The 257,266-nt window shown below is 51.0% G+C and overlaps 1 protein-coding gene across 1 annotated transcript; it reads right to left on the bottom strand.

Annotated features, from left to right (window-relative positions):
• Positions 1–26,049: 26,049 nt before the first annotated feature.
• NFASC (neurofascin) lies at positions 26,050–223,210 on the bottom strand. Its single transcript, XM_068985706.1, has 32 exons — positions 223,150–223,210; positions 125,822–125,930; positions 99,875–100,052; positions 94,100–94,117; positions 93,341–93,446; positions 91,290–91,486; positions 90,708–90,830; positions 88,557–88,727; positions 77,944–78,055; positions 77,337–77,521; positions 75,706–75,837; positions 72,632–72,775; positions 71,699–71,810; positions 71,232–71,398; positions 70,631–70,778; positions 69,385–69,509; positions 68,473–68,517; positions 67,259–67,360; positions 66,783–66,980; positions 65,929–65,999; positions 64,215–64,437; positions 62,551–62,666; positions 60,666–60,870; positions 59,281–59,403; positions 57,979–58,152; positions 55,374–55,388; positions 49,642–49,869; positions 46,133–46,249; positions 44,929–45,081; positions 37,019–37,150; positions 34,644–34,713; positions 26,050–31,973 (listed from the first exon to the last, which is right to left on the bottom strand). Exons 3-32 carry the CDS (start codon positions 99,960–99,962, stop codon positions 31,742–31,744), a joined length of 4,032 nt encoding a protein of 1,343 aa, XP_068841807.1. The 5' UTR covers positions 99,963–100,052; positions 125,822–125,930; positions 223,150–223,210; the 3' UTR covers positions 26,050–31,741.
• Positions 223,211–257,266: the final 34,056 nt, after the last annotated feature.

Genomic DNA, 257,266 nt, shown 5'->3' with positions numbered 1-257,266 from the left:
CCTCGTCCTGCATCTGTCTCCGTTGTATATTTAACACTGTGTGCCAGGCACTGTGCTAAGCATGAGGGGTGGGCAGGAACAACACCACCACCCTTGCAGAGCCCCTGCCCAGCTGAATGCAACCGGGGGATGTGCTCGAGAGCCTCAGGGGCCAGTCGTCTTCCACACCAGCCCTGTGACACACTCTAGAATGCCCAGGATGGAGCTCGGGCTGGAGTGGAGCTATGCCAGGCCAGAGCTGGCCCCAGGCAGCTGCCCTGGTGCAGGGGGGCAGGCGCAGGCTGGCACAGGCAGGCACAGGCTGCCACTATTTGGGACCCATCCTGAGAGAACGTGGGAGTTCATAGCTGCTCGAGGTTCAGGGGAGCTGGCTGAGTTGCTGGGCCCTGGAGACAAAGGATCTGGAAGACAACTGGGGATTGGGAGGCTGGGAGCTGAACACCAGGGTCTGCGGCCTGAGGACCCCTGCTCAGGGCCAGTCAGCAAATGAAAGACGCCCTCTACTAGGGTACTGAGTTCCCGGCCCTGGAACCCGTCTCTCCTTTCCCCTGACAACGGAGATCTGAGCAGGTCTGCGATGAATGGGGGTAGGAAAAGGAGTTAGGAGCCCAGTTGAGGCCAGAGACTCAGTGACTTCTTATAAGCCACCAGGCCTTACAGGGGCACCCTGGGTTCCCCGCCCCCGGCACCCTGCTTAAAGGCGGGGTGGGGTCCGGTGTTGACAGGCCTCATGCTTACTAGCCAGTGTAACCTCAGGGTAACTAACCGGTATAACCCCAGTTACTGTATGTTCCAGAACTCTGAGCCTCAGTCTCCGTCTGCAGAATGGGAATGAGAAGGGAAGTACCCACCTCCCGGAACTCCTGTGAGGTCAGCACCATTCCTGGCCCATAGCAAGTGCTTGAGAAACATCAGAGCTTGTCACTGAGAACCCTCACCAGTCTCAAGCGCAGGCACCAGCACACCGAGGGACACACAAGTGTGCCCACAGACACCGCGCCTGGCTGTGAGCCTAGGTTCCACACGGTCACAACATTTGGGCCACACTCACATGCATGGAGAACACTCCCCTCTCCCTGTCTCCCTGGACGGGTGCCTTCCCCCTTCACCCCCACGGGTGTGGGGGGCCTGGGCAAGCACCCACAGGCATGCCGTTGCAGACGAGGACACAAGGGCACACGGTCACACCCGGGCTCTGTGCGTGCAGGAGGGCGCCTGGCTCAGACACACATGTGGGCTCCCCTGAGCAGGTATTTCTCATCAGCCGCCCCACCTCCTGCCTGTGGGGTCTAAGATGGGAAGGGGACTCTGGCTACAAAAGGAATTGCCTGTGAAAGGGTCCTGGGACGTGACCACTGTCTTCCAGAAAGGTCTAAACCATCTCCATGGCCCTGGGAGGACGGGGTCTGCACAGGCCTTGTGGGGCTGCGTGCCCGGTGGGGCAGGAGTTGGTGGGAAGAGGACTGTGCCTTTGAGGCCTCGGTGGCGGGCGGCTGGTGTCCTGAGCTGGAGCAGGTCCCCGGGTGTGTTGGGCGGGAGGGGAACCCCTCAGTCCCTGTGGGAACAGGGACTGCTTGGGGACAGGGCAGCCTGGCCGCGGTCCCACCCCTGCCTGCTCCTTATGCTGCCTCCCTCCTGGGCCCTGCTGGTCTCTGCAGGCTCTTTGTATTTGCAGCTGGCACCCTGAGGCCCTGCCCCAGCACGATCGTGCCCTCCGGGGAGAGCTGGGACTCCCAGGCTCGCAGATCTGCCTAAGCGTTGGGCCCTGGTCTGGGAGAGTCAGCCCTTGATCTGCGGCCTGGAGCCTTTCCCTCCTGTGCCCACTCTCTCCACTGAAGAGACCCCGCAAAGTGGGGAGTGGACAGAAGGGGCAAGCTCTGCGGGCTTCTGAGGCGACCTGGAGGTGGGGCTGGCAGCACCCAGACTCCAGGGTTCCTGTCTGCCTGCCTGCCTGCTAAGCGTGGGGTCTGGGGGCAGAAGGAGAGAGGGCTTTGGAGGAGAGTCCCTTTCTGCGATATCAGGAGTGGGAGCAATTGTTCCAACTTGGTTTGGAAAATCCAAATCAGGAATAAATCAGTGGAGCAATTTTGCATGTCCCCTCTTCTCTGCTGAGAGATTCCCCCGTTTCTGGACAGGCTGGTTTGGAACCAAACCTGGTCGGGCTGGGTTTGAACTTGCTCCTCCCCTTCGGCTAGTGTCCACGCCAGGGCCCCGGTTAATGGCACCTGTGGGGCTATGCTGCAGGAGGGCCACCCTTCCGCCAGACCCAGGGTGGAGAAGCCTTTGGTCTATGCGGCGGGCAGACATGGAGAGGGTGCAGGCTGGAGGAGACCACCTGGTGTCATCCGGGTGGGTGCCCTGAGTGTGGGGTGGGAGTCATCAGATACAGAAGCGGAGGTGCCCTTGGGTCGGCCCAAGTCCCGCGATGGAGTGTGCTCGGTTTTGGGTGAGACCATCACACACCTTAGCTGTGATTTGCACCCTCTTTGGGTAAACAAGGAAACGTGGGCTCAGTTTACAGCAAGATAACTCATTAAACCCATGGAAGGACTTCTTCACTCCAGGATGGTTACCATCAGGGCACAGAACCCACAAAAACTTCCATGAATATTCCAAGTTAGCAAAGCCCCAGGGGGTTTGGTCTAGACTGGGGAGGTCCAGAAGGGTGAGAGGTGGCCAGCATGGAAGAGGGAGAGAAAAGGATGCCTGTCTGCCCATGGATTCCTGAGTCACTCCTGCCTGTATTTATTGCAGGATGACCTGAGGCTGGGAGAAATTTACAGGGTCATCCAGCCCAACTTCTACTCCAGGCAGAAGTGCCTCTCAGCTTGGCCTGGACCCCACATCCCCGCCCCTCACACAGTCATGGGAAAGAAGGCTGCCCCCACTCTTCATGGCTCATCGTCCTGGTGAGGAAGTCGCTCCTGCAGTCTAGCTTCAGTCTCTCTTGCTTCATTGGCGTATCTGTTGCTCTAGTTCTTTTCCTGTGAATCAACCCTGTGGTTCTGACCTTAGGCTTCTGAGATAAGCTTTCTCACAAACATTTGGCTGAGGACATCTCTGGGGGTGGGGGCACTGTGCCTTCTCAAAGGGCGCGGCTTCCCCGATGGTCTTCAAGTCAAAGAAGACACTTTGAGGGCACCTCATTCTTAGTACTGCTCCTGAGGAGCGTGTCTGGTCAGCCAGTCAGAGACCATCCTGCTGAGCGCACTGCCTCAGAGGCCCTTCCCACACGTGTCTATTTAAACTACTGCTGGCAGAGAAGGTGTTGGAACGGAGTTGCATAAGGAGTGAAATCCGGGGTTGGGGGGGATGCTGTGGGGTGGGGGGGGTGCATTTGACCGGCAGGGACCGTGCGGACAGGGCTTGCGGGTGTAGACACTGGGTGGGGAGTAAGAGGGGAATAAGCGGGGCCCCTCTGCTCGGGCAGTGTGCTTCTGCGTCCCCTGCCACTCAGGGGGGCCCCAGAAGGAGAGGGGGCATCGGGGACTTTGCTGCCGTGGGCACAGCGGCCCCTCCATGTCTGTCTCACCTCAACCCCCTCCTGATGGCTGGGAGCTCCTGGTAGATCTCATGAGGAAGGAGAGAGAACTCTGACCTCAGGTGAAAGCCATCCTCGAGGGGACCTGCAGCCTGGCTGGAGAGGGGTAGGTGGTGGGCCCCGGGTGGGGCATGGACCTCCCTGCTCCCAAGGCCAGGGTCGGGCACGTCTCTGCCCCACCCCCGGCCCACCCTCTCTGCCCTCGGTCCCATCGGGTGGGCTCTCTGGCCGGGAGGCTGGGAGAGGAGTCCCAGACGGCCGCCGGGAATGTGATCAGACCAGCGACACCCTGGCTAACGTGGAGTCTTCCTCCTCTCGCCTCCCTCCGGGCAGAAGGACAGGATGCCAGCTGGGCTGGGGAGGGAGGCTGGGGCTTTGGGGGTCAGGCCGGAAGGCAAGGGTGAGAGGAGTCTGACCCACTGCAGGCTGGATGTGAAGCAGGGGGAAGTTAGGAGCAGGAAACCTGGGGACAAGCAAGCCCAGATTCTCCAGGGCAGGGGTCATGGGCACTCACAGCTCCCCAACCTCTAAACAGCCTGCACCGACAGCTTCTCCCCTAGGACTCAGGCTCAGCCCCCACCCGTCTGTGGCTTTGTCCCCACGCGGCGCGAACACTCTCCTTCCACAGGCGCTGTCTCAGCTCACCCCCTTCCGCTCCCCAGACGTGGGGAGCCCTCCTGGAGGAGGAGATGGCTGCGCACCCCCTCTCTGCCTCTGGCCCATAGGACTGCCTTCTCTTTCAAGAACCCCGACTTGGCAGCCCTCTCCCTTCCGGCCAATCCCCTCTCCTGCTGGAAAGTCAAACTTCTGCGCCTCCTTCACCGCCACCGGCGAGGATGGGGTGGCCAGAGGAGACGAGGAGGGTGGGCAGGGCAGAAGGGATGTGACTTGACCCAGGTTCTCCTCCCTAAGTCCGGGCTCCTGGACGGGCCATTGCCTAAACTTGCGCTCCAGTCTCCCCTCACCTCCCGCAGCCTCCCCCTCCGTCTAACAGAAGCAGGACTTTATAAAGAGGTCACCCTGCACAGGCAGGCCAGGGCGGCCTCACGTCTGGCCAGTCAGGTTCGCTCCCATCCAGGGACACGGCAGGCCAGGGCACGGGGGCCTGGCCTCACTCACAGACAGTCAAGCCCTGGGCCAGGGGCACAGGGCAGGGCTGTGGCCTCTGCCCACTCTGGGGGCAGTCACTGCTGCCAGCCTGTGGCTTGAGCTCCTGGACACACTCTTGGGGTTCAGCTTCCCGGCCAGGCCTGGCCTGCCAGGGCCCTGCAGGGTGCCACCTACGTCGACAGGGCGGAGGGGGTCTCGGTCTCGGCGGCCCCTGGGGGGCTGGGGTGAGAAGTCAGACGGCCCCTGCCAGCCAGCTGGGGTTTCTGCTCTGGCCCTGTGCCCTGCTCCCCGCAAAGGAACTGAGCGCCCAGCCCCTGCCCACAGCGGTGCCCCGGGAAGCCCCTGGGCTGGAGGAGACAAAAGCGGCTGGCACCTACCTGGGTTGCAAGGAGGGTGTTGGCCGGGGAAGGGGGACCCCGCTCACGCCGGGGAGCCGAGCCAGCCGGGCTGCCGGCCTCGGGCCGCCCTCCTCCGCTCCGCTCCCTCAGCCCCAGCGCTCGCTGCCGTCCTGGTGCAGCGGCGGGCGAGGGCGCGCGTGTGCGCGTGTGCGTGTGTGTGCGCCTGTGTGCCGCCGGTTCACTGCAGCATCTCTGCACCGAGATGCGCTCCTCCCTCTCGCCGGCGCCGCTCACTGGCTGGCTCGGTCTCCGCCTGGAGACGCGCCCCGGCCCCTCCCTTCCCCAGCCGCCCTGCTTCACCTCATTTGCTTCCCGTGTTTAAGGGCCCGGCGCGTCTTCCGTGAGGCTCGGGCGGCTCAGCCCCTGCGCCGCCTGGCCTCTGCCCCCGCCCTCCCTGCCCAGCGCCGAGCTGAAGGGCTGCAGAGGGTGCGCTGAGGAAGTACGAGAGAGCAGCTTAGTCCTCAAACCCCGAGACCCATGGCAGCAAATTCCATGGAATCGACTCTTAGAGGAAGGGCTGCAAATTAGAAATGAGGTGCGGGCCGAGTGGGGTGGAGGGCTGCCTCCGATTGTCTTTATTGTTTCCCGTTTATGAGAGTAAGGTGGGCTCTTGGTCAAGATAACCGAACAGTAGAGGAAATTTTAACATAGATAGTGAATGTACCTTAACAGATTTAAATTACATGCCTCCGGGTTTATTATTTTCATGTAAATAATTACGTGGATTATTAGTATTATTTTATGCAGATGGATCACCTCATATATCATTGATTGACAAAATATTTTAAAATTATATAGTAGACCTTGAGCCGCTTTTCACACTTTCAACCAGCCCGCAGTGTGTTGTCATGAAAAGCCCACTAGGTTGAGTCTGGGTCTCTGCAAGGCAGTCTGGGCCCTGCGACTAGCTCGACTGAGTGTTCTAGGCTGAGTGCGCCGTCTTCCTGAGCCTCACTGATAACCTGAAGGGGCTAAAGGTGGCCAGGGTCCCTGCTGGCTCTGAGACTCTAGGTGCTCACCGGTGAGTGGCGCGTCTCCCGCTCTCTGCTCCTGTTGTGTGGCAGGCGTGACCCGGGAGGCTGGGGCCTGGAGGAGGAGGGAAGAGCTGTCTATGGCAGCCGCAGCCTGGCAGGCTGTCACTGTGTCCCCATCCCGGTCCACCTGCTGTCTAGCTCACACAGACGAGACCAGTGAGCGGTCCAGATGCTGAAGCAGCTGGTAGGGCCACGCCAATGTCAGAGCTTTCAGGGGGCATACCTGTCAAGCCTGGAGCATGGCCATCAGAGCTTTCAGGGGACATACCTGTCAAGCCTGGAGCGTGGCTCCATGTATCTTTGAGTGGAGAGGGACACAGAGGCTTGGGACAGGCCAGGGTCGACAGAGAAGGGGCCTGGAAAGGGAGAAGGAAGTGTGGTCCGAGGGAGGGTCTGTAGCTCAGCCTCCAAGGCCGGAATGCCTGCCCGGGTCCCATCCACGTCCCCCCCACCCAGGCCTGCCCCTGCATGGAGCTTTCCCAGCTCAGGGACAGTCTTCCTCGCTCCTGATGGAGGCTCTGTGAGCCACGTCTCCTGGATAACTTGGACTGCTGCTGAGCAAGTCCCTTCCGGGATGCCCTTCCTTCTTCTGCCTCTGCCCACGTTGTCCTTGTCTCTCTGTCTTCCTGAGGCTGGCAGTTGGCCTCAAGCTTCTGAGGTGAGCCCTGCTCTCTGACCCCACTCACGTCAACCAAGGCTCCAAGGAGAGTGCCCCGAGTTCTCTCCAAGCAGAAACAGCTGCCAAGAGGGGTTGGCTCAGCTGCTGCCCTGGGAGAGGCAGAACGGGCATTGGCTGACTCAGGGGCCAATAGTCTGGAAATGTTTGCAGGGAGGATTGCTGTAGATTGACACTGCTGTCTTTATGACTGGTTTAGGACAGCTGCCGCCCTTGTGGCAGGGGGTGGTTCCTTGGGGAGGCCACGGTTCCCATCCCAATGATACAGGTGACTGGGGTCTCTAAGATGTTCTCAGACCCCTCTGCAACCTGCCTGCCCTGCCCGTGGGCTCCAGAAGCCACAGTAAGTGCAAACAAGAGTGCTAACTGAGCCCAGGACTGGATTTGGGGCAATATCTCCCAAAGTTTCATCTCAGGTGGATTTAGCGGGCTTGGGGGCTCCTCACTGCCTCTCAGGTGCTCCTGTTTCTGACAAAAGAGTGGGCTGAGCCTTTGGGGGTCTAGGCTGAGTTTTGCTTCTGGGTCCATTAGATTGATAATGGCAACAGCATTTTATAATATTATTATTAATTATTGTATAAATTATTAACAACAACTTGAGTGTCTCCAACGAGCCAGGAACTGTACTAAGTGCTTTATCTGAATTGCCCACCCAAGGGGGTATGTGTTATTATTATTATGCTCCCTCCACAGATGAGGCTCAGAGAGACTGGAGAACCTGCTCAGAGTAAACAAGAGAAGTGGAGGATGCTGGTCTGACTGCAGTATCCACGTACTCCAGCCCTCATTTCAGGCCCCTCTGGGGTGGGCAGAACAGGGGACAGGGCGGTATACTTTTTTTTAGTGCCTGTCAGATCCCAGAATCCTCAGCATAGTTGATTACAAGGGGCACCTCTTCTTTCCGGGGCTAATCAGTGTGTCTTCCTGTTGTCTAGAGCTGGACACCTCATCCCCAAGTTGGGTCCACAGACTTCCAGACGGGCAGAGAAGGTCAGCTGAAGACGATCAGGCAGCTAATCAAATGGCCACTGTTTGCCTGGCAATGTGGTGACCCCGAGTGGGGGCTTCCAGGAGGCATCTTGAGGGCCACTTAACCCTGCTCTGGCCACCTGCTCCCCACTCCGGAGGCCCACCAGGGGATCTCCTGTGGTCAAGGAGGGGCCTCGGGTCAGCCCCAGGAGCTCTCTGCCAGGACGCAGGCCTCTGATGGTGTGGCTCTCCTCCCGTGTTAGTTCCGAGCCTCACATGGCCTTTCCCAGCCCCTCCTGCAAGCAGGCTCTTCACCTCTGGTCTCAGGCTTCAGAAGTTTTCTAGCACTCCCAGGAGTCTTCATGTGTTTATGGAGCCGGGTCTCTACCTAGAACAGCAGGGTGTTCAAGAGCCACCGGATATGGTCTGTCTTCAGTGCGCCTGTAGCCTTTCTGGAAGCAGTCTGGCAGTGGGAGGCGGATGGTCCATCCGCAGCCTCCAGGAAGAGGGACAGGCGGGTTGGGCAAAGCTCTGAAACCAGACCAGCTTGACACGTAGTCCTGCTACTTCCGGGCTGCGTGGCCCCAAGCAAGTCACTAATCTCAGAGTCCCAGGTTCTCCATCTGAAAAACAGGGGTGAAGATACAAACCTCACCTAGTTGGTGTGAACACTGAATTAAGCATATGGTAGGTACTCAGTAAACATTCATACTTCCCTTTGGGCCCTTTTAGGATTCAACCTCCCCTTTTAGGATAATGAGTGTGTGTACCTCCATAGCTGAGCCCTTCTCTGCTTCAAGGGTTGGGGGACTCTGGATTCACTTTCAGGAGAGCTGGACTCTCTCTGCTCTGGATGACCCAGCTGGAGGATAATGGCAGGTCACTGACGGACGTTTAATTTCTCTGAGAATCTAGGTTCTCATCACCAAAATGCAAATAATCCTATTCTTAACTTAGAATAGTGTAAGGACAAGTAGATTAAAATATGACTTTTATAGGCACTGTTTGTGTGAAAGTGAAAGTGAAGTTGCTCAGTTCCACCGTTCCTGGAATTTTCCAGGCAAGAATACTGGAGTGGGTTGCCATTTCCTTCTCCAGGGGATCTTCCTGACCCAGGGATCGAACCCAGGTCTCCTGCATTGTAGGCAGACGTTTTACCGTCTGAGCCGCCAGGGAAGTCACCATGCAAAACACTGGTGATGATTCCCTCGACCACGCGGTCTCTGCGGGCAAAGACTTTCTCATTCATGCCCATGTTTCCCGCACCCCCACCCCCAGCGTGACCTGGTGACTGATGCCTAGCAGAGACTCAAATAACTGCCCATTGACTGGTGAATAAACGGGGGAGAATGACTGCTCTGACAGTTCAGATGGGGGAGAGCGGGAGCTAGGAGGTGGGCAAAGGTTTTGGCGGATGGGTTGAGGGTGCTTCCTGAACTGGAATAAACAGTGTAGAGGCGGGGAACGCGTTTCTGGCATGGGGTTGCTGGGGACTGGAAAGAGCGTGATCCGTGTGGGTCCGGGAGGGGTCAAGTTGAACTGAGCAGGGGGCTGGAAGGGAAATCTCAGTACCCCACCCACATCTGCCTTCCTAATGTTGCGTGAGGGCCTGAAGGGGCCTGTGGCCCGGAGGGGCCTAATTATTCTCTTAGCCATTTCAACCCAGGGCTCTTGGAGCTTCTTTTCAGGCTTATAATGGACAATGCTAATGTCATTATTAATATTTAATAGTAATGATGCTAATAATGCTTTGCATTTATGCGGTCTCTCCAAAGAGCTCAAAGAACCCTGAGATCTTTTTTTATGCACAATTTGGCCAGTGTGGGAGCTGGAGGGTGGGAGGGCAGGGGCAGCCAACAAAGGATGGAGCCATAGGGAAACCGAAGCCCAGAAAGGCTGGCCCAGGGTCCCGGATGGTGGAGGTGGAGCTGGGCTGGGATCGGGTGCTGGTGTTCCCCATCTGAGGCTCTGCCCTCTGCCTCTCCAGGACATGCAGGGTCATGTTTTGACTTTTTCAGAAGACTCCCCCACCAAGGATGGCCTCCTTCTCAAAGCACGGCCCTGGATGGGGCAGGGCTGCTGGGCAGCGGCCTCTGAGTGCTCTTTACAAAGCCCGCCCTGTATGACTAACGTGCAGCCTGGGCACATGGGAGCCGGAGGGGCAGGTGAGGACACTGGTCCTTGGCCAGATTCTGCAGGCCTCCCTGAGCCTCAGGCCAGGCCCTACTGTCCAGCATCCCTGGATGGCTGAGATGTCATCTCCTGGAAGCAGCTTCAATCCACCCATGTCAGGGTGCAGGCCCTCTCTCTGCTCAGTCTTCTTGTGCTGAATTTGCTGTCTTTATATTCCCTGCTACAATCTGTCAGGGCCAGAAACATACCCCAAAGATGCAGTCACAAAAAAGCCAGCACATTAGAATTTCGGGGCTGCTAAGAAGCACTATCCAGGGAGCTGCACTTATATAAGCATGGTGGGTGGTGCCCCTTGAAGGAGACGGTGCGGAACAGAGTGGAAGGCTATGGGCTTTGGCGTCTGACAGCTATTGATTTCAGTCCCACTCACTGTATTGATTGTCTGGTGACCTTAGGCTTCTCTGAGCCTCAATTTCCTCTTCTGTAAAGTAGAGGTGAGATGATCTGCCTCAGAGGGCTGCATGGGTCAGAGGAGGGAGGCACCCGTGTTGGACCGAAGCAGAGGAGGTGGCAGGACGCTTACGGCTCTGGCACCCGTGGGGGAGCGTCCGGTGTGAGTGATGCCCGTGGTGGTGTCCTGAGCAGGCTGTCCTGAGATGTGACCTTGCCGCCTCTGCTGCCTAGCCTCCCTCTGTTTCTGTCCATTTCTGAGTCGGTTTCTATAGCCTCCTCTGGTTCTGTGATCCATCTGATAACCTCCTGGTGAATGTCCTTTTTGCTTACGACAGCCGAAGTCTGCTTCTGCTGCCTGCAACCCAGAGCCTGGACTCAGGATTCAAAGTTCCTAGCACAGTGCCTGGAACAGAAGAAATGCCCAGCCAGAAGCTGGGAGAAAATTGTTGTTCTCACCCACCCAACCACATCCGTCCTTCCATCCATCCATCCATTTAACAAGCAGATATTGAGTCCTCTTGTACCAAGCACTGTGCTGGGTACTGGGGACACTGAGAAGAATAAGGCAGGGGATGCCCTCTTACGGAGCTCACAGCGGAATGGTGGGATGACATGAAAAATGATCAGAACACAACCCATTGAGTGCTGTAACCCATGCTTGCACAAAGTATCATGGAGGGGTATCTGCCTTAGCCTAGTGGAACCACAGTGAGGCTCAGGAACAGAGGAAACATTTTAATTGAGTCTTGGAGGTATACTCTGAGCTCACGAGGTAGGCCAGGTATATTTGGCATGGGCTTGGAGACGCTTACTCCTTGGAAGGAAAGTTATGACTAACCTAGATAGCATATTGAAAAGCAGAGACATTACTTTGCCAACAAAGGTCCGTCTAGTCAAGGATATGGTTTTTCCTGTGGTCATGTATGGATTTGAGAGTTGGACTGTGAAGAAAGCTGAGTGCCAAAGAATTGATGCTTTTGAACTGTGATGCTGGAGAAGACTCTTGAGAGTCCCTTGGACTGCAAAGAGATCCAACCAGTCCATTCTAAAGGAGATCACCCCTGGGTGTTCTTTGGAAGGAATGATGCTAAAGCTGAAACTCCAGTACTTTGGCCACCTCTTGCGAAGAGTTGACTCATTGGAAAAGACTCTGATGCTGGGAGGGATTGGGGGCAGGAGGAGAAGGGGATGACAGAGGATGAGATGGCTGGATGGCATCACCGACTCGATGGACGTGAGTTTGAGTGAACTTCGGGAGTTGGTGAAGGACAGGGAGGTCTGGCGTGCTGCGATTCATGGGGTTGCAAAGAGTCGGACACGACTGAGCAACTGAACTAACTGACTGACTGAACTGGAGGGGCGAGGAGGATGTGGTTCCAGGAAGGAGCAACCGTTTGTGCAAAGGCAGCAGTGTGGCAGAACATGGTATGTTTGGGAAAGGAGTTGGTCTAGGGTTGAGGATTCAAGGAAGGGATGAGATTGGAGGGGAAGGCTGTGGTCAATCCTCAAGGAACGTTATGAGTCCAGGAGGAGCTTTATCTGAGGACAGTGGGGACCATCAGAGGGGTCTAAGCTGGCAAGAGACAGGCTGAGATGTGTGCTTTGGAAAGTCCACTCAGGGGTGGCAGGGAAGGGGGAATGCACAGGGCAGACACAGACCTGGAGGCAGGGAGGCAGTGTACTCAGCCACTGTCAGAGAAGAAGTGATGGGGACTTGGAAGTGTTCTGAGCATGGGGCTCAGACCTGCGCTGGCCAGCCAGGAGTCTTCATCAGATGACCACGGGGCTCTCACACCTCTACATGGGACCAGCCCCTGTATCCACCCCTGTGATGGTCAGTTTTATGTGTCAACTTGGCTAGACCACAGTACCCAGCTGTCTAATCAAACACTGATCTAGGTGTTGCTGAGAAGTGATTTTGCAGATGTGGTTCACATCAGTTGACTTCAAGTAAGGAGGTTACCTTCCATAATGTGGGCAGCCTCATCCAATCAGCTGAAGGGCCTGAAAAGCACAGCTGAGATTTTCTGGAGGAAGAAATTTTGCCCTCAGTCTGCAGCCTCAGCTCTCACCTGAGTTTCCAACCTGCCAGCTTGTAATAAGCAAACAGACTCGATAGCCCTCACAGTTATGTAAATCAGTTCCTTGAAATGAAGCATATTTGTTTCACGTGTATTTGTACACACATACGCATGCACACATCTTGTTTTCTTTCTTGGGAGAACCCCGGTTGATACCCCCCTCCCTTTACCCTGTCCACCGGCCTCTCCTCTTGGCTTCCCTGCCTCATGAATGGCGCCCCGGCCTTTACACCCTCTGTGACCCACCCCCTCCCCCTGCCTCCTGTGTCCTGCCAGCCACTCAGTCCTGCTAGTTCTGCCCCCCAGGGGCCTCTCCCATGCACGCCCTGCCCCGGTCCCCCTCCCGCAGTCTTAGCTCTGATGCTCACCTGTTTTCACCTGCGCTCTTACCATCTGTCCTCCCCAGGCTTTCTGTTTCCAGTCTCGCCCGCTCCCATTCACCCTCCAGACTGCAGTCAGAGGGAGCCTCCTAAAATGCAAATCAGATCATACCACTTTCCTGCTAAAAATTCTTCAGCTTCTCCGCCTCCAGGCTGGTGCCAGGCTCCTTGCTGGGACTCGTGGTCTAGTGTCGCCTGCCCCACCCCCTTTAGCTCAGCCCCTGTCCAGAGTATCCCCCCAGCTCGCTCCAAGCACACTGACCTGTCTGCCCTTTCTGGGAGGTGCTGGACTCCAACTTCACTCTTTTGGTGGTGTTCTTTGCTGGAAATAGCTGTCTTTCTCTCTTAGGTATGCCTGGCTACGTCCTCCTTGCTCTCGAGAATTGGCCTGGAGGTCGTGCCTCCAGGGAGCCTCGTGTGCCCGCCTTTCTCAGGCACGAGGTGCCCTCCCCGGTGCCCTTGTCACGCGGGCATGCTCCTCAGTCACCTGCGTGGGGATGGGCTGTCTCACCCTGTGCCTTATATCTTTGCACCATCAGTGCAGTATCGCTGCTCGAAACGTGTTTGTTAAATGGCTTGATGAGTGTGGCACCCATTCTTCTCCGGGGTTCAGGATGCGGCAGAGGAAGAGACCATGCTGGACCACAGCTGGCCATCTCCCTCTCCATCCCAAAGGTCCTGATATCGTGATCCCTTCGAGAGCCTTAGGCCCAAGAGCTAAGAGTGTGTTTCAAATTTTCAAAGAGTTGAAAAAGGAAAGATGTTTTGGGAGATACAAAAAGAATATGAAATGCAAATTTCAATGTTCATAATAAACATTTCTTGGAACACTGCCACATTTGTGCATTTCCGGCCACTTTCCTGATGCTCTGGCAGTGGAAGAGTTGCCAGAGAGTCTGTATGGCCTGCACAGCTGAAAATACTCCCTGTCGGGCGCTGCGCAGGAGCTGTTTGCCGGTGCTGCGTCTGAGCCGTCCCTTTCTCGCCTGGGGGGTCTGAGGCTCGAGGGGTGGCAGGCTCTGGTGTGGAGGTGTCGGTTTTCCTCTTGCCTTAGCTCAGTGCTTCTCGGCCAGGGGATATTTGGTGAAGTCTGCAGACATTTTATCACAATCGGAGTTGTGGGGGAGGGTATGGAATGTGTATCAGGCATCTAGGGGGTAAAGGTCAATAGCCTATAAAGCATAGGGCAGCCCCACACCCAAGAATTACCCCAGCCCCAAGCATCATTGAGATTCCCTGTGTGGAAGGGCAGCACAGGGCCGGACAGGTTCCTGGCTGGTCTTCTGGGCTGAGGAGCCAGCCAGAGCTTCCACTGCTCTGGAATAGAGCAGTTCAATGATTGTGTGTGTAGGGGAGGGGCAGACAGGCGAGTTCTTTTCTTGGCCCCCTGAGGCTCCTGTACCTGCTAGGGGCCCTGGGCAGGCCTCCAGGGGAAGACTAACCTCTTTCCCGTATCCCCCAAAGGACAGGACAGGTGCCTGCCTGCTTGGGCAGGTGAGTTTGGTTCCAGAAGGGGAGATGGTTACCAAGGCTGCCAGCTGAGGACATAGGGAGGGGTGCCAGGGCCAGGGGTAGGGGGAACTGGAGGTGCTCGCAGGGCCCAGGTGATCAGGGTGCCCAAACTGGCAGAAGGTGCATGAGGCGGGGGGAGCCTCAGGGAAGGGGTTTGGCACGGCTCCCACCCAACCTTCTGGAAAGTGAGAAGAACAGATGCTGTGACTGTCAGATGAGATGCTCCTGGCACTTTGGGAAATTGCAGAATTAACAAAAGGACGGTTGCTTTCAGGGAACACAAGCAGGGGCGCAGCGTGGACAGCTGGGCTAGACTCTGGGGACTCCTTTTCCAGGAAGAGCAGCGAGCAGGGGTCCTCCTGCCTGGCTTCTGGGCCTCTTGCGGGTCAGGACTGGGGGACAGGGGAATGAAGCAGAGGGTCGGGTCTGGGGGCAGAACAGGGTCAGGTCAGAGTCAGGCCAGTCTGCACGCAGCTTGGAGCCTGGCAAGTGGCAGGGCTGTTTGGAGGTCATCTCATCTCTACTTCTGCTCCTCAGCAGACGGTGTCCTGCCGGCTGAGGCTCCACACAGAGGGGCCCTCAGCAGGAATGCGAATTCACCAGCTGTTACTTGCAGAGGCCCCAGAAGCAGCAGCCAGCTCTCTCTGGAAGCTTCACGGACAAAGAGGCAAGGGCCTGAGGGTCTGCAGGGAGCCTGCACTTCCTCCTGGCGGAGAGCTGGGCGGCAGGACGGCCCGCAGCGGTGCGGTCGCCTCCTGGACGCTCACCGGGGAGGGGGAGCCGGTGTGCACACCGCGTGGCTGGGGTAACCGAGGAAGGCGCAGACCAGGGCTGGCTGGCCGGTCCCACTCCGAGGCCGGAGGCTCAGACGCTGTGCTTCTAGGCCTATTAGAAGAACAGGAAAGGAGCGGATGATAAGCAGTGTCCCAAGAGGGGATGGTTTTAATTGCAATGTGGAGCTAATTTAGACTCAAAGAAAACGCTTTCTTTTCTTTTCTTTTTTTAAATTGGGGTATAGCTGACTTTCAACACTTAGTTTCAGGCGTACTGTATAGCTGATTTAAAATACTGTGTTCGTTTCAAGTGTACACACACACACACACATACGTATGTGTTACGAGTATTTTCCATTATGGGTTATTATGAGATTGAACATAACTCTCTGTGCTACACAGTAAATCCATGTTGTGTATATATTGTATATACAGTGGTGTGTGCCTGTTAATCCTGATTTTACCTCTTCCCGCCCTTCACCTATAAGTTTGTTTTCTGTATCTGTGAGTTGGTTTCTGTTTTACAAATAGATTCAGTTGTATTATTTTTTAGGTTCTGCATATAGGTGATATCATCCATCACATTTTGTCTTTCTGTGTCTGACTTACTTCACTTAGCGTGGCATTCTCTAGGTTCGTCCACCCAAAGAGAACTTTCCCAAGCCTGGAGGTCAGACAGGGGAGCAGTGCAATCTCTGTGGGGTCAGGGACCTGCCTGCCTGCCCTGGATGCCTGACCTGGCTAAAGCCCCCCAGTCGGGTGGTCCCGGGGCATCGCTCTGGCAGACCCTCTGCTTTCTGGCCCCTGGAGCTGCAGCAGCTGAATTAAGGATGGGAGACTGGGGGGCGGGAGCCGGGGACTCTGACACTCTGGAGGCCCCTGGGCATGGGCCAGGGAGCCCCCAGAGGAGGCGGTTGTCTCCTCCACCCTCGGAAAGTGAGCCGGCCATCGTGAGGGCCACTCGTGACTGGGAGGCGAGCAGGAGCGGAGGGCGAGGGGCAGCAGAGAGGCGAGGGGTCATGCTCCTCATTTGCTCCAGTGTCATCCGTCTCCTTGTCACAACTCTCTCCAGGGGGCCAGCCGGCGACAGATGCGCCGCTGAGGAGGGGCTGCCGGCCTCCTCCGCACGGCCCGGCTTCTCCCCGTCCCGGTCCCCTGGAGCCTGCTGCATTGTTAGCCGGCCCCCCGGGGGAAAGACTGCAGATGGAGCGAAGCGGGTGTCTGTTTTGTTTTGGGGGCGGGGGAGTCTCTGAACCAAGAACCTATTTGTCTAATGAAGTTGTAATTACTCCCGGGCTCACTAATGGGATGAAAACCCGCGGCTCCGCTAAAGCCACTGATGGCCCCGCGTGTGCCTGACGGCTCTGCAGAGGGCCGGGTGTCGGAGGTGGGAAGGGTGGGTGCTGGGCAGGCAGAGGGCGCAGAGGCTGTGCTTCCGGGAGCAAGTCGCACCAGCACGGTCCTCGGTCCAGGATAAGACGAGATTCCTGAGAACCATCACGCCCCCAGTTTTCCCAAACCCAGCACAGCTCCCAGCTACCTGGTTTGGTGGGAGATAGAGACAGCTGAAAATTCCAAACTATTTCTACCTGTCTTTAGAATGAATCTATCCTCAGGTTTGTACATATTTTGTTTCTTCTAGAAAACCCCTCAGCCCTTTCAGATGCGGTCCAGGTGAGCATAATGAGAAACGTGAGCCTGCTTTCACCGAGGAGGGCTTGGCTAAAAGGGAAGGCAGGGCCAGGGCGTTCGCTGGGAGCCGGGGACTCAGTGTTTGCTGGAAAATGAGGGGACGGACCGGGACTCACACTGGCTTTCACTTTCTGCAGGGCCAGGATCTTACTTCCCGTTCAGGGATTGAACCTTGCTGCCCTTCTACCAGGGGCTAGAGGCTAGAAGCCAAATTTCCTGATTCTTACCCCATTTAAAAGCAAAAAACGCTTCAAGGAGTCAGAAACTGCAAAACACGCACAAAGTTTATTATTAGAGACACAGCCCAGTGTATATGGGAGCACACAGAGGAACATTTATTTTTGTCCAAAGCAGCACAGAAATACACACTGGGAGAGGGGTGTGGAGCACACTAAAGTGATTTAAATCACCAATATAGGACAGCCCTTTGGGTCTTTGTTTTCATTTGCCCGATTACTTGTTTCTTCCTTCACAGCTGACAGGTCCTTGGACCCTCCCCAAGATGCACGCACAACTTTCTGCTGAGACGGATCCCACAGCAGAGGCTTACGGCTGCAGGTCCACACTCATTACGGGGTGGGGCCCCCTCCCCTTTCGACCCCCAATAAACCTTCCTGCACGTGTGCAGAGGGACGTCTCCCTTGACCTCAAGAGAGGCCATCTTATCTCTTTGCTTCAGCAGAGCTTAGCTTCTGCCACTAGCTTTGCCTTTGGAATACCTGAGTGAGAACAACATTTGAATTTTACTCCGCTTGACAGAAACCCGCCGTCCAGCCCAGGGGCCCGTCCGTCTCCTACCTCAGGTCCGAGCCACATGCACAGAGTTGGGAGGGCTGGGTCCGTCCAGGAGCCCCTGCCGACTGAAGACTGCGCTCGCGGCCCTTGTGCACACCCGGCCCAGCCCACGTCCCATCGCAGCAGCTGGCCTGTGGCCTTGACCGCAGCAGGCAGCCCAGGGCATCGTCACGTGGAGAACTTGGGGAGGAGGTGCGTGTGGCTCGGGAGGAAGGACTTTCTGGCTTTTGTTTCTCTTGGAGGCTGTTGCTCGGCTTTGGGAGGGAGAGGGATGACGGATTTTAGCTTCTCTGGACTTTAGAGCTGATGGCATCAGTGATGGTCTCTGACAAACACCCCTTCCCCGGTGACAGATGTGTCGGTGTGGAGCCAGAAGGAGCCCTGAGTCCCATCCCTGTGGCCTGGACGGGTGGTTCCTCCTGCCGAGCTTGGGCGTTGGCTCCTCAGTCTCAGGGGAAATGGCCCCAGGGAGGTAACCGTACCCGATTCCAGTCTGGGTGAGAACTCAGGAGGGGAACCTGGCCGAGTTCTGCCGTGGGGCCATTCTCTCTTGGGACAGATCCAGGCCTTCCGGATGTCTAGCCTATTCCTCTTCTGTGGGTTGTCTGGTGGGGAGGGGGTTGTGCTGTGTCCTAATGGCTAGGCTGGAGAGAGCAGGGGCAGGAGGGAGGGAGGTTCAAGATGGACAGTTCTTTCCCATAAATGAGAGTGGGTTCCTTGGCTTTCAAGGGAGACAAAAGCACTTAGGGGACTTTGGGAAACTTAATTAATGGGGCTGTAAAATGAGCGTCTAGCTCTCAATATCCATCACCAGCCGTTACATCCAACCTCTTGGAACCTGGTAAACCTGCTTTTAGGAAGATAAATACTGCCCGCTCCCATCCCCTCCCACCTGCCCCCACACAGTCAGCACCACCCAGACTAAACCACTAGCTGGGCAGTAAACACCGTCATGCAGACAGCTTGAAGACAAACGGGCCTGCTCAGCCTGTGGGGACCACCCACTGCACGTGAGGGGCCACACAGTTACCCAGTCACGGGCCACTGCTCCTGCCCACCAGAGGCCTGCAGCCTGGCCAGGTGTGGAGGAGACAACTTGGGCACTTGTGCTGAAGGCTGGGGCAGAGGAAGGGCGAGGTCAGGGGAAGCTCTTTGGAGAGAGATGGAATTGTGGGCCAAGGTACTTTTGAAAGGAGGGACTTGAGCCCCCCTGGGAGGAAGGGAAGGACTTTCAAAGGAAGGAATCAGGCTAGGGAGAACATCCTAGAAGGCAGAAGAAGGCAGAAGTATAAGGGGATTCATTCATTTATTTAAATTTAACAAAGTATTATATGATACTTACTATGCATCAGGCATTTTTTCATATTTTAACTAATTTGATCCTTGGTGTTGTTTAGTTGCTAAGTCATGGCTAACTCTTTGAGACCCAATGGACTGTAGCCCTCCAGGCTCCTCTGTCTGTGAGATTCTTGAGGCAAGAATACTGGAGTGGGTTGCCATTTCCTTCTCCAGGGGATCGTCCCGACCCAGGGATCGAACTTGCGTCTCCTGCATTGGCAGGCAGACTCTTCACCGCTGAGCTACAAAGGAAGCCAAATTTGATCCTTACAGCAACCTAAAGGTTGCTACAATGATAATCCCTGCTCTATAGATGAAGAAACTGAGGCAAAGCAAGGCCAGGTAACCTGTCTGCAGTCACACAGCTGGGATCTTACTGACTGTCCACTGAGCCCTGGCTCTTTCTTGGTACTCAAGGCTGACTTGTGGAAGGATGCATGCCTAGGGCTTTGCTGCCCCTCGTCATGTGGCCAGGGGCTGTAGGCACCCACAGCCCTTCCCTGGGTTCTCTGGGCTTTCTTGGAGTGGGTTCAGGGGCCCACATGTGCTACCGCAGCAGAGCAGAGCAGAAAGGGACCAACTGCTGCCGGATCCCGTGAAGAGCTAGCAGGGGCCACCCCGGCATGAAGCCTTGAAAGCAAGATGCCAGGGCTAACTCTTCACAGAGACGCGCATTCACACCCGAGTGTAGCCATGAGAGCTGAGGGGTCAGGGTCAGAAAGCCCTGACGGCTGGTTCTGGCTTCGTCACCCACCTTGGGCCAGAGATTCAGCCGCATGGAGCTGTAGCTTCCTCATGCATAACAGGACATAAAGCTACCTCCTCAGAGGACGGCTGTGAGGTTAAGAGACCATTTGCATAAAGCACACAGCCTCTGCCTCGCACGGTCGGCCAGCCTCAACGTTATTAGTTACTCTTCTCCTGAATCACTTAATGTAGATGCACTGTGACCCAAATGCCAGCTGGTGCCTCTTGCCTCTGTGACATCTATGTATAAACGGCTTGCTGCTGCTGCTGCTGCTGCTAAGTCGCTTCAGTCGTGTCCGACTCTGTGCGACCCCATGGACTGCAGCCTTCCAGGCTCCTCCATCCCTGGGATTCTCCAGGCAAGAACACTGGAGTGGGTTGCCATTTTCTTCTCCAATGCATGAAAGTGAAAAGTGAAAGGGAAGTTGCTCAGTTGTGTCCGACCCTCAGCAACCCCATGGACTGCAGCCTTCCAGGGTCCTCTGTCCATGGGATTTTCCAGGCAGGAGTACTGGAGTGGGGTGCCACTGCCTTCTCCCATAAACGGCTTAGTTGCCTGCCAATTCCATGGTCTGTAGAAGTCAAAGTCTCCCATAATTCTTGCTAATTCCTGAGGCCTTGTGCTCTGACCTCTACATTCTCCTGTGGCCTCTGCTTCCCTTTGCATCAGTTTGGATGTAGCAGTCACCACCTTTGCTAGTTTTTATAAAACATTGACTCACACAAAGCTAATCCATCAATTGGGTAGACTTGACTGACAATTTGGGGGCAGTGGGTAGGGCTACATCCCAGAGTTCCCGGCTTTTCCTTGTGGATCCTCTAATCTAGGGGTCCTCAAGCATCAGTCTGCCTCGAGGGTTTGTTAAAACACATATTCCAGAGTTTCTGAGGCAGTATATGGGAGCGGGGCAAGAAATCTGCATTTCTGCAGGTGACCCTACTGCTCCCAGGTGATTCTATCACTGCTGGTCTAAGAACCACACTCTGAGACCACCGCTGGTCCAGGGACCACACTCTGAGACCACTGCTGGTCTAAGAACCACACTCTGAGACCACTGCTGGTCTAAGAACCACACTCTGAGACCACTGCTGGTCCAGGGACCACACTCTGAAACCACTGCTGGTCTAAGAACCACACTCTGAGACCACTGCTGGTCCAGGGACCACACTCTGAGACCACTGCTGGTCCAGGGACCACACTCTGAGACCACTGCTGGTCCAGGGACCACACTCTGAGAGCACTGCTGGTCTAAGAACCACACTCTGAGACCACCGCTGGTCCAGGAACCACACTCTGAAACCACTGCTGGTCTAAGAACCACACTCTGAGACCACCGCTGGTCCAGGGACCACACTCTGAAACCACTGCTGGTCTAAGAACCACACTCTGAGACCACTGCTGGTCCAGGGACCACACTCTGAAACCACTGCTGGTCTAAGAACCACACTCTGAGACCACCGCTGGTCCAGGGACCACACTCTGAGAGCACTGCTGGTCCAGGAACCACACTCTGAGACCACTGCTGGTCCAGGGACCACACTCTGAGACCACCGCTGGTCCAGGGACCACACTCTGAGACCACTGCTGGTCCAGGGACCACACTCTGAGAGCACTGCTGGTCTAAGAACCACACTCTGAGACCACCGCTGGTCCAGGAACCACACTCTGAAACCACTGCTGGTCTAAGAACCACACTCTGAGACCACCGCTGGTCCAGGGACCACACTCTGAAACCACTGCTGGTCTAAGAACCACACTCTGAGAACACTGCTGGTCCAGGGACCACACTCTGAGAGCACTGCTGGTCTAAGAACCACACTCTGAAACCACTGCTGGTCCAAGGACCACACTCTGAGACCACCGCTGGTCCAGGAACCACACTCTGAGACCACTGCTGGTCTAAGAACCACACTCTGAGACCACTGCTGGTCCAGGAACCACACTCTGAGACCACTGCTGGTCCAGGAACCACACTCTGAGACCACTGCTGGTCCAGGAACCACACTCTGAGACCACTGCTGGTCCAGGAACCACACTCTGAGACCACTGCTGGTCCGGGGACCACCCTCTGGGACCGCTGCTGGTCCGGGCACCACACCCTGGGACTGCTGCTGGTCTAGGACCATACCCTGAAATCACTATTGGTCTAAGGACCACACCCTGAGCCCGCTGCTGGTCCGGGGACCACCCTCTGGGACCACGCCCTCATCTTCCTCCTGCCGTCGCCGCGCTGCAGCTGTCTCCTGCCCTGGATTGCTCTGGAGTCCTCAGACTTGCCCCCTCTGTCATGCAGGCTTCCCTCACTGCTCTCTGGGAACACTCCACCCAGGTCAGCCCCAGACCCTCCACTAGTAGGAATCAGCCCTGTTAGAGGGCAACTGTGATTTTAAATGTCTCCTCAGTAATTTTGTTTTGTTTTGTTTCATAGTGATCTGCTCTCACCTGCCAGCCACAGCTCACCCTTCCCTAGTTCTCTTGAAGCTGAGTTCCTGTTGAGGATAGGATGAGTTCCTATGGAACCCTGGCCAGGACCCTACCAGACCCATCCCTGTCTACACAAAGCCGCGCTTCTCTGCTGAGGGTCTGAGGCTCAACAGCGGCAAGCTCGGGGGGGTGGGGGGGTGGAGGTGGGTGGAGGGGGCTGGGACCTGGGGCTGCTGGGCCGCAGCTGTGGCTCCAAATTGCTCAGAGGCCCACTGCCTGGTCCGCAATTCGGCAGGAACCACATCAAACAAATGGGCTCTGATGCATTAAGTGGGGAGAGGGAGGCTGAAATAGGCCCTCTCCCACCCGCCCCCACCTAATGCAGTGTTGAGCAGTAGATGCTGCCTTGATGAGAGGGACCATAACGAATTCCCAGATTCCATCCCTTCGGGGGCAGCTGGGCAAGAGAGGGTATAGCCTTCACTCTTAATAAAGATTGGAGGATGACTCGCTCCCTCCCACTGGGTCAGTTAATCCAGCTCCACACTGGGGATTAGCATTTCTAATGGGCTGGGAGGCGCAGCCTTCAGAAGACGGGGATGAGGGATGACAGATATTCTGGGGGTCCCTGGGGGCTCTGAAGGGAGGCCGGCCTCTCTTTGTTTGGACTCAGTTGAATCGAGGTCCGTGTTCTTCGAGTAAGACAGTTGCTTCATCTCTCTACTTCTGTGCTCTTGAGTGGGGGCTCCTGCTCTAAAAATGGGCCAGTGGACCCTCCAAATATATCCAAGTCCAAAATCCAAATATCCAAAAGGATGACACAAAAGTTTCGAATTCACCTGGCTACTTCTTTTCTTCAAAGGCACAGCCGTGTCATTCATTCATCCATATTCATTCTGTCCTTACTGTGTGCCAGGCTGGCCTGCAGATACCGAGGGGAAAAAATGATACTAATTCAGGCTGTTCATCATTTAGTGAAAGAAGCAGAAAATAAGTGTTGTATGCCAAGCCCCCGGGAGAGACGTGAAATAGGTGTTCTGGGGGCTTAAAGAGGGAATCTTAACCAGACTGTTCTGTGTGTGTGTGTGTGTGTGTGTGTGTGTGTGTGTGTGCATGCGTCTGTAGGGGAAATGTGGTTAGAGAGATTTGGGAAAGACGAAAGAGCCTGGAATTAGGTGTTTCAAGGCCTGGTTGCGAGAATCAGATTATGAATTATCCGGTTGGACAGGTGTCTGTAAAGTTGAGAGGAGAGTATTTCAAGCCTGCCAACTTTTGATGATAATTCATTTATTGAATCCACAGTTACTTAGCCTGTTGTCCTGGACATTGTCACATTGCTTTTGCTTACCTGGCCATTTCCCTTGATATGTCTGAGTTTCCTGAGGACTGGAAATCTATCCTGCTTATTTTATGTCATTAACTGGTCCAGAAAAAGTTATTAATAGGTGCTTTTTGAGGGGAATTAAATTGCCAAAATTGAGAAGTCTGAGAAATTGCATGTCAAAGGCACTAGAAATAGCTTGAACTGGTTAGAATTTAGGGTATATGTGAAGAATAGTTCAGTTCAGTTCAGTTCAGTTCAGTCGCTCAGTCGTGTCCGACTCTTTGCGACCCCATGAATCGCAGCATGCCAGGCCTCCCTGTCCATCACCATCTCCCGGAGTTCACTCAGACTCATGTCCATCGAGTCCGTGATGCCATCCAGCCATGTCATCCTCGGTTGTCCCTTTCTTCTCCTGCCCCCAATCCCTCCCAGCATCAGAGTCTTTTCCAATGAGTCAACTCTTCGCATGAGGTGGCCAAAGTACTGGAGTTTCAGCTTTAGCATCATTCCTTCCAAAGAAATCCCAGGGCTGATCTCCTTCAGAATGGACTGGTTGGATCTCCTTGCAGTCCAAGGGACTCTCAAAGAATAGTAAAAGTAATAAATAAGACTGCAGAGGTAAGGGTCAGATCATGAAAGATCTAACATGTCAAACCAAGGAGTTTAGACTTTATCTTATTGTAGCAAACTTGAAGTTTTCAAGTAAAGGAGTGACATGGTCAGATTTGTGTTTTAGATCTTTTGGCTTCAGTTTCAAGAGGGAGTAGGCAACACTCTGGGCAAGGACACTGTCAGTTCAGCCTGAGGCCGCGGACTAGTGCTGGGGTCAGTGCAAAAGAACACAAGGAGCAAACTTCTGAGACAGTTTGTGAACCTGAGAATGATAAGATCTTTCTTGCATTAGAACAAGTGCACAGGGAAGTTCAGAAGTGGTGTGTGATAAACCCAATGAGTTATTCAGAAGGAGCTAGACCTGGAAATACGTTCTTATTTTAATCTAGTGAAGCAGTAACTCCTCAAGTCAATGATCTTTTCTGAGGAAAGAATAAATACCAGTGGCTTGGAACTTGGTGGTTCTTTGTCCCAGAGATTTGGGTCTGCATTTGCAGGGGAACCTTTTTGCCTATATTTCCCATTACTGCCTATAAACCACTAGTTACCTTTCTGCACAAGCAGAACCGCTATATGCCCACACTGTCCTGAGGAAAGGGAGAGGGCTGACAAAGTCTGGGTGCATCCCTCACCATCCACCCTGCCTGGTGATGGTCTGCAGCCGCTGCTTGGGGAAAACGCATGCTGCCGTGGGCCAAAGCAAAGGAAAGGAGGCGCGGTGGGGCTGGGGCCGTGTTCCTCGCCAACAGGGGCCCCTCTGGCTCCTTCCCTTCTCTCTTTGCCCATTGGTTGATATTCCTTTGAGTCTATTTGTTTCAAATTTAATTTTATTTTTAATTGGAGGATAACTACTTTACAATATTGTGATGGCTTCTGTCATACACCAACGTGAATCAGCCCTAAGTATGCTTATGCCGCTTCCTCTTCAATCTCCCTCCCTCCTCCCACCCCGTCCACCCCTCTAGGTTGTCGCAGAACACTAGCCCTGGGCTCCCTGTGCCACAGACAGCCTCTGAGTCTATTAGGAGGGGCTTTTGGTGCATCGCAAGCAGTTTTATTCATTCTTTCAACAATATTTAATATTAAGTATTAAAATTCAACAATATTACATTGCAGCAGATACCAGGCCAGGCGTGTGATGGAGCTCTTCCATCTCAGGGCAGGGCTGCGCGGGCGGAGCCACCAGCAGGCACTCCTTGTGCCCCCCCCGGGCCCGGCGCCCCTCTAGAGGAAGGGGTGCAGCAGCAGGCGCGCAGCTGCAGGGAGTCAGCAGTGTCTCCACAACCGAGCATGCTTCCGTGCCTCTCCGTCTATGCTGAAAACACAGACTGTGCCAGTGAGTTTCCCAGGATATGACCAACTTCAACACGGGGGCTGGTGGGACTGCCCTGGTGGTCCAGTGGCTAAGACTTTACATTCTGCATGCAGGAGGCCCGGGATCAATCCCTGGTCAGAGAACTAGATCCTGCACGCTGCTATGAAGATCGGAGATCCCACGTTCCGCCACTGACTCAGTGCAGCCCAATGAGGAAAAGATAGGGGCTGCTATCACAGAATTCTGTGTGTATGCTGCCTAACGCCCATGAAAAACCCTATGATTCATTTCTTTTTATATATAATTTCATTTTTATTCTTTTAAAATGTATTTTGGCTGCACCGGGTCTTCGTGGTTGCGGGTCTCACTGGGTGGGGGTGGGCCTTCTTGTCGCGGAGTGCAGGCTCTGGGGTTTGGCCGGCAGAAGTGGCACACAGGCTTAGTTGCCCTGCAGCACGTGGGATCTTCCTGGACCAGGCATCAGATCTGTGTCCCCTGCATCGGTAGGTGGATTCGTAACCACTGGACCACCAGGGACGTCCCCTGTGACTCATTTCTGTCATTAATCCCCAAACATCCCTCTTCTAGACACCAACTAAGGAAATTGAACAAATTACATGGCCAGAGTCCATTGTGAACAACTTTTATTATACGTTTAGTGTTCTCTATACAAAAGGAATCAGTTTTTTTTTTTACAGTGATTCAAAAAAAAATTCTGAATAATTTGGCCTTTCCATTGCTCATGCAGTCAGTTTATAAGTCCACATATTAGATGGTCCTCTACGGCCCAGAAGCCTTCCCTGCTGAAGGTCGAGTATGACACCCTCAGATACGCATCTGTCACTGACAACGTTGGTTAATGCAAAATAACTCGAAAAAAGGAAAGAACACGATGTGAGAGGGGTTAAAACAAGGTGTGCCTTGGTGAGTTAAAATATTTAACCAATGGGAAAAAAAAGATCAGGCCAACTTGTGGGTGTGTGGGTATGTGGGAAGGGATGGAGACATTTGGAAAAGATTTCCCTGCTGAACGGAACAAACTGGAAAATGTGTGTGCTGGGGGGGCTGCAGGGCCAGAGGTCCCTGGGGCCCAGCGTGGGGGAGGGAGGGGCAGGACAGACCGGTGCTCAGAGCAGGAGGGCGCGAGGCTGGCACAGGCTGGGAGCCGGGCGGGGACAGCTGATGAGGACACTGAATCTGGGAGTCAGAAAGGAGAGCAGGGCAGTCATCCGACCTGCATCCTCTTTGAAAGAGAAACAAGAGACGTGCACAAAACTCCGGATTTCTTCTCCCAGAGTTTTGTGTTTATTGCTTCACTGAAGTCTTTGCACGTGCTGCCCTCCAGCCCGGCAGATCCAGGGGCAGAACTTCCACGGCCCTGCTTCCCCTCAGCGCCCTGCAGCCAGGGTGGAGGGGACAGAGCCCCCAGGCCCCTCTCGAAGGGACGCAGTATGCTGGGGGCCCGATGCATCATGAGGCAAGAGATGCCACCCGAGGGGAAAGCTTCGTGGTGACAAACACCAATCAGCTGGTCCCTCTTCTCCTGAACAGCACAACCGGTTCACCACGGGCTGGCAGACTGACTGCCCTGGGACTCACAAAAATACTGTGATTTCATTTGTGGAGGTATAAGGGCATGTGGGAGAAGCAGAAAAGAATGTGGGCCAGCTCTTAAGTAACATCACTGTGTCCAAGGCGGGAACACTGCTGTTTCCAGCTGTGCTGAGATGAAGGAACACTGGACAAGGAGTCAGAGGGCCCGAGTTCAAGGCTGGACCTCACCTCGATTTACCAGCTGTGTGACCGCAGACAGTCCCTTCCCCTCTCTGGATTTTACCGTACAATGAGTCATTTCAATCAGATCAGCTCTGTGGTTCCCATGCATGCTGAAATCTGATCCTGTTTAAGCTAGACACCTTTGTACCTATTTCACTTCCATCCTTATTATGATGAAACCACCATTTAATACTAATAGACCAGCATGGGGCACTGGTTTTGGCTTGAGACACCGTGTAGTGGGGTCTGGCGGCTTCCCTGGATGGCTGTCCTCCCTTCCCCGTCCCCTCTCAGAACCTGTTCTCAGTAGTGGAGGGAGGGTAAGCTGGGCAGGCTGCGCACAGCCATAGTTCAGCGTGAACTCACACAGGTTGCCCCTGCCTGTCCTAAAGAGGGGATGCCCAGGAGTTGGGCTCTGCTAAGGCCACTGAGGGTCAGCCTGTAATTTCAAGCTCTTTGCTTTATTTGTTGACGCCTCTGATTTATTTTAATCAAGGATCTCCCTCTATGCACCTCTTAAGCCCCCCCCCCCCCTAGTGATCAAACAGGATCTGCAGGGAGGTTTCTTTCCCAGGGACTGAATCACAGCACGGGCCGGGGTGTACCTGCTGCTGGCTGAGTGATCAAGGCATCACAGACGGGGCGTGTGCTGCGTCCTCCCATGGAGATGCCCTCCCGCCCCCGAGCTCAGAGGCCAGGAAGGCGCTCTTCAGCCCTTAGCGGGGCAGCCTCGCAGAGACCGAGGCAAGGGTGGGAAACCCCCATGGCGAGGGTGGGAAACCCCTACTGCTCTCGTCACACGGCTTTTGGGGATGCTCTGTGACTTGGCCCTGGCCCTGCAGAGGGCTCCAGGAGCCTTGGAGAGCTGCGGCCCATGCTGTTCCCAGGGAGAACTCCCTTTCCTTTGGATCAGACTCTGTCCTGGGTTTGCCCACAGGAATTGCCCAGACGGGGTCCAGCGTGGGCAGCCTCCTACCACTGCCCCGACACTTCCAACACACTTCCCCACAGCCCTTCACACTTCATCTCCGCATCTGGGAGTAGACTCAGCCTCTTCCAGACAAGGTCACGCTCTGTACTGCTCTTCCTGAAAGCGCTACCTGGTGACGGAGCCTCGGCCTGCTGCGTGTGCACGTCTGTGCGGGTGCTGAGTGTGAGCAGGGGAGGTCCTCTCTTGGCTGGAAAAGCCACAGACATCCACGGATCTGTCTCCAGCCCTCTTCTAAGGCTAATTGTGTTCAGGGAAACCACGAGGGTACTCTCTGGGCCCAGGCCACAGATGTCCTCGTGGGGAGAGCAGTCCCAACCCTGGCAACCTCTCGGACAGGTGAACGTTTCTCTAGGCCTCGGGACTTGCTGGGAAGGGGGCCAAGGCGATGGCCAGGGGACAAGCATAAGCTCAACCATTTCCTCAAAAGCAAGGCAAGGGGCAAAGGGGCCTGTTCACCACGACCCTGGCCAAGGAGCAGGCACTGACCCCCGGTCCTGCAGGCGTGTGCTCCCTAGAGACTGGCACCCGGTCCTTTAGCTGGGCACATGCCCCTCTGTGGGGACAGGTTTTCAGAGGAGGGACTGACTAGGGGAGACAGAGGCACCGAAATACAGGCCAGTCAAGCAGCCTGCCCCAAGTGCGGCGCAGAGCGGCCCGGGAGGACCACTCCCGTCCGGCCCAGCCTGGGTAAGCGAGCTGTCCCCGCAAGGACCCTCCCTTCAACCTGCAGCCACGGGGGCTCGAGCACCAGAGCGCTCCCGTCACCACCGCCTGTCACAAGGCTTCGCGCTGAGGACAGGGGCCGTGGCTGCCCATCACCGCATTCTCCAGGGCTCAGGCCAGCTGCTCCTAAGCATCTGCGGCGCAGAGGGACGGACGGACAGCTGAGAGCAGGAGGCGCCATGGCTGAGCCCTGTGGGTGGACGGGGGCTCAGGCTGGGGATTTCCGGAGCCGGAACAGCCTACACTTCCACCCCCTCCCCTGCCCCCGGCCAGGCAGGCCGAAGCACCAGTGGTAGAGCTCTCCTGGCATTGTGGTGGGTATGTTCGGGGTGGCTCTTGAGCACCCTGCTTGGCAGGGAGCACTGGACAATGCTGCTCTCCAGCTGAGCTGGGTGGGCTCTGGTGCGGGCTCCACAGAAGATGCACTCTCCTCAGCCTAACCCTGCAGCCCACACAGCCCTCTGGGCCCCTGCCGTCTTCGATTGGGGTCAACCTGGGCCCCACCTGCCAGGAGGGCGGCGGTCACGTGGTATGTGGCTCTCAGCACAACAGTGCACAAGGGGGCTGGTGGCACTGCCTTCACACACGAGGGGGCAAGCCTGGCAGGACATGGAGACAGGCTGAGGGGTCATCACCCCCTGAGCCCCCGGGAGCAGAACCCCTTCCCGTCATCGGCCGTGTGAAGGGCTTTCCTGAGGCAGGGGGATGGTGTGAGGACAGCTCACCGTTCACCCTGCTCGCAGAGCTTTCTTCCCACGCAGTGAGTGCGGACAGTGTGATGTGGAGTGAAGGCCTGAGTAACAACCGCTCTGCTCACATCCAGAGTGTTCCCCAGAAATCCAGCTCACAGGCACACCTCCCTGCCATTCCCTGCCCAGGCTCCGGGAATGCCCAGCAGCATCCAGGCAGGTGGGGGGTGAATGCCCGGGAAGGCGCCCCTGAGCTAGCTCCTCAGCCCCTGCCGGTCACCCTGTCCCTCTAGCGAGAGCCCACCCAGGCCTCCTGCCCGCACACCTCCCGCGGCCTGGGCCAGTGGAGAGCTGCCTGCCCTTCGGTTCAAACAGCACAGCCGGCACAGCTCAGGGCTACCTTTTCTTATCTGCAGAGTACACGTGTCTAGGGGCTTGACCTTCAACTGACCAGTAAGTGACTCAAGCATTGCTAATACCTTTGTGGCTTAAACATGTGGCAAACGAGGCTTAAATAAGGTCTTTGAAGAACACAGTGCTGCTCCGGCCCAGGTGCCCTGGCAAGCAGCTGGAGGCTCCCGGCGGAGGCTGTGTCTGTGGCAGGCGGTCCACTCTGGGGGTCAGCTCCACTCTCCTAAAAGCAACTCTAGCTGGAGCAACAGCTGAAGGACTATCCTTAGGCTCAAGATCTCTCTCTCTGAGGCTAGGTACCTTTGGTTTCAAAATGGAATAGGTGGGGAGGATGAAGGCAGAGCCCTGGGTCTCTGAGAACCGCAGGTCTTCGAGTGTCTCCATCTGGGGCACGTTTTGAGTGGCTGCTTCGGGTTCTGCTGGGACACTTGCATAGGCCACCCCGCTCTCGAGACAGGTGTCACTGGAGGCTTCAAGGCTTGCAGGGAGGGGCTGCAGAGCTGGGGACTGCAGGGACAGGTCAGAGCTGCGTAAGGCATACGGAGAGCCCTGCCAGGCCCAGCTCTGCAGCACCAGGTCCCGCGGTCCTGCGGGGACTCCTGATCGTGAACACCCTAAGGAACGGACATGCAGGCTCGGTCCTGGGGGTAGCCGCGTCCCATGCACACACCATAAAACACCAGATTCACCGTCACACAGAGCCGACAGAGCCGACCGAGGAGAGGCTACCTGCCAGACAGGCAAGGGGAGTGCAGATCCACCCCCAGGCACACCAGCACAGTCTTTGCATCGTGCGGTCCATCTCCTGGGGGCAGCAGCACAGACGCTGACCCAGTGAGGGGCAGTCCCCACCCTGGATGCGGGGGGCGTGGTCCTCTGCCCCACAGCCTGAGTCTCACTGATGAGGAGGAAGGCAGTCCAAACCCAGCCCTTCCCTTCTCTCTCGAGGTGGGCACGGCTCCCCAGGGACCAGACGCCTGGCTTCCTTCTGCTTGAGGTACATGGTCACCGGAGCCGAAGTCCTTTGCCTTGGTGCCCACCCGTGTTCCTCAGAGGCCTTCGGTCAGCACAGCTTTCGTCTCGGGCGCTCTAGAGCAAGGGCAGGGTGAGAGCGAGAAGCAAGAGGTAAGCCCACCCCCACAGCTGAGCCAGAGCCAGGCGAGGAGCCTGGCCCCCTCTCCCTCCCTGCCAAAAATACTGTCGCTTCCCAGAAAGGCGCCAAGCCCAGCTCAGCAGCTGACAAGGCTGAGGCGGAGGGCTTGGGGGCCGGGGGAGGCGTGTGAAGAGAAAGGCATCCTTGGGAAATACACGGGCCCAGCAGCGGTTTGAATACTACAGCTCTTCTGTAGGTTCGCTTACAGATCAATCCTTTTTGCTTATCTTTGCAGTTTCCTGGGGGAGAATCCGCCTATTGTTTCTTTTTTTTCAGGGACATTTCTTCAAAAGGAAAAGAAAATGGACATGTTGGGTCTGGAGGGGTAAGACTCACAGCAAAAACAGAGACAACGAGAAGGACTGTAACCAGCGGAAACCTGGTGAGTGTGTGTGTGGAGGTCGGGGCGGGCAGTGGGCGGAGGCCTGGGGTGACCGTGGGGCTGAGTGAGAGACCGGGGCTCCCCCCGGCGGAGCTGAGCCGAGGCGGCAGCTTGCCCACGGTGGGCACCGGGGGGTCACCGGGAGGGGGCTTGCGGCCGGCTGGGCGGTCACCGGCCCTCACAGCTCGGCAGCCTCTCATGCTGTCCTCCGTCCCTGAAGGTGGTGGCGGCTCTGGGGCAGGTCTGCAGCGGCTCTCTCCCCTCTCCCCTCCTGCTTGCAGAGTAGCGGTCGTGCCTGCAAGGCTCCGTTAGGCCAGAGAATAGATGGCGTTGACTGGAGACGTGGCCTCCGAGCTCTCGTTGCCTTCCGTCTCCTCCTTGTCCTTCTTGACCGTGTACTGGCCGATGAAGGAGCCGTCCTCGTTGAACTGGCCCTCGCCGCCCTCGCCATAGTCCACCAGGCTGTCGTCGCTTTCCTGCTGCTTGATGGTGCCGTCCAGGGACGTCTGGCTGCCCTGCAGGGGCTTGTTGTCCTCGTCACTGGACGGGGAGAGACAGAGGATCAGAGCCAGCCTACTCAGTGCCACCCAAACCCCAGCCAGAAGGGAGAGGGCCTCCAGCCTCTCGCTGCTCAGAGGACCAGACCCCAGGATGACCCAGACAGCCCTCACTTGCTGGCCTGTCAGGCCAGGTCTGCAGGGGAAGCTGAGGCCAAGAGAGGACACTTCTCTAAGGCAGAGGAGCAGAGTGGTGCTGGGCCAGGATGCCAGCGTGGGCCCACACTCCTGGACGCCTGGGCAGGGGTCTTTTCTGTGAGGCCGGGCTGCTGGCTCTCTGGGGTGGAAGCAGGCAGAAGCAGCCAGCCCCCCCCTAGGAGGCAGAGGGAACTGTGTGGACCAGCAGGGACAGGAAGAGTCAAAGAAAGGGGTCAAGGACTCTGAGTTCTGGTCCCGTGTCCCTGCGGCTTTGGGAAAGCCCTTCCTTTTCACTGGGCCTTAGTCCTGCCATCAAGAAGGTCCATCTAGCTCTGACTCCGTGATCTGTGACTCTCTCTGGAAAGACTGTCCTTGGCAAGGAGTGAGAGTCCGAGCCTGAGAGAGTCAAACCCCTCCCTGCCTCTCCTCTTCTCTTTCTTGGCGGTGTTACCCTCAGCTCTGGTTTATCCACAGAAAGGTGCTGGTTTCAGGGCAAGTGGAGGGAGGTGGGAGGGTGTGCGTATGAGACAGGAGGGCCGGCAATCAGAGACAAAACTAGCCAGGGGCGGAGGACCGTGCCCAGCTCCCTCGGAGGCCCTGCAGGCCCTGCCCTTAAGCTCCTTGCATGCAGAGAGAGCTGGTCATTACTGTGGCATCTGCCTGCTGGGGTGCCTGCTGTGCCCCCAGGGAGGGAGACACCCGGAGGGGGTGGGCATCTGCTCTGGCACCGCATCCCGTCCCCTGAGGCGGGGACCAGATGCTGCACTTCAGAAGAGAGAGAGGTCCCGGCAGGCAGGAAGACAGCAGGCCTGGCAGGCTGAGCAGACACCCCGCAGCCCACTCCTCTGCCCCAGGCCACACCTAGCCGTCCCTGGGCTTGTGGCAAACACTGGATTGTCACTAGAGTGGGAAGGGAGTTCTTGCCTCAGCACCGGGCACAGGCAGCTGCCAGGGGCGGGGAGGACTGCGAACCAGAGCAGAGGAGCTGGGCACCAGCAAGTGGGAAGCTAGCAGCCCACCCCTGCCGCGCCGAGCAAGATACCCCGCCACGCGCTGAGGGACAGTGGCCCTGTCTCCTGGCCTAACTGACGGCAGGGCTGTGGGAAGGGCAGCTGAGAGGGAAGTGGGCCTCCAGCGTTACGTTATCTAAACCAGCAGATTCTAATGACCAAGCTCCTTAGCCCACTTGCCACTCTATTTCACAGGCACCCTCCCCCGGGCTCTCCACCCCTGCTGCAGGGCCGTGATGACTGTGTCTGTGTGATTCTTGTGAACTCCAGGCCCCCAAGCTACATGCAGGCACTCTGGACAGGCTGGCCCAGTGGGCGTGGAAGCGGTGGGAGAGGTCTTCACCGGGTCAGGTTCTCGTGGGGAAAGACCTACATCTGGGAAAGGACTGTGACCTCATGGTCTAGGCACCCGTTTGCCTCCCTTCCAGAAGACCTCTGAGGACCAGGCGGACAGACCAGGGAGAGAGAAGCAGAGAGAGCCCCACCAGAGAGGTGCTGGGCAGGCGGGTCCCAGACGAGCAGGGTGAGCCCGCACCCCAGGCTGTCCTGCCCGGGAACCTGGCTTCTCCTCTAACATACTGATTTTCGCCCTTTCCAACTTCCAACTCTTGGACTCATCCAAGTGGGGCTCCAGGATGGATGCTGCAGGGCCCCCAGAGCCACAGCGAAGGGGTGTGCATGTGCACACGTGCGTGTGTGCGCATGTGTGTGCTGTGCAAGCCCGTGCGTGCACGCACCAGTATGTGTGTCTCCGGCCTCAGAGTCAGTGGGGCCGGGGGTGGGAGTGGGGAGGAAGCAGACGTTTTCACCCAGCAACTGTGGTGTCTGGGAGGAGAGGTGCCCGAGGAAGCGGCTTCTCTGAGCATAGTCCCTGGGCCCTCCCCTCATGCTGCCTCGGGGTGCACTGAGGGTCTGGGGAGAGAAGGCCCAGGCTCTCTGGGACTCATGGCCAGAGAAGGACGGATAGACAGTCTATCAAGGCGCAGACACTCCCCAGCCTGGGCCTTGATCCTCTCGTTTGGGACACAGGCGCAGGACCAAATGCCGTCCAAGGCCCATTCCAGGCTGCAGCCTAGAGGTGTCATTCTAGGTCCTGAGGGAAAGGCCCAGAACACCGCTCCCTTCATCCCTCACCCGGCTGAGTCTCAAACACAACACAACTTCCCCGTGTCGTCACCATTTTCAGGGCCGGGGTGGGGTACAGGCAGAGGGGAAGCTGAGAGCAGAGCTCATTTCACAGCAAGAGGGAGCCTGGGGCGCGCTTTCAGAGCAAAAAGGCGGAAACATACACACACGCAGTAAACCTGAGTTGTGCAGCCGGATGAATAGAATGCTGTTCATCAAATGAGTGTGAGTGTGTTGGGCGGTGCTCCCGCCACAGGCAGAGGTGATGGGAGGACATCCACCTGGCGGCCTCTGAGCCCAGCTGTCAGCCCTGAGGGCAGGAAGGAAAACCCACCAGACAGGGGTGCTGAGCGTGAGCAGGAATGAAGGGGACCGCGCACCTGTAATCAAAGGAGCCATCCTCTTCTTTGGGGTCTTCAGGGCCAAGGGGCACATCCTTCTTTTCTCGCACTTGGTCGGGAAGAGAAACAAAGACACAGAGGTGATGACTGGCCCTAAAGGAACAGCCGAAGACGCGGCCTCTGGGTTCAATACCTCTCCTTCTCAATACCGCACCACCCACGGCCTCTGGTTCTTGCCTCCCGCATTTAAGCAGGTTCCGAGCTAATTCCGCCGCCTCCTCGCCATCATCTCCACTGACCACTGAAATCTTCCCCAGCCTGGCTCACCTCAGCCTCTCCATGAGGTCTTCCCCAAACACCTGGACGCTGTCCTTTCCTTGGCAACTTTCTTTTTGCCACACTGTGTGGCAGGCGAGATCTCAGTTCCCTGAACAGGGATCCAATCCATGCCTCCTGCCCTCCTTAGCATGGAGTCCTAGCCACTGGGCTGTCAAGGAATTCCTTGGCACCTTTCTTAATCCTGCTCTGTGTTACAATTACTTGTGCACATTTGTGACGCCCATAATAGAATGCCAGTTCTTTCCTTGAGGGTGGGGCCTGTGTGTCTCTTCAAAGCTCCTAGGAGAGTGCCCTGGGCAGAGAGGACACGCTGCACACGCCTCTGGAATGGAAGGTGCTCCCCTAACTGGGACCCCACTTGTCCGCGTGACTCCCCTTTCCCACTCCGCCCCGTGAAGGGCCAGCACTCCTCCCAGGCCCTGTCTGGTGCTGTGACCCTCCTACGGCACCAGCTGCCCTGTCCTTGACGGAGCGGTCACTTCTTCTAGAATCCTCTGCACCAAGCACCAGGACTGGTACACTGCAGACACTTAGGTGAATGACTGTGCTTCTTTTTGAGGACAAGGCGGGATAACCACCCCTATTTTAGCGGAGGGAAGCTGAGGCCCGGAAGATGTCACATGACAATTAGCAACTAAACAAAGTGTAGAATGGAGACTGGAGCCCCAGTCTCACGGCTCGCGGTTCATTCACCCTCTGATGTAAGGAAAGGAGCTTAACTGTAAGAAGAACTTTCTGAAATGGGCAGAGGAAGGCACAGAGTTACCTGATCAGTTCTCAGGTGCCCAGTTCCACCTGGAACAAGGAGTGAGATCAGAAAGGCCGCCCTTCCTCAGTCTTTCTTACAGAAGAAAAACAATCCCAACACAGCGCAACAAAGTGAAGGACTCGTTCACCAACGTGCACGCTAAGCGCTAAGTCGCTCAGTCGTGTCCGACTCTTTGCGACCCCGTGGACTGTAGCCCGCCAGGCTCCTCTGTCCATGGGGATTCTCCAGGCAAGAATACTGGAGTGGACTGCCATCTCCCTCTCTATCATTCACCAATAATGAAGTATAATTTCCTGCCTTTCCTGACTTGAAGGAGTCCGTCAAGGAGTCCTTTAGAATCCTAGGGTCTGAGAGCATGTGGGCCAGAGGACGAAAATAAAACAGAATCTCCTCTCTCTGGGCTGAGTTTTAGATCGTGGAGAAGGACTTGTTCATAGAGACGGGGAGAAGCCAGCACTTGGAGAGCTCAGGGTGTGTCTGGTGATGGCTCTGGGGGCAGGGAACAATTTCACCCTGCAGTCCAGCCGGACGTCTGTTCTCAGGGTCATCCATTATTCTGTCTCCTGGCACCCTCCCCACCCCACCGCAGACAGATGGCTTTCTTGTCCCTGTTTGAAAAACAATCAATATTTCCAGAAACAAAAAAGCCAGAGGTCCTTGTCCTTGACCTTGGTTTGTCTGGGCTGGAGGATCTTGAGGCCACAGAAGTACCTCTCTGGGAATCAAATAAAAGCCCAAAGCCCTTTAAGGACTAGCGAGGGGTGGGGGTCCTCTCAGTGCAACCTACCCCCCAGCCTCTGCCTGCTCCTCATATAGGGCCGTCTGCCCTCCTGTTGAGGTATTGTGATTGCAACCCCACCGCCGTGCTGAGCGCCCAGCTCCACGGCCTCTCTCATGTGTGTGCTTCTTCCGTCCAGACCTCTCCTCCCTCCAGCCTCTCTCTCTCATGGTTACAGAAAAGCATCTCTCCTTTCTCCTTCACTGGGATACAGGATCCTAATGAGATTCAGGCTGAAAAAAGCCAATTACTGAGCAGATGGGTGGTGAGTCCAGGGGAGGGAAGGTCACTCTTAATGGGAGCCAGGGTTCCTTCCATCCCCTCTCTGGCTGCTTGGACCGTTCCATCCCCCCATCTCAGGGGAGCTTAATTAACTCAAGTGCTTTCTGGCAACTCTACGGTGCACAGAACAGGCCAAAGGACCATTTGTCCCAGCCTGGGGAAGGTCTGTGCTTGCTGAGAGAATGGCGACTCACAGGAGAGCCTGCTGGCCCTGTCCCCGGAGCCGGCTCCTTGGACACATCTTACCGGGGTACTTGCCGCCGCGACTCCTCTTGATGAAACAGACGATGAGCAGGATCAGCACCAGCAGGGCGATGGCACACATGAGCCCGATGAACCAGCCCTGGGTGGCAATGTCCGCCTGGTTGTTGGTGTAGGCTGCGGGGGAGGGCCAGAGGCAAACACATGAATGAACGGTTCGCAAGGTGGCAGGCAAGGAGGAGGGAGAATTTCAGCTATTTCATGGCCAGCTTCCTCCTGCAGCCTACTGCTACCACCCGGCAGCCCTCTGGCTCAAACCACCCCGCTATAGGGACGAAAAGGCGAGGGCCAAAGGTCAGGAAAGAGGCCCCACCAAGGAAGGAGCAGAGGGAACGGAATAAGCAGCAGAAGGCTGAGCAGGCCCTCTGGGGAGAGGACTGTCCTAAGCTTGAGGCACTGGCATTCTTGCAAGCACAGTGGCTGGGCACAGCCTGGTGGGGAAGGAAGGAAGGCCAGCGATGGACTGTGACTCCCTGCGGATGAGCCGGGCTGAGCTGGCGCGCTGCCCACCCAGGAACGGGGGCCGCGGTCACACGCACAACCCTGGAGGAACACCTCTGCAGGCCGGCACAGACACTGTGACAGAGACCTGTCCTAGCAGCCAGTCGGCCGTCCCTGAAGCGGGACCTGGGCGCGGTGCAGTCCAGGGTGCTCCGCGCTCCCTCGTGTCTTTCCAACGGCATTGCGGCTAGCAGCAAAGACATCCCAGGGTGGGCACCTCAGATAGGCCCATGGAGGGGCCGTGCCTTCAGCACACCCCACGCCACTCCAACACACGCAGAGACCCCTGTGACAGACAGCCCCTTGCCATCCCTGCCTAGACACGTGGAGGCCTGTCTCAAGGTGGGAGACCCCTTCATGACTCCAGGGGCAGGCTGCATGGGCCTGGAGACCGGAGGCACATCTGACGGTGTCCTGGAGGACCCAGGACTGAGAGTAGAGATGGGAAGGGGTGGGATGCATAGGAGTCACCTGCCCTCTTCCTGTCTACGGACTGAAGAAGAAAAGACGCAGCCTTCCATGGAAACCACCACTTGGAGGACAGGATCAGGGACAGAGGAGACCGCAGGGAACCCGGGGCAGGCAGAGCCAGCGGAGGAGCCTCTGGGAGACCCAGACTATGGTGGGAGCGCTGGGAGCCACGCGGCCTGAGCTGAGGCTCCAGGCCTCCTAGGGAAGAAGCACAGCGGCAGAGACGCGACCCCAGGCTGGACCCCAGGCTCTGCGTCACACCGTCGTGCGGGGCAGGTATCCAGGTGCGGCCTACTCTTGGCTCTTCGTGGGCGGAGAAACTGTCTCTACCGTGTTCTCAGCATCCAGCCAAGGGCCTTGCACCAAGCTGGGTCTCAATAAACAGTGAAGATTGATGAGCAAGACCTTCCCCTCTCTCTGCAGCCTGGCTGCCCAGGCAGTCTGGGCTGGAAAGTTCCATAAGAACACGGCCATTACCACGCTGATCCGGGTGCTGTGGGGGAAGTCCCAGCCCTGCGTCCACAGGCTACGTCCCACACAAGATCTGAGAGGTCTTCCCAGGCCCCACACAGGATCAGATTACCTCATTCCAACCTCCGGTGTTTCTCACTCCCATTAGGAAGAACTCCTCCATTCCTGCCCTGACCCGCCGGGCTCTGTCAGTCGCCTCTCCCACCACCCGGGCCGCTCCAGGCCCCCTGGCCGCTCCCACGCCTGCCTCAGGGGCCTCTGCATCTGCTGCCCTGAGATCTGATGAGATGGCGGCCTCATCCAATGTCGTCTCTTCAGAGGGGCCTTCCTGGACCTTCCCAGCTAAGACAAAACTCTCTTTCCAACCCGGCCACTCTGTCTGCAGGACTGCACTTGCCCTTTTCATAGCACGTATAACAACTGGCTAGACTACTACTGCTAACAGCTTACACTTGTTTAAGCACTTCCTATGGGCTGACACGGCTCAAAGCACTTTCCCACAATTATCTAGTTTAAGCCTCACAACAGTCCCATAGGGTGGATTTGTTGTTCGGTCACGAAGTCGTGTCTGACTCTTTGCGACCCCGTGGACTGCAGCACGCCAGGCTTCCCTGTCCTTCACTATCTCCCAGAGCTTGCTCAAACTCGTATCCATTGAGATGGTGATGCCACCCAACCATCTTGTCCTCTGTCATCCCTTCTCCTCCTTAAGCAGCAGCAAGAACTGCAATCCCATGGCCTCCAGAATGAAAAGTACAATCACAGAAAACTAACCAAAATGACCGCATGGATCACAGCCCTGTGTAACTCAATGAAGCCGTGAGCCATGCTCTGCACAGCCACCCGAGACGGATGTTTCATGGTGGAGGGTTCTGACAAAACCTGGTCCACTGGAGAAGGGAATGGCAAACCTCTTCAACAGCAGGAAAAGGCAAAAAGGTGCATTTGTACTATTACCCTATTTCATAGGTGAGGCAACCGATGTGCTGAGGTCAGTGATCGGCTCAGGGCCCTGGAACGGGCAAGTGGTAGAGTTGAGCTGTGGCCCCAGGCTATCCGGTTTGAGTCTGTGCTCTTCACCACTCCACTCAGAAGGCGAGCTCCTTGAAGGAGGGACTGTCGTCCCCGGGGCTGGGCCAGAGCCCGGAACACAGGGCACTCGGTTCTCATCTGCTCCTTGGCTTCGTCCCCTGGCCCACCCCCTCACCCTCTGGGCCTGATGGGGCTCTGCCTCCCGCAGGCTGCATGCTGCCCTCCCTTCTGTGCCACCTGTGCCACACCGGACTCAATCGTCCGCTGCGGCTCCCCTTGGCAGTTACTGCGCTCTCCTGCTCTCACAGTGAGCTTCGCTGGCGGAAGACGCAGACCAGGCCCGTCACAGACTCACGGAGTCATACTTGAGCGGGCCCTCCACGGCAGCGGCCCCCCTTCCGCTCCTCCCTGCTCCCCCTCTCCCTCCCGCTGACCCGACGTGACCCTGCCTCCCAGTCTGCGTCTCGGGGTCATGCTCACCTGCTCCACACTGGAGCTTCACAGCCTCTGCAGCCGTCTCCTTCCATACCCGAGAGGGCTCTCCTCTCTCCCCTCTGCAGGGACCCAACACCTCATCTCCTTGGTGGCTCCGTCCTGAAAGGATCTCTGAAAACTCCAGCATTTCTCAGTTTCTCCCCCCGCGCTGTCTCTCCCCTTTCTCTGTTAAATGCGCTGCAGCTCCCTGTTTTAAGGCATTTCTGAGGAGCCTGCCAGGCTTTTTGGCTCTCGTGCGCACACTGTCCTCTTACAGGGAAATGCTCCAACCTTCCGCCATCATCGCCGATTCCTGCCGGCTCTTCTGTGCCCCACGTGCTGGCCCCCACGCCCGCTGTACTCCGTGCTCACCCACCACCACCAAGGGCGCCTTTCCCAGACTCACTCTCCGGACTCTCACTCTCACCTGTCCTCTGGCCGTGCCTTTCCAAACTCCTTTCATCTCCCCTTGTCCTTCCAGCCGGTTCCACGCTGCAAGCCCGGGGCTTGCTCCCGACATCTCCCTGGGTCACCCATCTGCCCCTGCTGCCAGCACCTCACATCTCGCCTCTAAGGGCTATCATTTGCTCCTTCCAACATGTTTCCCATAGTCACGTCACTGCCCAGTTCTAGAGGGTTCCACTCAGTCTGCGTTTGTCAGATTCCAAGGATACAATGATGCATCATGCTGTTATGTTTCCAGAACACTTCAGTCAAGTCAGGTGCCCTGGTCGTCCCCTTCCGCACCCTCCCCACCCTGCCCCAGAGAGCCTGGACAGCCACCCTTCCCGTGCTTCCCCTTTCCACGTTCAACCCCCTCCTTCCTGAATCTCCGATTCCTGCAGCTCACACCAGTCTCTTAACTCCAGTTTCAACCCCCTTTACTCCACATGATGCAATATTTAATTGCTCTGTTTCCTGGGTTCTGATGTCCAATGACATTACAAAGGCTGGAGACCTGGGGATCCTTTGAGCCCCCTTGTCCTTAGCATGATGCCGGTCACCCAACTAGTTGTCACTGATTACTTACTGACTAATAGCCAATTTAATCCTAATATAACTATGGAGAAGGAAATGGCAACCCACTCTAGCATCCTTGCCTGGGAAATCCCATAGACAGAGGAGCCTGGCAGGCTATAGTCCATGGGGTTGCAAGAGTTGGACATGACTTAGCAAATAAACCACCACCACCACTAAGGTTAACACAGGCTATCTCTTTCATTTTTTCTTCATACCAGCCAAAGGGTCCCAAGGATATTGGCTTCACCACATGCCACCTGGGCACTGGGATGAAGGAGTCACTTCAACTTATGTTTGAACGGTGGTTCCCATCTTTTGCAAAGAAGTTGGTCTGAATGTCTGCAGTGACCTGTTTGCTCCACTATCTTGCTGACAGCTGTCTCCCATGAGACTCCTTTCTCTTGGGAAGGAAAGGCGCAATTCCACGGAAGGTGGCCATATGAGAAATTTACAAATTAAATATAGCTTTCCATTCCTGACACCACCATGCAAAGTTCAAATGTTACTTTCAGTCCTTACTGAAAAGATCAAAGAATTTTCTGTGAAGTTCAGACATACAAGGCTCTTCAAAACCAAGCAGATTTTGTAACTATGTTTGGTGATAGATGTTAACTAAACTTGTCGTGATAATCATTTTGCATAGATCGAATGATTATGTTGTATGCCTAAAACTAATCAATGTCAATGATACACAATAACAAAGACACAAAAAACCCAGTGGGATCTGGGGTAAGGTGGGCTCAATCAGACTCCACCAAAATGATTTAGTTTCTCAAGAACCAAAAGAAAGTTAAGACATAATCTCACTCACATGACTCCAAAGACCCTGAGAGGAGGCGGCATTTTTGCAGGGCTTCAGGGCAATTACATTTGTCTGCCAAGACCATTCTTAATCGATCCATTCAACATGTTTCCAGATCCCTAACGGTCACAGTAATAGCAACATCCCAAGATCAGTGAATATCTACATTTTCGACCTTTGTTGGAGCTAACAGAACCCAGGACAGCACCTGTTCACTGGGAACACACGGGTTCTAGTATCTCCTACTCTGGCTTAGAGGTCACAACCATTCTCTGCAACCCTGCTCGGAAATATGTAGTTTACTTGCAAAGCACAGGTCCCTTAGGCTCTTCACTCTAATCAAGAGGAAATTGGTTTGATCATTGGAGAGAGGCCAGTCACTCAAAGCAGGCAGAAAAACTATTTCAGAAATAGGGTGGATGAACAAATATGACAGGGATGGGCTTTCTTCAAATGCAGTTTGGCATGGCTGCTCTCACTTACGCATCATTTTACACCTCTCCATCTTCACCTCACTCCATCCTGGGTTTCTCCCAGCACAGCGAAAAGAGGCCGACCACAGGTCCCCTAATGTCCCTCCTCCCACGTCCCTGAGGCCTAAGGCAGCTTGCTGTCTGTCTCGCTGGGCCCGTCAGCACCCCATCCAGCCTGCTCCAGGATGTGAGAGCTGAAAGGTCTCTTGGAATCCAGGGTTATGTGTTGGGGCCCCTCAGGCATCTTTGGTTTCAAAAGCTTCAAGAAAGTGATTAACTTCTCATGTGGGATCTTTCTGGTGAGAGTCAGGGAGCCTGTGAGCATTCCTTGTGGTTTTTTTTTTCCCATTTCCTTCATGAACGATTGTAACATGTTTGAGTCTATGGACAGAAGTGATAGCCTGTGGTTGTCTAAAGACAGTGGTTGGGCCCCAGGATGGTCATAAACTTGATGAGACCCAGGGACCTGGGAGATGATTGTGTGAACTTGGCTCTGGAGTCCACCCACTCCTTCATGTATTTTCAGAGGATCAGGACGCACACTCACAGGCATACACGAAGTTTAGAAAGTAAAAACAGTTTTCTTCTCTATGTGGTTTGCACATAGTCATTTCCAGCCAGCCCGTGAGGGAAGGGAGCAGTAAGCGCCCAGAGCGAGGGTCACGAGCCTGCCCTCTCCAGCTTGCATGGGGAGGCGGTGGGGACACATGCGGGCGCTGCAGGCCTCACACCCTGAAAGCAAGCTATGGGGTCAGCCTCTCCATAGCAACCACGGGAAAGGGGAAATGAACATCTGAGTCAGTGTTCAGAAGGGCATCGTCAGTCACTATCACTGCTTTCCTTTGCACGGAATGCTGGGACTTCAGAGCAGACTGGGGTGTCCCTGAGGGCAGGGACTGGCCCTTTCCCCTCTGGCTCTTTCTCCCCAGCCCACACCCACAGCCCCTGGGCTCAGCACTGGGCAAAGTTAAGCTCTGCAAGCAGGCTGAGCCGGCTTTTGCTGCATTCCCTAGGATGGAACTCTTTCATCAGACCTCACCCTTGCTTTCTGCCTCTAGGCTGGACTCAAGTTTGTAACAAAGCAAAAGCAAATGCATGCACACATGTGAGCAACAGCCTGGAGCCCTGACTGGGTCAGACAGAGTCCAGCCGCCTGCTTCAGTCAGTCAACTGCCCAGTCTCCAGGCCTGGCTCCCAGGATGGCCTGGCTACTTGCAGACTTCCTGTCCTAGCTGGCCTGGTGAGCCTCAAGCAGGCAGCAGGACTCAGACTCCCCGAGTCTTGATGGCATGGATAGGCATGGACATGCACGTGCGCAGAACAGGCAGAGACACAGGGGGGAGGCCGGGACACCCAGACCGCGAGGGACCAGGCTGGAAGGGGTGGCGGGAGGCATTACACACACGGGCTGAGACTCTCGAGACGCAAGCCATCAGGATCAGCCTCAAGCCAGGCACAGGAGAACACGTAAGTCCACATTTGGAACTCCACATAAACCATGGTGTGTTCTTTCCTTTAGCCTTGTGTCTAGTAACCTGCACCTGAGCAGGACGTGCCTGAGGGCAGGGACTGGTCCTTTCTTCTGTCTCTTTCCCCAAACTCATCCTTTCCCCAGGGCTTAGCACACCGGCCCTTGGCCAGCTTGCCCAGCTGATTTTAAAGAGAGACACAAAGAGACAAGCAAGTGCCCTCCAGACTGCCAGCCACCCTGACGAACAGAGAGATTTCTGAACCTTGTTAACTGAGCCCCAGGTTCCCTGTTGGTTTGGTACAAATGAAGAAGCTTCTCCATCCACAGCTGAAGGCCGGAAAGGTCCAGAGCTCTTCTAGCACTGGAAAGTTTCTCCTCCTCAGTGAAACAAAAGGTCAACTACTTTTAAGCCATGACAAATCTGGGGCAAAGTTAAAGTAAAACAAAGTGAAGTGAAGTCGCTCAGTCGTGTCCGACTCTGCGACCCATGGACTGTAGCTCACCAGGCTCCTCTGTCCATGGGATTCTCCAGGCAGGAATACTGGAGTGGGTTGCCATTTCCTTCTCCAGGGGATCTTCCTGACCCAGGGATCGAACCCAGGTCTCCCACATTGCAGGCAGACGCTTTAACCTCTGCGCCACCAGGGAAGCCCAAAAGCAAAGCTCCAAACAATTCGGGTCACACCCCTTGGAGTTTTTAAACAACAGTTGACAGTGGCAAGGCAATGCCATACACGCTGATCCTTGGTTTGGTTCCTGGGAAGATTCCTGGGGTAAAGACCTGGTCCTATCCCCTAACCCCACATGCAGGAAGCGAGCCTGTGTGAGGCCAGGTCGCACTGCCCCGAGACCCCCACACAAAGACCATGTTTATGCTCACACCAAGCCCTCGTTTCCAGCACAGTGGAGGCTGGGGGGCTCCGCTGTCCTCAGGCTGCGTGATGCCCCCTCATCCCCACAGGGTCGGGTGCGCACTTTCCTCTCTGGCGGCATGCACTTTTGGCTCATTCTGTCTTTCCGGTAGCTGCAGACTGACACGTAAGAAGAGCCGAGCCACGCCATGCAAGGTGAGGAACGGGAGGGTGAGTCTTCCTTCCCGGGAGGAGAGACAAGCGGGAAGCTGAGGATGAGCACGACATGCCCATGCTTGCCGGGGACGGCCAGGCCAGACCCCTCTCACCTGCACTGGTCATAAAGGTGATGACGGCACTGCTGATGCCCTCGTTGTCCCGGGAATAAACGCGCAACGTGTATGTCATCCCGGGATAGAGGTCTGTCAGCTGTACAGGCTGGGCCTGGGCCTTAACAGGGACAGTTTTTTTCGTATGATTGCCTGGGGAACAGAAACCTCAGTCAGCCTAAGGCTGGGCACGGGGAGCTGGAGAGGCAATGCCTAGACGCCTGGGCGCCTGCCAAAGGCGGAGGCACGGTGGGGGCGGCAGGGGCCAGGCCGTCCCGCAGGACACTGCCCCTCGTGAGGCTTCCTGTGCTCACCACAGGCTGAAGTGCTGAGCACACTAGGACCCGCTTCCTTAGGCTCTCAGGGTGTCAGCCAGCGCTCTGCTACCCTGGAGGGGGTAACTCAGCACCCCACAGGGTGGCTCTGCTCCTCAGGCCTCACTCCCGGCTTCCCCTCTCATTTCTTGCTGCGTGAGCTTGCACTTCAGGAGAAGCGACAGCCTGGTTGTCTGGGGGTTGGGGTGAATGCTGGTCATGGGAAGCACTGGAAAAGTACGGCAAACTAGCAGTTCTGGGTTCTCCAATCACAGAGAACCGAGTTGGTTTTGTTCTCTCTCAGAGCTTCGGGCGCCCTTCCAGCACAAGTCTAACAGGCCAGCACGGCGGCTCTGAGCCCTCCGGAATGGGGCCTTCACCCAGCTACCCCGATCTCACTCCAGTCTCACAAATATCCAGTAAAGGAGCCAGCTCAGCTCAAGCTAAGACGTGTGACCCTGGATGGCGTCTCTGACCTGTGGGCAGCTGGCGTCCCTCTGTGAGCCAAGTACAGTTGGGGGTCCAACTGTCCAGGGGAGACCCTAAGAGTAAGGATCCTAAATGAAGGAATCCGCACAGCAGCGAGAGTGAGCTCACTGGGGTGTTGTCGAAACCCTTGTCCTGGGCAGGAAATGGACAGAGGGCCCTCAGCCAGGCCACGCCCCTGCTGCCGAGCAAGGCACCCCTGGACCGCCACTGATGGTGCAGAAACCCCTCTTCACCTCGAGCTTGCTCTGCCCACCCCTGCCGCCTGAGCACGCATCGACTTCATGAAGCCACAGTGGGGCGGCTGAAAGGCCTCCCCGAGCCCAGGGGCGCGCCCTGCGCCTCTCGAAGGGCATCCGTCCTACCCGCGGCAGCTGCTGCCGCACCCACACAGCAATGCTTACTGTCGATGTACTCAACCACAAAGTCAGTTCCCGGCCCGAAACTGTGCTTCCAGGTGATGTTGGCCCATTTACTGTTGGGGACCACAGTGACGTTCCAGATGGACTGCTCGTCGGGGGCTGGCGGGGGTTAGAAGAGGAGTTAGTGGTGAGGAGGGAGGAGGCACTGGAGACAGACAGACAGACACACAGGCAGCTAGGACAGGGTAAGTAGGAAGGGGCTGCACACAGGGCCTGACGGAGCGCCAAGCTGCAGCCTTGGCGGCCAGGCCAGGGGTCGCCATCCAGGCACGAGCAGGACAGTCAGGGGCCCTGCGTGTGAGGCAGAGCTGGAAACTGTGTGTCCACATAGGCGGGGGTGCAAATGAAAGAGTGGGTGTGGCCCAGGCCACCGGAGGCCCTAGCCAGCGTTCCTTCCCTTTTTAGGTCCCTTCTCACAGATTTCCACGGTGCAGTGAAAAGCCCTGTTAGCTAGGATGCAGACGGGGTGGGGCGGGGGGCGAGGGGCGGGGGGTGGGGGGGCGGAAATGTGCCTCTTTCCCATCAGCTACAGATGTTCTACAGAAAGGAAAAAGGCATCTTGAAAAGCCGGTCGAGAGAGAGATGAGATCTGCACAAAGGACAGGACCAAAGCAAAACCTTACTGCGCTCTTGAAACTGGAGACGGAGAGCGGCAGCTTACACAGAGCCCTTGGGGTCATTCTTGGTCACCAAGATGCTGAACTCTGTGAAAAAGGGCCTCAGACTGTCTAACGGGACTTGGGCCTAAAACCCCAGGGCTCCGAGAAGAGACAGTACGAACCCTTCCTCTCCCTTTCATGGCACATAGAAGGTAACTCCTTCTTGACACCCAACATTCAGAGGCCCAGACACCAGAAGAATCCTGTTCTGTTGGTATCTTTGAGGCCTGATCTCCATGCAACACAGAAGACATTAATTACGTAGTTCCTATGAGCTGGGAGCTGCTTTATTAAAGCCATCACACAATCTGAAGCTATAGCCTGCAGACAGGAGAGTGGCAGGAATCTTCAAACGCAATCATTTTCCCACATCCCAGCAGTCTAGTCTCTGTACCCCATTTCTCAGCAAAGATTTCACAGCGGAGTACTAGCACGAAGCCTTGTATCTCAAAGACTTTACCAGTGCGGCTCCTGAATCTTTTATTAGCACGCAAGGGGGCACTGTCACCAACTCACTTGTCAAAAATAAATGAAGAGAGTACATTGGTGGTACGTGCATTATCTATCTGACACGTGACCGAGTCTGCAGGGCTCGGGAAGTGATAAACGATCTCCTGGTCTTCACACCAAAGCAGCGCCTTTTCTACTCCAACCTTGTTAGTTGCCGGTCGCCCCAGGTGAATGTGATTCGTTTTAGGTGAGGAGCAAGAAAGAGGTTCCATTGATGGCGCCAGGCCTTCTCTGCGGGCAGGGCAGAAGGCAGGCTTCCTTACTGATCTGTCTACGGTTTCCACTGTATCGGCTGCTTTAAGTCAGCCCGAATCCCAGCTCCTTAGGAGCTCATGGCTCTTTCTAGTGGGAGTGAATTGTGATTGGCTATGGTCTGGGGACTTGACGTTTTCCCTCCTCAGCTCTGGGCCCTGGAAATAAGCCCAAGGATTTGGGTTTAAACAGTTTGACTACCAATACAACCCTGGCCCGAGGCTGACTGTCTTCAAGGTAATGGAAATGGGAGCAGTCAAGCAGTGGGAAACCAAATGATTTTTAGTGGGAGGTGGAGGAAGGCTCTGCCATCTAGAAATACCAAGATGATGACCATTAAAAGATGAAAAGTTCAGAGAGAGGCAGCGATAAGGAAAGCTGTCCTGGACTATAACAACAACAAGAACTGAAGGGAAGCAGGGATTGTTCTGTCGACTCCTGGGATGTGAGACATAAGGGCTATCCCTTGAGATCAAAAAAGCAGAACCAAAGGACAAAGTCCCATTTCACCCTGAAAAAAAAAAGTAAACTTGGGAACAATCCTATCCTCAGTTGTAAGACATGATAAAGATGCAGATTCCTTTTGGAAACCCTGGGCAGCAGAGCCGCTGCGCTGCGTGCAGGGACCAGGGATGTCGAGGGGGCCCCGCAAGGACAAACTCGGAGGGCGGCGTGGCCCCTGCAGCATCTCAGGTGCAGCTACAACTCTGCGTGCACGTCCACAGGCTCGTCCTCTGTGGCATCAGGGCCAACCCTTCCAAGAGCAAGACCCACTCCCTGTCCTCATTCTCGGTACATCTCTTCTGTGAATTTGGAGCATCCACGTGGGACACAGAGGCCCACCTGAAGCCTCCCATGGCCCCAAAGAACACCCATCACTAAACTGCCAGGGGCAGCTCCTGATAGCCTAGCAGGTTTCTCCTTAGCCAACTTTTTCTTGCAGAGCAGGCTGTTCACATTTTCAATACTGCAGCTTTAAGCTAAATCAGTTTTCAAGGTCTGAGGAGCATCATGTCAGCTACACATTGCATGTCTCACTTACGGCTCACACAACTCCATGTAACTGGATTAAAGAAAAGACTCACATGTGCATTAAGCCTCCATTCTCACTCAGGTGCTGAGAGAACAGGGGTGGGGTGAGTGCAGCCCTGGCAGCTGGAGGGACGTGCCCAGGAGAGAGGGGGGCCTACGGCCCTGCAGCTGCTGGAGGAGCGTTCTGGGAGCTTCCTGCCAGCAGCCCTGCTGCCGCATCACGCTGGCTTGACAGTTGGTCTCTGGGCTCCACAAGCTGGAGGCCCTCCCCTCCGCGGTAATAGGAGTGTTTGATGTCAGTTCTCAAAAGCACTGCTGGGTCCCCAAGGGGTCTCCGCGGGCTGGAAGTACAGAGCTTCCCGGCCTGGCTGCCTGACGCAGGAGCAGCACATTGTCTGGGCTCAGCAGGCCAGCCCTGGGATCGATCCTTCCCAGGGGCCCCTAGAAAGCCTGTGGTTTTCCCTCCGTGTGTATAATCTGGGGGTGTGGGGAATACGAGGGGAGAGAGCAACAGCACACTTGCCAGCATTTCAGAACTCCTCGGCAGTACCATTTCCTGGAAGCTCTGACCTTATAAAAAAAGCCTATAAACCTGCTTTCCAGGAGAGGCTCAAGGGAGGCGTGGGATTCTGGGAACAGAGCCGCCTGGCTCGGCCAGCTACGCCCCCCCTCCCCAGGCTCTGCCGCAAGGCTGGGGCAACACGGCAAGGGCAGGAGGCCTTCGTAGTTGGCCAATGTCCAGCCCCTCTCCTTCCCCCCTCGCCCCCTCTGCAGTGCTCAGCCCTCAGCCGATCCCTCAGTATGTAGCTGGAGGCGGCCCTACTGTCTGGGCCCTGGAGTGCCTGCTTGCATGGTGCAGCCCTCTGTTAAACAACAAGGATCTGAGGTTAGGACAGGGTCTGAGCGGTGGAGACCCCCCAAAGAGTGGGGGCAGGGTGCTCTGTGCCTCGAGGCCACCAGCCTGAGAATCCAGTCTCCCCCCTCCTGCCTGGGGAGGCCTGCGGATGGAGGGGCAGGGGCATGGACGATGGGCAGTACCGGATTCCCGGATCTCAGTCCTGGTGGTGGCGGGACTCTCCGTGGTGGTGGTGGTGGTGGTGGAGGCGGTGGTGGCGGCAGTGGCTGTGGCTTCGGTGGTGGCGGTGGTGGTAGGAGAGACAGGTGGGACGGTGGGGACTGCTGTGGCTTCGGCGGCGGTGGCAGTGGCATCGGTACTGCTCACCGTGCCGGGCGCGCCCACCGTGGTCGGGGGCGACGTGGGAGGCGCTAAGGGGAAATGTAAAATAGTCGCGTCTGGTCGGTCTGGCTGTCCCAAGGCTGGACGCAGGGCCCCGCGTGCAAGGCAGGCAGCCCACGGGACAGATGGAGCTCAGTGACCGGAAGGCTCTCCAAGCAGGACAGATGGGTCAGGCAGGTACAGGGCCGCGAGAAAGGAAGAGAATGAAGTCTGAGTGTTTCATTTTCTTCTCACGGCCTATGTGGCTCAAAGCGCCCAGCATGCACCCAGCCAAGGGCAGTGACGAAGATGGCACATGGACTGAGTCGCTCAGACCCCAAGGGTGACATGGAGTCCCAGGCCAAGCGCCACCCAGCAGAGGCCAAGCAGCATCACTTAGGTCCAGGCCTGGGGCCTGGGCCTTGAGATGGGCAGCTGGCAGGGCCCTGTCTGCAGGAGCACTAGGAAGCCTGCCATTCCCAACCGTTCACTCCAAAATGACACTTCCTCCCACCTGCCTGAGTCCTAATACCACCCAAACCCAACGACAGAGAGAACCATCCCCACTCTGCAGGCAAGCCTTGTCCCGTGCTTCCTCTTTACTGCCTCCACTGTCACCCCTTCCCCAGGCTCTCAGCTCATATTTATTTCCTGCCTCTCTTCCCTTCTTCTCTGCCCAGGGATGGTCCTTCCTGCAATTACCCCAATCCATCCTGGGGGTGACAGAGGATAAGATGATTGAATGGCATCACTGACTCAGTGCACATAAGTTTGAGCAAACTCAGGGAGATAGTGAAGGACAGGGAAGCCTGGCGTGCTGCAGTCCAGGGGGTCACAAAGAGTTGGACATAATTTAGCGATTAAACAACCACCACCACCCTAGCTTGTAGCAACTGCCTTTCTCTCTAGGACATTTGGGTCCTGGGTCCCACCTCCCCAGTCCACAGTAAATGCAGAAATCCCAAGATATGAGTGAGGCACATGCGGGCTGCTTTTTTGCATAAATCTTCAGAGGGCTTCACATCTGCCGTAACTCTTACTTTCTCATCTCCCATCCAAAGCTGCCCTTTGACAGGGGTGAGCCGTAGGGGGTTAGGTCTATCATGACAATGTTTCCGTAGACCCTCTTTCTTTCTATAGAAGAGCTCTGGATGCTAACAAAGGGCTGACCTGTCACTCTTCAGTTCCAGTACTGCTAATGCTGAGAAGAACGATGGGAAATCAAGAGAGCCAGGGATACCGCTCCTCCTTACCTTCTATCTCCTGTGATCTGACCAGCCTACTTTCTGCTAACAGGGCAGAAGGTAGGGTATCACTCAGCTGTGTCTGACTCTTTGTGACCCCATGGACTGTAGTCTGCCAGGCTCCTCTGTACATGGAATTACCCAGGCCAGAATACTGGAGTGGGTAGCCTGTCCCTTCTCCAGGGGATCTTCCTGACCCAGGAATCAAACCAGCCTCTCCTGCATTGCAGGTGGATTCTTTACCAACTAAGCTATCAGGGAATCCCTGAAGACACAAATAGGTAACTCTAACTTCCAACGAAGAGAGATATCCTATCTTATCTCAGATCTCCAGAAGTTCAGGAAAATACTATCCACACTCCCCAGGAGAGGGCCGAAGCAAGAAAGAGACCAGAGAGAAAACTGCCAGAGAGCTTCTCTCAAGAATTAAGAGATCCTAAGCTTTCTCAACAACAGCCTGACCAAAGAAAGCCCTTTTCATTCCCGTGGGCCTCCACGTTACAAGTCCCCCACAGAAAAGGAGTGACTGTTCCTGGGATCCCAGTTGCTTCCCTGTTTATAAGATCAGAGGCGTTACTGGGCCTGAGGGTGCTGATCACAGAGGTCACAGTGGGCAACTGACTGTGCCCCATGCATTCCAGAGATTCCTGGACAAAGTCAGGACCAGATAGCACTACGTTCCCCAAACCCAGTCAACACGGACATTAGGAAGGTGGGCGTGAGGGGAACATGTAGTGGGAAAAACTCTCCCTCTCACAGTGAGTACTCAAGGATGCATGTCAGGTGGCCCAGTCTCCAAGGCAAGCCTGGTGTTTGAAGGATCAGCCAGCGGGAATTTTCTCATCCCACTCACCAAGACAGGCAATGAGACAGACGTGCACACACATGAGTCTGAGACCCACAGGGCAAAGGCGAGCTCCCGCCTAGGCCTGGTACTGGCAGCTCTATGGCCATGGACACACACGGGCTTTTCCTGCTGTTCTGAGCTGCTGGAAGGAACCCTGAGAAGCTATTTTGTCCATCTGGACAGAACTACTCTGATGTGTTTTCTAATAATTTCAGAAGGCTCACCTTTGCTAAAGACATCATCAAAAAACTGGTCCTCACTTTTAAGTTAAGTCACCCCCCTCTGTATAGTGCAGAGATGCGGGCTTCCGCCCATGTGCACAGTGGTTCTGCACTCCAGCCCCTGGAGACTACACACACTTTCCTGTGGGCGCTGGGCCTCCCACGGGCAGGGACACATGCTCAAGCGGACACAGGGCCGACTAGAGGCCCACATGCGTCCCCAGGCACTGCAGTGAGCAGCCCTAGAAACAGAGATGCGGAGAGGGCCAGAACAAGTCCGTCCTGGGCTCTGCTGGGCAGAGACAAGAACAAGAAATGAAGATGCTGCCACAGTCTCAACCCCTCCCTCTCCGGTCCCTCCACCCAGTGTGGCTGGAGCAAGGGTTTTCTCTGATGATGGCTACTAGATGCTCTGCCTTCAGCTTGGCAGCAATTACCAGGCGTTAGTGAGAGGGGCCCAAGAGGAGCGGGAGGAAAGGAATCGCTTCTCAGTACTCTCCCAGAGGATGCCCAGCATTGCAGGTGCAGTAGCGGCGGCACCTTAGCTGGCCGCAGTCACAGCTGGTGAATCGGCACTCTCTCTGGCCCACTGCTAACAGTGTCGATTGTCCCAGGGATGGGCAGGGCCAGAGAGACTGGGAGGGCAGAGGCAAGAAGGCAAGGTTCTGAGGGAAGGGCTGGAAGTCAGTGAGTGAGCTGTCAAGAGCCGTGTGCAGACAGGAGGGAAGGGTGGGCTTTCCAGGGGAAACTGCCCAGTGTTCGGGTCTAAGGAGATTCAGATGACTTCAACCCCCGGGGCGGGGTTAGGGTAGCAGACAAGATACCCTTATTTCCAGGCTACCCAGGGTAGCCTGGAAATAAGGCTCAGCAGTGGGGCTTATAGGCGAATGGCCCACGGGCTGGACAGACCCATCGCTGGGCTGGGATGCCATCTCCAAACACAGCAGAACCAATACGCTCACTGCTCAGCAGAGACCACCAGGCTGGAAACTGAGTGACGGAGGGCCAGGGTGATAACCGAGTGTGACGGAGGGCCAGGGTGGACCTGGAGGCATAGGACCCCTCCCTGAAGTACTCAACCCAGTGTGCTAACACACTCTGGAAGATGCCCCAGCCAAGGCCAAGGGTTTTCCACCAGAGTTGTGGGTGATACCATGCAAGAAATGGAGAAAATTAAGAGACAACATGTCTCTTATTCATCTTTTGTTGTCCAGAACCCACCACGGAGCTGCCCAGCAAATGCTGGCAGATAAGAGCTGAGCCAAACACAAGGGCAGCAATTCCCAGACATTCCAAGGTGGATGGCTCAGTCCAAAAGTGTCCACCTGGTGGACAGACTACCTTGGTCAAATACAGATGGCCAGAACAGATGGGCGGCAACCCTAGGAGACTGCAGACACGGGCGCAGGAAAGGGATCATCTTTCCTGGGTGAGAGGAACACATCAGTTTTGGGGAAAAACACCCACAATTGGCGAGAAAGAGAGAGAAGGGAGCAGCGGGCTAGGGTCCAGACCACGCCAACGATGGAGACCCTGGGCGCTGTCACTGGCGCCTTCAAGGCTGGGAACAGCCGGTGCTACTGGCACAGCTCATTTACCAAGAAATGCCCTGTGCCCCATGGAAGTGGAGCCCAGGAAACACGCGACAGACAGACAGAGGTCCCGGCTCCCTCTGCACACCAGGGTGAGCTTGGATCCTTCTTAAATGAGGAGGAAGTGGGGGTTTGGAACTACACCCATCCCTCTCACACCTGCCACGCAAGAGGGGTATCACAGCCCGGCGTGGATCCCACCAAGCCAAACAGGCTCCCTGCCACCAGGCCCAGCTGCCTCAGGTCCTGGGTGCCAGCATGGGGAGGGGACTGTGAGCTGTTTGGCCAGAGAGCTTCCAGGTGATCTGTGTGGCTCCCTCACTGCCTCTCTCCTTCTGCCTGCACTGAGTGGTTTCGGGACCCTGGGCACCTGCTGGGCCAGCCCCACGGGCACCCATGCAAACTCGGATCAGGAAGTCAAGGCCACCCCCAGGCTGCACGGATGGCCCTCCCCTGGTCTCCAGGCCCAGGACCCCCATCTGCCTCCCGTCCCAGCAGAGGCAGGGAGGCACTGGCCATTGGGCTGGGTTATCTGAGGGTAGGATGGAGGAAAGGGGAGCACGATGACCGCGCACCTCCCAGAGGTCTGGCTGACAGGACAAACGCAAACAGAGGAAGCAGGGTGTGCAACAGAAACAGAACCAACCTAAAGCGCGGGGGGCTGTGAGTGAGGGTGGAGGGGAACCAACCCGGGAAGGTGGGGTCCTCCACGCAAGCCAGCCCTCCAGCTCCTCACCCGGCTCTCAGCCTCCCTGCTGCCTGCAGCCTGAGGCGGCCCCGGTGCACCCACCTCACGGCCTCTGCTCTGCCTTGAAGGAGGGCAGGGGCGGCAGCCTGGGTCCCTGCCCAGCCCCTCCAGCTTGAGGGCCGGCCTTGCTGATGCTCCTCAGACCACAGCATGAGGGGGCTTGGGAGGAAGGCCTCAGAGGGCAGATCACCTCCTGCTCCAGACCTGCCCACCCAGCTCCTCACGGTGTATCTGCCTCCCAGACCCCAGAAGTAGGCACTGTCCTTAACACTTAAGACTGAGAAGCTGGGTTTCTGCAGGCTGATGGGACTCTCAGCCCATGGCGTCCTCTGAGACTCCAGGTCGGGGGTACCTGGCCCATCCAGGACAGACTCACTGAGCAGAACCCATGGGAGATGGCAGAGCTGGTGCCCGGCCCCATGCAGCATGCAAGGCCAGCATGCACGGCATGCTCACCCTCGGGTCACCCTTTCAGGGGGTGGCAGGCTGACCTGGAGACAGGAGCCAGCTGTCCCCACCCCCAGGGCACAGCAGGTCACCTAAGGGCTCTGCGCCTGCTGTGCTCTGAGATGGCAAGCCAGGCAAGAGACCAGGTGCTCAGAGGAGGTAACCACTCAGCTCCAGAGAAAGCTGCAGCTCCAGGGAGCAGGGCTGGAGCCGCTGAATGGGCTCCCTGCCAAGCCAGCCACCTTCGTTAGCAAAAGGAGGGGAAGGCGCTGGCTCTCCTCTGGCCCTGCCCCCAACACACAGCCTCCTGCAGAATCCAGCTTCCCACCCGCTGAAAGGGTGCGTGCCGAGAGCATGCTTTCACCCCAGGCCTCTCCCTCTGTCTGCCCCGCCAGGCTGGCCTCTGCCTGCGCTGCCCCATGCCACGCCCGTTACCTCCGTGGTTGGTACAGTACCTGCGGTTGGTGTGGCTTCAGAACACGGCACCCAAGATAGCCAGAGAGGGAGAGGTGGAAAGAATGAGAGGGAAGAGAAAACAGCACAGGTGAGACCACAGAACAAGCAATCACAGGAGAGATGGTTCTGGCTCAAACTGACCCAGATGGCGTGGCTGGGTGCTGGCCACAGCCCTGCGGATACCACCTGGCCTTTAGGGATCGTGTTCAACCCCACGGGGGTCTGCCACGTTGCTACAGAAAACCTTCCTGGGTCTTGGAGACCTTTCTAACATCTTTGCTTCTATCTCAACTCAAGGACATCTAGGAGGTGGCCGCAGAACAGCCCACCTAGAATGCCACGTTTCCATGTCTGTTTTGAAGGGTGTGTCCTTCTCTAGCGGGGCTGATCTTTACGAAGGAGCTGGGTGACCCTTGATGGTGCCAGGAATTGAGGGCATAAGACAGAGGTGTATAGAAGGATACCAATCCCAGGCAAAAGGAAGCCTCCTTTATCCCCAGGGGCAGGCGGTGGGTAGCTGAACCACGCTGGGGTGGAGGGAGATGGAGAAAGGGTTTGGTGGCCCTCCCTGCACCATCTCAGCCTGGAAAGCTGGGGCCTGTGATGAACGGGAGCGCGGGGCCCTGTCCCATGTCCTGCTGCCCACTGGACTGCATGAAAGAGGAAATGCAGCTGCAGACTGAGAGCCTAAAAGGAACTCCTGAATCTGCTGCAAAGCCCTTGGCTGAGTGGGGCTGAGCACCCCTCTTTGTTCTCTTGTCCCGTGGCACTGAGATCCTTCCCTGCGGTGGTCACCGGAGCTGGGCAGTGGGGCTTTGTTTATCTGATGTTCAGTATTGGTGGGGGCGGGAAAAGGGAGGGAGAAGAGGCTCTCTATGTATCTCCTTGTAGAGTAAAGTAGTCAAGAAAGTGCACCATCCCTGGCCTGACCTTTGGTAACAGGCATGTATCAACCACTTACCCAAAGTCACCCAGGCCTAATACACTGTCCAAGTACCTGAGAAACTGGAAGGGAGATTGGGAGAGAGGGCTGTGTTGTGTGGCTCACTCCTGGTTTACAGGTGCAGACAGGAACACACACAGCACCGTCAGCCTTCCCCAGCTTCCGCCTGGCCCCTCGCCCCTCTGCTTCAGTGCTGGCCTGTTGGTCAGGCGAGCAGGGCCAGGGGAGGGACGCGGGACTGCTTGTGGAGCTCAGCTGGGAGCATGGGGGGGAGGCAGCAGGCCTGGAGGTACAACTGCTCTCCTGGGCTGGGGGTGGGGATGCCCAGGAGGCCCCCCAGGCCAGCAGACCTCAGCCTCCTTGGGAGAGTGCTGGACACGGTAGTCTGTGGTCAGCGTCAGAGGTCCCTAACCACACGGCCCCTTCTTTGCAGCATTCCCCTGTGGACTCAACCCTATCCCCTGGCCAGCCTCTGCACTTCCGTCACCTAAACGCAGCGCTGCTTGTGGTGAATCACAGTTGGATCCTCTTGTGGGTGTCCCTCCGTCTAGACTGGGGGAGCTCATTAGTTTTATATCCCTGGTTTTTGGCACAGCTGTCTGGCACCTCGGGCAGTGGCTGTTGAACAGCCCACGGTGCCTCTGGGGAGGCAGAGCCCCCACCCTCTCTCACAGGGGGTCTGCGGATGGACGCCAGGGTTTTCAGAGTCTCTCCCACCCGAGAGCTCCCGGACGCCACAAGCAGGGGTGCCGGGCGCCCTCTAGTGGACACCGCGTGTGTGCGCAGCTCCGGGCCGGGCGCCCTCTAATGGACATCGCGTGCGCGCGCAGCTCCGGGCCGAGCGCCCTCTAGTGGACATCGCGTGTGCGCGCAGCTCCGGGCCGGGCGCCCTCTAGTGGACATCGCGTGCGCGCGCAGCTCCGGGCCGGGCGCCCTCTAGTGGACATCGCGTGCGCGCGCAGCTCCGGGCCGGGCGCCCTCTAGTGGACATCGCGTGCGCGCGTAGCTCCGGACCGGGTGCTCGCGGTGGGAAGATGCCAGAGCCCAGGAAGGAGCTCACGCGCGCTCTCTGTGAAGCTGGTTGGGCCGACGGCTGTTTCCCAGCTCCCTGTCCTCTCCTCGGCCTGACAGCTCACTCCCTTCAGGCCGCCAGGAGGGCTACATCTGTCTCCTGCTCGACCCAGGATGCCAGCAGTCAGCGTCAGTCACAGCTGGTCCCTGTTCCCCTCAGCGCCAGGCACCCTCAGAGAAGGGGCAGCCCCAGGGCCCTCAGGGGCCACCTCCATCACAGCGCTGCCTCCCTCACCTGGCAAACACCTTCCTGCTCTGTGGAGTCCATGAGCACACTTACTTCCAACGTGCATTCTCTCTCGTCCCCTCAGCTCAGCCACCAGTCACTCTCTCTTCCCTGTACCCCCAACAGGTAAACAGCTGAGCAAGTCAAGGCCAAGTGGGGACCCAGGTCTGACTGGGACAGTATGAAGACGTGTCTTCCAGGTCCATCGCCGGCACCTACCTCGCAGCACGCAGGCTGGCTTCTCCCTCTGCGGGCCTGCGGGCCATGGCCCCACGATCCCAGGAGGCCAGAGGCCAGCTCAGGGTTTCTCTAGGCATCTGCACTTCCCGGGACCATTGCCCCGCGGCCGCCGCAGTGCACCTACCTTCATTCGGGGGTGCTGGCGACTCCTCGGTGACTGCTTCCCCCGAGCCCACCTGCGTCCTGGCACTGAGGGAAAAGCGGTAGCGCGACACGGGGTCTGCTCTCTGCACCGTGAACTTGGTCTGATTGGGAGAGAAGTTTTCCACTATCTGCTTTCCTACTTTGGTTCCATTAACTGGAGAGAGACAGGTAAGTGGAATTGAGCTTTAGCAATGTTAACCATGATGGCTTATATATAAACTGCTGCTGGAAGGAGGAAGCCTTCTCGACTCTGCTGGGAAGGGAACCCATGAAGCCTGCTCGTGATCTTAAGGACTCGGCCTGGGAGACGTTTCAAAGGCTGAGTGTTGGGCCACAACTCCTCTCTGGCTCTTTGATGACGCACCAGGGTTAACACTTGCCCACTGATCTCATTACTGCTAGCTCAACACAAGGTTATGTGGCTGATTCTGAAAGATTCAACTTTTAATCCTCGAGCTTTTTCAACAAGGACAAACTTGAGTTCCTTTTTCCCTTTCAACAGAACTAGGGCAAAACCACCAGAGCCTTTCATTGTTAGTGCCTCCTTTGTAAAAGGCCGATCCACTACATACCTCAGAGGGGGAAGGTCAGGTCCAGAGGTGGATTCAGAATCACATACAAGCACACAGTTGGCTATTAAAATCCTTAATAACACAATGCCTGCCCTTTGAGCCTCACAGTAAGGTATAACATCACCTACTTTAGACGACATTTGAAGTCTTCCAAACGAATGACACTCCTGTCCCTGCCTGGTGATGCTGAATTCTTTAGGTGAGGTCATCCCAACCCAGGCTCCTGAGTGAGCCAATATCCAATACTGAATATTTAATATTCCATGGCAACTCCACAAACAGCTGCTTTACCCAAAATGGCAACGTGTTAAGGTGGCCCCGAGGGTCAGTGTCGTGTGGATCCCTATGCATGTACTGTCTGCCCTAGCGGATGGAAGCTCTGTCAAGTAAGAAATGTTCTGTCCTAGACTTTTAGGAATTAGAGACTCTAAGATTCCTGAGCCTGGGAGTTGAATCCCTCATCAGACCAGATGCCCCCTATGCCTCACCAGGTGAGTGGAAGCCCCCTGAAGGAGAAGCTGTGACAAGAGAGCAGGGATTGGGTCTCACTTGCCTCCCATAATCCTATAGGAAGCTTTTTCCCTTCCCCTTTCATCCCTCCACAATGCCCTGTGTACCTGGAGGCTTTCTACCTTGATTCCTTAGGAAAAGTGGTGAGAATGGGGTTTCTGATTCTCAGATTATCCAAGAGAAAGAAGGGCAGAACGTACAGGCCACGTATTTGAGAGTATATCCAATCAGGATCCCATTGGGGTGTTCTGGATGATCCCATTCCAGGTTGATTGTCTCCAGGTTGGGCTGCCGGACTCGGAAACGCCTGGGGGCACTGGGTACTTGGGGAAGGAGGAGAGAGCAGGGGACGGGGGGAGAGAAAGGGGCGGGCAGGATGAGGAAAACACAAGAAACAAAGCACAAGTATGAAGGCATTGACTTCTGGACAACCCCTGTGCTGGATTGCTGCTAAGCCAGAACCTGGAGGGCTGTGAGGTGGCTAGCACCTACTGCCTCATCCAGGATGGCATTTCCCCACATCTAGGACAAGCACGGCTCAGACTTGGTTTATCTGGGGAAGGAGTCAGTCAAGTTCTCCTTTAAAAACTACCCTGAATACAGCACACATTAGAGTCTGATCCTGCAAAAAAATCTCCAGGTTGGGCAGAATCATCCTCAGGTAGGAAAGTGACTTTAGCCTCTGTTTGGTAACAGAAGCCGCAGTTCTCAATCTTCAGACAAGGATTCTTACCACAGGGTCAAAGTATCAAACCTTGGCCTCTGGGCTGAGAACGCCAGGTTCAGGGGTGAGGAGAGAGAAACCCACATTGGAATACGTGGATGGGGCCAGGAGCAGGAGCAATGGGGAGAGGCTGGTGATGAAAACCAGACAAGGAGGAAGGGATACAGGAATAAAGAAACAAGGGCGGGGAAACACAGGAGAGGAAAAAGGAAGAGGGGCAGAAGAATGGGGGAAAGTAACAGGTAAGAAGGCAGGAAGGAGAAACAGAAGAGGGCCTGGTCTGGGGGGCCTGGCAGGAACAGGAGATGTGCGGGGACCTGCCCAGGTGTCCAGCTCCCAGGACTGGGCGCCCTTGAAGGACAGCCTCTAGGTCACAGTGGTGACAGGAGGGAAGGTCCTTGGGGCTGAGGCTGGCGAACCAAGCAGATGCCTCCTGGGAGTCCAGGTGCCTTCTGGGAGTCCAGGTGCCTTCTGGGAGTCCAGGTGCCTCCTGGGAGTCCAGGTGCCTCCTGGGAGTCCAGGTGCCTTCTGGGAGTCCAGGTGCCTCCTGGGAGTCCAGGTGCCTGGGCTCCCTCAAGATGCTGTGGGTGGCTCCCGCAGTGCCCTTAGGAGTTCATGTGCACAGCCTGTCCAGAGTTCTGTCAGCCGCCTCACAGTCTTGTTCTACATAGAACTGCCCGTCAGGGCAGCCACCTCAGGGACAGCGCTCCATGGGTGCCATCAGTGTGCCAGTCATCCCTCCACGAGGTTGTACAGAGGTCAACTTGTGTCATCCGGGGAGAGGCGTGCTGGAGGCGCTTGGGGCCACTCGGCCATGCCACCCCCGTCCTGCCCTCCCTGGGGAGCAGCAGCCGGACCTACCTCCTTCTGGGGTGGTGAACTCCTTGGTTTCACTGCGAGGCCCATCGCCTCGCCCATTGACCACAACCATCTCCAGCTTGTAGTTGCTGTAGGGGAAGAGGCGGGATACCACACCACGCAGGCGGTCGCCGGGGAAGCCAGCTTGCTGCCTCTTCTGAGACACCCACAGGTTCTTCAGCAAGCTGCTCTCCCTCCAGTAGTAGGCCTTGGGACAGAGGCGGGCTGGTGAGGGCTCGGCCGGGCAGGGCAGGGTTAGTTGTTAGTGGTGGTGCTGGTGGTGACTGGTCTTCCCTTTCCTGGCCACGGGCTCCGAATCGCAGAGGCCCTCAGCAGCCCCGCAGAGGGCTGGGGGAGGCAACCTGACAGTCCCCGATCGTAAGCCACTAGCGTGTGGGGACCGATGTCAAACCAAATAAGAGTTTTTGTTTTCGATCATTTTCTGAGCTGTGTCGTCTCTCTGGGGAACAGGCATGCTGGCCAAACGTACAGCCGAGATGCTCCATCTTGAGACTTATTTCCAAGCAGGGGATAGGTTGCTCAGGGAGTCTGTACCAAAAGCACAAATTCGAGCCAAGGGCCCAGGCATGGAGAGCTCTTTTCTGTGCTCAGAGACCACATCACCTTGAGTTAGATTTAGTATGGTTTAGATTGGCAGCAGACAGGAGCTGAAAAGTAGCAGGTTAGCCCCAGAAGTCTGAATACAAGAAAGGGTTGATTTAGTCCTTTAAAATCAAAAGCCTCCTTTTGATACTATTTAAAAACCATTAGGATAGTGACATGTCCAAGCCAATGGGAGACCAGGCTGTGGGGTGGCAAGAGCTGGGGTGGGATGGGACAGCCTGTGGAAGGTGGTAGTGCCACAGTCAGAAGGCTGTGGCATGGGGTGTGATAAGCAGTGGAAGGGAAGCCCCAGGTCAGGCCATCACACCAGCATCACCCAGGGCCTCCAAGGACAAGGTATGGAGGAAGTCCAGACTTAAGAAGGGGACCCAAAGAGAGCTTTAGCCAAAAACATCTCCAGGCAAGTAGGTTAAAGGTGCAAGTTGGGGAAGAGCTCATTCAAGCATATATATCATCTCCCTTTCCTTCCTCTGTCTGCCGAATCCATTTCCCTAGAAGAGACTGACTCCCTCTGTGCCACCAACTGTCCATCAGCCAACCCCCGATGACCCCTAAGGCACAGAACCCATGTTACCCCAGGGCCACAGCCTCTCCAGGAGTTTTAAATAGAGCAGCTCATCAGGGAGAGCCTTGAATACCCATTCAAGGCTCATTCAAAGAGAGAAACATCAGGGAGAGAAGAGGCGGCTGGGGGAAGTCAAGGGCCATAATAACTGCAGTTGGCTGTGGCAATAGGGAAGGGTTTGTACCCTTGCAGTAGCTCTTCCGGTTAGCTGGGGCTTCATGAAATCGGATTGGGTGAGGCAAGCAGCCCAGAAGGGCCTGTAGGAGAGGGGAGGGTGTAGCTCAGCGGTGCCTCAACACTGCCTCTGAAGATACACGCGTGTCCTCACACGGAGGGCAGGCATAATGTGTTCTGTGTGGCCAAGGGACACCCAGCACACCTGGTGCAGGAGACACCTGGTGTGTCTGTTTTTTCTGAGGATATTTTGAACAGCTCGCTCTAGACATCCTCTTTTTTGTTTGGGCTGTGCTGCATGGCTTGCAGGATCTTAGTTTCCCAACCAGGCCAAGGAGCTGAAAGTGTGGAGTCCTGACCGCTGGACCACCAGGGAATTCCTCAGACATCATCTTCTTAAACCAACTCTGGATCCAACAACTATCCCAAGGACCCCTTCCAAACATCTCATGTACCGCGTCTGCTACCCCCTCGCCCTGTTAGGGAGCTGCGTGGTTAGACGGGGCCTGCAGCTGGCTTCCTCACTCGATATTCTCTGAGCTGGCCCTGGACCGTGTCGGAGTAGACGCGGTTCCACTGAAGGCTGATGGCGGTGCTGTTCAGGACTCGGATTTTAACATCTGTGGGTGCAGCCCTGGGATCTGCAATGTGTCGGGACAGAGAGCTGGTTATGCAGGTGGGGCTGCCCCTCCCTGACTCCAGGGTCCCCTCCGACCTGCTTGCCCTCTGCTGGCTTGCGCCTTCAGCCCACTCTGGACGTTGGGCACTCCCTCCAGGCCAAGTGGCGTGATGGCACTCCACTGTGGCTGGCCTCCCAGTGGCTTACCAACCTTGCTGTTTCCCCTCTAACCCTGTCCTCACACTGGAAATAGTCCCCCTTGAGTGGCATTTGTTTCTTGCCAGCGCCCCGCAGGAAACCCTGCCTGCAGACTAAAGACGCCCTAGCCTACTTCAGGAAGACTCTGATCCTGTGACTACCTGCAGAGGGAGGGCCACTGTGCCCATAATTGGCTCTCTCCCCCGTTTTTTCTACTCTGCCACAACAGTGGTTCTGCCCTATCCCCTCTAACATATCGGCCGCGGGGTACACAGATGCAATGGAAATGGTGGGCTGGTCCGTGAGTCCATGTCTAGATGCTGGCTTTTCCATACTTACCCTCCAGAAGTCCCCACCGCCTTCTGTCTGGAAATGTCTGCCACCATGGAAATGAGGAGCGGGATGGACAGAGGGCCTTCTGATCCCCACTCCTTATCTCCCGAGGGGGTCCGATCCACAATCACCTCCAGGGAAGCGGGGCACGGGACCTGACCCTCACTTCCTCCTAGCTCACTGTCATGAACCCCACTGGCCCTGCTCATGACCCCAGCACTGGCCCCCTGAACCCACTCTTTCCCAACACTCTCCTCCCTCCTTCCTTTGGGTCACCCCACCCACCTCCATGGTTTCTTCTCGGATCAGACCCACATCCACCAGGGTATGGATTACCCTGACCAGGAGGGGCATCACTAACCCTCCGGCCTTGCTCAGCAGCCTGCAGGACTGATGTACTGATGTACTGCCCCCACTGTCTGGAGAGGCAGGTACACACTTCTACACATATCCCACAATCACGCTGATTTATCCAGTGACAGCCTCCAGAGAACTCCTCTTTTTATGCCCAGTGTTGCAGTGGCTGGCCTGGAGCGTTTGGTCTGGGGAGCTGTGGACTTCAGCCCCTCCAGGATTCCCCTGGGGAGCCCAGGGAGGACTCTGGCCTGGCCCTGCTTCCTGTGGAGGCATCTAGTTATGGCCTTTGGGTCAGATGGTCCTTGGGGCTAGCAAGGCCTGCCAGTAAGATAGACCACAAACCTGGGTTCTGTTCTTAAGCCTGGAATTTGCTATTGTGCAATATGGGTGGGGGTTTCCCTTGCAGGACCCCAGTTTTCATGTTCATAACGTGAGAGTATTGGACTGTGTGACGATGTTCATTAATTCTAACTAGCATTCAGATGATACCATCTCTGCTCCCGGCACCGCCTGGGGCCTGTCTGCTCTAGCTCACTGCTGGAAACCCCTCTTTCCTGGTAACTCGCTGTCCTCCAGGATGCTCTTAGAAGACCCAGGGCCCACGCCAAGGTTTCTGGTCTGTGGGGATGGCCTGGGCAGCCCAGCCGTGCGGGCCCGGGGTGGAGGGAGGGCGGGTACTCACAATCTTCTCCAGAGTAACCGATGACGGTGTCTGGCTCAGGGCCCTTCCCAAAGTCATTTTCAGCCTGGACTCGGATCTCGTAGGGCACATAGACGGGGGTCTGCCCCACCACGTAGCGGGAGCCCCACACGGTGACGTTGTTCCAGGCCTCGCGGGCCTCTCTCCGCCGCCACTTGACGATGTAGCGCAGGTTGGGGCCGAAGGCGGAAGTGGCATTCATGGGCTGAGTGGGGAGAGACGGCAGGAGTGGTAGGGCACTGGTGAGGAGCCCGGGCCACCCCGGCTCACCCTCTTCCCGTGGCAGGCCCCTGTCCCCAGCCTGCCCAACCATGGCCAGCCCCTTGCAGAGCTGGGGAGAGCCTGCCCCCAACTCTGAGTCCCCCAGGAGCCCAGAGTCCTGCGAAGCCAGCAGCACGCAGATCCCCCACCCAGGCCCCAGTCCCTGTGACCTCACAGCCCCCCCTCGGCAGGTATACAGGCAGTAAAAGCATCACTGTCAACAGGACTCTGCAGTGATGGCGCAACCAGAAGCAGAATGTGCACGGTGATGTGACAAGCCTCCAGAGTCAGAGGAGCGGGTTCTGGTTTAGTCATGGCACGCCTGCTGCCAATGAGTCAAAATTCCCGACTTCAGTCCTAGCGAATCCACGCCTATCTGCCCTACCCTTCTTACAAGGCTGGAGCTGGGAGCGGGCGTAACTCTGTCTTTGTAGGTTCCCTGGGCACCTGCAATATGGAGCTGAACCACTTCTTGCCAGGTCCTAAAGATGAGCCCTGGAGTCTTAAGTCTGGGCTCAGCCCAACTGCCAAGGCTGCTGTGAGACCAGGCCCTCGGCAGACAGTGATGGTCGTGATTCTAAACTCTGCATCCGTCTGTTTCCATTATGCACAGCAACAGCACAAAAACGTTAAAATTTCAGTGGCTGGGACTTCCCCCGGTGGCACATGCTGTGGAGCGACCAAGCCTGTGCACCACAATTACTGAAGCCCATGTGCCCTGGAGCCTGTGCTCTGTAACAAAAGAAGCCCCCACACCACAGCTAGAGAGCAGCCCCTTCTCTCCACAGCTGGAGAAAGCCCTCGCGCAGCAACAGAGACCCAGAGTAGCCAAAAATAAAGTGTTCAGTGGCTGAATTTGCATCTCAGACTTAGAAGCAGTTTGGGGAAAAAAAAAAAATGTCATTTGAAGGCCACATAACCCAGTTTGGGTTTGGAAAATGTGGTCAGGTGAGCCAAGATGGAAGATGAGTTTTTCAATCCTGGTCTGGCAGTCATCTTCGGAGTCCCTCTGTCCATCCTGGACTTACAGACGGCTGCCACTGGAGGCCCACCACTAGGTTGGTCTCTCTCCACACTCAACAATCTCCCGCGAGAGGAGCTAGAACTCACTGAAGTGAGGTACCAGTGTTTAGGCTACATCTTTTCTGGGGACTAATCTAAACCTCTCCTTCTTCTAAAGAAGTGCTTTGGTTTTGTGGGACTCTCTCTGCTTTTGCTAGAATGATAGCGTCTGTTTCCTAAGTCACCTCTGCTCCTGTCTTAAAGCTTGCTCTTAGATACTCTCCTGTTTGATTTCTTGATGCTCGATGCAAAGAGTGGCCCTCACACCAGGACGCCTGGGCCATCCTGCAGCCTGGGGGCCCCAGGGGTGTACAGGGCGAGGGCCCCTAAGACTGCCAGGCAAGCATCGTGGGCGGGCTGGAGGGGCTCTCACCGTCCACGTGATCTCCATGTTGTTCTTCCTGGTCCCCTCTCCCTTCACATCAGAGGGGTTGGACTCGGGGGCTGGAACCCAAATGGAGACAAAGTTCAAACCCAGGGCATGCTTCACAGGGCACAGTAAACAGCCTCTCCTCCCCAGCTGACTGGCCCCTTCCGTGCTCGTCTCTGTACTTCTCAACACACTCCGTCCTCTACGCGGCTGAGCTCGCTCTGCCACTCTGTCGTACATATGATGTGCCTTCCTAGCTGAGACTTAAACCCCCAAAGGAGGGATAGTTTCTTCTGAGTTTTAATCCCTGACAAGATAGCATTTATCATAAGGCTTTCCACACTTCAGATGCTCAACAGACCCAACTCAATGTGGATTATCCACTAAGGGTGTTTAATACCAACTCGGTTTATCCTGGCATTCAACATTTTGGGGGAGCAGCTTTCACCCTCAGTGAGCCAGTGTGATTTCAGAAATCTAAGCATTTCATTACCCAAGTATGTCAAGAGACCTTATGCGACATGAGAGTATATGTTTCTACCGCCAATCTTCACAGCTCTTCCCTTTAAAGCAGATCAAGAATTATTCATAATTATTACTAATACGTAATAATAAAAATGTCAGTTAACATTTATTGCATGCTTACTCCATGCACATTACATTAGGGACCTGAATTATATTTTCAAACAACTGTATTTTCACAATAGCCCCATAACGGAGATGGCATAATTATTCTGTTTCATAGATGAGGAGGCCTGGAGTAGCTTGCCTAAATTCATGTGGCAGGGGACCCGGGGAACTTAGTCTGTACTCGGGTGCCTGGCGTCAGCACCTGCCGTTAGCCCTCAAGCACTCACGTGCTCCGCTGGTTCGGTAGCGCTCAGATGGGAGGCTGGGGTGGCTGCTGCCCACCTCATTGATGGCGATGACCCGGAACTGGTAGTTGACGTAGGGCGATAGCCGGAGCACAGCTGAGTTGACACTGCCCGGGAACTTGGAATGGTCATGCCAGACCCCTGGCTGGAACTGGTCTTCTTCAAACTGGACGATGTAGTCTGAGGAGGCAAGGAAGTCGGGACTGTCTGGGGAGCTGAGTCAGTGAGCTCTTTCCCAGGGTGTCCCTCGGGTTCCCAGCAGTGTTGACAGCCTCCCGTAGGGAGACAGAGGCACATGAACCCTTCCCAAACACAGAACGGGAGACAGACCACGGCCTCCATCCTGTCGACAGCCCAGGGCACACGCCCAGTGAGGAGGTGGCGGGGCCCGAAGCCAGGGCCGGGCCGGCCACCGGGCTGCATCCCTCTCTCCTGGTCGGCGCGAGCCTCTGGCTGACCTGTGATGGGGCTGTTGTTGTCGTCCCCTGGGATCCAGGTCAGCCTCACGCTTCTCTCGGCCAGGTCAGTGAGCTCCAGGTCCCGGGGTCGGTCCGGTCGTCCTGGCGGCAGAGGGAGGGGCCTCCAGAGTCAGAGCCGGCCCGGCCTGCACGGGTCCCAGCCCCGGTCACCGTCCCGCAGACAGGACTCGGGTGGGCTGAGTTCACCCCCCGCAGGGACCAACCCCAGCCTGTGCTGGAGGGTCAGCCCAGGGGCCACCCCTGCCCTCGGGGTTCAAGGAAGGACAAAGAGGAAATTCGACCCCCAAATTCCACCCCCCCAAAGAATATCAAGGGGTGCAGGCAGCAGTGAGAATTGGGGCCAACCCACCCCAATCTGTGGGTGTTCTTGGAGTGGAAACATTTGGGAGTCACACCTTTAGGAAAGAAGTATGGGACTTCCGTCTATAATTTATCTTCTACTCTGTGTGCTGAGGCTCTGAGGGGGCAGGAGCCCAGGAGGGTGTTTGGAGAGCTTGCAGGGCAGAGCAGTTAGGGGGATGGGGGGGTGGCGGACAAACACAGAGGACCAGGCCAGGGAGGAGAGAGCAGCTCCGTCTAGAAGCTTCCATGATGGACAGCAGGACAGTGTCCCCCCGCGAGGGTGGGGCAGTGCCTTTGGGGGGCTCCAGTCTCACTGGGTTTCTGAAGTGGGTGTGAGTGCCCTCCTGGCCACCGACTGGGGAGAGCAGGTGTGTTTCTTTTCTCCCATCCTGGCCCCTTGAACTAGTTATTTCCACATTTTGGCTGATAACTGGAAGGATCTGAAAGGTGGGTCCCAGCAGCCACATTTACGTGTTGCACGCACGTGCACGTGGACTGTAAATGGGTGCGTAACAGCAGATCTGGAGAGGCTGCCAAAGAGATGGGCCTACGGATGACTGGAAGCAAGCGTTCCGAGACTGCGTGGAGAACAGGCCGCCCAGGGGAGTGGTGGGCGTGGCCAGAGGTAAGGGGTGGGAAGGGACCGCAACTCAGTCTGCCAAAGGGGCGGGACTAGAAGGGCTCAGGGAGGGGACGGGCCTCCTGAGAGGGGTCAGACTTGGCGGGGGTGGGGCGAGCTGGCCCCTCCCCTGTGCACAGCACTCCTCTCCTGCAGGGCCTTCCTCCTCCTACGCACCCGCTCTGAGGCACCTGGAGTGCTTGGCGTGAGTCCCGGGGTTAGTACGAATTACCTTTGGGAAGGGCAGCCAAACGGTTAGTTGGAGTGGCCTGATCAGCTGCAAAGGTAAGACGGGTTATCCAGGTTAGCAGGTCATCTGGGGATAAAGGTGGTCTAAGGGCGGGATCAGGAGGCCAGGCTTGAACAGCAGCCCCTGCTTGGCCTCACCCCTCGTTCCATGGAGGGTGCCCCGGCCCTCACAAAGGCCTTCCCGTGCTCCCTCCGCAGCCGGGGCGGGCACGCGGTCTGCTTGCTATCCTGGTGCTGGCACCATGTCTGGGCCCACTGCTCCCCGGGACGGTGCAGGGACACACCGAGACGGCAGAGGTGAAAAGAGGATACACCCTGCTGGGCGGGAGACCACACCCCCGGGTTTGGGATGGCTTCGTATTTACAGGCTGGCTTGGGGGCGAGCCGCCAAGAGGGAGTCATCGGGAGTGCCCGGCACCCTGTGAAATCCCTCCAGGAGAGGTGGGCAGAGAATAAACCAGCAGCGGGTGTTGGAAGGCCAAACAGAGCTGTCTTGTTGGATAGGCAGTTTTAATTGGCTTAGTGGTTTAGAGTCAGCTGTAAAGTTGGTAAAGACGACCACAGTAAGAACCCCGACCATCCCTCTCTCCTCCGGCACCTTTCAGCTGAGGATTGAGGCAAGTCAGCGATTCCACTCAGGAGGTAAGGCATCCAGTACAGCCTGCTCTGAGGGGGGCAGCTTCCTAACCCTCAGACCCTCAGACAAGAGGACCCCCATGCCTGGCTGGCTGGCTGACCGCGGACGCTGCCCTCCGAGCCACCCCCACCTCTCTGGACGCGGGGAGGCGGGGTGAGGGCAGCGGTTACCTAGCGCTGCCCTCCGAGCCACCCCCACCTCTCTGGACGCAGGGAGGCGGGGCGGGGGCAGCGGCGGGGCGGGGGCAGCGGTGGTTACCTAGCACGGTCAGGTAGGCTTTCGCCAGGTCTTGGTCCAGCTCAGTGCTGGCAACGCACGTGTAGCTGCCCTGGTCCCGCTCGGCCACGCCAAAGATGGTCAGGGAGTCCTCCTCCTTCTTCATTCTGCAAAGGAACAGGGAGGGGTTGGAGGAAGGTGGAGGGGAGACAGTGAGGTGGGGAGGCGGGGGTGGTGGGCACTGCCTGTCCACCTTCTCCCTGGGGTGGGGACAGTGGGTCCGAGTGGGCAGCTGCAGCCCTTCCTAGGGGACGGGGGCTCATCACAGTGCTGTGGGAGGGGCAGGGTCTTCCTGTCACGCTGAGCACTCGTGCAGCTTCACGGGGGGGGACGGAACACAGGCGGCACTAGAGCGGCCCCCTCTGTATTCACCGTGCTCGGATCCCCCCCAACCCCAGGTCCTCTGTGCTCCCCTCCTGAATTAGGGTATAGCTTGGCACACCCCTGAAGGCAGGTCTTCTCAAGCTTCCAGCTCTGTCTCCAACCCAGAGCGATGCCTGCGCTCAGCCAAGTGCCCTGGGCTCCCCTGAACTGTCTCCACAGAGGGAGGAGGGCACCCAGGAGCTGGGTGCCAGCAAACCCGTGCCCACTGGAGGATTATGCCCCTCCAGGAAACCAGATGATCAGCAGACCCAGCTGGTACCCACGTGCACCCTGCCCCAAGACCGAAGCTGGCACAGAAGAGAGCCCAGGGAGAGGCTCAGAGCAACGTTCTCAGCCCCAGCTGCATATTCCCAACAGCTGGGGAACTTTACACACCATCTACGCCTGGGCCCGCCGTCAACTCCAGTCAGATCCGAATCTGGCTGAGGGAGAGGACAGGCGTGGGCCCAGGGCACAGTAAGGGCGAGCCAACCAACCACAGGGTCAGAGCCTGCTCAGGCAGCCCCGCCCTCTGTCGGGGGATGCGGAACTGCTGGCTGGGCCGCAAGGAGGCGGGGGCGCGTCCAGTCCGGACGCCAAAGAGGAGCAAGGAGGGGCCGAAGGACAGAGAAGAGAGCGCAGATGGAGAGAGGAGGGAGAGGAGGCAAGGAGGGGAGAGGAGCAGGGCGCTGAGCGGAGAGAGGGCAGGCACTGGAGGGGGTCTCCCCTGAGGGGTCCAGAACCCTCTTCGGCGGTTCTGCAGCGGAACACCGACATAGGAGCCGCAGGTGCGTCCACGCATCACCAGGAGCAAGGGAGAAGGCAGGGCCCAGAGAGCAGCAGGCAGGGAGGCGGGAGCGGAGACCTGTTGCTGATGTAGAGCGGCTCGTCATCCTTCAGCCAGGAGACTGTGAGCTTCAGGGAGGGGTCGTGCTTCACGCGGCACTCCAGCTGCACCGTGCTGCCCCTCTTGGTGACCTGGTCCTCCGGCATCCGGTAGATCCTCGTGGGGTCTGCGGAGAAGCGCCTGAGCTCGAGCTCCTCTCTGCCACCCCTACCCGCGAGCGGCCACAGGGTGACACGCAAGACTAGCTTGCATGGACCGTGGAGGGTGGCAGAAATAGGATTCAGTTAGGTGAACTGGTCGGGAAGGCCCGGAATAGGAGATCCCCAGTGGAAATAATGCCCAGGTCCTTTCTCGCTGGCTCAGGAACACAGGACGTGCTTTCTGGGGCGGTGGTGGGGAGCTGGTGTGGGGAGCAGGCCTCCCTGCCTAGGGAAGTATGTGCAGCACCCAGGCCAGCTGGGGGCCCTGAGGGAGGTCCCACTAGGGATTAAACATTAAGGGTGGTGCGTTTTCAAAGTGACACACATGGATAGCTTTGAGGAGATGGCATTCTCAAAGTTAAAAATGCCCCCCACTCCCCAACTCACTGCACCCTCTACCTAGCGACCCTCTCCTTTACCTTTGACCTCAAGGCGGACCTGGTTCTCTGCTTTGCCCAGGATGTTGGTGGCAACACAGGTGTAGATGCCCTGGTCCTCTTTTCGGATCATCTTGATCTCCAGACTGCCGTTCTCATAGACGTGGTAGTTGCCACCGTCCAGGTTGCTTCCTTGTCCATTCTTAAACCTCACGACGGAGCAGCAGGACACACAGCATGCTGAGAAAGGGCCAGCCCAGGGGGAAGGGACCCCGAGCCGTGCGTCTGCCCCCACCCAGGGCTGGCCTTGGCAAGCCTCTGGCCTCAGTTTCCTTCCTCGCACAATAAGAGGCCTGACCCAGATGCTCTGCCAGCTTCGTCTCAGCCTCCACCCTTTGCGGCTCCCAGGATTTGCTGAACCCCTCTCATGGGCCGAATGCGATGAGAGAGGTAAGAGAGATGCCCCTCCAGATGCCCCCGTGGGGGAAGCCTGGTCTCCTGGAACTTACCATCGGAGCGTGGGGATGGGAGACCCAAAGAACGGGCAGTCCAGCCGGGTCCGGTTGTACAGGATCACCCTGATGAGCTGGTTCCGGGGCGACAGCATCCGAGGCGGCACGTCTGCAACCCCAGAGACCTAACCCTGACCTTGGGCGGGGGTCTGCCTTCCTCTGCGACCCCAGAGACCTAACCCTGACCTTGGGCAGGGGTCTGCCTTCCTCTGCGACCCCAGAGACCTAACCCTCACCTTGGGCGGGCGTCTGCCTTCCTCTGCGACCCCAGAGACCTAACCCTGACCTTGGGCGGGGGTCTGCCTTCCTCCCCCTCCCTGGGGACCAGTCTTATCTCTGTGTGCCTTCTCCTCGGGGCAGCTTTCTAAATACCAGCGTGACCTCCCCCATCAACCTCCCTCCCAGATTAGGTGAGGAGGGAGGAAGCTTACCCATCTGCACCTAGTCCACATCCAGCCCCACTTTTGCAGAGGACGCCCCCAGCCTTCCAGCAGCTTCTGTATCTGCCCCTCCACAGCCCCAAGGCTTCTCCTAGTGGCACCTGCCCACTGCCCTCTGCCTGCTCCAGGAGGGCCACAAACACACTCAGCATAGTTCCTACCCTAAGGCCACGGAGAACCCAGGGGAGACTCAACACGGACACACCAAGAAGGTGAGATGGTCCCTTCTCTTGTTGGGGGAGGAAGGGGACTGAGACTGGCGTTTCAGCTCTCCGTTCGTCCTCTGAGTGGAATGAACCGTCTGCACACCCAGCTCTGCAGATTTTAAGTCCTCCATCACGCCTCCTCATTTCATCCTGGGTCTCCACACTTCCCCACCCCGCTGCCCTTCTCCCCGCAGCCTGACCGATCTCTCAAGCAGAGAGGGAGCCCACGCTCTGGGCAGGGGCCGGGAGGCCCCCGGCAGGTGAGCGGAGAGGGGCGCACTCACCCAGCACGCTGACGAAGGCGTTGGCCAGCAGGTAGCCGTGCTCGTTGGAGCTGTTGCACTGATACACGGCCCGGCTGCTGATCTGCGTGTCACGGAAGATGATGGTGTCCCCGGCCACCTCACGGTTGGGGTTGGGCGGCGCCGCTACAGACAGGAAGGTGCTCCTCGTAAGATGGGGAGGGCGGGCAGAGGGCGTGTGGGACTCTGGTAGGACTGAGCCAGAGTCTATTTCTCAATCCGTCCACTGGGAACAGGAATCCCAGTCAAAGCTACATGGCAGCTGGGCAGCTGTGGTTTGAATTCTAACCACATTATGCACTGACCCTACTGGCTCTAAACGCTTCGGTCTCCTTGTCTGGGGATAACACCACCCCGTGGCATTTCTATGAGGATGACTGAAGAGTCTGTGCATGTCCTTAGAAGAGGGCTGAGCACATGTGGTGGGAGGGCTGGCTGGTTGCTGTTAGCATCTTAACCCAATGTGCATATACTCAAAAGGGTTTTGAAAAGCATATGAAAAGTGTTTTGAAAAGCAATACACAACTAGGTGGGACCTGCCTGCTTCCCATCCTCTGAGCAGAGCACTCTGCAGACGTCCACAAAGTTAAACCTGGAGGCGCATGCCTGCTGAAAGTTGATGCGCCCTTGCATTTGCCAAAGGGACCTAACCTTCCCAAGACACGTGCGCACTGAGAGGACCCCCTGCTGCAGTTCTCCTGGCCGCGGATGCAGAGAGCGGAGGCTGGGGAGTCGCTTCAGGCACGTCCGACTCTTTGCAACCCTATGGACCTTAGCCTGCCAGGCTCCTCTGTCCACGGGATTCTCCAGGCAAGAATACTGGAGTGGGTGCCACGCCCTCCGCCAGGGGATCTTCCCGACCCAGGGATCGAACCCGCATCTCATGTCTCCTGAACTGGCAGGGGGGTTCTTTACCACCAGCTCCCAGGGAAGCCCAAATCACTCTAGGAGTTGGGGCAAATCAGTAGCTCCTCCGGGCCTCACTTCCTTCACCTGTCAAGTAGGGAAGCATTTCTTCCATCTTCCCCTCCTCTGAGGAAGGGCAGGGTAAGAGAGCAAGAATGAGATAACAAGCAATACAAATAAAAGTTTTCCAGAAATGTAAGGAATCCACCCTTTTCTCATCTCACACCACGAGGTGCCTTTCCTCTGTAAGGCTCTGGGCCTGGGCCAGATGACTCGGCTTGTGTGATCTATGACCTCACCCAGGGTCACTCAGACCTTCCCCAGGAGTCGGCAGAGGGGGACCCAGGGCCCGGCCCCACGGGCGCCACCCCACAGACAGCAGGTCTGAGCCTGGAGATGTGGAATCAGCCGGTGAGCAAAGCCAAGGTCAGCATTCTTACCCTTCTTCCGGCATCTCAGCAAAAAGGCACAAAGGAAGCAACGCCAGCAACTTTACGTCTCCTCGCCTGGCGAGGCGACCAGCGTTTCTCCCAGTCACTCCTTTGAATGATGGGGGACCTTGCCAGGGCCAGGGCTCAGCTGCAAATCCTGGGCTCTGCATTTCTTTAATGGTGCTGTGGAGTTTAGAGCCTTTGTCTGCCTTATCCCCAAAGTGCCATCAGGACAGGGAGAAGGGCAGAGGGCAGGCCAAGTCAGTAAGTGGCTTGCATGCAGGGGGAGGCTATCTCCCAGGATAACCAGAGGCTCAGTACCAAACAGGGCAGGTTGGGCGTTGTCACAGCAGCCTCCAGCTCCCTCAGTCCCGGGTCGTGTGACCTTGGGCAGCTGCTGCAAAGGCAGCACTTCATTTCCTCATCTTCCACGGCTGAGGTTAGCGAGGTGAGAGGGATGCTCAGCGCCCGGCACCCAGTAAATGTCTAGAAAGGTGCATTCAGGCCTTCTCCTCTGCCTGTCTCCCTGCCTCTCCACCTTTGATCAGCTGTCGCTCACGAGTTAGGCTCTGAGTTCTTGCCATCTAGTTTCTGTCCCATCTGGTTGATAATACAGTTTGTATTTGCTCTGACCCTTCAGAGAAAGTAAGGACGGAACATTAAAAATGTAAAGCAGGGCTTCCCTGGTAGTGGAGAGTGGTACGGGATCCACCTGCCAATGCAGAAGACACAGGTTCGCTCCCTGGCCCGGGAAGATCCCACATGCTATGGGGCAACTAAGCCCAAGCAGCAAACTACTGCGCCCTGGAGCCTGGGGGCCGCAGCCACTGGGCCTGCGCCCTGGAGCCTGGGGGCTGCAGCTACTGAGCCTGCGCCCAGAGCACGAGCTCCACGAGCAGAGAGGCCACTGCAGTGAGAAGCCCACACACCGCAACTGGAGATGAGCCCCCGCTCCCCACAGCCAGGGAGGCACCCCCCCCGCGCCCCCACTCAAGAGAGCCAGGGAGGGGCCTCCGCTCCCCACAGCCAGGGAGGGGCCCCCGCTCCCCACAGTTAGAGAAAAGCCTGTGCGGCAATGAAGGCGCAGTGCAGCCAAAAACAAATAAAGTTATTTTTTAAAGAGTAAATGCAACTAGGGTGAATTCAGATGTGAAACTTCGACTGAGACTCTGGCTGGAAGGAGCCTGGAGCCACGCACCCCTGCATCTGGAGGGAACTAAACCTCCCTGGACGCCAGTGTGCACTCAGTAACTGCTCTGGGCAGCTCTGCTCTCAGAGGGGCTTCCCCTCATTTCCGATCGTATCGCCCATGTTGTCGCACAACCCTGCCTCTTATTATACCCTCAGCAGAGGGAGGGGTTTGGTGGGGGGCAATGAAGATGAGCTACCAAGGTCTCCTCTACCTCCTGAGCCCCATGACCCAGAGCCCATAATCTCAGGGACACAGCTGAGGTCCCCAGCTCTTGAACTGGGTTTGCAGTTATTAGGGGCAGAAAGCAGACATTTATGAAAAAACCCAAGGGAGCAGAAATCCCCTTAACACGGGCACGGGCCTCCTGTTCTCTCTCGCACAAAGGAGGCAGGTTTCCTCCCTCTTGAAGGGTCCAAAGGGATGGGCCGCTCCCTCACTTCTGATGGCAGAGCTGGTCCACAGGGCTGGGGAGCTGGATGCTCCCAGGAGGGAGAGCAGAGACAGGCAGGACAGCAGCGGTTACTCACATTGCAGAGGCTCCCCGTTCACCATCCACTGGACCGTGGGCTTGGGGTTTCCATTGGCTCGACACACCAGTCTCCCGTCCTCGCCAGGAGCCAGGATGAGGTTCTTGGGTTCATCCAGCCAGTATGGAGCAGCTGGAAGGCAAGGACAGGCACAGGCAGGGCTGTCAGATGACACAAGCAGGCAGAAGAAACCCAGTGGGCTCCCTCTCGGAAGGCAGGAGCCCCCGAGTGCCAGCCCCCGCCCCGCCCCCACCGGCCCAGGGCTCGTCCTGGGATGACGGTGCAGACCTCTGGTCGACTCGGCACTGCAGATGCGGACTGGTTTATTTCAAGTTCGCAGAACAAGAGTTCTAAACTGAGGCCTCCTAAAGAGCTTTTAAGAAACACAAATGCCAGGGCCCATCTTCAACCTAGTACGTCAGAATCCCCGGGGGAAGCCCAGGCAGCCAATGATTTGAGAGCTACTCAGAAAAGGCAACGGCACCCCACCCCAGGACTCTTGCCTGGGAAATCCCATGGACGGAGGAGCCTGGTGGGCTGCAGTCCATGGGGTTGTTAAGAGTCAGACACGACTGAGCGACTTCACTTTCACTTTTCACTTTCATGCACTGGAGAAGGAAATGGCACCCCACTCCAGTGTTCTTGCCTGGAGAATCCCAGGGACGGCGGAGCCTGGTGGGCTGCCGTCTATGGGGTCACACAGAGTTGGACACGGCTGAAGCGACTTAGCAGCAGCAGCAGCAGGCCCTCCTGATGTGCACCCAAGGGTTCGAGCCGGGGAGGGCAGTAAAGTAGCAGGGGCCGGCCCCGCTGGATTTCCACGCTATTGCTGCAAGATCAGACCACTGAGGAAAGGCATGCTGCTCATTCTTTCACTGTTGACCTTTGGTCAGCAGAAGCTCTTAGCTGGCCACTCCTTCCAACTGTTGGAAAATTTTGTGAATATGTGGATTTCTCTGAGAAGAGGGTCCTTCAGATCAGAATTCAAAGATCTTGAAACCCCAATAAATGTTAAGCACCCCTATTCTGAGTGTGGTGCTGAAACCAAGGTCACCGGTCAATGAGCTTGTGCTAAGAAAGTTCTTGTCCTGTAGTATTTAACCTCATCACCCTGATCATCCATTCAGCCCCGCCATTCAGACTGAGAAGTGACTGGCGGACCTCCCAGCCCCATGGCTGGGACCCACAAAGACACGTGCTCCACTGCTGACAACAGCTCAGGTGTTTTTAGGGGAGGGAAGTGATTTCCTAAAAAAATAATTCAGGCCATGATCCCTCCCCGTTTTTAAGAAGAACCATGTTCAAGTACACAGACAGCACAGGGCTAAGACAACACACCATGAACAGGAATGAGAAACGAAAGACAGGTTCCGGGTCATCCAAACAGGCCACAGAAGAGAGTGCGCCTGCTGAGAGAGCCCCAAGCGCTCAGGGGAGGAGGGCAACGGTGGGGGGATCTCCACCCGTGACACCCCCCTTCCCCCCTGCCCTTACACACTCCTGCAGGTCGCTATTCCCACTCATCAGTGTGCTGGTGTTTTCCCCACTCACGCAACCACCCCGAGAGGGAGGGATGGCCGTGGAGTTGAGGGCTGGCGAGACTGTCGTAATGAGAAATGCGCACAACGTACCCTTCACTCTCACCGAGATCGTGTGCCGGATACTGCCCATCTTGTTGGAGGCCAGGCAGAAATACTCCCCGGAGTCTTCCTCGGACACGTTGGTGATGCGCAGGGCCTTGTTGAAGTTCTCAAACTTGGCCTTGTCGGATGGCAGATCCCCGCCTTTCTTGTACCATGCAATGTCTGGTGTGGGGCTAAGAGAGACCAAGCGAAAAACAGGGACTTACCACCAAGTGTGGCTCTGCCACGCCTGTGGAGCCCAGGACACCACGGTGTGCTTATGGTGTCCTTGGGCTCAGGAGGACGCGTGTCCTTCGAGGGCTGATCCCTCCCGTGCAAAGGGGATGCTCGGCCACAGGGCACACAAAGGACTCAGCTAAGATCACAAGGGGGTCTAACACGTACAGGAAGCCTAGCTCCCGCCTCTCCTCAGTATCTGAGAAAGAAAGGCGGCCGGAATGGGATGACGGTGATTGGCAGCGTCCTCACTAGGAGCTGTCTGCTTCTCTCTCCCACCCCACCCCCGGAAAAATGCTGCAACAAGAGCATGCACAATCCCCCAACCCATCCTCCTCAAAGGCGGGCAGAAGTCGGGGTGCAAACACCCCGTACATACACCCCGGAGGCGATGCACTCCAGCAGGAGGTCCATGCCACGCAGCACCATCTGACTGCTCGCGGTGCCCTGGGGATACATGAAGCTGGGTGTTCTCTCTGCAACTCCTCGGGCTGAAACAGGATGGAACAAGCTCTGTGAGCTTACTGCCCAGAGGGCTGTCCCAGCTGGGCCGAGCTATTGGACTAGAGAGAAAGGTCGTCATGCCCTCCTGATGATGCCCTTAGCCGCAGAGGCACCAGCCCCAGACCCCCACCCCCTGCCGCGCCGCTGAAACCACCCCAGGGGCCGGGGCATTATTAAGAGAGGTGTGTTAGGAAGCGTGGGGCTCCTCGGCCCCACCGGCACATGTGTGTGAGCAGCTCTAAGCTCTGAAAGGCTCTGCCAAGAGGAGCCCAGCGTCCCCCCAGTTCAGTAAGCCTCTCTGTCCCTGGAAGGGGCAAGGGCTGCCTAAGCAGGGACAGTCCACTCCCTGCGCATCCCATGCTGAGATCCAGAGGCCAGCACGGTGGCTCCAGGGAGGCCCTCTCAGCTTGCGGCCACAGGACAGACAACCTGCTCTTTGGGAGCCCAGAGACAAGGAGCTGGGATGAAGCCACAAAGACTCAGATGAACAGTCAGAGATGCAAGGAATATTATTAACGGCTTAGCAAAGACGGGGGAGAATTAATGAACAGGGATGACAGGAAATCACTGTGGGGCTAGAAACCAATCTGCTGCTTCACTAATAACTTTGGCATGGCAGGGAGGAGGGTGTTAATTGGATGTGAGAGACTGAGGGAGGGGTGAGAAGCAAGTGCAGCCGAGACGGAGGAGCCGCTCCACCACTCGACCCGGCTGGAGCAGCCCTGGGGCCTGCAATCGGTGAGGCACACACAGCTTTCCAAGGACAGGGGCTCACAGAGGTGACTCGCTCAGGGTGGCTCTTTCCCTGTGGAGGGGGTCATGCAAGTCTGGGGACACCCCAGCGCAGTGGACCCCACCTTACCTGAGCCTCACCTCTCCCTTAGAGCTCTTTGCACAGTTCTACGGGAATGAATGAGATGGGATGAGGAAGAACAAGGATTCTGTAACCAGGAACCCCAAAGCAAACTGGAGGGGTCACCTTTGCTCAAAAGGTGTATGACTGTCAACAAGAAGAGTTAAAAATATAAATACAAGCTGGGCCTACCCACAGGTTTAATGGGTCTCTGACGCAGCTGGAAGGAAGGCGGGGCTGCCAGGGGCTGGGAGCCCTCAGACGTGCCTGGAGTGAGAGCCGGGCATGCTTCCAGGCGGGGCAGGTACTGTTACTGGGTGCCTGGAGAGAGAACGGGCATGCTTCCAGGCAGGGCAGGTACTGTTACTGGGTGCCTGGAGTGAGAGTGAGCATGCTTCCAGGCAGGGCAGGTACTGTTACTGGGTGCCTGGAGTGAGAGTGAGCATGCTTCCAGGCGGGGCAGGTACTGTTACTGGGTGCTGGTGGAATGAGGACAGAGTGGCGGGGACCCTGTCTCAGTGCCCCTGCTGGGCTCAGGGGCTAGCTGGGGTCTGGCTGGCACAGCGGGGCTCCTGTCCTACAGGTACCCAGCTTCTCTCTATCAGCCATCAGAGGAGGATCATAGAACTGGCATGTATTTTACCCTTTCATCAAGGGGAAGGAATGATGAAACATACGTGGAGGTAATTAGTCTGCTGGCACAATACATGCAATGTAGCAAGTGTTCGGTAAATGTTTGTGGAATGAATAAATTCAAGAGGAGGAAAGAAGAAAAAAGAAGGCAACGGTTTACCCCGTGTCATCTCTCTATGCAGATGCCCTCATCTGTCCCACCAGCGTACACACATACAACATGGGCTACTGAAGGGGTTAATCCATTATGTGGTTAATTCGTTACCATCTGTAACTCTAAGTGCATCCAGCTCTCAGTACCAAAGAAGCCTGATGCCAAGGCAGCAGCTTCCTCCCACCCGTCAACCTGGAGTCACCCAAATGGTCAGACAGCACAAAGCCAGGGGCACCGGGAGGAGAAGGAGGTCTGAAGGCAGGAGGCTCTGGTGCCAGTTTGGCGAATCTGTTGAGAGCTGGGAACTGGGGGGTTACATGGAAGTTCAGTCAGCATATTCCTTCCACGTGGGACCCAAACCTGCGGCAACTAATGTGTGTCCCTGTGGACATTTAATTCACACCTTAGCATGCAGCCCTGTAAGCACACGTGACCAGCACGGCCAGTATGGGAGAGGGGGAAGGGAGCACAGCGGCCCCCTGTGGCTGCCTGGACACACTGCAGCTGGGCCTATAAAAAGGCCACAGCATCCCTCATTTACAGGATGCGGGCTAGCAACCAGAGTGGTCCCAAAGGAGGGGAAGCCACTGCAACCAGGCCGAAGTTCAGAAATACAGGGAAGAGTGTCTTAAAGGCAGAGGTCATAGTCAGGGCTGCCACTTGGCCGCTCACTGCGGGCCAAGCACCAGGCTCGGCTCCGTCTCTACCACCATCGTCACGTTCGGAAATCACAGCAAACCTGGGATATGCCTCTCATTTTCCAGAGAGGACACAGAGGCTAAGCAGAGTCAACAGACTTGGCAAAGTCACGAGCCAGTCATGTTTGGATTCTGGACCATTGGTGCCAAAGCTTCAGTTGCAGCATCTATTCTATACTGCCCCTCTCTTTAAAGATAGATACCCTACTTGTTCCTATGACTAACAGTCAGTTTTGGGAAGATCTTTCTTAACTCAAACCAAAGAATACCAAAATTCAAGGGCAAAAGAGATAAAGGAGAAAGATATTTTTGTTTTAATGGGCTTCTCTGGTGAAACTATTCCACGATGTTTCCCTCAAATATGGTTCTTGCCATCTCAGCTGAGAGTCCTTCTTTCCTCGATGTCTATTCAATAAAGTTGGGGAGATCCTTCTCTCCCAAACTGGAAAAACAGAAGCTGGGCTGGAAATTAAGAGGCTCCAAAGACATCTCAACTGGATTGTTAAGGCCACGGAAAGCATAAAGAGGAGTCAGGGTGACGTATGGGATCGTTACGGGATGAAAAGGCTGGACTCAAAGGGGAGGCTGTGAAGAAGTGTCCTCCTACATGAAATGGATTTACAGGAAAGTTTACGAAGGATAAACCAGCTGGTACCTTTGGGAGCCACTGCTCCCAAGGGAGGGTAGCTCATTTCTTTCCTGGGAGACCCAGGAAGAGTGCTAGAGACAAAGGTGATTGCTCTATGAGCCGTGTGTGCTGGACGATGACAGAGTGTTCACAGGACCTGTCTCAGAGCTGGGGATCCAGCCTCTCCAGCGTGATTCTCAGAGCTGGGGATCCAGCCTCTCCAGCGTGATGGTGCTTCTCTTATTCTCATAAATCATCAAGGCTGGAGTCAGACCTGCTATCTGAACAAATTCAGAATCCAGCCGCTAACGCTCACATCTCTGAAGACTCACAGCTCCCCACATGGGCTCATCCGACCTCGAGGTCACGGGCAGTCCGTCCTCTGCTGCTCTTGCTGTGGGGCAAGAGTGGGCTCATGGGTTTCCAGGGGATCGGGTCAGCAGAGGCTCATCAGGAGACGCCTCTGCCTCAACCACCTTGGCTTTACAGAGACAATGGAGACTGCCTCAGCACAGACTCGCCTCCTGCAAGAGGACACGGCAAGACTAAGGGAGATCCGAGTTGCTTGCCTCTGTCGAGTGCTGCGTGTTAGCAGAAGAGAGTTCACTGAATCAGACGTGCCTGAAAACCTCTGCCACACACAGCTTTTAGGGGTGGCTGGATCCTACCTTTGCTGCTTCTGGCTCTCGGAACTGAGAGCTCACGGGGCTGGATTCCTGGCATCTCACCACCTCTCTGGCTCTAGAAACGGCTGACCAAGCAACCCCAGAAGGTGAGCAAAACGCTTTGCTAGTGACATTTAATATCTTCTACTGCCAAGAAATCTCTTCCATAAATCTACCCCCAGCCCCTCATGCAGTAGCTGGAGCTTTGTTCTTACTGTGCTCTCAGCATAGCTGAGAATCGGAAAAGCTTTCGTTTTTCTAGTTTGCCCTACAATTTCTCCCTCCATAGTACCTTCTTCCTGTGATTGTGCCTGTCTCTCTCCCCTTCAATTCCTCCACATCCCTCAATTTCAGAAGCAAAGAACAACCGTGCTTGATCCAGTCAACACTAAACCATCCTCTTTAACACCAACAATGGTAACATTTATTAATCATGAATGTGTTTCACATCTCACTAGGGACATATGCACATTATGCTATTTAATCTTCACAGCAATCTTTTGGAGCAGGTAATATACCCATTCTGCAGATAAGGAGAGTAAAGTCCCAACAGACTGAATGACTTGCCCAAGGTCACTTGATGGGATGTCTTGGAGCCTGAGTTTAATTCCAGGCAGACTGCCTCAGAGGGCTGAATTCTAAGTGGCAAGTTACCATCTCAGACCAGCTTCCCCCTGCTACTTAGCATGTCAGGGGACACCTGGCATACATTCACAGGATACTAAACCACTCTAGGAAAAGTGTGATTATGATCTGGCCCTGCTGTTACAAAAGGGGCATATTTCAAAGCTAAGCCCAGAGGGGTCAGTTCAGCTCAGTCGCTCAGTCGTGTCCGACTCTTTGCGACCCCATGAATCGCAGCACGCCAGGCCTCCCTGTCCATCACCAACTCCTGGAGTTCACTCAGACTCATGTCCATCGAGTCCGTGATGCCATCCAGCCATCTCATCCTCGGTCGTCCCCTTCTCCTCCGGCCCCCAGTCCCTCCCAGCATCAGGGTCTTTTCCAATGATGGGCATTATTCATCACACTATGCCTCTCTGTCCAGGAACTCAGGGAAGGACTGTATCTTCTCTCCTTCCTTGTCACCTTCTGTTTTCTTCTAGAAGCATCTGAGCCAGTTGTCCTTGGTTCAGCACGTGCCTCACTTTGACTTCATGCTCTTTCTAGCCCAGGTCATACTTGGTCAGCCGCATGCACCTTGGATTGAGGATATGAGGCTAATCTTCCTGTGAGCTCCCGTGAGCTTTGTTTAGTCTCCCAGCCTTGGATGATTCTTCTAACTCTTGCTTACTCATAATACTATCCACCACCAGTCACATACTAGTTTATTAAATGGCTAGAATCACTCAAACTTATCACTGACAGAATAACTCTACACATCTGCCTTGATGGTTTATCTTATATAAAGCAAGGAGCTTGGACCAGATGGCCTCTACGAGACTTACTGGCTTCTATCGGCTCCAACCTAAAGACTACTTCCATGACAGATTACCCAGAATCTAATTTAGAAGAAGGCACATTTCACACCAGCACTCTGAGGCTCTTGACATAATGGTGGTTGGCCCCATTATTTTGAAAGCAATGCCCAGAATCCAACAGAGGTCCCCTGCATTCTTGGGCAGTAAATCTCTTTGGCAGGATCTCAGCGAGGCTCTGGCTGCTTGATGCCAAGTTAAAGCCTTGGCCTGTCTCCCTGGCTCTCACTCCCCCTTCCCTTCCTCCACTCCAGACACTGATCAGTTTATATTAGCACATCACCACACAGACACTTCCTATCTTTCTGAGCCCACAGTGACCCCCCTGGGAACCTGCAGCCTTAGTTCAGAGTCACAACTGATGCTGGGAGCAGCTGCGTCTCCAGAGCCAGCAAATGATGATGCCTCTGGCTGCTCAAGGAAAACGAGACATCCTTGAGCCACGCTTGGGGGGTAGCTCAGGTGTGGAAAGAGCCAATTACTCTCCTAATCAGCTTGAGCAACCAGTTGTGTGATGAGTTAGAAATATGCCTCATGGAAACTGTTCCATGACTTGCAAATGTGTGGCGGAGGGGGTGGGACTGGATCTGAGCACACTTCCAGAGGAGGGAAGAGAATCGGGTGATAGGCCGCAACGGATGGTCCAACTTCATTTATACTTACCTGGAAAGAAAACTCAGAGCAAGACTCTTCTTCCTATTTCCCAGCTGAATTTTAAAGAGATGTAGGACCTGTGAAATGTATCCCCAGTGACTAAGGCCAGAGCACGATGCAGGCAATTCACATGCAGACACTTAAACCCGGCTAAACAAACACTACAAAGTTTTCTGTGCTCTTCAAGCCACCGATGGAAATGAGACTTCCTGTTTCCTCCTGACTCTGCGAAGTCCCTTATTTTCAGATATTCTCTGTCCACCCACCACTGATTCCTAAGTTTCTACTGAACCTCTGAGAAGCTGTTTTGAAGTCCTACCCTGGTTTGACCAGGTAGGTCAACTTGTCCAGAATTCACAGCTGGAGGCTGGCATCTCCGAGGAGACCACACCATCGCACAAGCACCTCCGCCCTCCACACTGGCCACCTTCCTCCCAGTTCTGCAGGAGTCACCTTGGTACCCTGCCCTGGCCAACTGTAAGACTTGGCAGCGGCACGAGTTAATGACACGGTGTCAGTCGAGTTAGGCCAACTGGGGTTAGGACAGGCAAGGTTACTCCCAAGGTTACCACGGCGACTCACCACTGTACATGTCAGGGTGGTTTCTTAAGGACGAGTCATTATAGGGGTGGTCTGCAATAAACAAAAGAGGGTGAGCAAACAGGGACCACGGAGAGGTCAAGGAGGCCTAAACAGGAGAGACCAACAGAAATGCGAAGCCACAAAACAACCAGCGAGCACCAGTGGCCTTTTGCAAAGGAAACACACAGCATATTTGGAAAGGAAATACGCTTGGTGAAAAACAAGCAACACAAAACAGCTCCCAAAAGGGAAGAAAAGGTTAAATCCTGCAAAAGAAGGCAATAATAAGTTTCTTTTTTAATAAAGAAATTAGGCATGACCTCTAATTGCTTGGTCATACTATAATTTCAAACAAATGAGATATGAATTAGTGGTATCCTGTAGCAATTTGAACAACTCTTTTCCACCAAAATCCTCTGTTCCCAGGACTCTGGGTCAGGCCAGCTTCTGGGGTTGCTAAAGAAAAAGGAGTGTTAGTGAGCCCTGGGGCAAGAGCAAAGACCCACCCGAGCAGAAGCCAGCTCGCAAGGGGTGGGAGGTAAATGAGGGGAGAAGATAGAGACAGATCATCAACAGAATGGGACAGGAGGAGCGCTGGGAGGGCCCAGCAATCACGTGCTGAGCAGCAACAGGAACTCCCCAGCCTGCCCAGATGGGCACTATCCTGGTCTCCAGACTGAGTCTGTTGGCAGAAACGCCTCCTTCTGCGGAGGCAAGGAGTGATTCAGGGAGAGGGGGACAGCTAGGCTGAGCTTCGGAGTTTAGGCTCAGAAAGGGAGCCTGGGAGAGGAGAGAGTGCGTGAGCTGTGAGTTCAACACTTAGAACAGGGAAAGGCCTGCTAACAAGATAGTGGTTCAAAGCTCTCTAGACTAGCTTAGGATGAAGCCATCCCTTATAGAACAAGACCAGCAGGCTCTGATGCTGGGTAATGAAAACCTTTGGGCATTTAATCCTCAGTGAGAAAGACATTTTGGAATGGGGCTTATGAGCATGCCAACATCCTTAAGGAGCTTTTCATTCTCCTACCAACATCCTCATCCAGCTACTGGTTCAAGTTTTGACAGCACCAACAGAGGGAAGGGATGGGAGAGCCGACTGGAAGCCAAGCAGACGCCCCGAGAAGCCTGGACCCAGCCCCGCAGCCTGAGGGAGGAGAAGCTGCCAGAACACTTGCATCTTGGAAGGCGGATCAAATCCTCTTATAACTCATGGCGGGGAGACAACTGGGGCACCGGCATCGCTCTGCGTCTCAGAGTTGCTTCACGTCCACTGGAAGGAGTTTCGTTATTTAGGACCATTCTTTAAACAGGGGTGTGCTGGTTGTAAAAGACCTTGCCTGTGTGTGGGAAGGCAGCTTGGGTTTATCTGGAGGTAAAGGTGGAACCCGACCCTCACTGGCATGAAAAGGGAGGGCAGAGTGGGGCGGGAGGGGCAGTGGCTGGGCCTCGGAGGACGGGGGCGCCCCACGCTCCTGTGCCACCAGCTGCGACAGAAGGGCCCATGCTCAGAACTGACCTCACGCTTCGTGGACTCGGAAGCACATCTGAGAAACTCAGGGAGACTTCCTGACGCCTCTAAGAAGGTCACTTAGACAACAGATGTCAGAGGAAGGAGGGTTAGTTTTCCAGCCTGACTCAAGGACAGCCCTGCTCCTTCCCCATGGCTGCCTCCTGTCCCCGGGAGGCACCCGGGACCAAAGTGGGACAGGCATTTCTTTGTTATTCCCACTTCACTGTCTTTGACTACCTCCCAAGGCAAGATTTTAAAATAATTTTATATTGCCCAGTGTTCTGTATCAGATCCTTTCTCTCCTTCCTTTAATGCAGGTAATAAAAAATTGGCTGTGATGAGATTTATTTCTTCCTCAGTGGGCAGACTGTGAAAGAAACCCCTGGTGAGAACAGTCTTTGAAGCTGTCCCAACTTGTCTGATTTGTCTCCCACTCCCAGACCTGGTTCTGAAGGTACAAGAAAACGCTTGTGTCCTTTCCAGGCAGGAAAGCAGAGAAAGCACAGCTAAGTTATTTTAAGCAACTGAGCCCAGTTCTGAGCTGGCACGGATGCCCAGAACTTGCTCCCAGCCAAAGCTGCCCCTGGGAGAACTCCAGGAAGCCGACAGGGTTCTGTCCCCAATGCTCAGCACATTTCTCAGCAACTGGAGGCGAGAGTTTCAGTGGAGAAGGGGACCCAGAAATGCAGCAGAAACAAATATCCCTTACCTAACTCTGGTAGAGAAAAGGATGTTTCTGGAAAGTCCAACTTCTAAAGGTTGTTGAAATCTTCAACTGCTTAATTCTACAAAGGAAGGCTCTTCACCACCTCTGTCTCCCTGCCTCTACCCCAAGTCCAGTGAGAGCTTCTGCCCAGGACTGCAGTGGCCACCGGACTCTGCAGTCCCCACCTGGCAGGCAGGCTCCAAGCCTGGGTCGGGAGAGAGGGACCCCGGTGAGGCAATGAAGGAGGTCCAGGGAGGTGCGGCCTTGACATCCTGCCCCTCCACCGCTGCCCGAGGCTGCCTGCCCTGTCCTGGCTCCAGAGGCCCCTGGGCAGACCAGACTGTCCTCCTCAGCTCAGCCAGCTGGCAGGCAGTCCCTTCTGCACTGAGGCGACACCTCAGACAACCCAACTTTCTTCTCAGGGGTCCTCTCTGGGCCTGGATCCAGAATAAAAAACACCAGGGAAGAGGCAGCAAGTGGACGGAAGCTGGGCAACCCTGCTAGGAACAAGCGAGGCTTGTCCCTGGTTGCTGGCCATCCTGCTGGCTATCAGAGTACGGGCAGCTCTGAGCAGGGTGTGGGGAGCCGCAGAGGTCGGAGGGGGAGATTAGGGGAGGAGGAAATGGGGTTCAGAGAGAGATGAACGGGGAAAAGAGGAAAGGGGAGGCGAAACAGAGAAGAAGGGAAAAAAAGGAAGAATGTGAAGAGAACGAAACAGAGAAGAAACCCACAACAGAAGGCACCCAGGAGGGAAGCTGCTTCGGGGGCCCGTCTCCACCCGTGGGGCGGCTGGAGGGTGAGGCCGGGCCGCCCCCAGCACCGCGGTTCCCATCACGCAGGGGCCAGTGAGGCGAGAAGAGCCCACGTGTCCTGAGAGAGGGGCGAGCTCACCGCTGCCTTCCTCTGCCTCCCGCGCCCACCCGGGAGGCAGCACCAATCACCCACGGTCCGCTCTGGGAAGCCGGGGCTCAGCCCCTTTCCTTTAACCTGTGGAAACGGCCAGCCCCACAGGGGGCCCTCTGCCCAACCGCCTCCCCTACTGCCTCTGTCCACGGTACTGAAACATTCACAACTGCCTGAGACCGATGAACATCTTTGGGGGCTTTTATACCGAAGGTCGGTGACAAAGCCACAGTATAAACCAATACAGCCACTTCCAGTGTCCTGAGCAGGCTGAGGACTTTGTAGCCAAAGCTCCAGGCTGGCTGGTCTCTGGCAAAAAGTGACTCTCTAGACTGAGAGCTTCTCTCTTCCCTGGTGAAGGGTCATCAATGCTAAAATGGGTCAGGAAACACTGATTCATTCTGGTACCAGCCAAACAATCAGGGAACAAAAATGAAAACAAATAAAACTAAAAGATAAACCTGCAACTTGCAAACACAGCGATTCCATATGGTCCAGCATACACTTATTGACATTACAGAATCAAACACAATTTATTTTGCTGTATCACTAATTTCGATATTCCATGCGATTGCTTTATTTTAGGAATAAAGATAACCAAACGATGACGAAAAATAATCAAGCCGACTGCATGAGGGAGGTGCTGAATGACCACTGACAGCAGTGCGTCTCAAATTCTGGTGTGTCCCCAGGACACCTGGAGAACTAATGCAGACCTGAGAGGCCCAGGACTCCCGGGCAGGCGAGGGACTGGGTGTCAGTGAGGGTGCCGAGCTTGCCAGGTGACTCTGACTCCTCCACCAAAGTTTGAGAAGCACTGATCTGGAGCAGGACCGAATTTAACTCAAGGCTCCAGAATCAAGAGAGACGGCTAAAGAGCAGCTAGAGTCACTCAGGCACAGTGAGCTGGGAGAATTTCTAGGTCAGCCGTGGGGACAAGGCACTTCCCAGATCCAGGTGCCCAGGGCTGTCTGGGCTCAGTGGGCTGCTGTTCCCAGCCCCGGGCAGGGGCCCGCACACTCACTGGTCAGGACTTTGAGGGTGAACGGGTTCTTCTGCTGGATGGTGTGGGTGAAGTGGAAGCGGGCATTGCAGCTGTAGTCCGTCTGCATGTCCTGCAGCATCACATTGGAGAAATACAGGTCTCCATTATGGCCCTGGGAGACACGCTTGTCTTGGGTGATGGGCTCCATGGCTACAGGAAGCAGGGGTACAGGGGGAGGTTAGCAGTCCTGAGAACAGTAAGAAACATCATCATAGTTCTGGAGATTGAACACCTACCGAGGGCCAGGTCGGGGCCAGGAGCTCCACAGTATTTGATTGAATACTGTCAACCCTGAGGCAGGGGTCATTCCCATTTTAGAGATAAGAAAGCAGAGGATTTAACAAGATCCGGGTTGCAAAAGCAGTGAAGGGGAGTGGCATTTCCATTCAGACCTGTCTGCCCACCATGTTCATGGTCTGTGACCACACCTTTCTATTTCCCATTCATACCACGGAAGATCTGACTGGCTCCGAGGCCAGAGGGAGGAAACACAGTCCTTCAGATGTTCCCCAAACCGGGAGGCACGTTCGCTTGTCTTATTTTTTAAACCTCCACTCATCCCCCAGAAAGAAAAAAGCACCACCAACTGTAAGATATACACCAATCAGTGAGGCATAGCATCAACTTTAGGACACTTTCCAATTTTAGAGATGTTAAAATATGCAAATGTGTGCTTTTTTCTAAGATTAATAACATCCTAGGAGGGGCTGAGAATGCTGACCACATTGTCTGCATTTTTTCCCAAGCACTGTATCTGTAAACACAAATGACCAGGTTTCTAGGCTGCTAGGTTTGTAAAAACATGAGGCTGACAACTTACTCACAGGTATCTCCTTCTTATCCCTGACAACTGCTTCTCAAGTCACCATTTCTGTTTCTTTCTCTTGAAAGGTAGTTCTATTTAATTAATTAATTTTGCCATGCGGTGACAAGGGGATAAGCAGAGAGAAGGAGTGCCCAGTCCATCCTGGGATTTGCGCTGAGGCTTGAAGGTCCCGTGACATTTACCAGGCAGAAGAGGAAGGAGCTAAGGGGTTTCTAAGCAGCAGGAACTGTGTGTGCTAAAGGTAAGAACCAACAGCCTGAACTGGGGAGTCGGGGTGGGGAGGGCATATGGATGAAAGGGTCATTTTTAGAAAGACCAGGGAGGCCAGGTATGGATGATGATTGTAACCCAAGGAAAAGCTGATGGTGGCTCACGCTAGGGAGGTGGCGGAGAGAATGGAAGAGCAGGGTCATGGGATATGCTCAGGAAGCAGCGTGAACACCACCCGGCGCGGTGCGGGGCTGAGAGGGGCTCACAGACCAACCCTCCGGCCTGAGGCCAGCTGCCTTCCCCACACATCCGCACTGTGATGAGGCAAGGCGGGGGCAACGACTGAGCACAAAGCCATCCATTCAGGACGGGAGGGGGGCAGGAAGCCAGGGAGATGCTCAGAGAGATGGCAGCCTTCTACCCATCTTCATAATGCCCCCTCCCTTTATTCTGACTGAAAACACAGGAAGAAACAGCGGACCGTTCAGAGAGCCTCTGTCCAAAACTGAGTCAGGACAAACTCTGAATGAGGTACTCTGTCCTCCCTGCTCCAAACACCCTGTCTCCCCATCACTCCTTTATCCAAAGTTTCATTCCCAAATCGCTTTTCTGTCCTACGAGAAGACTGAATCAGAGCAGATCCAGATGAACCAAAGATCGAAAGAGGCTTGGTTTCAACCTGCCTTCAACCGGCAGATTGACAATTTGTCCTCTGACCCATTTCTTTTTCTCTTGCTCTTATCCATCATCACAAATATTACTGAACACTTACTGTATGTCTGGCCCTCTTATAAGCACTTTGGATATACTGTTATTTGAATTCTCACAATAATTCTATTAGCTAAATACATTTATCAGCCCTAGTTTTTTAAAAGAGGAAACTGCAGCCCAGAGACGTTAAACAAGTTGCTTGAGATCACACAGCCAATAGCAGGCAGGCTCAGCAGTGAGCCCCAGCAACCTCTCTCTGCAAAGCCCGTGTTCTCAGTCACACGGTCACCTTATATCTGTTCTCACGAGTCAAGGTCGTCTAGCCTTGGGAAACACTCCCTAAGATTAAAACAGCAATAAAACACCAGGCCCTCGAGACTTACAGCTGCTCATCCAGAAGATGACCGGGGACGGAAGCCCAGGTGGGGGGTTGCACTGGAGCGTCAAGGGGGCACCTTCTTGAACCACGACAGGGTCTAGGTTTTCCTTGGGCCACAGGGGGGATTCTGGGGAGAAACAAAGGAGGATTCGATGAGGGTGACGGCTGGGCTGGGCAAGGAGCTGGGGTTAGAAGGTGGCGGCGAGGAGGGCAAAGAGAAGAGGAAACGGGAGGACAAAGAAGGGCCGCGAGAGGGACAGGGTCTGTGTGTCTGAGCCAGGGGTGGCCTGGAGAGGCAGGGCAGGCCTTTCGTCAGACTGAACGAACACACATCTCCCAAGGCTCTTCTCCTTCCCTGCCCTGTGCCCCGGACAGGTCAGTGAGGTTGTTCCACAGCGGTCTGGAAACTTCCTTTCCAAGGAACCTTTTTGAGTTGGGGGAGGCGCACCCCTGCTCAGAGGCCAGGCATGCCGATGCCCCGGGTAGCTGCAGGCCAAGGGCGGGCGGCCCTTCTGGAACGACCCTCTATGCCCTGCCCTCCACCGACCCAGCAGCGGGGCATCCTGGGCCTGGCCCGAGCACTCACTGGACACCTGCAGGCGAATCCGATTGGACAGGGCAGTGCCAAACTTGTTGCGGGCAAAGCACTGGTATTCCCCCTCGTACTCCTCCGGCCGCCCGCCGCTGCGGAAGTCGATCACTAGCGTCCCGGACCGCCGCCTCATCGACACCCGGGGGTCCTTGGCGATGTTAAAGAACTTGCTGTTGCGCGTCCAGTGGAAGCTGTGGACGATGTGGGCTGGGGGTTAGGGTCAGGGACAACCAAGAGTAGAGGGCGGGCTCCAGGCTCCCAGTTCCAGGCCAGAACCTCAGGGCCCTAGAGCGGGACTCGGGCAGTAACCATTCCTCCAGACCGGTGAGTCCCAGCCCTGGCTGAGCAGCAGGACCTGCTCGGACACCTGATAAAGTGCTGGGTCCTGGGTCCCACCCAGGGGAGTCTCTGAGGAGGCCCCCGACAGAAGTCGTGCCACCCAACAGAGGCTGGGGATCATGACTGAAGTGAGAGATACCAAGCGGCCGTGGGGACTGTGCTCTTTGAAAGAGTAGGCAGCAATTCTGGTTTTTTAAAATCCAGAGTGAGCAGCTACTCCCACCCCTAAGCATTCTCAACCCAAATCCAAATTCCTATTCCACCGGTCCCAACACATCAGGGAATGGGCCCTTCTCCGGCTGTGTCATTATTCGATAACTGACTCTAAGGTCGAAGTGAAATGGTCCCAGGTTATCTGTGCGCTGCTCAGAGGATGTAGATTATAAAATGGCAGCTGTACATTACAACCCCGGAGGAGCAGTTTTAAAATACAAAGTAGCCTTAATAAAACTGGGCCCTAGCATGAAGAGACTAGGACACCCTCTGTTTCTCTGGGGGCAGATGTGTGTCTGCCCAGGACATAGCCTAGAAGAAGCAGGGATGACAGCAGCTTCTCGGAATCTCAGGCACCGACTGGCAAAGCACTGCGGGAGAAAGACCAACCCTGAGAAGCGAGGTCAAGATGCCCTGCTGGAGACTCCTGCTTCTTCATGGGCAAGCGAGGCCCTGCTTGCTTCTGGGCTCGCTGCTCTGGGCCAGCCACCTCGGGCACACCCGTGGAGGGAGGCAGAAGCAGGGTGCCCACCCCGAGGCCCTGCCCACCTCACGACTCCTGCGACAGACACACACTACCTGAGGGCCTGTCACGTCTGGGTACACGTCCGCCATGAGGCTGCCGGAGCTCCAGCCTGTGGCTGCTGCTTCGAAGAGAGTGGGCATTCCCATCCCCAGTGCTTATCACTTGGTAGAAGTTATCCCTGGTCTGGGGTGTCAGCGGCCTGGGGTTAGGTACCTGACATCTCTGTGCCTCCAATTCACTTCCTCTCCACAAGGACACGGGCCCTTCCCTGAAGGGCGGTGAGGTGGGCCAACAGACGGTGTGAGGAACATTTACACAGAGCCTGCCACAGCAGGCCTGCGGTTCGTGTCTGCTGACATCTCATATGGTCTTGTGTGTGTGTGTTAGACGTGCCGGCTCTTTGCGACCCGCTGGACTGCAGCGCACCAGGCTCCTCTGCCCATGAAATTCTCCAGGCAAGAATACTGGAGTGGGTTGCCATTTCCTTCTCCAGGGGAATCTTCCTGACCCAGGGATCGAGCCTGGGTCTCCTGCATTGCAGGCAGATGCTTTACCATCTGAGCTACTAGGGAAGCCCACCGTATGATCTTGATATGCACATAAATCAGCGGATATGAACTCAGAATGGAAGACTAAAGTTAGCGCGAAGAGGGACTTCCTGTAAGCTAAGCACTGGGCAGATGCTGGAAACATAAGCAGTGGGAAGAATTGTATTCAAAGTCAGAAAACTTCATATCTAGTCCCGGCTTTCTGGTGAGAACTGAAGCCAGTTAAGTTTTCCGGCCCCCAGATTCCTCCCTAGTTATCCAAACTGTACCTTCTACCTAGTAGGTGCCAGTGGACACTTTCTGAATGGATTTCTCAGCTGCTTCCACTAGCATCAGGCTCCGGGGGAGGGCGGCTTCGGTGCCCTTTTTGCAGGTCCTGCTCCCTCCACCCAGCTTGGATTCACTTGCTGTGCACTCACCTGGGGGCAGGGTTCCCCTTGGCTTCACACTCAATCAAGATGTTGTCACGGGGGTCCACAATGTGGTCCTTAACTGACTGCTTGGTGATGGTCGGGGGCTGGGACACTGCAAGAGCACACACAGTGAGCAGTCAGGGGACCTGCCCTTGGGGATCGGCTGAAATTAAGAGCTCCAGGAGCCACCCAGACAAGCAGGCCAGCAGCGGTGAGCGGTGCCCCGTTCCAGAGACCCAACTGCTTAAACAGGGTCGCAAGAAAGGGCGTGGTGCGTCAAGGACTGAGCATAAGAAGAACCCCTTTACGTTCTCATCTTTATGAGAAACTGAAGGCCAGGCTTTTGGTGTACCTGTTCATATACTCTAATGCTTAGTACAATGTCTAGCGTGCAACAGCTCTTGATAAATGTTCACTGAATGAATAAAGAAACCAAAAGCAGCTCGATTTCCAGAATCTAGTTGCCATGATGGTTCTGAGCCCTGTAGGATCAATAGTCGGCAAACTGCGGTGAGGCTAGGGCTGAAAGCCGCTTTAGTCCCCAGAGGCCTTCCCAGGGGCTTGTCTGCAGCCAAAGAGCCAGCTCCAGCTCCCAGCCCCAAGATCCGAAGCCCTCGTTGCACTGCCATGCCAGCCACTGAGGACGGGGGGCAGCGGTCCTTCCAGGAGCCGCTAGCACCCCAGTGTCCTCCACCTTCTCCCGCCCCTTCTTACCGCCCGCCACCTCCCAGAGGCGCAGTGCAGACAGGCCCCCAGGGGACTTACGCTCATTCTGAATGCTTGCTGTTAGTTCCCGAGGGTTAGCATTGTGAGGGGAGAAAAGAAGACAACGGTTATCAGTTATCGGCAGGACTGTCACCCAGGCGGCCTCAGGCCCCGGCCTGCAGGGGGAGGGGAGGCCAGCGTGGCTGTCTCCTCCCAGCCTCGGAGCTCTGTGGGATAGCCACGCAGGGGTGGGGACAGACCCAGCGACGCTTCATGGAGAAGGGGACGCCTCCCCCAGGGGACCAGACCGCACAGCTGAGCAAATGACCAGCTTCTGGCCGAGTGATTTCCAGGGAAATCTGCAAGTCAGAACTGGCAATGCTGCTCAAAAGAGGCTGAGGTCTGAGGATGCCACTCGTCATCTCCAGATGCCCCCGAGGAAAGCAGGCTCCTCAGCCAGGGGTGCGAGGGTGAGGCTGGAGGGCCGTGGAAGGGGTGGCGCTAAACCACTGCTGCAGGGCGAAGCCCAAGGGCCAGTCAGGTCCGCAGCCTCATTGCTCGGCACCTTCTCCTTCACACCTGAAAGCATCTTCCCACCGCCTCCTCCTGTGCCATCCTTCGGAAAACTCGAGGGAAGGATGAATTATCGTCATCTGCTCACGGCACAGGTGCACTGTTCTACGGAAACCCTGCTTCTGAACAACTCTGGAGACGAAGCAGAACCCACCACTGCTTTCTGTGCTTTTTACAAGGAGGGCAAAGCGCCAGGGGGCACGGATTTCCCCCGGCCTCACCTGAGACGTGAGCTCTTGCAAAGGGGTGTTCGGGGTGTGGGCCTTTCACATCTTAATCAGCGTGAGAATCCCCTGGGGGGAGGTTGTCTGGTAAACATGCAGGCTCTGACTCAGTAGGTCTGGGGGGTCTGAGCGCCTGCGTTTCTAACAAGCAGCCAGGTGACGCTGGTGCCTGCGGTTTGCGGGCCACACAGCGAACAGCAAGGTTTTAGAGGGTTTATTCGTCGTGGGAAGAAGGGTTTGGTGAAAATTTCTCTGCAGAGAAGAGAACACGTGTTGCTATAACTTTTTAAGATGTCTTTTCCTCACAGTTACATCACTATATATATTACACGATCACATTACTGTAGACCACTCTTATTTCAGGCCAGTGGAGAGGTCAGACACTGCTGGTGTGGTGAGCTGACCTCTTCCAAGTGAGCACTCCCTGGGGGAAGGCTGTACCATGATGGCCTCAAAACTTTCTGACTTGATCAGTGAGATGTGCAAGAGGAGATTAGAGGCTCTGAGGGGGCGGCCTGGAGAAAGCAGAGTTAAGACAGGACCAAGCGACACAGAGGAGCCACAGGACAGGGAAGATCGAGAGGGGAGGTGGGGGGCAGCAGGGGCGAGGGCCCTGCTACACACTGTCGGGAAGTGAAAGTCTTGACAGTAAGGCTCATGGAAAGGCTCAAAGGGATTCTTTCAGTGGGCTGGGGTGGGTGGCCTGTTCACGGATTAAAGGGAAATTTTATCTGCTTTACCATGTGCCTGCGGCGACCTTGGCAAGAAATAGAAAAGGAAGGAAAAGGCGAGGGGAACAGCAGAAATCTTGGTTTCTGAACACAGGCTCTGGAAAGCTCCCCACCGCAGCATCTTCAACCATCTATGATTCTCCTGCCAGGACCCAAGAAAGGTGACTCTGGAAAGCCAGGGGCGTTGGGCAGGGAGGGGGAAGGAGGGGGAGGGGCCCACGGTTAGGAGCAGCAGGGCTGACCCCTGACCCACTCCCCTGACTACCAGCCTGGGCCCCTGGTTACTTCATCTCAGGATACATCTGACGTCTTTTGGGTCCTCATATCCAGTTGCGGGCCCTGGCCTCGCCCCGGATGGGAAGCCTAACACAGTCTGCTTTGCCCACATGGGTTTCAAGTCTCTTTTACACATAGGCCAGTTCAATGGAGGCCACCTGAGACATCGCCCAGGGAGTGTCTGGTTCTTGAAAGGGAAGTTGACTCACTTAAGGTCCCAGAGGAAGTTTGGGGCGATGTATTATTGCAAGGAAAATCAGCTCTCCCCCTGTTGGTCGAGAGCTCCTTTCACATATCCATTCTCGGCTGGAGAGGTGAGCCAGCCAGCCAGCGGGGGCCCTGGCACTCCGCTCTCCCGGACACGCTGGACAGAGCGTGGGAGAGCGCAGGTTCTCTGGATTCTGCCCCCAGCCCCACGCTGACATCTGGCCGGGGATCACGCTGACTCTTTGCCTAAAGAAATGACACCTGCAGCCATCACTGTGCGGCCAAGGCATTTATCACAGGGACACGGTCAGCCCAGAGGACATGCTGCCAGAGCAGGAAGACAGCAAGGACAGCCTGCCCGGGGACAGAGTGCCTGTCTCCACCCAGCCCTGTGCACACCCGGCCCTCCTCTCCCACGGAACCTGCTGAGGGGCGATGTCGAGTGAGGACGGATTTGCTGTTTCACTTCCAAGCGGGAGGAAAAGTCTTCCCGTGGGCTCTGCTGGGAGCGAGACAGATGCCCGCTCAGTCTGCAGGCTTGCTGCACGCATGAGCCCTTTCCCTTCCCCAGCTCTGAGCCCCTGGCACCCCGGCCCCACGGAGGATGGAGTGCCTGTGCGTGCGCACTGTCAGGCCACCCCAGCCTCATGCCCTGGCCCGACAGTGAGGCGGGAGCGCTCTCCTAGTCCGCTGCCCCTCTGTGGGTCCCTAGAGGGGAAAACGCCAAGTTCCTTGATGCGGGGAGGGAGATGGAGGGGCAAGCTGCCAGCAGACTCACTTTTTTGGCAAAATCACTCTGATGGATGGGGCAAAAGCAACCCTTTGGTTTTTCCAAAGGTCACGCTGTTCTGCTTGGGGGCGGGGTGGGGTGCATGTGACTGCTGGCGGAGCAGCCGCAGCGGGAGGCCGCGTGTTCAGTGAGGGATTGGGCTGTGGCCTGGGCTCTGTTCTAGGACACCTGCTGTGCCCAAGCCCCCTGAGGCCCAGATGATGCCCCCAAAGGGGAAGCGAGCAGCGGACACGCCAGGCAGCCCGTGGCCTGAGCCCCTCTGCCTCCCCCGCCAGCCGGCACACAGAGAAAGCTGAGGGCGTTCCCACTGGCTACTGTGAGCAAAGCCGTGTGCACACAGGAGTGCAGGCACCTTTCCTGCCTTTTGCACCGACACGGATGGACCCTGGGGTCAATGCTAAGTGAAATAAGTCAGATGCAGAAGGACAAACACTGTGTGTTGTCACTTACATGTAGAATCGAAAAGTTCAAATCAAAGAAATAGAGTAGGATGGCAGTTGGCTGGGGGTGGTGAAGTAGGGAGACGCTGGTCAAGGGGTGCAACTTTCAACGACAAGATGGGTGAATTCTGGGGCTCCTGTGTGCAGTGAGGCGACTACTATTAACTATGCTATATTCTATTCTTACAAGCCGGCACGGGAGATCTTAGAAGTTACCCCCACACACCCACAAAGGTAACTTCTTTTCTGAGTTCTACACCATAAATAAACATATTTTTACGTCAGTAATATCTCAGTAAAGCTGGGGCTGGAGGGGAGAAAGCCTGACCTTTCCCCAGCCCGTTCCGCTGGGTGAGATGGAAGGACTGGCTCAGATCGTCTGGGAGGCATCCACCCTGCTGGGCCCAGGGGCAGGGAAACCCTGGCTGATGAGTGCCTCTTCCCAGGGCACCTGGGTGCCCTCTGAAGAGCCTGCCTCACTCTCGCCTTGCGCTCATCTTCGCAGACTCAGGCTGCAGACGCGCTCACGGCCACCGTGCCTGCAGCGGCCAGGGAGGCACAGGACGCATGCGACAGGCGCCGGCGGCAGCGGGAGCTTCTTGACATGGCTGGGGCACCGGGAGCGGCTCTGCAGAAGGCCTTCTTGTTAGGACGGAAGCCTCGGTCAAGTCGTGGCCCTGCCTGCGTGAGCTGGAGAAAGCAGCTCCATTTCTCTGCCCCTCGTGGTCGGCCGAGGATGACACCGACTCCGTGGACGGGCTGTGAGAGTGTGCCTGGAGAGCTCCGAGCTCTCTGTCTGAGGCAGCTGCTATTTCAGGGAGACCCGAGATGAGCTAAAGGGGGCAGGCCAACAGAGGCGGGGTGTGGCACGTGGTGCCAGCCTGGGGGCCGGGGGGCCGGGGCTCTTTCCACGAGTCCGTCGTCCACCTGCTGCGTGGCCCTGAGGAAGCAGGGGCCCGGGTCCCGGTGGACACTCAGGAAGACGCCCTGCAGGCCCTCCTCGGGGCTGGCAGCTCTGCCCCATGGCTGGTGCTCTGCAGAGACTGGCTGTGGGGTCCTGCCCAGGGTCCCTGGGCTTTAGGATCCAGATTCCTAACATGGATGTCGAAGCCCTCGGTTCACAGGTTCACCCCTGACCCACCTGCCCCAGGGACCAGTGGCAGGCGAGTAACCAAGGAGAGGTGGCAGAAGCAAAACGAGCCTTCACCACGTCCTGCGTAAGCCAGCTTCCTCCGCAGCCCCTCTCCTCTCCAGGGACGTGGCCTTACCATGCTCCTCATTAGACTGTCTGCCTGGGACCGTTCGTGAGAAACTATCCTTGAGCCAGCAGTGCAGATGGTCTCCACGGGAATGGTCTCCTTCACAGCTGCCCTCCCCTCCCTCCCTGTGTGTGTGCGCATGCACACACACACACACACACACACACAGGCTGGGCCATCAGGAGGGCAGTGGGGGCCCTGTCCATCTTGCTCTGGGTCCAGGCACACGTTCTCCTGGCCTTCTCCACCCAGAAGTACCCCCTCTCTGGGCAGCCGGTCCTGGTGAAGTGCGGGCGGGCGGCGGCAGGGAGCTGAGACCTGCGGCTCTTCTCCAGGCTGTGCTAGCTCCAGGCCCCAGAGGCCGGCTTTGGAGAGCTCCGTGGGGCCTTCTTTGAGGCTGTATCGCTCTCCCACCCCTCCCCAGACACCTGTCACCTGGAGAGAGTCCAAGTCAACACTGGCGTCACATAGGTCCCGTCCATTCTTCGAAGCAGGAACGGGGGACAGAGGTGGTGTGTCCACATCATAGCTCTGGGATGCCCAGAATTTCTGGCAGAAGAGTCAGAATTGTAGCAAAGGTGGCACCCATCTAAATACAGGGCCAAGGAGTGTGGCTGCCAGTCAACGGGCCACTTACAAATGTAACATCAGATACGGCTGGCGGAGACACGGCTGTCAGACCAGCATTTTCATCTGGACTTTGTGATCTTGAGGGCCCAATAACGTCCCACCATAGGAAGCGGATGCCATGGATTTTACTTTTCAACTTTACCATGGGAAAGTTGAACACAAACAGAAGGAATTTGTGCCTCGTTCTCCCACAGTGACACTATAATGGGGTTCTTTATTTTAATGTCTCACTTAGTCACAGTCTTTTGCAAAAGTCACCTCCTTTACAACTCTCCCCAGGCCATCTGTCCTCACCACTTCAGCCAAAAGGACCTGGCTATATGAGAAAGGCAAATCAGAGCCGTCCACCATGCTCGGCCCCTGGAATCTCCACTCTGATAGGTTAGTCAAGACCACAGAGGGATGAGAGAGGGGTGTGAAGGGAAGGACTCCCGAGTGACGCGCGGGCTTCCAGACTCTCAGCAGGCTCCGGGCAGTGATTCAGCACAGCCGCGGCCCTGAGAGATGGCCCAGCGGCTCCAGGTCCCAGGTTCCCAAGCATGAGCTCGCCTGGGTTGATCCTCTGGAGGAAAACCCGCTCTGAATCCAGAAGCTACTGCTTCTGCTGTCCCTGCCTTCTCTGAAGGGTCCTCACTCTCCCTGCCCCTCCCCGCCCCCCGACTCCTCTGCCCCAGTCAGCAGATTCCAAGCAGACAGGAGACTCACGGTCCATGGGAATCTCGATGGCCCTGCCGAGGCTGAGTGCGCAGAGGAGGATGGCTGTGTAGGCCCAGGGCGGCGGCTGCCCGGCCATCCTGAGCACCGGGCCTCGCGCCCTGCACCCTGGCCTGCGAGGTCTCTCTGCCTCCAGTCGCTGGAACTGAGCCTCCCGGACGGAGTTCAGCTGCGGAAAGAAATATGATGCCAAGTGAGTGTTCCCTGAACTCCTGGTCTGCTCTAGAAATCCTACAGAGCCTTGAGGATTCAGGGACCCCTTGATTACAGACCTACATTCTAACACAGTTTTTTTAACCTTGCACTATCGACTTTTGGGACCTGACAATTCTTTGTGTGGGGACCGTCTTGGGTATTGTAGGGTGCTGAGCAGCACCCCTGGTCTCTGCCCACTAGATGCCAGGATGCCCTACTCCTGCCCTCAACTGAAGACGTCTCCAGAATTGCCAACTGTCCCCTGGAGGGAGGGCAAACCACCCCTAGTTGAGAACCAGTTTTCCAGAAGGAAGGACAGCTCTACATAGAATAGTTGTAAAAACAAATACTGGCTCTCAGGCCCAGCACCTGGAAGGTGCCACGCACTGTTAGTTGCTCAATCGTGTCCGACTCTTTGCAACCCCATGGACTGTAGCCCGCCAGGGTCCCCCATCCATGGAATTCCCCAGGCAAGAATGCTGGAGTGGGTTGCCATGCCCTCCTTCAGGGGGTCTTCCCGACCCAGGACTGAACTCAGGTCTCCTGCATTACAGACAGATTCTTTACCGTCGGAGCCACCAGGGAAATCCCGTGCACTGAGCCTGTAGGAAACACACCTATCTCACAGCCTTTCTGGCCCACATGTGATGAGGGGGCCTGAGGCTGAGTGTGTCTGGGTCAGCGGCATAGAGACAAGATCACAACGCCAGCCCCTCACCTCATGTGTCCTTTGACCCGTCGGGGAGAGCGAAGGAGGCAGCGGTGTGGGGCAGAAGTTGGGTAAGCGGAAACTTGGTTGCCCACAAGAGTTTGTAAATGAATGATTTCTGCAGATACTTTGTGCAGCTAACGATTTGGCAGTGGTCGCTGACGCTGTCCCTTTAGGGATAATGGCAGTGCGGACATGACAGCTCCGGACAGAAGGCTCCAGAGGGTTGGGAGAATAAGCAAGATTCATGACAGCGTGATGCTCACACCCTCAAGCACAAGACATCGTCCCAGGGCTGACAGGGGTAAGGGCTAAACATGCCTGTCCAAGGAGCCTGGGGTGGTCCTGGAGAGACAAATCCCCCCGCCTGGTCCTGAGACAGAGGAGCAAGAATGGCTTACAGCCGAGACTCAGATACCAACCTTTAAACTGCCTGAGGCTCTGAAACACGGAATCTTAAACAGTGGTCCAGTTTGCTGCTCTGACTATCACGGGGCCAAACAAACCACAGAGGACAGCGGGAAGCAGTTTCCCCACGATTCCTCCGGCTTTTCTGGATGAGTAGCCACCTAGCAAATGGACACACTGCTTAAAACAATTTGGCAGCCATGTGAAGCCTTGCTATCACCCGTGCACTCCTGCCAGCTCCCATATATCCTGACTGAGGGTATAGGGGATCCCTTGTGCCTGAATGTGGGCAAACCAACGGAAGCTGGGCCTGATGCCAGCCCCTCACCTCATGTGTATTTCTGGACCCCTTTCCTTCTCTGCTGTCTCCCTTCCCACTGCTTCTTCCTTGGTGTTGCCATCATTGTTTACATCAGTTACTGCAACAGCTTCCTGAGTGGTCTCTCCCCACTTCTGCCCTTTCCCCTCTGACTCATTCTCCATCCATAACCAGAGCACTTACTCCTCAGAGCAAATCAGTTCAGTTCAGTTCAGCTCAGTTATGTCCGACTCTTTGCGACCCCATGGACTGCAACACGCCAGGCCTCCCTGTCCATCACCAACTCCTGGAGTTTACTCAAACTCATGTCCATTGAGTTGATGATGCCATCCAACTCTGTCGTCCCCTTTTCCCCCTGCCTTCAATCTTTCCCAGCATCAGGGTCTTTTCCAGTGAGTCAGTTCTTCACATCAGGTGGCCAAAGTATTGTAACTTCAGCTTCAGCATCAGTCCTTCCAATGAATATTCAGGACTGATCTCCCTTAGGATGGACTGGTTGGATCTCCTTGCAGTCCAAGGGACCCTCAAGAGTCTTCTTCAACACCACAGTTCAAAAGCATCAATTCTTCAGGGCTCAGCTTTCTTCATAGTTCAACTCTCACATCCATACATGACCACTGGAAAAACCATAGCTTTGACTAGATGGACCTTTTGTTGGCAAAGTAATGTCTCTGCTTTTTAATATGCTGTCTAGGTTGGTCATAGCTTTTCTTCCAAGGAGCAAGCGTCTTTTAATTTCATGGCTGTAGTCACCATCTGCAGTGATTTGGGGGCCCAAGAAAATAAAGTCTGACACTGTTTCCACTGTTTCCCCATCTACTTGCTATGAAGTGACGGGACCGGATGCCATGATCTTTGTGCAAATGCAAATATAGATAAGGTATCCCCTAGTCAAACTCACTGCCTCACTGCTGCCCCAAAATTGAAGCTGAAGTCCGTGACTTGCCTGGAAGCCCTGTGTGATGCAGCCCCAACTGCAAGACCATTTCTTACCCTCCCCGTGCATTCTGAATCCCAGCCCACATGGGTAGATTCTAAAGCTCTACTGTGCCGACTTCTGCACAGACTGACTTCTGTCTAGAACCCTTTCTGCATCTGCCCGCTCTCATTAGGGTGTGCCAAGTACGACTGACGTGCCCCCTTGTCTGTGCTCCTGAACACCACTCCGCTATTACCGCACTTGTCACTATGAATTCATTCCCAAAGTCACTCCTCTGTACACCCTACAAAAAGGAAGGTACTGTAGGGAAGGTGCCTCTCCTTGTTTATTCCTAGAGTATAGCATAATGCCTAAAACATAGCAGGCGCTCAGAACCATGTGATACATGGATGCAAAATGCGCAGAGGAATGCCTGAGCAAAACAAACCACTAGGTTCCCATGTTTTAGACCGCGTGTTTCCCCATGAAACCACCAGGCGGCGCAGGAGAGCACAGGCTTTGGACCCGGAACCGTGAGGGCATTTAGTCCCTGGGGGAAAAGCCCCTTCCTACAACACAGGCGCTGCTCTCCGGCTGGGAACCATTCAGCTGGGAGTGAGTTAAGAAGGTAGAACAGCTCCAGACGGGAGACTGGCTGGAAGGCCTCGCAGGAGGTCTCTGCTTCTTCCTCTTCTCTAAGATGACCCTTACAGCGTCTCAGAAAGAGGCTGCGATTGCCCCTCCGTGGTTCCTCACCTCCAAAGAGGAGACTCAGGCTGTCCATCTGAAACCTTGATGCTGAGGGGCCAGGCAGAGGCTCGGCACTCCTCCCAGGAGGACAGTGGGGATGACTCCAGTTTTGGCTCTGAGAGCACCACGTTTTGTTCAGGAGCCGCCAAGTGGGAGGAAGTGATGGGAAAGAGAAGGGTATCTTTTTCTGGGAATCTTGATGGAAACCGGAAGCCAGAAGCTATTCATTAACTAGATACACACTGGCAGGAAGAGAGGCCAATTATTTGCGGTGTCTTTAACCCACAATTTAAACAACATAGTAGGAAAAGAACAGAGAAATAATCTCATTTAGCTATTTGGCAATTCTCTCTCCCTCTTCCCTTGGAATCCAACTTTTCCGATAAAGTCTTTACAGAGGATACTTTAAAGATTATTTGGCTTTATGGAATTGCCTTACTTCTCAGATGAGGACACAAGAGCCTAGAAAGGGGAAGTGATATCCTCAATGTCACCTCACACACAGCTGTGTGGCAAAACTAAGAAAAGAACCCAGGTCTCCTGACTGGTAGCCCAGGGTTTTTCCATCAGATTTCCCTGTCTCTCCATATATATGACAATTACCGAGCAAAGCTGCAATTTAAAAAAGAAATGTATAGTTTGGCAGTATCTCAAAAATTAAACATAAAATTACCATCAGTTCAGCTTAGTTCAGTCGCTCAGTCGTGTCCGACTCTTTCCGACCCCATGAATCGCAGCACCCCAGGCCTCCCTGTCCATCACCAACTCCCGGAGTTCACTCAAACTCAACATCCATCAGAGTCGGACACAACTGAAGCGACTTAGCAGCAGCAGCAACGTCCATCAAGTCAGTGATGCCATCCAGCCATCTCATCCTCTGTTGTCCCCTTCTCCTCCTGCCCCCAATCCCTCCCAGCATCAGAATCTTTTCCAATGAGTCATCTCTTCACATGAGGTGGCCAAAGTACTGGAGCTTCAGCTTTAGCATCATTCCTTCCAAAGAACACCCAGGACCTATCTCCTTCAGAATGGACTGGTTGAATCTCCTTGCAGTCCAAGGGACCCTCAAGAGTCTTCTCCAACACCACAGTTCAAAAGCATCAATTCTTCGGTGCTCAGCCTACTTCACAGTCCAACTCTCACATCCATACATGACCACATGAAAAACCATAGCCTTGACTAGACAGACCTTAGTCGGCAAAGTAATGTCTCTGCTTCCCAATATGCTATCTAGGTAGGTCATAACTTTCCTTCAAAGGAATAAGCATCTTTTAATTTCATGGCTGCAGTCACCATCTGCAGTGATTTTGGAACCCCCAAAAATAAAGTCTGACACTGTTTCCACTGTTTCCCCATCTATTTCCCATGAAGTGATGGGACCAGATGACATGATCTTCGTTTTCTGAATGTTGAGCTTTAAGTCAACTTTTTCACTCTCCTCTTTCACTTTCATCAAAAGGCTTTTTAGTCCCTGTCCACTTTCTGCCATAAGGGTGGTGTCATCTGCATATCTGACGTTATTGATATTTCTCCCGGCAATCTTGATTCTAGCTTGTGTTTCATCCAGCCCAGCGTTTCTCATGATGTACTCTGCATATAAGTTACCATATGACCCCATATTTCTGCTCTTAAGTATGTGCCCTAAAGAATTAAAATCAGGGACATGAACAAGTACACACATGCTGCATGCTAAGTTGCTTCAGTCGTGTCCGACTCTTTGTGACCCCACGGACTGGAGCCCTCCAGTCTCCTCTGTCCATGGGATTCTCCAGGCAAGAATACTGGAGTGGGCTGCCATCACCTCCTCCAGGGGGTCTTCCTGAGCCAGGGATCAAACACTACATCTCCTGCAGCACTTGCATTGCAGGCAGATTCTCTACCACTGAGCCGCCAGGGAAGCCGCAAGCAAGTACACGTACAGACATGTTCATAGCAGCATCATTCACAATAGCCAAGGGGTTGAAGCAGCCCAAAGTCCATCAGTTGATAACTGAATAAACAAATTGCTGGATATAGGTGGGAGAAGCTGAGCAGCCAGGGGCGGGGTTCGGGGGCGGAACTGTCAGGGCCCTTCAAGGGGAATGCCACTAACTACGGAGCATCCCGTGGAGGAGTAAGGAAAGCCACATGTCCTTGAAAGGGCCGGTGGAGGCTGCAGAAGAGGGGGTGGTGATGACTGTCTTGGAAAGTTGGAGGAGGGTGTGGATTTTTCCTGTTTAGCTTCATGGGGGCAAAAAAAGGATCAAATGAGAAGAAATTCCAGAGAGGCAGCTGCTTCTCTGAGATGCAGAGAAGAATAATCTAATAAATATAGCCATCATACAAAGCCATCTATGAAAATGAAACACCACCCACACAAGCTACCACTATGATGCATTTGAACAATCCTCTTACATTGAATTAAACAGGTAAGAGGTGAACTATAAGGATATAAAATACATTAAATCAAAAAACTCAAAAAATAAAAGAAAATAAAAAATAAAATAAAATACCTTAAAGGGAGGTCTACTGCAGGGGGAGAGAGTAAGGAAAAGAACAACAATAAAGAAACCAAAAGAAATCTTGTGTGAATTGAGGTATACTATGAACTGCTGCTGCTGCTAAGTCGCTTCAGGCGTGTCTGACTCTGTGTGACCCCATAGACAGAAGCCCACCAGGCTCCCCCGTCCCTGGGATTCTCCAGGCAAGAACACTGGAGTGGGTTGCCATTTCCTTCTCCGGTGCATGAAAGTGAAAAGTGAAAGTGAAGCCGCTCAGTCGTGCCCGACTCTCTGCGACCCCATGGACTGCAGCCCACCAAGCTCCTCCGTCCCTGGGATTTTCCGGGCAAGAGTCCTGGAGTGGGGTGCCATTGCCTTCTCTGACACCATGAACTAGGGACTATGATTAGTTCAAGTCTTGTATATCTGCGAGCCCCACTCCCCAACCCTCTGTGTGAAAAGTAAATGAAAGAGAAGAAAAAAAGAGAATAGAGTCACCCAAACAGCACAAGCTGGAATCAAGTTTGCCGGGAGAAATATCAATAACCTCAGATATGCAGATGACACCACCCTTACGGCAGAAAGTGAAGAGGAGCTAAAAAGCCTCTCGATGAAAGTGAAAGAGGAGAGTGAAAAAGTTGGTTTAAAATTCAACATTCAGAAAACGAAGATCATGGCATCTGGTCCCATCACTTCGTGGCAAATAGATGGGGAAACAGTGGAAACAGTGTCAGACTTTATTTTTTGGGGCTCCAAAATCACTGCAGATGGTGACTGCAGCCATGAAATTAAAAGACACTCACTCCTTGGAAGAAAAGTGATGACCAACGTAGACAGCATATTGAAAAGCAGAGACATTAGTTTGCCAACTAAGGTCCCTCTAGCCAAGGGTATGGTTTTTCCTGTGGTCATGTATGGATGTGAGAGTTGGACTGTGAAGAAAGCTGAGTGCCGAAGAATTGATGTTTTGAACTGTGGTGTTGAAGAAGACTCCTGGGAGTCCCTTGGACTGCAAGGAGATCCAACTAGTCCATTCTAAAGGAGATCAGCCCTGGCTGTTCTTTGAAGGGAATGATGCTGAAGCTGAAGCTCCAGTACTTTGGCCACTTCATGGGAAGAGTTGACTCATTGGAAAATACTCTGATGCTGGGAGGGACTGGGGGCAGGAGGAGAAGGGGACAACTGTTGGAGATTATGAGTGAAATGACACAGAACAAGACACACAAAAGACAGACGACACGCACACTCCGGCCGGACGAACAGAACTGGGCAAAAAACTAACTGCCGTTTATTATAAAAGCCCCCTAGGCAGAATTCCAGACTGCATGAATAAGCCTTTTCAGCACAGCGCAGGTGCATACATGTTATCGTACAGCAAAGGGGAGTGAAATCCTCGTCTACTGCAGAGTTTGTCCAAAGCCCTCTATGCCTTCCTTATCACAAGAAGGGAGTGCTCCTTCGTTTGCAAGGGACCATTAAACTCAAGGCTGTGTCCAGACTCTTTGGCAGAACGCCTCGTTTGCAAGGACATCCAGCCCTAGCAGAGAGGCCCGTTTGCAGGCACATCTCTGCTACCTTATTAACCCTTCAGATGACAGAGGATGAGATGGCTCGATGGCATCACCGACCTGATGGACGTTGAGTTTGAGTGAACTCTGGGAGTTGGTGATGGACAGGGAGGCCTGGCGTGCTGCGATTCCTGGGGTCAGAAAGAGTCGGACACGACTGAGCGACTGAACTGAACTGAACATGAAGTGTTCTGCAAGTGACACTGCTTTTCATAAAGAATGCAAATGGCATTTGGTCAGGTGTGTTCCTGCCCCCTCAGGAAGGCAACTGGATGCTTCTTAGGATCACCTTGGCACTACTGTAAACACACAAATCTCTGGACCCTCAAACTTCTAGGCAGGGACCAAATCAAGCTTGCTGATTAGAAAAGCCTTTTTCAATTTGAAGGCCTTTAAAACTGTTGTCATCTTAGACGAGGATGCTTCACGTACTTGGGCAACCTTCCTGAAGGCAAGGCCTTTATATCTGCAAGCCTTGTGGGAGATATGAATTCAAATTTTCTTAAGATGGGGCCTAGGGAAGTACATGTGAGTTGAGTGATGATCAGCCACTGGTGGAGACACCTGGAAATGACAGCCTGTCTTGACCAAGTTCAAGAGCAGCGGCTATGCAGAAAGACCACCTGAGTCTGAAGCTGCTCCCCGCTTGCAAGGTGCAGAGTACTGAAGGTGCGGAAGTACTGAGACTTCAGGTCTTGGCATTTCTCATCTGAAAACTGTAAGAGGAGCACCTATTCTGCAGGGCTGCAATTGTGACTTGATACCCTAATTCTATACAAAGCACTTAAAGCTTAGGGCAAAAGCTCAAGAAATGTTAGCTGCTGCTACCCAGCAGGCTTCGACCTACCTCCAGGACACTACCAGCAACAGCCCCAAGGAGCAATACTACTTACTCAGCCACAGTCACTTTCTGCTTTTCTCTTTTTCCTTTCTTGTGGGTCCTGGTTTGCTTTCTCTCCCCAGACTGGGGGGGCCCCGGTGTTGATTCCTCAAGCTGTCCCCGGCAGATGGATGAGACGACTGCAAGCTGTTGCAATGGGGAGCTCCCCACATTCTCACAGCCCCATTCTGAGCAGGCTGTACTGGTGGTCACAACACATTTGAAGTGACGGGGAGAAAAGACAGGCTGTGCCGAGACACAGCCCGGTTGGCAGCTCCACACCCCATGCCGCAGAGTCCGCCATGGACTCCTGGGCGGCAGTCGGCCAGCCATTCGATCACTTACCAGACCTGGTTTCAGAGAAAGAACAGGGACGAGAGACGGAGACGGGGACAAAGGCCAAGCTCTACTGTCACAGGGCTTACAGCGTTCCAGTGGGAAAGACAGGAGATAAACCTCGAACGGCAGTAACAACAGAGTGAGGCACCAGGAAGTGCAAAGAAGAAAACACAACCCGACCTGCACACAGTGTTTACAGCAGCCTTTCCCATAATTGCCAAAGCTCGCAAGCAACCAAACTGTCTTTCAGCAGGTGAGTGCATAAATCAATTGTGGTCCATCCAGACAAACGGAATATATTTTAGCACTAAACAGAAACGAGCTATGAAGACATGAAAAGACATGGAGGAAACAAATGGACATTAGCAAATGAAAGAAGCCAGTCTGGAAAAGCTGTATACTGTATGAGCCCACAGTAAACTATGGGACATTCTGGAAAAGGCGGAACTCTGCCTTAAGTCTCTGCCAGAGCAAGTGATGGTGGCCAACCCCCTTGCTGCAGTTCACTCTGAATAAAGAGCCTCTGCTTGTACTCACTTGGGTGGCATTTATCTTCACACCAGCTTTACACAAATCACTCTCTTTTCCTAGTCTGCCTTTTCTGTTCTTTCACCCAACTTTCTGTTATCTTTCAGGCGCAGGTCAGGTGACACCACCTCTGGGAAGCCTTCCTTGGTTTCCCCGGACCACCAAGACCGGATCCGGTCCTCACCCTCCGTGCCCTCAGAGAATTCTGGGATATACCCGCTGTAATGAGTGCTAGGTCTTGGTGTAGAATGTTGTCTCCCAACTATGCAATGAGTTCCCTGAGGATGGGGGACAGTGTCTTATCCAACCCACACAATGTCAAGGACACAGAGAACCTCATGGGCATTTACTGAATGTTTATCCAGCATCCCTGCTCTCCTCCTCCCATCCACTGTACCTGTATCCATTAGCTAGCACTGCCATCGCAAAGTACCACAGACCGGAAACTCACTGTCTCAGAGTTCTGGAAGCTGGCAGCCCAGGGTCAGGGTGTCAGCAGGGCTGGTCTCTCGCGAGGCCTCTTGCCTTGGCTTGCACGTGCGTGCCTTCCCGCAGTGTGCTCACATGGCCTTTCCTCTGTGCAAACACACCCCTGGTGTTTCTTCCTCTCCTTATAGGGTCACCAGTCCTACTGGGTGAGAGCCCACCCTGCTGACATCATTCAATGTCAATTACTTCTGTACAGACCCAATCTCCAAATATAGTTACATGTGGGTAGACCTTCAACACATGAATTTTAAGGAGGGGCACAACTCAGTCCGTAATAGTACAGACATTTTCCTTCAGCGAATTTGTCTCTAGAGTGATCCTACCCAATTCTAGGGTTGGGCTGTGATTAGTATAAAAAAATTAGCACTTTCTAACTCTCACCCATATGGCCGGTTTAGGAATGGACACCTTATCCAGCCAGAAGCACTGTGCTTCATGGAGACTTCTGCTAAAAGCTCTGAGAAAGACAAGTTTCCCCGTCTCTTGAACAAGATGCAGTGAGGGCGCCCCCAGCGGAAGAGGGTGGAGCCTCAGGGACGGGTGGGGGGGTCTTGGAGTGTACTGTGGGGACACCCCAACAATGCAGAAAGCAGACAGAAGATGCAGCGAGACCTGACCCTTCGCGTCACTGTTTCCGTCACTGAGGGAGGGTTTCCTGAACAAAGCCCTACTTGGGGATTTTAAATTATATGTGTGTTTATATTAAAAATTCTTTTGAATTTTTAAGCCAGCTGGAGTTGTTTTCTATCACTCGCAACTGAGAGTGCTATCAGAATCAGCAATGCCCCTAGAATGTTCGTTGAAGCCACAAGCTTCCTATGATCTTCACTTTCTGTATTAAAGAAGCAGGTCTCCCTCCGCCTGCCTGCCTCTGCCTGGACCCGGCCCCATCCCTCTGCAGGGTCTCTGACCACCAACTCTCTGCCCTTCTGAAGGTTTCCAAACTCTTCTTAACTGGCTCTCTGCCTTCGCAGAGAAACATCTTCAAGTTCTCTCATAATGAAACCAAAAGATCATTCTCTGTATTGCACAGCTCCCTACAGGTACCTAATTTTTTCTTTCATTTCTTCTCATGAAAGGTGTTTTTTCCCCCTCAGTAGAGGTCAATGGCTTCTATGTTTGCTGATTTTGTTCCCATTCATTACTCCTCCAACCACACCCTGAATCTCTCCTGTCTGGACCCCGCATTGGCCTCCAGATGGCCAGATTCAGGGTTTGCAGTCTTTATCTTGCCAGGCCCCTTGGAGGCATTAACAACTGTTAATCACCCAACCCGTCCTTCGTCCTTCCTAATCCTTTCCTGCCTGTTAGCCTCTGAAACCCCACTCTGGGGGCTCGTTCTCTTCCCAGCCCTCATAGCCTCCATGGCAGCACCGATCACACTGCTGGACCCTCTTCCCCTGCCTGATGTCCTCAGCGTCTTCACTGGCGCCCTGGCCTTCCATCTCTCTTCTGTGTTTGCTGATGCCCACCTAAGTCACCGAGCCAGGCTCTTGAATCACTCTTACCCCCCACTTCTTCTCACACCTCACATCCAGGCACCAAGGCCCCTGGACGCCTCCCTCTGGGTGTCTCTCATTCCCCCTCTTCTGCACATTCCCAGTTGCCTGCCTCTCATAACATCACGTCTCACTGCAATAACCTCTCGCCTGGTCTCCTTCCAATCCATTCTCCATGTTGCTATTACAGTGATTTTTCTAAATCCCCACCTGATCATGTCACCGCTCTGCTGAAAACCTTCCCATCTCTTCCCGTCGCTCTATGTAAGATCAAATCCAAACCATTGGACACAGCACATAAGGCCCCTTAAGGCCAGGTCTCTGGAGTCCCCGCCAAGCCCGGCCAAACCCTGAATGCTCCCTTGTGTGTTAGTTGCACAGTTGTGTCTGACTCCTTTGCAGCCCCACGGACTGTGGCCCACCAGGTTCCTCTGTCGATGGAATTCTCCAGGCAAGAATCCTGGAGGGGGTAGCCAGTCCCGTCTCCAGGCAATCTTCCCGACCCAGAGATCAAGCATGTCACACTGTATTCAACCTCCATAATTTATCCATGCCAGCCCCTGTGCCTGTAAAGGCCTTCCCTCCTTGTCATGTGATTAATTCCCACTCAGTCTTCAAGACTTCACTGCTCAGACATCTTCTGCACAGTAAAGAACGCCTTGTGCCCCTCTGTGCCCCCTACCCCCAGCAGAGCTGGGAGTCCCTCTCATCTCCACTATAGCTTAAACCGCCTCTCTGGGCAAACCTGTATGATTAAACTAAGGCTTGGAGGCCTTTCCTGTAGAAGTCTAGATCGTATTTTAAGTAGGAAGTCAAGAAACACCTGGAGTAACAGGCAAATTTGGCCTTGGAATATGGAATGAAGCAGGGCAAAGACTAATAGAGTTTTGCCGAGAGAATGCACTGGTCATAGCAAACACCCTCTTCCAACAACACAAGAGAAGACTCTACACATGGACATCACCAGATGGTCAACATCGAAGTCAGATTGATTATATTCTTTGCAGCCAAAGATGGAAAAGCTCTATATAGTCAGCAAAAACAAGACCAGGAGCTGACTGTGGCTTAAATCATGAACTCCTTATTGCCAAATTCAGACTTAAATTGAAGAAAGTAGGGAAAACCACTAGACCATTTAGGTATGACCTAAATCAAATCCTTTATGATTATACAGTGGAAGTGAGAAATAGATTTAAGGGACTAGATCTGATAGATAGAGTGCCTGATGAACTCTGGATAGAGGTTCGTGACACTGTACAGGAGACAGGGATCAAGACCATCCCCATGGAAAAGAAATGCAAAAAAGCAAAATGGCTGTCTGGGGAGGCCTTACAAATAGCTGTGAAAAGAAGAGAAGTGAAAAGCAAAGGAGAAAAGGAAAGATATAAGCATCTGAATGCAGAGTTCCAAAGAATAGCAAGAAGAGATAAGAAAGCCTTCATCAGTGATCAATGCAAAGAAATAGAGGAAAACAACAGAATGGGAAAGACTAGAGATCTCTTCAAGAAAATCAGAGACACCAAGGGAACATTGCATGCAAAGATGGGCTTGATAAAGGACAGAAATGGTATGGACCTAACAGAAGCAGAAGATATTAAGAAGAGGTGGCAAGAATACACAGAAGAACTGTACGAAAAAGATCTTCATGACCAAGATAATCACAATGGTGTGATCACTCATCTAGAGCCAGACATCCTGGAATGTGAAGTCAAGTGGGCCTTAGAAAGCATCACTATGAACAAAGCTAGTGGAGGTGATGGAATTCCAGTTGAGCTATTTCAAATCCTGAAAGATGATGCTATGAAAGTGCTGCACTCAATATGCCAGCAACTTTGGAAAACTCAGCAGTGGCCACAGGACTGGAAAAGGTCAGTTTTCATTCCAATCCCAAAGAAAGGCAATGCCAAAGAATGTTCAAACTACCACACAACTGCACTCATCTCACATGCTAGTAAAGTAATGCTCAAAATTCTCCAAGCCAGGCTTCAGCAATATGTGAACCATGAACTTCCAGATGTTCAAGCTGGTTTTAGAAAAGGCAGAGGAACCAGAGATCAAATTGCCAACATCCGCTGGATCACAGAAAAAGCAAGAGAGTTCCAGAAAAACATCTATTTCTGCTTTATTGACTATGCCAAAGCCTTTGGCTGTGTGGATCACAATAAACTGTGGAAAATTCTGAAAGAGATGGGAATACCAGACCACCTGACCTGCCTCTTGAGAAACCCGTATGCAGGTCAGGAAGTAACAGTTAGAACTGGACATGGAACAACAGACTGGTTCCAAATCAGAAAAGGAGTACCTCAAGGCTGTATATTGTCACCCTGCTTATTTAACTTCCATGCAGAGTACATCATGAGAAACGCTGGGCTGGAAGAAGCACAAGCTGGAATCAAGATTGCCGGGAGAAATATCAATAACCTCAGATATGCAGATGACACCACCCTTACGGCAAAAAGTGAAGAGGAGCTAAAAAGCCTCTTGATGAAAGTGAAAGAGGAGAGCGAGAAAGTTGGCTTAAAGCTCAACATTCAGAAAACGAAGATCATGGAATCCGGTCCCATCACTTCATGGGAAACAGATGGGGAAACAGTATTAGACTTTATTTTGGGGGGCTCCAAAATCACTGCAGATGGTGATTGCAGCCATGAAATTAAAAGACGCTTACTCCTTGGAAGAAAAGTTATGACCAACCTAGATAGCATATTCAAAAGCAGAGACATTACTTTGCCGACTAAGGTCCGTCTAGTCAAGGCTATGGTTTTTCGTGTGGTCATGTACGGATGTGAGAGTTGGACTGTGAAGAAGGCTGAGTGCCAAAGAATTGATGCTTTTGAACTGTGGTGTTGGAGAAGACTCTCAAGAGTCCCTTGGACTGCAAGGAGATCCAACCAGTCCATTCTGAAGGAGATCAACCCTGGGATTTCTTTGGAAGGAATGATGCTAAAGCTGAAACTTCAGTACTTTGGCCACCTCATGCGAAGAGTTGACTCATTGGAAAAGACTCTGATGCTGGGAGGGATTGGGGGCAGGAGGAGAAGGGGATGACAGAGGATGAGATGGCTGGATGGCATCACGGACTCGATGGACGTGAGTCTGAGTGAACTCCGGGAGTTGGTGATGGACAGGGAGGCCTGGCGTGCTGCGATTCATGGGGTCGCAAAGAGTCGGACACGACTGAGCAACTGAACTGAACTGAAGACAGTTACTGTCGCAAGCGCTGAACTTTACCATTAAGGAGTGAGCGGATGGGTGTGTCTATACACTAATAAAACTTTATTCTCAAAACAGGCAGCGGACCGGGATTGGCCCGGGGGCTGCAGGTTGCTCACCACTGCCTTAAGCTTTCTCCCATCTTTGCGGAATTCTTGAGGCTCAGACCATGCCCTGCTCATTTTTGCGTCTCCAGTGTCTGGCAGGGTCCCTGGCAGGAAATATTTAGGGAAAGGAAGATCCAAGTAAACGTTTCAGACCTGCCATTTCTCTTCTGTAAACTACGTGTTTTACAAACCTTTTTCAAAATCTCATAAATGGAAATAAATACTCCCACTTTGTCTGCTGCAGACGGTGGTTGCGAGGACCCCACGAACAGTGCGTAGGAAAGTGAAGCCCAGCACGAACGGAAGCGGTCTCACTGCTCACGTGACGCCACTACACAGACCTTTATCCTGTGAGTCTGAACCCGGGAGAGGGTCTATGATCTACCTGCCGTCGCTCCGCCCGTCTGATGGGTGGCGTGGGGCTTGGCCGCAGCCCACTCCCTGCCCTACCGCTTCGTCTAGCTCTGGGGACGCCCAGGGGTGAGGCTCCTCAACCATTTCTCCTCTCCCCATCGCTCCACTTGCTTTGTCCTAGCTTCCAGATTCTATAGTTGCCTCCCCCTGGGCAGGTGTGAAACAGACTGTGTTTGTGGCAGATGAATGGCTCGATGGCCTCTGAGGCCTCCCAGAGACTAGAGCAGGTTCTCTGGGTTAGAATCAACAGAGGTAGAAGCTGATGGCAGCCTGGTAGTGGATGGTGAGAAGGAGGACGGCATCAAGGTTCCTAGGCTGGGAGACTGGATGGGATGACGCTCATGACTGGCATCAAGAATTAAGGAAGGGGAAACGTCTGGAAGTGACTGGGGCTAGGGAGATCATGAGCTTGGAACCAAATACGTCTGGTTCGAAATGCCCAGGGCTGTGAACAAAACACCTCTGCAGGTAGCCTGACGCTGTGTTTCTGAATTACTGCCTGCAGATACGCACAGTGACAGATTAGTGCTACAGGGCCACGTGCCAGCAGCTAGCTCTCAGAATAAATTAATGAAATGACTAGAATAGTACCACAGGAGCCAAGTAAGGAATACGCTCACACATCACTGCCACAGGATATTGTGTGTGGGGGGGAAAGACAATAAAAGCCCGACCGAGCCAACGCAAAACTCGGTCACCCTGCATCAGATTAAAAAAACAAACACGCAGCAGGGTTATTACTGTGGCTGCCTGGAAGCAACCTGTTCAGAAATCAGAGAGAGGAGCTGAAACAAAAAAGCAAATAGAAGCCCATCAAAACAAGGAGTGGGGAAGGACCGTGTGCGTGGGGTCTCAAAAGAACTCAGGAGTATCCCAAGCCAGGCCCTGGGCTCCCTGCAGACAGGCAGGCAGGCCCTCTTAGGGGAACTCAGGACTAGGATGTAAGGAATTTCTCGTCATTTGTTCCCAGTATCAACGAGGAACAGTTGCAAATGATACACACATAAATATAAATCCAAGTGGCTCAGGTCATATAGATATATAATATACAAAACCTGTAATAATCACATTTTCACTCACTTTTCATTTTCTTTCTTCAAGAACAGAGAAAGAGCTGGTATGTGTCCTCTATTATGTTTGTTTTGGCAGAAAAAATAGCCGAGGAGCTGACCTACACTGTCTGTGCACCGCTCAAGCCCTGTGACCTGGCTCCCACCCCATGTGGCCTCTTCTCCTGCAGGGCCAGCCCAGGCCTTGCACCCCCCGCCCCCCAGACCAGCCAGGAATTTTCTGGACCTTCAGCCACCCCTGTGAAGGCTGAAAGTGCTAACCCCCTTACCTCTCTACAGGGCAAATGCCCCTCCTCACCAAGGCCCTCAGTGGCAACCCCTCTGCAGCGCAGACCCTACCTTCCCACTGAAAGTGGGCTGCGATTTCCCCTGAACCCCCAGCATGCTCTGTTCCAGGGGTTATACATATCCTCCTGCCAGTGAGACTAGCTGTTCCTACAACCATCTCCTGCATCAGACTCTGAAGTTCCTGAGTCTGTGTTTTGTCTCCCTCAGTAGCAAACCAGTACAATAAATATTCGTGGAGTGAGTGAACAGCCATCTTATCAGACACTTCCTCTTAATTGAGAGATATGCATCCATCAAGAATTAGTGTATTAGAAATTCTTGATTAAATCATATATAATAAAACTTGTTACAGCATACACTTGAGTAATAAAAATAACAGCAATAACCTAAAACATCTATGAAGCATCCTATGAAGTAGACAGACCTTGTCCCTGCTCAGCAGACACACTCGTCCCCCTTTTCCCTGAAATCCACCCCTACTCTCTCTCAGGGCGTCTGTCTGATCTCAGTCAGGGCCTCCCCATTTCCTCCATCCTGCAGACAGACTCTCAGAACTTGGGATTCGGGGGCTCCAGGCACTAACCCCTGAATGGCCATCTATTCTGTTCCCAGCCTCCCTGCACCCTCATCCTGAGGGTTTCAGCTCAGCCGCTCTGATTCTGAGGTCACCTTCTGCAGAGGGGTGCCCCAGGCGCCGGGGACGACCCTCCTCCCTGCTCCCCTCCTTCCGCAGGTGCACAGCTCCCTTCCATCTCTTATGCCAAGGGAGGAACCAGGCAGCAGATGGTGACCCCAGCCCGCGTGCTCCCTCCACTCACAGGCATCTGAAGGCCGGACGGGTTTCCTAGGAAACTCAAGTGCCCCATGCTGGTGATCCCCAGCCTCTCCCAAAGAGAGCACCAAGCAGGGAGGAGGAAGACAGAGGGGAAGACGAGACGGATGGGAAGGCGCAGGAGGAGCTCCATGCCTTCCTTCCAAGTTTCCCCAGTGAAGCTAGACGCCTCACATCTCCCCTTCACCCCCACAAGCCGGCCACAGTCTCAGCATCTTCACAAAGTTTCGCTGCCCGTGCGACCCTCCCCCTCTCCCTTTCGGGGCTGCAACTACACGAGCCCTCCTGGGGCCCCAGGACTTGACAGCCTAAGAAAGCACTCACCAGCCTGCCTCTTCATCTGCCTCTCCCCTGCCCAGGAGAAGAGACCCGGTTCCTCCCTGCGTGGGGTCCGACCAGTTGTCTTCTAGGATTTTCCAACAACTAAGGACACCTTGTATGTGGATTCAAGCCCCCTTCCCCCTCCTCCCTTCTCAGGGATGGAGGAGGGTGGTCTCCATCTGCTCGGTGGTGGTGCTGCCTGCCTGGCTCCCTGGCATTGTCAGAGGGAGCGATCTGGGGGGAGACAGGGGCTGTGTTTAACCATTGAGAGGTTGGCGGCAGGGGCACCGGCAGGTCTGGCCCCTCCTCGCCCTGCCCGAGGTCACGGGGTCTCAGCAGGAGTGGGGGATGGGGAGCAACAACATCAGGTGGCCCCGATTCCCACCAGGGGAGGGGGCGGAGGGGGACACCTGGATTTAGGATTAAGGATTTGGTTGAAAACAACTGTTTCCTGCCCAACACCCAGAACTAATCTATTGGTTGAAACCTAACCACTTGGCTATTTATTAGGTTGGGAACAAGGGAAGGAGGGGGCAGGAAAGGAGAAAGAGGGAAGAGGCCTCTCCCTTGGGGTACCCACCGTAAGTATCAGGTGAGCTTCTCAGGCTCCCTCCAGGCTGCCAGGGGCCCAGAGCACGGGCAGGCACCTTGGTGCTCACAAGCCACCAGGCCGCTCGTGAAGGCTGCGCCCACCCGGCACGTGTCCCCCTTCTGGGCAGGAGGTGCAGGCCCCTCATTGCAGGGGCAGAGCTGGCTGGGACACTAAGTCAACAGAGCTTGGACAGGGAGACCAGCTGCGTGATTTTGCGTAGCTGATTTGCGTGGGTCTACCAAAAGTCTTTTAACCTTCGCTTACAATGGATCTTGGGTTATTTTTATTTATTTTTCCCCATCACCACAATGCTTCAGTGAATACCCCTCTACATATAATATAGAGGAAGTGGGGTGGCTGCCTTATCCTGTCTCTTTAACCCCACGCCAACTGGAACCTGAAATATATCTTCGCCTGGTATAGAGAGGCAGCCCGAAGTATAAGTGGCCAGTCCAACCCTGGACATCCCACTGCACAAGCCAGTAGTTGCTGGACACACTGGGAGGGGCTGCACCGGTGCTGCAATCCAACCGAGCCAGCTTTCTGACGTTCTCTGGGGCTGCGCATTTTCTCCACATTATTATTATTGCTTACTCGCTCATCCTCCAAGAGGCAGGACTAGGAAGCACCTGTGGAATGGAAAAGGCTCTCAAATGTAGCCAGTGCCGCTGCCTGTTAGCTGGTCAGACTCTGCACAGGGGCTGCCTTCGATACGGTTTGTGGATATCTGTGAATTTCCGTTATTCTGGCTCCGCTCACTGCCACTGCTCAGTGTTAACTGAGCTCTGTCTGACCAGGCTCCTTACAAAGACTAGCAGGTAAAATAGACTGTAGAGGAAACAGAAGTTAACAAGTAGGGTATGCAGACAGCCTCCAGCTTGGAGACACCAGCTAGAGACACAGGCAACAGCCTTCCCTCAGTGGGGGGGAGTTCTGCCGCCTCCAGGGAGGACAAGGAGAGCCCCCACCTCTCCATAACTCAGGAGCCAGCTTCGCGTCCATCTCCCTGTTTTCCACCCTCAGGGAGAGAGTTTCACAGCAATTAGACACACATCTTTTTCACAGCTGGAGGGAGAGGAGGGAGGGCTTGTGAAGCTCCCCACCCCGCCAACGTGGGGGAGAAAACAGCAGGATAGCAGAGCTGGCCCCCTGCTGGCTGACGGCCTGTTAGTAGAGGCCAGAGAGAAGAGTAATCATAGCCTACAGACTCGATCCTGTGTGTGCAAGGGTGCAGCCCAAGGTCTAGGGAGGGTGAGGATGGACCTGGGTTCAGAGGAAAGATAGAGACTGGAGACAGAAGGCCTGAAAGGGGGCTTGGATTTAGTATGAAAAGACCTAGGGTTCCTCAAAACATGAAACAGAGAATTACTGTATGCCCCAGCAAACCACTTCTGGGTATACACCAAAGAACTAAAAATATATGTCCACATGAGAACTTGTGCATAAATGTGTTCAGCAGCATAGCTGATCACAGACAAACAGTGGAAACAGCCTGAACGTCTATCAGCTGAGGATGGATAAATAAAATGCAGTATATCTGTACATATAATGGAATATTATTTAGCCACCAAAGAGGAATGATACAGAGAGACGTGCTACAATGCGGATGAGCCTTGAAAACACCACGCTAAGTAAAAGAAGCCAGACACAAACGACCACGTATTGTACCATTCCATTAATCTGAAATGTCTGAAATAGGCAAATCCACAGAAGCAGGGAACAGATTGATGATTGTCTAGGGTAGAGGAAGACTGAGCTTCTCTGGTGGCTCAGATAGTAAAAAATCTGCCTGCGATGCAGGAGACCCGGGTTCGACCCCTGGGTCAGGAAGATGCCCTGGGGAAGAGAATGGCTACCAAACCAGTATTCTTGTCTGGAGAACTCCATGGACAGAGGACCTAGTGGGCTACAGGCCACGGGATCGCAAAGAGTTGGACATAACTGAGTGACTAACCCTCATTCCCTGAGAGAAAGACCGTGGTCAGGGGGAAAGAGGAGGGGCTGCTAATGGGTACGGGGCTTTTTGGTGAATGGAGAAGGTGATGAAAATGTTCTAAAGTTAACTGTGGTGATTAGTGCCCAACTCTGTGACTATATTAAAAATCAGTGCATAATATTTTTAAACTTATCTTTTATTGAAGTATAGTTGATATGCAAGTTGTGTATTTTATAATGGTGAATTGTATGGTATGTGAATTCTATCTCGATGAAACTATTGTTTAAAACATCAATGAGAAAAAAGGATTAATTACGTAAGAACTTGGAAGACTTTGTTAGAAAACTGATACTTCAATAAGGAAAATAAACGATTAAATTTATAAACGTAGCTTCAAATGTTCAAAGGAACTCAAGTTTATTAATGGACTCAAACAGATGATTATTAAAATTTATGAGATTTATAAAAAGAATTGTAAAATGTATCAGTTGAAAGGTTCAAGAAAAAACTAGGTTTGGGGATCAGTATATTGAATATTGATTTTTTAAAAAAGACTTTGGGCTAACTCCTTGGATGCCACCCAGAACAAGTCCGAGTCTGCGTACCCCCTGCCTCCGCAGTAAGCTGCACAGCGCTGTGCAGACGGAGAGCTGCAAGAAGCGCGGCCGGAGGCCTCAGTCTCCATCTCGGCAGCTCCCCTGAAGGCTGGCGGCTGTGCCCCAGCCGGCTTGCTTCCAGACCCTCGCTTCCGCACTCCGGTGGACCGGCCACTGCATTCCCAGGCTCCCTGAGCGGGCTGTCTGCTTGCAGCCAGGCCCCTGTCCATCTGAGGAGCTACCATCTGGACCCATCTGTTCACCATGTCACTCATGTTAAGCTGCTTACTCCACCCTCTCTTTGTGGGATTCCAGGCCCAGTTTCAACAGACCAGGGTTCTAAAGCCATTTGAAAACCACAGGAGGAGCTCAAGCAGGAAAGAAAAGGATGGGGGCAGGGGAGCAGGAAGGCTGTTTGAAGAAGCTTGGGGTGGGGAAAGGAGGATGGACCTCCAGCCCCTTCACTGACTGTGAGCTTTTTGGGGCCGAGGGCGGTGTCTTCTTCTTTCCTATACTCTTCATAGAAATGAGCACCAGATGAAAGCAGAACAGGACCAACTGGGAACATGCAGCCCGGGGGAAACACGCCAGACAGGGATTCCGAGCCACAGCCTCAGGAGGAAGGGATGTGCTGTGATCCGTCTGGCTCAGGAAGGGGGTGCAGGCTTGGGAGCCACATACCCGAGGTTCCCTCTCACCTCACGATTCAGCAATTTGTTTACCCTCTCTCTCTGTCAGAGCCTTAGCTTGCTTGTCTTTGAATGGGATAATACACGTTTATTATAATATTATTGTGATTATTAATTAAATGAGTTGATTTAATTCATTTTAAGTGAATTAATGGGCTAATGCATTTGTATAGCATCTAATGGGCTTCCCTTGTAGCTCAGTTGGTAAAGAACTGGCCTGTAATGCAGGAGACCCACGTTCAACCCCTGGGTTGGGAAGATCCCCTGGAGAAGGAAATGGCAACCCACCCCAGTATTCTTGCCTGGGAAATCCCATGGACAGAGGAGCCTGGGGTGGCAAGAGTCAGACACGACTTAGCAACTAAACCACCACCACGATAGCATCTAAGGCAAGGCCTGGCCCAAACTTGACTTTCAAAAGCTGTTGGTTATTTCTTCTTCCCCACATGTGACAGATGGTACAATGCTTTGCTACATGGCTTTGGACAAGCTGGACTTTCGACCCTAGCTGTGTCTTATAGACCTACAAAATACACAGTGCCTGTGCTAGTAACCATAACCTAGCTCTGGGGCCTGGAGAAGGCAATAGCGACCCACTCCAGTGTTCTTGCCTGGAGAATCCCGGAGACGGAGGAGCCTGGTGGGCTGCCGTCTATGGGGTCGCACAGAGTCGGACACGACTGAAGCCACTTAGCAGCAGCAGCAGCAGCTCTGGGGCCAAGGAATCATTACCCTCTGGTCGTTCGGTCATCTGCATAAGTGCTGTCTACTGTGGACCAGACAGAAGGGCAGCTCCTGTGAGATTCCAGAGCAGCCAAAGCAGCCCTTTGCTTCCCTCTCTCCTGCCTCAACCCTGCGCTGTGAACCAAAGCGCTAGGAGCTCCTGGAGACCACTCCCCCACCCCCATTCCGCCCCTGCTCCCCCAGCCTCTTCCACCAGTGGCCCCACGCCCCATGACATCAACCATGCCAGGCGGGAGTCGACCTGAAAGGAGCCGGGTCCGTTCTTCTGAGGCTTCCATCCTGCTGTCAATACTGGCCTAGCTGCCGATATTCCAAGGATAGCACGTCCCTGGCTGCATTTTTAAGGCTCCTGTCTGACATGACAGGGAGGCGCAGGGAGGAAAGGACCAAGACAGCAGGAGGGAGCGGCATCTGTTCCCTCCCCTCCCTCCAGCCTTCTGCATTTACATCCAACTCAGACACTGGTCTGGGTCCAACTTCCGTCCTGGCAGGCTTCTGCAGGCTGGAGATGTGAAAACACAGGAGCGTGGAGGAGGGGGTGTGGGACAGACAGGGGACAGCCGTTCCCTGTGTTATGAGGTGCGCTGTTTGTCTAGGGGTCTGCGGCTGAGTGCTGGCTACGATGCTTACGCCAAAGACACCACCGGCTCCAGCGGTGGAGGGGAAAGCCGCCTTAACGCCCCCGGTGAGTGCACACACCTGTGTGTGGCAGGGCCTCTCTTTGCTGTAGTCTCTAGTCCTCCCGTTAGAATCAGAAACTCACGGAGTGACACGCAGCCCCACCTCTGCTATACAGGTGGGTTCAGCAGGGCGGCAGAAAGGCTGGGGGGTGGTGTAGAAGTGAGTGCATCGCGTCCACAGAGATGAGGCAGACGGCACACGCCACTGAGGGGGCCAGCTCTCCCTGCGGTCACCGGTGGCTCCACACCCAGCCCTGCACACCTCAGCACCCAGGAGAGGGTGGTAAGCATGGGTGCTGTCTCAGGGGCCCGGAGTTGGTCCTGGGGGGGAGAGTTCCCAGTGAAGCCCCACGGCCCGCCCCCGATCATCTCCCAGCCTGGCCAGGGAGGCCCGCTGCAGTGTTTTTGGAGGGAGAAGGCCCAGCACCTGGCAGGGAGGCTGAGGGGTGTGAATGCAATTAACCAAATGACGCCATCTGAGACTGGGGAGGCTGGTGGTTCCTCTGCCTGCGTCAGAGGGCAGGTGTCTGCTCCGAGCGCCCGGCAGGCCCGGGAGCTGAGGCACCGAGGGAGGGAGAAGTTAGTCTGAGCGGGCAGGTGCTCACGCTGGCCTGGCGGAGGGGGAGGGCGGAGGGGGCGTGTGCGGGAGCAGACCCGGGGCGGCCCCAGATGGCTATGGCCCGGAACAAGAGGAAAGCAGAGAGGAGGAGGGCAGGCAGACAGATGACTTCCTCATCTGAGGCCTCCCAAGCGGAGACACAAAATCAGATTTCTACCTAGAACCTGGCTAGAGTCCTGCTCAGAATCATCTGTGCAGCCCAGCCCACCCTGCGAACGCTCCGCAGCCCCGAAGTCAAATGGCCAGTTACGTGGTCCCAGCGCTGCAGGATGGCTTGGGTTTCCATCCGGGCGCGGGCGCTTTCTCAGCCCTGAGCGCTGAGCACACTCCTTCACCTCTCGTCGTGACACCCGTAAAACGTGGTAACCATGTGCGCCGTTTCACAGAGTTGCCGTGCGGAGGATTACAGGGAACACGCCGAGCGCGGGTGGCCGGGGAGCCCTCCACGGCTGATTCAGGCAAGGCTGACTGTTACCATCCTCTAAAGAGCCTGCTCAGTCCTCCTCCTCTCAGAACTTCCTGGGCCCTCAGCAGCCACAGTGTGTACTCTTGCTTTCTTCTTTTTTTAAGCTTCCCAGTCAATCTGAAAGTCCTCTGATCCTTTGACCTTTCATGATGCCTCAGACTGGAGGAGGCGGTGTGGTGTCCCAGCAAGAAAAGTGGCTCACAACCCAGGACATCTGAGTCCTCATATGAGCTCTGTTAGGAATTCGTTTTGTGGATGTTAGAGAAATAACTTCTTGAGCCTCAGTTTATCCATCAATCAAATGGGAATGCTGACACCAGCCTTGCCCTCATCCCAGAACTTTCATGAAAGTCAAATGACACAACTAATCTAAACAAATGCACTATAAAAATAAAAGCTCTGAACCAATATCAGGCTTGCAGATGAGACTGGAAGGGTCCAGACGTGTGAACCAGAGCAGGTTTGCCCTGCATCAGGCAGGCTGCGGCAGGGTGGGACTCCAGCTGCCAGTCAGAGGGACTGGACAAGGACCCTGCTATCATCAGAGAAGCGGGTTCCTCAGGGAGGGATCTGGCTGGGCAACCCTGAATGTGTGTGCCCAGCGAGGAGCGCGCACAGAGATGGAAAGTAGGGAGGGTGCAAGTACCAAGAGAGGGGGCACAGCGACCCAAAGCTGGACCAGCCCCTGATTCTGCACACACCTGGGGTCTGTTCCTATGCTGTGCCACAGATACTTATGTGCCCGTTATAATAACCTACGCATTATTTTTGCAACCAGAGTCCTCCAAATACAAAGCAAAAAACCCTGGTGTCCCCATGCTACTGCCAGTATGTTTAAGTTCAGTCTTTAGTAACAACGATCAGGTGCAAAAGTCCTGTGGTCAGATGGATTTCCCAGGTGGTCCCTGAAACCTGACACTGTTCTAGGGCAAGCTGCAGATCTAGAAGAACCCCCACAGAGACTAACTTCACAAAACAGGTATATCCGAGCCACTGCTGCTATGACACAGAATAACTTTCATATACTGAACACCTGCTGCTGCTGCTAAGCCGCTTCAGTCGTGTCCAACTCTGTGCGACCCCATAGAAGGCAGCCCACCAGGCTCCCCCGCCCCTGGGATTCTCCAGGCAAGAACACTGGAGTGGGTTGCCATTTCCTTCTCCAATGCATGAAAGTGAAAAGTGAAAGTGAAGTCGCTCAGTCGTGTCCGACTCTTAGCGACCCCATGGACTGCAGCCTACCAGGCTCCTCCGTCCATGGGATTTTCCAGGCAAGAGTCCTGGAGTGGGGTGCCATTGCCTTCTCCAGAATACCTACTCAGCCTACTATATGCCAGGCACAGTGTAGGGCTCCTTTATGTTTCGTCTTGACCACAAGATATTCCTTGTTACCCCCATGTAGACAGCTAGAGTGGCTTGAAAGGAGAGCTGGATTTTGTCCAGAGCCCAAATCCATGTTATCAGCATGTCCCGTTCCTAACTTTCAGCTCCCTCCCTGCCTGCAGCCTCCCAGCCCAAATCCCCAACTCTTTCTGGGGGGAAGGAAGACGTCTGAAAAGGGAACTGGAGCAATGAGGCAGAGATACCCACACTCAAGAATGGGGAAACGCTTCTCTGTTCAGGCTTCCAGGACAGACTCCCTCAGCCCAGAAGCCTCCAGGCTGCTTGTTTGTGGTTCAGTGCCAATTACTCCTTGATTAAAACTGTAGCCCTTAATTCTTGCATGTCCTCCTCTGACATTCCTGCCTGGAGACTGAAACAGGAGCTGCCGGGAGCAGCAGCAAATTTTATCCCAGAATGGAACAATGCAGACCCTGGACACAGGGTGTGGCTTCAGGGATGTCAGCTTCAGCCACGAACCATGCCCTGGACAGCTGTCCATCCACCAGGGGCCCCGCCTACCCAGAGAAGGGGTTCTCACAAGGGCCACCATATGCTGGTGCTGTCATTCAGGAGGCTCCCCAGTTGCAGAGGCCAGGCTAAGGGGGGTGCGGGCCACAAACACAGCTGTTCCCCAGTTTTTCAAATGAGGTGAACAGCCGGGACAATATGCAGGGCTAACGCCGGCTCACTATATCTGCTGGAGAAAGAGGAACAAGTGCTTCCCGAAAGTCAGCCTCCTGGCCAAGGACAGCCTTGCAGTCTGGCTCTGTGGCCCACTATGGGGAGGAGGATGGAGCTGTCCCTCGGAAGATTCCAGAGCCAGAAACTTCTCTCATCAAAGAGAAGGGGCAGGAGGCAAGAAATTCCCCCAACCCCGCCCCAGAGCCAGGGAGCCAGGCACTCACCGCCTCTGCCTCATTCAGCCTCCTTCCTGGAACGCCAGAGGGGGCTCCCTTCCCGGCTGCAGAGGCAAGGAAAACTCCAGCGTCCCAAACTGCACAGAAGTCAATCAACCTGTCACAAAGCAAACACAAAGAAGAACCCCAGGGTCACTCGAGGAAAGAAAGAGAAAAGGCTTTGTGCTTTGTAGCTTGTTCATTCACTGGGAAATTACATCTTTGTCTACACCCGTTTGCACAGTTTCACATAGCATAAGAGCATCTTTGTTCACAGAAATTCAAAGCACTCTGCAAGAAATGGGAGAGATTCTGCAAGGTGCCTAAGCGTGCTGGACTCTGGGGAAGGAAGGTCGTCTCTCTCTCTCTCCATAAGATCATTATTGTGGCCTGACACCATAATCAAACTGCAGAATCCTTAGTCACCTAAACGAGGGAAACCATATCTCAAAAGAATTTCTCCTACACCCAAGGTAGAATTTACCCAATAATTATTTCATTAATTTTCTTATTTAAGTATTATGTTTTTCTTCCCCATCTACAGATAATCAAACTGAGTTCATCATAAATAAATTGTACATTAAAAGGAGACCTGATTTTGGTGGTAGGAGACATGGGTTTTAGGTCCTAGCTTTTTTTATTATTTAGGGTGGGGTCGCAGAGAGTAGGACACGACTGAGCAACGGGTAACTCATTTTCCTCATCTGTAAAATGGGGAGAAGCTACAGGACAGTGCAGCAGATCACCAGACCATTAGCTGACATTTCAAATGTCTGATCCTTTGGGGCAATCATTTAGCCCTTCTCAGTACAGATAACATACCTCAGTCATTTGCGTTAACACTAACATGTGTCAGTAGGTAATGGTAGCATCCGCCTGTGTGGAGCGGAATGTGGCAATCTCTATCAAAATAAGTGTGCATTTCCTTTTTGGCCCAGCAGTCTCAGTTCTAGGAATCTTTACAAAATACATCCTGTATGATGCCCATGTTGTGACCTCGAGGATTACTGTTAAGTGAAAAAAACCATGGTAGGAAAAAGTGTGTTTAATATGCTATCATTTAAGAAAGGGAAAACAAATGCATATATATATATATATATATTCTGAAAAGACAAGAAAAAGATAAAGCATAAAATAAAATTTAAAGGATCTATAGGGAAAGGGAAGAATAATGTGGAGGGAACAGGGACACTGAATACATCTTGTTTTGCAGATTTGCTTTGAAACATGTCAGTATTTGACATAATAATAAGGCACAATATTTTTAAAAGACATTCCTAACATGAAAGTGTAGCAAATGAGTCTATGTGTCCAGTTGGTTGGTATAGCTACACATAGAGAAACTCAAATATGGCAGCTTGGCTGTATATCATTAGAGGGATACACCTTAATAAAAAGAACTGCCCCATCCCTCATCCCCCCACCCAATACCCTAAATTGTTTTCCGTAATCATATTATTGATGAAGATATGGTGTTTTAAGTGTTGTCATTCTGAGACTTTTGTATGTATATTGTGGGATAAGCCAAATGAGTAATAATATTCATATTACTGAAAAATAAGAGTTTCTTGTTGAAAGAAGAAATAAATGTGAGCTTGATGAGATCAAGTTTAAATCTTGTAGTCCTGAGTGTGAACTGGGAGTATCAGGATGAGCTCCGTGTTTTACCTACATCCATACACACACACACACACACACACACACACACTTCCTAGCCAGGCCTAGAAACGAGGATCGTCCTAAAAGGAATGAGTATGCCCAGAATCAGATCATGAACTCTATGTACCATCCCCCAAAGGAACCAGGCTTTCTTGGAGGGAGGTCTGATACAGCGAATGTGTAAGTTGAGTCTAGAGCATCTTGTCGCATCAGAAAAGCAAACATTTCTAGAGTTACACCGAAAAGATTCAGAAGCTACCCAGCCTAGGATGTCCCTGGTTAAGTTGAGAATTAAAACAAAATCATGGCTACAATAGGTTGAAACGTAACAAATGCGTTTAAATCTTACAAATCCCCAGTAAGACTCTTTAAAACCCCAGATAACCCATGAGTCACCTTCTAGGGATGCTAGGAACATAGTTCATCATTTTAAAATCTGGTCAATAAAGCAAAAGGGGGAGGAGTGGGTGGCATCGTTGCTGAGCCAAGGCTGGCCTTGTACTAATCGTTGTTGAAGAGAGTGATGGATACATCAGGTCCATGATAGTACTCTCTCCTGGTTGTAAACCATTTTCAGAATAAAGGTAAACTTTAAACGATAGGACAGGTTGAGAAATGAGAAATCTTAGAATGCTAATTCTTGAAACTTTAGAACCATAGTTATTTAATCCTAACAACAATGCTATATGGTAGCCAAGGATACAGACATTATTATCCCCACTTTGCACTGCAAGAAATAAGTGTAAAGAATCCTTTGAGTCAGGATTCAAGTGCACACATTCTTATTCCAAAGTTCACTATTTAACAGTTGCTTCTTTAATATTCCCATCTTTTATATCTGCATTAATAAAATTTTCATTGCCTACATGAGGTTAACGGGAGCTACCACGAGAAAAGTCCTTGGAAAACAAATCTTTGTATATATATCTTTCTGTCACTTGAAAATTGAGGACCAGATTTGTCCTATGTAGTTGTTGTGAGGATCCAGTGGGAACTGTGATTTGAAGATGGACAGATATCAAGAGAGATAAACAAAGAACCCTTAAAGATGACTGAGATTACAATTACCCCAATGCCTTTACCATCACTCACAGGACGTGAGGGTTAAATGAGAAATGAGGCTTTGAACTCAGGATATAGACTCTCCAGCTGACCCAGGAATAGGATGGTCCTCGATACCTGATGCTCTGGAGACGATCAGGGATCAAAAAGATACCTGACACCCTGCAGACTGCAAAAAAAGTGGCTTGGAGTCACAGGTGGGTGGGGTCCCTGGTCAGGCTGCTGGGCATCTTGGGCACTGCCTCCAGATTCCAGAAGGCCAGACACCTGCTGGGTTCCCTGAATGAGGCCCGGGCTGGAGGGAGTGCGGTGGGCAGTGGAACATGGCTTTCTAGGGACAAGAAGGCAAAGCATGTCAGACGGGGGGGAGTGCCTGGGGCTGCTCACCAGCTCCAAACTGCTCTCTCTTGGCATTCGTAATCCTAATGTCTGCCTGGAGAGGACTCACAGGTCTCTTCTCAGCAAATGTTTATTCCCAGACTGTTCTTCCCTCTGCCACAGAAGAACAGTATGTCTCTAGCACTTTTTACCTTGGAATTTATGATACTATAAGTGCCTATTTCTGGAGAAGTACAAAGTCAGGCTCCTCCTGGATCCTGGTTCCCGTGTCCCAAAGAAGGCAGAGCGCCGATGCTTCTGAACTGTGGTGTTGGAGAAGACTCTTGAGAGTCCCTTGGACAGCAAGGAGATCAAAGGAGTCCATCCTAAAGGAGATCAGTCCTGAATGTTCACTGGAAGGACTGATGCTGAAGCTGAAGCTCCAATACTTTGGCCACCTGATGCAAAGAGAACTGACTCATTGGAAAAGACCCTGACACTGGGAAAGATTGAAGGCGGGAGGTGAAGGGGGCTACAGAGGATGAGACAGTTGGATGGCCTCATCAACTCAATGAACATGAGTTTGAACAAACTCCAAGAGATAGTGAGGGAGAGGGAAGCTTGGTGTGCTGCAGTCCGTGGGGTTGCAAAGAATCAGACACAACTGAGCGACCGAACAATTCCCTGAGATATTTAGTCTGAGCTCAGAGAACAAGGACTTTCTCTGTCTCTTGCTTGAGGTTCTTTCTTAAACATTTAAAAAGCTACTTTGTACTCTGAATAGGTAATCTTTTCACATGATATAAAACCCCAAAGTTACAAGGGCTCACAGTAAAAGTAGAGCGTATATAAGGAAACTTCCTTCCCGAGACTGTCTGCAGGTTCCCAGACCTACTGAGAACCTCTCCCCTGCCAGCGACTTCTAACAGTGTTTTGTATATCCTCCCACAGACTTTCTACGTATACATAGATACACTGTAAAAATCATAGCATACTATACATATTTTCTTCAAACTTGTCTTTTTCAGTTAATATCTTAGGTATCTTTCAATATTGGTTCATATGAAACTGCCTTATTACAGCTGTATGTAGCAGCTGTATAGTATTCTACTGTATGAAAAAATATATATAATAATCCTCTACTGATAGACACTTAGAATGTTTGTAATCACTGAATGTGGAAAATTGCTGTGGTACATTATCTTTGGATAAATATGATTTCTCTTGTTTGTAAGATTATTTTTAGGATAAATTCTCAGATGCAAAATTCCTAGGCCAAAGGTAACGTGGCTAAATTGTTCTCCATGAAAGTTTGCACAACTTAAACTCCCACGAGCAATTTATAAAAGTTCCTGCTTCCCATTTCTTCTTCAACATGCTATGTTATTATTATTTTTAACCTTTGACCATCAGATGCCCACAAATTGGCATCCCTTTGTGGTTCTTTTATTATAAGTGAGGTTGAGCAATTTTATTTTCTTTGAATTATTGTATTCTTTGCCCATTTCTCTACTGGGTAGTTGGTTTATTCTTGTCAGTTTGAAGGAACGCTTTATACTTTTTTTCTTAGAACATAGATTCTTAAAATTCAAAATTATATGGAGTTTACTTGTACAGAAAGATTTTTTAAAAATTAAAGATTCCTTTCTTATAATTTCCATATTAATGGTTATTTAATACCATATTAGTATGTTAAATTTACTATAACATTTTCAGCCAGTAGCCTGTTTATGTATATTTGTTTTTTTAACTTCTACAGTGTTGCGTTGATCTCTGTCATACAGCAACGTGAATCAGCCATAATTATACATCTCTCCCCTTCCTCCCTCCCCTCCCCAGCCCATTCCTGCAGGTCATCCCAGAGTGCCAGGCTCGGCTCTGTCTGCTACACAGCAACTTCTCACCAGCTGTCCGCCTTACACCTGATGGCGCGTATATGCGGATACTACTTTCTCCTTTCATCCCCTTCTCTTCCTCCCCCACTGTGTCCGTGAGCCCATTCTCTACACCTGCATCTCCATTCCTTCCCTGCAAATAGGTTAGTCAATACAATTTTTCTAGATTCCATGTATGTGTGTTAATATATTTTTCTCTTTCTGACTTACTTCACTCTGTCCACCTCACTAGAACTGACTCAGATTTGTTCTTTTTTATGGTTCATATTCCATTGCATAAATATACCACATCTTTATCCATTCGTCTGTCACTGGACATCTAGGTTGCTTCCCTGTCCTGGCCATTGTAAACAGTGCTGCTGTGAACACTGGGGTACGTCTTTTTCAATTTATGCTTTTCTCAGGGTATAGGCCCAGTAGTGGGGTTACTAGGTCATATGGTAGATTTATTTCTACTTTTTTTTTTTTTTTTTAAGAAATCTCCATACTGTTCTCCATAATGGCTGTATCAGTTTACATTCCCACCAACAGTATAGGAGGATTCCCTTTTCTCCACATCCTCTCCAGCACTGATTGATCACAGATTTTTTGATGGTGGCCATTCTGAATGGCGTGAGGTGATACCTCATTGTAGTTTTGATTTGCATTTCTCTAATAAGGAAAGCTATGACCAACTAGATAGCATATTAAAAAGCGGAGACATTACTTTGCCAACAAAGGTCCGTCTACTTCAAGGCTATGGTTTTTCCAGTGGTCATGTATGGATGTGAGAATTGGACTATAAAGAAATCTGAGCCCTGAAGAATTGATGCTTTTGAACTGTGGTGTTGGAGAAGACTCTTGAGAGTCCCTTGGACTGCAAGGAGATCCAACCAGTCCATCCTAAAGGAGATCAGTCCTGGGTGTTCATTGGAAGGACTGATGTTGAAGCTGAAACTCCAATACTTTGGCCACCTGATGTGATGAGTTGACTCACTGGAAAAGACCCTGATGCTGGGAGGGACGGGGGGCAGGAGGAGAAGGGGACAACAGAGGATGAGATGGCTGGATGGCATCACCGCCTCGATGGACATGAGTATGGGTAAACTCCAGGAGTTGGTGATGGACAGGGAGGCCTGGCATGCTCCGATTCATGGGGTCGCAAAGAGTTGGACACGACTGAGTGACTGAACTGAACTGAAATGAATTCATAATAACCCCCACAGATGGAAACAACTCCAGTATTTTTTTTTTCCCTTGGCTATCTATTTTACATATATATTTTGGGGCTCCAAAATCACTGCAGATGGTGATTGCAGCCATGAAATTAAAAGACGCTTACCCCTTGGAAGAAAAGTTATGACCAACCTAGACAGCATATTCAAAAGCAGAGACATTACTTTGCCGACTAAGGTCCGTCTAGTCAAGGCTATGGTTTTTCCTGTGGTCATGTATGGATGTGAGAGTTGGACTGTGAAGAAGGCTGAGCTTTGAAGAATTGATGCTTTTGAACTGTGGTGTTGGAGAAGACTCTTGAGAGTCCCTTGGACTGCAAGGAGATCCAACCAGTCCATTCTGAAGGAGATCAGCCCTGGGATTTCTTTGGAAGGAATGATGCTAAAGCTGAAACTCCAGTACTTTGGCCACCTCATGCGAAGAGTTGACTCATTGGAAAAGACTCTGATGCTGGGAGGGATTGGGGGCAGGAGGAGAAGGGGACGACAGAGGATGAGATGGCTGGATGGCATCACTGACTCGATGGACGTGAGTCTGAGTGAACTCCAGGAGTTGGTGATGGACAGGGAGGCCTGGCGTGCTGCGATTCATGGGGTCGCAAAGAGTCGGACACGACTGAGCGACTGAACTGAACTGAATGTAATCCCAGTATCTTTTAAAGGATGAAAGGTTAAACAAACAGCAGTATGTCCACATTATAGAGAGCTACCCAGCAATAAAAAAGAAATAATTATTGAAACATGCAATAACTTGGACAAATCTCCACTAAATTATGCTGAGTGAAAAAAGGCAACCCAAATGGTTAAATATTGTGTAATTCCACTCATATACAATTTTGGAAATGACAAAACTTACAGAAACAGAACAGATTATTGGTTGCCATGGGTTAAAAAAGCGGGTTCGTGATAGGAAAAGATGGGTGTGTCTACAAAAGGTTAACAAGAGAGATCTCTGTACTGACAGAAATGTTTTTCTCTTGACAGTACATTGTCAGTATCCTACTGTGATATTATACTACAGTTTTGCAAGGTGTTACTATTGAGGGAAACTGGGAAAAGCACAGGGCTTCCCAGGAGGCCCAATGGTAAAGAATCAGCCTGCCAATACAGCAGACACAGGAGACATGGGTTCGATCCCTGGGCCAGGAAGATCCCCTGAAGAAGGAAATGGCAACCCATTCAAGTATTCTTGCCGAGAGAATTCCATGGACAGAAGAGCCTGGCAGGCTTCAGTTCAAAGGACTGTAAAGAGTCAGACATAACTGAGCACACACGGTCAAAGCATATAAAGGATCTCTCTGTATTATTTGCTTTGACTGCATATGAACCTATAATTGTCTCAAATAAAAAATATAATTAAAGTAGTTTTTAGTTGATTCTCTTCGTACTTCACATAATAATATCATCTGTAAATAATTATAATGTTATTTTCTCCTTTCCAATTTTTATGCCTCATTTCCTTCTTTTGGCAGATTCAACTTAATGTCGGGCATTGGAAAAACAAATTGGGAAGAAAAATCTGCTATTACATAAAGTAATACAAACTGGATAGAAATATCTTTTTAACATATTTTCATTATGTGCTAGCACAGGTTACAGGCTTTTGACATTATTTTTAAAAACTAAAACATTTTCAGATGTATTTAAAAGCTCATCTGCACAGTAAGGGGAGGAATAACCAGGAAAGGCTAGAGGAGCCTGCACAGCCACTAAGAGAGACACTTCTAAGAGAAGCCGAAGACTTAGAGAAAATGTTTGAAAGACAAATCCGGTAAAGGGCTGGCTGCAGGATACACAATGCATTCTCAGCTGAATAAGAAGCTGATAAACAACCCATGAAAAATAACCAAAAGATCTCAATTTATCTTCAGCAAAGGAGATACTTCTGGCAAATAAGCACTCAAAAAGATATTCAGCACTACTTGTCATTAGGGAAGTGGAAATTAAAACCACAATGAGATACCACAAGACACTATTATATACCTGTTAGAATAATAGCTCAAAAACCCCAAAACGAAAACCTCACAATACCATGTGCTGGTGAGGATATGAGGCCACTGGACCTAACATACATAGAAATAGTACACCTACTTTGGAAAACCACTTGGCAGATTCTTAAAGGTGAAACATATAGTTACTATATGACTCAGTAATTCCACCCCTGGGTATTTACCCAAGAGAAATGAATATATATCTCTACAGAAAAACCTCAGTTCAGTTCAGTCGCTCAGTTGTGTCCGACTCTTTGCAATCCCATGAATCGCAGCATGCCAGGCCTCCCTGTCCATCACCAACTCCTGGAGTTCACTCAGACTCACGTCCATCAAGTCAGTGATGCCATCCAGCCATCTCATCCTTGGTCGTCCCCTTCTCTTCCTGCCCCCAATCCCTCCCAGCATCAGAGTCTTTTCCAATGAGTTAACTCTTCTCACGAGGTGGTCAAAGTACTGGAGTTTCAGCTTTAGCATCATTCCTTCCAAAGAAATCCCAGGGCTGATCTCCTTCGGAATGGACTGGTTGGATCTCCTTGCCGTCCAAGGGACCCTCAAGAGTCTTCTCCAACACCACAGTTCAAAAGCATCAATTCTTCAGCGCTCAGCTTTCTTCACAGTCCAACTCTCACATCCATACATGACCACTGGAAAAACCATAGCCTTGACTAGACGGACCTTAGTCAGCAAAGTAATGTCTCTGCTTTTGAATATGCTATCTAGGTTGGTCATAACTTTTCTTCCAAGGGGTAAGCGTCTTTTAATTTCATGGCTGCAATCACCATCTGCAGTGATTTTGGAGCCCCCAAAAATAAAGTCTGACACTGTTTCCACTGTTTCCCCATCTATTTCCCATGAAGTGATGGGACCAGATGCCATGATCTTTGTTTTCGGAATGTTGAGCTTTAAACCAACTTTTTCACTCTCCTCTTTCACTCTCATCAAGAGGCTTTTTAGCTCCTCTTCACTTTCTGCCATAAGGGTGGTGTCATCTGCGTATCTGAGGTTATTGATATTTCTCCCAGAAATCTTGATTCCAGCTTGTGTTTCTTCCAGTCCAGCGTTTCTCATGAGGTACTCTGCATAGAAGTTAAATAAGCAGGGTGACAATATACAGCCTTGACGTATACCTTTTCCTATTTGGAACCAGTCTGTTGTTCCATGTCCAGTTCTAACTGTTGCTTCCTGACCTGCATACAGATTTCTCAAGAGGCAGGTCAGGTGGTCTGGTATTCCCATCTCTTGAAGAATTTTCCACAGTTTATTGTGATCCACAAAAACCTACACATGAATATTCATAGCAAGTTTGTTCATAATTGCCAAAAGCTAGAAATAAGCCAAATATCTGTCAACAGGTGAGTGGATGAATGAACTGTGTATGTAATACAATGGAAAACTACTTATCAATAAAAAAAGAGATCTACTGATACAAGCATTTTGCCTGTTCATACTGTTCATGGGGTTCTCAAGGCAAGGATACTGAAGTGGTTTGCCATTCCCTTCTCCAGTGGACCACCTTCTGTCAGACCTCTCCACCATGACCTGCCCATCTTGGGTTGCCCCCCAGGCATGGCTTAGTTTCATTAAGTTAGACAAGGCTGTGGTCCTAGTGTGATTAGACTGACTAGTTTTCTGATATAAGCATCTGAATGCAGAATTCCAAAGAATAGCAAGAAGAGATAAGAAAGCCTTCTTCAGGGATCAATGCAAAGAAATAGAGGAAAAGAAGAAAATGGGAAAGACTAGAGATCTCTTTAAGAAAATTAGAGATACCAAGGGAACATTTCATGCAAAGATGGGCTCGATAAAGGACAGAAATGATATGGACCTAACAGAAGCAGAAGATATTAAGAAGAGGTGGCAAGAATACACACAAGATATGTACAAAAAAGATCTTCATGACCTGGATAATCACGATGGTGTGATCACTCAGCTAGAGCTAGACATCCTGGAATGTGAAGTCAAATGGGCCTTAGAAAGCATCACTACGAACAAAGCTAGTGGAGGTGATGGAATTCCAGTTGAGCTACCGCATAATTGTACTCATCTCACACGCTAGTAAAGTAATGCTCAAAATTCTCCAAGCCAGGCTTCAGCAATATGTGAACTGTTAACTTCCTGATGTTCAAGCTGGTTTTAGAAAAGGCAGAGGAACCAGAGATCAAATTGCCAACATCTGCTGGATCATGGAAAAAGCAAGAGAGTTCCAGAAAAACAACTATTTCTGCTTTACTGACTATGCCAAGGCCTTTGACTGTGTGGATCACAATAAACTGTGGAAAATTCTGAAAGAGATGGGAATACCAGACCACCTGACCTGCCTCTTGAGAAATCTGTATGCAGGTCAGGAAGCAACAGTTAGAACTGGGTATGGAACAACAGACTGGTTCCAAATAGGAACCAGTCAAGCAGTACAAGGAGTACCAGTCAAGGAGTACATCAAGGCTGTATATTGTCACCCTGCTTATTTAACTTCTATGCAGAGTACATCATGAGAAACGCTGGACTGGAAGAAACACAAGCTGGAATCAAGATTTCCGGGAGAAATATCAATAACCTCAGATACGCAGATGACACCACCCTTATGGCAGAAAGTGAAGAGGAGCTAAAAAGCCTCTTGATGAAAGTGAAAGAGGAGAGTGGAAAAGTTGGTTTAAAGCTCAACATTTAGAAAACGAAGATCATGGCATCCGGTCCCATCACTTCATGGGAAATAGATGGGGAAACAGTGGAAACAGTGTCAGACTTTATTTTTGGGGACTCCAAAATCACTGCAGATGGTGATTGCAGCCATGAAATTAAAAGACGCTTACCCCTTGGAAGAAAAGTTATGACCAACCTAGATAGCATATTCAAAAGCAGAGACATTACTTTGCCGACTAAGGTCCGTCTAGTCAAGGCTATGGTTTTTCCAGTGGTCATGTATGGATGTGAGAGTTGGACTGTGAAGAAGGCTGAGCGCCGAAGAATTGATGCTTTTGAACTGTGGTGTTGGAGAAGACTCTTGAGAGTCCCTTGGACTGCAAGGAGATCCAACCAGTCCATTCTGAAGGAGATCAGCCCTGGGATTTCTTTGGAAGGAATGATGCTAAAGCTGAAACTCCAGTACTTTGACCACCTCATGCAAAGAGTTGACTCATTGGAAAAGACTCTGATGCTGGGAGGGATTGGGGGCAGGAGGAGAAGGGGACGACAGAGGATGAGATGGCTGGGGCATCACTGACTCGATGGACGTGAGTTTGAACTCCAGGAGTTGGTGATGGACAGGGAGGCCTGGCGTGCTGTGATTCATGGGGTCGCAAAGAGTCAGACACGACTGAGCGACTGAACTGAACTGAATAATATCATTATAAAGAAATAAGTAAACGGAGGATTAGGAAGGGAAAAAAAGTAAGAAGGAAGGGAGGAAGAAGGGAGAGATAAGGAAGGAGGGAGAGAAGGAATAAAAGAAAGAAAAACAGCAGGGCATGCTGGGACCCATGATGAGAATGAGTCATAAGACAAGGATCATGATTAATCCAATGCTGTGTTCCTGAGGTCCTCCCCTAAAAATATTCAGTGGGTCAAAAGAATCCTAGATTATCTAAAATGAAAGGGATCTCAGAAACCACTAACTGAATTCCATCGTTCAAGGCGATGAGGAAAGTGATGCAGAAATAGATAAGAGATGTGAATGATGCTCTGAGAAGTTCAGTGATTTCTCTAAAGTCACACAGATACCCGCATTCAAATCCTTCCTCAGCCACGTTTGCTAAAACAGACAGTAGCAATGAAGAACAGACGTTAAAGCAAATTAAGAACAGCAAATTAAACAGCAAATTAAGAACAGACGTCCATTCTTACAAACAACCAGCCCTTTTAATTCTTACAACATTCCTATAAGGAAGGAATTATTATTCAGATTTTACATATGAGAAATTTGAAGCCTAATGATGTTAAAAAAAAAAAAAAAACTTGCCTAAGGTTTCTCAGCTGGTGAGAGGCAGAGTCAACACTCAAATCCAGGTTGGTGGGTGTCTTCAGAATCCACACTCCTTTGATTTCACTCAGAAGCCTGGTTCACAGCAACAGGGCAACATTCCTACCACTACTTTGTGAATGGCCCTCAAGTTCATTTAAAAGTTCTCTTTGTAATTTTTAAAGTTTATTTATTAATTATTGAATTTTATTGCTTCACAGAATTTTGCTGTTTTCTGTCAAACCTCAATATGAATCAGCCTTAGGTATACATATGTCCCCTCCCTTTTGAACCTCCCTCCCATCTCCCGCCCCATCCTACCCCTGTAGATTGATACAGAGCCCGTTTGAGTTTCCTGAGCCATACAGCAAATTCCCATTGGCTATCTATTTCACATATGGTAATGTAACTTTCCATGTTACTCCCTCCATACATCTCACCCTCTCCTCCCCTTTCCCCACGTCCATAAGTCTATTTTCTATGTCAGTTTCTCCACTGTTGCCCTGTAAATAAATTCTTCAGTACCATTTTTCTAAATTCCATATATATGTGTTAGAATAAGGTATTTATCTTTCTCTTTCAGACTCACTTCACTCTGTATAATAGGCTCTAGATTCATCCACCCCAACTCAAATGCGTTCCTTTTCATGGCTGAGTAATATTCCAATGTGTATTTAACTTCTTTATCCATTCATCTGTCTATGGACTTCTAGGCTGCTTCCATGTTCTAGGTGTTGTAAATAGTGTTGCAATGAACCATGGGATACATCTGTCTCTTTCAATTTTGGTCTCCTCAGGGTATATGCCTAGGAGTGGGATTGCTGGGGTCTTATGCAGTTTTATTTCTAGTTTTTTAAGGACTCTCTATACCATCTTCCATGGTGGCTCAGACGGTAAAGCATCTGTCTACAATGCAGGTGACCTGGGTTCGATCCCTGGGTCTGGAAGTTCCCTGGAGAAGGAAAAGGCAACCCACTCCAGTACTCCTGCCGAGAAAATCCCATGGACGGAGGAGCCTGGTGTCCATGGGGTCGCAAAGAGTCTGACATGACTGAGTGACTTCACTTTCACAATTTACATTCCCACCAACAGTGCAAGAGCATTCCCTTTTCTCTACACCCTCTCCAGCATTTATTGTTTGTAGATTTTTTGACGATGGCCATTCTGATCGGTGTGAGGTGATATCTCATTATATTTTTGATTTGCATTTCTCTAATAATGAGTGATGTTGAGAATCTTTCCATATGTTTGTTAGCCATCTGTATGTCTTCTTTGGAGAAATGTCTGTTTAGGCCTTTTCCCCACTTTTTGATTGGGTTGTTTGTTTTTCTGGTATTGAGTTGTATGCTGCTGCTAAGTTGCTTTAGTCGTGTCCGACTCTGTGCAACCCTGTAGATGGTAGCCCACCAGGCTCCCCCGTCCCTGGGATTCTCCAGGCAAGAACACTGGAGTGGGTTGCCATTTCCTTCTCCAAAGCATGAAAATGAAAAGTGAAAGTGAAGTTGCTCAGTTGTGTCCGACTCTCAGCGACCCCATGGACTGCAGCTCACCAGGCTCCTCCATCCATGGGATTTTCCAGGCAAGAGTACTGGAGTGGGGTGCCACTGCCTTCTCCGTGAGTTGCATGAGTTGCTTGTATGTTTTGGAAATTAGTCCTTTGTCAGTTGTTTCATTTGCTATAATTTTCTCACATTCTGAGGGTTGTCTTTTCACCTTGCTCTCTCTTTGTAATTATATCAGAAAATTGTTACTGTGATTATATCAGAAAATTGTTTCCCTAAGGGGGAAAAGGGTATAACTATAATTAGTTTATATATTCCATATGTCTTGGTTTTAAAATACACCATGAATGAGAGGCAAATTTGTAAAGGTAACATGAACTGGCCAGAGAATAGACATGATGTCACAGCAAGCCCTATTCCTGTGACTGGGACTTAGGAAGAAAGGCTCCAAGGAAAGACAGGCTCTCACTTCAGATGGAAGAGCCTGGGAAAGTTCACAAACTGACAGGAGTGGGTGAAGGCAGCACTCTACAAGACCCGAGCCATCATTAGGGGTGGGGAATGCCCTACATCTTTAGAGCATGCTTTGACTCCCAACTAGACCTCAGCGACATCCTCCACAGAACAAGCTAACAAGTGAAAATGAGGATCTGACACTGTTCACAAGAGGCAATAATATCACACCCATCCCAGCCACACGCACGTGGGGAAAGGACTTACAAACCAAGATTACGCCCTGGTGGTGGTGGTTTAGTCGCTAGGTCACGTCCTACTCGTGCAACCCCACGGACTGTAGCCCACCAGCTCCTCTGTCCATGGGATTCCCCAGGGAAGAATACTGGAGTGGGTTGCCATTTCCTTCTCCAAAGATTACCCCCTAATTAGGACCAAAGAGGAGGAGCGTGGGACACAAGGCAATTGCAATCACTTCTATTTCCACTTTTTTCCCCTGTAGATGCAACCAAGTAAATATTAAAAAAAAAAAAAAAAAACACACACACTGGCAAAATATAGATTCAAAACCCGAAAGGGTGATACCATCAAGGTGTTGCATTCAATATGTTAGTAAATCTGGGAGACCCAGCAGTGGCTACAAAACTGGAAAAGGTCAGTCCTCATCCCAGTTCCCAAGAAGGACAGTACTAAAGAATGTGCTAACCATTGGACAGTTGCACTCATCTCCCATGCTAGTAAGGTCATGCTTAAAATCTTGCATGCTAGGCTTCAGCATTATGCGAACCAAGACATTCCAGATGCCCAGGCTGGGTTTTGAAAAGGAAGAGGAACCAGGGATCAAATTGCCAACATTCGCTGGATCATAAGAGAAAGCAAGGGAATCCCAGAGAAACGGCTACCTCTGTTTCATCGGTTACGCTGTGTGTGTAAGTGTTAGTCGCTCAGTTGTGCCCGACTCTTTGCGACCCCATGGACTGTAGCCCACCAGGCTCCTCTGTCCATTGGGATTTTCCAGACAAGAACACTGGAGTGGGCTGCCATTTCCTTTTCTATGTGTGGACCATAACAAACTGTGGAAAGCTCTTAGAGAGGTGGGAATACCAGACCATCTTACCTGTCTCCTGAGAAACCTGTATGAGGGTCAAGAAGCAACCGTTAGAACCCTGTGTGGAACAACTGATTAGTTCCAGACTGAGAAAGTAGTGTAACAGGGCTGTCTACTCTCACCCTGTTTGTTTAACCTATACGCTGAGCACATCATGAGAAATGCCAGGCTGGGTGAGTTACAAGCTGGGATCAAGATAGGAGGGAGAAACATCAACAACCTCAGATATGTGGATGATACGACTCTAATGGCAGAAAGCAAAGAGGAACTAAAAAGCTTCTTAGGGAGGGTAAAGGAGGAGAGTGAAAGAGCTGACTTAAAACTATTAAAAAAAACTAAGATCAGGGTGTCCGGGCCCATTACTGCATGGCAAACAGAAGGGAAAAGGTGGAAGCAGTGACAGATTTCCTCTTCTGGGGCTCTAAAGTCATTGTGGACGGCGATCCCAGCCATGACAAGACGATTGCTCCTTGGCAGGAAAGCTATGACAAACCTAGAGGGTGTGTCGAAAAGCAGAGACATTACTCTGCCAACAAAGGTCTGCATAGTCGAAGCTATGGTCTTCCCGGTGGTCATGAACGGTTGTGAGAGCTGGATTGTAAAGAAGGCAGAATGCCAAAGAATCTATAACTGTGGTGCTGGAGAAGACTCTGGAAAATCCCTTGGACAGCAAGATCAAACCAGTCAATCTTAAGGGAAATCAACCCTGAATACTCGTTGAAAGGACTGATGCTGAAACTGAAGCTCCAATATTTTGGTCATCTGATACAAACAGCCGACTCACTGGAAAAGTCCCTGATGCTTTAAAAGATTGAGGGCAGAAGGAGAAGAGGGCATCAGAGGATGAGATGGCTGGATGGCATCACCGATGCAATGGACACGAACTTGGGGGCAAACTTCAGGAGATGGTGAGGGACAGGGAGGCCTGGTGCGCTGCAGTCCATGGGATCGAAAAGAGTTGGACACGACTGGGCAACTGAACAACCACAAAATACACACAACATAAAATTTACCCTTCTGATCATTTTAAGCGCATGGTTCCACAGCATTACGTACATTCACACGGTTGTGCAGTCATTGTCATCATTCCTCCTGAGAACTTCTTCATCTCCCTAGACTGACACTCCACAGCCAGAAAACAATAAATTCCCATATTCCCTCCTCTGTTTAGCACCTGCAAATAAACCATTTTAAGGTACTTGCGGTAGAGTATTGAGCTTAGTCAAAACATGTGAGTGGGCTGGGGAATCAGTTAGTCAAATTATCTGTGAAGCAAAAACAGGACTCTGACCCTCCACGACTTTATCACTATGACGGGAAGATGATATTAATTCGTCCTAAGCCCACAAGGCCCCACCTGAACTGATCCCTACATGTGCAGCTGGTCACGGCTAGGGAAATATATATGTTTCCATGCAGTCTGGTCTCATTTTAATTCACGCTCTTGAATCTCAAGTGGGTCCTTAACGGCACACGCCAATCAAACGCATCTCCTGCTCATCTGCTCTCCCAGATGGCAATTCCTACGTTCTCCTCTCTTCTTAACCCCCGACCTCTCCTTCCCCATTCTTTTTTCCCTTGTTTTAATTTCATTATGAAGTAGGAAAAAACATAATGAATCTCCATGAGCACACCTGCCAACATTGACAATTACTGACCCAAGGCCAATCGCACATCATCTCACACACACACACACACACACACACGCTTCTCCACTCTTCTCCACTGGATTATTTTGAAGCAATCCCCTGTCACTGGACAATTTCATCTATAGATATTTTGGCATCTATCTCTAAAAGACGACACTTTCACAAAACATAACCTCAATAACATCACACCTCCAAAATTATCAATAACCTAAAAATTTTATTGGAATATAAGTGCCTTACAATGTTACGTTAGTTTCTACTGTACCACATCGTGAATCAGCCATGTGTATACATAGATGCCATCCCTCTTAAGCCTCCCTCCCACCTTCCCATTCCACCTCTCTTGCTCATCACAGAGCCCAGAGCTGAGGTCCCTGTGCTACGTAGTAGCTTCCTGCCAGCATGCCCTGAGAAAATCACAACTCAAAAAGACACGTGTATGCCAATGTTCATTGCAGCACTATTTAAAATAGAAATATAAAAGAAATAAAAGTAAAATAAAGCTTTTATTATTATCAAATATTCACTCATTGTTTAAATTTCCAATGGGTTCGCAAATGGCGGTTTTAGTCACTGTTTGAATCAGAGCCCAAATAAGATCCACAAACTAGCTGATAATTATTACATCTCTTTTAACTTCATCTCTTTTTTTCCCTTAGACATTAAAAAAAAATAAACTGGAGTTCTATCTCTCTTTTTTCCTTTATGTTTTATTAAATTTTATTTTGGGGTATGGCTGATTAAAAAACAATGTTGTGATAGTTTCCGGTGAACAGTGAAGGGACTCATACATATACATGTATCCATCCTCCCCCAGTGGTTAGTTGGGGATGGTTAGATAGCATCACAGACTCAATGGACATGAATCTGAGCAAACTCCAGGGGATAGTGAAGGACAGGGAAGCCCGGTGTGCCGCAGTCCATGGGGCTGCAAAGAATTGGAAACGACTTAGCAACTGAACAACAAGATTCTCCCCCAAACTCCCCTCCCATCCAGGCTGCCACATAACACCGGGCAGAGTTCCATGTGCTATACAGCAGGTCCTTGTCGTTAACCCATTTTAAATATAGCAATGTGTACATGTCCTTCCCAAACTCCATAACTGTCCCTTTCCCTCTCGTAATTTCATTTTCGAAATCTGTGAGTCTATTTTGTAAGTAAGTAGATTTGTATCATTTCTTTTTAGACTCCACATATAAGGGGTGTCATATGACATTCCTCCTTCTCTGCCTGATTCACTCAGCGTGACGCTCTCTGGGTCCATCCATGTTGCTGCAGATGGCATTGCCTCATTCTTTTTATGGCTGAGTACTATTCCATTGTATATATATATACACCACATCTTCTTTATTCATCCCTTTGTAGACGCTCATTGAGGTTGCTTCGATGTCTTTGCTATTGTAAACACTGATACGATAAACATTGGGGTGCATATTTCTTTTTGGATTATGTTTTTCTCCAGATACTTGTCTGGGAGCGGGATTGCAGGGTCATACGGCAGTTCTATTTCGAGTTTTTTAAGGAACCTCCGTACTGTTCTCTGTAGTGACTGTACCAAGTTACATTCCCATCAACAGTGTATGGGAAGGTTTCCCTTCTCTCCACATCCTCTCCAGCAATTATTGTTTGTGGATTTTTTTGATGATAGCTATTCTGGTTGGTGTGATGTGATATCTCACTGTAGTTCTGATTTGCATTTCTCTCATAATTAAAGATGCTGAACATCTTTTCATGTGCCTATTAGCCATCTGTAATTGTTCTTTGAAGAAATGTCTATCTAGGTCTTTTGCCCAATTTTGAGTGGATTTTTTGTTTTGATGCTGTTAAGAGTCATTAGCTGTAAATTTTGAAGACTAATCCCTTATTGGTCATGTCATTTTCAAATATTTTCTCCCTATCTGTGGGTTGTCTTTTTGTTTTTTGTTTCTTCTGCTGTCCAAAAGCTTTTCAGTTTAAGTAGGTCCCATTTGTTTATTTTTGTTTTTATTTCCATTGTTCTAGGAGATAAGCTGAAAAAGATATTGCTGTGATTTATGTCAGGGAGTGTTCTATGTTTTCCTCTGGAAGCTTTATAGTATCTGGTTTCACATTTGGGTATTTTGAGCTTATTTTTGTGTATAGAGTTAAAGAATGATTTAATTTCATTTTTCATATGTAGCTGTCCCAGCACCATTTGAGGAGACTGTCTTTCCAACATTGTGAAGACCTGCCCTCTTTGTCATAGATCAAGTGTCCATAGGTACATGGGCTTAACTCTGGGTTTTCTATACTGTTCCATTGATCTATGTTTCTATTTTTGTGCCAATATCATACTATTTTGATGACTGTAGCTTTGTAGTATACACTGAAGTCAGGGAGCCTGATACCTCCAAATCCATCTTTCCTTTTCAAGACTGCTTTGGCTATTTGGGGTCTCTTGTTTCTCCATACAAGTTTTGAGATTTTTTTTGTTCTAGTTCTGTGAAAAAATGCCATTGTTAATTTCCACAGAGACTGCATTGAATCTGTAGGTTGCCTTGGGTAGTACAGTCATTTTGACAATATTGAGTCTTCCAATCAATGATCATGGTATATCTTTCCATCTGTTTATGTCTTCTTTGATTTCTTTCATTAACATCTTATAGTTTTCAGCATACAAGTCTTTTGTCTCCTTAAGTAGGTTTATTCCTAAGTATTTTATCCTTTTTGATGTGTCGGTAAAAGGGAGTGTTTCTTGAATTTCTCTTTCTGATCTTTTGCTGTTAGTGAATAGAAACGCAACAGATTTCTGTGTATTAATTTTGTAACCTGCAACTTTACCAAATTCATTGATGAGGTCTAGTGGTTTTCTGGTAGTGTCTTCATGTCTTCTATGTATAATATCATGTCACCTGTAAACAGTGACAGTCTAACTTCTTTGACAATTTGGATTCCTTTTACTTCTTTTTCTTCTCTGATCGCTACAGCTAGGACTTCCAAAACTATGTTGAATAAAAGCGGGGAGAGTGGACATCCTTTTCTTGCTCCTGATCTTAGAGGGAAAGCCTTTAGCTTCTCACCATCGAGCATGATGCTAACTGTAGGCTTGTCCTGTATAGCCTTTATTCTGTCGAGGTCTGTTCCCTCTGTGCCCACTTTCTGGACAGTTTTTATCATAAATGGGTGCTGACTTCTGTCAAAAGCTTTCTCTTCATCTACTGAGATTATCATGATTTTTATTCTTCAATTTGTTGATGTGGTGTATCACATTGATTGATTTGTGGATGGTGAAAAATCCTTGCATCCTTGGGATGAATCCCACTTGATCTTTTTTGTATTGTTGGATACAGACTGGTAGTATTTTGTTGAGGAGTTATGCATCTATGCTCATCAGTGATATTGGCTTATAATTTTCTCTTTTTTTGTGGTATCTTTGTCTGGTGTTGGTATCAGGGTGATGGTGGCCTCATAAAAATGAGTTTGGATGTTTTCCTTCCCTTGCAATTTTTTGGAACAGCTTCATAAGGATAGGTGTTAACTCTCTCCTAAATGTTTGATAAAATTCACCTGTGAAGCCATCCGGTCCTGGACTTTTGTGTGTTGGGAGGGTTTTAATCACAGTTTCAATTTCAGTGCTTGTAATTGGTCTGTTCATAATTTCTACTTCTTTCTGGTTCATTCTTGGGCAACTGTACCTTTCTAAGAATGTGTCCATTTCTTCCATGTTGCCCATTTTATTGGCATACAGTTACTCATAGTCTCTTATAACCCTTGGTATTTCTGTGGAGTCAGTTTTAACTTCTTTCTTATTTCCAGTTTTATTGATTTGAGTCTTTTCTCTTTTTCTCTTGAGGAGTCTGGCTAAAGGTTTATAAATGTTATTTATCTTTTCAAAGCAGCAGCTCTTAGTTTCATTGATCTTTGTAATAGTTTTGTTTCCATTCATTTATGCTCTGATCTTTATGATTTCTTTTCTTCTGCCAACTTTAGATTTTGTTTGTTCTTCTTTCTCCAGTTGTCTTAGGGGCAAGGCTAGATTGTTCATTTGAGATTTTCCTTGTTTTCTGAGTAAAGATTGTAGTGCTATGCACTTTCCTCTAAGCATTGCTTTCGCTGCATCCCACTGGTTTTGGACTGTTCTGCTTTCATTTTCACTTGTCTCTGGGTATTTTCTGACTTCCACTTTGATTTCCTCAGTGGCCCATTGGTTGTTGAGTAGCATACTCTTTAGCTTCCACGTGTCTGTGTTTTTTAGAGTTTTTTTCCTTGTCATTTACTCCTAATCTCATAGCTTTGTGATCAGAAAAGATGCTTGACATGATTTCAATTTTCTTGAGTTTACCAAGGCCCACCTTGTGACCCAGCATGTGGTCAATCCTGGAGATGTTCCATGTACACTTGAGAAGAATGCCTGACACTTTACAGCTTAAAGAAACTGGGACTCTCCCATCTTTTTTTGCTCTTGGCTGATGGCCATGTGTATTCCTCGACAGAAAACAGAGATAACAAGCAGGAACCTCCACAGAAGCCACCGCCCCGCATGCCCGCCTGCCAGCTGATGTCCTGCACATCCCAGCTCCTCGTCCTCCCCACGGGTGACCTGTCTGGCTCTGGGCCCAGTCTCCTCTTGCTGGCTCAGCAACGAGCTCCAGCAAGGCTTCTTGTCCTCCCGCCTCATCAAGTTTTCCTTGCTTATTGGATCGTGCCCGCTGGTTTACAAATATGCTGCAGTTTATCCCAAGCCAAGGATTAGCCTTCTCTCGCCCAACTTTCACCTCTGGCTGTGGCCCTACTTCTCTTCCCTTCACAAGAAAAATCCTTACAGGCCTGCCAATGCTTATATCCTTTAATTTCTCTTCTCCAAACTCCTCGTAAACCTGTACCAATCAAGATTTTCCCATACAACTCAACCAAAACTGGTCTTATCAAGGTCACCTCAACAGTGTAAGTCTAGTGGTAAATAAATTCCTAGTCTCATCTTTCTTGCTCTAACACAAGCGATTGCTGTGTGTTCCTGAAAACACTTCACTTGGCATCTGAAACAGCACCATCTTCCTCCTTCCTTACTGCTCTTCCCTCTCCATCTCCTCTGCCGGATCCTCCTCTTCTGCCCATCTTCTAGGGCTGGAGTGCCCCACGCCCTATCCTAGGAGGTCTTCTCTACTTAGGCTCTTTGCCTTGGGATCTCACCCAGTCTCATGGCACTAAACACCATGTATACGCTGAAAAGGAATAGTGCCAGGGGCTGCAGAATCAGACACAGCTGAGAGACTAAGATTTAACACTATAGGCTGAAAATTCCCAATTTTAAATCTCTAACTGGTAAAGAATCCACCTGCAATGCAGCTGACGCCAGTTCAATTCCTGGGGTCAGGAAGATCCCCTGGAGAAGGGATAGGCTACCCACTCCAGTATTGGGGGCTTCCCTGTCGTCCCTGGGGGCACAGACAGTAAATAATTCCCCTGTAATGTGGGAGACCTGGGTTCCATTCCTGGGTTGGGAAGATTCCCTGGGGGAGGGCATGGCAACCCACTCTAGTACTCTGGCCTGGAGAATCCCCATGGACAGAGGAGCCTGGTGGGCCGCAGTCCATGGGGTTGCAAAGAGTCGGACGCGACTGAGCGACTAAGCACAAGCACAGACTCTTGTATTTTAATAAACTTTTTGCTTTCACTAAGACCTTTTTCCCCCAATATTACCACCACCACAACCACGTGCAAAGGGAAGGGTATCACTCTTCCCTTCAACAAAGAACACTGGCTTTTAAATGCTTTAAACTTGTCAACGTGTTCCAGCATTTTCACTATAACTAAGCCTCACAACCTCCCTGTATGGTAGACATTATTCCCATTATTTCCATTTGACAGATAAGAAAACTGAAGCTCAAATGATTTTTAAAAATCCTTTATCTGAGGGAAAGAGATTTGCCTTACCCAAGGTCATAGAGTTAGAAGCAGGAGAGCCAGCAATTGAATCTGAGGCCCATGATTTCACATCACATGGTCTTTCCTGTCCACCATGCTTCCTTAGTTTAATACTGATGGGAAAACCAGTGGCCCTGGTAACACAGCAATGGAATGAAGGAGAATTTGCTCAGTTCAGTTCAGTTCAGTCGCTCAGTCGTGTCTGACTCTTTGCGACCCCATGAACCACAGCACGCCAGGCCTCCCTGTCCATCACCAACTCCCAGAGTCCACCCAAACCCATGTCCATTGAGTCAGTGATGCCATCCAACCATCTCATCCTCTGTTGTCCCCTTCTCCTCCCGCCCTCAATCTTTCCCAGCATCAGGGTCTTTTCAAATGAGTCAGCTCTTCTCATCAAGTGGCCAAAATACTGGAGTTTCAGCTTCAACATCAGTCCTTCCAATGAACACCCAGGGCTGATTTCCTTTAGGATGGACTAGTAGGGTCTCCTTGCAGTCCAAGGGACTCTCAAGAGTCTTCTCCAACACCACAGTTCAAAAGCATCAATTCTTCAGTGCTCAGCTTTCTTTATAGTCCAACTCTCAATTTGCTCAAGGTGACATTAAGTCATTTGTGGGACAAAAGCAAGAGCTTCCTGATTAATTCAACTTTGCCTGCAGTAGACCTCAAGTTTTCTTTCTCTCTTTCCTGACATCAGCAGTCAGAGGCTCCCAGGGAGGTGCTAGGGAGGAAGGGCAGGGAGACAGAAGGATTCCATTTCGCCAAGGATGGCCAGACACACACACTGTATGCTGCACAGCACCCTAGAGCATCAGCTAGAGGCCCAGCTGTTCTGCAGAGGCAGGAGCTGGCTCCTACCCGCACCACGAGCCCGGCCCACACAGTGGAATGTGAGTTGTGAGCCAAAGCTGGGGTTTGGATGAGGGGAGTGGAAAGACAGCCTGAGTGTTGCCAGTTACCTGTCTCCCTACATCCTGCCAGGGCCTTAAGGAGGCGCCTAAAACAAGTCACAGGCAGAGGAGACTGGCTCAACTAAGATGGGCCCAATCTCGGAAACGACTGACCTCACCAGCTTCCCATTTTGCAGGTATGATGAGCACTTGCTGCTTTTGCAGCAGCCAGGAGAAGGCAAGAAGCAGCGAACATTTCAAAGTCCTCTGGTGGCAGCATGGGGACCCAAGTAATGTGACTTTTCTATCTGGCTTTGGTAACTCTGGTCACTGTGCTCTATTTACTCTCCTGTGTCTAGGCTTTCTCTCTCTCCCATCAGCCTGGGGACTCCCTGGGGTAGGTATTCCCTCCCCTTCAGTCTGGATTTCATGAACTGAAATCCCCCACCACACTGGGAGCTGTCTGAAGGCAGGGGATGTGTCTCTTCCATTAGACTGGAAGCTACCTCAGATTAAAGGTCACATTTCCCAACAGCTTTAGAGTGCCCTGAAACCCAGGACTCCCATCTCCTCTTTTGACCCCCCCAACATCAAGGACAGGGGATTGTGTTCTCTTCTCCCCTGCAATCTGACCTCTCAGAAATCCATGAACCACGCGAGGGAACCTGGGAGAAGATCAGACTCTTGGGAGGGGATCAGGTACTCAGCTCATCCTTGACGCCCGAGCCTCACCTTTCTGGACGAGATGTGGAGCAACTGACCGTGCTTGGTCTCTCCGCTCCCTCCTTGTCTCTCCCTCTATATTCCAGCCCCATGCGTCCTGCTGCCCGCCCTGGGAGCAGACAGAAAGGAAGGGGCCCCTCAGCCCAGCAGCACAGCCCTAGTTTAATCACAGAGCACTTTGCCCTCACAATTAACAGTTTCATGCTTCCTCTTACAGTCGAATGACAGGAAAAAGAAACAGGTGCTTCCTGAGGAAGAGGGCTACTCCAGGTTTTTCAGATGATAAGGGTTAGCTATACAACTTACAGGTGGCTCAGATGGTAAAGAATCCACCTACAATGCAGGAGATCCAGATTCGATCCCTGGGTCGGGAAGATCCCCTGGAGAAGGGCATGACTACCTGCTCCAGTATTTTTGCCTGGAGAATCCCATGGGCAGAGGAGCCTAGTAGGCTACAGTCCATGGGGTTGCAAAGAGTCGGACACAACTGAGTGATTAAACTTACAGTGTCTCCTTTTATTCTGCATCTCCTAAGAAACTTAGGGGGAAAAAAATCTGTGCTCAGATGGAATTTCTATCTCCCCTCAGCTCATGGATTTTATTATTTTATTCCAAATTTAATCATCTTGTTTTATTTAAGCCATCACAGTTCAGTTCAGTTCAGTTCAGTTGCTCAGTCGTGTCCAACTCTTTGTGACTTTAAATCCTAAATTATACAAAGATGCGTTAAAAATTATATTGTGTATAGATTTTTGTCTTATCAGTGATCTGAGAGGACAAAACTGTGCAGTGATTCATAAAATGGGCTTTGGAGTTAGAGACCTGGACACACACCACAGCTTCTATTAGTTTACCAGTGAATTACTGTGTCACTGTGGGCCACTCATTCAACCCGTCTGTACTCTGGTTGCATCGCTGATACACTGGGGACAGCATCTCTGCAACCCATTCTCACTGATCTAAATCTCTTACCAGGCCTCCCCGGCCCGGCCCCCGCCTAGCCCTCTGCTCTGCGCCCACGCTGGGCTTCACAGCCCCGCGTGCTCACAGGCTGTTGCCGCCGCCTGGGGCTCGCTCCACCCTGGCCTCACCTGTTGCCTTTCCTGCTGCATCCTCGTGACATCTCAGTGCAAAAGTCTCTGCTTGGGAGAGGCCTTCCTTCATCTCATACTTTAGACCAAGATAATCCCAGTCTGCTGGCCAGTGCTTCCCAAACTTCAGTGATCTTACTAAACTACAGCACGCCTGGGTGGGGCCCTGCATTTGTTATTTGTAACAAGCTGCATGCAGGTGGTCTGGATGCTGCTGGGAGGAGTGCCCTTGAGAGCGACAAGGCACTCTCGCACACCTGTGGTCATTTGTTTAATGGTATCTGTCTTCCTGCTAGACCAAGCTCCGTACCCCAGGCCCAGGCACAGTGCCAAGACCAGAAGCACTCCAGAGATGCTGGCTGATCAAGCTGAGCAATATCTGTGATATCGCTAGCCTGGTCTCTGGTCAGAGAAAAAGAGGTTCAATAAATGGAGCCAATCATTATTGATAATATCATGATTGCACGCTCACCACAGCTTCCTGTCTTTCACTTCTCTCTCAACCCAAACAGTTCTTTGGATGGTCCTGGACACAAAACCAAGGCCTGGAATGTGTTTACTGCATGGATGCCTAAAGGAACAAGTGAATGAGAGGCTCTGATCCAGGGCCCTTTATGAGTGTCCAGCATGCACAGAATGTCACAATTAATACGTCCCCAGCCATTCACATAAACCCAAACCCTCCCTTCTACCAATTTCTGCTTGTGGTTCAGTTCAGTTCAGTAGCTCGGTCGGGTCCGACTCTTTGCAACCCCGCTGCTTGTGGTTAGGAGCGTACAATTTAAAAAGAACAGAGACCAAGGAGTTACTGAGAAATCCTCAGAACAAACAAACAAGTGACAGCCCAGGAAGGAGAGTATTGTTTTAAAAATTATTTCCTTAGTCCTCAAAGAACTGGAACAAAGCAGGATTGTGTTGGCTGCCTCCCCTGCAAGAATTCACATTCTAGGCCTGTCTAAATGCCAGCCTAAATGCTACTCGGAATACAATTACTAAACCCAGCAAGCATCAGCCACAGGCGGAGGCTGCAATGCTATCCTTCCCACCAATTTCACAGTGACTTCAGGCAGTGAGCCTCATTTCTCGGCATTCAGCTTTTCTGATTACCCCACTCTGGCTTCCCCGCCTCCATCTTGTTCCTTTTGGCCAATTCCATGCTGTCTCCTTCAAGGCCAGAGAGCGGGCAGACCTGTGTGCAGTTTAGAAGCTTCTAAACAAAATAATCACAAGGAAACCAGTGGATCAGGCCATCTCCAGGCAACCTAACCCATCTGCAGAACCAATTCCCTTCATTCTCAGCCGCCTGCAGATGAGGGAGGAAAGTAGAAGCCCGGAGAAGGTGCTATAAGACTGTGTGCCTCCATGTAGATGAATGCAGGACCAGAGGAGCCACACAGAGAAAGGGGGTTGGGAACATCGGCCCTCACATTCAAATGCGGGATCTTCAGTATTAAAAGAGGCGACAGTCTTGAGTGCTGATTTGCATTTTCCTCATAGGAACAAAATGTTGTAAGGAAATAAGACTGAAATCAAACCAACAAATATTTACTGGGAAAGATACTGTGGGGGTTAAATAGAAATAAATAAAACAGGACATCGACCATACTTACAGTCTTGTTAGGGGGATGAGATAAATAAGAATAGTAAGTAACAATGTGGCATTTAAGTAATGCATCAAGTCTACAACACCAGAGACGTTGCCATGAGGTACATCTCTAGAAGCTGAAGGAACAGCGCAGGGGTGCCACGCCACTGGCAAGGCATTTCTGGGAACACATCTTAAACTTCACTTTTGTCGCGTGAAATCCTGTTATCCTGTGTTATCAGCTAAAATCAGAATGTGAATAAATATAGGCAGCGAGAATGGATGACCTGGGAGTGAGTCCCCAAAGTACCCCTTCGTGGATCACAGCCTTGTCATGGCGAAGGGGGGTGGGTAACTCAACAAAGCTACGAGTCTTGCCATGTAGGGCCACCCAAGATGGGCAGGTGACAGTACAGAGTTCTGACAAAACGTGGTCACTGGAGGAGGGAATGGCAAATCACTCCAGCATTCTCACCATGAGGATCCCACGAACAGCATGAAAAAGCAAGAGATATGACACCAGAAGATGAGCCCCCAAGTCAAAAGGTGTCCAACATGCTCCTGGGGAAAAGCAGGGGGCAATTACTCACAGCTACAGTAAGAATGAAGCGGCGGGGCCAAAGCAGAAGTGGCACTGGGGTGTGGGAGTGTCTAGCGGTGAAAGCAAAGTCCGATGCTGTGAAGAACAACGCTGCAGAGGAACTTGGAATGTTAGGTCCATGGACATGGTCAAGTAGGAGATGGTAAGAGTGAACACTGACGTCTTAGGAAGCAGTGAACTAAAATGGATGGGAATGGGGGAATTTAACTCAGATGACCACTACATCTACCACTGTGGGCAGGAATCCCTTAGAAGAAGTGGAGTAGACCTCACAGTCAACAAGAGAGTCCAAAATGCAGTACGTGGGTGCAGTCTCAAAAATGTCAGAATCATCTGTTTGTTTTCAACGCAAACCATTCAACACCACAGTAATCCAAGTCTATGCCCCAACCACTGATGCCAAAGAAGCTGAAGTTGACTGGTGCTATGAAGACCTACAAGACCTTCCTAACACCAAAAGAAGACATCCTTTTCATCATAGGGGACTGGAATGCAAAAGCAGAAAGTCAAGAGATACCTGGAATAACAGGCAAGTCCGGCCTTGGAGTACAAAATGAAGCAGGGCTAACAGAGTTTCATCAAAAGAACACACTGGTCATAGAAAACACTCTTTTCAACAACACAAGTGACAGCTCTACACATGGGCATCACCAAAGGGTCAATATCAAAATCATACTGATTATATTCTTTGCAGCTGAAGATAGAGAAGCTCTACACAGTCAGCAAAAACACGACCTGGAGCTGACTGTGGCTTAGATCATCAGCTCCTTATGGCAAAATTCAGGCTTAAATTGAAGAAAACAGGGAAAACCACTAGGCTATTCAGATATGACCTAAATCAAATCCCTTATACAGTTGCTGTTGTTCAATCACTCAGTTGTGTCTGACTCCTTGCGACCCCATGGACTGCAGCATGCCAGGCTTCCCTGTCCTTCACCATCTTCCAGAGCTTGCTCAACTTCATGTCCATTGAGTCGGTGATGCCATCCAACCATCTGTCCTCTGTTGTCCCCTTATCCTTCTGCCTTCAATCTTTCCCAGCATCAGGGTCTTTTCTAATGAGTTGGCTCTTCGCATCAGGTGGCCAAAATTCATCTTCAATAACAATCCTTCTAATAAATATTCAGGATTGATTTCCTTTAGGATGGACTGGTTTGATCTCTTTGCAGTCTAAGGGACTCTCAAGAGTCTTCTCTGGCACCACAGCTCAAAAGCATCAGTGCTTCAGCATTCAGCCTTCTTTATGGTTCAACTCTCACATCCATACATGACTACGAGAAAAACCACAGCTTTGACTACATGGACCTCGGCAAAGTAATGTCTCTACTTTTTAATTATGCTGTCTAGGTGTGTCATAGCTTTTCTTCCAAGGAGTGAGCATCTTCCAATTCCATGGCTGCAGTCACTGTCTGCAGTGATTTTGGAGCTCAAGAAAACAAAATCTGTCACTTCTACTTTTTCCCCTTCTATTTGCCACGAAGTGATGGCACCGGATGTCATGATCTCAGTTTTTTTTTTTTAATTGAAGGATTACAGATTACAGCTTTACAGAATGTTGCTGTTTTCTGTCAAACCTCAACATGGATCAGTCATAGGTATACATCCCCTCCCTTTTGAACCTCCCCTCCCATCTCCCTCCCAATGCCACCCCTCTAAGTTGATACAGAGTCCCTGTTTGAGTTTCCTGAGCCATACAGCAAATTCCTGTTGGCTATCTATTTCATACATGGTAATGTAAGTTTCCATGTTACTCTTTCCGTACATCTCACCCTCTCCTCCCCTTTCCCCATGTCCCTAAGTCTATTCTCTATGTCTGTTTCTCCACTGCTGCCCTGTAAAATTCTTCAGTACCATTTTTCTAGACTGCACATATATGTGTTAGAATATGATATTTATCTTTCCCTTTCTGACTCACTTCACTCTGTATAACAGGTTCTAGATTCATCCACCTCATCAGAACTGACTCAAATGCATTTCTTTTTATGGCTGAGTAACATTGATCTTAGTATTTTGAATGTTGAATTTTAAGCCAGCTTTTTCACTCTCCTCTTTCACCTTCATCAAGACGCTCTTCAGTTCCTCTTTGCTTTTTGCCATAAGGGTGGTGTCATCTGCATATCTAAGGTTATTGATATTTCTCCCAGCAATCTTGATTCTAGCTTGTGATTCATCTAGCCTGGCATTTCGCATGATGTACTCTGCATTGAAGTTAAATAAGCAGGGTGACAACATACAGCCTTGATGTACTCCTTTCCTGATTTCAAACCAGTCCATTGTTTCGTGTTCAATTCTATCTGTTGCTTCTTGACCTGCAAACATGTTTCTCAGAAGACAGGTAAGATGATCTGGTACGCCCATCTCTTTAAGAACTTTCCAGTCTGTTGTGATCCACATAGTCAAAGGCTTTAGTGTAGTCAATGAAGCAGAAGTAGATGTCTTTCTGGAATTCTCTTGCTTTTTCTATGATTGAACAGATGTTCACAATTTGATCTCTGGTAGAGCAGAGATGATGAAGAGATTCAAGAGATTAGATCTTTGGTAGACAGAGTGTCTGGAAAACTATGGACAGAGGGTCACAACATTATACAGGAGGCACTGACCAGAACTATCCCCAAGAAAAAGAAATGTCAGAAGGCAAAGTGGCTGTCTGAGCAGGCTTTGCAAACAGCTGAGGAAAGAAGAGAAGCAAAAAGCAACAGAGAAAGGGAAAGACATACCCAAACGAACACAGAGTTTCAGAGAACAGCAAGGAGGGATAAGAAGGGCTTTTTCAATGAACAATGCAAAGTAGTAGAGGAAAAGAATAGAATGGGAAAGACTAGAGATCTCTTTAAGAACACTGGAGCTATCGAGGGAATACTTCATGCAAGGATGGACATGATACAGGACAGAAACGGTAAGGACTTAACAGAAGCAGAAGAGATTAGGAAGAGGTGGCAAGAATACACAGAAGAACCACACAAAAGAGGTCTTAATGACTGGGATAACCGCGATGGTGCGATCACTCATCTAGAGCCAGACATCCCGAAGTGTGAAGTCAAGTGGGCCTTAGGAAGAAGCGTCACTATGAACAACGTTAATGGAGGTGATGGGATCCCAGCTGAGATATTTAAAACACCCAAGGACGGCCCTATTATAGTGCTCCAGTCTGTGTGTCTGCAAATTTGGAAACCTCAGCAGTGGCCACAGGACTGGAAAAGGTCAGCTGTCTTTCCAATCCCAAGGAAGGACAGTGCCAAAGAACATTCAGACTACTGGATGACTGCGCTCATTCTGCATGCTAGTAAGGTTATGCTCACAATCCTTCAGGCTAGGTTTCAGCAGTGTGTGAACTGAGAACTTCCTGATGTACAAACTGGGTTTAGAAAAGGCAGAAGAGCCAGAGATCAAATTGCTAACATTCACTGGATCATAGAGAAAACAAGGAAATTCCAGAAAAACATCTACTTCTGCTTCATTGACCACATTAAAGTCTCTGTGTAGATCACAACAAACTGGAAAATTCGTGAAGAGACGGGAATACCAGACTACCTTACCTATGTCCTAAGAAATCTATATGCAGGTCATGAAGCAAGTTTGAACCGAACAAGGAACAATGAACTGGTTCAAAGCTGGGAAGGGAGTACATCAAGGCTATATATTGTCACCCTATTTATTTAACTCATATGCAGAGTACATCATGTGAGATGTGGGGCTGGATGAATCACAGCTGGAATCAAGGCTGCTGGGAGAAATACCAACAACCTCAGATATGCAGATGACACCACTGGCAGTTAAGTAAAGAGGAACTAAAGAACCTCTTGATGACGGTGAAAGAGGGAAGTGAAAAAGCTGGCTTAAAACTCAACATTCAATGGATACAGAGTTCCTTCGCTCTTCACCTGAAACTACCACACAGCAGTCAGTTACACCCTAATACAAAATAAAAAGTTCAAAATTACCGAAAAACCTTCAGCATTCAAAAAACTAAGATCATGGCATCTGGTGCCATCAGTTCATGGCAAATAGAAGGGGAAAAGGTAGAAGCAGTGACAGATTTTATTTTCTTGGGCTCCAAAATCACTGCAGACAGTGACTGCTGCCATGAAATTGAAAGATGCTCACTCCTTGGAAGAAAAGCTATGACAAACCTAGACAGCATATTCAAAAGCAGAGCCATCACTTTGCTAACAAAAGTCTGTCTAGCCAAGGCTATGGTTTTTCCAGTAGTCATGTACAGATGGGGAGTTGGACTGTAAAGTAGGCTGAGAGCTGAAAAATTGATGCTTTCAAACTGTGGTGCCAGAGAAGACTTTTGAGAGTCCCTTGGACAGCAAGGAGATCAAGCCAGTCAATCATAAAGAAAATCAACCCTGAAAACTCACTGGAAGGACTGATGCTGAAACTGAAGCTCCCATACCCTGGCCACCTGACATGAAGAGCTGACTCATTGGGAAAAATCCCGATGCTGGGAAAGACTGAGGGCAAGAGGAGAAGGGGGCAGCAGAGGATGAGATGGTTAGATGGCATCACTGACTCAATGGACACGAATTTGAGCAAACTCTGGGAGACACTGAAGGACAGGGAAGCCTCGTGTAGTGGAGTCCACGGGGTCGCAGAGTCAGACAGGACTTAGCAACTGAAGAACAAGAACAAAGAGCTGAGATCAATGATACCAAGGGGCAGATGTGTTTGGAACACTGATGTATATACCACAGCAAAAGTGCATCAGAGTTCAGAGAAGGAAAGAGTTGTGGGAGACTCATGGGGAGGAGCTGCAGCTGCTAAAGAGATGGCATGAGGGCTGCTGAGCAGACAGTCTAGTTCTTGGAAGCTTAAAGACGGGGTAGGAAGTAAGCAAGTCAGGCAGGGAATGCGTGCATCATTCGATCCCAGGCAGGGAACGTGTGCATCATTCGATCCTGGGCTGTGTTTGTGGAATGAAAGACTCAAGGCTGGTCTTGAGGGCAGAAAGGATGCCAATTTAAATGGAGAGGGAGGTTCATGCAGAAGCACAATGGGGAATGTGGGAAGCTTTGAAAGCTAGGCTAGAGGTTTTTTTCTTTTTAAATTCTTCAAGTAACACAATACATTCTTGCAGTAAGAGATGTAATACAGATGAAGTTAACAAACCCCTTAACACCTCTCCAGTCTCTCCTACATAGATAACTACTGTTATTGGCTCAGTGGCGACCCTTCTGTCGGGCGAGACTTCATGAACAGGCAATGGACTCACTGGAACATTCTAAGTCAGATACTGTGTTCGAATCAGAACAGAAGCAGAGGTGAGCAGGTGACTCCTCAAGAATGGAGTAATGCAAGGCAGGAGGTGGAAGAGAGTGACTGTCAGGATTTGCAAAGTCAGGGCTGGCTGCATCAGCCAAGATGGTGAAGAATGTGGCTGCAACACTGAGTTAGAACTGAGCAGAACCAGTCGGCCGACTCGGTACGCCAAGCACTGAAGACCTCCCAGGAATGACAGAGGCCAACGGAAGGTAGCAGGCAGAAGGGTCTCCTCAGTATTTTAGAGTTGGGCCTGTTTCCTGCCTCAGTGTTGAAACAGGTGGAATAGCTGTTTTGCCACATAGCTGCCAGCTAAGGTCCGTCTAGTCAAGGCCATGGTTTTTCCTGTGGTCACGCATGGATGTGAGAGTTGGACTGTGAAGAAGGCTGAGCACTGAAGAATTGATGCTTTTGAACTGTGGCATTGGAGAAGACTCTTGAGAGTCCCTTGGACGGCAAGGAGATCCAACCAGTCCATTCTGAAGGAGACCAGTCCTGGGATTTCTTTGGAAGGAATGATGCTAAAGCTGAAGCTCCAGTACTTTGGCCACCTCATGCGAAGAGTTGACTCATTGGAAAAGACTCTGATGCTGGGAGGCATTGGGGGCAGGAGGAAAAGGGGACGACCGAGGATGAGATGGCTGGATGGCATCACGGACTCGATGGACGTGAGTCTGAGTGAACTCTGGGAGTTGGTGATGGAGAGGGAGGCCTGGCGTGCTGTGATTCATGGGGTCGCAAAGAGTCGGACATGACTGAGCGACTGAACTGAACTGAACTGAGCCCCTTAATAAATGTTGGGTTGAATGTTTTCAAGCCTAAATTGCAAGGGCCAAAAATATGGGTATGGAAGACACCATTGGTTTCCCATCCAAAAGTCATCCCTCCTTCTTCCCTGGTTTTAAGGATCCTTTTTTTTTTTTTTTCCTGTTAGTGCCAGGCTCAGAGAAGGTGGATCATCCTCTTGCTCCAAGGTATGAGCCATGATTTGGTTAAGTCAGCACAGTAATACCATCTCCGTTTGCTCGTGCTTGGTTTAGAAATGGCCAAGTTGGCCAATGAGACATAAGAGGAAACTGGCCATGGAAACGTCTGACAAAGATTTTTTATCTCTGACAAAGATAAAGCACAGGCGTGACATTTTATTCCTTCCAAGAACTTGACTATTTTAGGATATGATGCTTAGAAGTATGGCAACCATCCCATAATCATGAGGCGCTAAACCTGGAGACTTAAGGATCAGCAAACTTAAGACACCAAAGAGGAGAGAAACAAAAGCTGAGTCCTATAAGTCCTACCCCAAACCTGAGGCTATGTACCTTCAGACTGCTCAGAGAGGTAATTAAGTGTCCTTTTACTTAAGCCTCTGCCGTCTGGTTATTCTGTTCACAGTCATCTGAAGGCTGGCAAATGGTAACTGGTGAGGTAATGTGTTAACAGCTTTTACTAAGACCCTGAAATGTTTAATTGGGAAGCAAAGTTCTTGCTGTATACTGGACTTAGTGAACAAGAGGAGGGAAAGGTGAGAAGCTGAACAGAGCAGGGAAAAAGCCTAAAACAGCTAGAGCAGCCCAGGAAGTAGTAAACCCAATTCAGTTCAAACAAGTGCAGTATGATACAATGTGACTTAATCGAATTCAACAAATATTATGTGTCTTCAGTGTACAAGGGCTTGCCTGGTGGCTCAGACGGTAAAGCGTCTGCCTGCAATGCACGAAACCCGGGTTCGATCCCTGGGTCAGGAAGATCCCCTGGAGAAGGAAATGGCAAGCCACTCCAGTACTCTTGCCTGGAAAATTCCATGGATGGAGGAGCCTGGTAGGCTACAGTCCATGGTGTCACAAAGAGTCGGGCACGGCTGAGAGACTTCATTTTCATTTTCACTTTCTGTATACAAAGCTTTGGGGGGAATGAAATGCTGAATACATGGCCCACTAGGTTCCAGGAATCTTTTCCCTTTTCTTCAGCAATTATAGATTAAGCACAAGATCCTGTTACTAGATCACTTTCCGGCCTACTTTGAAGGTTCTGTTTACCTTCCTTGTACTTCAAACATGGCTATTTCCCAGGGTCTCACTCCCAAGCAAAATCTTCTTAGTTTACCAAGCACCGCTCTGGAAAATCCTATCTCTGCAATGGTTTTAATCATCTCCTACTTGATAAGATTCCCAATCAATTTCTCCTGTCCCTCCTTCTCTCCCACAGTTAAATTCATATTTACAGTTGTGAGCAGCAGCAGCAGCAGCAACTGACCATCTCTACTTGGGTCTCCTATAGGTACCTTAAAAATGACATAATTAAACAAGACATGTGATCTTCTCTATCAAACCTATTCCTCTTCCTTGTAGTCACATTATCCGTGAATAACACGATTATCCACCTACCTAGACTTGAGAACCAGACTCTTCTCTTTCTCTAAAGTGAAAAGTGAAAGTCGTTCAGTTGGGTCTGACTCCTGGCGACCCCATGGGCTATACAGTCTGTGGAATTCTCCAGGCCAGAATACTGGAGTGGGTAGCCTTTCCCTTCTCTGGGGATCGAACCCAGGTCTCCCACACTGCAGGTGGATTCTTTACCAGCTGAGCCACAAGGGAAGCCTTCTGTTTCACTAAGCCTTCCACAATCAATTTCCATCAATTTTGGCTCCAAAGAACCTAATTACTCTGTCCCTTACTAGTCATGCTTCCTGCTGCGCTTTAGTGCAAGTCTCAACAAGATCACTATAAAACCTGATACCTGTTTCCCTGCTAATAATATTGATCTCTGAGTCTCAGCAAGGTAAGGGGTACGGTTGCGTCATGGTGGTCCCAGAAGTTGCAGACTCCCTCAGGACCTAGAGCCTGTGGGTCAAAAGACTAGGTGGGTGTCCTTCAGTCAAGCCCGACGACTGTCACTAAGAGCAGTGTCTACTTTCCGTCCTCTGGTTGGCTTGATGACTGTTCCCCATATTGTCCCAGCAACACGAGTCGACATCAGCTGACTACAGCAGAATGCCAAACTACAGGACTGAGCTACCGTGTCTGCTTCTGGTGCTTGGGATCGACTTGGGCTGTCTGTGGCATGAAGGCACAGGGTGTAACGGGGGGTGGGGAAGGGTATGGAGGTGTCCAGCAGGAGGAAAGCACCGAAGCTGGAAAAGCAGGTGGTCCACGGAGAAGCCTGGCATTCACCAACATGTCAGTGAGGGGCCTGAGCAGCACAGCCCAGGCCCGGACTGGAGCAGTCCTAGGCTCTAGGTCTCACCAAGTCACTTAGCCCTCTGGAGCTTCGCTTTCTTCCTTCAAACAGAGGTGTTACAAAGCAAGACTCTGCACACTAGCCCAAGCTCCTCAACCTTAACTAATTCTGGATCCTTCCACCAGAAGTGAAATGTATGGGACAGAGGTGAAAGGTAGGACCATTTATCTATTTCATCATTTATGTGTATAAACTGTGAAATCATAGTTTCATTTGTAACACAACTACATATTTCATTCATATAGTATAATGCTGTCCAATGAAATACAAGCCACATATATAGTTTAAAATTTTCTAATACTTACATTAAAATACTAAAAAGAAACTGATAAATGGAAACAAGTAGAATTAGCATTTTATTTAATCCAATATTACAAATTATCATTTCAACACACAGTTGTTGTTGTTCAGTCACCCAGTCGTGTCTAACTCTTTGCGACCCCATGGGCTGCAGCACACCAGGCTTCCCTGTTCTTCACCATCTCCCAGAGCTTGTTCAAACTCATGTCCATCGAGTCAGTGATGCCATCCAACCATCTCGTCCTCTGTCATCCCCTTCTCCTCCTGCCCTCAATCTTTCCCAGCATCAGGGTCTTTTCTAATGAGTCAGTGCTTTGCATCAGGTGGCCAACGTACTTGAGCTTCAGCTTCAGCATCAGTCCTTCCAATGAATATTCAGGGTTGACTTCCTTTAGGATTGACTAGTTTGATCTCCTTGCTGTCCAAGGGACTCTCAAGATTCTTCACCAACACCACAGTTCAAAAGCATCAGTTCTTTAGTGCTCAGCCTTCTTTACATGCCTCTTTAACATGCTGTCTAGGTTTGTTATAGCTTTTCCTCCAAGGAGCAAGCGCCTTTTAATTTCATGGCTGCAGTCACCAGCTGCAGTGATTTTGGACCCCAAGAAAATAAAGTCTCTCACTGTTTCCATTGTTTCCCCATCTATTTGCTATGAAATGATGGGACTGGATGCCAAGATCTTCATTTTCTGAATGTTGAGTTTAAAGATGCAGAAGCTCTCTACAGTCAGCAAAAGCAAGACCGGGAGCTGACTGTGGCTCAGATCATGAGCTCCTTATTGCCAAATTCAGACTGAAATTGAAGAAAGTAGGGAAAACCATTAGGCTATTCAGGTATGACCTAAATCAAGTCCCTTACTATTATACAGTGAAATTGACAAGTAGATTCAAGGGATTGGATCTGATAGAGTGCCTGAAGAACTATGGACAGAGGTTTATAACATTTTACAAGAGGCAGTGATCAAGACCATCCCCAAGAAAAAGAAATGCAAAAAGGCAAAATGGTTATCTGAGGAGGCCTTACAAATAGCTGAGAAAAGAAGAGAAGTGAAGGCAAAGGAAAAAAAGAAAGACACACCCATCTGAATGCAGAGTTCCAAAGGACAGCAGGGAAAGATAAGAAAGCCTTCCTAACTGAACAATCCAAAGAAATAGAGAAAAACAACAGAATGGGAAAGGCTAGAGATATCGTCAAGAAAATTAGAGATACCAAGGGGACATTTCATGCAAAGATGGGCAAAAGAAAGGACAGAAATAGTATGGACCTAACAGAAGCAGAAGATATTAAGAAGAGGTGGCAAGAATACACAGAAGAACTATACAAAAAAGATCTGACTGAACCAGATAACCATGATGGTGTGGTCATTTACCTAGAGCCAGACATCCTGGAGTGAGAAGTCAAGTGAGCCTTAGGAAGCATCACCATGAATAAAGCTAGTGGAGGTGATGGAATTTCAGCTGAGCTGTTTCAAACTCTCTAAAAGATGATGCTGTGAAAGTGCTGCACTCAGTATGCTAACAAATTTGGAAAACTCAGCAGTGGCCACAGGACTGGAAAAGGTCAGTTTTCATTCCAGTCCCAAAGAAGGGCAATGCCAAAGAATGCTCAAACTATTGCACAATTGCACTCATCTCACACGCTAGCAAAGTAATGCTCAAAATTCTCTAAGCCAGGCTTCAACAATATGTGAACTGAGAACTTCTAGATGTTCAAGCTGGATTTAGAAAACGCAGAGGAACCCGAGATCAAATTCCCAACATCCTTTGGATCATAGAGAAAGCAAGACAATTCCAGAAAAACATCTACTTCTGCTTCATTGACTACACTAAAGCTTTTGACTGTGTGGATTACAACAAACTGTGGAAAATTCTTCAAGAGATGGGAGTATCAGACTACCTTACCTATGTCCTAGGAAACCTGCATGCAGGTCAAGAAGCAACAGTTAGAACCAGACATGGAACAATGGACTAGTTCAAAATTGGGAAAGGAGTACATCAAGGCTGTATATTGTCAGTCTGTTTATTTAACTTCTATGCAGAGTCTATCATAAGAAATGCCAGGTTGGATGAAGCTACAAGCTGGAGTCAAGATTGCAGGGAGAAATATCAATAGCTTCAGATATGCAGATGACACCACCCTTATGGCAGAAAGCAAAGAGGAACTAAAGAGCCTCTTGATGAAAGTGAAAGAGGAGAGTGAAAAAGCTGGCTTAAAACTCAACATTTAAAAAACACAAAATTAATATATCACAATTATTAATGAGATATATTACATTAGATATAGTTGCTAAGTCTTCAAACTCTAGTGTATTCTATATTTACAGCACATCTTAAATTGAGCCAGCCACATTTCAACAGCCATACATGGCTAGTTGCTACCATACGGGGCAGCACAGCCCTCAGCCAGGCAGCTGGTATCAGCTCATGCCAGATGAGCAAGGCTGTCTGACACCGTCCCTTTGGGCCACCTGGTGGGTTCAACCACGTGAGTGACTCCAGGCAGAAGAATGTCTGAACCACACTGTTCTTAAACTACTGACCAGAGAATCGTGAATAAATGATATGGTGGTTGTGTTAAGCCCTTAAATTTTGGGGGTGGCTTGTTATGAAGCAGTAGAAACCGGATACAACATAGATAATGTTGCTGCCTTCACTAAAGAAATGAAGGTTTTAAGAGTTCAAGGGTGGAAGGGGTTAACTATTGAAGTGTGAATGGAAGCTAGTAAAAGAAAAGTGCAAATGGATAGCCCGTGTCAGAGATTCAGTTTATTCAAATGTTTCAATTTTGCCAACACTGAGCCCCCTTTAATGCTTGTATATTGCTTGCTAAAGTATCACTTGCCTACACAGATGCCAGGCACATCCTTGGCACTCAGTACTAACTGAGGAGTCCACAGAACTCTTTTATCTGGGCTGGGTTAGGTGCAGGCTCCATGGAGGAGGACTGGAGAGGTCAATGGTTTCCTTGTAGACTAGGTTTGTTTGACCAGAGGTTGGTCCACAGTGGCCTGAATGGAAGCTGTTGCTGCTTACCTGGCTATCTTTCCTCTTTATCTTCACGCAAAGGAAAACCAATCCTTCCTGGCACCACCCCCAGCCCCATCCTATGCCCTACATTCTTGCCAAAATTGCAAGCAAATTTATCTTGCCTCTTGTGTGCGAGTGTGTGGTCTGGCCCCCCGTCAGCCACATCTGCCGCCTGGGCCTTCAGCCTTTCCCTCCAGCCCGACACTGCTTCAGTGACCAGCTGTACAGAACTGCCCACATCACGTGGGCACCACCCGGCTGTGCCTAGACTTCTGCCCACTCCCAGCACCTCCTGCTTCCAGCCCGAGGGCTCCCTATTGACCCTGTGGGCTGAGACACGGCAGGGCCTACTAGGGGAGGCCAGGCAAGTGCGACCCAGAAATGCCAGGGAATGAGGTCCAGTGGGACGAGCTACTGACCCATGGGAGAAGGGATACCCTCTGCTCCCAACTGAGGAGCGTCAGCTCTTACAAGCCTGAGAGATGGAACCCCCGGCTGGGCTTGATACTAAGTAGCGGCAGAGCAGTAGCGCGTCCGCGTGCTGGCGCGCCCTCTCTCCCTGCGTCACCTGCTGCCGCACTGCTGTCTGGGGTTGCTCTCGCCTGCAAAGGTGGGGCACACAAGTCTTTGCCTGAGGCTGTGTTCTCCAGACTCTGGGTCAGAGGCCAAGTCATCTAGGATTCTTCCAGGGGGTAGATTCCACTCAAATATGATGCTAAACATCTTGTGTCTAGGGGCTTCAAGGGAGATCGACATTTCTTCGGCTCCCAACTGAGGACCCCTCCCATCCCACTCTGCTTGCCCGAGAGGGCCCAGCCCACAACCAGTGCAAACACGTCCTTCCCCTCTACCACCCCTCCTGGAAAAGAGCCCCTCACTTTCCAAAGACACAGACACTGTTTTTCTTAAGTATGTTTACTCAGGATGCTTAAAACACTCCACTTCTCCCCCTCTTTTGATACTATTTTATGCCGAGTTTAGGAACAAGAGCTTGAGTTTCACCTGCTCCCTTGATTTACCTGTGGGATGCCAGGGTTGGGTGCTCCACATTCTGCCAACAGTCTCACACAGAGCAGTCTGATCTTCCCAAGCATCCTGGAAGCCCTGTGAAGGCACACGCCAGGTCTCACTCAGCTCTGGCCCCCAGGCCACTCCTAGCACAAGCAAACACTATCTGAATGAATGGACGGAGGAAGAGACAGATGTTACCAAGGAGGCGCCTCAGGGGACTCAAAGCACCAACTCTCCCACAGGTCTAACGCCCGGAGAGCCAGCCACATCTGCCTCTGTGCTACGTAGCACCCTAAGCAGATGCACGAGGGAGCTCCCAGAGACAGAGGAGGCCTGCTTGCTGGTCTCCTGTGATCGCTGTTATAGCGCGACAGGGGAAGGTAGTCAGTTACTGGAGGGGAATTACCTTTTAAGCTGCAGCACGATGCTGAGATAAGGTAGGGTCTGGTTACAATTAGGAGCAAGCCACTGATGTCAATGGAATCTACAGATTTGTACTCTGAAGACCTGAACAGCCAGAGAGATCACCAATTACCATCCAGGACATTTACCTTCCACAATTGCTCCTGGGATCTAAGAATTCTTACAAGCCTCCATTCTAACGTGAGTGAAAGGAAACACAGATGGCAGACATTTAGAGGTGGATGTCTGGACTACTGCCCCTGGGAAAATGCCCTGGGACCTGCCAAGACATTTACCACTGTGGAGAGATGGAGCGAAGTGGGGAAAGGGGACTGTAACCAGGGAACTCTATACAGAAAGGCAGCATCGTCTGCTGAAACAAATAAGTAAAAGCGATGCCGTTCTGGGCCCACAGGGATTCTGTGGATTAACGGCCCCATCTGCTTCCCGGTTCCCCTCAGTTACCCTGGATAATGGAGTTCTAGAGCTAGGCCAACAGAGTCATCTCTGACGGCCTCAATAATGGGCATCCTGCCGCTTTAAAACTCAAAGCTGGAGGAGAGCAAGCAACCTGGCCGCTTGCTTCCCTGATCCCGCGTAGCTGGGAAAGTGAAGGCGATACACACCTTTCAGGAGTCCTACACCTGATGCTTTTGGTCTAACTTTATTGACAGAATTTTATAAGTCAACCAGAAAGGGAATGCTATTTAGTCTCAACTTTCCTTACACTTAAAAATATTATGATTTTTGTTAAGTTTCACAACATCCTCCTGAGTCAGCTAAAGAGACATCTGGGTTCCGCACGCTGGGTTGGGACTGTGGGCTGGCAAGCCTAGGGCCTGTTGTTTCTTCCCCTTCAGCCCCCCCAAAAGCTGCTAAAAGCAGCTGCTCTAGATCCCTCCAGACAGGAGTGGATCCCAAGGAAGACACCTTCTTCGACCCTCAAGCTGACACCCGTTTGTAAGCAGAAAGCGCCAGACTTCCCAACTGGCCTCACCAATTGCAGAGTAACACAAGAGGTAGCTGGGTGGTGGCAAAACACCAATCCAAGTAACTGGTTCTTTCCTGCCAAATGCCCAGCTTTGGAACCCTGTCTGCTAGCTTCTCGCTCTCTTGTCACACTCATTCATTAATTCTACAAGTATTTTTTCTAATCTCTACTACATGTAAGGTCTTCCCATGCTGCCGCCTGGCATGCTGCCTCCCTGATCACAGGCATATTCCATTTAGAAAACTGAAGGTGCAGTGTAACGGGGTTGGATCTATCAGTTCCAGACTGCATTCTGCAATGCAGTGGGAGTGCTTGGGGCTGGCAAGATTTGATGGACAGGAATACAAACTATCAGGAAAATGCTCAAAGAAGGAGGCAAACCTGAATGAAGACTGGCGGTAGTGAAGTCAGAGCAGAGTCAGGAGCAGAAGAGCGAAAACGCAGGGGAGCATTTGCAATCTCTGGCAGCAGACTGAAAATAACAGGGTCTCTGTCGCAAGGCCTCAGGGCAGTGAATTCACCTCCCAACGTGAGCACCAGATGAGTAAGAGCCAGGGACCGTTCCCGCTCTGTTTACCCACTAATTGTTAATAGCAGATCCATATTTCTAGCCGCAAGCTCACAGAATCAAAAGAAAATCAAGTACCTCGAAGTGTGATCCAGCAATTCCACTTCTGGGTACATTCCCCGAACTGAAAGCAGGGGCTTGAAGGGATATTCGCACATCCGTGTTCAAAGCAGCATTATTCATAGTAACCAAGAGGCAGAAGCAACCCAAGTGTCCATCAACGGAGGAATGGACGAATAGAATGCGGTGTATACATACAATGGAATATTATGCAGCCTGAAAAAGGAACCACATTCTGATACATGCTTCAACACGGACGAACCCTGAAGACACTGAGCTAAGTGAAATAAGCCAGACACACAAGGACAAATACTAAGATGGTTACACTTACATGAGATACCTGACGCAGTTAAATTCATAGAGGTAGAAAGTAGAATGGTGGTTATCAGGGGCGGGAGGACAAAGAAATGGGGAGCTGTTTACTGGGCACATGGAGAAGGCAACGGCACCCCACTCCAGTACTACTGCCTGGAAAACCCCACGGACAGAGGAGCCTGGCAGGCTGCAGTCCATGGGGTCGCAAAGAGTGGTTCACGACTGAGCGACTTCACTTTCACTTTACTGGGTAGAGTTTCACTTGGGGAGGATAAGAAGTGTCCTGGTGGTGGTGACGCAGCGTAACAACGTGTACTAAGTACACTTAAAAATGGTCAGCATTTTAAATTTTGTGTTGTGTGCATTTTATCACAAATTTTCAAAGAGCAGATCCAACACAAGTTATTCCTGTGGTGAAATAAAAATCAGGCCCAGTTGAACTAAAGGGGATAACAGGCCAGATTATTTGAAACCAGGAAGGTCTTACAAAATCTTAAAAACTTACACTCATGTTAACGAGCCTCCAACCAAGAAATAATAATTCGCAAAGCATCAGACTGGGCATATTGAACGCCTGGGTTTCAGATCCAGCTTTCTTACTAATCTAATTACACAGCACTTGGTAAAGGGGCCACTTCTTCCTATACTTCAGTTAACCAACATGTAAAATAATGAGGTTGGATTTGCTGACCAAAAGCCCCTTTCAGTTAGCTCAGGAGGTGTCTCAAGATATGGACCAGGAGCAACAGCATCCCCTGGGAGTATATTAAAATGCAAATTACTGAGCCTCACCCCAAACTTACTGAATTAGAAGCTCTGTGCCTGAGCCCAGCCACTTGGGTTTGAACAAGCTAAAAGGTTTGAGAACCACTGACATAAAACATTTTATGTTTTTATAATTGATAATGAACTCCGTAAGCCACATTTTTAATAAAATAAAAAGCACAAGTATCCACCCACATAAAACAAATGCATTAGGAAATGAACAGGAATGAAAAGGATCACTTTTTAAAAACATGAGATATAAATGTAAACAGCAAACTCCATCAAAAATATCAGAATTAATATGCCCACATGAGTCCTGTCTTTAAAATAATAAGAACCTACCACCTGTTTTCTAAGGATGAGTCTTTGCACAAAACATTTTTGAAATTTCATTTGGAATCCATTTCTGGGTCAGTCAGAAGTTGGATGAAATCAGCTTCATTTGTTTGCAACTAAAAGAATCTCCATTCAGCTTGATCTTATACTTACTTTCCTGATTAAGCTACTCCCCCAAATTAGATTCCCTCTAAGAGAAAGAAGAGAACCCATCCCTGAGGAAGCGTGAATGTGCCTGAGCTGGAGGCTCAAAGGCAGATCCAAAGCACAGCTCTCACGTGTTCCAAACAATGACAGCTGTGTGTCTGGCATCTCAGAGTGCCCATCTGGAAAGGGGCAACACTCGCTGCATCAGAGCTGGAGGGGAGTGAAAGATCATCCCACCCTCCCAAACCCCCTTCAAAGAGAGCGGAATTGCCGCCACCATCTCACATGTGAAGCCACTACGGCCAGAGGGGCTGACGGATTCACTGAAGGTGACTGAACTAACAGGTAGAACCCTGCACAGGCTAAGACCCTGGAGCCTGGGAGTGGGGGCTGGGCCAGAACAGGAGGCCCAACCCCACAGGCTGTGATGTCAGATCAGAAGAGGAGGCTCCAGCCCAGGCGCTTTCTTCAGCAAACAAAAGACTCTTTCGAATTTACTGAATATTCTGGCACGCGCCCTGGTCGATTCTTTCTCCTTCGGTGGGTTGGAAAATATTTCTAGCATCCCACAGAGTCCAGTGAGAGCGAAGAGGGTGGAAGATTCCTCCTCTATCTAGCCACAAAGACCTTCTGCTCTTTGGGAAGGAGGCGCCCATGGCTGAGCCTCTCAGCCATGATCATGGCGAGGGTGGGGCTAGAAGGCTCTGGCCACTTGGACCTTCTACCTGGCTCCTCAGCCAGAGGGCTTCCTCCTTGCTCCGCGTGTGTTATTATAAAGTGTTCACTTGCAGGGGCAGGGAGATACTAAAAGGAGAGTATTACTTTGAATATATATCAAGTTTTTTCCTAACCCCACCCTTAACTCCTCAACAGGCTTCTTCCCTCCATGGGTCTCTCCCCAACACCCTTATGGTCTAAAGCTCATCTTAGAGTTCTGTGTATGTTGTACACTGTCCTCTGTCTTGTGTGTGTTTCTCTTTCCAGCCAACTTACGTCCTCGGTGGCTGACATGTGATTCTCTGTATTTTTCAGCGTCCAGCATGGCACTGGGCACGACACAGGCACAGCACCGTCGAGTGGTGCTGACGGCGATGCTAAGTCACCTGATCACCTGTGCCCACGAGGTGCTGGGCTCCTGGATAAATGCTCTGCTGATGGGCATCATCTCAGGGTAATGCAAGGTAATGTGGTATCTCACCACACAGTGCAAGGTGCCAGGGGCCATTTAGTTCACTTTTCAGATAAGAAAACCAAGACTCAAGAAACTTCAGTAGCCTATTCAAGGTCAAGGAGGTTAAGTAGCCTATTCAAGGTCAAGAGGAGAGGCTGGGGTACAAATCTATGTCTCCTGGACTCCAAAAGCAGAGCTCTCAGCACTTTGATATGGCTCATTTCTCAAGATCCCAAATTAAGGGGTCAGAACACTCCTGACTTTACCTTCTGCTTCAGGCATTTCAGCCCCAAAGGTTCTACCCGACCCTTCCTAATCTCCACACTCTGCCCCTCCAGGCTAAGGGGTTAGGAAGAAGGGGGTGCACAGCCCACGTGGTGGTTCTAGGGACCACTTTCAAGATGACTGGACTTCCCTGACGGCTCAGCGGGTAAAGAATCTGCCTGCAATGCAGGAGACACAGGAGACTCGGGTTTGACCCCTGGGTGGGGAAGATCCCCTGGAGGAAGATATGGCAACCCACTCCACTATTCTTGCCTGAAAAATCCCATGGACAGAGGAGCCTGGTGGGCTAAGGTCCAAACAGTCGCAAAAGGTCGCACAGGACTGAGCAACTAAGCACGCACCCACAAAGACGACTGACCCCAGAAGCAGCAGCAGGAGGCAGACAGGAAACTGGACAGAGAAGGGGAGGGCACTGCAGGGCAAAGATACCTCCCGCAGGCCAACGGCCTTTCCATCCAGAGGCCACTCCATCCACAGGGCTGACACCCCCTGACACGTCCTGCCTGGAGCCCAACAGGGTAGGAAGCCACATCGCAGTCGGTGTCCGAGGAGAGTAACTGTCACTCCAGCAGAGAACAGGATCCACTTATTCTAACTTCCCAGAGCAAACCTCAGTGCTTCGGGTGGGACACAGGGCTGAAAACCGAGGTGCTGATGCACTGCTGCCCACGGGTCACCCGCCTGGGCTCTTGCCCTAAACAGGAGACAGTGCAAAGAGCTCCGAGCTGGGAGTGGGGACAGCGTCCCGGCTCTTCTGGAACTCTCGGGGCCCCAGGCACCTCATCCCTACGGCAAGGGCACCGCCGCAAGGCTTGCAGACGGCCTTCCAGCCCCTCAGGTCTGCAGCCTGTGACCAGGCTTGCCAACCACATGCCACAGGCAGCCAGGCTGCAGACAGTGGAGGGCAGATGCAGGAGGAAGGGTCACACCCTGGCCCGCTCCCCCTCAACCTCAGGCCAGCTCTGACGGTCTCCCAAGGAAAAGGCTGACCTCTGGCCTGGCTGACTCCGAGTTAAACAAAGGACTGCAAGTTGGTGAGCTGGGGGCCGCCTGCCCTAGGGCGGGCCATCTTCCACCTGCCAGCTGACTCTCGCACACTCTCCATGCCCCAGCTGCACAGGCCATGGGGGGCGTCCTGCCAACAGGACTCCAGTGAGACATGAGTGACGAGGAAGGGGCCAGAAAGCAGAGTTCATGGGTCACAGCTCACTGCACAGCTGGCACTCCCGCCCAGGCCTTCAGAGCAGGGAAGACCCTCAGCGTCACTGCCTCGCCTTGCTCTACCCAAGTTCAGACTCCATTTCGGCCAGGCACACGTGCTCCCCGTGGCCCGTGAGAGCGTGCCCACTGTGGCTTCTCAGCATCACAAACCAGGCCCTCGAAGTGAGTCACCCAAAGCTCTTCTGTCCTGTATGAAGACCTGCCTTCTTCCTATAACTACTGATTGAGATCTGTTTTCCAGAAAGTCCTCCAGAGTCCGCCTCCAACGTACTCTACCTCATGAGCCGTTTCGTGCGTGATTCACATGGATTTCCCAAAACTGACTAACATACAGCATCTCCCAAAGAAAAAACAATCCCCAAATTCTCATGGGCATATCTAAGAACCGCACCCCCCCAAGGGGTCTGTATATCCCAGCGTAAGAGGTACTGTCTTAAAAAAACCAAAATCTAATTTTATAAACACTGTCTCTTAATTGCAACTTAGAATTGTACAAGAGAATTTTTCTCTTTTTAAATGTTAAAAAAATTTATTTTATTGAAGTATAGCTGATTTACAGTGTTAATTTCTGCTGTCAGAAATTCAGTTATACACACACACACACACTCTTTTTCACGTTCCTTTCCATCATGGTTTATCACAGGATAGTGAATACAGTTCCCTGCATCACACAGTAGGGCCCTGTTTTCTGCTCATCCTCTATATAATAGTTCGGATCTGCTAACCTCAAACGCCAATGCATCGCTCCCCCACCCACCCCCGTGGCAACCACAAATCTGTTCCCTCTATCTATAAGTCTGCTTTGTAGATAAATTCATTTGTATCATAGTTTAGAGTCCATACATAAGCAATATCATATGGTATTTGTCTTTCTCCTTGACTTAGAGAAGTTTTCTCTTTACAACTGTTAGAGCAATACAAAAGCATATTGTAAACATTCTCACAGAATCTCACATGATCAAATGCAATTCTCTGAGCTACACAGTTTGTCACTTAGTCATCCAATATTTATCGAGTGCTGCCCATGTGCCAGGCGATGCTTTTAGCAATGGGATTCCGGGATGAATAAGACATTGTCCCAGCACTGCAGGAGCGGACCTTCCAGAAGGTGGGGGGGGGGGGGGCAATCACACATTGAACAAGTAAGTATACAAGTGCTGTGAGGAAAAGCAAGGCAGGGAAAGCGGGTAAGCGAAGGGTGTAGGAAGGAAGAAGTCCTGATTCGACATGGGGTGGTCAGGAAAGGATCCCAAAGCAGAGGCCCGAATGAAGTGAAGGCAGAGGAGGTGACGGGCAAACAGCTCTAGGCCAGGGCACAGCAGGGAAGGGCCCCAAGGCAGGGGCCAGCTGGAATCCTGAAGCCCAGAGCCCAGAGCCCAGGGCGGCGGAAGCCTGGGGGAGGAACGTGTGCACCATGCAGGGGAGTCCGACTTCATGGCGAGCCGAAACGGAGGCCACGGGAGGGCTCGAAACAGGGGGTGACAGCTGTTTCCTCGTCTCTGCCCCCACCCTGGCTCTTCCTGTGCCTCTGGTTGGCCCCATCAGACTGGGAGCCCACTGAGCCTCTCATACCAGAGCTCCCTGATGATGATACAGGCCATGCTTCCCCTTCCTTCCGATGTCTCCCCTCGGGGCCCAATCCTGAACCCCCACCTGCCACCTAAGGCGCAGCGGCTCCACACAGTGTGGCCGACCCCAGCTGCCCCACCCGCCCTGCAGGTTTGGCCACCAGAGCCCCTCAGAGGAGCCCAGGTGGTGGTGCAGGCAAGGCTGGCCCCTGCCCTGCGCTGAGGCCCCGTTGCAGGGAACACACCACCCCAAGCCCTGCATCGCTGCAACAGCCTTGAGGCCTCCACCGCCACTGCTGCCCCAGGGGAGCCTGTATCCATAGCAACCGGCATTTGTGAGTTGCCATCCCTGGAGGGAGGGCAGGCAGCATCACTCTTGCTGTTTACTCTGAGTGGAGATAGGCTTTTCTCCTGCTGGTTTGGGAAGGGCTCCATTTCTGACAGAGGTATCCTCACACACTTTGGTCTGCTTCCCCTCTCTGTCAGCAAGGTATACATGCAGAGGATATACTGATTGAAAGGCAGGATGTTCTCCCGGATTCTACTTGAAGCTGATCCTGCATAAAATCCTGCTTCTATGTTACCTGGGAGCTCGGAGTAGGGACAACTAGAAAAACACAAATCATACAGGTGGTAGGAACCTGAGATGTCCTGCCGCCCTGCCTCTGAGCCAGATGGCACCTCACCCGATCTCATGGCAAAATCAAAAACACATCTTCTTTTTAAATGAATTAAAAATTAAAGTGGAAAAAATTAAAACGCTCATAATAAATGCTTCCCTTAAAAGGGATCCCAGCCCGGGACTCTCATTTCAATGTCTTATATTCCTTTTCGGTCAGGGAGCCAGAGGGTCTACGTTTATCTTATACCATAGGTTACAGGTTAAACGTGAGTAGGGGTGAGGGGCTGCCTGGGATGAATGCGAAAGACAGTCACAGGTTTTCTTTTAAAATATTTAAATAATTTGGTGCCCCGTTCTACAGAGATACGAACTGATCTGACCCTAGAAAATATATTCAAACTCAGAAAGCAGGCTTCCATGCGAAAGAAACTGGGCACAGCAAGCCACCTTCACCCCAGAAAGAGAGTGACGTCACCACCAGCTCCCGTGAACAGGGAGCCACACCCACCACCAGAGTCCCAGCCATCTGATAGCTGGGCTATGTCAACCAGAGCAGAAACTGCCCCTTCCTCACACGAGAAACCACTTCTCTCATTTCCCAACTCTTCTCCCTTGAAAGACGGCAAATCTTTTTTTTCTTTAAAAACAAAAACAGAACAAACCTAGCCCGTTGTCTTTTCTCTATCACTTTCTGCAGCCTCCAAAAAGCACTCTTAAATTCCAGTCTTCACTCTTCCCTTTCTCCCAAAGAGCTGCCCTGGCTTTGAAATACAAGGAATCCCACAATCCTCTGAAAAGTTGAGAGAAAAAATGTACCGTTTGGCTGCCCCAATCCTTTGCGAAAGCACATCTGGTGGCGCTTATGCGAGCCCATTCCTGCAGCCCCAGAGATGGCCCCTGGTCCCCTCCACCCTCCATCACCTGCGGTCTCCCCTCCTGACATTCATTCTGCTCAGACAGGACGGCAAGAACACACACAGCGCCACACCTCTGCCAGAGGCGGGACGCGGTGGTCCCAGTGTCCCTGTCTACAAAATAGACACAAACTGTACCCATCTTACAGATTGCTTTGGGGGGTATAATCAGACAATGTATGTCACGCGTCTAGCACACACATATGTGAGTTGTTATTATCAGCTGTTACATTAGTTGCTAATAATAGCTGCTATTTTTGTGGACCACAAATTTTTCCAGAGCAGTTATCAACATTACATAGTTGGATTCCCAGGATGAAGCTCAGTGTCTGGCGCATGGTGGATATTAAAAAAAAAAAAATTAAAATGTCTGTTAAATAAATCTAGTTGAAGAGGCCATAAGCTTATTTCCTATTGGTTCCCACTTCATATTAGATTGTCTTGGCTGTTCCCCTAAAGGGATGGCTACCCTCACATAACCTCTCCTCCTACTCAGAAAAATTCCAGTAAAATCAAACGGAAAGAGGAAAATGCTTTAAGAGCGGGAAGTCTCTCTGCACATCACCTCGCCAGGACTCACCAGGCCTCTCAAAAGATTGGTCCCCTCCCCCTGCCTTCTGGATGCTGTTCAGTAACCAGCTGAATAATGAACCATCAGAGGGGATTCCAACTGATGGCAATTAACACTCTTCCAGCTGGGAAGAGATTTAACTTCATGGTGCCCAGATCTGCCGACTCCCCTTCCCTCTTCCAGAAAACGCCAACTGCTACCAATCCACATGGGAGGACCCCACAGACCAAAAAGAAGAGCCTGGTCAATGAAACAAGGCCGATGGCATGGGAGACGTGGGGATCCATGAGATTATTCTCTCTACTCTTGTATATTTTAAAAAGTAAACAAAACCTTGATTAATAATTCCTTCTTTTACAGAACTAGGGAGAAGGAAACGACAACTCACTCTAGTATTCTTGCCTGGAGAATCTCATGGACAGAGGAGCCTGGTAGGCTGCTGTCCATAGGGTCGCAGAGAGTCAGACACGACTGAAGCAACTTAGCATGCATGCATGCATTGGAGAAGAGAATGGCAACCCACTCCAGTGTTCTTGCTTGGAGAATCCCAGGGACGGGGGAGCCTGGTAGGCTGCCGTCTATGGAGCTGCACAGAGTCGGACACGACTGAAGCGACTTAGCAGCAGCAGGGCAAAGAAGCCCAAAGGCTTACTCTTTCCAAATCACAGGTGGAACGCCCGGCCTGGATTTATATTGTAAAAGAAAAGATCTGGAAAATATCTCTGGCATTTGAAAGATCAGTATGGTATTTAAGTGGTATATAGCAAGAGTGTTGGCCTCTGAGCTTGGGCAAGTAACCCAAGCCCTCTAAGCCTCTCCTCTGCTTCCTTACCCTTAAAACTTAGGCTTTGTCCCTACGTCACAGGGCTACCCAGTGAGGCAAAGGAAGTGAAGCTTCCAGTACTGTGAAAGCACCTCAAAAGGTACCTAGCACATAGTAGATGCTGGATAAAATTTATTTTCTTCCCTTAATGAAACAAAGCTGTTCTATTATATTCTTAAGAAGCTTGTGGAATCAAACTCCAGAAGTTAGCTGGTGGCCAAGAATAACTAAGACGCATTAGTAACTAAGACACAAAAGAATGCTTCTAAAGAAAGGAAGTCAACTCTACTGCCTGGGAAACCTGAGCTCCCAATACCCATCCAAGACTGAAGTGTGTGAATAGCATCGCTTGTCACAGGCACTAAGCCAGAAGGGATAGGGCGGTGGGCTAAGAAGGAGAAGGGCATTCCTCTCCCAGGCCTCGGGCAGCAGCAGGTTTAAGCAAGAGGAGATGCTAGAAGGGTTTGCTGAGCATTTAAATACCACGAAGACCAGACCGATATTTGTACACAAATGTTCATAACATCAGCATTATCCACAATAGCCAAAATGCAGAAACAACCCAGATAGCCACTGACGGATAAACAAAACGTACTCTATTTATACAATGAAATAACGTTCAGTTTTTTAAAGGAACGGAATTCTGATACTCGCTGCAACATGGATGACCCTGGAAGACATTATGCTAAATGAAATAAACCAGGTACACAAACACTGATTCCCTAACATGAGGTTACTAGAGTAGCCAGATTCATAGAGACAGGAAGTAGGATGGTGGTTACCAGAGTAGGGGGGGGCCCATGGGCAGTTAGTATCTAATGGGCACAAAATTCCGGTCGGGCAGGACGGAAGGTTCTGGAGATGGTGACTGCACACGAAGTGAACGGACTTCACGCCCCTGAACCGAACATTTAAAAATGTTTAAAATGGCAAGTTTTATGTTGCATATGTTTAACCACAATTAAACAATAATGGTGATGATGATAAAGCAGGGAAAAAGTGCCATATTGATAGCATCTTGGTTTTAGCTTGTATCCCTTTTTCCCAAAGGCTGAAAGTAACCTCAATATATCCCCAAATAGGCCACTTGAAGCACAGGTGAACTGGATCCCAGAAAGGTCACGTAAGCTGCAGCAAATCGTTAGCGGTGTGTCCTCCAGCAGGGGCCACCAGGGGCGGCTCTGCCGCAGGAGTGCCAGGGTGAGCACAGCGGTCCCCCTGCCTGCCTGAGGACACGGTGAGCTGCAGACGGGAGCACGGCGGGAGGCCGGCAAGGGCGCAGAGACCTGGGGAGTCGAGCCACTCCCTCTCCCCCACATCTCATCAGACCCCAGAAGCGGCACAAAGAGGCCATCTCTGCGGCAGAGACAGTCTCAGCGACAGAGCGCCCTGGGAGGCTGCCTGGGCCGGTGCCTGAGCGGAAACTCACTGCAGAGGGATGAGGGCAGTTTTAGGGGAGATGAAATAACCTTTATCCTGATTGCAGTGGTGGTTACATGGGCGTACACATCTATCAACACTCATCTGACGATACCTTTAAAACGAATACACTTTATTGAATGAAAATTATACCTCAATACAGTTTATTTTTGAAGTTTAAAAAAAAGAGCACGGGTAACAAAGTCACACGCTTTGGTAGTAATTTAGGAGGTAAACCTAAAGGGCTCAAGAAGGAAGACGATACATCCCAAATGACTGTGTGTAGGCCAGGCTGTTCTGTGCTGAGTCTAAGAGACCCACAGACCTGCCTCTGCCTCCTCCCACTAACCCTAGGATTTCAGAGTCAGGCAGACAAAGACCCAATCAGACCGTGCAGGCCGAACTTCAAATGCCCCCTCAGAACTAGTCAGTCACACCCTGTCTTGGCTGGGGACTTGAGGAGGGGGCACCGGGCGCCTGGCCCCTGACACTGGCTCTTGGTGTGTGCTCAGCACCGTTACCTGCCACTGATATCGTTCCCTATAAAAGCCTCCAGCGGGGGAGCTGAGGGCTTGGGGACCGAGAAAGCTCTGAGGAGGGCCCCGAGACGGCGACAGGAGCAGTGATTCCCCACAGACTGAGCAGGTGCCCAGCACTCAAGCCTCCCGGACAGTCTGCAAGAGCTTTGCAGGATATGCCTTTCCAGCCTGTTCTTAGGGAGGAAAGCACTCCAACTTCCTAATGCTGTATCATTCAGGCACTTCCAGATCTGTTTTCCTTTCCCTTCTCTGGCAAAATATCATCTACTCTCAGGCACGTGTGACTTCTGGGAAGCTGAACATCAGCGGTGCCCCCCACGCCTGGTCTAACCAGAGGCTGACAGAGCAATGGGACGCTGGGGTCTCCCATCTTGCCTTCAGGGAGGTCCATGGCGAAGAGATGAGAGTTGCAAGGAAGGGATGTGAACAGGACGCTTGGATTTGCTCAGGGTCAAAAATCCAGCTCCCGGGTAATCAAAATTCTGACGTATCTGTTGTTCAGTCGCTCAGTTGTGTCTGATTCTTTGCGACCTCTTGGACTGCAGCAAGCCAGGCTTCCCTGTCCTTCACTGTCTCCCGGAGCTTGCTCAAACTCGTGTCCATTGAATTGATGACGCCGTCCTAGCATCTCCTCCTCTGTCACCCCCTCGTCCCCTATTTGACCCACCTCCTTCTAGAAGCTGCATGATTTCAGTAGAAACAAACAGACCCACACTCAAATTCTGACTCTCTCGCTTAATCGCTGTGTGACCTTAGGTAAGTCACTTAACCTTTCTGTTTCCCAGTCAGTGAAATGGGGACTGTAGTACCTGCCTCCTCAGATTACTGACGGAAATGAATGAGGACATGTGTCAGAAGCCTGGGCAGTGCCTGGGGGCAGCCAGAGGGCATCCGCCGCCTTCCTCCCCTGCTCAGTCCAGAGTGAAGTGGACAGTTACCTCTCATTTTCAGAAGCGATGATAAATGCAGGCTGACACATCACAGGGGCCACCTTAAGTCTCCCACCCCAGAAAAAGAGTACGCTGTGTGGGCCTTGAAGTACTTTTAAATGTCCACAGATGTGTGCAGTAGGCATGACACAGTGTGCCAGAATCACTGAGAAGGATGACCCAGGTGAGGTTCAGAGCAGGGACGAGACAGAGGCGGGAGGGGAGAAGGGCGCTGGCGGAGACAGGGGGATCTCGGCAGATGCAACCAGGACCAGGGGTCAGAAAGGCGAGGGAGGAGGTGGCAGCAGGAGAGCAGGCTAGAGCTAGAGGCGGGGCCCTGGAGAGCCTGTCACAAGGCAGAAAGGGGACGGAATGGAGCCGCGGTTTGGTTCCCAGGCCCCCAAAGTGCTGTTAACAGGCGAGCCGTGCGGCAGACCCATGGAGTCACAAACCTGGCATAAACTACAAGAGGACGCTCACCTCCAGAAACCTGAAGCGAACGGGGCCAAAGGCAGCCCGCAGAGCAGGAGCCCTGGGCCTTGAGTGTCCAGCCTGGTGCTGGCTCCCAGAGCTCAAGGGGGCAGGAGGCAGCCAGGGTCCGCTGGGCCCCTTCACTGAGCCCAGGTGAGCGGCGGGGAAACCAGCACGTGGAACACGCAGGACAGAGACCCATGTAGCCCTCGACAGAGGGGCCCCGGCTCCTTCCTCCTGTGCTAAACGGTTTCCTGGGTCATTCACTCACCTTCAAAAAACCAAGAGGCACCTGCTATCAATATCTGACCACCCTGCCACACTGCCTCCAGGACGCTGCATCTGCTGCTCACAGAGCCCATCGGGGGAGGACAGACTCCCCATCCTTCCGAGGCTGCTCCACGGTACCGGCAGGGTGACGGGGGCAGAAACTGCTTGAGCAGTTGACACACGGAGCCCCCAGCCCTTCCCCGACAGCTCACGGATCTCACCAAGGGGCCCTTTGCTCTGGCGCCTACACGGTGTCTGCTTGGAGAGCTTCCAGCAGCTCTCGCTGAGCATGCATCCACCACAGATGCCTGTGTGTGGAGGGCCAGGGCCACAAGCCCCGGCAACGCCAAGCACTGCTTGCTGGGGGAGCAAGGTACATCTGCCTGGAAGGCCACTAACCCTCGGGCGCTCCCTCTCTCAGCCTTCCTCCTGGGGCCTCGTGAATGGTCCAGTCTCCCAGCTTTCCACATCCCAGATCCTGGGTGAGTCCTTGGTGCGCCCAGAAGCTGCTGGCGGTGGGCACCCTGTGTTACGGACACAGTCCGGCATCTTTCAGGGATGGTCAGGGGTCCAGGAAACAAAGCTGCCAAGACCCCAAGAAAGAAAATCCCTCGAGTGGTCATGAACCCGGAGTCCGGCCTGCAGGAAGGCCTCCTCCCTCTTCTGCAGAGCTGGGTGCTTCTCAAAGATCTCCAAGGAGGAACATCCCACCCAGCCCCCTGTCACCGTCAGGAAGTATCCTTGCATCTGACCTCGGTCCTTGTGGCTGCCAAGGCCACAAGCACTGTTTCCATCTACTGGCACTCGGGTTGGAGGGCGCGGGCTCTGGAGCGGGGCAGACAGTGTGACACTGGGCATGCTTCCCTCCTCGAGCCCGGTGCAGAGCGGCACAGTTACTGGGACAGTTCCAGGAGATGACAGAGCTCAAGGCTCCAGCAGCGTGGGCCCCAGGGCAAGCTCTCCACGAATGTTCGCCACTGTTACGGCTGTTGATGGTGTCCGCATCACTGGGGAGGCCACCTGGCCGGTTCCTCCTGGAGCCCCATGTGCAAGGAAGCCTCGGAAGGTGGTGTGCCCACAGTGACTCAGCACGCCCCCTCCTGGGGAAGGCCCTTGTCTCCGCTCCTGGACCTTTCAGGAACCTCCCAGAGCAACTGCCAGTCACAGACAGAGCCAGAAGGAAACCCCAAAAGCTTGGTGGAGGACGCTGGGTCATCCCTCCGGGCGGCTGACTCCCATGGGGCTCTCTATGTGCACACACTCCCCCACCCCACGTCCAGCTGGTTCTCCAGGGCTCACGTACTCAGCAGACGAGCATCCGGCCCAGCAGATAAACCACAGAAACAGTGCTCCCAAGAGCATGCAGATACATCTAAAAATAGTCACTGCTGCTTCACACTGTAGAGGAGGGAGGGAGGCAAATGCCCGGCCGGGCAGCTGTGGAGAGCCCAGGAGGGCAGCGTTCTCTGCAGAGCCTGCTCATCACCTGTCGCGCTGAGGCTGGGGCCCGGGCAGGCAACACCAGGGGTGCGCCAGGCTCAGAGCCTGCCTTGTCTGCTCTGCACCGGGAGGAGCCCCTTCCTTTTCCCTCCCAACTCACAACCAGATCAGCATGCATCTCTCAGAGCTGTCTTATGATGGAAGGGTTTCCTAATTCAAGGTAGCTCCTGGCCAGACTCACTTCCAAAGCTGAAAGGGAGGCACCATCAGTTCCTGGGAAAGCCAGCTGACCCAGGCATCTGACTCCCCGCTTGTTCTGGTTTAGCACTGAATGACAGGGAACCAGGACTCCCCTGAACTAGGAGCTGCTCTCATCCCTGGAAGCCAGCTGAGGGGGAAACGGCCTGTTCTCACTTCTCTGCAAGCAGCAGCTTCTGCCTTCTGACCTGAGACCCAGAGATGCCAACACTGAGCCTTCCTGGCAGGCCTGGAAGGCAAGGGGCTCACCTGGGCTGGTGGAACCCAGAGAAAGGAGCTGGAGGAGAGAAAGGGAGAGGCCAGGAAAGACAGGAAAGAGGGGAAGGCCAGGTCACAGCGTTAACGCAGAGAGCCGTGCAGTGAGGTCTGCAGCACCGAGTCCTCCCTGGGCTGAAACGAGCTTCAGCACCGCCCTTTCCCGACACCCCTGTTCCTCAGCCCAAAGCGCCCCTGCCACCTCGCCCCCACCTGCCTCCCTCCTACGTTTCAGTTCATTCATCACAATCGCAACTCTGCCTTCTAGCCCACCTGCTTCATGTTCCTGATTCTAACACCAAACAGGTCCACTCTCTGGCATGGAAGCTTTTTGCAGACCTTGCACACAAGCAGAGCTCTAGCAGTGTAAGGGAATTATGCAGAATCCCACATAGGCTGAAGCGGGACTCACCTGGAAGGAGGCATCGGGCGGGGACAGGAGGCCAAGGGACAGGGCAGAGGCAAGCATCCCAGCTCCGTCTGGGGGGAGGCGGCCAGTCCACCCAGAGCCTGCTCAGTCTCCCTCTGTGGGGACAGGTGGGATGGACAGCGAGGCGTGCTTTAGGCCACCCCGGGGGGCAGACGCAGGCCTGAGCGAATTCCTAGCTAGGTCTTCCCTTTGGCCGCCTCCCGCAGAGCAAACACAGCAGCCCGGCCCTCGGTGGAGTCAAAATAGCTCGTGGCTTCCCTGCTCCTCGCTACCTCCCACGTGCCACCTCCCCGGCCCTCCTGGCACAAACAGGGCTCTGTTATCGCAAGCCCACCATGTCTCCTGAGAAGGCTGTGGATGAGACGCCACACAATGCTCTTGTTTATTAATAAGCACTCGGGTCCCCACCCCCAGCCGGCCTGCTCGCTCTCTCCCCGCCGGGTCCCCTCCTGCATAATGGAGGGGTTGTGCGACCCGTGACACAGGCCAGGCTGTGCCGCTCAGGCTTCGAGGGGGACAGACGCAGACAAGTGCCAGGCCGAGCCAGGCTCCCCAAGGCAGGGGCGGATAGGGCGCAGACCCCCCAGCTAAGACCTGGAGACGTCATGGTCGTGGAGGAGCACAGTGTGCTGTGGGTGGTACCGGCCCCCCCGCAAGTCAGGGCGGCAGCGGGTCAGGGAGCATTTACTCAACCCCTACCCTGCCCATCGCAGCCAGGTGCTGCCCACACGAGGGGGCAGCTCTCCGCACCCCTCGGCTCAGCCCGCTGGCCCACCTCTGCTTCAGGGCTCCAGGACAAACCGTCTCTCTTCCTCTCGACAGCCCATCGCACATTTGATGGCGGCCGTGTGTGTAGCCTCTGCCAAAACTTCCAGTCTCCTCTGGGCTAAATGTCTCCAGTCTCTCCAACCACCCCGCAGGAAGCCACCTCCAGGCTACTGCTCCAGCCTGCCCCACTAAGAGGGCCACACTTCAGAAGGTCAGGCTTCCCCTCAAGCTCTCCTAGCCTGCTGGTGAGCGAGTCCCTTGTAACATTCTTCCGGGGGAAAGCTTGGAGATACATTCAAATGTCTCTAAAACGTTTATGCCCTTTGTTCTGTAAATTCCATTTTAGGAGTAGATCTTAAGCAAATAATCAAGTTTAATTAGATACGTCACACAAATGTTTATCAGGGTATTGCTTATAAAGGTAAAAAATTAGAAGACCCCTAGACAGCCATCACTAGGGGAAATGTTAACCACACTAGGGCAGCTCCATCGTTTGACAGGCTGTGGACTATGGAAACAAAGGTTCCGACTCTGCCATTTACTGGCTGTGTTACTTCAGGCGAATTCCTGAGCCTCTCTATGCCTCACTATTTGTATAATTGGCATAATAAAACAATCAGTCAATTCAACAACAACAGTACCTGATAAATAAGGTAAATGCTTAAAATAAAAAAGCTTCGATTCTTATTATTACCACAGGCCACAAAATATTACATAATTGTTAAAATGATGAGACAATGCAGGACATCTTAATAATATGAAAAAGTGAAAAAAAGGCAGATTACAAAAATAGGGTAAGAATGGCTATCTTTGAATAGTGCAATTATAGATAATTTGCATTTTTGCTTTGTGCTTATTTACATTTTCTAAATTTTATGCAAAGAACATAAATTACTCTGATGAACAAGAAGTATGTGTAACAGGATGGTCCCACCCCCAGCCCAGAGACAGGGCAGCCCTGGTCCCTGCCGTGACCTCCCTCGGGGAAGCCCCTCTGGACCCTGGACCTTCTCTTCCCACGGCCGCCCCACACTGAGTGGCAAGGTGGTAACCCAGCCCTGGGCCCGGCTCCCTCAGCCCCACAACTTGCATCCCGCTTGGCCATTCCCCAGGGGCTGCTTAGGGCCCTTTCTCTTGCCAATGAGGAACGTGGGGCTAGTGAAGTGTGGGAAAGTCTGGGAAGGATCGTTGAGAAGGGCCAGGCCAGAGTGGAAGGTGTGGCCTAAGGTTCAGAGCTGGAAGAGGGCACCTCTCAGATGAGGGGCAGAAGCAAATCCCCCTGCGCATCAGTAGGGTAGGCAGGGGTGACTGGAGAGACCAGATTTATCCCACGTTGAAGAGGAATAGAGAGAAAGACTGAGAAAGCCAGACAAGCATCCAGACGGGGTGCCCCCGGAGGGCAGCGCTCCCTGCCCCACCTCTCCTGCTCTCGGTGTCTGTGGCTCTTCTCACGGGCGCAGCCACGCTAGCCGGTCCCTCAGAGCCCCCGCTGACGGCAGCCCCTTTCTGGATGCGGGGTGACGGCCCAGGGCAGAGCAGGGGTGGCGTGGGTGGGCAGCCAGAGGGGGGCAGGCAGGAGAGGGCAGAGAGCTGCGGGGCGGCCAGCCGGATTGTGGGTCACGTCCGCAGAGGCTGGAACAACAGCTGGGCTGCTGTGCCCGGGGGAGAAGCCCCTCCCGTTCTGGGAGGGCAGCCCCTCGCCCCCAGCCATCAGGAGCACCCCTCTGCCATCTGCAGCCCCTGCTGGCAGGACTGGAATGCCACTCTTCCACCCCAGGACAGTCAGCAATGAAACTGTCTGGGGACTGGCAACTCGGCCACAGCGTGACCCACGGTGCATAGGAACTGCAGGCTCAGGGCGGGTCTGAGTCCCCGCCTGAGGTCCTCACATCACATTTATTAACTCCTGCGGTGAAGGATTCAGCCTCACCTCCAGGCACAGAATCCTCACTTTCTAGAAAGAAAAGCAAATTCTACTAAAGCCAGAAACTTGCTGTCAAGAAATACTTCCCTTAAAGTGGTTAAGTAATAGCTGGGAGACCCCCAACGACAGTTTAAAAATGCCCACAGGGAGTGGGAGACGGGCTAGGAGAGCCTCTGAGGGCTCATCCAGGGCCGAGATGCCAGGAGTGCACGTGGCTGCAGGTGGCCGGCAGGAAGCCAGTCGCTCCGATGTGAAGCTGGGGTGAGGAGGACGGGTGTTCCCAAAGCAGCCAGCCCAGGACTGTGCCACCCGGATCTGTCTGTGGCTGTGCCTATGTGTGAGCGTGCATTTGTGAGTCTGTGTGAAGGCACACACCTGGGGGAGGGCTTTGACTCCCACATGTGTGCCCCCGTGAGTGTGAGCACCCTTCGCTGCGTGAAGATGTCTCAATGTATGTACATCCTAGTGCATACCTACATGCCTGGCTTGGTGAGCTTATGTGTGTGACTGTCCCAGAATGTCTGTCTAGTGGTCTGTGCGTGCAACTCTAGTGTGACTCGATATGTGTGGGTATTTGGGCATGTGCACAGGTGTTTCAACACACATGCATGGTATGGGATGTGTGCTCCTTGGGTTTATGGGTTGGCATCATCGTGTAGGTATGTGAGCACAAATATGTGTGTGTAAGTTCCAATGGAAGGATATGTGTTTTGATGTGTGGGTCTGTTAATCTCACACATGTGTTGGTCCTGGCTCCTCTGTGCATGTTTATGGGTATGTGTGTCTATCCTGATGTGTGTACCATCTTTCTATGTGTGTCTGCACATGCCTGTGTATGGGTGTGGAGGAGAAGGGTCAGGAGAGGGTGCGACAGGCCCAGGGTCTCCCTGCTGCTCTCTAGTCAGGAACAGCACTGCATGAGTCCACCACCTGCAAACCCTGCTTCTGAAGAATAAACCCACCTCTCCCAGGCTAACACCCAGGGAACGCATCAACACCCAGCAATCTGCTACGCTTGCTTTTCTCCAAATGTCTGAGATGGGCCATCTCTACCTCTGCTTTCTCTGCTTCTTTGCCTGAAGTTCCTTTACCCTGTCTGCCCCGCCCAACAAAATCCTACCCATCCTCTAAGGCCTAGAGCCAATGCCACCTCCTCCAGGAAGCCACGAGACCTATCCTCTAGCAAGATGTGACCATTCCTGCCTCCGACTTCCAAGCAAATTACTTATATCCCTCACTAAGCACAGATCCCGCCCTCCTTTCATTGCAATGATGGGCACAAGCATTTCTTCCACTATTGGATGATGAAGTACTTAGAGTCAGGAACTTCACCCAGTTCTTTGCAGCTCCCTAAGTGCCTGGTTCAATATCTGGTACACAGAGCCTGCAGCCAACGTTCACTGGGTTTAGCTACCCAGCAAGCTGAAAATGGAAATGACATGTACTGTCTTGGAGTCTTTAGAACCGGGCAAGTACAAGATAAAGGCCTGCAAGTCTCTAGCCCCGGTGAGCTGCAGGGCTAGGAAAACCTATTATTAGCCTCTGTGGTCTCAGGTTCTGTGCCTAAAGGAGCCGCCTCTGGGAGCAAATGCCCAAGGTCAGATGGGACAGTTCTGCCAGCTTCTTCATTCTTGTGAAGCATGGTTACCTAACAACTGACCTCTCTCAGCAGCTGGGCACAGCTCCAAAGCCCTATCCACACTGGAATACATACCATCTGCTGCTGCAGCCAGGATAGAGTCCAGTTACAAATTTCCTTCAGCAACCCTACACACACACTCCCAATCCCGAGGTTTCCCCAGGGAGGGTGAAATTCTGCAGCCCATTCTGCCTGCCCACCAGCCAGATCTCCAGCATCCAGAGGAAGACCCTGGCTCACAGTGATGGGGAAGGGAGCAAGGAGTACTCTTCAAGGCCTGGTGCCAGGAGAAAGAGCCCCTGAGCAAAGAATTCAAGAATAAGAGTGGTGTTTGACTCATATTTTGGGCCAATATACCGGAGTGGCTAAAATTCGACTAAAAAATTGACAGTACTAAACGTTGGTAAAGATGTGGTGTAACTGGAACATGTACACTGCTGGCGGAAGCAGGAACTGGGACAGTCACTTCGGAAGACTGCTGGGCAGTGTGCACTAAAGCCAGGCACACTAACACCTGCAGTCCGGCAGCCCACCTCTGGGCGCTCACCCAGCGGAAGTCAGCACTCACATCCACACAAAGGTTTGTTCAGCAGTGACTGACTGTGCTCAGATTCATACAGACTTGTGAGAGGACCTGAAGGGCCAAAACAATTTTGAAGAACAACAACAAACCAGAGACTCACATTTCTGAACTGCAAAACTTACGGCAAAACTCCTGGAGAAGGAAATGGCAAGCCACTCCAGTATTCTTGCCTGGAGAATCCCATGGATTCCCATGGATGAGCCTGGTAGGCTACAGTCCATAGGGTCGCAAGAGTCGGACACGACTTAGTGACTAAACAAGCACCACCACCACGATAAAACCACAGCAATCAAATCAGTGTCATATTGGCACAAGGATAGACTGACCAACGAAACAGAATGTAGAGTTCAGAAATGAACTCACACGTCTCTGGCCAACTGATCTTTTTCTCAAACTTTATAAACTTTTTAGTTTGTATTGGGATATAGCTGATTGGGCTTCCCTCATAGCTCAGCTGGTGAAGAATCCGCCTGCAATGCAGGAGACTCCAGTTCGATTCCTGGGTCGGGAAGATCCGCTGGAGAAGGGACAGGCTACCCACTCCAGTGTTCTCGGGCTTCCCTGGTGGCTCAGCTGGTAAGGAATCTGCCTGCTCATTAACAATGTTGTGGTAGTTTCAGGTGAACAGTGAAGGGAGTCAGCCGTACATATACATGTATCCCATCCAGGCTGGCACATAGCATTGAGCAGAGTTGTACAAGAGGTCCATTGGAATATAGCAGTGTGCACAGGACCTTCCCAAACTCCCTAACTATCCTTTACCCCCGGCAACCATAAGTTCATTTTCTAAGTCTGTGAGTCTCTGTTTTGTAAGTATACTTGTATTATTTCTTTTTAGGCATAGAAGGGATGTCAGAAGTATTTCTCCTTTCTGTCTGACCTCACTCAGTATGACACTCTCTAGGTCCATCCACATTGCTGCAAACGGCTTTATTTCATTCTGTTTATGGCTGAGTAATCTTCCGCTGGATATATGCACCACAACTTCTTCACCCATCCCTCTGTCGATGGACACTCAGGTTGCTTCCACATCTTGGCTGCTGCAAACAGTGCTGCAATGAACACTGGGGTGCATGCATCCTTTTGGATCGTGTTCTTCTCCAGATGGATGCCCAGGAGTGGGACTGCAGGGAAGTATGGCAGCTCTGTTTTTAGTGTTTTAAGGAACCTCCATACGCTTCTCCAGAGTGGCTATACCAATTCACACTGCTACCAGTAGCATAGGAGGGTTCTTCCTCCCCACAGCCTCTCCAGCATTTGTTGTTTGTGGATTTTTTGATGATCGTATGACTAATTGATTCTAGACCAGAGTACCAAAACTACTTAGTGGAGAAAGAACAGTTTCTTTGACAAATGGTGCTAGGACAACTGGATTTACACATGAAAACCAATGATTTTAGATCTCTATTCCACATGATACACAAAAATTAACTCAAAATGGACCGATGACGTAAGTATGAGTTACAACCATTAAATTCTTAGAAGAAAACTAGAAATATGTCTTCATGGCCCTGGGTTTTGTAATAGCTTCTTAGATGTGGAAGCACAAAAAAACAAAAGAAGAAATAAATGGGAATTCATGAAACTTTAAAATTTATATGCATCAGAGGACATCATCAATAAAGTGAAAAGATCCACAGATTAGAAAATATTTGCAAATCACATATCTGATAAAATCTTAACATCCGTAACATATAAAGAACTCCTAAAACTCAACAACAAAAAAGCCAAACAACAAATAAAGGATTAGAAAAGACATTTCTCCAAATAAGATATATGAAAACACACTTGATACCACTAACCATTAGGAAAATGCGAACCAAAACCAAAGAGATACTGCTCCATACCTACTAGCATAGCCATAGTCAGTAAAATGAAAGACAACACATGCTGGTGAGGTGGAGAAAGCGGAACCCTTCCACACTGCTGGCGGGAAGGCAATACGGTGCAGACACCGTGGAAAACCGTTTGGGAGTTCCTCAAAAAGTTAAACACAGAATCACCATGCAATCCAGCAATTCTAGTCCCACAGACACACCCGAAGCATTGAAAACAGGAACTCAAACAGATAGCTACACACCAGTGTTCATCACAGCATTATTCAAAAAAGCCGAATGGTGGGGAAAACACCAGAGTTCATCAATGAATGAAAGGATTAAAAAGGATGTGGTCTATCCAAACTACAGAATATTACCCAGCAATAAAAAGGAATGAAGCTCTGAGTCATGCGGAGACACGGATGAGTTCTGAAAACATGCCAGGTAAAGCAAGCGAGACACAAAGTGATAAATGTTGTGTCTAGAACGCTACGATTCTGCCTATATGAGGGACCTATGTGGTCAAATTCACAGAAACAGAAAGTAGGTTAAGGTCGCCAGGGGCTGGGGCAGCAGAGAATGGGGAGTTGCTGCTGAATGTTTACAGAGTTTCCACTGGAGTAATGAAAACATTTTGGAAATAGAGAGCAGTGACAGCTGTATCACATAATATCCTAAATGCCAGGAACAGTACACTTAAAATGGTTAAAATGGCAAATCTCGTGCCACAGGCACACACGTAGTTACAGCAATAAAAAAGATTTTTTTCAAAAATCACTGCAGCACCCTCCCCTGCTTTGCTGCCAAACCCATCAATATCCGACTGCAAACAAATGCCTGTCAGGGATAAATGCGACAAAGACAGAAGATTTCAGAAGCACTATTTCCCCAGAGGGCGATACTCTGCAAACCTTTGAGTGAGTTACTGTGATGACTCAGTGGTGGAGGGATCTATTCGTGAAACTCCACCGACCTTGTCACTCACTTCCTGGGCCTCAGGGATAAATGCGACAAAGACAGAAGATTTCAGAAGCACTATTTCCCCAGAGGGCGATACTCTGCAAACCTTTGAGTGAGTTACTGTGATGACTCAGTGGTGGAGGGATCTATTCGTGAAACTCCACCGACCTTGTCACTCACTTCCTGGGCCTGGCTGTAGAACTGGGACACGCCACCAGCCTCCAACATGCGTCTGAAATCTCCTGAGAACCAGACTGCTTGTCTCTGACCCAGCACCTTCCCTCCAGGCCCCTCTCTAGATGTCTTTAGTTCCACCCTCTTCACTGCTGACTTCAGCTTCTGTCACCCAGTAGGTAAAATATATCCAGCACACTGGCCTAGGGCCTTTGCCCTGAGTTCTTTGCCAGACTTCCAAAGCTAGCTGAAATATTTAACCTTTAAAGAGAAGCCCTGGATTGTTCAGGCTACGGCAAGTGAAAGTGAAAAGTGAAGTAGCTCAGTCGTGTCCGACTCTTTGCAACCTCATGGACTGTAGCCTACCAGGCTCCTCCATCCATGGGATTTTCCAGGCAAGAATACTGGAGTGGGTTGCCATTTCCTTCCCCAGGAGATCTTCCTGACCCAGGGATTGAACCCAGATCTCCTGCATTGTAGGCAGATGCTTTACCGTCTGAGCCACCAGGGAAGATAGACGCCAAGAGATGTGCTATTTTAAAATTTTTAAAACTCCACTTGCCAAGGTACCAGTTCACCTGCACTCATCACCAGTCTCCCTTCCCACACTGCCCCTTAAGAGGGAGAATGATCTGTGCGTAGTTCACTTCCCAGCCAGACCGATGACTGCAAACACCTAACTGCCCCACCGACCCTCATGAAGACGGGGCTCCCCACTGACCCCTCCTCCCCAGCAGCTAGGCAATGCTATTTTGTGTTTAGCAGCCCACCACATTCCCAAGTTATATTTTGGACTTGGTCTCTCTAAAACTCCTAAAATGCATATTTTTCTTGGTATCTTGGAAGGGTACATAATTCAATAACTATTCACATCATCTTTTTTAGTGTATGCCTATAAGGCTTTCTGACTGATCTTTTAAATGAACACACCAGAATTTTTACATTTGGATGACTACTGACTCCTTCCAAGAAGTCCCCTTGGGAGGCTATATACATATTCCAACAAGGCACTTGCCTGTCCTTAGAACATCCCTGAAGCTTCTCTTTGGAACTGCTTTCAAAGCCGATAGCATAACTTTTGATGGGCCCCCAAGGTGGCAAATGTTTATCCTATGTGGGTAGATTCGATTTTTTTTCTTAGCTTGAAAGATAGGGCTAAGAATGGGAAACAGAGCTGGTGACGCAGTTGGGAATACTGTTTGATGTTAAAAGCGGAGAATTACTATTATCGAGGATAGATCTCTGAAGACTATTCCTAGGAGGATGAAACAAGATTCTGAGCACTGGCCCCCTTATAGGGATAAATACACAGCCCTCAAATGGTGCAGTTTTGGAGGACAACACATGTGTGAATGAGTAAGATCTGGTTATACAATTAAGAGCAATCTGAAATCACGCTACTGTCACCACAGATCCCTTGCTGTATCCACTCACGTCACTGTGTCTGGCTGGGTGCTGCTGCTGCTGCTGCTAAGTCGCTTCAGTCGTGTCCAATTCTGTGCAATCCCCAGAGAAGGCAGCCCACCAGGCTCCACCATCCCTGGGATTCTCCAGGCAAATCACTGGAGTGGGTTGCCATTTCCTCCTTCAATGCATGAAAGTGAAAAGTGAAAGTGAAGTTGCTCAGTCGTGTCCAACTCGTAGTGATCCCATGGACTGCAGCCCACCAGGCTCCTCCATCCATGGAACTAGAAACTTTCCAGAAGTGGCTGCCAAAGCCAATGGCTTAGAGTGGGCACAGGGAGCAGGCTGCCTGCTCTCTAAAGAAGACAGAGACTGGGACATGCAGAGATGCGGGCAAAGTCTGGCGGGTCCTCGTTAAGTTAAACACACGGACTAGAAACTCCACTCCTAGGTATACATGCCAGAATCCTAAAAACAAGTGCTCAGACAAAAACGTGAACACAAATGTTTGCGAAAGCACTATTCACAAGAAACGAAATGCCTACCTGCAGATCAACGGATAAACAAAACGTGGTGTATACAGATGAATTACAGAGCCACACACAGGACCTGCTACAGCATGAACGTACCTTAAAAACATCGTGCTAGGTGAAAGAAGCCAGTCACAACAGGCCGCAGAGCACACGATTCCATTGCTATGAAATGTCCAGAAGAGGCGTGTGCAGAGAAGAGATGGCCAAGGGCGATGGGAGTGATGGAAGGGGTCTGGAACTAGACAGTGGTGATGCTACCCAGCAGTGTGAATAAATGAAATGCCACGGAACTGTGTATTTTAAAATGGTCAATTTTATGTTGTGGGTATTCTACGAAAAGGAGAAAAAGACAAAAGAAGTAAGTGGGCAGGGTTTCTACGCTCACCTCTGGCAAGAAAGCACTCTGCAGAGGGCAGCGGTGCTGGCGAGGGCTGGCGGAGCACACAGGCAGCAGGGCCGAGAGCCTCACAGGTGCGAGAGGAGATGGGGTGCGGGGAGCGACCACCACCAACACCAGCCGGCCCGCAGCAAACGCAACTCAAGCCATGTGTGACAAAAGATCCCCTGTGGTGAGAAGCAGGGACGTTTCCCAAGACAAAGCCAGAGGAGAGCGTTTCTAATTCAGCTGGTTTCCCTGTCGACTCTCATCTCTGCCTGCGGCATCCTGACTGGCTGCCTAGGACAGCACTCCTGTCTCTTCTGGGTCATCAGCGCAGGGAGCCTGGGGGCTGGGCCGGGGGCAGGGAAGGAGCTGTCCTTCCCTGCAGATGAGATTCTTCCCTCCACCAGCAGCTGCTTGTCAGGAGGGCAACCCAGGCCACACTGCTCTGCAAGGCAACCCCCCCCCCCCCGCCTTCCTCCCCTAGCTCCCCGAAGGGCTCACGGACGCTCCCGGCGCCTCTCTGCATGGCCAGCTCAAGGCTCGAGCAGGAAACACACACCAGTCAGGGAGCTGAGGCTGCTCTCCAACCACCGGCCCCCGGCAGCCTCCAGCTTAGGGTATGTTTTCCTAATCTTCATGCGCGAGGATTTACAAATCCAGAGAACAGACAAGACCCTTAGCAGCAATTACAAGACTAATAACATTAAGTCTTAAATGGTTATTACCAACCCGGATCCCTTATTAGTTGTGACAGTCAGTGAACTGGGGAAGCAGTGAATTGTAGTGCATATGAAAAGTAACTTTGTCTCTCTGGCTAAGGCTCAGTGCAGCTGCTGGACCTGAGACCCAGGCTCTGGGAAAGACGGGAGAGCGACCCAGGCATGCGAGGCCTCCTCCTGACTCAGGGATTACCGGAGGCCGCCTTCACACCTTGCACACTCAGCACCAGGGGGGACTACAGACCTCCTGCGTGCTTCTGGCGTCTTCCAGTCCCCTGAGGTCGGGAGAAAGGAACGAAGGACCAACTTCTGTCGCTGCTGACTGCAGCGCAAGGATGCCTCAGGCAGGGGAGGCACTGCCCAGCAGCCAGGCTCGAAGGGACCTCCCCACGGACGGCAGCTCCAAGCACAGCGAGCGTGACAAGGAGCTGATTCATTCCACTTGCTGGGAGATGACGAGGTATAGCGCGAAACAGGCAGCAGAAAAAGCAGCACCCAGGGCGCCTGCACTAAGGCGAGGGGCCCGGCAGCTGAAAAGGCAGCGGGATGACCTCTGAGAAAGGAGTCAGGCCCTGATCATTCCCCCTAACCGTGGACACGCGGGGATGGAGACGGGGCTGCTACAGCTCCTGTGAGGACAACATCCCCACAAGAAAAAATGAGGGAAAGGCGAGGGAGGGTGGGAGGAGCTGAGAGGGGAGGGGCAGCTCAGAGAGGCAACTGTCAGGCCAGCGTTGCCATGACGACGCCCTCCTGCGTGGCACCCAGGAATAAATTATTGATCGCAGACACTGCTTTCCCGCCTGCCCACAGCCCCCAGTGCCCTCCTGGCTGCCGCCATTCATCTCCCCTCCTCCACCTGTTCTGCGTTTGGCTGAAAGAGGAACCAAACAGGAACCCAGAGACATCACAGGCCCCCAAGGCCCTCCCTGCACCGCTCTGCCCTCCTGTCCTTCTCACCCTGGCTGCCCTCTCCACCCTCACAGGCTGAACCACGGCCCCCAACACTCTTAAGTTGAAGTCCGAACCTCCAGAACCTCAGAATGGGACAGAATTCAGACCTCCTGAAGAGATAATTACGGTAAAATGAGGTCCTTAGTGCGGGCTCGAACCCAGCATGACTGGTGTTCTTATGAGAACAGAAGGCGGGACGCAGGCATGACCAGAGGGAAACGCAAGCAAGGACACAGGGCAAAGCGGGCTGTCCCAAGCCGAGGGGGAGGCGCGCGAGAAGCCGGCCCTGCTGCTGCTCTGACCTTGGACTTCCAGGCTTCAGAACTGGGAGGAAACAAGCTTCTGCTGTTCAAGTCACCCAGTCTGTGGTACTTCGTTATGGCTGTCCCAGCAATATGCCACCCAAATAGGACCCCCTCAGAGCCAGCTGCCATTCTGGGGTGCCAACCAAAATGGAAACATCATCTCAGCAGCAGAGTCAGAGAAATCAGAGGTGCCACGTGTCCATGCAGTGGGCTTCCAGGGGCATGAGGCTGGGAGATGGGACGGCCCAGCCCGGAAAGCGGCCAGCAGACTCAGTGCCGGGGAGGCAGGCTGCTGCAGGCATCCCGGGCTCCTCTGCTTGGGCTGAGCACAGCAGAGTCACCCCACCTCCTGGGCCCTGGGCCCTAACCTGAAGAACACAAGGCTGCCCTGCGGGCAGAACCAGTGCACAGCAAGGGATGACAAGAACCAGAAGCAGCCAGGGCCTCCAGCCTGAGGTGAGCAGGCTTAAGTCCTACTGGGAGAAAGAAGCACCTGCTCCTCGAAGTCCAGGGTGTAAAACTGTGCAGAGCGATCTTCAGGTCAAAGGACAAGCACCAGGTGGGAGACGTGAGTCACTGGACTCCCAGGGCATCACTGCGGGAGCGCAAAATGGTGCGACCGGTGGAAAAAACCGTTTGGTGGTTCCTCTGCCACTTAACCATAAATTACATGAGCCACAATTCTACTGCTAGGCAGACACCTCCAGAACTGAAAACAGGCACCCAAACAAGTGTGTGTGCACAGTTTCACAGCAGCCATTCACAAGGGCTGAAAGGTGAAACAGTGCAAAAGTCCACCAGCGGCTGAACGGATAAACAGGTTATGATATATGCATGTGATGGAATATTACTTAGCCATGAAAAGGGACGATACACGCTACAACGTGGATTAGTGAAAGCCAGGTAGAAGAAGCCAGACCCAAAAGGCTACACATTGCATGGTTTCTCTGATATGAAATGTCCAGGACAGGCCAATCCATACAGACAGAAAGCAGATGAATGGCTGCCAGGGGACGGGGGAGGGGGAAATGGAGAGCAAGCGCTCAGTGGTATGGGCTGCTCTTCCGGGGTGATGGGAGAGTTCTGAAGCTAGAAAGAGGTGGTGGGGCAACACGGTGAATCTACTAAACACCACTTTAAAACCGTTATGTCACGCAAATTGCCTCTCAATAGATTACTTTTTAAAGTTAAGCCCTAGGTATATGGGTAGTTAGTCTAGTCTCTACCTTGGCGGGTGCTTCCCAGACATTTCCACTCGTGCGTACACACACAGACACGAGCAGGGACTGCTCGGCCTCCCTGCTCCACACACATATCCTGCCCTGCTGCTACAGGTTTCCTCACTCGTCCCTCTCGCTCTGCCTGTTAATCATCCTCTCTCCTTTTCTCCACGCATCAAAATACTGCTGATCTTTGCACATCAAGCTCACAACCTGACTTTTCCACAAAGCCTTCCTCAATGACCCCAGTCAACGGTGGACTTCCTCCCTCCTAACCCCACTGCGGTTTATCAGTTGCCAATTGAGTCAATTATGTTCGCGCATGGAATGGCCTTCTTGAGTCTTTTTCTGCGTGTGTAAATCTCGTTCCCAGATTAAGATTATAACCTTGAGGAAGACACTGAGCTGCATACATGTGCTCTATCTGCTGAGCCCTAACACAGCCTCTGCCATGCTGCAGAAGCCCATTCCTGGAGGCAGGCGGGCTGAAAGCTGATCCCAGCTCCATGTCTCCCTCACTAACTAAGCCTGAGTCCCAGGGGTCCTCTTCTAGGCTCCCAGTCAGAGTTCTTCAAGCACTGTAACGAAGGTCAAATGCAGCAGCCTTACAGGTAAAGAATCCTGTACCCTGCGAAGCATGAGGTCACAGAAGGCACTCGTCATAAAGCACACGCTCCATAACTGCTTGACGAGCACGGAGAGCTGCCCGCACAGCAAACCCCCAGGTTCCAGCATCCCTGAAGGCGGTGGGTCTGGAGAAGCAGGCGTCAGCACAGCCAGGCCTGGAGAGGGTCCATCAGAAACCTGTGTCTCTCCAGGGACTCCCCAGGGGACTGAACGGCTCTGCCTGGACCGGGGTAGAAGGGGACCCTGCAGGAGGACAGACTGGGGCTTCTGGCTAAACACACCATCACCTGAGGGTACCCGCTGAGAAAGAGGAGTGGAGATGCGCCCAGGTAAGTATGCAGAGTACATCATGAGAAACGCTGGACTGGAAGAAACACAAGCTGGAATCAAGATTGCTGAGAGAAATATCAATAACCTCAGATATGCAGATGACACCACCCTTATGGCAGAAAGTGAAGAGGAGCTAAAAAGCCTCTTGATGAAAGTGAAAGAGGAGAGTGGAAAAGTTGGCCTAAAGCTCAACATTCAGAAAACGAAGATCACGGCATCTGGTCCCATCATTTCATGGCAAATAGATGGGGAAACAGTGGAAACGGTGTCAGACTTTATTTTGGGGGGCTCCAAAATCACTGCAGATGGTGACTGCAGCCATGAAATTAAAAGACGCTTACTCCTTGGAAGAAAAGTTATGACCAACCTAGATAGCATATTCAAAAGCAGAGACATTACTTTGCCAACTAAGGTCCGTCTAGTCAAGGCTATGGTTTTTCCTGTGGTCATGTATGGATGTGAGAGTTGGACTATGAAGAAGGCTGAGCGCCGAAGAATTGATGCTTTTGAACTGTGGTGTTGGAGAAGACTCTTGAGGGTCCCTTGGACTGCAAGGAGATCCAACCAGTCCATTCTGAAGGAGATCAGCCCTGGGATTTCTTTGGAAGGAATGATGCTAAAGCTGAAACTCCAGTACTTTGGCCACCTCATGTGAAGAGTTGACTCATTGGAAAAGACTCTGATGCTGGGAGGGATTGGGGGCAGGAGGAGAAGGGGACAACCAAGGATGAGATGGCTGGATGGCATCACCGACTCGATGGACGCGAGTCTGAGTGAACTCCGGGAGTTGGTGATGGACAGGGAGGCCTGGCGTGCTGCGATTCATGGGGTCGCAAAGAGTCGGACACGACTGAGTGACTGAACTGAACTGAACTGAAGGGCTCCCCTGGTGGCTCAGACAGTAAAGCATCTGCCTGCAATGCAGGAAACCTGAGTTCGCTCACTGGGTTGGGAAGATCCCCTAGAGAAGAGAATGGCTTCTTCACTCCAGCATTCTTGCCTGGAGATAACCATGGACAGAGGAGCCTGGTGGGCTACAGTCCATGGGCTTGCAAAGAATCAGACATGACTGAGTGACTAACACTTTACCACTTTCAAAGCAGATCTATGCCAAGCTGGGACTGTGGTTCCTGCAACCCTGAGACGAATGAATGACCAGGGGAGGACTGTCCAGGCTGGAAGGACACCAAAGGGGTTCACCTCCACAAGGATTGCAAACCGAAAGAAGATACTTGTCCTCAGGCGGCAGCAACCAAAAGGTTAATCCCAGAGTGGTGCACACCCCCAGTCCAAGGGTCCCCGCCCTCCTCAAACTGTTCCTCAATGTAGGTAATTAGGTCAGCTTAGAGGATTTCCCGGTCTGGAGGGTAGGGGAGGCAACGCAACAGAGCCCCATAGTCCCAGGCCAAGCTCCCTGCTGAGCCAGCCCTTCCCACAAGACAGGGGCTCATCTCTGCAGTGGAGGGTCTGGCACCTCCCAGGTGGAGGGTCTGCCGCAGAATGAAGGGGCCTGGCTTGAAAAGTGGAAGCAGTTGGGGCCACTTACACGCAACCCCCAGTCACAGTGGGATGGTCCTCGCCCAAGGGTCAGAATGAACGAGAGAAAGAGAAGTGGCAGGATCTGGGCTCCTGCTGAGAGGCTATGATCAGGTCAGACATAAAGCTGGAGGGCGGAGAGGAGCCAGCAGCCTCATGGCAGTCGGGGGAACGGTCCAGCAGCAAGATCACGCTAATGGTCAAGTCTAGGTGTGAGAGACTGTCAGGAAGCTTGCTAACCCCACCCAGAAGAGCAGGAAAGAAGCTGATCAGCTCTCCTGTGGTCCACATGTCTCCAATCTCCCCACCCCGCGCCCCCCAATTTCCTACGGCGGCAGACATCCAGCAGAGTCGCAGGAAGAAAGGGTGTGTCCTGAGAACCCCACTGAGAAACTCATTCACACCTTCACCATGGGGAGTCCTTCTCACTCTCCAAGTGGGCAGGTCAAGAACATCAGAGACTTCTCTCAATATGTCAGTGAGCTGTGGAGGGGCTGGCTGGGCTTGACATCATACCAGGAGGTGCGCACTGTGCGAACAGCTGCATTCAGCACACACACACACAGCAAACGCCTCCCATGGACAGGGACAGAACACAGAGGACTGGCTCAGGGTTACAGCCCCTGGGCTTCAGCTGGCTGCATCTTAAAACTGCACTCCCCAGAGTAGGGGAGCCGGCTACGGAGTCTTGACTATAGAAAGATGCAGAAAGATGCTCTAGGCTGGGCTCGGAGAGGAAGGTCAAGTCTAAATGGGGTATATGAGGAGACACACACACACACAGGAAATGACCAAAGCTGAAGAGGATTAACATATAAAAACATAAGCTAATGTGACGGTGGGAAACGAAAAGCAATCAATTATCTGCAGCAAACAGCTTACTTCTGAGCCTGAATGAATTCAGTGGGTACCCCACTTCTAATATGGGTTCCAAGTATATGTAAAAGCATTCATTTTCAGCCTCAATGAAAGAGAAGTTAAGGAAGATAATCTGTGCAAAAATGACATGCAATCAGTCATTCATAACCCTAATGTGGACCGTAGATTATCTAGGGTTTGCACTTTCTGTGACATTGCTTCCCATCTGTTAATGCGGTCAGAAAAGCAGCAAGCCAGGCTGGGAGGAAGTGGCGGGGAGACAATGTCTACTGACCCTGCAGAGGATGCTATAAGCGACGTGAGGCCTCAGATGCGTCCCAAGGCCAAGGGCCATCACACCAGGCTCCACACCTAATGGCCACCAGACCACGTCATTAGTGCTTCTTTCAAACATGCAGCTAAAATTCTGATGGCACGGAAGGCATGCAACCAGCTCACCCAGCAGAGGCATGCCTAGGAGACTGGTGAGAGGGAGTACTCCAGCAGTGTTCCCAGGAGTTCCAAGACCAGGTCCCATACCCATCCATCCCTGGACTGACCTTTGCCAAAGACAGCTTTTAGCTGGTGGGAGAGGGGAGAGCAGCGACCATTTGGCCAAGCTCATTTCTGAGCCCCACTGGCAGGCTCCAGCTGTGCAGGCCAGCAGAGCAGGCCATCATCCCAGGCCTGGGGTCAACTGGCCTCTACTTAAACACTTCCTAAGACACAGAGTTCACTTCTTGCAAGGCTTCTCACTCCACTTCCTATTTGGGGGCAGCTCTTAAAGGGTTAGATGATATCTAAGATCCCCTCCAATTCTCTGATCCAATCCGAAGTTCTTAAGTAAGTTGGACAGAATGTTGCTTGTTGTAGTTCTGACACCTGGACCCTCAAAGACCGTGTCCAATCCTATCTCCATAAACAACCTAGGAGGAAGGGGGCACACTGTGTTCACCAACCCCAATGTATCATTAGAAGAACTGTCACATTCTTCATCATGGTTTTCAGACCCCACACCATCCTAGAATCCTAGTGGAACCAGAAGGTACCTTACAGGTTGTTCTTGTTAATGGTTCTCATCTTTCTAGCATGGAATCATGCCAAGGAAATGCTGATATAATTTGATTATTTTTGCATACTTAAGTATGCTGTTTTAGATCAGAGTCAGTGAGTCAGTCCGTTCAGTCGCTCAGTCGTGTCCGACTCTGCAACTCCATGGACCGCAGCACGCCAGGCCTCCCTGTCTATCACCAACTCCCAGAATTTACTCAAACACGTGTCCATTGCGTCGGTGATGCCATCCAGCCATCTCATCCTCTGTCATCCCCTTCTCCTCCCGCCTTCAATCTTTCCCAGCATCAGGGTCTTTTCCAATGAGTCAGCTCTTCACATTAGGTGGCCAAAATACTGGAGTTACCGCTTCAACATCAGTCCTTCCAATGAACACCCAAGAATGATCTCCTTTAGGATGAACTGGTTGGATCTCCTTGCAGTCCAAGGGACTCTCAGGAGTTTTCTCCAACACCACAGTTCAAAAGCATCAGTTCTTCAGTGCTCAGCTTTCTTTATAGTCCAACTCTAACATCCATACATGACTACTGGAAAAACCATAGCCTTGACTAGACAAGACCTTTGTTGGCAAAGTAATGTCTCTGTTTTTTAATATGCTTTCTAGGTTGGTCATAACTTTCCTTCCAAGGAGTAAGGCGTCTTTTAATTTCATGGCTGCAGTCACCATCTGCAGTGATTTTGGAGCCCAGAAAAAAATAAAGTCTGACACTGTTTCCACTGTTTCCCCATCTATTTCCCATGAAGTGATGGAACCAGATGCCATGATCTTCGTTTTCTGAATGTTGAGCTTTAAGCCAACTTTTTCACCCTCTTCTTTCACTTTCATCAGGAGACTCTTCAGTTCTTTACTTTCTGCCATAAGGGTGGTGTCATCTGCATATCTGAGGTTATTGATATTTTTCCCGGCAGTCTTGATTCCAGCTTGTGCTTCATCCAGCCCAGCATTTCACATGATGTACTCTACACATAAGTTAAATAAGCACGGTGACAATATATAGCCTTGACGTACTCCTTTTCCTATTTGGAACCAGTCTGTTGTTCCATGTCCAGTTCTAACTGTTGCTTCCTGACCTGCATACAGGTTTCTCAAGAGGCAGGTCAGGTGGTCTGGTATTCCCATTTCTTTCAGGATTTTCCACAGTTTATTGTGATCTACACAGTCAAGGTTTTGGCACAGTCAATAAAGCAGAAATAGATGTTTATCTGGAACTCTCTTGCTTTTTCGATGATCCAGCGGATGTTGGCGATTTGGTCTCTGATTCCTCTGCCTTTTCTTAGATTAGATTACTATCAAAAATTTTATAAACTGCAGTTGTAACACAATCCTTAATAATGGTTATTGTAGGAATAAACTGAACTCTCCACCTTCCCAACTTAACAAGTTGCCCAATTAGTTCAGGTAAACTAGACTTAAAAAAAGCACACATTTTTTAAAATTCACTTTTTGGCCGTGCCAGGCACAGGATATTAGTTTCCTGAGAAGAGACTGAACCTGGGCCCTTGGCAGTGAGAGTTCACATTGCTAATCACTGGACCATCAGGGAATTCCCTGTTGACACATCTTTAGATGGCATATTATATCAAGTCGGGCTTGGTGATCAAATTATAGTAATTTAATCAAATGTTAAGATATAAAAATAATCAAAACCTGCTCTCACATCCTGAAGTTGGAAATTCTTATTCTTGGTTGCTCTGTTAAGTTTGAAATTTTGTTTCTGTAAGAGAAAAGTGTTCAGACTAATTTACATGCATTTCTCTTTTATAGGTGTAAATAGTGTTTATTCCCAGTGAATGAAAAGCCACTTTAGGTATAATTATCACTTTTTCTGAGTACTAGAAACATCTTGATGCGCTATATAAAAATGATTACAATATGGTAACCACCATCTTCAGGGAAATTTGTAGAATTATTACTGTGTTCCCCATTAGCTCTCTAACGTTCCATATGTTTCCTGTCTCCACTCATGGTTCATTATGGATAAAAGAAACCATAGATGACTCTGAAGAAAAGCAAATTAAAACTCTGAGAGCAAAAGCACCCTGCAGCCAGCAGGGTTCAGCAGGTAATACAATACATCACTAACCTCCAAATCCTCACCCCTCACATACCAGCAGAGCCCAATCTGTCTCCTATTAAGGAGGAAGAAACAGAATAGAGCTATTAACTGATTAAAAGCAGAAATGAAGTCAGACGACACTTTAACTACTTGAGAGTCCCCAGAGTTTCAGAATCACAAGGCAGGAAAAGGTCTTGTTCAACCACAACCTCATCTATCGCTACACTGAATTTTTTAGTGAAGAAACCAAGGTCTCCAGGCAAGGATTTAGCTGAGGTCACCTGAGAGTCGGGGCAAAGGAGGCTCGGGACCCAGCTCCTGACTCTGGGTCCTCTGCCCTCCCTGTGAGCCTGGCAGTGCCAGGGTGGCTGCAAAGCCATCTGAGGGTGAGGCCCTGTCAGGGGACCAGAGAGGGGAGCGGGAAAGAGCTGCACAGCACGCAGACCCTCCCATCTGCAGGCCACCCCACAGCCAGGCGCAGCTCCCTCCCCAGTACTCGATCAAAGTAATGAATGAAGCCGCAGCGGGTCAGGGTGTGTACTCCTGCTTCTGCCTCTCACCGAGTCAAGGGGTGCCTGTTCTTGTCTCCTTTCCAGAGTCGGGACAGCTTCTATCTCATCAAGAAAGCAGCTTCTGAAGACCCAGCTGCCAGCACTTCCTGGAGCATAAGCGGCCCAGGAAACAGTGTGGTCCACCATGCTGTCTCAGCCCCTTCGACTTGCTGCAACAAAATCCCGCAGGCTGGCCGGTTTACAAACAACAGATACTTCCTTCTCACGGTGCTGGAGGCTGGGAGTTTTAGGTCAGGGTGCCGACATGGTCAGGTTCTGGTGAGTAGCCTCTCTTGGGACAGACGTCTGCCTTCTCACTGCATCCTCATGTAGTGGAAGGGAAGAGCTAGCTCAGGGATCTTTTATAAGTAAGGGCACTAATCCCATTCACGAGGGTGCCACCCTCCTGAACTCCCAAAGGCCCTACCTCGTAATACAATCACCTTAAGCATTAGGTTTTCAACCCAGATACTTTGGCAGGGGTAGGGGGCGGGGACACACACATTCAGACCACAGCAGGCCCACACTTCCGAAAATGAAAGAACTGGATTAGCCATCCTCCGAGTTCGGTCCCTGAACCAGCAGTAGCGGATCAGCTGCTAGCTTGCTAGAAATGCGCACTTCAGGGCCCCGCCCCAGAACGCCTGACTCAGAAACTGTGGGGGCGGGGCCCAGTAGCCAGTGTTCTAAGAGGCCATCCAGGGTACAGCGGCGCAGGCCGGTCTGAGAATCACAGACTAGCCTGTGTTCACGGTCCCTTGCAGCTCTGACAGTTTCTATCCCAGCCTGAATAATGAGATGGTGATTTGGATGACGACGGCATCCACAAACACTGGCAGAGTTGTCGCAGCCCCAAGCACTTTCTGAACACTCCACGTAAAATGACTCAGTGCCCCAGTGGAAGGCGATCTCTGGAGGGAGGCGCAGCTGCAAGTGGCTGCAGCTGACATGCCCAAGAGTGGGGCCACATCCTCCCACTCACGGGCTGCTGCCCTCGAAGCCTTGTCCACAGGCCCCAGCGGGAGACCCAAGCAGCAGCCTTTACCCAGGCCAACTGGCCTCCCTGAGCCGCACCTGCCCTCAGTACTCTGGGACTCTCTTCCCAACTCATCACATCTGACTTCTATACTTTGAACAATGCAGGAAAATTCAAATAATGGCTTGCATGGTGTTACTACTAATTATTTGATTTATTAACAGCTGGGGCAGGGATGATCGTGTCTTTAACTTGCAGGTGAAGAATAGAAGCTAGGCTGCAGCTGTGACCAGCAGTGAGACATCCTGAGAAGGGGCAAAGCATCCTCCATGACCCTATCCATGTCCTCTGTTCCCAGCAGCCGACTTCTGGTAATACCTCTCAAACCAGGAGAAGAGCAACTGAAAACATACACATCAGCTCTTAATGGTTGTGATTTCTAAGTGCTTGGGGTTTTTGGTTTGGTAATGCTTTTCAAGTTTTATCATTTTACCTTTATAACCAGAAAACTTACATTTAAGAAACATAAAGTGTGGATTTCTATACTTTAACTGTCTATACGTTTTATTTCAATACAAGTTTTTAAAAAATAATAACAAAGGGGAGTGCATCCAACCCACTGAGTCCTGCTGATCCCTGCTACAAGGTAGCATCGGTTTTCAGGCAGGATGGGTGAAATGGACAGGATGAGTTCTCCAGATGTCCCTGGTCGGGCTCTGGGTCCCTGAGTCTCCATGTGTCCCTCCAGGAAACGGGGAAATAACTGTTTCCAGTGGGTTGACAGGAAGAAAGACGCAGAGTCAGAAATGAATCCCCAAAGCCCATATTGCCCCACCTGTGTGTGTATCCATCGCCTCATCGACATCACAGCTGAGGCTAACGTAACTGTGCCCCTCTGGCTCTGGAGGGATCCCGCGAGCTTTTCACCTCAGAAGGAGGCAAACCTGACAACTCCCACCACGGCGCCAGCCCCCGCTCCCACCCCCCACCAGGCCTACTGCCCCAGGGGAAGGCGCAGAATGCAAAGTGGCCCGCCTCCAGATGGAGGTGGGGGCGCATCCGCCACCCGGCCCGGGGGGCTCTCAGAACCTACTCGGGGTGTGAAATTTTCTGGAAAGAAAAAATAGGAGGGTTGGGGAGTGCCAGGAAAGAGTCAAGTCCTCTATAGCCCCCCAGCTTCCCAAGTGCACCAGTGGGTAACAAACACAAAGGAAAAGAAGCTGGCGGAATCTCCGCTGCCCATTCAAGCCGACAGCCCAGTAGGGAAAAGAGAGCTGGCCTGGCCCTCCTCCTCCCCACCGTCTCACACTGGCATCTGGGGGTGCACGTGGGCTAGAAAGGTGCTCGACAAACAGGCGGTGGGGGGACCGGGTTCTACCCCTCACTTTGCCACTAGGTTGCCGCCAGCTCTGAGCGAGTCCCTTTCCCAGGCTTCGTCCTCCTCCCACCCAGAAGGAGGGCCCCCCCAGCTCAGATGGCCAAGTCTCTCGTGAGATACAGAACCAAGGAGCCCATGAGCTGCCGGATGGGTGCCTCTTCCTACTCCACCAGGAGGCAGCGGGGGGTGGTCCAGCCGACAGTGGGCTCTCTAGTGGGAAAGGACCTCCTCGGCCTTCAGGAGGGCATCGGAGGTTGCGAGCTCAGTTAGATGGAATCTGACTGGAATCAAAAGGATCTGAATCGAAGCCCCAGGTGCACAGCTTCCTAGCCGAGGAACCTCAGAAAAAAGCCATCCAGCTCCCCGAACTTCCCTTCACTCACTCGTAAAGCAGGGCCACTGAGAATAATACTTCCTGAGTGGGGAGACATTGATTAAAAGCCCTTAGCCTAGGGTAAGCTCTGACTATCTGGAAACTGCCATTATTCTAAGCTCACTCTTGCTACTGTTACTGCTGCTGCTGCTATGACAACAGCCGGGGCGGGGGTGGGGGGAGTCGGTGTGGGGAGGGTCACAGGCCACTAATGGCCAGGACTCATGACCACGCCACACTTCCTGTCCTCCCACTGGGGGTCAGGCAGCTAACCAAGGGCAGCTTCCCACATCTGCAAGAAGAAAACCACATGGGTTCCTGACAATCACACATCAGCTCTGAGTTACCTCCACCCAGAGGAACCCCCAATAAAGAAAGAGGTCTGCTTTTCAGGAGGCTTAATACCTTCCTTACCCATCCTCTCCCTCCCTCTCCCACTCATGCACACACACACACACCCCCATCCTCTCCCTCTGTCTCTACTCACGTGCGTGCACACTCACCCCCATCCTTTCCATCTCCACTCACGCGCGCTCACACACACACACATACACACATGCACACACACACACGCATGCATGCACACACACCCATCCTCTCCCTCCGTCTCCACTCACACACACACACATGCACACACACCCCCATCCTCTCTCTCCATCTCCACTCACGTGCACACACACACTCACAGAGCCAGCAGTTTTCCATCGGTACCACGGAGGATTCTAGGACACACTGGGGCCAAGGTTGAGCAGGTGCCAGCTGCCAGCTGCAGCTGAATACAGGGCTCAGAGCAAGCTACACAAAACAAGTTAAAGCCGAACAAGCCAGCCAGCCAGCAGCCACAAAGCCAGTGGTGATGCAAGAGGTCAGTGGGCCCTTCCCAGGCCTGGCCACCAAGTCCCAGGGCTGGTGAGACCAGGACTTGAAGCCCTGCCAGAGCCGGGAGGGGGTATCAATGGTCAATGACGTTCTGGGCCAGAGCTGCTTGAGCTGGTCGCCATCGCCCACCGGGGGATCCAGGGCCTGCCTTACACTGGACACCAGCTGAGCCCCATGTCCCAGGAGACACCCAGAAGAGAGCAGACTGGGAATCCACAGGTAGAAAACGCGGCTTGCCTCTGCTCTAATGCACACTGCTTCCTCAACTGGTCACCAGCTCCCTATGCTTCGGTTTCCCCACCTCTACAGCAGAAACGATCATGAGCTTAGGGTATTAACTCAGTGTAGCAAACAGATGATTAAGATACAAGTAGATTATAGGAAGCAAGACAAGGGAAATGAAATGGTTTATAATTGGAAATGAACTCTCATACTCTGGCCTGATAGGTGGTCTCACTTCTGCCTCTGTTTCACTGATTAACCTTGTGCTGATTACCTTGCTGTGTCTGTGCCTCAGAGAAGCCATCCCTTTCTCCCCGCCACCCTTTTTCCTTGTAGGTGTGGCCAAAATGAAATTAGGAAATTAGAGCTCGAGGATCACCAGACTATCCATTTCTTCTGAATTTCTATCCTTGTTTACAGGAGACAATCTAATGAGCTTGCTAGGCACACAGAAAAAGTAACAGCTCCATCCTTCAAAGCTCCACTCTGAATCGCCTCCTTGAATCTTCCAAGCTACCGTAGACTGAAATGAACTCTCAAACTCCAAGAGCTCTGTGCTCCAAACCATGCATTGGCATCCCCCTCTATCACTTTGTATAGTTAGCCGTCTTCACCACGCACGGACGCCTGGAACGCTTGCTCAACTAGAGCGCAAGGTTTCTGAGCAAAGATGGCCTCTTCCCTCTCCACTGGAATTCTCACAGGACCCAGCACGCAAATGAGCACCTGTTTGAGGCTCAAAAATATTTTCTGGTTGCTCCCCAAAGTCGTTAGGTGTACTTGAATAAGGCTGGGCATGAAGCTACAGACGGGAAGGTGGGGAAGTAACAGCAGCAGCTCACTTTCATCAGGTGCTTCTTATCTGCCAAAGATCACACCACTAATGAGCAGAGAGGCAGACTGGAATCCAGGCAGCCTGACTCCAGACCCTTGCTCTTGCACCATCTTCTACTTCCAAGACCAGATGCATGCCCTTGAGCATTCCACTTTGGGAGCTGAGAAAAACAAACCTGGGAGGGCAGAAAGAAAAGAACGCAGGCAAATAATCGGGAGCAAAAATAGTCCAAGGCAATAGAATATCTTTAGCCACTACTGAGTAGTCCTTGGCCTGTTTTAGTCTGTCCCCGACATAACACATCTGGGTAGACCCAAGATGATGTCACCAGCCTGGTGAGACACAAAAGCATTCTTGCTCTCAGAAGCCCCACTGTAATTTTTTAGGTTGCCATCCAAAAGCTTTTTCTTTATTTTTCAAGGCTTAATAATGCAGAGGAACCACGGGATGTGTTCAGAGACTTTCTCAGTTTGACTTGGAACGGGGCCCTGACCCCACTCCTGCACCAGAACCTTCCAGAAGGGTCCAGCCACACAGCACCCATAGTCTTTTGCTACATCTCATTTTCTCTTGCATGCGTGCTAAGTTGCTTCAGTTGTGCAGGACTCTTTTCAGCCCTATGGATTTAGCCCACCAGGTTCTTCTGTCCATGGCATTCTCCAAGCAAGAAAAGTGGAGTGGGTTGCCATAGCTTCCTCCAGGGGATCTTCCCAACCCAGGGATTGACCCCACGTGTCCTCTGGCTCCTGAACTGCGGGCAGATTCTTTTCTGCTGAACAACCAGGGGAAGCCCCCTTTTATCTTGGCAGATGGTGACTGCAGCCATGAAATTAAAAGACGCTTGCTCCTTGGAAAAAAAAGCTATGACCAACCTAGACAGCATATTAAAAGGCAGAGACATTACTTTGCCAACAAAGATGCATCTAGCCAAAGCTATGGTTTTTCCAGTAGTCATATATGGATGTGAGAGTTGGACTATAAAGAAAGCCGAGCACCAAAGAATTGATGCTTTTGAACTGTGGTGTTGGGGAAGACTCTTGAGAGTCCCTTGGAAGGAGACCCAACCAATCTATCCTAAAGAAAATCAGTCCTGAATATTCTTTGGAAGGACTGATGCTGAAGCTGAAGCTCCAATACTTTGGCCACCTGATGTGAAGAAGTGACTCCTTGGAAAAGACCCTGATGCTGGGAAAGATCGAAGGCAGGAGGAGAAGGGGACAACAGAGGATGAGATGGTTGGATGGCATCATCAACTCAATGGACATGAGTCTGAGTAAACTCTGGGAGTTGGTGATGGACAGGGAAGCCGGTGTGCCGCAGTCCATGGGGTCACAAAGAGTCGGACACGACTGAGCCACTGAACTGAACTCCCCTAACCTGCACACTCCACATCTGTCAGTGCAGCATGCAGGCCCCCATGCGTGAAGGCAGCCAGATGAAGAAGGAAGAGCCAGAGGCCCGGGGCCACCGGCCAAACCCACCCAAGTCCCAGAGCCCAGGAGGCGCACGCTGATTCCTATGCAACCCAGGACGGGTTGGGCTGGAACACCCCACTCCAGGAGAGTGAAAAAGATTAAAGTACTAAGACCCCACACCTCTAAGTTAGACAGGGTATTTAACAGTGTTACACAGACAGGTTGTGGGTGGCCAAGCTTCTGGGTTATCAGTCAGTTCAGCTCAGTCGCTCAGTCGTGTCCGACTCTTTGCGACCCCATGGACTGCAGCACAACACACTTTTCTGTCCATCACCAACTCCCAGAGCTTGCTCAAACTCATGTCCATTGAGTTGGTGATGCCATCCAACCATCTCATCCTCTGTCATCCCCTTCTCCTCCTGCCCCCAATCCCTCCCAGCTTCAGGGTCTTTTCCAGTGAGTCATTTCTTCACATCAGGTGGCCAAAGTATTGGAGTTTTAGCTTCAGCATCAGTCCTTCCAATGAATTTTCAGGACTTATTTCCTTTGGATGGACTGGTTGGATCTCCTTGCAGTCCAAGGGACTCTCAAGAGTCTTCACAGTTCAAAAGCATCAGTTCCTCCAGGTGACAGAGGATTCATTTTTTAGCCCAGGCCTAACTGGATGTCCTTATTCTTATCAGAAGGGCAGCATATGCTGATCGTGCACAACCAGAGACAGGAAACAGAGCTCTCAGAAACAGAAAACCCTAGGGACACTCAGAGAGAAAGAAAAGCCAAAATACGAAATGGAGATTTAGCGGAGAAAATACTGAAGCAACACTACGCATAAACACTCTGTACTTAAAAGTAAACACTGAACAACTCATCAACAAAGTTTAAGAGAGGTCTGGATGCTGTCATACTGGCTTTGAAACAGGAAAGCAGTATCTCAGCCCAGAATTTCATGGCATGTACAAGAGGAAAAAACCAGTCAAACTGGAACAGAGCAAGAGGGTAAATGTGGGCCAGATATAAGAAGAGAGAGTCAGTCATTTCTCAGTGAGGAGCATTAGAAATTCAAAGCAAAGCCACAACCTGGGATATCTGCAGCGCGTGTACCGTCATGCCTGAGTTTCCTACCCAGATACACAGGAGAGGAAATTCCCATCCTACAGTCAATTTTTTTGGTTTTTTTTTTTTTGGTCCTCTAAGTCTGGATTCCATTAGTCTCAGCTAACACCTGATAAGGTCTTTAATTAAAGAACTCTTCCAACTCCAAGTAAAGACAGATAAGCACCTGGACGAGGTAGGTCCCTCCATTAACTGGTCAGACCATGAAGACAGCCCTCCTCTCTCTTTCACTCAACAGCTTAGCCAGGATAGCTTCTGCCAGGGTGTGTCTTTGTAATAATGGCAGCATTACTGAGCTTAGAGAGGCGGACAGGAGGACAGCAGACATTGGGTCTCCTCTCTGCACTGGGTCTACTGGAGAAGACCCCCCCAACACACCGCAGGGTGGGAGCTCGGGCACCAGGAGATGAAAATCATCTGCTGATGTCACACTTGTGCATAAAGGAGGCTCCTGGGAGTGTCCCCTTTCAGGGCCCCATTTTCTTACAGAGCACCAGCATGAAAGGCAAGCTCAGACAGGCAAAGCAGACGAGAGCTGGGCTCAGAGGCTCCGTCCAGCAGAGAGGGCACCGCGGGGGCAGATGGTGATTCTTGCATGGGGAAGGGGCCGTAGCTTCCACCCCAGGTCCTGATGAAGCCTCCGAGCCGTGGTGTTACAGTATCATGTTGGTCAAGACTCAGAAGGCTCCAGGGCCATCAGACCCTAACATTTCCTAACAGAAGACCAGAGCTTCTGTGTTCCCAGACTTTTATCTCACTCTTCAATACAAGTGACTCTCAGACACGTAAACTTCTCAAACAAGGGACCATCAGCACATATTGGAATTCAGAGCTGTCCATTGGCTAATGAGCCAGGAATGACTTTGGAATCAGATTCAATCCCAGCTTTGCCACTCAGAGATATCTTACTTCAGGCCCATTCTGAGCCTCTACCCTTCCAAGTGATGGGATAAATATCCAGTCCAAGGCTGTGATGGGTCAGTGAATCGGCCGAAGGCACGCATCTAGCACAGTCCTTGACACAGGGCCGATGTCCGGTCAACCGTGCCTCCCTCAGCCCCTGGCTGTCCTGTGGACAGAGGCACACACGGTGGGACCAGGGAGGCTCTTCCGACAAGGGCTGGAAGCCCAGCACCTACAGCTCAGCCAGCCACTGTGTAAACGGACCCTTACACAAACACAAGCGCTTAAATGCACGACAGCGTTTATAGAGCACCTTGTCCTATATAGCTCTTAAACAGTCCTGTTAGGTAGGCATTATTATCCCCACTCCACAACTGAGAAAATTAAAGCTAAAGAAGGGTAGATAACCGGTTCTAGTCCCTTCAGATCCCTGACCCAGTGCCCTTCCTGCCACCCGATACTAGAATAATCATCCGTTTACTATTTGCTTCTTCTAAGTCTACTCTGTCCTGGGCCTGAATGCAGGGCTGGAGGCCCACGTGACCGGCTCCAGGAGCAGCACCAGCCTACCCTATGCCAGCCACCGGCTTCTGTGCCTCACGGCTGGTGGTGCGCCTCTGGGAGCAGAGGTCAGCGTGATACGGCCAGCCGAGCTGACCACCCATGTGCTGACTGAGGACTGCTGGTGGGCAAGGCTGGTGGATAAGACATTCCGTGCCCTCAAGGCACTTCTTATCTCTTGGGCTAAGAGAGGAATAAATAGCCAGGTGAAAAGCAGGTCTGAGGAAGAGAAAACCCATCCAGAGAGCCAGTGGTTCTCAGCCTGGGTGGTACATTAGAATCAACGAGGGGCTTTCCTGGTGGTTCCATGTAAAGAATCCACCTGCCAGGGCAGGGGACGTGGATGGGATGTCTGGTCTGAGAAGATCCCTCATGCCTCAGAGCAGCAGAGCCCACGTGCCGTGCTCTAGAGCCGGGGAACAGCAACTGTGCCTGTGCACCACAACCGCCGAAGCCCGTGTGCCTAGGGCCTGTGCCCTGCACGAGAAAGGCCACCCCGTGAGAGGCCCACGCGCTGCAACAAGGGCAGACCCCCGCCGGCCCCACCTAGAGAAACGCCCGTGCACAGCGAAGACCCAGCACAGCCAAAAACAAATCAGTAAATAACGTTACAGATCACCGAGAGGAAACTGAAACGCTCCTATGCTGAGGTTCGACTCTTAGCGACTGTGATTTAATGGGCAGCAAGTGGGTCCCAGCATCAGCACATCTGAACATCTCTCCAGGTGAAGCTAACTCATTGCCAGGTTGAGAACACACGTGCAGGGCGCTGCCAATCGGTGCGGTTTACTGCCGAGTGGTACCAGCTCCAGTCCGGAGCTTGTCAGAAATGCAGATGCTCAGGCCCAGTCCAAAGCCACTGATTCTGCCCCGCACTTTAACAAGATCCCCGGGGACTCATGGGCAGGTGGAGGATGGGCAAGGGCAGGCTCCGTCCTGAGAGTCAATCAGAGAAGGCCCTCCCAGCCCCTCTGAGAGATACAGCCCACCTGCTCCCCAACACACAGGGCACACCCCTGAGAGGAGAGCTGGGCTGACCGTGGGGAGCCGCCTCACTCAGCTCTGCACCTCCTGTCCCCGCAGAGTCACACCTGAGCCTGCACGATGCTGCTCCACGGACCAGAGCCGCCGGAGCCCCAGCAAGCCCCTCTGCGAGCAGGAGGGAATCTGAGAGCAGGACCCTGCCACGGTTTCAGTGACAAGAAGAAAAAGGAGTTTCTTCCCCTTGCATCTCCCTCCCCCCATCGGAGCGTCTCCACCACAGAAGAGGCAAGCTCAGGACAGCGGCGCCTCAGCCCAGCCTCAGAGAGACAGTGGGCAGCCCGACCCACCATAAAGGCAGCTCTGTCTCTGCAGGCACGGGGTGGCTGGTACCGGCTAAGCCTCGCGAAGGAGGGAATCCTCAAAAGAAGGCCAGAGACACACACACAGGGCAGGCCTGCCAGCGGCCCGCGCCCCTCCCCCAGCTCCGCACCCCCGCTGCCCTCAGTCTTTGTTTCCATCAGTGTGTGTGTGTGTGTGTGTAATTTTTCTCACGTGCTGGCCTTTGCTCTCCTGTTAGACTGAGATCGACCCTCCCTGGCTCCTCCTTTGTCACTGCCCGTAATACCAAGTACAGAGGCTTAGGCCCAGCAGGGGTTTGAGAAATATTATCTGTATTCATGCGCATGCATTTTCTAGGAGTCAAACCCAGAGCTCCAGGGTAACAAAGAGCTACTCACAAGCAGGCATTTATTAAGGATTATTATCAGAAAACTGAAATTCTATGTAAGAAAACTAGAAAGCATGGCTTCAAAAAGCACACACTCCGGTTAAGAAAACTAGACTTATATACAGAAAGCCTAAGACTGAGATGCAAAGAAATCAAACATATTTAGAATAAGCTTACACAGACCTCTGTGCACAGACTCATAACAACACAATGGAAATGTTCTATTCCAGTTTTCTGACAGTTTGTTATTACTTGCCTATTGATTGGCATTTTAAAGTGTTTTCCCCTCTGGTATTTCTACCACTGACCACATCCAGGTAAACAAGATGAAATGACGCCTACAGTCAGAAAGGAAGATGAATCAAGACCAGCAACTTCTCTCTGTTGGATGCCCACAAACATCTGACATCTACTGTTACAGTACAAAATCTGTACCCCATCTCACCACAGAGTCAAGTGTCCAGAGCCATACACACTGAGTTCCTGGCCCATTCAAGGCTCCAAAAAGTCTCGGATCAGGTCCCTGGGACTAGAGCCAGAATCCAAGGAGCCTTCTCCCTGCCCTTGAAAGGAAAACCGCAGTGCATCACGTATGGTTGTTCTCACTGTGACAAAAAAGGGCAAAACTCACAGCCACGTACAGACCTTCAGTTCAGATTCAGCATGACGCCTTCTCCAGCAGTGCGTCAAACTCCTCCCCGTTCAAAAGTCCACTTTTGTTCTAAGTCAAACAGATTCAGTGTGAGAGACAAATATGCAAATGTAAGTGGCAAATTGCAAAGATTCTGACACTAGAGCTGTGCAGGATATTCAAATTAAATTAAAATTTCAGTTCTCAATCCCATTAGCCACGTTTCAAGTGCTCAACAGCTAAGTGTGGCCAGTGGTTACCGTGCTGGACAATGCTGATACAGAATAGTCCCACCATCACAGAAGGCTCTATTGGACAGCACGAATATTGAACATCTAGATTTTCATTTAAAGAAATGAGTAGGGTCTTCTGGGGACTTCTGTTGTTCTATCCAGGTGTGCTGGAGAGGTTTTAGGTACATTTCAGAATGCTGGGTAGAAAGAGTACCTTTTCACAATGAAAGAGGCAACGTGCTGGGAGTCTCATGTAAACACAACCACTCTAAGGCAAAATTTACAAGGCTACAAACTGGGTCATTTTAACATGCATATGTGCACACACACGGTCTCTCCTTCTTAAAAGGGCTATTACTAGTTTCTCCTAACCCAAACTTTTGCTTTCATCACAAAGATTGTGAAGTCAAATGCTGCAAACCAATTTGGTGCCAAAAAGCCCACATGCTACCTAGTCCTAGCCAGAACTGTTTTCCAGATCCCTCTTGGATGGTTCTAAGCATTCCCTGGCTTTACCTTTTAACATGGCATCACTGGGGAGAAAAATCTTTCAGATGGCAGGTCAGCACCCTGGACAGCGACAAGCTCCCTGTCTGCCAAGGAAGAGTTCCAGTCCTCCCCATCGCCGGAGACATCCTTCAGAAACAACACTCCCCAGACAGCACTGCCTGTGCAGGGATGTCACTCACGTCTCCTAACGCCACAATCTTGTCTTCAGAACAAGAGCAAGCTCAGCTAAGAAGCCTAAATGCTCCTCACCAACTTCAAGACAAAGTCCAATTTCTAGTCAGATTAAGGACTCTCTGGAGTCTGGCCCCAGCTGGCCCCTCCAGCTGTACCTTCCACTGTTCCAGCCTGGCCAAGTCAATGCCAGAGGACCACTTCCCTCCTCTAAACCTTTGATTATGCTCCTTTAGCCCATTTCCTTACCTTTATCTCCTACGCATCTCTGGGGACCCAGATCAGCCCCTGCGTCTTCAAAATCTTCCCAAAGGACTTTAGTCTACACTGGTGTCCTCTCTTTTCTGACATACCAAGGCATTTCCAGTTTAGATCATGCTTTAAGGAACTTAATTACATACCCTCCTGTACAATTACTAGGTTCATATACAGAGTTTAAAGTTCCCAGTGTCCTGGTACATGGAAGACCTAATAATGATCTTAGATGAAACCATCTCTAACATTCTCTGAGTTGAAGATTCTCTTAAAACAAGTTGCCACCCAGAAGTGGGCTGTGCTCATAATAGAGGCTTCAAAGACTAACTGCAGATGCAATGAACACCATGTAAAAACATACACACACACACACACACAAAACAAAACCAAGGCACAGCTCAGAGCTGGGAACAGCTAGAGAACCCTGGTTTAGCTTCCAACATGAGTCACAAAGGCTTCATTTCCACTCAGTGTGTGATGACGATCAGAAAGAGATCCTGTTTCTGTCCTTTCCTACGTCACAGCACAGGAAAACTGCCTGTGGCCTCAGAGAACACGTCACCTTTAACATGGGGAAAAATATCGCACGGTGTATTATAATACTGGCATTATAACAATGTTTCTCATACAGACATCCATGGACAGGCCAACCAGTACCTGACCGCAGTGCACTCACCCCACTACTTATTAGGCGTAAGCCCAGACCGACTATGGAAAATAACAAAAAACATAATTTTGTTGGTGCCCCCAGATAAAATTCTGACTGGTCTTACAAGTCAAGAAGTTCCAAAGGGGACCGGGAACTGGCTTAAAATTTCAGCTCAACATTTTACTTCTTGTCAAAATGATTGTTATATGACCCCCTTGGGTTTAAAATCCTGTTCTCAAAGCACCAGCTTCCAGATCCACATGCAATAGGATACTGGGATGGTTCTTTCCCTCACGCACATGGAGAAATTAAGACCCAGAAGAGTTTAATAACTTTTGGATTGCAAATAAAGATCACGTTAGAATGAGAATCCAGTTGAAACAATTTCAATAGCAAAAGCAACACGCACACATAAACATACATATACTTGTATACACATACATTCAAAGAACTCTTAGTAATAGAAAGAGATGAGTTATGAAATTCACTGAGCCTGGAACTGGAAGATTCCACTGAATTCTTGCAAAAAAGTGTTACTGCCAAAGCAAATTGGCCAGGAACTATCATCACTGGGAAAAGTCCTTGGAATTGCTCCCCAGCCATTCACTCTCATCCCAGAAAGTCACAAGATCTGAGAACAAAATTTAGCATCTGGTCAACTGACCCCAGTTGGTCTAAACTGGATGCAGGCAAGTGAGCCCAGCATGAAGGCCACAATCATCCTGCCCCAAGCCCTTCCCCAAGCCGACCATTCTAAGTGCTCAGAGAGGGAAAGCAGTGAGACTCCAGCGTAATCAGGTTAGAAAAGTAGACTCTGGCACTCAGGGACCCCTATGACTGTGTCTCAGTACCGTGCTCCAAAAACGTCCCTCACTACTGAATTGCATGCATCCACCACGCAAGCCATGCCATTTATTCATCGTGACTCAAACACCCCTGCACATTCCTGCCACTGAATCCGCAGTCCTCCAGCAGCTCTGATTACCAAGTCTTCAAATCTCGATGTCTCAAGATCCCCCTCAATTATCTCCTCCTGCAAGAGGCTTTTCCAGATCGTCCAAGCCCAAGATAATCTCCTGTCAACCTTTCAGCATTTACTGTCCGGAATTAGCAACTGTTCCTTATATTTGAATATATATATATCTTATCTCCATTAGAGTAGAGACAAGGACTTGTGAGCCTCCATTTTGCTCCAGAAGATGGTGTGGTACCCATTACCCACATAGCACATGCTCAATAAATGTTTGGTGATTATGGTAAGAATAGTAAGACCTCCCCAAAGGTTCCTGTTACCCAAGGACAGACCTAGATATACAACTATGTCCATGGGACTGCGTGGGGCAGGCAGAAGGAACCCAAAAGGGAACCCACATGGTGAACAACAGCTCACAGAGCCTTCCTCCAACTCCAGTGCCAAGAGCTTCCTCATTCTAGGACTGAGTCAGAAATCCTCCCTTCCTACCCTTGAGCCGCTGCTCCCAAGCTGTTTATCTCGTTAACCCTGTTTATTGTGATCCTGGTAAGAGGTTCTGAAGCCCTCCAAGCCCCTCTCTAATTAAATTCATTAGAACAGATTGGGGCTTTCTTTCTGCATCTCAGAAAAATTAACAACATGATTAGCATCATAATGCTGGGGAGATGGGCTGCCACGGAGGCCTTTCAGGAGGGCCTGGCCCAGTCTGGGAGGGGAAGAGTGAGCGGGAGCAGGTGAAGGAGAAGGCAGATGCTCAGACAGCTGCTTCCCAGAGGAGGGGAGCTACGGGGTCAGAGGGGCTGGTGGAGTCAGTGGAGATGGTGACAGCCGGAGGGGATGATCCGACAGGCCCAGGCACTCCGACTTTTCCAAGGCATGGCTTTTGGGAGAGAGAAGGCAAGACAAGAAATTAATCCATAACATAAATTCCAGAGACATGAGCTTCTGGGACTAGAGACTGTCAGCAATCTTCTAGTGTTAGAGAGAGAGAGAAACATATTGAAGCTCTGTTAATGATGGCATCACTGACTCGATGGATAGAAGTTTGGACAAGCTCCGGAGTTCATGATGGACAGGGCGGCCTGGCGTGCTGCAGTCCATGGGGTCACAAAGAGTCGGACACGACTGAGCGACTGAGCTGAACTGCACTGAATGATGGGGCTGAAAGTAAAACAAGCCCCTCCTGCTGTTCGTGATGATGTCCCTTCGGTAAGGCTCTACTGCAGGAAAATGGGGTGAGCAGGCAGGGGAGGCACGTCACTTCTTTCCAGAGAATCTGATTCTACAGAGTTCTTGCTTATACCCCTGGTGGGTTCCCTCATCTAGAAAATTCTCACCTTCCCTTCCTTACCAAAACTCTACCGACCTTTCAAGGTTCAGCTCCATTTCCACCCCCCTGTGAAGAACAGTTAGCATTTGGTATTCACTGCTGGCCAGGGAGGGTGCTGGAGTCTTCTCTGTCTTATCACACGTAATCCCTAACACAGCTCTGCAAATTTCATATTAACAGTCCCGTTTTACAGACGGGGAGACTGAAGCTCCTCAGCCAGGAAGTAGAAGAGCCAAGCTTTGACAGAAGGTCTGTCTGAAGCCAAAGCTGAGCAGTTTTCACAATGCTGTCACCTCCCTGACTCCATAAGCCATACTGAGGCATAACTCCTTCCTTGGAAATCTCACTGCCCAGGGTCTGAAGACTTAACTATACGATACCACTTTGGTGCCGCTTTTGTATTACGCCACTTTTATTTTTCCTCACTTGTCTCAAAACCGAAGCAAAGAGGGTGGATCAAGAGATCTCAAGCTGGCTGGCAAAGTCTGACCAATGCCCCGGGTCAGCAAAGCTGTGAGAAGCGCCTCCTCAAGCACCCAGCACAGTCATTAGCTCCCAGAGCCCTCCCTGAAGCCCCAGGGACCAGGCCACACACATTTAACGTCTGCCCTTGCCGCCAGGCCTGAGCCCTAGCTGAGCACTGGGAGTAAACGCTCAAAAGTCTGACATGAGGCTTTTCTAGCCAAAGCAGCCGTCGATCCAAACAGGGCGGTGCAGTCATCCCAGGCCCTCCTGCCCGCTGGGACCCCTCAGCCATGCTCCTACAAGGCCAGGAAGCCATCTGCCTCTGGCGGAGCATTTCTTGTAGTGAACTTACATTTGTTTTCATTTCTGTAACTCCAACTCAACTTATATGCCCAACATGTAGCTTAGTTGGGCATACAACAATATGCCCGAGGATATATTCAAAGGCTTGGGACACACTAATGAAATGAAGTAAAGCAGATGTGTAGGGAGGAGGGGGCTTCCTCAGAAAGGTGAGGATGGCTGTCTTTATCCTGGGCTGCCGTGGATGTTCACGGCAACCTGTGCTCAAGAGTGTAGCTTCTACGGATCCCTCTGTCACCATCAGCCTCCTCCCTCCTATCTGAATTTCTCCGATGACCCCCACCTGACCGTGACCTCCCAGAACTCCGGGACCCTTCTGCCCATGTCGAGCTCACAATAATTTTACTCACCTTGCTCCTGAGCAAGTATCTGTACTCGCTGTCTCTCCATCAGTTAGGAGCTCCCTGAGGGCAGATCCTGGGCCTCTTTCCTCTGGCTCACTCTGACATTCTAAGCATATTTTGACCATCCTTTGCCCCTAAAATACAAGTGCTTAAGAAATGAGAATGGGAGAGTTGAGGAGCCTCAGTCTCGTCCCAGGGTTCCCCCATCAGGCTGAAGCAGCAGCCAGCAGGGTTCAGCTGCATGCAGAACATCACCTCTTCCCCCTCGAGTCAGGGATCTGCTAATATCTTGCACCACCTTCTTCCTCACATTCAACCTCCAAGTCAGCCCTGGGCCCCATTCTGACAACACCAACCCAGCCCTCTTCCAAGCTGCGGTGGAGGGGGCCGATGCCACTGGAGGGAAAGGCGTCCCTCATCCCTGGCCCCATGTCCTCACTCAAGCTTATCTGTGCTATTTGTCTGATCGCTTGTCTCTCTTTTCCATCACACTGGCAGCTCTGAGAGACCCTGTTTTACTTTCCATCTCTATGATCCCAGCACCTAGCACACTGTAGGATTTAACTAGCATTTGTTGAATGAGAAAGTAGGTAACCAGCCTTAAATTCCCCTTACTTCCTTCCCCCCTCTTCTCCCAAGCCAAACAGACTGAAGACTGAACTTCTCTGCCTCTCTCTTTCTAGTTTCCTAGGAAACTCTTTTTCTAAAGACTAAGTGATGATCCTCACACCCAGCTCTTGGATGATCTTAGAGAAGAGGGGCACCAGGGAAAGGGAACACACTGCAACAACTAACAGGAAGCTTGGAATCCTGTCTCTCTGTCACTGCAGAAGCAGGACCATCTTCTGTGCCTCTGCCACCAGACATCCAAAGCGAGGACCCAACCCCCAAACACTGGCCACCTCCTCAATGTACCCCTGACCGATACAGCCTGACCCCATAAGCCCAGCCTGTCTCAGCCCACAGGGAGCTGGCTTTCCATTCTCTGTGCCTCAATTTATCCCTGCCATAGCGTCTGTGATATCAAACAAGGGATGAGAGATGAGATGCGCTGCACAGAACTAGGAGATATATACACAATTATCAGAATCCCCCACTAAACCTGAGCCCCAAGCAAGCATTTCAACATCAGTAACTTAATCCAATCAGCTCTCAAAGATGGCTCCAGGTGATCCCTCCTCCCTGGAGCAGGAAAAGCTGTGGGCCCTGGGAATGCTGATGCCAGGGGAAGCTACCACCCCACCCCACTCATGCGGGGAGGAACGCGGAAGACTGACAAAGCAGAGGACAGCCAGTCCCCCAGCAGCACACTCGAACCCCCAGCCCCTTACTGGGCCCTGCCTGTGCCTGCCCATTCAGAGACGCTGCTCATGAGCTGACGGAGTCCACTCTCTATTCTAAAGTGAGGGAGCCTTGTGGAGAAGGGGCAGGATCCACCAGCAATTTGCTCTCAACCTCCAATTTAAGACTTGGGATTTTAGCTGAGGTCCCCAGGGCAGGAATTGGGCTGCCATTGCCTGGTTCGCGGTGCCAAACACAATTTCTGGGCTAAGTGTAACAGTCTCTTTCCTCATTTGTGTTATTCATTCTCATTCTCTTTGCTCTCTCTCTTTCTATACACACACACACACACACACACACACACACACACACACACACACACACACCTTCAGCTGAATCTAAACAGGAGAGGAAAAAATTACTCCCTCCAAAGTGCCAGTTCTGTCAGGACAAAAAGTAGAATTATTAGATGCAGACCTGATCCCACCCCCATCTTCTTTAAATCTTCCTGCAATGCAAAGCCACCAAATCCAATCGCCCCTACACCGGGGGGGAGGGGCAGGCTCCTGTCCTCCTCCTCCCTCTGTTCCACCAGCCGGTGTGACCAGTCTCCAGGGTCTCTACACGTTTTCCCTGGGCCTCTCTTACTTATGGTTCAAGTTCAACGGGTTGTGAATCTGCCGGTCTCCAGCTCTAGACGAAAAATCTGCTTCCTGCCCACCCGGGCCTCCAAGCCCTGTGGTCTGCCCTTGCTGGAGACGTGATTAGGGCCCAGCAAGGGCTCATCCGAGTTCCAAGGGTAGATAATACACACCGGGCCCTCAGGCCAGGGAGACAGACAAACAGAAAAGGGACATCGTCATCCACTCCGTTGGACTGAGGAAGGAGGGATCTCTGCCCAACACACACACACAGACACATACACACACCACTGCCAAATGCCAAGTAAGGAATGAGGCACAGAACCCAGCTCAGGGCAAGAGGGACTGCCATGGGGACCAGAGCCTAAGGTGATTCAGCACTCTGCCCACTCAGCCCAGCCCATGGGCCACACTCATGACAGCTCTTGATGCCAAAGTGCTGACTTGGAGGCTGTGAAAGAATCCTTTCTAAAATCTGAAATTTTCCTGCCCTCCAGAGAGGCTCCTCATCCAGGCCTTTGCATCCCAGGGCTCAGATCAAGACCAGGAAGAGGCTGTGAAGCCATTCTTTGGATTCTGCCTCTCCTCCTTCCTAGTTTTCCTAAGCTTAACATCTCCTCCCCCCACCCCCAGCCCCTCTAGGAAACAAACCTGAACAGCTACAGGAAGACAGTGGCTCAAGGGGAACATAAGAGAGGCCTAATAGCCCGCAGCATCCTTTGCCCTTCCCCACCGCGGAGCCATGAATAGGATCAAACACGCAGAAAGGGGTATAAGTGGATTCTGCCACAGTGAGCACACAGGGCCTTCAGAGTCCTAGGCCTCCCCAAGCAGAGGAGGAGGGCCCAGGGGCAGGTGAGGGGGCTTGGGACAAGTCTGTGTGGCTACAAACAGCACCAGGAAGGGCAGGTGGGGAAAGTGATGGGGGGCTCGCCAGGTAACAGCCAAGGGGGAGAAGACGGCCTTCTGGAGAAGGTGGAGGCGGACACCAGGAGGCAGCTGGGAAGGGGCTGGGCCCCGGTGTGCAGAAGGGACGCGGTGGGGACAGAAACTGCGAGGGAGCTGATAGAGAGACGCACACGGAGGGACGGGGGCATGAATCGGGGGCCGGAGCAGTAAGGGCAGGAGAGAGGCGGGGGTGCGGGGAAGGGAAAACAGAAGGGACGGGGTCGCACAAAGTGGGGTGCGGTGGTAAACAGGTCAGGGGAGAGCTCGGGGTGCGGCGGGGACGGAAGGACAGGCGAAGAGACGGAGGGGAGGGAGGGGGAGGGGAGACGGCCAAGGAGCAAAGGCGTGCGGGGGGCTGGGGCGGGGAGCCGGGTCGGGCAGGGTCCCGGTGCAGACTCGGGGCTCGGGCAGGTGACGACGCGGAGAGAGAGGTCGGGGCGTGGAAGGAGGGGATGGGCTTGGGTGAGAGATGGAGACAGGCAGAGAAGGGCGGGAGCAAGGGGACGGCGCTGGACGGGCCTCCACGACCCCGTTCCACCCGCAGCTCGTCTCCGGCTTCCGCGCGTGCCTACCTGCAAGGGCTGGGGCTCCGGCCCCGGGTGCAGTCGGCGCTGTCCGCCGCCCGCGCCGCCGCTTGCCTGTCGTCCCCCGCAGCGCCGCTCGCCGCCCGCCGCCGCATTAGGGCAGAGCGCGGCCCGTGCGCGCCCCGGCGGCCGCGCGCCCCCGACCGCCTGCGTGCGCGCGCCCGCGCCTCCCCGCGCGCGCCGGGACGGGGGAGGGGGAAGGGAGAGGAGGGGAGCGGCGGGGGAGGGGGAGGGGCAGGGAGGGGCGAAGGGGCGGGGCGGGGGAGGGGAGGGAGGGCCGGATGCGGGAGCGCGCGGGCCGGGACCCGACTGGGACTCCTTGGGAGGCTTGTTCCCAGGGAGACTTCTGGTAGACTCTCGGGAGCTTTTCTTTCCTGGAGAGCTGTTGAATCCCGAACTGGAGACGTGAGCAATGCTGTGACACCTGCTGATGGTGGAGTGGTCTTTTAAAAGCGGGAAATTTCATTTAAATGGGCTCAGGCCCTGCCCAGACTTGAGTTAAGGGGGAGGAAGCCCAGGACTGGGAGGCCAGACATCCAAAGTCTCCTTCTGACTCTGACTCTCTGACGTGGTGAGATGCTTTTCTGTGGGCCTGTTTTCTCAACTGGACGACGAAGAGTTGATTAGATGATCCCTTCAGAACTAAGAGTCAAGGCTACGGTTTTTCCTGTGGTCATGTATGGATGTGAGACTTGGACTGTGAAGAAAGCTGAGCGCTGAAGAATTGATGCTTTTGAGCTGTGGTGTTGGAGAAGACTCTTGAGAGTCCCTTGGACTGCAAGGAGATCCAACCAGTCCATTCTGAAGGAGATCAACCCTGGGATTTCTTTGGAAGCACTGATGCTAAAGCTGAAACTCTAGTACTTTGGCCACCTCATGAGAAGGGTTGACTCATTGGAAAAGACTTTGATGCTGGGAGGAATTGGGGGCAGGAGAAGAAGGGGACGACCGAGGATGAGATGGCTGGATGGCATCACCGACTTGATGGACATGAGTTTGAGTGAACTCCGGGAGTTGGTGATGGACTGCAATTCATGGGGTCGCAAAGAGTCAGACACGACTGAGCGACTGAACTGGACTGAACTCAGAACTAGGAACTGTGAGGCCCAGTGCAGGCTGAGTGAGACATGAGCTCATTGTCACCTGAAACCATGGAGAGATCTGGATTGGGGCATCACATAACCTTAGGTGGGAAGAGCACTTGGAAGAAGTTTCTACTCTATCTGTTGTCCCAAACCACAGTTCCCTTGGCAGGTCCCTCTGAGGTCCCATTCAAAGTCATGTTCAGGAAATTTCCCTGGTGGTCCAGGGGTTAAGACTCCCCGCTTCCAATGCAGGAGTCTCTGATTTGGAAACTAAGACCCCACGTACCATGTGGCACAGTCAAAGAAGCCAAGGAAAAAAAAAAGCACACTCAGCCCCCTTCCCTGTGCTCACACAGCCTCTGCCCTAGCACCATGATTGCTGAGCTGCACCCCAGCCTCTCTGTTCCCTCTCCAGCCTGTGGGCTCCTGGAGAGCAGGAATGCGTCTTGTTCTGCAAGCTGTTCCCAGCCATAGCACACAGTAGGTGCTCAGTCAATACTTGATCAAGGAATGAATGACGGCTAGTAATAGAGGAATCATCCAAATACCCAACAAAGTTAGGTGCTTTGAGACTTACAATTACAGCTATTAGGCAAAGTCTATACGATGGGAAAGGAAGGTGTTGATATGACAGGACCTGAAAGCATGGCTGCCTCTAGGTGTAAGGAACCCTGGGGAAAAGTTTTTGCAGGGTCCCTTATCTATACAAACAATTTGACTTCATTCAACATCTAGTCTCAGCATCATTCTGCAGCCCACTCTCACACAATCCTATGAACAGAACAGTGCATGCTCCTGGAGTGGGGCCTAACCACAAGGCCCTGGGATGACCCTGCAGCATCCAGGAGCCTCTTGGGGGGTCTGGTCAGCCCCACTGGCAGGTGAGGTAGAATGCTATAAATTTCTCTGAAGGGGAGAATCTGGACACTGGGGAGCCCCATCCAGATGCATTACTGGCCCCAGTTGGTCCCAAGCACTAAGGAGAAACTTAGAAAAATTAGAGAAAGTTGCTTCAAAGCACCAGGGCCCTTAGGCCTGGACTCAGGGCAGGACCCCCTTACTCTCTCACTGGACGTGTCCAGCTGTGGCTGTCTCCATAGAATAAAGACAATAATTTCCCTTTTCTAAGTATCTGTTGTATGTCAGCTGCTGGGTTTCCTGTTTAGATCATTTGCTGGCTCTTTACAGTGATGAGATGGAGATACTTTTTAGGTGGTATTGCCTGTGGTGATGACACCAGCCAGAGACACCTGCTGGGATTCAGATCCCACCTCCACCGCATCAGATGTGGATGAATGTGGGCAACTTCCTTTATTTCTTTTGAAAAATATTATCAAATCTATACAAGTATAGAATTACAAGTATGAATTCGAGCCAAATGATCCTATAAGATTTCTTACAAAATATGTTTCTCTCATGCTTTCCCCTCTCTAGAAGTCATCACTGTCAACCCTTTTGATCTTTGATTATTGCCTATTTACTTCCGCGTATCTGATAAGATGCTATGTTGCAACTTCTTGCTTCTGTTTAGGCATTATCTCTTGATTCCACCCTATGAAAGACAGTCTTCATGTATACCCGTCCTGTTCTCTTCTCCAACCTCCCAATCTAGTCAGATATCAACTTTGGTTAAATCAGAACTAGTGTTTATTATGATAGCTGCTAAGTCACTTCAGCCGTGTCCGACTCTGTGTGACCCCATAGACGACAGCCCACCAGGCTCCCCTGTCCCTGGGATTCTCCAGGCAAGAACACTGGAGTGGGTTGCCATTTCCCTCTCCAATGCATGAAAGTGAAAAGTGAAAATTAAGTTGCTCAGTTGTGTCCAAGTCCTAGCGACCCCATGGACTGCAGCCCACCAGGCTCCTCTGTCCATGGGATTTTCCAGGCAAGAGTACTGGAGTGGGTTGCCATTGCCTTCTCCATTTATTATGATTACTTAAATCCTATTTACAACTGACCTTTTCCGTTCCTGCAAACTTTTTGTTGTTTTTTCTGGACTTAATATGTTTCATTTTGGGTTTGTTTTGTTGCCACCAGGGAAGCCCTCACATACAGTAATTATCTATAATTCAACTCTAAACTCTCCATCAGTTGTCTCTATTTGTTCAGAGCTTTCAAGTATTATATTAATTTTTATCTTCTTGAAGATTCTCTCCTAGAGGCTTCTGATGTTGAAGGAGCATGGGATTTGCCAAGAAAGTCCTAGCTGACCAGCAGAGTGAACTTGGGCAGATCATTTAACCGAAGACTTACTTTTCTCATCTGTAAAATAGGGATAAAGTGAACACCAATCAGGTAAGGTCCTTCGTAAACTAAAACGCTCTGCGCACATGTTAGCTGTTGCCCAGCTTTCTCTTCCTTTCCTTCATCTTCTTCAAAACAGGTAAGAAAACTGAGGCTTTGATTTGCTGGTGGAAACTGAACTGGAACTCGCGTCTCACAGCTGTAGTGTGAAGAAATGAACTCTGGGCCAGAGGGGAGTGGGCGGAGCGCGCGCAGCAGGTGCTGTCTCCTCCGAGGCGTCCCCCTGACTAGGGGAGGGCGCCACCTGCTGGCGACAAGCTCTGGGGACAGGGACCGGCTTGGGCTCACGCTTGTGTGTCGGGAACAGGCTGACTCGGTGCCAAGGGCAGAAAGCGGTTGCTTTCTCTCTCCAGACCTTTCTCTGGCCTTCCTGTACCCTTTTCTTCCCTGAGTGTGTGTCTCTAGTTCTGTCTGAAACTCCAGCAGGCATCACTCTGCTGACCCTAGACTTGAAGCCCCACTTCCTGTGTTCTCTGTAATACTGAGTGTTGAGTCACGAATGATTCTTACAAATGATTCTTGCATCCCCTAGCATCTCATGGCTCCCAACCCAATTGCACAAGCCCTGCCTTACCCTGTGCTCAGGCCAAAAGAAAGACTCCGTGCTGTCTCAAGTGCTTGCGGGACACTGGCCTGGGAGTGCTGAGGGACACCGCTGGGTCCCACCAGCATCCGTCATACCCTCAGCCACCCTTTTCTGCATGGCTCCTAGCAGGTGTGGGGAAACAGACAGTTCCTGCATTATTGCTGGAGGTTTAACTTGATACAGGGCAATTTGCCAGTGCCATCAAAAACTTTAACGTAGCCTTTAACTCATCAGTGCTACCTCTAAGACTCTAGCCTACAGAAACACTGGCACAAATCACAAAAATGTATATGCACAAGGATGTTCAGTGTAGCCCATCCAGATGTCAGTGGTCAAATAGGTTGTATTATCTATGGGGTAGAGAGGTATGCGTGCCTGCTAAGTTGCTTTAGTCGTGTCTGACTCTTTTCGACCCCATGGACTGTAGCCCGCCAGGCTCCTCTGTCCATGGGATTTTCCAGGCAAGAATACCAGAGTGGGTTGCCATGCCCTCCTGCAGGGGATCTTCCCGACCCAGGGATCTTGTGTCTCCTGCATTGGCAGGCAGGTTCTTTACCATGAGTGCCACCTAGGAAGCCCTGTGGAGAGGTCTGGAGCCACTTAAGAAATAAGAATACACACACGTATCTTTCTAAAAGAAGAGCAGCATCATAGCATGTAGCGTATAATTCTTTTCTGGGAGAAAAATAAAAGCCAGCTGGTATAAAAGGTTGGGAGAAGAGAGAGGGAATGAATCCCTGGGCAAGTGTAGAAGCTTGAGGACAGAGCACTTGGAGGAAATCAGGAGGCACCCAATTTTTGTTGAAGCCTTTCTTGTACCAGGCCCTTCCCATTGACCTTTATTGACGATGCCAATGCCAAAGCCTTTGACTGTCTGGATCACAATAAACTGTGGAAAATCCTGAAGGAGATGGGACTATCAGACCACCTGACCTGCCTCTTGAGAAACCTATATGCAGGTCAGGAAGCAACAGTTAGAACTGGACATGGAACAACAGACTGGTTCCAAATACGAAAAGGAGTACGTCAAGGCTGTATATTGTCACCCTGCTTATTTAACTTATATGCAGAGTACATCATGAGAAACTGTGAGCTGGAGGAAGCACCAGATGGAATCAAGATTGCTGGGAGAAATATCAATAATCTCAGACATGCAGATGACACCACCCTTATGGCAGAAAGTGAAGAACTAAAGAGCCTCTTGATGAAAGTGAAAGAGGAGAGTGAAATAGTTGGCTTAAAGCTCAACATTCAGAAAACTAAGATCATGGCATCCAGTCCCATCACTTCATGGGAAATAGATGGGGAAACAGTGGAAACAGTGTCAGACTTTATTTTTCTGGGCTCCAAAATCACTGCGGATGGTGATTGCAGCCATGAATTTAAAAGACGCTTACTCCTTGGAAGGAAAGTCATGACCAACCTAGACAGCATATTAAAAAGCAGAGACATCACTTTGTAAACAAACTTAGTCTAGTCAAGGCTATAGTTTTTCCAGTGGTCATGTATGGCTGAGAGAGTTGGACTATAAAGAAAGCTGAGTGCAGAAGAATTGATGTTTTGAACTGTGGTGTTGGAGAAGATTCTTGAGAGTCCCTTGGAGGACTGCAAGGAGATCCAACCAGTCCATCCTAAAGGAGATCAGTCCTGGGTGTTCACTGGAAGGACTGATGTTGAAGCTGAAACTCCAATACTTTGGCCACCTGATGCGAAGAGCTGACTCATTTGAAAAAACCCTGATGCTGGGAAAGATTGAGGGCAGCAGGAGAAGGGGAAGACAGAGGATGAGATGGTTGGATAGCATCACTGACTCAATGGACATGGGTTTGGAGGGACTCCAAGAGTTGGTGACGGACAGGGAGGCCTGGTGTGCTGCGGTTCATGGGATCACAAAGAGTTGGACACGACTGAGTGACTGAACTGAACTGAACTTCCCATATGTTAGATCATTTAGTCCTCACACAAACCCAGTGAGATTGGCATCACTGTCTCCAGTTTACTGATGAGGAAGCAGAAGCCCAGTGAGATTAGTAAACTGCAGCATCTGCAGGTGGGATGTGGTAAAGGGTTGTGTGTGTGTGTGTGTGTGTGTGTGTGTATGTTCAGTTGTGTTCGACTCTGAGACCCCTTAGTCCACCAGGCTCCTCTCTCCATGGGAGAATCCTGGAGTGGGCTGCCATTTCCTAGCCAGAGGATCTTCCCAACCCAGGGACTGAACCTGCATCTCTTGTATCTCCTGCATTGGCAGGAGAATTCGTTACCGCTGCACCACCTGGGTAACCAGGTAAAGGATTAACCTTGCCCAAAGACAGGCTTAGCCTTTGCCCTTGGCCCCTGGGAGGTCATCTCTGAACCCCTGGGATGCCCAGCGATGTCCTGCATGACAAGAGGGTCTTTGTCTGTTTGTAGGGGCTCAGCCTCACTAGGTAGTCTATGCCGACAATATGGTTTATGGTGGGGGTTTGGGGCATGACCGCCAGAGGGCTGGAAACTTAGGTCAACCACAAGGGGGTCAGCCAAGTCTAAGTGCTACTGCTGCTTAGCTGCTCAGTCGTGTCTGATTCTGCAACCGCATGAACTCTAGCCCGCCAGGCTCTGCTGTCCATGGAGACTCTGTAGGCAAGAGTACTGGAGTGGGTGAGAAAGTTGGCTTAAAGCTCAACATTCAGAAAACGAAGATCATGGCATCTGGTCCCATCACTTCATGGCAGATAGATGGGGAAACAGTGGAACAGTGTCAGACTTTACTTTTGGGGGCTCCAAAATCACTGCAGATGGTGACTGCAGCCATGAAATTAAAAGACGCTTATTCCTTGGAAGAAAAGTTATGACCAACCTAGATAGCATGTTGAAAAGCAGAGACATTACTTTGCCAACAAAGGTCCATCTAGTCAAGGCTCTGGTTTTTCCTGTGGTCATGTATGGATGTGAGAGTTGGACTGTGAAGAAAGCTGAGAGCCGAAAAATTGATGTTTTTGAACTGTGGTGTTGGAGAAGACTCTTGAGAGTCCCTTGGACTGCAAGGAAATCCAACCAGTCCATTCTGAAGGAGATCAGCTCTGGGTGTTCTTTGGAAGGAATGATGCTAAAGCTGAAACTCTAGTACTCTGGCCACCTCATGTGAAGAGTTGACTCATTGGAAAAGACTCTGATGCTGGGAGGGATTGGGGGCAGGAGGAGATGGGGACGACCGAGGATGAGATGGCTGGATGGCATCACTGACTTGATGGACTTGAGTCTGAGTGAACTCCGGGAGTTGGTGATGGACAGGGAGGCCTGGCGTGCTGTGATTCATGGGGTCGCAAAGAGTCAGACACGACTGAGCGACTGAACTGAACTGAACTGAACTGAACTGGAGTGGGTTGCCATGCCCTCCTCCAGGGGATCTTTCCAACCCAGGGATTGAACCCAGGTCTCCTGCACGGCGGGCACGTTCTTTACCAGCTGAGCCACTGGGGAAGTGACTGAGCCTCAATAAAGATGCTCACACTGAGGCTCAGGTGAGCCTCCCCGGCTGGCTGTCCTCTGTGAGCACCATCACACATCCCTGCTGGGGTTTGGCCCTGTCCCTGCGTCTCCTCTGGGGAGGATGTCCAGAGGCCCTGCACGTGGAGCTCTCCTGGGCTCCACCTTTTCCTGTGTCTACTCTGAGTCCTTTCACTGTAATAGAGCATAACCAGCCGTATACTAGCTTCCAGTGAGTTCTGTGAGTCCTCCCAGCAAATTATTGGACCTGAGGTGGTCTTGGAGGATGCCCAAGCTTGCAACCGGTGACAAAGTGCAGGTGGTTCTGGGGACTGCTCCCCAACTCTGAAGATGGTAAGTGGTGAAATCTGGAGTCCCGCAAAAGTCTCAGAGACGCCAGTGTGCCCCCTCCCCATGTCCCCCGCACTGCCTACACTGCCCCGTTGTGTGACCAGTGCTGAAAGATAGACATTCTAGCTTCCTGTGGATGGGCAAGGAGAACAGAGTGATGGCCACACTAAGAGGCAGGGAGGTGGGTGAGGATGTGGCCAAGCAAGCTGAGACGTGCGCTCAGACGGAGTACTGAAGATTTTAGAAGGATCCAGGAGATGGTGCCCCTTGCAGTGCGGGGCGTGGAGGGGGGCAGGCCCAGAGAAAGTCAATGGAAGATGTCACTAGGGAGCCCCATTTTCCATAGGTCTCCTAAGAAGCTAGAAACCTTCACCCCCTCTTCCCTTCCCTCAGCATTTCCTCCCCCCCAAGGCAGAAGTGAAGTGAAGTCACTCAGTCGTGTCTGACTCTTTCCGACCCCGTGGACTGTAGCCCCCCAGGATCCTCCATCCATGGGATTTTTCCAGGCAAGAATACTGGAGTGGGTTGCCATTTCCTTCTCCAGGAGATTTTCCCGACCCAGGCATTGATCCCTGGTCTTCTGCATTGCAAGCAGAAACTCATTACCATCTGAGCCACCAGGGAAGTCCCCTAAGCCAGAAGGGGAGTTTAAACCTCGATTTGTATGTAGATTTAAGGGAAGGCGTCTGCCTGCAATGCGGGAGACCTGGGTTCGATCCCTGGGTGGGGAAGATCCCCTGGAGAAGGAAATGGCAACCCACTCCAGTATTCTTGCCTGGAGAATCCCATGGATGGAGGAGCCTGGTGGGCTACAGTCCACGGGGTCGCAAAGAGTCGAACATGACTGAGAGACTTCACTCACTCACTCACTCACTGTTAAGGGAAGGAGGGAGAAAACTGAGACTGGGGCCTAATCCTTCCCCTACTTGGGGACACACATGGTCCTTTCCACGAGCCCCATAATGCCCTTGCATCTGGCACATTCTTGACTACCTCCTCTCAGCACCCAAAGGAAAGGTCCAGTCTAGTTCCAGGCTGGAGAGCACTTTCTACCTGATTTCTCACTTCCTGCTTTGGACTTAAAAAAAAAAAAAAATCATCTACTACTGAGGGCAGGAGGGCTGAGGCCCTGAGGTCACTTGAAAAGCACACACAATGTCCGTGTTGTTAGCTCCCAGATGTGGAACCCTCTGCAAGGTGTGGAATCAGTCTTGCACCCTTGGCAGGGAACAAGGAGGCAGGCAGAGGGGAAGCGAGGCCCTGGAACAGCCTTTGTTGCAGCCCTGTCCCTCATCTGTGAGCGAGAGTTGCAACCACTCCAGTCCATGCTTGTACACGAAGCATATTTCCCCCTTTAAAGTCTGCCCACTATGATCATTTGGGGCAAATTTCACCCGCATAAATGTGCAGGAGAACGTAGGCTGTTTGGAGCTATTCTCCACTGCAGTGAAAAGCCCACACCTGTTTACATTTTCCTCTCTCCTCCAGCCAGCCAGCCAGCAAGAAGACAGCCCAGCTTCAAACTCTTTTTCTCTAAATATATGAAAGCTTGGTTTTCCAGAGGCCTATAAGGACTCATTTTCTAGGCATAATCCTGTCCCCAAACAGGAATGAATAAGATCCCTCCCCAGCAGAGAGTCCTGGCATTTAGAAAATCCTTGCTGAAAGAGCTTTTTCTTCTGCAGCTGTCTTGCAAATTCACTTGTACAAATAGTCCTGAGAGGGATCAGGCACTGCTAACCACAAGAGCATCCGTATCACCACAATCAAATGGTTAAAACATGTTAAACAATTCCTCTTCCCGAAACCTCTCTCTCACTTTATTTTGGCAGTAGACTCCTATTTTAAGACCCTGCTTAAACATCTCTCTGGTGGGGAAAAACCACCCTCCCTTTGCCAGGCCCCGCCCCCTTCCTTTGCCAGGCCCCGCCCCCTCCCTTTTGCCAGGCCCCGCCCCCTTCCTTTGCCAGGCCCCGCCCTCTCCCTTTGCCAGTCCCGCCCCTCTCCCTTTGCCAGGCCCCGCCCCCTCCCTTTGCCAGGCCCCTCCCCTCTCCCTTTGCCTTCACCTGGGCAGCAATGTGCGTGTCACACGCCCTCTTCATAGCTTGTGATATCACGCTTCTTTACAGACGTGTCTCCCTAACTAGACTGGAAGTTTCCTGACAGTAGGGAGGTTTTATTCTCTGTGCCTCCACGGAGTCAAACACCGCGTGCTGCTCGTAGCGGAAGCTCCGTAAATACTTATCCAACCGTTGAACGAATGTACAAATGAAAGCAGAGCTTCTGTGAGTACAGACCACACTGCCCAGTGGTGCCAGCCACAAGCCGCAGGCGGCTATTTAAGTTTAATCTAACTAATTGGAATTCCCTGGCAGTCCAGTGGTTAAGAATCTGCCTGCCAAAGCAGGGGACCTGGGCTCCGTCCCTGGTCTGGGGAGATCCCACCCACCACAGGGCAAGCGTCCCGAGGGCCACGACTGCTGAAGCCTGCGTGCCCGAGAGCTTGCGCTCCACAACAGGAGCCGCCACGGTGAGCAGCCCACACACCTCGACCAGAGCGTGGCCCCCGGCCCTGCTCCCTGCAACTAGAGAAGGCCCACATGCAGCAACGAAGACCCAGCAGAGACAAATTAATTCTTAAAAAATTAAAGTAATTAAAATCACAAATTCAATTCAGTCACAGCAGCCACATTTCAGCCAAGACTGAAGAACATTTCTGTCGTTAAAGAAAGTTCTGTTGAAGACTATTGGCGGCACCTGGAGCTGGGCCGCGAACGGCTTGCACAGTTGTTCGGAGCAGGCGTCTACGAATGAAGCACCTCCCGGCAGGTGGCGCTGTGCAGGCTGCTGGTCAAGGAATCACACAGACATTTACGGTCTAAGGCAGGCATGAGAACATTTAAAGAATGCCCTGTTAATAAATAAATACAGGCTAACTGAAGTAAACACATTAGGGTTAGGTATTGCCAAATACATAAATAATGAGCAGACCAAAGAAACGAAATGTAAATAGATGTGGCTGTCTTCATAGCCTGAAAACCGTCTGCTTCCCTTCTTCTGTATGAAATGAATGTTACTTTATTAGAATTATTTCTTGGAGAAGTAAACATATTTGACAGAAATAAACATGCTGGCTATGGAAATATAGCCATATATATGTCATATATATATCATATATATATATCAACCACATGTAGCAACCACAAAAGATTTGTAACATGGTAGCCACTGATATTCTAGGTAAGATTTTAAGATTTCCAATGGTCTTTCCTGTTGTTTTCCATAAACCATGGAAATGCCTTACCCTTTGCAACCCTTCAACCTCCAAATTACCTTTCTGATGCTGCCTCTTGCACACAGCAAACATGCAAAAATTTCTTGTCTGTCCGTGTTTCTTGGTTGTCCATCCCTGTACCTTGCAGGTCCTCCCCATCTTCTGCAGACTGTGATCACACTCTGCTAAAGGGACCAGAAGTCTACATGGTTCGGGATGCCTCCTTCTGCCCTGGACCAGACCCTCCGGGCTGCACCTGCACTCTGCAGCCCCAGAACCCAGGCTTCTCTGCTCTGCCCTCCCCTACCCACTGGCCCTCAGCACATTCCCTGCTGACTGCCAGGACCAGCATGAGCTGGGAGCCAGGAGGGGGCAGCTGAGAGCCTGGCCTATAAGCTGGCCACCCCTGTTCGTTTATCTTATTCAGTTCAGTTCAGTTCAGTCGCTCAGTCGTGTCCGACTCTTTGCGACCCCATGAATCGCAGCACGCCAGGCCTCCCTGTCCATCACCAACCCCCGGAGTTCACTCAGATTCACATTCATCGAGTCAGTGATGCCATCCAGCCATCTCATCCTCTGTCGTCCCCTTCTCCTCCTGCCCCCAGTCCCTCCCAGCACCAAAGTCTTTTCCAATAAGTCAACTCTTCACATGAGGTGGCCAAAGTACTGGAGTTTCAGCTTTAGCATCATTCCTTCCAAAGAAATCCCAAGGCTGATCACCTTCAGAATGGACTGGTTGGATCTCCTTGCCGTCCAAGGGACTCTCAAGAGTCTCCTCCAACACCACAGTTCAGAAGCATCTATTCTTCGGTCCTCAGCCTTCTTCACAGTCCAACTCTCACATCCATACATGACTACTGGAAAAACCATAGCCTTGACTAGACGGACCTTAGTCGGCAAAGCAATGTCTCTGCTTTTGAATATGCTATCTGGGTTGGTCATATTAGTGCCGGTTTAAGCACAGAACCCCCGGGAGACAGTAGGAGGAGGTTTCTGTTCTAAACAAGCATCAGTACGTTGTGTCTGTAGACTCAGGCCTGGATGGGTAGCCCTCCTGCCTCCCACCTCCTCTGGGTGGGTGGACCCAGGAGAGTACTGATCTGTCTGGGCAGATGGACTGGTGTGTGCTTCTAAACCTTAAACCCAAGGTTCGTCACAGTTTTAAAGTTTTGTGTGCAGAATTCCTGTTAAGGATCCTCTAAGAGTCTATTTACAAAAATAATTTCTCTAATAAATAATAATTCTTTTGTAAATAAAGCTGCCTTAATAATTACATCTTGCTCTCTCTTGGGGCTTCAGATGGACTAAGTCTTTCAACTCTGAATGTCAGGAGCTGGGGAAATGCCGTCTTCCTGCTGAGGAGCACCTGCGTCAGCCTGAGTCCCCATCACTCATTCCTTTGTTGAAGCTGAGGCTGGAGTAAGGGGGACCTACCCTCTCAGACACAGGAGAGAATTTGAAATGAATGGATGACTAGCCATAATTGGATTCAAAGCACATGAGAAATTTTCAGGGGCCACGAACTCCTTTTGCTTCATAGAGATCAGGCACCATGACCAAGGAGATCCTAGAAGGAGACCCAGCCAGTCCATCCTAAAGGAGATCAGTCCTGGGTGTTCACTGGAAGGACTGGTGCTGAAGCTGAAGCTCCAATACTTTGGCACCTGATGCGAAGAACTGACTCATTGGAAAAGACCCTGATGCTGGGAAAGGTTGAAGGCGGGAGGAGAAAGGGATGACAGAGGATGAGATGCTTGGATGGCATCACCGACTCAACAAACAAGAGTTTAAGCACGCTCTGGGAGTTGGTGATGGACAGGGAGGCCTGGCGCGCTGCAGTCCATGGGGTCACAAAGAGTCGGACACGACTGAGCGACTGAACTGAACTGAGGAGGCCAGGATGGGGAGAAGAACCCCACATACTGTTTCTTCCCTCACTAACACCCAGCTGTAAAAAATCCAGGAACAAACAAAAGTGTCTCATCTGCCCATCCTCTTGCCCAGAAAGAACCTTCTTTGGGCAGTCACTTGGCCATTGTGTACATATTTTTGTGTGTTAGGGCGAGAATGAGTCTGTCTGAAGCACAGATGTCCTGGTAAATATATAACAATAGGTTCACCGGGGGAAAAGGGGAAGCCCTGATGTGTAGCGTTTTCTGATTCCTGTGGTGCAAATTCTTCCACCACAGTTACTTCCAGTCACTGAATGTGAAGATGGGAAGAAGCACGCACTGAGTGGCTCAGGATTATATTACGTCCCGCACACCAGAACAGTCGACGTGAACAGCCTCATGATCAGAGATGACATAAATGGTAGTAGACTAATTAGAAATGAAGTCTTGCAGTAGTTATTGCTTTTGTCTTCAATATAATCATTTAATTGTGAGCTTCTGTAACTTAATTTTAAGTAATGACGGTGTTGGGGCTACCCTGGTGGCTCAGCGGTAAAGAATCTGCCTGCCAAAGCAGAAGATGCAAGTTTGGTCCCTGGGTAGGAAAGATCTCCTGGAGAAGGATATGGTAACCCACTTCAGTATTCTTGTTTGGGAAATCCTATGGACAAAGCAGACTGGCAGGCTACAGTCCACGGGGTCGCCAAGACTTGAATATGATTTATTGACTAAAGGGCAACAACAGCAACGACTGTGTTTTACAACTAGATTGCAAGGTCCCTGAAAATGTAGCCGGGAGCTCTTGTAGGCTGACACAGCCTGGCTCAGGCACACTACCGCCCTTAAGCTATGCAGTCACACGGTTCTGTCCCTGCCTTTGCGACTTCCTAGCCCAGCATGTCTGTTTCATGGCTCCCACGAAAACTTCAGCAGCGTCAGTATATTAGGCCTGTGTGAAAAAAGTAGAACCCGGCTGCGGGAGACACTGCACAGCCGCCTGAGCGCCCAATGCCCTGCCCCCGCTGCAGTGTCCATCCCCTGTACTCTTTGGGGGCTGCTCTGGCTGAGTGGGGTGCCCCCTGGGTGGCCTGCAGGCCGATGATAACTCACGCTGAGTGCAACGCCTGACCCCTGGCCCAGGGAGGACTGTGCCACAGAGTTATACCCCGAGCACCTGTGGATCAGGCCGAGGTCTTTACCTGAGACACAGTCTGGCTTGGCAATTTCCTCTTCACCCAGCTTCCCGCCTCCCCCCAGAAGTCATGGGCACAGCCTGTCTGAGGCTCTGCTTCTGGGAAACCTGACCAAAGGCACAAAACCTCAGAAGGACTTCCTTGAAGTCACACGGTGATCGAAGCACAATTTGCACCCAGGTCCTCGGATTTCCAGGAAGTGTTCTTGGCATCACCCCACAGCTGCTGCTTCTGCTCAAGACTCTTCAGCCACTGTTGAGTAAAGCTGAAGCCCAACCACCTTAGCATGGCAGTCAAGCCCTGGTACTCACACTCCAACCTTCCTTTCCAGCCTCGTTTCCTAGGAGTCTCTTTACTTACATCCCTAACTGCAGCCAGAGCAGGCTGTCTTTGCTTGTCTCCATGCTTTTACCTCTGTAGTTTCTTCTCCAGAACAAATAAATTTAAATGTAGCAAGTGCCAACCACTTCAAGGCATTGTAGTCTGTAACATCAGTCTTCAAGATGGGGTAGATCTGTCTTTGTGGGTAGCCAGAGAATTTTCAGGAAGTATGCGCACAAGAGTAGTTTTAAGTATATTGGTTTCTAGGTCCTCAACTCTTTGTGTTTCCTAAAACTGTCTGAGAAGGAGCCTGCATACGAAATAACCCCTTTATAGAACCCTCCTACCCTGTTGGTGGGATTGTAAATTGGTACAGCCACTGTGGAGAACAGTATTGAGGTTTCTTAAAAAGTTAAAAATAGAGTTACCACGTGGTCCAGCAATCCCACTCCTGGGCATGTAATTGGAGAAAGCCATGGTTTGAGACGATACACGCCCTGCAATGTCCGTTGCAGCACTATTTACAACAGCCAAGACGTGGAAGCAATTTAAATGCCCACTGACAGATGAATGGATAAAGGAGACGTGGTGCCTATCTACAATGGAGTATTATCCAGCCATTCAAAATGATGGACTAATGCCATTTGTGACAACATGGATGGCCTTGGAGATTATCAGTCTAAGTGAAGTAAATCAGGCGGAGAAAGACAAATATCGTATCATATTGCTTATATATGGAATCTAAAAAAATTGATACGAATGAACTTATTTACAAAACAGAAACAGACTCACAGACATAGAACACAATCCTATGGATACCAAAGGGGAAAGGTTGGTAAATTGGGAGTTTGGGATTGACACACACATACTGTTATATTTAAAAATAGATAATCAGGAGACTTCCCTGGTGGTCCAGCGGTTAAGAATCTGCCTTTCAGTGCAAGGGATGCGGATTCGATCCCTGGTCCAGAAGCTAAGATCTCACATGCCACAGGGTGGCTAAGCCCATAGGCCGCAGCTACAGAACCCCCGCTCTCTGGAGCCCACAGACCACAGCTGGAGAAGCCGGCACACTGTGGCAAAGAGACCGCGCACCACAGCGAAGATCCACTAAGTTTAAAGATTAAATTAATTAAGAAAGCAAAGTAGATAACCAACAAGGACTTATTGTATAGCACGGGGAACTCCGCTCACTGGTTTTCAGTTACCTAAATGGGAAGCAATTAGAAAGAGAATAGCTACACGTGTATGCATAGTGGGATCCCTTGTTGCACACCTGAAACTAACACAGTACTGTGAAGCAACTATCGTCCAATATAAAATAAAAATTAGAACAAAAAGTAGCACCTTTTCCACCTGAGCAATAGTTTTACTGTCTTAAAGTATAAAAATGTTTCAAAATACTGGTTTGGGGGAAGGTTCCTTTAGTAGTCAGACAAGTCACATTTACCCGGAGGGTGCTCAGGAGTAAGATACTGCAAGGGAGATCCACGGTTCAGTAAGGTTGACCTGGGCTCTGATGCCAAGCACAGTGGTTCTAGTCTCCCTGCAGGAAGGCGGGAAGGCTCCTTTAATAGTTAGACAAGTCACGTTTACCCGGAGGGTGCTCAGGAGTAAGATACTGCAAGGGAGATCCACGGTTCAGTAAGGTTGACCTGGGCTCTGATGCCAAGCACAGTGGTTTTAGTCTCCCTGCGGGAAGCAATGGGTCCATTTGGCACTAGCCAGCTACAGGAGTTTTGGCTGGAGTTGGTCTGGAGTCAACTTTTCCCTACTTGGATCCTTTAAGACATGGATCACTAGTGTATCAAGGGTTCTAGAACACAGCATATCAGAGATCATCAGTTTTGCTCAGACTTGATGAGGACAGAGATGGAGTGGTGGAAGTTTAGGATTCTAGCTAGTAATTGAACACATTTTTTTATATTAAAGTAATAATAGTGAATGGTGACTGAAGCCATGAAATTAAAAGATGCTTGTTCCTTGGAAGGAAAGCTATGACAAACTTAGACTGTGTTAAAAGGCAGAGACATCACTTTGCTGACAAAGGTTCGTGTAGTCAAAGCTATAGTTTTTCCCGTAGTCGTGTACAGATGTGAGAGTTAGTCTGTAAAGAAGCCAAAAAATTTATGCTTTCAAATTGTGGTGCTAGAGAAGACTTGAGAGTCCCCTGGACAGCAAGGAGATCAAACCAGTCAATCCTAAAGGAAACCAACCCTGAATACTCATTGGAAGGACTGATGCTGAAGCTGAAGCTCCAATAGTTTGGCCACCTGATGCAATGAGCTGACTCATTGGAAAAGACCCTGATGTTGGGAAAGATTGAAGGCAAAAGAAGAGGGTGGCAGAGGATGAAATGGTTCGACAGCATCACCAACTCAATGGACATGAGTTGAGCAAACTCTGGGAGACAGTGGAGGACAGAGGAGCCTGGTGTATATCCTATGGGGTCTCAAAGAGTTGGACATAGTGGCTGAAAAACAGCAGCAACAGTAATAGCTGACCTAGATAGTGCTTACCGTGTGACTGTCCCTCATGAAAGAACTTGATATCTGTTAAACACATCGATTTGTCACACTAAAGCCATGAGGAAATCTTGGAGGTGAAGCTCCTTGCCTGAGATCTCCCATCTGGTAAACTGAAGAGCAAGATTCAAACCCCTGTGCTAAGGCTCCAGGGTCTGTGCCTTTAACCAAAACCAGATGCCTTCAAGCAGATGTGTTTTAAAGTAGAAAGCCATATTTGATGACTGTTTAAGCCAAAGCTTTAGGTTTCCCGCTCTTGTGAGCTTCTTCTTTCCTTGGGGTGGATGTTGGGGCTGCAGGCACTCATTGTACTATGACCTTGGGGTAGTTGGTGGAGAAGCCTTTCCACCCTCTGGTCTCTATTCTGCTTGATGGGGAATAAAATGGGGGACACATGGAGGAGAGGTGAGGATGTCTTGAGGAGAAGGGATGAGGACAGACCCTAATCCTGGGGAATGCTGTGTGGGTATTCATAAAGTTGATTTCCCGTTTTCCAGAGCATTAGAGATGTTGGGAGGGAGCAGGTGGGGGCCCCTGCTGGCGTCTCCATCTGGGCTGTGTCTGCCCTGGAGAACCTGCCCCACCGAGGCTACTCTGTCTGCGTCATACAGGGACCTGTGGGGGCAACCACAGGAGAGGGAGACGGAGTGCAGAACCCCTGGAATGATCACAGCGAAAGGAGAACCTGTGGCCATGCTGACTCACCTTGGTGAAAAGGAGAGGAGAAGATTATGTCAAAATGAGAAGGGAGGAGAGCATTCCTGTGTGTTATATCTGTTTACAAAGATGCCTACAGAAGAAGGTAAGGAAATCATAAAAGCACGAGTGAGTGAGTATGTCCCCTGCTCCCAATTCCAGTTTTTAAACATTGACTTTATTTTTTAATCAGATTTATTTGTCTACTTTGGTTCCTGGGTCTTGTCGCTGCGTGCGGGCTTTCTCAAGGCGCAGAGCGCAGGCTCTGGGCGCATGGGCTTCGGGAGTTGCGGCACAGGGCTTTATTGCTCCATGCTGTGTGGGACCTTCCCAGATCTGGTGTTGAACTGGCGTCCCCTGCATTGGCAGGCAGACTCCTATCCACTGTGTCGCTATGGAAGTATAATGCTGTTCCTTTTAAGAGAAGCTTTAGGTTCGAAATAAGAGTGCAGAGATTTCTTAGTATCCTGGCTCCCCAGTGTGGTGCATTTGTTACAAATGATGAAACTATGCTGATACATTGTTATCACTCAAAGTCCATAGTTTACCCTAGTGTTCACTCTTGGTGGTGTGCATTCTACTGGGTTTGAACAAATGTATGAATGACATGTGTTCATCATTATAATATCCTACAGAGTGTTTCCACTTCCCTAAAGATTCCTCTGTGCTCTGATTATTCATTCCATTCCTTACCTAACTCCTGGTAACCATCCGTTTACTGTCTCCATAATTTTGCTTTTTCCAGAATGTCATATAATAAGTGGCTTTTGTAGGTTGACTTATTTCACATGGTGATGTGCAGCTGAGTTGCCTCCATGTTTCATCATGGCTTGATAGCTCATTTCTTTTTAGTGCTGGATGAAATTGCCCTGTCTGGGTGGACCACAGCTTATGTGTTCACCTACTGAAAGACATCTTGGTTGCTTTTGGCAACTGTGTAAGAGACTGCTGTAACATCCCTGTGCAAGTTTTTGTGTGGACATACATTTTTCAACTTCTTTGGATAAATACCAAAAAAGCCCAGTTACTGGATCATATGATAAGAGCATGTTTGATCTTGTATGAAACCACCAAATTGTCTTCCAAAGCAGTTCTTCTATTAGAGTTACCATAAGCCGCATTTTACACAGAGTAGTTAACTGGCCTACCGAAGCCCTAAAGCTAGCAAGCAAGTCACATAGTCAGAAAGCAAACCCAGCTGGCTCCCTGGCTCATAGACTTCATCCCACCCTTTGGAAAGTGGCTGGGATGAGATGACGAGGAGTGAGCTGATATCTCACAAATGAGAATGTGTACAGCCTGCCCCCACCAAGGCCTTGAGCTTCTACTTCTTTAAATAGACTGTTGTACACAACCAAGCAAAGCCCCTCAGTGGGTCAAAATGCAGCCCACTGGGCCCAAGATGGGCCTTGCCTTAGAGGGATTTAAGGGAGCTGCCAATAGCCCTTGTGGTGGGCAACTTTCATCTGAATGTCAGCAATCCTTTGAATTACACTAGTTTTTTTTTTTTTTTTTTTTTTTACTGTTGCTGTTGTTTACTTTTATATTATGGAATGTATGTGAATATAATTTGAAAAACAAAGCAAAGTGGCTCTACTTTTTTTTTTTGCATTCTCACCAGCAGTGAATGAGAGTGCCCATTGCTCCACATCCTCACCGGCATTTGATGATCAATGATTTGTGCTGTGCTCCAGAGTTTGGCCCTTCCAGTAGGTATACAGTGGTAGCTCACTGTTGTTTTCATTTGCATTTCTCTCATTGTGTGCTTGTGTCTCTTTAAATCCTTTTGGTCTAGCAGGAATTCCAGAGGTTTGAAGTTCATGGCCCTTGTGAAGCCAGAAATCCCCATAAAGAGTCTCTGAGTGAAACCACTGAGACACAACTATGGGAGCTCCAGCTTCTGTGTGGGTCAGACAGGCTGTGGCTCCTTGAACTTCTGTTGCAGAGCAATGAAACACACTTGGCTGGGAAAATTTCAGAGCATCATGACATCATCTGTGATACGGTGTGACCAGGCTTGACAATGGGGCCGAAGTAAGATAGTGGCTTACTAGGTATGCCCCCAGTCACGTAGGCAGTCAGCCAGACCTCTGTGTCTGACCCCCAGTAAGCTCAGGTGAGTGTCTCTGGCTGGCAACAGTCTGTACATGTTGCTACTGCTGATGGAAACATTTTAAACATTTTTATTAAAAATAAAAGCATTTTTTAAACCATTTAAAAAATCTGCAATAGGGATAGGAAGGAGTTTTATTTGAACCATACTCAGGAGAAGGCAATGGCATCCCACTCCAGTACTCTTGCCTGGAAAATCCCATGAGCAGAGGAGCCTGGTAGGCTGCAGTCCATGGGGTCGCTAAGAGTCAGACATGACTGAGCGACTTCACTTTCACTTTTCACTTGCATGCATTGGAGAAGGAAATGGCAACCCACTCCAGTGTTCTTGCTTGGAGAATCCCAGGGATGGGGGAGCCTGGTGGGCTGCCGTCTATGGTGTCGCACAGAGTTGGACACGACTGAAGCAACTTAGTGGCAGCAGCAGAACTATAGTCTGGGAGACACAGATTCAATAAGGACTTGTGTTCTGCCAGACTACAAAATGGGAGAGGCTTATAAAGACAAAACCCACAAAAATTGCATAAATTGTTTGTCAAGAATTAGGACTGGAGCTGGGAAGAAGTAAGCGTATTTGTTAAGCAAGGGTTGGTTGGGGTCCAAAATGGTTGCTTAGTAACAAGTGGGGACCTCGCAACCATAAGGTTGCAACTGGCAGATAATTATTTTAAGAATGGTTGGTGGTGTCCTTGAGACTAACACAGTGCAGGAGATTCAAATTGTGAGCAATGCTAAAACCGCATGTCTGAAACCACATCCACAGTGGCCACCCAGCTCCATTTTGGATGTCTGAACCACAGTTACTCCATTTTAATTTTAAAATGCAAAATCTTTAAAGCAGATGGACAGTGCATGTTTGACAGGTCATAAGCAGGCTATTTTGGTTAGCCTAAGCTCAAGTTAAATCATGTCTAAGCTTGAATGACTCCACTGTACTCACTATGTGAAAATTTCTTCCATCACCAAATATTGCTGGGAAAAGTAAGTGCTGTCCACATGTCTCCACTGGGAGAGGACAACTGGAAGTTTGCTCCAGGTCTCTCCTGGGCCCTGCCCTATGCGTCTGCTTTCTCTGCTGTTTCCTTTCACAGTAATCAACTGTAAACATGGGTAGGACCCCCTTTCTGAGTTCTGTGAGTCCATCTGGCAAATCGTCAACCCTGCAGATGGTCCTGGGGATCTCTAAAACCACAGTCCCAGTTTATTCCCTAATTCACACTCCAAACGGACTCTGAGTGCCCTGCCTTTCTGTCCCACTCTCCCTGTTCCACGTGCCCCCAACAACAGTTTCTTTCCCTCACGAGGTTGAGGCCCATAGAAGCTCCCAGCACTGACCCTAGGCACCCCATCAGAGGGCTCCATTTCCACTTGTCATGCTCTCTTTCTAGCTTCCGAGCCACTTCCCCACCACAAGTTCAGTTTTGGAACTAAACATGTGATTCGGATATAACAGTTTATGAGCAATGACTTCCTGAGCGTCTATGAACAACTTGCCCTGAACTTGCCCAGTGGAGATGCCACATGGTCTCAGCCTCCAGCAAGTCACTTCCCCTCTCCAGGCTTCCTTTCCACGACCACTGATCTCTGTAGATGCTTTACAAATCGCAGCGGGGCCTGCACACTTCAGGAAAGGACACTTTTCGGAGAGAGTACAGAGGCTAGCTATAAATAGAAGTCAAAAATCTGTCTCTGTTTCCCTTGTTCCCAGTTTCCTTAGAAAAGGAGTATTTTCTTTTATCACTAGCAAAGAAAAAGAAGATTTCAAGAAGGCTTGAAAAATAGAATATGATGCTCTCCCAGGTGCCTTTGGGAAAATAGGCCAGATGTATTTTAGAATTCAAAATTGTTCAGATTTTAGAAAGATAATTTGGTGTAAAACCATACCTTATGTAACAACCCCAGTGACATCTGGGGCAACAGTCTGTAAATCAAACACATTGATACTTCTGCCATGAGATGTTTGAATATTCACACTGAGTCAGATGAATAAAGCTATAATTCATTGCCTTGCAATGGTTCAGGTCAGGTTTGCCTACCAAGTGACTTCAGGTTAAATTAGTGTCGCTACCATATATGTTATGAAAAAATTCTATTCAGAGAACTTTTTGAATAGGTTAAAATTTTCACATATTTATTTTTTGAATTTTTCTTCCAGTTGTACAGAGCTATGATTGACATGAAGCACTGTATAAGTTTAAGGTGTGTAGTAGTAATGTGAGTTGCTCAATCATGTCCAACTCTTTGCAACCCCATGAACTGTAGCCCACCAGGTTCCTCTGTCCATGGGATTCTCCAGGCAAGAATACTGGGATCTTCCTGACCCAGGGATCGAACCTGGGTCTCCCACACTACAGGCAGATTCTTTACCATCTGAACTACAGGGAAACCCTCTTTAGATATATAGCATAATGCATACATCATGAAATGACTATCAAATAAGTTTTGTGAATATTCATCAACTCCTATAAATACAAAATTAATGAAATAGAAAAAAATGTTTTTCCTTGTGATGAGAACTCTTAGAATTTATTCTTAACAATTTTAATATACAACATACAACAGTATTAATTATATTTATCATGCTATATGTTACATCTCTAGTACTTATTTATCTTATAACCGAGAACTGATACCTTTTGACTCCCTTCACCCAATTTCCCCTCCCCTCACCTTCTACTTCTGGTTAACCACAAATTTGGTCTGTTATTCTACAAGTTCTCTTATTTGTTTGTTTTTGAAGTATAATTAACCTACAGCACTATGTTAGTTCCTGTTAGACAGCATAGTGACTGGATATTTCTATGCATTTCAAAAAGCATTCCCCTTTCCCCACATCCTAGCCAACACTTGTTATTTGCTGTCTTTTTAGTAACAGCCATTCTAACAGACGTGGTTTTGACTTGCTTTTCCCTGATGACTAGTGATGTTGAGCGCCTTTTCATGAATCTGTTGGCCTCTGTATGCTTTTAGGAAACATATCTTCAGATCCCCCACTCATTTTAAATGGATTTTTTTCCCCTGTTGAGCCATGGGTTCTTTACATATTTTGTGTACTAGCCCCTCATCAGATATGTGATTCACAAGTGTTTTCTCCCATTCTATAGGTTGCCTTTTCATTTCTGATGATGGCTTTCTTTGCTGTACAGAAACTCTTTCATTTGACATAGAAAGCTGTGCTTTAAAAAATGGGGGTTGTCAGGAAATAGATACAGGAGTATCATTTCTATATATCACTGGAGTTAAGCTAGTATAACTCTGAAGCTGAATATAATGAGTTAAGATGTATTTGGGAGGACTTCCCTGGTGGTCCAGCAGCTAAGACTCTGCATTCTCAGTGCAGGGGGCCCAAGTTCATTCCCTGGTCTGGGAACTAGATCCCCCATGCTGCAACAAAGATCCAGTGCAGCCAAATAAACAAATATGGGCATATATATATATATATATATATATATATATATATATATATGATGTATTTGGTAAAAGGCCTTAGGGCAACCGTTAAAATAATTTTTTAAAGTTTAAAAAAATATTAAAGAAATTTAAATGCTGCATTTAAAAGATTCACTTAGTGCAAAAGAAAATAGTGAAAGAGGAAAAGAGAAACAAAAAAGACCTGAGATGCATAGAAAATTAAAAGCAAGGTAACAAGTGTAAATCCAATTGTGCCAATAAAACAGTAAACAATCCAAATAAAGACAGAGATTGTCAGAATGCATTAAAAAAAGAAAAAGATCCACCTGTATTTTGTCTACAAGACTCACACTTTGTTTTGAAAGCTACAAATAAACTGAGAGAGGATATATCATGCAAACAGCAAAGCTAGAATGGCTATACTGACTGATGTCAGATAGAATAGACTTTAACACATACAGAAAAATGTTACCAGATATAGAGAAGAATATTTCACAATGACAAAAGGGTCAGTCCATCAGGAAGATATAAAAATTATAACCATATATGTATCTAATGGACAGGGAGGCCTGGCATGCTGCGATTCATGGGGTCGCAGAGTCGGATACAACTGAGCGACTGAACTGAACTGAACTGATGTACCTAATGATAGATCACTAAAATACATGAAGCAAAAACTGACAGAAACGGAGAAATAAATAATTCAACAATAATAAATAGCTGGAGACTCCAATATCCCTTTTTCAAAAATAGAACATCTAGATAGAAGTTCAACTAGGAAATAGAACACTTTAAGAACACTATAAACCAACCAGGCCTAACAAACATCTATGAAACACAACCAGCAGCAGACTATATATCCTTCCCAAGTGCACACAGAGCGTTCTCCAGGGTGGACCATACACCAGCCCATAAAACACATCTCAGTTGCGCTCCTGGGAATTCAGGGCAGAACAATGAAAACATGTTCACTAAACAACTTCTTCGGGAACATTCATAGCAACTTTATTTGTGATACCCCAAAACTTGAAACAAGCCAGATGTCCTTGAACAGGCGAATGGTTAAAAAAAATAAACAGTATTTTCTCATAATTATTAAAGGTTTGGAGAAGAAAATGGCAACCCACTCCAGTATTCTTGCCTGGAGAATCCCATGGACAGAGGAGCCTGGTGGGCTACAGTCCATGGGGTCACAAAGAGTCAGACACGACTGAGCGACTTGACTTTCACTATTATTACTGAAAACCACATGAAAGTCTTACCACCCAAAGCCAATTCCTGCTACCACCCTGGTCAACAGCCCGTCAACACCCTACCAACACACACACACTTCATACACATTGGGTGGTTTTCTATCCCCTCCACCCTGCACAGTGATTCTCAAAGGGAAGCCATAGGTCCCAGAAGAGCACATCACAGTTTCCTGGGGTGAGGGGCTGAGGAAGGCTGTATGGTTTGAAAACTCCCAAAGTGACTCACCTTCACCCCACTACCTAGAGAATCCTTGGACGCTTTACGCAAATGGGGTCATAGCACACATACTATTTTGAAAGCTGCTGTTTAAACTCTATATTATTATACCTAATGGCTGCACAGTATACATTTTTTGTTGTGTGCCGGGAGCCAGCATGGGGAATCCTGCCTATGGCAAAGGTCATGAGGAAGGGGGCCTGACAAAACGCAAAGGCGGGATCTGGCCTCAGGGGTCCCCCCTGGATTTTCTTGAGCATCTACCCCCAAAACCAGAGTCTGCCTGCTTTACTGTGTTATGCTTTCCACCTACTCTTCTGTCATTAACAGGGGGCTATCCCCCCACCACCTTTTTCTGGGAAAAGTTAATTTAGAGCTTTTAGATAACAAATCTCCTGGGCATAATAAGAGTGTTTCAATCCAAAAACCCCTCTGATGGCTTTCTAACGTGCCTGCCAGACTCTTACAGCTGCACATGTGATTGTTTGTGGCTTCCCGAACGCGAGAGGCACAGGAAGCTTAAAACATCCTAGGAATGTAGGGGCTTCCAAGAAGTCAAAATCATTAGAATAGGACTGATTAAGGGTTTCATTTGTTGAGCCAATACTTGCTGCCAAATTTTCATATCTTTTATTTGTAGATATAGTTGGTATGTAGAAAAAACATGTAGTAGCCCTGGTATTAGCAACATTAGATCTTTGAGTTAAGTACTTTCTTTGTTATAACCCACTGCACCTTTGTTCTACAGGAATGTAACTTTATTTAGTACTTTGAGGGTGATGCAGAGTAAAGACAAAACACTTCTAGGGAAAAGGAGTTTTCTGGTTGATAGACATTTATCTAGGAAAAGAGCCATAAAAATGTTAACAGGCCCCCTGGCCAGAAGATGATGTAAAACCACCTAAGGCCTTTTGTATATGGGAAGGTATGCAAAAAAAAAGCCTAGTCTCAATGAGGGTCAGGACTGCTGCCCCTGCATAACTCTGCATATTCCATTATTTCTTTATGTACAACTTGGGGTATATAAGCTGCTTTTGAAAATAAGTTGTGGGTCTGGCACCGATTCTTGGCTCCCCCATGTCATTCTTTTCTCCCTTTTCTGGCTGAATTCCCATCTGGAGCGTGGAGGCTCACCATGTCTACTTATTTGCCCTGGCTTCTAAGACCCACGTGAGAGAGAGCCCAAGATGGGGCACCCTCCACTATTCAAGCGGGCACCGGTGGCCTACGTAGACAGTGCAAACTCCTTGTCTCGGAGTTTTATTGGTTCTCCACATAAACCAAATTATTCAGCCTCTTTTCTCCACTAGTTTTCCTACTACACCATTCTTTCCTAATCTCTCTTGATATCTCTAAATAAATAAGTCTCTCCTCGCCGACTCTGTCCTCACTTTGAATTCCCTGGATCCACCGGGGCTGAACCCCAGCAGTTGTGGTGGTGGTGGTGACAGAATTTTAAAACTGATTCCATGCTGGTGTTATTCAGATTTTTTTCCTTTTGATACTATAAAACTTTGAAGTGAACATCTTTGTATATATAACTGCTGCTGCTGCTGCTAAGTCACTTCAGTCGTGTCCGACTCTGTGCAACCACATAGATGGCAGCCCACCAGGCTCCTCCATCCCTGGGATTCTCCAGGCACCTATATTAAATTCTATTAGTGGAATTTCTGGTTCAGTGCATTTGAACATTAAAAAAAATTTAAAAGGTAACGATAAAATACTTTCTAGGAAGATAGTGCAGATTTGTATTCCCATCAATGCTTATTGCCCACTCCAGTACTCTTTCCTGGAAAATCCCATGGATGGAGGAGCCTGGTAGGCTGCAGTCCACAGGGTCACGAAGAGTCGGACACGACTGAGCAAATTCACTTTCACTTTTCACTTTCATGCATTGGAGAAGGAAATGGCACCCCACTCCAGTGTTCTTGCCTGGAGAATCCCAGGGACGGGGGAGCCTGGTGAGCTGCCACCTATGGGGTCGCACAGGGTTGGACATGACTGAAGCGACTTAGCAGCAGCAGCAATGCTTATTGTTGATAGTTTAGTCTTAACAGAACCGCTCACAGCCTTAAAGTATTGCTTCTAGGCTCCTGACCTCAAATAAAGATGCTAATACTGCTCTTTGACCTCTCGGCCACATCCAGGAGCCCACCACACCCTTTTTCCTTTCCCACAGGCCATGCTCTTCACCTCTCTCTCCTGCCACCCGGTGCTGAAATGGGAGAAGTTCATAAGGGTACACCCGAGATAAGCGGCTGCAACCCCTGGCCTTCCTGGGCATGGAGGAACCTGTCCTCAGATCCTCCCAGTCTGTCCTATGTGGACCAGGGCCACAGAAAGTGAGGCCTCTGGACATCAGTGCAAAAGGAGGCCTGGGTCAGAGCCCAGAGGAGACCCTAGTGCAGGGGCAGAAGGGCTCAGAGGCCTGAGCTCTAGATCTGGTCTGTCTCTGATCTGCTGTTGGGCATGTGTGCTCCTCTTGGCCTTCAATCTGTCCTCAGTAAAACGAGACGTCAGCCTAGGCCAGTGTTCTGCAGGCTTCAGATGATGACCCCGTAATGAGCTGTGAATTCTATTTATTAAGTTGTAAAAAGACTAAAGTTATGACCAACCTGGAGAGCATATTGAAAAGCAGAGACGTTACTTTGCCGACTAAGGTCCATCTAGTCAAGGCTATGGTTTTTCCTGTGGTCATGTATGGATGTGAGAGTTGGACTGTGAAGAAGGCTGAGCACCGAAGAATTGATGCTTTTGAACTGTGATGTTGGAGAAGACTCTTGAGAGTCCCTTGGACTGCAAGGAGATCCAACCAGTCCATTCTGAAGGAGATCAGCCCTGAGATTTCTTTAGAAGGTATGATGCTAAAGCTGAAACTCCAGTACTTTGGCCACCTCATGCGAAGAGTTGACTCATTGGAAAAGACTCTGATGCTGGGAGGGATTGGGGGCAGTAGGAGAAGGGGACGACAGAGGATGAGATGGCTGGATGGCATTACTGACTCAATGGATGTGAGTTTGAGTGAACTCCGGGAGTTGGTGATGGACAGGGAGGCCTGGCGTCCTGTGATTCATGGGGTCGCAAGGAGTCGGACATGACTGAGCGACTGAAATGAACTGAACTGAAAAAGACTAGAAAAAATATTTATTTTTTAATTGAAGGATAATCATTTTACAGAATTTTGCTGTTTTCTGTCAAACCTCGACATGAATCAGCCATAGGTATACATATGTCTCCTCCCTTTTGAACCTCCCTCCCATCGCCCTCCCCACCCCTCCCCTCTAGGTTGATATAGAGCCCCTGTTTCAGTTTCCTGAGCCATACAGCAAATTCCCATTGGCTATCTATTTTACATATGGTAATGTAAGTTTCCATGTTACTCTCTCTCCGTACATCTCTCTCCACCCCTCTCCCCATGTCCATAAGCCTAGTCTGTATGTCAGTTTCTCCACTGTTGCCCTGTAAATAAATTCTTCAGTACCATTTTTTCTAGATTCCCTATATATGTGTTAGTATACTATATTTATCTTTCTTACTTACTTCACTCTGTATAATAGGCTTTAGGTTCATCCACCTCATTAGAACTGAGTCAAATGTGGTCCTTTTATGGCTGAGTATTCCACTGTATTTCAATGGAATATACACAATGTTCCATTGTGTGTATGTACCACAGCTTCTTTATCCATTCATCTGTCATGGACATCTAGGTTGCTTCCATGTTCTGGCTATTGTAAATAGTGCTGCAATGAACAATGGGATACCTGTGTCTTTTTCAATTTTGGTTTCCTCAGGGTATATGCCTAGGAGTGGGATTGCTGGGTCATAGGGTGGTTTTATTCCTAGTTTTTTAAGGAACCTCTATACCATCTTCCATAGTGGCTGTATCAATTTACATTCCCACCAACAGTGCGAGAGTGTTCCCTTTTCTCCACACCCTCTGCAGCATTTATTATTTGTAGACTTTTTGATGAGGGCCATTCTGCCTGGTGTGAGGTGATATCTCATTGTAGTTTTGATTTGCATTTCTCTAATAATGAGAGATGTTTAGCATCTTTTCATGTGTTTGCTAGCCTTCTGCATGTCTTCTTTGGAGAAATGTCTGCTTAGGTCTTTTGCCCACTTTTTGATTGGGTTGTTTGTTTTTCTGGTATTGAGTTGTACGAGCTGCTTGTATATTTTGGAAATTAATCCTTTGTCAGTTGTTTCATTTGCTATTATTTTCTCCCATTCTGAGGTTTGTCCTTTCACCTTGCTTATAGTTTCCTTTGCTGTGCAAAAGCTTTTAAGTTTAATCAGGTCCCACTTGTTTATGTTTTTATTTCCATTACTCTAGGAGGTGAGTCATAGAGAATCTTGCTTTGATTTATGTCATCGAGTGTTCTGCCTATGTTTTCCTCTAAGAGTTTTATAGTTTCTGGTCTTACATTTAGGTCTTTAATCCATTTTGAGTTTACCTCTGAGTATGATTTTAGGAAGTGTCCTAATTTCATTATTTTATGGGTAGCTGTCCAGTTTTCCCAGCACCATTTATTGAAGAGACTCTTTGTCCCATTGCATATTCTTGCCTCTTTGTCAAAGATAAGGTACCCATAGGTACGTGGGTTTATTTCTGGGCTTTCTATCTTGTTCCATTGGTCTATATTTCTGTTTTTGTGCCAGTACCATGCTGTCTTAATGACTGTAGCTTTGTAGTATAATCTGAAGTCAGGAAGCTTGATTCTTCCCGCTCCATTCTGCTTTCTCAAGACTGCTTTGGCTAATCGGGGCCTTTTCTGTTTTCATGTGAATTGTGAAATTTTTTGTTCTAGTTCTTTGAAAAGTGCCATCGGTAATTTGATAGGGATTGCATTGAATCTGTAGATTGCATTTGGTAGTATAGGCATTTTCACAATATTGATTCTTCCTACCCAGGAACATGGACTATCCCTCCATCTGTTTATGTCTTCTTTGATTTCTTTCACCAGTGTCTTATAATTTTCCATGTATAATCCTTTTGTTTCCTTAGGTGAGTTTATTCCTAGATATTTAATTCTTTTTGCTGAAATGATGAATGGGATTGATTCCTTAATTTCTCTTTCTGATTTTTCATTGTTAGTACATAGAAATGCAAGTGATTTCTGTGTATTGATTTCGTATCCTGTGACTGCTAAATTCCCTGATTAGTTCTAGTCATTTTCTGATACTATCTTTAGGGTTTTCTGTGTACAGTATCATGTCATCTGCAAACAGTGAGAGTTTTACTTCTTTTCCGATCTGGATTCCTTTTATTTCTTTTTCTTCTCTGATTGCTATAGCTAGGACTTCCAGAACTATGTTGAATAATAGTGGTGAGAGCGGACACCCTTGTCTTGTTCCTAATCTTAGGGGGAATGCTTTCAGTTTTTCACCATTGAGAATAATGTTTGCTGTATGCTTATTATATATTGCCTTTACTATGATGAGGTAAGTTCCTTCTAGGCCCATTTTTTGAATAGTTTTAATAATAAATGGGTGCTGAATTTTGTCAAGGCCTTTTCTGCATCTATTGAGATTATCATATGGCTTTTCTCTTTCAATTTGTTGATATGGTGTATTACATTGACTGATTTGCATATATTGAAGAATCCTTGCATCCCTGGAATAAACCCAACTTGATCATGGTGTATGAGCTTTTTAATGTGTTGTTGAATTCTGTTTGCTAAAATTTTGTTGAGAAGTTTTGCATCTGTGTTCACCAGTGATATTGGCCTGTAGTTTTCTTTTGTGTGTGTTGTCTTTGTCTGGTTTTGGTATCAGGGTGATAGTGGTCTCATAGCATGAGTTTGGAAGTGTTCCTTCCTCTGCAACTTTTTGAAAAAGTTTTAGAAGGATAGGCATTAGCTCTTCTCTAAATGTTGGATAGAGTACTCCTGTGAAGCCATCTGGTCCTGCTTTTGTTTTGGAGATTTTTGATCATAGCTTCAATTTCAGTGCTTGTAATTGGGCTGTTCATAATTTCTATTTCTTCCTATTTTTTCTATTTCAGTCTTGGAAAACTGAACTCTTCTAAGAATTTCTCCAAGGTTATCCATTTTATTGCCATATAGTGGTTCATAACAGTCTCTTATGATCCTTTGCATTTCTGCCTTATCTGTTGTAACCTCTCCTCTTTCACTTCTAATTTTGTTGATTTGATTCTTCTCTCTTTTTTTCTTGATGAGTCAGGCTATAAAGGTTTGTCAACTTTGTTTATCTTCTCAGAGAACCAGCTTTTAGTTTTATTAATCTTTACTATTGTTTCTTTCATTTCTTTTTAATTTATTTCTGCTCTGGTCCTTATGATTTCTTTCCTTCTGCTAATCTGAAGTTTTCTTTTTTGTTCTCTTTTTCCAATTGTTTCAGGTGTAAAGTTAGGCTGTCTATTCAATGTTCTTCTTGTTTCTTGAGGTAGGATTGTATTGCTATAAACTTCCCTCTTAGAACTGCTTTTGCTGAATCTCATAGATTTTAAGTTGTGTTTTCATTGTCATTTGTTTCTAGAAATTTTTTTATTTCCTTTTAGATTTCTTCAGTAACCTGTGGTTATTTAGAAACATAATGTTTAATTTCCATGTGTTTGTGTTTTTTACAGTTTTTTTTTTTCTTGTGATTGATATCTAGTCTCATAGCATTGTGGTCAGAAAAGATGCTTGATATGATTTCCATTTTCCTAAATTTACTAAGGTTTGATTTGTGACCCAAGATGTGGTCTATCCTGGAGAATGTTCCATGTGCACTTGAGAAGAAGGTATATTCTTCTGCATTTGGATGGAATGTCCTGAAGATATCAATGAGATCCATCTCATCTAATGTATCATTTAAGGCTTGTGTTTCCTTATTAATTTTCTGTTTTGAAAATCTGTCCATTGGTGTGAGTAGGGCATTAGAGTCTCTTACTACTATAGTGTTACTGTCAGTTTCTCCTTTGATGTCTGTTAGTGTTTGTATTATATTTACAATTATTAAGTCTTCCTCTTGGATCGATCCTTTGATCATTATGTAGTGTCCTCCCTTACCTCCTGTAATCTTTATTTTAAGGTCTATTTTGTCTGATATGAGGATTGCTACTCCAGCTTTCTTTTGCTTCCCATTTGCATGGAATGTATTTTTCCATCCTCTCACTTTCAGTCTATCTGTGTCTTGAGGTCTGAAGTGGGTTTCTTGTGGACAGCATATATATGTGTCTTATTTTTGTATCCATTCAGCCAGTCTGTGTCTTTTGGTTGAAGCATTTAATTCATTTATATTTAAAGTAATTAATGGGTATATGTGTTTCTATTGCCATTTTCTTAATTGTTTGAGGTTTGATTTTGTAGATGTTTTTCTTCTCATATTTCTTGACTATAAAAGTCCCTTTAACATTTGTTGTAAAGTTGGTTTGGTGGTACTGAATTCTCTTAACTTTTGCTTGTCTGAAAAACTTTTTATTTCTCCATCAATTTTGAATGAGATCCTTGGCGGGTACAGTAATCTTGGTTGTAGATTTTTCCCTTTCAGTACTTTAAATATACCCTGCCATTCCTTTCTGGCCTGCAGAGTTTCTGCTGAAAGATCAGCTGTTCAGTGTATAGGGTTTCCCTTGCATGTTACTTGGTGCTTCTCCCTTGCTGCTTTTAATATTCTTTCTTTGTGTTTAGTCTTTGTTAGTTTGATTAGTATGTGTCTTGGTGTGTTTCTCCTTGGCTTCATCCTGTATGGGACCCTGCACCTCTTGGACTTGATTGACTATTTCCTTTTCCATGTTGGGGAAACTTTCAACTATAATCTCTCCAAAAATTTTCTCATACCCTTTCTTTTTCTCTTCTTCTTCTGGTCCTGCTATTCAAATGATGGTGCATTTGATATTGTCCCAGAGGTCTCTGAGACTATCCTCGGTTCTTTGCATTCTTTTCACTTTATTCTGCTCTTCAGAAGTTATTTCCACCATTTTATCTTCCAGCTCACTGATCTGTTCTGCTTCAGATATTCTGCTGTTGATTCCTTCTAGAGTATTTTTAATCTCGGTAATCGTGTCATTTGTCTGTGTATGTTTATTCTCTAATTCTTCTAGGTCTTCATTAACTGATTCTTGCATTTTCTCCATTCCATTTTCAATGTTTTTGATCATCTTTACTATCATTATTCTGATTCTTTTTCAGGTAGTTTGCCTATTGCTTCTTCATTTATCTGGGCTTCTGTGTTTCTAGTTTGCCCCTTCATTTGTGCAGTATTTCTCTGCCTTTGCATATTTTTTAAAATTTATTCTATTTGAGGTCTCTTTTTCCCAGGCTTCAGAGTTGAATTCTTTCTTCCTTTTGGCTTCTGCCCTCCTAAGTTTGGTCCAGTGGTTTGTGTAAGCTTCATATAGGGTGATATTTGTGCTGAGTTATTTTTTGTTTTTTTCCTCTGATGGGCAAGGCTGCGTGAGGTGGTGCTCCTGTCTGCTGATGACCGGGTTTGTATTTTTGTCTTGTTTGTTGTTTAGATGAGGCGTCCTGCACAGGGTGCTACTGGTGGTTGGGTGATGCTGGGTCTTATATTCCAGTGGTTTCCTTTGTGGGAGTTCTCACTATCTGATATTCCTGAGGGTTAGTTCTCTGGTATCTAGGGTCTTGGAGTCAGTGCTCCCACTCCAAAGGCTCAGGGCTTGATCTCTGGTCAGGAACGAAGTGGTTTGTTATGGCATTAAGTGAGATTAAAACAAGTATGCACAAATGAGAAACCAAAGATGAACCCCATACAAATGGCAGTTACAAAATCAGGCAAATAATAATTAAAATAATGGAATCACACATACACATATACACTCACAAGCAAAATTAAAACAGTCCAACAAAAGTAAAGTACAACAGACTGACCCAGAGAACAGAGGAAACCAAAAATGACATCTACCAGCTAAGAGCAAAACTAACCAGAGCACACACTGGAAGGCAGAGCTACATCAAAGTGCCAGGCGGGGAGCAGAGCAAGGAGACCAGGCTAGCAAACACGGTGAGAGGAGAGGAGAGAAGGAACAGACACGCAAGGTGAAACAGAGGCAGATTCCCAAGACTTATATCTAGCAAAAGGGTAACTGAAGGGTAAAAGGACAGTAGGAAAAGCAAACAAAGGAGTAAGTGTAGAAATAATAATGGATTTTAAAAAAATTAAAAAAAGAGAGGAAAAAAAAAAGGAAAACTGCACAGAACTGCAAAAGCCCAATGTAGAGGCAATAAAAACTGTGATTAAAAAAAAGCTCAAAAACTTAATTAGATTTCATAGTGCCAATAAAACCAACAACTACAACAGAGGGGGGGAAATCCAAAAGAAACTGTAGAACAAGTCAAAAAATAAGAATAATCAATGTTTTTCTTGAGTCACTGCTGTCAGAGTCCTTTCCTGCGCTGGGAGTCACAGTCCACGTCACCTGCCTAGGATGCCCTCCAGCACCGTGCTGGTCTC

The sequence above is a fragment of the Capricornis sumatraensis genome, chromosome 14, assembly GCF_032405125.1.
Source record: "Capricornis sumatraensis isolate serow.1 chromosome 14, serow.2, whole genome shotgun sequence".
NCBI classification, from domain to species: domain Eukaryota; kingdom Metazoa; phylum Chordata; class Mammalia; order Artiodactyla; family Bovidae; genus Capricornis; species Capricornis sumatraensis.
Note: the sequence above shows the minus strand (reverse complement) of the source record. Positions and strands in the feature narration are given on the sequence as shown.

Coding starts and splice junctions, on each gene's coding strand:
- NFASC (XM_068985706.1), bottom strand. CDS start 99,962: ATGGCCGGGCAGCCGCCGCCCTGGGCCTACACAGCCATCCTCCTCTGC. Junction 67,361..68,472: donor TTTGGCTGCCCTTCCCAAAG/GTAATTCGTACT, acceptor CTCTGCCGCCAG/GACGACCGGACCGACCCCGG. Junction 66,981..67,258: donor CAACAACAGCCCCATCACAG/GTCAGCCAGAGG, acceptor TTGCCTCCTCAG/ACTACATCGTCCAGTTTGAA.